Consider the following 243,793-nt stretch of genomic DNA (forward strand, 5'->3'; position numbering starts at 1 on the left):
CTAGCCTAGGACCGAAAGATGCTGTGCAGTTCAGTCGTACTTGCCAGAGAGCTCAGCCCTGGCACTTGGCTCAAGTATAGAAAATGATGTGGAGATTTGCTGTCCTTTGCTGTTGTTCTCTGTACGTATTCTTGTGGATTGGGGAGCTGGGGTTTAGAGTAACTCTCAGACATTCCTGGGTTCTTGGCATAATCCTAAATGAATAACCTCCATAACTACACCCAGTTTTAATACTTGGCATACTGAGTGGCAGACAGCAGGGAAGCAGAATACCAGGTGAGAAGATCAAAGCTGAGCGAGGTTTCTGGTGGTATTTAGAACTTGACATGGCATCTCTATGAGCCACAAGGACTGAGTTAGCCTCCCACAGAGCTCTAGCACAGACTTTTGGATTATTTGTAGCAGGTATTTGGGATTAGGACTGGATTGGCTCCCCCAGATTATCCTGTTTTGAGCTGCTTTCAAGGGTGACCTCTGAAGATTCATGATATATCCTTGGACACAGTAACCTCTGGAATCCACATAGGGTATCATCGGACATAATAATCTCAGGATCTGTATAGCACATTGCTGGCCATGGTAATCTCTGGAGACTCATATAGCATATTCTTGGGCACCTCAAGTCACCATGACCACTTATTTTCAAGTTGCCTTGCTGGGGACAAACTTAGTGGTGGCTTTAATGATATTGGTAGTGATCTATTTCTTCAGCTGGGTGGTAGATACACAGGTTTTTATGTAATTTTACTTTAAAACCTACTTATATGTAATATATATTCCTTTGAATATATCAAATATTTTGCAATATAAAGAAATGAAAAAATAAGAGAAAAATACACATTAAAACTGAAGTGAGATCCCATTTTCAACCATCAGAGGATCACAAAGATCAAACAACTGATAAGACTCAATAATGGTGAGAAAGGGAAAAAGCAGGTACACTCATAAGTTGGGGGAATGTAAATTGGCACAATCTTTAAAGTAAGTCCTTTGACATGCCTATATCAAAAGTACATTCTCTTTGTTCTTACAATTTTGCTTCATGAATAGATTGTATAGATATACTTACACAAACACTAATATGTACCCCCAAAACAGAAGACTAATGTGTACAGGGCTATTCAGTGAAGCTTTTTCTTTGGTCATAATAAAAAAGATTGGAAACATTGAAAGGCCAAGGAAAGATGGGTTGATTAAATAAAATGAACTGCTGTGAAGCATTTTAAGTCTAAGGTAGCTCTTCATCTACTGACACAGAATGAGTTCCATAATGCTAAGTGAAGAAGAAAGGAAGAGAGAGAAGGAGGGAGGAAGGAAAAAAAGGAAAGGAGGGCACAAAGAGAGAATATTTCAAAGGGAAAGGAATGATGATCTCAGAAAGTAGCAAATGGTTGAGTATAGCTGAACTGAAGAATATGTATAAGAACCTCAAGGAAGATAAATGAGAAATGTAAGCAGAGGTGAGGACCTCGAATTCTGTGCTAAAAGGTTTGCTCTGTACCTTGGAGAAGACGGAGAGCCTCTAAAGCATTTTAAGGAGGAGAATGATTGGGTCACATTTTCTGTAACTCAGCAGCACTGTGGGGATAAAGATCAGAGGTGAGGGATAAGATGGAGGTGAGGAGGCTGGTTTGGAAGCAATGAGAAACTCAGAGTGGAGAAGATCAGGGAGAAGTAAGATGGACCAGATGCACTGAGCAATTGCATATTGGGCATAAGGGAGAGGCAAGAGACTGGGGTGTTCCTCAGAGGCCAGATGAGGTCAGCGGCTGAGTGATTGCACCATTCAGAGAAATGGAATACAGAGGGACTGCTGGTTTGTGGTGAAGGCAGAGGGTGGTACGAAGCAAATTTAATAGGCTTGGCCTTCAACTTTCAGTATGGGAAAAGCTCAAGTAACACTCTAAAATTTGAATAGGCACAATTTTAGTCAATTTTACTGTATTTGTCCATATTATTTAATAGCAAAGTATGTAATATACCACAAAGAAAGTCTACACAAATTCCAATATTTATTTCTTGGAAGACTAGAGATGAGATGATCACATAGAAACAAGGTCTGTTGGGGTTTTGTTTTTGATTTTTTTCCCATCAGGGACATGCTCTGTTTTGTTTTAAAGAGTCAAAAACAAGTCTGAGCAGTGATGTATTCATAACAGAATCAACTTGGGAAAAATCCCAAATTGCTGAAACTAGCAAAACCATAGCACTCTTCATTAAGATGCAAGAGATGGAAAACAGCCAAATGATAAATTTAAGGTAACACCAACTAATACACTAAGGAGAAAATAATTGGAGAATTCCACTAGTACTTAAAAATAATGTCAAGAAACTGTGAGTGCAGACTTTAAAGGCAAATTTGAAGGATAGTAAAAATAAAATTGAAGCTTCAGTCAATTTCAGAGAGAAATAGGGAAAGAAGTCTTTATTTTGCTGTCTTTGCAATCCACAAGTCCTGATTTACTATTTAGAATTCCTACTGTGTAATTCCTATTTTTCTTTGCTTCCAAGATAGAGGGAAATTTTCCCATGTCTTCTACTGATGTGGCAGTTACCTTAGGTTTTTTTCTATTCCACAGGAACATAATACTGTTTAAAATCAGGGATGTGTTAATAGGTTTGCTACTCTCCCCTGCTCTAGGCACCAAGAACACCCATCACAAGCTAGAGGGCATGCTCAGAATTAGAGGGTAGGGTGGTAAAAAAAAAAGCCATGGAAATAGGAGAAGCTGCTGAAGCAGCCCAAATGAATGAGGACATATTGGCTTGTCTTAAAATAACACAACCATTCTGAAAGGTTCCACAAGGTCAGGGTAGGAGTTTATTAGGATGGAAGCCACAGGGGACATCCAGCTCAACTATAGCAGTGGGAGTTGGTGTTACCTAAACAATGGGCTGCCTCTGGAGGAGAAAATTGTCTTGTCAGAAATGCTCACCTCAAGAATGCCCAGTCAGAGTATTTGTCTAAAGGATATAAGGAATAGAGGAGACATAGTACTAGAAGAATCTAAGGATCCTTGGCAAGTCGAAGAGCCCATATTTTCTTAACCTGATTACGGCAGGGCTTAAAATTTCCTAACTTTCAGAGTTTGATGTGACTTTTAATGAATTGGCTTAAAGGAATGATTTTTCAAAGATACTAATTTATGAAAATGGTAAGAAATAATGAATGCTTTTAGAAATCAAGTCAGATATATATATTTAAATCTGAAATCCCGTTCATATGTGTGAAATATGATTTGGAGCTATTCTTGTTTTAACGATCAGACACACACACATATTCTAAAGCATGTCTTATTTTAGTGAGGGGAAAAGCTCTTGGACACTTCAACAGCATTAATCCATCTTTGCACGGCTGTTCACGCAAGACACTGAATTATAGTTTAGTAGAGAAAAAGGGCATAAATCATTGAACATCTAAAATTCCAATTCAGATAGTAGACTCTCTCCTGAGACTGGCATAATTCCGATGTCCCCTTGCTGGTTCTCAGCCAGGGTAGCTCATCAGAATCACCCATGGGTGCCTAGCCTCACCCCAGACCTACTTAGCACGCACTTCTCTGACAGTTAATGAACCTGAGCATCCCTTCAGAGGTGTATTGACCATGTCCTTTGAATTGCCAGTCCCTATCATTTTCCTGTTTTTTCCTTTTTATTCTTTTTTACTTATAGGATCTCTTGGTTTATTAGTGATGTGCAACGATTCTGTTACATGTAACATGCAAATGGCTTTCTCTCATTCTTTCGTTTACTTCTTGTTGTGTGTGGGCAAAACATTAAGACTAAAATCACCAAACCTACTTGGCGTTTTATAAATTCAGCATGCTCTTCAGACCTCCCATGAGAGCAATTCTTGCAGTCAGCAAAGCTGAGGTTTCAACTAAATGAAAACGGTAGAAATGATCGTCTAAGATATTTTAACATTTCAGTGGAAGTTTGTCATTGTTAAAATTCTTGAACGTCGTTAGTACTTAATAAAATACTAAAAATTTCTCAATGTCTTAATTTAAAATGGACACTTCTCTCGATACACATTCTTGGTTTTAGCACGTGGTGTACATAGTCTGTCCTTTTTTATTTGAAAATGGAGAAACAAAATGTATATCTCCCCCATCTCTATTGGTTTTTTAAAAATAAAAGTATAAATGATTTACAATATTGTGTTAGTTTCAGGTGTATAGTGCAGTGATTCAGTTTTGGATTTTTTTTTCAGATTATATTCCAGTATATGTTATTACAAGATATTGGGTATAATTCCCTGTGCTAAACATTAAATCCTTATTGCTTATCTATTTTATGTATAGTAATTTGTATCTGTTGCTCCCAGACTCCTAATTTGTCCCTCCCCCTCTCCCTCTCCCCTTTGGTAACCGTAAGTTTGTTTTTCACTTGAGTCTGTATATATAGATTCATTTGTATTATTTTTTTAGATTCTACATATAAGTGACATCATACAGTATTTGTCTTTCTCTGTTTGACTTATTTCACTAAGCATAATATTCTCTAGGTCCATCCATGTTGCTGCAAATGGCAATATTTCATCCTTTTTTTCTATGGCTAAGTAATATTCCTGTGTGTGTGTGTGTGTGTGTGTGTGTATGTATCACATCTTCTTTACCCATTCAACTGTCGATGGGCACTTGGGTTATTTCCATATTAGCTTTTTAACTAGATTACAATGAAAACATAAATCATCATTCTCTTTTCCAAAATCTCATGTTGTTCATTTCAGCCTCTTTGATTCTTTATCTAGCCAGACAACACTCCTTCTGACTTTTCCCTTTGTTTTGCTAATTATGGTGGGAAAAGAGGGGAGGAGTGTCCTGAATCTCAAAGTGGATGAGAGTAATAGTTTTTAACTCATTGACATATCACTTCTCTCTTTTTCTTTTAAACTGGTGTGATTTTTTCTTAACGTTTTCTATTCCTCTCTTTCAAGGAGTTAACTATTTCTCTAATGAATTTTATAAAGTGAGTTCTAATATTTTTTAATGTATTGAGTTCTTCCTATGTGCCAGGAACTAGGGACACAGAGATAAACAAGGCATGTCTTTGCTTCTAAGTTCAGAGAACAGGCAGGCGGTACAGATGCTGTGATCAACAGAATAATGGATGCAACAGTGTCCATTATCCCCAGAACCTTACATAGGAAAAGGGCTTTGTAGATGTGATTAAGGTTAAGGACCTTGAGATGGGGAGGGTAGTCTGGATTGTCCAGGTGGGCCTTATCAAATCACACTAGTCCTTAAAAGCAGAGACCCTTTCCCAGCTATAATCAGAGCACCAGAGAGATGGTAGCATGAGAAGAATCCAACCAGCTGTTGCTGGCTTTGAAGGTAGAGGAAGGGACCATGAACCAAAGAATGAATGTGGGTAGCCTCTAGAAGTTGGGAAAGGTAAGGAAACGGATTCTTCCCTAGATCCTCCAGAAGAAACACTGACACCTTGATTTTAGCCCAGTTCTCGAGACCTGCATCAGACTTTTGACCTCCAGAACTGATAATACATTTGTGTTTTTTAAGCTGCTGAACCTGTGGCAACTTGTTAAAGCAGCAAAACAAAAAACTAACACAGGTGCTCTGCACTAAGTGCAAGGCAGCTTAGACTGTGATCAGGGTAGAATGGAGGCATTAGGGCAAGTGTTTTGTGTCCTCAGAGTTGAGCATGGCCCAAATGAGAGAGATGAGGAAGTACCACAAAGGAGGAGGCCTGCAAGTTGTCCTTGGAATGTTAGGATTTGGTCAGTCACATGAAGGAAGAAGAGAACATTTCAGACAAAGGGATGAACACCCAAGTCAACATTACAATATGTTTGCATATCAATTTTCTATATGGGAAAAATTGTGAAAAGCTTGAAAAACAAACATAACTACTTCTGCTCTTTGCAAAATGGCAGGCTAGATACTCTGAAGGGTCTTTCTGCTTTCCAACAACCATACGGTGACAATACAGGCTTTTCAATGCATTGCTGGACTTCCAAGAAATAAGAAAATACCCAAAGCCCTCCATCCCACAACAACAAAAAATGGAGTAGTGGCCATCTATGTAGCTCAGACCCACTTTCATGCTGAGACAACTAAAAAAGATGAAGAAAACACAGTCACCTGGAAATCACCAACATGCTGACAGGCTCATCGGAATTACCAGGCATGAAGATGGGAAGCTAGAGAGGTACACCCAGCACCCAGAGCAGGTTTTGTCCTGGGTGAGTTTCCTGCCCAAGAAAGGTGGCTGAAAGTCTGAGCAGCATAAACAAGTAAAAAAGGTGCTAGCCACACACAAAAAAAGGTGGGTAAATTTGCATTAAAATTGAGAACTTCTGTTCACTAAAAAAAGAAAAGAGTAAAGTAAAAAGGCAAACCACAAAGATATTAGCAACTCAAATAATGAGCAAAGAATTCAAATTCAGGATATATAAGGAACTCCAGAAATTCAATAAGCAAAGGCAAACAATCCAATAGGAAAATCTCCCCCAATTATAAACAGACATTTCACAGAAGCAACAGCACAGATGGTAAATAAATATGGTCAGATGCTACCAGAGAAAGGCAAATTGAAACAAGATACCATTTCACATCCATGATTAACAAAATGAAGAAGTCTGACAATTTTGTGTTAAAAAGAATGTCAAGCAATGGGAACGCTTATACAACAACTGGTGCAAATTTATAATGAACTGGTTCAAACACTTTGCGAAAAAATTTGGTATGATGTACTATTTTTGAATGTTTACATATCCTGCAACCCACCAATTCCACTTTTGGGTATATAGCCTAGAAAACCACTGGTACACGAGCACCCAAAGCCACACGTAAGAGCATTCATAGCAACGCTGATGAAAAATATTAATTAGAAACAATTTAGCATAGACAAGGTAATGGTTGAATATGTTGTGATATATTCATACCAGTATTATACAACTGTGAAAGTGAACAAGTATGAATTATATTGTAATAATATATCAAGTGAAAAAGAATTACACGTCATGAAACCAATTTCTTAAAGCTCAAAAAAACCTAAATAATAAATTATTTAGGAATATATTTAGATATGGTAAAACAGGGATTAATTATAATATTGAATGAAAGTAGCAAGTTGCAGAAGACCAGAGTATGACACCATTTTTATAAAGTTCTAAAATAAGTGAGACTATGTATTATTTAGAGATACATAGAGATTTATGTGGTTTCACATGTAAAATTGCATATGAAAACCAATAACAAATTGAAATGGTAAGACCAAAATTCAAGATGGGTTATTCTGGCAGAAAGCAGGGGGTTGGGATGATGGAGGGGCTCACAGGAAGTTTCAACAGAATTGCTTATGTTTGGTTCATTTTCCGTGTGATGTGTTCACTGGTGTCCATCATGGTATCATGTTTTTAAATTTACAAGTATATTGCATATATTATTTTGTAGTATCAAATATTACATAATAAAAATTTAAACTATACAAAATTGTTTTTGCTAAGATGGCTGTTATTCCAGTTCCTCCTTCCTTGGGTGCACTTTTGTGTACCCCCAAACTCAAATGAGGGTCACAGGCCTGAAAGAAGAGAAAAGTGTGTTGTGAGATGATATATACCAATGCTGCCTGAGTTCAGCTCAGAACTAGTGATCTTCCCAAACTGGATATCATAAAATGACAGAGCAAGTTCTCTACTACTCTGTTGGGTTATATTTCAATTTGGTGGCTCATTTTTTTTTAAGTGTACACTGTATGTTTAAAACGCTCTGCTCAGGAGTTCATGTGGGCTTCAAGTGGTCCTCGGCCATCAAGTGCCTTCCCATCCCAACCCACTAAAATTCAAAGTTGCTTTTACACATTGTAAAGGAAGGGTAGAAAATGTTCCTTTGTCTAAATTACAATTTTTGTTTTAAATATATAGCTTAAACATACAATAAAGGCTTTTCTTCCAAATATGTTGGAAGAGTGGGGAATGACAATTGTTAATAAATCTGAGTTGCAATTTTAATTCAGATTAGTTTCTTAATCATTTTCAGGGCAAATGAGGCAAAAATCTAACTACCCTCACCAACCCCACTCCTATCCCACGGCCGCTCATCTCTCAGAACCACTCCATCTTGCTGGGTTTCCCTCAGGCAGGATATCTTTCTTACCTCACCACCATCTCTGCACAAACATACTCCCATCACTTCTAATGTCCATACCCAGTTCCTTCCCCACCAGCTACCTTTTGCTACAGGCAGGGCTTTTAGGGGTTTGGGGGACTGAGGCAGGTGTGAGGGATTGGGGGAACCAGGGGGAGTGGGGGTGTTCTGGGGCAGGGGTTTCATCCGACATAATACATGCAAAGGAATTAATGGCAATCAGAACAACATTGCAGGTTGTGAAATAGATAGAACATGTGTGTTGAAGTTACACAGTCCTGGGTCAGACCCTCCCATCTCTTCCACTTTTTAGTTTGGTGATGTTTGAGAAGTTCCTAAACTTCTCAGAGCCTCAGTGTCTTCATCTGTAAAAATAGTTAATAATACCTACATCCTAGGGTGGTTGTAAGGATTTGACTATGTTTATAAATTGTCAGTGTTCAGTATACACTCATATATGGTGTTTTATTTGTATTGGGTGAATATTGAAATTATAGAGTTTCTTCCTAGGCTTGTAGATAGAGACATAGATTTGACTCAGTACAGGGTGATTTACTTGCTCATCCTTGAATGCAGATTTCTTCACATTCCTTTTCACTGTTGAATCTATTTCCTGAGCCTTTACAGCCACTGAACCAAAAGCGAGCACAGGAGTTGACCTGTTTGTCATAATACCATCGAACCACATATTCGCTACAGTTTCCTGGCTGTAGAGTTCCAAATATCTAGGATCTAGAGTGAGAAAAGGATAGCATGTTATTATAAGTTTTTCTTTCACTGAAAAGTAAAAGCTTTAGGAAGCTTATTCTCCATGCACACTAACACACCAACTAAAAAAGTATGGTTCTAAGTTAAGGACGGGTTCCTGAATACCTGACATATTTCCTCTACCACCTGAAACTCCACCATTAGATAGTCATTCCTTTGAAAACAAAAGTTTTTGAACTTCATGAAACCCCATTAAAATGCATATTTTCCTGACAATACTGTGAGCCTTGATTGGCTAATACTCTTGTGAGGATTAGTTGACAGGAGAGAGATAGGACTTCTTCATTTACTTTGGACTTGATTTGAAATCAAATTAGCACTTGGAATGAAGATGACTTTGGCCTTCTATACACATTCCCTCCAAGTTTGTTCATAGAAAGCACCACTATGATCACATGTGATTGTGCTTACTAAAGGAGGAAAATCCCTTTAAGTTACAAAAAAATGTAAAATAAAGGACTCTCTTCTTTTTTTAATTGAAGTATAGTTGATTTACAATATTATATTAGTTTCAGGTGTACAGCATACTGATTCAGTATTTTTGCCGATTATACTCCATTATAGGTTATTACAAGATAATGGCTGTAATTCCCTGTGCTATACAGTATACCCTTGTTGCTTATCAATTTTATACATAGTCGTTTGTATCTGTTAATCCCACACTCCTAATTTGTCCCTCCTCCCTTCCTTCTCCCCTTTGGTAACTGCAAGTTTGTTTTCTATATCTGTGACTCTGTTTCTGTTTTGCATATATCAATACATACATTTGTATTATTTTGTAGAGTCCACATATAAGTGATATCATACAGTATTTGTCTTTCTTTGAATTACTTCACTAAGCATAGTATTATCTAGGTCCATCCATGTTGCTGCAAATGGCAGAATTTTGTTCTTTTTTATGGCTGAGTAGTATCCACTGTATACATAGACCACGGCTTCTTGATCCAGTCACCTGTTGATGGCTTGCTTCTATGTCTTGGCTATTGTAAACAGTACTGCTATGAACACTGAGGTGCATGTATCTTTTCTAATTAATGTTACTATTTTTTCCAGACATATACCCAGGAGTAGAATTGCTGGGTCATATGGTAGTTCTATTTTTAGTTTTTTCAGGAACCTCTATATTGTTTTCCATAGTGGCTGCATACTGAGTTGTATGAGCTGTTTTATATTTTGGAATATTAATCTGTTGTCAGTGGCATCATTTGCAAATATTTTCTCCCATTCTGTAGGTTGTCTTTTCATTTTGTCTAAGGTTTTATTTGCAGTGTAAAAGCTTTTAAGTTTAATTAGATCCCATGTGTTTATTTTTGCTCTCATTTCTTTTGCCTTAGGAGACTGATCCAAGAAAACATTGCTACTATTTATATCAAAGAATGTTCTGCCTATGTTCTGTTCTAGGAGTTTTATGGCTTCAGGTCTTACATTTAGTTATTTAACTATTTTGAGTTTATTTTTTTACATGGTGTGAGGAAATATTCTAATCTCATTGTTTTACATGTGGCTGTCCATTTTTCCCAGTACCACTTGTTGGAGAGACTGTCTTTTCTCCATTGTGTTTCTTGTCTTCTTTGTCATAGATTAATTGATTGTAGGTGTGTAGGTTTATTTCTGGGTGCTCTATTCTCTTCCATTGATCTATATGTCTATTTTTGTGCCAGTACCACACTGTTATGATTACTGTAGCTTTGTAGTATAGTTGAAGTCTGAGAGGGTTGTACCTCCAGCTTTGTTCTTTTTTCTCAAGATTGCTTTGGCTATTTGGGGTCTTTGTGGTTACATATGAATTTTAGGATTATTTGTTCTAGTTTTGTGAAAAATATCATGAGTATTTTGATAGGGATTGAATTAAATCTGTAGATTGCTTTGGGTACCATGGCCATTTTAACAATATTAATTCTTCCAATACAAGAACAAAAGATATCTTTCCATTTCTTTGTATCATCTTCAATTTCCTTCATCTGTGTTTTATAGTTTTCAGAGTATAGGTCTTTCACATTCTTGGTTAAGTTTATTCCTAGGTACTGTAATATTTTTGATGTGATTTTAAACAAGATTTTTTTTTTACTTTCAATTCTGATATTTCATTATTAGTGTATAGACTCACAACAGATTTCCATATATTAATCTTGTATCCTGTAACCTTGCTGGAAGTATTTATTAGTTCTAATAGTTTTTGTGTGGAGACTTTAGGGTTCTCTATATAGAATATCGTGTCATCTGCAAATACTGACAGTTTTACTTCTTCCCTTCCAACTGGATACCCTTATTTCTTTTTCTTGCCTGATTGCTGTGGCTAGGACTTCCAATACTACGTTAAATAGAAGCAGTGAGAGTGGGCATCCTTGTTTGTTCCTGAATTTAGTGGAAAGGCTTCCATATTTTCACCATTGAGTATGTGGGTTTGTCATAAATGGCCATTTTATTCTTTGTTTTCCAGTTGTGGTTATAGTTCTTCTCTGATCATTTATTCTTATTTGTGTTTCTCCCATTGTGGTTTGATGATTTTCTTTTGTAGTATGCTTGGGTTCCTTTATCTCAACATTTCTTTTAGGGTAGGTTTAGTATTGCTTAATCTTTTAGTTTTTGCTTGTCTGAGAAATTCTTTCTCTCTCCTTCTATTCTAAATGATAATCTTGCTGGGTAGAGTATCCTAGGTTGTGGGTTTTCCCTTTCAGCAGTCTGAATACACCATGTCACTCACTTCTGGCCTGCTAACTTTCTGTAGAGAAATCAGCTGATAGCCTTATGGGGATTCCCTTATACATGACTCTCTGTTTTTTTCTCTTTCTGCCTTTAGAATTCTCTCTTTAACTTTTGCTATTTTAATTATATATCTTGGTGTGGGTCTGTTGGGGTTCATCTCATTTGGGACCCTCTATGCTTTCTGTACCGGATATCTGTTTCCTTCTTCAGATTTGGGAAGTTTTCAGCAATAATCTCATCAAATGCATTTTTGATCCCCTTCTCTCTGTCTTCTCCTTTTGATACAAATGTAGGCATGTTTGATGTTATCCCAGAGATCTTGCACTTGTTTTTGTTTGTTTGTTTTGTTTTGTTTTTTGTCATTCTATTGTTCTGATTGAGTGATTTCCATTCTTCTATCTTCCAGATCACTTATGTGTCCTTCTGTGTCATTTATTCTGCTATTCATTGCTTCTGGAGTATTCTTTATCCCAGATACTGAATTATCTATGTTTGATTGGGTTTTTCTATTTTCTAGTTCCTTATTAAAATGATCTGTGTTTAGATCATTTCTCTTCCCAATTCACTTAGCATTTTTATTACCAATGATTTGAATTCTTTATTTGGTAAGTTGCTTATTTCTGTTTCATTGTTTTTTCATGGGTTTTCTCTTTGCTCTTTCAGTTGAGAGTAGTTCCTCTGCCTTTTCATTTCACTTAAGTTTCTCTGTGTCTATGAACCTAGATGAAACACTTAGCTATTTTGGTTTTGAAGGGGTGTTCTTATGTGGGAGTGTCCCTATGCTATGTGCATGTGCCCACTGCCTTTGGTGGGAGAGCTGGATTTGATGTGGATGCCAGCCATGTCTTTCCTCAGGGTGAGCTGGCAGCTGTCACCTTGGTAGGGGATTGGGCTGGAGGTGGAGGAGCTACAGCTGGAGCTGTGTGTGAGGCAGGACGTCCTCTCTGCTCAGTAGTTGTCACCGCCCTTGGGTCTGCTCCCAAGTTGCTGGAGTGGAAGCCCCGAGGGTCAGGCTTGAGCTGACTCTTCTCCCTTAAAGTGTGTGTTTCTCCTTCTCTTTACTCTGGGATCTTTGCCCCAAAAGGAGGGGATTGCTGAAGCAAGTAGGGCTCATGGGCTTACAGAGTTTGGCTCAGATGTACCTCATGATCCTGTCTTTTCACTTGTTTCACTTGTGGCCACCCCAGATCTAGTGCTAGGCTGTAGCATGGAGTGAGTGGGCCCAGAATGTTCCTTTGGCTTGGGCTGGGGCATGCAGCAAGGTGGTCCTGGGCTGCTTCTGGGGTGCCACTTGAATACATGCCAACAATGGCTGCCTCAACGAAGGGCTCTCTTTATATCACAATTTTCTTTTAAAAAGATCAGCTTTTTTAAAAATAAATTTATGTATTTTATTTATTTACTTTTGGCTGCTTTGGTTCTTTGTTGCTGTGTGCGGTTTTCTCTAGTTGCGGCGAGGGGGGGCTCCTCTTCATTGCAGTGCCTGGGCTTCTCATTGCGGTGGCTTCTCTTGTTGCAGAGCATGGGCTCTAGGTGCATAGGCTTCAGTAGTTGTGGCACGTGGGCTCAGTAGTTGTGGCTCAGAGCTCTAGAGCACAGGCTCAGTAGTTGTGGCGCCTGGGCTTAGTTGCTCCACAGCATGTGGGATCTTCACGGACCAGGACTCAAACCCATGTCCCCTGCATTGGCAGGTGGATTCTTAACCACTGCGTCACCAGGGAAGCCCAAAAGATCAGCTTTTACAGGACAGTAAAAACATGACCTTCTAATGTCAGTTTACAAATAAGTTTCAGAAACACTTCCGCTATCCAAAAAAATAAAAAATAAAGCTAATTAGAGTTACAACAATAAAGCTATTTGTTAAATCCCTTTTTATTTCATGTTTGTCCTTCGTGCCTTGATTATTATTTCTTACTGAGGAACTTATACCAAGGTGAGAACATTCTCCAAAAAGACAAAATAGATACTTGCTGCCTGACACTTGTGTTCTGTGTGACAGTTTAAATGTCATAAGCTTCATTTCTCAATAGCAAAATAAGCCCTTTCTCCATCTGCCATAATCATTTCCTCAGATTTGGAGTATGTCTCAATTCACTTATTTGCTAAAACTGACCTCTAAATTTACCTTTTCGGCCAAATAGAAGGGAGCAAGTGGATTCTCACTACCTCCACTCTTTAAAAGCAATAACTGAATAATGTATATTGTTGTCAAGCCAATCTAAGCTGCTTTTGGGCAAGGATGTTGTCTCTCTTGCATGTTCTTCACAAATGTGTATGTAATGATTAATTTCTGTAGACATTAACTGCATAGAAAATATGCTGATGAATTGGAATCTAGATTCTAGCTTCTTTTTCTTTCTTCCAACCAGGGGTCAAAAATTCAAATGTCTACATGTGTGAAGGCTTCATGTAAGACAGTAGGGAGTGGTAAGAGCTACTGCAAACATGAGAGCAATATCCTCTCTAAAGGCTTTCAAATTTTAAAATAACAATAAACACTATAAGAGCTTTAAATTTTTTGATTGACCAAATTTGTTCCAAAAACCAGCCAGTTTTCTAATTCTATATATAATAAAATGAAAAGCGTCTTTTGTCCTCCCTGTTTAGAGTCAAAACATGTTCTCTCTGGATGAGATTTTAGAGACCATTCTTTCTGTGCCTTCTTGATATTATAGATACAACAGCTGATGGGCAGAAATCTCTTACCTTCGTGCACGAACTTTTCTCGCTCTGATTTCAAAATGAGACTTCGAGCTCTGGTTTCCAGACCCTCTGCCTGATCCTCAGGGGACCTGAGCAATGGCCCCTGGGTGGTGGCAGCCTCAGATGATGGAGTGGCAGCAAGGCTGGCAGCCCAGGTGGGCTCTGAAGGCTCCTTCTCTTTGTCCTGGGCTCCAGAGACACTGACCTATACAAAAAATTCACAGTTTTGAATCTGGTGATATCAAGTCAAAAAAGCTACTTTACTTTGGGGAACACTTAAAGAAAAGTTTCTCCCCAGTTCTTCAATATTAATTATTTCAATAAAAGCTCACGAAACGATGCCTCTCCCCTATGTCAGGCATTCCTGAATACCTGAGTTATGGATTTTCTGACCGCCTCGTGGTCACACACATTTTTCCCAGTGCCAGGCACAAATCCTTTTGTGCTGGGCCTTTCAGAGAGATCTACCTGCAGGGTACAAAAGATGTGAGTTTGGGAGGAGTTCATCTTCATCCTTTTCTTAGTCAGTTGTATGAAGAGGGAAAATAACCACTAATTTCTTTGACCTTTTTTTTTTTTAATGGCCTTTTCCTCTCTGTTTTCTAAAACTAGAGAACTTAACAATATATTCCAAAATATCTACCATGAACTCCACCAATGTTGAGATTGGGAATTGAAGTGACAGAGGACAATAATACTGTTAAAATAAAAACAATAGCAATCACTTCTCATCTCATCCTATTATCTGGACCCCAGCAAATGTCAAATGCTGCAGGATGCTTAGCTTCTCAGAAGTTCTGAGAAATGTATGCTAGCTAAGGGATAAAGGATTATAATTTCAAAAGCAAGTTTTCTGAACTAAGATTTCCAAGTTTCATCTAAATTTATGATATGTAATGAAACAAGGAAGAAAATGTGTTTTGCTTAAAAACTTAAAAAAAAGTCACATCAGTTATTCTTGACTACAGTTGCCAGGAGCTAGGACAATCCTTTATGGGTCCAATTAAGTTCTTTTTCTTTATCCTTGGACCCCAGATACATGAGGTTGAATCGATAATTCATTTCAGTCCTAGCACAGTGTGGTCATTTATCCTCGCAAGGCCCTCTCTTGTTTGTTTGCTTTTGTTTATTTATTTAAATAGGCAAATCTATGAACTAGGTAAAGTCATTTTTGATGCTTCCTCACCTGTGGTTCCTGTCATCTTTTTCTTTTTTTTTTCTTTTTTTCTTTTTTTTTTTTTTGCGGTACGTGGACCTCTCACTGTTGTGGCCTCTCCCATCGTGGAGCACAGGCTCCAGACACGCAGGCTCAGTGGCCATGGCTCACAGGCCCAGCCACTCCACGGCATGTGGGATCTTCCCGGACCAGGGCACGAACCCACGTCCCCTGCATTGGCAGGCAGACTCTCAACCACTGCGCCACCAGGGAAGCCCCCCTGTCATCTTATGACCAAAGCCAGCTGTCATCATTAGCTGCTCTCTGCCATCTAAACTGTTCCACTGCTTTTGATTCTGTACCCCCCACACACACACACAATGCGGAAGAACTAGCTAACTCTATTACTCATGTATGTATATTTTTACAATAATTAAATGATTATCAGAGCAAATATTTCCATTGGTACTGGTCTGGTTATCAGCCTATATAAAGGGCACTCAATTCAAATACAGTAGTGATGTTTCACTTACCCCAAACACATTTTTTGGTACAAATGGAGGTAGAACTGTGGGTCAGTTGGCATTCCTCTTTCTTTCAGAATGATCCTGTATATGCAGATGACGATTTGAATGTGAATTTTGTTATATTCATAGAACTACAGAATTTTAAGTTTAAAGGAAACATTTATCAGTACTTCATTTTCTATGGAGGAATCTGAAGCTCCAAATAATTAATAATCTAAAGCTTCCCCCCAATTATTGGTAAGTTAGTGGCAAAATTAGAAATGCCCTTTTCAGGAAAGAAATACTGTTTTGTTTTGTTTTGATTTTTTGCTTGCTCATATTTCATTTTAAGCAAAAAATAAGTTAAAAGAAAAGCTTGACTGAGGAGTAGCTTATCAAACATAAAAAAGACAATAGACGTTATGGCTACACTTGAGATATACTGTCAGGTGAGAATGTTCCTTTGAAGAACTTCACTGGGCAGCATGGTTCTCTTAAAGGAATTAACTCAGCCTCTAAATAACCATCTTGTTCAAGTCTTAAGGTCTCATAAGTCATTCTTTACCTCTTGTAAGTTTAGGAGTGTATGTTTTCTTTCTCAATCACGTCATTATTTGGGAATTTAAAAAAAATAAATTTATTTATTTATTTTAGGCTGTGCTGGGTCTTCGTTGCTGTGTGAGGGCTTTCTCTAGTTGTGGCGAGCAGGGGCTGCTCTTCGTTGCGGTGCGCGGGCTTCTCATTACGGTGGCTTCTCTTGCTGTGGAGCATGGGCTCTAGGCGCGTGGGCTTCAGTGTTTGTGGCACACAGGCTCTAGAGCTCAGGCTCAGTAGTTGTGGTGCATGGGCTTAATTGCTCCGTGGCATGTGGGATCTTCCTGGACCAGGGCTCGAACCCATGTCCCCTGCATTGGCAGGTGGACTCTCAACCACTGTGCCACCAGGGAAGCCCTATTTGGGAATTTTGACTACTAGAACATTACACCTCAGGTTCTAGAACAAGTGAACTATTTTTTTTTCAGAAATGAGAATAATTTTATATTTTGGCTCCATGAAATTTCAGTTTATTTAAGCAAATACACAACTATATTATGTATAGTTTACATAATACATATTTATGTTATATATTATAGTTTGCCATTTTTATAATTTTTTTTATTACAAAAGCAAACATGTTCATTGAAGGGAATTTACAAAATCTGGACAAGCAAGGAAGAAACTAGAAATCACAAGTGATTCCACTTCCCAGAAATAATTGTTGTTGATACTCAGGTTGTTTTTTCCCCAGTCTTTCTTCTATATGCATATATATATATTTATTTATTTAATTAATTAATTATTATTATTATTTTTTTGTGGTATGCGGGCCTCTCACTGTTGTGGCCTCTCCCGTTGCGGAGCACAGGCTCCGGACGCGTAGGCTCAGCGGCCATGGCTCACGGGCCGAGCCGCTCCGCGGCATGTGGGATCTTCCCGGACCGGGGCACGAACCCGTGTCCCCTGCATCGGCAGGCGGACTCTTAACCACTGCGCCACCAGGGAAGCCCTCCTCTAGGCTTTATTATTTTATTTTATTGATTGATTTTTTTTGGCCATGCCACACAGCATGCGGAATCTTAGTTCCCGGACCAGAGATCAAACCCGCGCCCCCTGAAGTGGAAGCAGCGAGCAGTCCTAACCACTGGACTCCTGGAGAATTCTCTCCTCTAGGCTTTAATGTCATCATTTTAAAATAGGAAAAGATTAGCCCCTAACATACCTTCCAACTCTGAAAGTGGGATATAAGCCGCCCCAAACTTTACTGGCAGAATACACACCGAATTCATGATAGTGGCTGCTTCTGGAGAGACGAGGAGGAAAGAGACTCTGAAGGAGAACAGCAAGGACTCTAGGTTTGTCTGAAGCAACAGTGATGAACAGAGGGAAACACCAGTTATGTCTGGGTGGTGGGCACTCCAGTGTTTGCTATGTGCATTCTCTGTTATTTTATTTTATTATAAATCTTAAACCTAAACACAACAGGCTGCCTATCAGCTCTGCACACTTCTACTCCCCCCACACTGGCCTGCCTTGGAGGAGATGAATGGCCCCAGCTCCGAGCAGGGCTCACACAGTAAAACACAGCAGAGGAGCCGGGCACATGAGGGGCTGACACCTGGAGGCCGGGCTGTTCCATGCAGCTGGACAGGCAGATGTGTTATGCTCAGTCCTTTCTAGCCTTTAGAGCAGATCTTTAAGGGGAGAAAAGAGATTTCAAGCAGCATCCCAGAACGTGAGTGTATGACCTAAAGGAGGATAACTGAATAGGTGCCACACAGTTCTAGAAGGTCCTTTGGTTTCTGATTCCCGAACATTTTCCTCATAACTCATTACCCAGAACCTTGCATATATTGCAGACAAGCTCTTTAAACTTGAGCTCCCGTCTTCCCTGGATGAGTGCCGATGATCATGAGTATTAGATCATGTGCTCAGACTTAGCTTTTCCCAGCAGTGCAGGGCCACGTTTCTCCCAGTCAGCTGTGGGGATTCTGCTCCTGCCAGCTGGGGCACTGCCAGGGCCTTCAAGGTGCCTGGCTTCGCAGGTTCTGACCTTGATTGAGGCTTCCCAGGTAATAACACTTCTTTGCCAGGTCTCTCAGCACGCAAGCACTTAAACTGAATGCTCTCCATTTGCATTTAAGGTTGCTGAGGGCTGTGAGGAACACCTTGAGTTTGGGCTGCACCTCCCCTGATCGCCTGCAGCTTTCCTACAGGGAAACTGCAGGATGTTATTGTGTCTAAACCCTCTCATACATTAGCATAATGTCCTCCATTCTGGCATTGCCCACTAAAGCTTTTTGACTGTTCTAATCACATACTTTTACAAAAGGAAGAATATTCTGGTAATAATCCCTTATTTTACAAATGAGGAAATGGAAACCTTAAGAAACAGGTGATTCACCCAATGCCAGGCAGCTGTCAGATCTCATTTCTAAGATGTCATTCACTGTGAAATACACTATAAATTTTAAGTCTAAAAAAAGACCACAGCACAGTAAGCAGATGCATACCAGTCTCTGAAATAATAAAGTAGGAAAAGTATAAATTCTGGAGACAAGGAAATAAAGGATTTAGCTTCAGCATTGAGACTACAAGCCAAGTTTCCTGACTTCCAGATCTGGCATAGTCTTTCTAGATCAGTTTGCAATGTTATTTTTTTCTTCTCCCTAAGAGAGGAACATCTTACATTCTAAGGCTAATAAGTCAATGATTAGCAATATATGAGGCTTCCACAGACACATCACCTGGCAATACTAATAATTCATTGTTATGCAGTTTATCAAGAAGAATTTGAGGTTTTCTTGACTACCATAATGAGAAAGTATTACTTTTACTTTATAAACAAATAAATTATTGTATTGACCAATATAACTATATCTGTGTATGTGGCTTAGTCAAGGCCACTTACAAATAATTAGGTCTGATTTCAGGAAATCGACTTAATTTTCATGTCAGTGGAGAAAATAAACTAGTATTAGGCTTAGTCCCAAGTCTTTTGAAAGTTTAAAAAGTCCATGTATTTTGAAAGTATTGATTATGGACTTTGAATAGGCTACTTCATTCAATAGTGAGTATAATATGATTGAGCAACCTATAAAATTTTACTTGAATATGACATAAGGAGAAAATATAGATGTACTCAAACATTTGTGTCTTTTTCCTAATCTGTCATGGATACTCAGTACCAAGTTAAAATATAGGCCATGGTACTAAAGACAGGTTTTTAAGAAAATTCAGCCAAAATGGAATCTTATATATGATAAATAATTCAATGATGTTATTTTTTTTTTTTTAAATAAGATGTTGGGGGTAGGAGTTTAGTAATTTATTTATTTATTTTTGCTGTGTTGGGTCTTCGTTTCTGTGCGAGGGCTTTCTCTAGTTGTGGCAAGTGGGGGCCACTCTTCATCGCGGTGCACGGGCCTCTCACTATCGCGGCCTCTCTTGTTGCGGAGCACAGGCTCCAGACGCGCAGGCTCAGTAGTTGTGGCACACGGGCCTAGTTGCTCCGCAGCATGTGGGATCCTCCCAGACCAGGGCTCGAACCCGTGTCCCCTGCATTAGCAGGCAGATTTTCAACCACTGCGCCACCAGGGAAGCCCTCAATGATGTTATTTTTAAAAGAGCAAAAAAATAAAATGACACTATCAGCAAGTAATGGATAAGCTGAAGAGGATATAGAAAAGAGAGATGGGATAAGAGTTTTGAGACCATATTATTAAATACTGATAAGAAATGATGAGGCCCTGATCTAAAGCAGTAGAGGTATTGATGAGGAGAAAGGAATTGAGAGCATAGATCGAGGGATGATAAGAACAGACCAAAGACCATAGTACCAACAAGTGGGGACGATACAGTGAGAAGAGAGCTACGGGTGTATCCCAGGTTTCTTGCCAGGTACGCGGCTGGTTGGAGGGACCATACCCCTAGAAGGAAATCTGGAGGAGCAGCACGGTGAACGTGTTCCATGTTGAATGCTTGCGGGGCACCCAGAAGAAGATGTGCACAGACAATCAAAATGTGAATCTGGGACCCAGGAGAAAGGTCTGGATTGGGGAGGCAGATTTGAGAGTTAGCACACGTGGCTTTGGAACTCAGAAAGAGAATATGGAATAAGAAGAGAAGCAGGCTAAGGACAAATCTCAGAAAAATTGAGTTTAATATTAAGGGGTAAACAGAGAAAGAAAAAACCCAAAAGCAATTGAGAAAGAATGCTCAGAAGAAGGACAAGGAGAGAGACGACTTGCAAAGCAGAAATAAGCAGCGGCACGGGGATACATGCAAAAGAAAGATTAGGTAAGAATATGGCAATAAAGATCTGGCAATTAAAGGGTTGTTGGTGACTTTTCCAGCTGAGCTTCAGGGGCATATTGGAGGCAGCAGCCTGACTTCAGAGGGTTTCCCAGGGGAACAGAATTGAGGAAACAGTGAGAGCCACAGGGAGATGGAGAGGAGAGTGAGGGTGCATGTGTGGTTGTGAGGGGCAGAGACAGCAGAGACTGGCCTGTGGAATAACTTTATTACATAAACATAGCGATAGGACAGTAGCAAAAGGGATATGTGAACTAAGAGAGGGTTTGGGAATTTTTGAGAAGGGAGAGGCTGAAGCCTATTTCCTGACTCTACGGAAAGAGTCAGAAGTGTCGGCAGGAAAGGGTACCACAGGGAAGGAAGATCCTGGTCTTGGAAGAGGCAGAAGGGAATGGCCTCAGAACACAGTAGGGGACAAGCAGGTGTCACGTCAGAGTTGAGGACAGAGCCCATGGTCAGGTCTGAGGATGAAGGGACACATCCAATCCCATTATCAAGGCAGAACCAGCCTAAGGCTCTGGTTCTCGAAGAAATTGCCGGTGGAACCCTGGTTTCAGAAGTGGCCCTCTTTAGATGGATCTTGAGACGGAGTAAGAACACAGAAGGGTTGTGGGGCATTGAGAGGAAGAGATGGAAGAGATGGAAAAACTGAAAATGGAGATGGAGATCTTTGAGCAGCTTGTGTGATAATGAAAGGAGGGGAGAAATGAGGCCAGTGGAATGGGGACCAGGGTTAGGGTCTCACTAAAAGAGAGGATGGACAAGGAGAGGGCAGGACAGCCAGCAAAGTCAGCCTGCTGTGTTAGTTTTCTGTAATTTACATCTATACAGAACATCCACTTCTTCCATAGAAATGAGGAACCGGCATGCTCGGCTTAAGGCTGGCATTGGACTATACATCAGGACCATATTAAATAGAAGGAGGGGACTCTGAGCTCCCCCTTGGCCTCCACCATGCCCCTCCACCTCATGCAGGAGCTACTCAGAGGGACTCTTGCCACACCAGCTTGGCTGTCACCTTCAGTGTGTTGCTGTGGAATCACTCCTCATAGGAATCCCACAGCCTCCTTTCTACAGAGAGAAAAAAATCTCTGCTGCCAGTTATCTAAGTTATTTGCAATCTGGGGACAATTTCTCATAATACAAAAAAGGACCTTTATGGAAAGGGTAGACAGGGCTTCTTTCTGCTCTTTCAAGAGGGAAAGAAATCTGCAATACTGTTACAAGAAACTGGCTTCAGTGAATAAACAATCTTTGCATTGACATTAATTATGAATACATTTAGAATGACAAAAGTGACTTCATATATGAAATCCATATACTTATTTGCCTAATGGGCCATTACTGGTTGTAGCCACTTGGTCTGATTAAATGATGTTTACTTGATTTAATTGCCCTCTTCCCATTTATATCTGGGAAATCTTTCCCCAACAGGCCACACCCAGAAAGAATAAAGGAACATCAAGTACCAACATTGTTAGTCCCATAAAAGATAAGGACTTTTTTATGTATACAATCTTGTTAATGATGGTATAGTTGATGCCTTTCACCGAAGGAAATCTTCAGATTTCTTTTTCTAACAGTTGGTATAGCCTTGGTTTGGTCCATAAGTATTTATTGAGCATCTACTGTGTGCAAGATGAAGCACAGTTTTAGGTCCTGAGAGACACAAAGTTTAATTAGACACAGATGTCCTCAAGGAATTTAAATCCATCAGGAAAGTTAAGGTACATACAAAAATAAGTATTAACAATGTTAAAATGTGATAAATTCCAGAAGAAAGTATAAACTATCCTGAGATGTCAGGAAAGAGGCAGAATAGAATGGATGTACACATTTAGCTTCTCAAGACTGGCCTGAAAAGGCAACAGAGCTGGGATTGCCAAAGCGTTATGAATTTAGTGGAACCTGGGAAATCCTTCTGCTTTCCATATTTCCCAGTACATCTGTTTGTTGATGTATAGTGTACATCATGTTCATTCCACAACTAGATAAAATAGTTCAAATGCAAGTCCTTCTTGACTTAAATCAACCCATTGGCTTAGATTTATCACAAAAGTGTAATAACTGATATCAGATTTTCCCCTAAAAACAGATTTTGATAGAAAGGAGAGGAAGAAGGAATACAGAGCTAGGTGTCTTAAGGAGTGATAGAAGAGACAACAGAGAGGAAATAGAGACGCAAAAGGGAAACAGGGCTTCTGAGATTGTTTATTTATTTTGCAGTGTTGCCTATGGTAGGCTTGGGAACAATCTGAGGATTGAAAGGTTTTGACAGATTCATGTTACTTTAGGTGTTTCGATACTATAATTTTACTTTTAGATAAAGGTGGGTGTGCATGCACAGATACATACATATGTTTTTGTATTTATGCATGTGTATACATTATATATACATATGACCGATCTAAAATGTGAATATAAATGCATATATGTTTGTTCAGACTAAATATCTATTAGGATCGTTCATTTTTAAAAATTCACTCTTACTTCGGTGCTTGTGCAAAGAGAGACAGGGTGAGAAGGTGTAGAGACAAGAGGGACTTTCCAAGTTCAAGTTCATTACAAGCTCCCACTATCTCAGTCAGATGGCCCGTAGGGAGATCCAACTGATACCCACCCTGCGACTCTTGGTGTTACAAATCTAAACTATTTTGGATGTCCTCTTCTTATGCCCTCCCCTTCCTAGCTACTAGAATGCTTCCTCTGTCATAACCTGTTAACATCACTTTTCTCTCAGGGCATCTAACTTCCTGCATCATGACACCAGAGGCACAGGCTCTTGTCTCATTCTGTGCCGTTGCCTTGGATGTCCCTCAGCCATCTCCGCTTTGGTACAAAATAAGCCCATTATTTTCCTTCAGAGAACCCTACCCTGCCTCCTATATTCTCCATCTCAGTGGATAGTGTTTCAGTTCACCCCATCTCCAAGCTACAGATACAACCGTCCTCCCCAGACCCTCTCCCTAACCTCCAATCCATTCAGTCTCTAAATCCTATTCATTCTACCCCAGAAATGGCTTTCCAATCCATGTGTCCCTTTACTCCAATGGCCCCTGCCTTAGTTTAAGGCCTCATTATCTCTCACCTGGACCATTACTCCTCTTTTCCCACCTCCAGTCTCCTCTCCCCTCCTCCTTCTATTTATCGTTCATAGTGCAACCAAATGTGACCATACGACCCTTGCTTTTAAGACTCTCCTGCTTTCTCCTGGTTGCCTGGCCTATGGATGAAGTTCAAGCTCCTTAGCTTGACACATGAAGCCATTTATAATGCGTCCTCAAATTATCTGTCCAGTTTTAACTCTCGCCCTTCTGCCAGATACACCTTCGGCTCCAGTTAGATTGAGCTTGTCCTCATTTCTTAAAATGCCATTCCCTTTGGATTTCCCCTTTGCCCCCACGTGTTCCCTTTTCTTGGAAATACGCTTCCCCCTACTCTTGCCTTGAAAAACACTTACTTAGTCTTAAAACTCAGCTCAACACCACCTCCTCTGTAAAGGCTTCCGTTACTGTGCCCTGAACTTAACTGCACCGTCTCTGGAGCTTCATCCATAGCTCTGCTAAAGTTCTTAATACCTCTTGCTTATCCGTTCACTGAGAGACCATGGACTTCTGGGCAGGAACTGTGTCCTAAGAGCCACCCTGAGCACTGCAGTAAATGATCAGTACCTGCCACTGGAATTCATTGATTATGAGGAGAGCTCCGTTTAGGTACCACTTGCTGGGTGAAACCTGAGTTTGCTCTTGTGTAGGAAGTTTTTAGAAAGGGACACGGGTTGACTAAGGGAAGAACAAAGGGGTAACTCACACAAACAGGAGGAGATGGACTGTGCACATTACTGTCTGTAATTTACTTTGAAATGCTCAGTAAAACCCAGAGTTGGCAAATCCCCGTGGGCCAAATCTGAGTCTTCACCTGTTTTGGGAAATAAGTTTTATCCAAACACAGCCATGTTTATTCATTGAAGTACTGGCTATGGCTGCTTTTGCATTTCAAAGGCAGAGTTGAGTCATGGCAACAGAGAGCAAATGGCCTGCAAAACCCAAAATCTTTACTACATGGCCCTTTACAGAAGGGGTTTGTTGACCCCGTGATATAGACCATGTGATATAAATGCGTGTGTGAATTTCAATCTACAATCCAGGGGCAGTCTGTTGCCCTAATTGGAATGTCCCATCTGGAAGTCAGTTTGTATTTAATCAAATAGAAATATATTAGAGACCTTTCTGTCCCTTTTTGAACATAATATAAAAATCTTGTGAGTCCTGTAATCTTGTCCGCATAGGAATGGCATCCTAGGCCTGACTCCTGAATGGTTCTGCATCCACCTACTGGTCTGGAGGTTTCTCAGGGCCTTAGTCCAACTATACAGTTAGCTGAATCCTGATGCTTGAATACTGTTGCGCTGGCTCAAAATGAATCTTTCATGTCTATGAAGACTTCATAAAAAGACAGCACAGGGACTTCACTGAGCGTACAAAATAGGGTCACTGCTGTGTGCCTGCTTGCTAGACGATGTCCATACATGTAGTGAACCTCAGTCCACAGCTGCTTTAGTTGTAACTTCGTGGGGAAGAGACTACAACACTCACTTAGCAGTAACTATGAGAGGCTCTCCAGTTTTCACCTAAAAGAAACTAACAGTTGCTTGTGACCTGATCGGCTGAAGTCAGTTCCCAGAAGCTTGCTCTAAGGACGATCACATTTGTCTCAATACATTCAGGAGGTAGTTCTCTCACGCACAGGTGATTGGGGAGCTCTGAAACGAAGCACCCACCTTGTGCGATGTGCATGCATAGTTTCCCTCCCTGTCCCCCCTCTGGGCACAGGCGGGGGAAGCTCAATGAACAAGAGCGTGGATTGGAAGGCGGGAAAGTGCAGGCTGAGCATGTGTGCACTTGGAAGAAACTTGAGAGGGTGCAAAGTGGGGAGTGGATGCACAGACAGATGAGGGAGAATTGTGACCCCATACAGAAAGATCTGCCAATGTGGCAAGGGGGTGATTCAAATAGTATAGTATTAATCGGTTCTAATGTACACGATTACTTTTGGTGGTGGCAGGGATGTAATATAAAAATATTATTTGTAACATTTAATAAATAAAGATAAAATATGGAAATATTAAAAAATCTCATATTCAAGCTCATAAGCCCCAGAGCTATTTCAGAACTAGAAATCTGGAGACAAAAGCCTGCTATTTAGAGCCAAGGACCTGAAAACATCCATACCTCAGTTGATTCTCGAGGGCGTGGGGCAAGATTGTCTTTGATGTAAAACAGACTGAATACACGATTTTAGGCTCACAAATTAAGCAAGACAGTTACTTACGGACTCAGAAATTTCTTTCTGGGGTTCTGGAGCGGATTCAGTGAGTTCTTCCCCCTATATCCCAAATCCAGGTTGAAGCAGTGGTGAACCCAAAATATGAGAGGTAGGATTCAAAATCCTCACAACTTTTTTTAAACAATTTTTGCTTCAGGGTATCTATCTTTGAAAAGAGAAGTAGAAAAGGGAACAGGAGGAGCAATGAAACATTACTCAAAATCTGTTTAAAGAGACCTTTTGGGGGCTTCCCTTGTGGCGCAGTGGTTGAGAGTCCGCCTGCTGATGCAGGGGACACGGGTTCGTGCCCCGGTCCGGGAAGATCACACATGCCGCGAGCGGCTGGGCCCGTGAGCCATGGCCGCTGAGCCTGTGCGTCCGGAGCCTGTGCTCCACAACGGGAGAGGCCCCAAGAGTGAGAGGCCCGCGTACCGCAAAAAAAAAAAAAAAAGAGAAACCTTTTGCACTCTCCTTAAAGTAAACAGACACTTCCCCATCACTTGAAGTCAACCACTAGGGGAACGAAATTTTAACGCATTTTTACCTCATCTGTAAGAGGCCATCTAAAATTATTTAATTTAATTTAATAATATTCGATGGCCCAAATAGGCAAAAGAATGACTTAAATGCTTGTTATCCAAAGTGTCTGTCTGTTATCTGTGAACTACTCTGTGGAAGGGGCAAGTCTAACCCATAATAAGTTTAACAGGCAATTACCTCTGGTTTTGGGAATTGCAAAAAGCCAGCCAGTCCAAAAATATATCCCTCATTGCCTAGAACAAATTAGTAACTCCTTTGATTAAGATGATAAAGTTCTTCAATGATTAAAATATAACATGTCTCTGAAATGTGTAATATTGCTGGCCGTTCTAACACATTAACAGCCCAGTGAGATTGAATAGACCAGTCGCCCAATAGGGTGTTAAGGAAATGGGAGCCCAGGTTAGAAAGGTCTGGAGAAAGAGGGAAAGTGGGAAGGTTCTGAGCGTGGTCTGCTCTCCTTAGGGCCAGGCATGCTGGTACCTGGGGTAGGCTGGGAACAGCATGAGGCCATGTCAGGCCCTGCTCCCAGATGAGTGGAGAAGGAAGGATGGGGTCAAACTGAGGCCTGCAAACACATTAAGTATAAATTTTACTTATTTCACAAGCTTTCTGGGTGTGGGCCCTGCCAAAATGTGTCATCAGTCTCCAAAGAACAGGAGTGTTTCATTGTAAAGTGACGCCGATCACTCCCAGTCACGGTGAGTCAGTGTCTTGGCATGGCTCTTCAGGAAATGTCAGTTCACGTGAAGGGTAAAGCAGCATAGGGAAAGCCATCAGATCAGCGCTGAGTGTATGAGGAATATTCAGCACGTTGTTCTTTAAGATAAACTCCTGACGTCAACTTGTTTACTCTTCATTATCTGTTTTCATAGGAACAGAGCGTAGAGAATAGAAGAGAATAATCCCAGTTACCGTGTGTGTCTCTCATCTCTTTAGATTACCATCCCTGTTTTCCACTCATTCTGCGCTTCTTAGTTCATTTTGATTCTATGGTTATTTTCTGTCTTGCTGCTGGCTTGCTCCATCTCTTATCCAAGTTAGGTAACTTTTAGAACATGAACTAATCTTAGCAATGCCCCCAAATCCTGTCCTTTCTTTTTAGTCCTTCAATTGAAGCTACCCGAGTTAAACAACTCCAGGGCCAACTCAGCACTTACTACAAATGAGTAAAGACAAGGGATTGTACCCCCTGAATGAAATATTAAACGTCTTTGTCTTCCAGAGTTTCTGTGTTACAATTTAATGCCAGTATACACCTCATTGGCCTCTTGATTTTCATTTTTGGTCAGGATAATCCCGTGATGTGGTACTTGGAAGGACAGTGTGAATTCCTTTCCCCTGGAGCTGAGTCTTACCTTGAAGGGTAACAAAGTCATCAAATAGATTAAACGTGCTCACTGGCTGGGTCGGTAGCAATTAGATTCATTTCTTTGTGGAACATCTCGAAGTTGGGGTCATTTCTCTTCACCACCCCAATCACAAATATTTCCACATCGATGTCACTGGCATCCTTCACCACCTCTGTCAGATTCTTTTCATCTCGCATATCTGTCTGCTCATCAGTGATGACCAAGGCCACCTTCTTCACACCCAGCCTTGCGGCTTCGAACATGCGGTTGGCGGCATGGAGAGCTGTGGCTGTGTAGGTGCCTTCTCCCAGATACTGCATGTTGTCCACGGCCCGCTTGAGGTCGTCCTTGCTGGAGAACTGCGTCAAATGATCCACCTCCTCTACCTTATGGCCATAGTTGATTACGCCTACGTGGGCCGTGGCAAGGTCCAGCGCAACTCTGTCAGTCAGAGTCTTCACAAAGTCTTTGATAATCGGGAAGTTCTCCGGTCCCACACTTTCTGAGCTGTCAGTCACAAAGAGCAGCTCTAGCGGTGCCTCTCTGCATTTACGCCCACAACGTGAAACACGAATGTTGACATAGAAACCCAGCGGGGTTGAAAATTAAAACATCACTGATTGATATCAGATGGGTGAGGGGAGGGGGGAGAGGGGCAAGGATGAACCTAAGGCCAGACTGTAACCTTCCTTTTCTGTGACCGTGAACACAGCTGACGATTGTCTCCCTTCTGGTTTCTATACCTGCCTTTTTAAAAAAATGATATATCACAAAAAAACAAACAAACCTCCCCCACAAAAAAAACAAAATGCTGTAGAGGATAAAACAATAAACAGCTAGCCAATTTCTAAGATTAAAAAATAAAATAGTATATATATATTTTTCGCGGTACTTGGGCCTCTCACTGCTGTGGCCTCTCCCGTTGTGGAGCACAGGCTCCGGACGCGCAGGATCAGCAGCCATGGCTCACGGGCCCAGCCGCTTCGCGGCATGTGGGATCTTCCCAGACCGGGGCACGAACCCGTGTCCCCTGCATCGGCAGGTGGACTTTCAACCACTGCGCCACCAGGGAAGCCCTAAAATAGTATTTTTAAAAGATTCGGCATCCCTGTGTATGCCTTCCTGATTCCATTTCCCTCCTCCATAAGAGATAACCACCATCCTAAATTTGCCCTTTATCATCTGACCATTTGTATTTAATCGGAATCTGAATGCTAATATTTCAGTCTTCAACCATATCTTTATGTGAAAATGAATACTTGCTCATTGGCGTGGCCAATGGGTAAAGTAATGGGATGAAACATTTTAATTGTGGGGGAAGGATTCAGGTCTTTAACTGGACCCAAGAGTAGCGGCCCCTAGCTACTCTGGTTTATGTCCCCAGTCACACCCTTAGTGACCACTAAAGTGGCTCTGATCTTATCAAGGAGGCCAGCAGTCCATCCATACTGTGAAACTGTTCCAGGGAAATGATCTCAGAACACTGGTCAGTAAACAACGTCTGTTTAGGGTTTATCATTCAAAGCAGTTGCCAGAGTTCCTTGGCAATAAAAATTATCAGGGTTCCACTGGTGTATTCATATCCTCATGTTGCCCAGCAGCCCTGCCACGATAAATCCTCAGGAAACTGGCTGCTAGTTTACAGCGCTTCTAGAACTCAGGAGCAGTGTCTAAATCGGCCTGTCACCATAGAGAGTCCCAGGCTGCTTCTTAAGGTCTGGAAGTCTTTTGGGGGACAAGTCAGTTCTGGGGTTCTCTGTATGGAAGGATAATGATATTCCTGCCTCTGTCCGTTTTCAACACAGAAGTTACCTTCATTATCCATTAATTGCTTGCCTTTTGGCTAGTCTTTTTGCTTTACTTCCTTGTTCTGGTAACCCTGTTTTAAGTCTATTTCGCCATAGAAGCATTTAGATAGAGTTGTGACACAAGATGACCTCTGGACTCTGTCCTTTTGCCTCTGAAGTAGCAGGCTCTCTAGACGTAGGCCTCAAAACTCAATTTAGATAGACTTTTTGCTTCAGGAAAAACACAGACATCCTCACCAGCTAGGCTGGATTCACACACCAGTTAGGCCCCTGTAGTCCTGCTTCCTTTGTTGTTCTTTCCTTCTCAGGCTCAGGTAAATGTCACTGAATACAAATGAGCTCTGTGCTAACAAAAGGCCTGGCTGCCCACAGACCCAACTATCTTCACACTTCTTAACTACCCTGGGAACATGACTTTCTTTTCTTAAATCAGGATTCCCACATCCCCTCACACTGCTTCCTTTCAGTTTCCCACTGAAACTGAAAATGAGCTTGAAACTTTCCCATGAGCTCTACAGTATACATATTCTGGGTGAGCACATTATCTTGACAACACAGAACATAGTGGGGTTGGTACTTTAAAGTGATGGGTTTTTTTCTTGGTCATCAAATCTTACCACATATTTCAAAAATAAGCTTGGTGATTTCTTTTTTCTGGAGGAAAAGAGGAAAATGTATTAATTGTGTGACCATATTTTTTCCTATAGTCATGAAAGGTATGTCTTATTATAATCAGCATTGGGTTATTTGACTTAATCCTTCCACTGCAAATAAAATACATAGCATAGGGGCTTCCCTGGTGGCACAGTGGTTAAGAATCCGCCTGCCAATGCAGGGGACACGGGTTTGAGCTCTGGTCTGGGAAGATCCCACATGCTGTGGAGCAGCTAAGCCCGTGCTCCACAACTACTAAGCCTGCGCTCTAGAGCCCACGAGCCACAACTGCTGAGGCCATGAGCCACAACTACTGAAGCCCGCACACCTAGAGCTCATGCTCAGCAACAAGAGAAGCCACCGCAATGAGAAGCCCGCGCACCACAATGAAGAGTAGCCCCCGCTCGCCACAACTAGAGAAAGCCCACGCGCAGCAACAAAGACCAAACACAGCCAAAAATAAATAAATTGAATAAATAAATAAATAAATAAATAATACATAGCACAGAGGTTAAAAGTTGTGTATAATATATCAGAATTGAAATGTGTTTGAGCTGTGAAATGTAATAACTCAGACTTGAAGTTCAAATTGCAGCTCCAGTATTTATCAGCTGTGTGACCTTGGGCATGAAGTGTCTGTGTCTCAGGGATGTGTCTGTGTGTCTGTGCCTAACAGTGTCTGTGTCTCAGGGATGTGGTGGGATTAAATGAGGTAACACACCCACAGGGTCTGGCCCCACAAAAGATGTACTACCTACAGTCGGCCCTCCATAGCCGTGCGTTCTGCATCCATGATACGGAGGACTGACTGTACTGCGCCATTTTATATGCGGGACTTGAGCATCCACGGATTTTGGTACCTACTGGGCTGGGCGTGGTGGGCGTGTCTGGGAACCGATCCCCTGCAGATTCTGAGGACAATAATGGTGTGGGCAATGTATGCTTTCAGTTACATGGTTTAACCCACATGTGCTGACAAACCAGGACAAGCACCAGGGCCAAAAGGGATCTCATCCAATGCTGTATTCCCTCCTTTTTTTCTGTACCAATACCCAAATTTGCAAGTCTTCTCTCCAGTTTCCTAATACCCTCACTTGGGCTCTTCCATGAAACCTCCCTGGGTTCCTGGATGCTCCTTCCAGGTCCCACTGCTCACCAGCTCCATCAGAAGGGCCTGAGATGAGCTGGGTACTAGGAATCAGTCTGCCAACATCCTGCCCTGCATGGCATGTTTACAAATGCCATGGGATGAGACTGAAGAAGTCAGGATTCTACATCTGCCAAAGACATGAAGCTGACAGGGATGATTAACTTAACAGATGAGAGAAGCAGAAGCCCAGAAAATCTCAACTGGAAAGAGCAGTGGACCTGTTCTAAGAAGATACAATGTAACAGTTGCAAAAGTAAAGTTTTAAAGGAGAAAACCTATAATGACAGAAGTGAGGTGAAGGTGACATAGACGGTAACATGGCTTAACCGAAGCAGGTACAGAGAATATTCAGGGCATTTTAATTTAATTTCTTTTTCTGTAAATTGAGTAAAAGCCAATGATTTCAAGTGGCTATACAAAAAGAACTCCCAATGTGAGATTTTAAAAATTATATGAAATGAAGGAGTCAACAGTTATCTTTTTTTTTTAGGCTGTGTCATGCTTTCCCACATTTAGAGAGACATTTAATCTGAAACTAGAGTATGTCTGGAAAGGGGAAATGTCTATTAATATATTTATATTGTTATCTAGGAAGGGGAAATGTTATGTATTTAATATACTTGTCTTTAATTTTTTACAAGTGGAGAAAATACTTTTCACTAAGTTTTATGATTATAGTTTTTCACTTAACATTATGTAGTAATTAATTGCCCATATTATTAAGTATTCTGAAAAACTTGATTACTGAAGTCAGATGCATGGCCATTTTAAGGTTCTTGATGCAGACTGCCTTACAATCCTCCAGATAAGTGTAGTAACTGATGCCTCTAACAACAGTATATAAGAAAACCCGTTTTGTTTTGGAGACACAACACTGGTTATTATTATTATATAATCTTTGCCACTTGATAGAGCAAAATGTCTCATTGTTTTAAATTACACTTACTGTTGGGAGGCTGAATTTTATATGTATGTTTCCAAGTTGTATTCTCTTATGCACAGTCTTTGTCTTTTGTCCGTTTCTTTCTATTAGAATGTTTGTCTTTTCTTGACTTGTAAGAGCAATTTATATATCAAGGTTACATTTTAATTCTTTTCACTGTGCTTTTATGGCATAACCAGGTCTAATATGCTTTAAGTAGTCATATATATGTGTGTTTGTGTGTGTGTGTGTGTGTGTGTGTGTGTGTGTGTGTAAATCTTTTCCTTGTATTCTTTGCTTGTAAGTCACTGGAATAGTTTCACCCTTTCCATTAAAATTGCTGAATGACCACGTTGGCTACTCAGTGCCAATGATGAAGGCATCAAGTTTATACCCCTCAAAGGACTCATGTTTACATGAGTCTAGTAAGAAGGAGGCAAATAAATACTTTTGTAAGTACTATTCTATTGGCTTGGAGCTAAGGAACCACGCTGGTCTGCCGGCAATACCAGGGATGGGAGAGTGGGTGTGGGCCTGTGGTCCAGGGACGTTAGGCAGACTCTGACCGGGGTGGGGTGGGGAGAGGAGGAGAAAAAGCTTTCCAGGCAGAGGATGGAACACACAAAGTGCAGTGCACTGGAGTACTTGATTAAACTTGTGACTCAGGGAACGTGACTGAAAGAATGACAGGAAATGTGAAAGACAGATGGACTTTAGAAAGCCTTTGTGTCATGCTGAAGAGTGTGGACTTATCCTGAGCACTGAGAAGAGACATGGTCCGTACCAGAGAAGAAAGGTGATTGTGGCAGCCAGTGGAGGGGTCTGAGGTTCCTGTATAGTTCAGGCAAAGAAGATAACACTAGGAAGCTGTGGTGGTATTGATGGATGGGAAGGAATGACCTGGAGGGACATTTCAAAAGGAGTTGAAGGGGGTTGGTGAGTAATTGGAAAGAAGGATGAGGGAAAGGAGTCTAGGAGGCAAATGATAACGGCACTGCTCTTTTCGATAGGGAGGGATGGAACAGGGGCAGGTTGAAGCTAATGAAGGTCACTGGTTCAGCTTGATTCTGGCTGGGTTTGAGGCACTTGTGGGACACCCAGCTGGCGATGTCCAGTAGGCAGTAGGATGTGAGGTCTGGTGCTCAGGAGAGGGGTTCAAGCTGGAGGCAGATTGAAGAAATGCCAGCGTACAGTTGGCTGTTGAAACAGGGATGGCAGACGAGATTGTGTGGAGCAGAGCTTCTCTGCCTTTTTTAACCCCTCCCTACCCCCTTTTGTCAAGCATATTCTTTTCTATATTTATAACATAAAAAGATTTTTTCATTCTCCATAGAACTTTACTGTAATATTAAATTAGCCTTTTCAAACTGTACATACCCCCGACTTTTTTTTTTTTTTTTTTTTGCGGTACGTGGGCCTCTCACTGTTGTGGCCTCTCCTGTTGTGGAGCACAGGCTCAGCGGCTCCATGGCATGTGGGATCCTCCCGGACCGGGGCACGAACCCGTGTCCCCTGCATCGGCAGGCGGACTCTCAACCACTGCGCCACCAGGGAAGCCCCATCCCCCTGACTTTGATAGCTGTCCCTCCCTGAGGGTTTGAAGACTGGGAAGAAAAGACTGAGGGCAGACACTGGGAAACACTGACATTTAAGGGACACACGGAGAAACAGTCTTTCTGAAGCAATTTGGTGTGAATGATTAAAAACCTGAACTCCATCAATGGTATTTGCCTCTTAAAAGAGGGCTTTGTTAGTCTGGACTGAATCTGCCACTGAGAGTGTTTGGGAATATATTTGATCAGGGAGAGAATGGGGGTGGGGAGAGGAAAGGTGCCTTCCAAGAACAGCCTTCATGGGGGAGTAGCTGGGATTTGGCGTCAGACAAGCCAGCTTTGGCTCTAAGGGCTCTGTTACTTGTTATTGAGGTGTCTTGGGGCGTATCGTTCAAGCTTTCTGCGTGACTTGGCGTGCCCTTATCTGGAGGGAAGACACTACTACCTACCTCATGGGCTGTCATGTGGATTCATGTGGGTTCTGGGCGAGAGGGGGCCGCGGCTTATAGCCTGTCCCCTTCTCCCTGCACCCTCTCCCCACCGGCCCTGTGCTGCACCGGGCCTTAGCCAGCACTTATGCAGTGAAGCCAAGCTCTGTCAAATCCCCCCAGATGCCTGCCTCTTGGCTACCTCGTGCATACAGGCCAGTGCTGTCAGCTTCCAAACTTGGGGCCCTTTGGGGCAATTCTGAGACCCTGTGTATCCAGAGTGCAGTACAGAGGGGGGCGTTCGCTCAGGGTGGTCACTCCTCACCTGGGGGAAGGGGTGTAACTGGAGAAGGACTAGAAGTCCAGGGGTCCAGAGTGGCGGCCGTACTTTACATGGGCCCTCCCAGGCACCCTGCAGTACTGGGTCAGGGTGGTATTGATATGAAGGAGGCTGTCACATATAAGAATCTCATTTAATGCTGACCTTGGCTTTCTAAATGCTACAAAAAGGGAAGAGTGAAGGAAAAGAGAATTGGCATCAAACCATACCTGATTTTGTCTGCTCTGGACCCACATATCACTTCTATCACAGCATTTATCAAACTATAGGTGAACATCCTTTGCTTGTCTTTCTCTCCCGTTAGGCTGTGATCTCCTTGAGTCCAGAGACATAGTCTCTTACTCTCAACTATCCCCCCCAGTGCCTGTCTTAGATCCTGACCCAGGGTAGGTGCCCAATAAACGTTGGTGAAGTGAATGAACAACTGCATGGATGAAGGAAACCAGTTCCCCTCACCATGTTGGGACAGGAGGGAGGGTATACACCTATGGGAAACATTCCTCTGGGCACTTTACGTATACCCTCCTCTGCTACTTTAGGGAGAAATTGCTGCATATATAGCTGCTTCATCCTCCATAAGCATCTGGGGAGGGTCTGACTTCTGGTGGGGAACAACAAAGAGAAAAAGGCAGATGGGCTATAAAACCATGCACAGTTCTGTTTGTCACACGTCCAGCTCTCGCCTTCACCCTTGAACTCCCACCCCTGGGTTTTCCTGGCACTATACATAAGGTCAACATGCCCAGACCATGACCCACCAAAGAATCAAAAAGGGAAAAAGCCTACTTAGTGTTCTGTGGTGACCTAAATGGGAAGGAAATCCAAAAAAGAGGGGATATATGTATACATATGGCTGATTCACTTCTCTGTACAGTAGAAACTAACCCAACATTGTAAAACAACTATACTCCAATTTTAAAAAAAGGGAGGGGGGAGAGAAGGTCCCTATTTCTCCTCAACTCCAGGAGATGTAGTGTCTCAAAGTTAGAAAGGAAGAAGTAGACTTTGCTATAGAAATTCTAGAACTTTCCCATCCTGTGGGACTTTCAGGGGTCAGCTTTTTATTTGTAGTGGTGCAAACAAAAGAGAACAAAAGAGAGAACAGGGAAAGTTTGTACATCATCACAAATATTTGTTGAATAGGTGAATCAGTACAGAAAAGTAATCCCAATTTTGTGATTGCTGTTGTCCTCAGAGCACTTCTTAAAGGAACTCGTTCAGGAAAAAAAGAGCCCGCGTGCTGAAATGTGAAGGATCATGTACAAGAAAAAGTCCCTTGCTCATGTGGCTTCTTTTAAACAGCTCACCTCCTTGTTAACCTTTCTACGGGGGGGTGGGCAGTTATATCTCTACCACAAGGCTGGATAAGGGCACTGGGTGTTATGTCTCCCTCACATTCGGGTTCAATTACCTCCTGCATATATGTCAGCACTAATTCTGTGTCAAAAGAAGTCACTTCTAAAGCTAAAACACAAATGCAATCATTTTGTGAGCACAAACCCCTCAATTACCCTCCAGGATTGATACTCACTGTCAGTCCTCGGTCTCCTCTTGGACCTTGTAACCCCTACTTAGTGGAAGAAGAGTAACAGTCAATGTAGGTTGGAAGCAGTTACTGTGTACAGTTACCGTAAGATGTTAAAAATCACTTCTTGCCTGTTTTCCTTGGGGTCCGGTATCTCCAGTTTCCCCTTTATCCCCTTTCTTTCCCACATCGCCCCGTTCTCCATGCTCTCCCTTTATAATACAATGAAAAGATAAGCTTAGAATGTGAATATTAACGCCAAATAAGAAGAACCCTAAAGTTTTATTTCTTTGCAACTGTGGTACCTCTTGAAGACCTGTGGTTCTTGTTGATATGAATACACTATATGAAAAAAAATAGGGAGACATTTTATTTACATCCCTCCAGGTACCATAATCTAATTCATGATGAACTCGGGACCTCAAGGTGAGGAGACCATGAGATGCCCTCCAATTAGCTCACTGCCTTGAGGAACTTCAACTGTTATACAGGTTAACACCTGAGTTATCTGGTATCTTCTTCATGGTAGTTGTAAGGATTTATTCCTTATCATCTGGCTTTTGAGTTTGAAGAAAATGAGATTTCATAAAGTAAACATGTTTGTAGTTAGGAAAAGAAATACATACGCATTCACTCTGAAATGGATTTTTTTCCTCTGAGCTTTGTTAAGGAGAAGAGTGTCAAGTGCATGAGAGCTCTTCCAGAGTTCAAGTTAAGCTACTGAGATCCTAAACCTAAGCATTTCTCTTAGGTCCTGCCGGGGAGGCCATGGCCTGTCATGCCCTTTGGCCCCAGGAAGCCTTGAGGTCCTTGCTCCCCCTGCACTCAATATGTGAAAGGGATGCTCCTGTTAATTTCCCAAGATATTCCTCAGAATATACTTTCGGTCTGATATACATCTGCACTTTCAAAACTGCATTATCTAAATTTGGGAGGAAATACACATATAAGTCAGATGGGCTCAATACTTTGGTAGTAAAAATTTAACTACTTATCTGGGGTGGAAGTGAGGGAGTTGGTTTATAGCATTTGTCTGTTTCTGTGGTGTAAATACTTCCGCCTTTGCCAATTTCAAACTGTGAACTTGACATCAACCGGTTCACAAGTAACAAGCAGCTGTTACTGATATTTCAGTCATGATATTACTGGTAATTTTTATAATCTTCTTTACATTTTCTATATTTTTGATATGTTGAAAGTATGTATTATCTTAATAATGGAGTACAAGAGGATTTAACAGCATCTCTCCCCAATTAATGCCAAGGAGTGTTTATATAATTCACCGTACACTCTTTGTTCCATACCTGATCATTTGTAGCAACGTAAATCCATTTATCTAAATTCAATACCTCCTAAATTTGGAAAATAAAAATCTTTTCCTTTCAGTACTTGTTTTTAACTTTCCCATCATATCTTAACATTATCTGCCATTCCTGTACCCCCATCTTCAAAGCCACACAGGTTTAAAAGGTGTTCATGATGTTGAACATGAAACAGGAATAATCACTAACAAGTATACAAAAGTCATAGCGCTGATGCTGCTTGGATCAGCAACCCCTACTTTAGATCATTATTAGCAATGAGTCTGTGGCGAAGGTTTGAAGGACCATGGGCTCCCGGGATTTGATTTGCTTACCTTTAGCATCTTTCTCAAAGGTATCCTGACCATGCCCACTAGAATCACTGGTACGCTCAATAAAAACCTCAGACCAACTTAATGAGAATCAAAGATGGAGGTAGGGGTATAATATGCATTTTGCCATAGGCTTGCAAAGGCTGGAGATCCAAGGCTCCAGAGGCAGGATGGGCTTTAGAAGGTCACTCCTGGAAGGGGCCACAGAGGGTTGCTTGGAGACCATTGTAACTTCAAGTATCAGCATTCCTGAGCCCCTTGTTGTAGCTCATTGGCTTTCAAGCTTTTTAAAAACAGAACCGTTTCTTTTTAAAAGTGTTATAGTGAAATATTTCAGACACAAAATTTTATATGGAAAAAGACAAACACTGATATAACACCATATTAAAAACTTAAATAGTACAGATACCATTGAAATCCCCAATGTACCTAATCCCCTTCCCTGAAGGAGAGAGGAAACCTCTCTCTGAAATTGATATGCAACACTCATATCTCCGTTTGTATGCTTTAACTACACGTGTATATTCTAAAACAATGCACAATATTGTTTTTTATATTTAAACTTCAAATAATCGATACATTTATGCATCTAATTTGTATTTTAAATCTCAACACTATCTATTTGAAATTTATCTGTGTACATATATGTAGTTCTAGTTTGTTAATTTTCTCTGCTCTACAGCATTCCATTAAATAACTAGACTACATTATCCTAGTGATGGGCATTTAGATTGTTTCCAGTATTTCCCTATTACAAATAATGCTTCAGCAAATAGTCTTGTATATATCTTTGCACACATCCCTAGGAGAGAACTCTTTCATTGTAACAAATCTTATACAGTAGAGTACAAAATAAAATGAATATAAGTGGAGATTCTCTTGTTGGTAAATGAAGTGCTCAGTTCTTCCTGCATCCATCCCTATCCCCTAGCCAAGCTGGCTTGGCTAAACTCTGAGGCCCTTTTCATCTCTGTCATGTAGTATTTCTAAATGGACGGCAGGTAGCGGGGTGTAGGTTTGCCTCCTCATTTAAGCTCCAGAGGTCTCATAGCTAGTTCTTTACTGTGGTCAGATTGCAGAGAACTCATTTACTGAATGTCTTTTTCACCCTGTTAACACTTGAGCCAAACACAACGCTCTAGCATAGAGGGCTCATAGTGAATATTTATGCAGTGATGTGCACAGATGTCTCAGGTCTATCCAAGGAGACTCCCCCCTGAAGAAGGAGTGCCCCTTAGGTGCTTAGCTGGTTAGAGGAGACAGGCCGGGATCATTGGTCTGCTCTATTCACTTTACAGAACAGTCCCCAGGAAACCTGGAGCCCCAGAAACTTGGATAGGGATTAGAGCCAGTTAAGTAAGCCCCAAACAGTAAAGCGACACTCTGATTCCAAGCTGGAGATTCAAGCAGGACAAAGCAGAGGAGAAAAATCTGTTCTGTTTCTAAAGATTGCACTGCCAACACAGGCGTAATGAAGAGGAATAGGTGGGAATATATGGGTAACACAGCCCAACCTCATTACACTTACTGGAAAACATGCTCTACCAAGAGTGATCTGCAGCCTCATCCTGAATATGAAAGATAGAAGGGTCTGTCTACATACAGACTAGCCTGTCATACAGATTAGGTAGCCAGCCCACAGAGTGCGATGAAGATTCCTGCCTGAGATGCTGCCATTCTCTGTTCTCATTCAAAAGTAAATTAAAAACAAAAATTACAAGGAAGGTATCCTCTGAAGAAAGATGTATCAGTAAATGACACTTCGGCATAAATTAGCGATCTCAGATTTTTTGTGGAGGGGAATAAGGACATCTTCATTCAACCAACCAGGTCCCTGGTTGAAAGGTGGTTTGGGGTTGTCAAGGCTATGCTTGAGAGCACGGGTACCTGAGTTGCGGGGTCAGGAGGGTTCCTAGCCAGGTGTCGGGGAGATTAGAGGTTCTTGGGAGAAATCTGTAGCTGGCTTTGTTCCAACCCCAAAGGACAGAATAGTGTGAAAAACAAAGGGGCTGGGACTATGGCGTGATGGTGAATTACCACTGGGGATTATATATTTAGAAAAAGTGGGTTCAGAAAGAACTTGATACCTTTCTGACAATTATTCAGAATAATTATTTATTTTACAACCTTTTAGATTCCCACAGCAGCTAATCTAGAGCATGTTCAATAAATGTTTATGACTGACTAGGTGCTTTTGAGAAATGACACAATTTTCTTGTGAAGTTAAAAGCTACTGTGGCTTCATTGCCATGCCCTGGGGGGGAAAGCCTCAGAATAGCCAATTATCATGTTAGAATCAGCTCCATGTTCAGGAATTTATTTTGCATTACTTCATAATATAGACATTTTATATATAATTGTTAACATTGTACTTATTCCAGGCAGCTGGATTTCCCTATAATAAAGGCTTTTTCTTTTTTTTCTTTTTAATCACCAGTTTCCCTTCAAAATACTTGAAGGCTTCTTAAGTAGACTATCTGGCTGAAAGCCTTTAGCAAGTAAGTCCATGCCTTGGCTTGGCAGAGGTGAATACTATCCAATCAGATTTTTTTCCTTACAAGTCTCAGGAAAATGATAGGCAATGATTTCAGGATGGGTCGGAAGCCACTGCACAAAAGAACCTGTCTATCTGAAGATATATAATTAAGTCCACATTTCAAACCCAGCTTCTTAACCACTATATCTCAGTCTTAGATCTTTTCTGCTAAAGTTGTGATCATTTTAATTTTGCAGATGATTGCTTATTCTCTGGGAGAGAGAGTTCTAAGGGTAATGCACAACTACCTGAATATTTTAATAGATTTGTGTGACGTGCGTATTACCGGTACGTCAGGAAACAACAGTGTTTCTTTCCAAATGTTTTCTCAGTAAGGTGCTATAAGGAAAAAAATCAAATTCATAGATGAGCCAAAAAATATAAAATGGATGTCTGGCTTCCTCTTAGGATGTAGAAAACTAGGCTGCTTTTATTCTTAAAACCTCACCAAAGTTGCTAACTAATCTATGAAATCGCAACTTTCCTTGAATCTACCATAGAGCTGTGGTTGCAGAGCCACCAGCTTACACAAAATCTAAGGAAACACAGGCTCCTCCAAGGAGAGACAGGACATGGGCACTTACCTGCTGGTGATGACAGATGTCATACAAGCTAATAAGAAGAATTCAGCTAAAATTCTTAACAAATTGCTGAGTGTGGGCTACTTGGAGAAGACAAAACTCCTGGGAGCTCCAGGCACAAGGCAAATTCATACCCACCCATCCACTCTCTTCTGGGACCTCACCAGTGCTCAAGAGAGAGACTGGGGACAGGGCAAGTCCCGAAGTTTCCCTAGTGGGGCAGACTTAGGGGAGGGAGGCAGCAGCCTCCCAGGGGAAGGCCCGAAGCCCCCATGGGACAAAAATCAAAACAGCTAGGGGAAGTGAAGCAAACCTTTAGGGCACAGATGACAATCCATGGCAGCTGAGGGAAGGAAACAGACTAAAGCCTGCAGGAATGAATCCTGGGCCCGGACATTTAGACACTAAAGGTCCTCTCTCTATGGCCCTCAGGGCAGCGTCTTTTTTAATAACCCAAGAACTGTCAGCCATGTATGGCAAGGGTTTTCAAAACAGCTCCCATGGAAGTTTCCATGAGCTGGACCAAGATGCTACTAATATTAATATTGATGACTACATTCATTTCCTATTGCCCCTATAATGAATGACCACAAATTTAGTGGCTTAAAATGACATAAATTTGTTCTCAGACAGTTCTGGAAGTTAGAAGTCCAGATCAGTTTCACTAGGCTAAAGTCGAGGTGTTGGTAAGGCTGGTTTCCCCTGGACACACTGAGGGGAGCAGCCGTTTCCCCTGATTTCCTCAGCTTCCAGGGGTCACCTGTGTTCTTTAGCTGGTGGCCCCTTCCTCCATCTTCCTCCCCTTCATCACCTCTGATTCCATCATCACATCGCCTCTTCCACAGTCTCTTCTCCCTCTGTCTCCCCCTTTATAAGGACACTCATGATTAAATGTAGGGCCTACAAATAATCCAGGATAATCTTCCCATCTCAAAATACCTAACTTAATCACATCTGCAACCTTCCTTCTGCCATGTAAGGTAATATTCACAAATTCTAAGAATTAGGACGTGAACATTTTTAGGGGCCATTATTCAGCTTACCACAGTGGCTTTTTCCATATTCGTGCAAAAAGAAAGTTAATTATTATAATTTTTTTTTTGTAATTTACCTTAATGTAATTCAGTTTAAACAGTACCATGAATGTGTGTATGTGCAAGTTAATTTACACTCTAGGGGTGCTGAGTGAACACTTGAAATACTGTAATCAGTAGTCCACACTTCAAAGACAGGTGACTCGACTCTTGCTATCTGAATTGGCTCCACAAGGATGATAGAAACAATTTATCCCTGGGGGAAAAAAGGGGCGTTCAAGACGTGTGGTAGCTGGAAGTGTCGTATAGGCCCTTTCCTCTGTTGTAAGTCAGGTATAATAGCCAGGTGGGCCCACACCCCCATGAATGCTTCTGGTAGAGTACCCTAAATTCTAGAACTCATTCAGAACAGGTGCCTCTTACCCTCATCCCATAATAAAGAATCCCTGGTGGCACAGTGGTTGAGAGTCCACCTGCCTATGCAGGGGACACGGGTTCGTGCCCCGGTCCGGGAAGATCCCACATGCCGTGGAGCGGCTGGGTCCGTGAGCCATGGCTGCTGAGCCTGCGCGTCCGGAGCCTGTGCTCCGCAATGGGAGAGGCCACAGCAGTGAGAGGCCCGCGTACCGCAAAAAAAAAAAAAAAAAAAAAAAAAAAAAAGTCCTGTCACCTGATCTGATTAAGAGGTTAGTTGGTCCCATCATAAGAACATTGTTGTCATTGCCTCAGAGGGATCATTTTAGGCAAAGTACTTGTTAAAGTACTTAAAGAGACAGAATGGAATTTGGACCCAGTTTTCAGTACGTGTTTTTGTGCCTACTTGTTAATAAGTAGCTGAACATAGGGTAGAATTCTGTCTGAAACTTGCTTTAACTGAAGCATGGCACCTAACAGGAAGTTTGTCTAGGAGAAGGCAGGTCACTCCTGCTGACTTCTAATCTTCAGAGACTACCGACAGTCACTGAAAAGAATCTGACAAATTGTGAATGTCCATAGTGGCCTAGTTCAGCTCACAACAGTCATAGCCAAATGTGCTCGATTTGGCCATATTTCCCCCCAGTCATTTTTCTTAAACTTTTAGTCCCTACTTCCACTTTTCTGTTTATAACTACCAGCAGATGATAAAGTAATGAAACAAGTAGCAACGTGAATATTTGCAAATAATTTCAGCAAAAGCCAAGCCACTTCACGGGACTCTGATTGTTTCATGGACACGTGTGCTAACCGTTAGGATGTTCTATCCAACTCACAGAATTTAGTCCCGTTTTCCAGTAACAAGGTGGTTCTTAGCATAAAATCTAGAATTAAATACATTGATAGGTCACAGTGCAAAGAGCATCATAGCTTAGAAGGTTTTCATCAGCTGGATTCAGTTGCATAAATTGACTTATCCTGTCCTCCTGCCTAAATAGCCATCCGTAAAACCTGCCACATTTCATGAATATCTTGCATGGCATTTGAATACACTTGACCACAAATGATAAATACAAAATGACAAGGTCGGCTTTATGGCAGCTCCTCTGCTAGAGAGAGGGGACTCTGGATGCTCCCTTTGCTGGCCATCTCCATGGTGCAACCTGCTGGTTTCCCTCCTGAGTTTCTCGTGGTTGGTTTGTGTCATCGTCGGTTTGTGTTTTAGAACTCCGGTGTCTCTCACGGTGCTCTCTGTGCCCTCAAGGCAGATGTTTGCCTCGGACCCTTATTCCTGTCCACATCCATGGTGACCCTCTGGGGATAACCCCCAGTTCTCTAATCGCCAGTCTTATCCCGGTCTCTAAGCTCCAGACGTAACATGATATCTGCTCTCTAGACCATTCCTCCTGCTGGCCATTTCGGAACCAAAACTGTCAAATACAGAAACTCTCCTTCGCCACGTCTGCCTTTCTTCCTGGCTTTCCCTCTTTCACTCACCTCTCAGTCTTCCAGGCTTGGGGTTCTTTTTCCGTTCTGACCTAATCTGTGCTCCCAGAACACGTTCATCCCATCTGTGGGCAAGTCCCAGGAGTCTTCCCTGACTCGCCCTCCCCCCAGTCAAGAGTAATTCCCCCAGATCTACCTACCCCTCGCCTGTAGCCTGTCTCAGTACAGGTTTGGATGCTCGTATCCTTTCTGCCCTGCTTATCTTAAACTCCCAAAATTGAAGCACTTCATCTTACTTATCTTCCCACCCTCTGAGGTACTAATTCCAGGGCCCTGCATATCGCCCTGAGCTAGAGACAGGCCAGCTTGTCTTGTGGAGGCGAGCCATCTCTTTGGTAGAAGTTGCCTAGAGACCATGCATCCTAATCTCTGTCTTGTTGAGCCTCACAAACCCCCATGGGTACCTCGGTAAATTTCATGATGAGCATTTGGGATCCATGTGGCAAAGAGATAACAAAGTAGAGATGCATGGAAAAGTGCCAGCAGAGATTTCCTCTTGTGGGTCAACCAAAGGAGGTACTGGGTTGGCCAAAAAGCTCACTCAGGCTTTCTATAAGATGGTACCGAAAACCCGGACGAACTTTTGGGCCAACCCATTGTTTATAAGCAGGTCGACTTTATTTATATGTCCTGTGGCACTAGCCCGGGAGACAGTTGAACAAAGCAGGTGAGGAGTTTGCCACAAGTCAGAAAACCACAGCGACTCATTGAAGAAGGCTTCTGCTGACTGCACAGGCTGCTCCAGCCGGGCTGCGAGGGTGCAGGCTCAGTGGGAATGCTGGCCTGTACCACCACAGCGGCTACCACAGCAGCAGGACATGGAGCCTCCTGCTTCCGGGCCTCCTGGCCCAGTGTTCAGTCCCTGTGTTTGCTGAATGAAAGGATTCCAGGAAATGGTATATGCTTTCAAATGACTCTTCTCTTTGCCATATATCCCTTCATTAACACACAAGAATTGACCCAGAAGCAGCAGTGTGCTGATTTAATACTGAGGTAGGCTGAATAATGGCCGCCAAAGCCATGCAGGGCCTAATGCCTGAAACCTGTGAATGTTATCTTGCTTAGGGGAGAAAAGGTTTTGGCAGATGTGACTAAGTTAAGGATCTTGGGTGGGGAGATTATCTTGAACTATCTGGGTGGGTCCTAAGTGCAGTCGCACATAGTCTTACAAAAGAGAAGCAGAGAGAGACTTAGCTGGCAGAAGAGAAGAAGGTCTGGTTGATTGAAACAGCAAAACAGAGGCGGAGAGAGAAGATGTAAACCACTGGCTTTGAAGATAGAGGAAGGGGCCATAAACCAAGGAATACAAAGAATGTGGCCCCAGACTCTGGTAAAGCCAAAAGGAAATAGAATCCAGCCCCCACCCCCAGTTTCTGGACTCCCTGTCAATGCCTTGACTGTAGCCCCGTAAGATTCATTTTAGACTTCTGAGCTCCAGCACTGAAAAAGAATAAATTGGTATTGTATTAAATCACTGAATTTGAAGTAGTTTGTTACAGCAGCCATAAGAAACTATCACAGATAGGAATCTTATGGTTCCTCCCACCTTTAGCAGATCAGATCACAACACAGAACATTTTGCATTAAATTACCAAGAAATAATTTGGCTCAGAAATCATTTGTATTTCAAGTTGTCAGAAGGTGAAAATTCGAACATTGAAATGAGGAGGCTGTGAGCTGCGCCCAGGGTGGCTTTGGATTTTGCAGGCAAAGACTGTTCTCTGAGAAGTGATGCTCTTCTATGGCTTTTCTCTCTCCAGGAGAGAAAGCAGTGCTGAAAAATATTTCACACCAAAGGGAAGTCAGTGTACGACTTTGCCTTTGCAGCATAGTTGGAAATTGGCAGAAGGCTATGAGTCACTAAGGATGATGGTTCAGATTCAACAAGTCCATCCCTTCTAAACTTGCCCTGGCTCAGATGCACATCACCTGTGGACTAAACTGTTACAATAGCTTCTTAATCCATGTCTTTATTTCTGCTCCTATGCCTCTATACCAGAGATTCTCAACTGTGGGGCAGGGGGAGGAGATGCTACAGGAGACCCAGAGGATGCAATGGGAGGAGCATATTTCCAACTACACAATCCACCTCCTACCCTCACACCACTACCTAAAAAGGGAACAGTGAGAATAGTTGCTGATGGAGTGTTCTGGACATGTGAATGGTATGGAGGCAAAAGAATGAGAAGCATTGTTCCAAATTAAATAACAAATATACTAAAACATTCAACTGGCTGTGTCACACCTGTTCTTAAAACTCTTCCACGTTTTATACCCAAGAGAAAGGAAAACATAAAAATGTGCCCACGGATGTTCATAACAGAATTATTTACGATAGCCAAAAAGTGGAAACAAGACAAATGTTCAACAGAAGACAAATGGATAAACAAAATGTGGTATATCCATACAATGCAGTATTATTTGGCCATAAAAAGGAAGTTCTGATACAACATGGATGGCCCTTGAAAACATTATGCTACATGAAAGAAGCCAGCCACAAAAGACCACATGTTATGTGATTCCATTTATGTGAAATGTCTGTAATAGGCAAATCCATGGAGACAGAAAGTACATTAGTGGTTGCCTGGGACTAGAGGTTTAGTGGGAAGGGAATGGAGAGTGACTACTATGAGGTACGGGGTTTCTTTGGTGGATGATGATAATGTCCTAAAATTAGGTTGCATTGCTAGTTACACAATTCTGTGAAAATCCTAAAAATCATTGAATTGTATACTTTAAACAAGTGACTTGCATGGCATGTGAATTATATCACCATAAAAGTGAGCTGTTAAAATAAACAAACGCTTCCAGGCCTTTCTATCATCAGAGCAGTGGTTCTCAAAGTTCGGTGTACATCAGAAATATCTGTAGAGCTGGTTAACACAAGGGCTATGGGGATCTACTCTCAGAGTTACCACTTCATTAGGTCTACGTGGGGCCTAAGAACTTGCATGTCTAGGTGATGCTGATAGAGCTGGTTGGCGGCCGTGCTTTGAGAATCACTGATTGATAGACTCCAACTGAAGTTCTTCAGCTCAGCCATGAAGGATCTTCACAGTCTGGCTTCCCCTGTTTTGTAGCCTATTTCTCTGCAGGCTTTATCTCATCTTAACCTTAACTCATATAGATCTATTTCTGGTCCCCCCATACTGTTTGGCCATATATTGGGTGTCATTTTACCCCTAGTGTCTAAACCATTGCCTGGCACAAAGCAGATATTCAGTTAATGTTTCTGGACCATTGATTGGGCCCAGATCACCCCAACACCCAAACATCTCACACAAACAGGTAACTACTTCCTCCTAAAAGCTGGTGCTACTGCCTGTCCAAATCCCCTGGGATTGGGGCCATAAAGAAAAAGGAATGGAAAAGCCAAACAGTCTTCATGAGGCATAAACCTAGAAATTCCAAAGTTATCAAAATATATAAGCCATGCTTCCTTGAACAGACAGCCAAAGGGAAGATGCTGGTTAGATTTACCTAACTTCAGTATGCACAGCCTTCAGAAACATCAAGAGGAAAATGTAGGGTGAGAGTCTTTTCTGTTAAGTGAACAGAGAAGTACAGCAGGCAGCTTTATACATAAGCAGAAGGGAGCAGTTCCAGCTGTCACAATGAATGTCTCTTAACTGTCACACTTTTAGGTGTGAAGCCTGGTAAAAAAAAATGATCTTCATATGATTCTGGGGAAAGGGAAATGCGTTTAGACTACACATTACATGTTTAATTATATCGAAAAGAATATACCAATGTGACATTAAGCCAGGCCTTCCCTTAGGCCTAAGTTATTTCCTATCAGTAGGTTTGGTGAGACCCATTAACTTGTGTGGTGCACCCAAAAAAAAAGACCCAGGGGTGGATTACACCCACACTTCATCCCGTGATCTCCAGCCACACCGCTGACCTCCAACCCACTGTAAGCAGACTGCCTGCTATGCCAGCACCCTTCCAGATCAGGCCCCTGGCCTCCCTGACACTTAAATTGCTGCCCCTCCCACCGAGAAATTCTGGAGGTATGGTTGACACTGGCACTGAAAAGCCATCATGGACATAGATTGCTTTTAAACGCTGGTAGTTGAGATGTGTGTTACATGTTACATGCCTATCAGGATGACAGCTACTGAAAGACAGTAGCATTCTATAAGCTGGTTATTCTTTACCAGGAATAAAAAGCACAGAAAGGACTAACAGCTAATTGCCCTCTTAGAGTATTTCTTTCACCAGAGGATTCACAGTACTTGCTCATCTATGTGTCTCTTTCTGGATATCCTACGGGGATTAAAGGAGTAATATAAAGTCCTATGAATTCTTTAAACAAGAGTATTATAGGTTTATTTCACTTAGCATAATGTCCTCCAGGTTGGTCCTCGTTGTCACATATGGCAGATTTCCTTCTTTTGTGCGGGCCGTGATTAGGAATCTATTAGATGTTTATACCACATCTTCTTAATTCATTCATCCCTCAATGGGCATTTAGGTTGTTTCCATGTCTTGGCTATTGTGAGTAGTGCTGCAGTGAACATAGGAGGGCTAAGTGAAATACTAATACTAATACAATACAATACATACTAATACAATACTGCGTGATTGTACTTATATGAGATAACGAAAATAGTCAAACTCACAGAAGCAGAGTAGAATGGTAGTCGCCAGGGGCTCAGGGGAGGGGGAAATGAGGAGACAATGGGTATAAAGTCCCAGTTATGCGAGATGAATAAGTCCTAGAGATCTGTCGTAAACATCATGCCTAGAGCTAACAATACTGTGTTGTACACTTAAAAGTTTGAGTAGATGTCATGTTAAGTGTACTCACAATAAAAAAATTAAAAACTGAAATAGCTGAAAATAATGATGTGTTTTAAAAAATGGAAATGATAAATATATCCAAGTCTGTTTTTCAAGAAAATAAAGAAAATTACGTTAATTTTAAAAAGTTGAAAGAATAAAAGTACAATGGAGGCTTATGGTTAATAATTCCTATAGGCTGTCCTCAACCCCATTCATTTATATGCCCTGTTTTCCTTTCTCATTGCTTTCAACTTAGCATGGTAGTAACTATTCCTGACAATTCAGATGCAAGTTTCAGAGGGGCAGAAGTACTCATATATGGAAATTTTTCTCTTGATTTTTCCCTGTAAAACTCTTCTAGACTGTCTTCATAAGCTGCTTAATGACAACCTAAGAGTTGTCCTTGCTATACCACGGAACACACAGATGTGGGTGGCATATCTGAGGCCAAGAAACAAAATGAAATATTGTGAAAACAAAGTCACAGTCTCCTATAAAAACATATCTTTTAAGAAAATTCTGTTATTAACAAAGTTAACTCAGGCTTTAATTGCATCATGCTTGCTTCAAGGCTAAAGGAAGAAAACACTTGAGTTAACATTTAACAGTAAAAGAGACAAATATGGTATAATGAAATTATATTCACAAATTTTTATAAGCCTAGACTCGTGCTCGCAGTGAAGTTGAAAACCACATCAAGGGATTAGCAGCAGCAGAAAAATTCACAGGTCGGCAGGTTTCAGTCCAACATAAAGAAGAAAGGTCTACCAATTATAGCTATAGAAAAAGCCTTTCAAAATATAGTGAAATGGGGCTTCCCTGGTGGCACAGTGGTTGAGAGTCCGTCTGCTGATGCAGGGGACACGGGTTCGTGCCCCGGTTTGGGAAGATCCCACATGCCGCGGAGCGGCTGGGCCCGTGAGGCATGGCCGCTGAGCCTGCGTGTCTGGAGCCTGTGCTCCGCAACGGGAGAGGCCCCAGCAGTGAGAGGCCCGCGTACCGCAAAAAATAAAAAAAAATTAAAAAAGAAAAAAAAAATGTATATAGTGAAATGGAAATATTTAATACCAGTACAAGTATGGGAAAATACAAGAATGTTCTCAAGGGAAACATATAAATAAATTATGTTATGTTACACCCACGTATTGGACTATTATGTAGCTGTTAAAAATATAGTAAAACTTTATGTATTGATTTGAAGGGCCATGCTTGCTCTAGTAACTGAGATGCGGAAGCGGGTAGGGTGAGCGAGTTGGGGAAATTATGTATAGAATGATTTTTAAAGGTTGCTGTGCTGTATATGTGTGTGTTTTTGCAATCTAGTTGAAAATGTGGAAGCTACACCCCCAAACTGCAAACAGAGGCAACCTTTACAGGGTAGGACTGAAGGGGAAAGAGGGAGACTTTCACAACTTTGAGTAATTGTGAGGTCTTTGGATTTGATACAAGGATGCGTAAGTTTCATTTTAAAAGGTAACAAAGATTTTCGAATTTGTTACAAGGTCATTGGAAAACATACAAGAAAGGAAAAAAGCTGCTTCTACTCCCTAGCATGCCCAGAGTCTGGATGGCCAGATGCCCTTGAGAATGCTGTAGAACAGATTCTTGTGATGGATGGGAGGAGGACGAGGAAAAGCCCTTCTAATTCAGAAGATCAAGGGCAGTGCCTCTAACAACTACTTCCTCTTTGGCATCATGAATATTTCCTTGTTCACTAGGTCTTTCCCATCAGCATACAACATACCATAATATCTCCCACCTTTAAAAAAACTTCCTTAATCACACACTTCACTCCCTCTATCAGTCTTATTTCTATGTTTCCCTTTTCAAAAGTGTTGCCTGTATGTTCTGTCTTCACTTCCTTTCTCACCATGATCACTTTTAAAACATTTTATTTTAAAATAATTTCAAACTTACAGAAAAATTGCAATAATCATGCAAATATTTCCCATATTTTTTTCGCCCAGATTCATCAGTTGTTAAGATTTTCCCCCTGTATTTTATTCTCTCTCTCTGTATGCATGAATACGTGTGTGTGTTACACTCACAGTTCTTGTCAAGATCACCAGTGACTTCCATGTTGTCAAATCTAATGATCACTTTTCAGCTCTCATCCCATCGGCAGCACCAAAGGTAGCTGACAATGCTCTCCTTCTTGAGACACTTCACCTGGCTTCCAGGATCCACCTCCTCTTGGTTCTCTACCTACTGGCTACTACTTCGCGGTCTCCCCTGCTGAGTCCTTTTCGTTATAAAAACCTCCTTTTGCTGAAGGGCCCAGGGCCCACTTCTCTTTTCAATGTGCATTCACTCCCCACATGTACTCATCCACTCTCAAGACATTAAATATTATCTATATATTGTTGAGTCAAATGTGTATCTCCTGTATTATATATTGTTGAGTCAAATGTGTATCTCCTGTATTGATCTCTCCTCCAAACTCTAGATTTCCATCCCCAAATACTTACTTAAAAGCTCTGATGGAGGTTTCGCTTTTCATGTCCAAATCAAAATTTCAGACTCTGTGAGCTATTTTTTCCATACCTATCCATCCCCATTTTCCTATAGTCTGTACCATCTCAGAAAGTGACAACTCTGTCCTTTCAGTTGTTCAGGCCCAAAATCTTAGTCATCCTTGACTCCTTTAATTTACATCCCACATCCAATCCAGAATCCAGTTTACCAATTCCAGTGGTGGAATCCCTTCCCATTTCCACCACTACCACCCGGGGCTAAACCAGCACCATCTCTTACCTGCACTTTGGCAATATCTTCCTATCCCAACTTTTAATTTGTCTTTGTACCAGCACAGTCTACTTCCCACATGCTGCCAGAACATGATTTATATCAGGTTACTCCTCTATGCAGAGCTCTCCACTGGCTTCTCATCACACCTCATGACTCACTGCATTCCAGTCATCCTGTCACTGATGTTCTTTGAGTATGCCAGGCTTGGGTTCTTATCCCAAATCCCTAAGTAAGAATGCTTAAAATTCCTTCTACCCACTGCCTGAGCTTCTATCCCATTTTTCAACATGCAGCGTGGAATGTCAAGGGCTAGGGATGCACAGTGAAGAAGGACAGAGAGCATAGCCAGGAAGGGAGTGTTTTGACAAAAGAAGCAAAAGCAGGTGGTAAAGGGATTCTCCCAGTCGGAGAAGTGTCGCCCTGTGTCTTTTGTCCCTTTAATTCATACTTTAGAATCTACTATCAATACAGCTGACAACTCTGGGAAGCTGTTTTCCACATTGGCTGCCGTTATTAGGATTGAGTTGCAGTTCATGATTTCACCAGCAAAGTAACCAGGGTTAAACTTGAGGACATTTTGCTTCTTCTTGTCAAGGCTGTTTGCAATGCCACTATCTTATGCAATGAGAAGTGGTAAATTATAAATACAGGTATTCTATGGCTCAGAAAAAATGGGCTCTCCTTGAGGTGTGAAATATGCTTCAGTCTCCCTAGTTCCCAGATCCATCTCCTATACAAATCTTTAACCCAATGCTTTCAACACAAATACATTTCGCTACTTAGATAGCATGTGAGAGAATGTATGTAGTGGATGTCTCAGACTGAAGGAAATGTGCTTTATAAAGAGGTTTATAGAATCAGACTCTGTAGACATGGAGTTTTCACTGTGGGTGAAATAACTATCAAGTCAAAATATTAAAGAAAGTCATCTTATCCTTTATAAGATAAAAAGCCCACAGACCCAATCCACTGGTCCCTATTTTCTTCTCCACTGCATGTTTTGATCTCTTTTTAAATTACACAGAGTTTCTTTTTGGTAGATGGAAAGTCTATAGAATCTAATCTCCATGCATAGGTGTTTTACTTAGCCTCACAGTCACTTCTGTCCCCTGCACTTAGGTCAGTGCCCAGCACATGGTAGATGCTGACTAATATTTATTAAGTGAATGCTCTGGAAATAGGCAAGATGATAAATGTTGAGGAAGGCTATAGACAGGACTCGTTTTTTATTAGATACCTAATATGCACCAGGCATTTGTTGGGTGCTCAGGATACCAAAAACCAAAAGACACAAGACATTCGCCATCTTACATAGCTCACAGTCTTGTGGTTAGATAAGAAAACAAGCACCTATGATAGAATATGAGAAGTGCTATCATGGGGGTTACCCAGTGGAAACACAAAGGGAACACAGAATTAAGAAGACAGGGAGGGGCTTCCCTGGTGGCGCAGTGGTTGAGAGTCCACCTGCCGATGCAGGGGACACGGGTTCGTGCCCTGGTCCGGGAAGATCCCACATGTTGTGGAGCGGCTGGGCCCGTGAGGCATGGCCGCTGAGCCTGCGCGTCCGGAGCCTGTGCTCCGCAACGGGAGAGGCCACAGGAGTGAGAGGCCCGCGTACCACAAAAAAAAAGAAGACAGGGAGGGGGAATTCCCTAATGGTCCAGTGGCTGGGACTCACGCTTCCACTGCAGGGGGCAAGAGTTCAATCCCTGGTCAGGGAACTAAGATCCCACAAGCTGCATGATGCGGCCAAAAAACAAAACAAAACAAAACAAAACAAACAGGGAGGACTTCTGGAGGAAGTGCTACCTCATATGTGCCTGACATATGAGTAAGAGTGAGCCTGCTGAAGTGGGGGGTAAAAGGATCTCCCCAAGAAAAGGGAACAGTACATGCAAAAGACCTGGGGCCAGGGAACACAGATTTCGCAGAGAACTGAAAGTCTTTCGGTGTGACTAGATCTTTGGGAGCTAAGGTGTTGAGAAGACTTAAGATTGGGTGCCTGGATCATACAGTCTTGCTAATTTCTGAAGCTGATCTCTTTGGGTATGTGTTTAAAAACACTTTAGATTTATCTTCCTGTTATGTAAATACATAAAGGTTTTAAAAATTATAAACTATCAATAGATTTTGGATAACATATTCACATCCACATCTTTACCATGGATGAGGGTTTAGTTTACTAAAGAGTACAATCCAGATGTTTTCTAATGGGCAATAGAAGACAGATACCTCTTTTACTGGACTTTGGCAGGGAAGTCAGGTAACAGCAAGTGTTACTTCGGTCACATATATGTTATAAACCTCACAATTTCACCTGTAATGTCTCAGCATGTAATTATCATACACTGAAGAGAGAGAGAAAGGGAGCAGAGCTAAAGGCAAAAGAGGAGAGGAAAATTCCACCTTTGTTCTCTCCAAATGCATAATGAAAATATGTATCTAGGGTTAGGATGTTTTATTTTTGTGCCACAATCCAGATATAAAGTATAGTTCAGTATGATTCAATAACTCAAGATTCAGTTGGTAGATTTGCAGTCACATTTACATATCTGGCATCAGTTTTGTCAGAATGTTTCCTATTACACGTTTCTGTTTTCAGACACAGGCCACTAGATATAAATTCTTTCCTAGGGAATTAAATTTACATAACTAGATTATAAAACTTAGATTTTCAAACACCATTTATAATTGCCTGGATTCCTAAATAGCCTCCTTAGTCCAATCCAGGTCCTGGTCCTACTACATCTATTCTCAGCCCTGCAGTCACCATTATTCTTTCTAAAAGTCAGTCAGACCGTATCACGCTGTTGGTCAAAACCTAGCAAATAGCTCCTCACTTCATTCTGAGTAAAAGCCAAAGTCCTTCCAAGGGCCTGTGTGGCTATACTTGATCAGGCCCTCCTCCAACTTCATTGATGTTACCTCTTAGACCTCATCTCCAGACACAGAAGTCTCTTTGCTCTTCCTTAAACATGCCAGGCACCCTCCTGCTACCACAGGGCCTTTGCACAAGCTCTTCTCTCTGCCTGGGATGTGCTTCTCTCAGAAATCCACAAGGCTCCCTCCCTCGCATCCTTCAGGTCTCTGCTCAAATGTTATCTTCTCCTGAGGCCATACACTTAAAACTTCGTCATAGCCCTCTATCCGCCTTACCCTGCTCTCCTTTTTTGCCATAATAGTTTTCATCTTCAAACATACTGTATAACTGATTTATTATATTTATTGTCAGTAGGATGCAGTTTCCATAAATGCAGGAATCTTTGTCTCTTTCGCGCATAATACATCCCAAGCACTTAGAATAGAGCCAGCATATTTACGTATATTCAATAAACACTTACTGAATGAACTACTGAAATAAAATTTTGTACAACTAGCCAAGACTGAGTATTAGAGTCAGTATCCTTAATTTTGAGCAGGAAGAAGATCTGATTTTAAAATTTGTATGTAAACTTATTTTCCTTATTTGCAGAACAAAAATATTCTATTTTGAAGGGCATATTAGCATTACTCATTTCACAATCCTGGCAGAGTGTGTGTGCACTATTACTTAAGTATATACGTAACAAGAAGACACAGCAAACTTGTTTGCTTTACAAAATCACCACAGTAAGGTAACTTAAGAAGGAAGGACAGATTGAGGTCTGTGGAAGATTTATTTTTTTCTAAAACTGGCATAATAATAACAATGGGAACTATTGACTTAAAACCAACAGGAGCCAGTTGGAGAACTTTCAGAAGACTAGTATTCTAATAGATTAAAAATTTATTTTCTCCTTTGAAATTTAAGAGCCACTATTTAAAGGTGTAACTGCATATGCCAAAAATAAGATTTATAAAAGGTCACTGTCTCTACACCAATGAATAGGAATTGATAATGAATGCGTTAGTACTACTCTTATTTTTTTTTTATTTTTATTTTTTGCGGTATGCGGGTCCCCCACCACTGCGGCCTCTCCCGCCACAGAGCACAGGCTCTGGACCGCAGGCCCAGAGGCCATGGCCCACGGGCCCAGCCACTCCACAGCACGTGGGATCCCCCCGGACCGGGGCACAAACCCGCGTCCTCCACATTGGTAGGCGGACTCCCAACCACTGCGCCACCAGGGAAGCCCAGTACTACTCTTTAAATGTCATCTCTTCAGTTATGAACTCACAGGAAAATCCGTCCATTTCTAAGGCTTATACTTCCTGGCAAAAACTACAAAGGTGTGAAAACCTAACAACTGAATAGCACTGGGTCTCTCATTTATTTCTAATTTAATTATTAACTTAAGAGGACCATGGAAAGTGTAATGATATTGCATAATAGTTGGACTGTCTGGTGACAGGCAATGATGGATTAAGTTTCTTCCCCTTAGCTCTTTAATGTGTTAATATGAGTCTTTAAAAGTAGGACCCAGATCAGATCAATCGAGAACTTACTGACCATACACTCTGGTTATCAGTGGGCAGAACTCACTGAGAATACAAAAGAACCACCAGATATAATATTCACAGTTTTATTCATATCAAACAAATACATTTACTTTTATAGCATTCATTGTGATCCTGTTGCATTGTGGTAATAGATAATTTGATCACAAAGATATACTTTCAAGAAAGCCACATCCAGCACTTCCGAGTAAACTTCTACTTATTTGGCCAACCAAATACACCAAGTATACCAGTATACTCTTACAACCTATAAGAGTAAGGTACTTCCACTATTAAGCACTAGGATTTAGAAAAGAATTTATCATTTCACAAGTTTAGAGTTCTGTTAATGATGGAATTCAAGAATGGTTTATTGAACTAAAGTATATCCAAATGAAGTATTTTGTGGGTTGACAATATGGTTACAGGTGGAACTTTACCATCATCTACTATACAACCTTCAAACATTCATTCAATTATTCATTACTTTGTTCATTAATTAAACAAATATTTAGTAAGTGATCACTATATGCCACACACTCTGCTGCATGCTAAGGAATTAGAGATGAATGAAAGAAACAAAGCCCCTGATTTTTACAGCTCTGTTTTTCTTTCTCAGGATTGCTTTGGCTATTCGGGGTCTTTTGTGTTTCCATACAAATTGTAAAATCTTTTGTTCTAATTCTGTATGTCTTCTTTGGAGAAATGTCTGTTTAGGTCTTCTGTCCATTTTTTAAAAAATTTAATTTTATTTATTTATTTTTTTATACAGCAGGTTCTTATTAGTTATCTATTTTATACATATTAGTGTATGTATGTCAATCCCAATCTCCCAATTCATCCCACCGCCACCACCCTCTTCCCACCCCCCCATCCCCCCAATTTCCCTCTGTCCATTTTTTGATTGGGTTATTTTTTTGATATTGAACTCCATGAACTGTTTGTATATTCTGGAGATTAATCCTTTGAATGTTGCTTCATTTGCAAATATTTTCTTCCATTCTAAGGGTTGTCTTTTCGTCTTGTTTATGGTTTCCTTTGCTGTGCAAATGCTTTTAAGTTTAAATAGGTCCCACTTGTTTATTTTTGTTTTTATTTTCATTACTCTAGGAGGTGGGTCAAAAAGATTTTGCTGTGATTTATGTCAAAGAGTGTTTTCCCTATGTTTTCCTCTAAGGGTTTTATGGTATCCAGTCTTACATTTAGGTCTTTAATCCATTTTGAGTTTATTTTTGTGTATGGTATTAGGTAGTGTTCTAATTTCATTCTTTTACACGTAGCTGTCCAGTTTTCCCAGCACCACTTATTGAAGAGGCTGTCTTTTCTGCATTGTATAATCTTGTCTCCTTCTCATCAAAAAATCTACAAACAATAAATGCTGGAGAGGATGTGGAGAAAAGGGAACCCTCTTGCACTGTTGGTGGGAATGTAAATTGATACAGCCACTATGGAGAACAGTATGGAGGTTCCTTAAAAAGCTAAAAATAGAGCTATCACATGACCCAGGAATCCCAATACTGGGCATAGACGCTGAGAAAACCATAATTCAAAAAGAGTCATGTACCACAATGTTCATTTCAGCTATATTTACAATAGCCAGGACATGGAAGCAACCTAAATGCCCATTGACAGAGGCATGGATAAAGAAGATGTGGTTCATATATACAATGGAATATTACTCAGCCATTAAAAGGATTGAAATTAGGTCATTTGTAGAGACGTGGATGGACCTATAGTCTGTCATACAGAGTGAAGTAAGTCAGAAAGAGAGGAACGAATACCGTATATTAAAGCATGTATGTGGAATCTAGAAAAGTGGTACAGATGAACCTAGTTCCAGGGCAGGAATAGAGATGTAGATGTAGAGAATGGATGTGTAGACATGGGGGGAAGAGGAGGGTGGGATGAATTGGGAGATTAGGTTTGACATAAATACACTACCATGTGTAAAATAGATAGCTAGTGGGAACCTGTGGTACAGCACAGGGAGCTCAGCTTGGTCCTCTGTGATGACCTAGATAGGTGGAATGGGGGTGGTGGGTGGGAGGGAGGTCCAAGAGGGAGGGGATATATGTATACATATAGCTGATTCACTTCATTGTACAGCAGAAACTAACACAACATTGTAAAGCAAGTATACTCCAATTAAAAAAAGAAAGAAAGAAAAAGAAATAAAGTCCCTGCTCTCAAAGAGCTTCTTTTACCAGAAGACAGATAATAAACAAGTAACCAAAGAAGCAAGTATTTTCAGATGGTAATAGTGCTATGAAAACAATAAAATGGGACAGTATTATGGAGTGATTGAGAATGGGGTAGGGATGGGATGGTGTGGTCAGACATGGTCTCACTAAGGAGATAACATCTGAGCTAAGATTTACATGAGGAGAAGAATCTAGCCATGTCAAATGCCAAGGTAGGAGAAACAACAGTTGCAGAAGCCCTGCAGAAGGAATGAACTTTGTTTTTGGAAAACAGAAAGAAAACCAGAGTGCCTTGATAGTATTGAGTGAGATAAAGGAAGATGCAAGATAAAATCAGAGAGGTAAGAAGCATCCAGATCATATTCAGCCTTTTAGAGGTTTTCTTTCCTTTCCTTCTCTTTTTTTTCTTTCTTTCCTTCTTTCAATTTTTAAAATATTATCGAAAGACTTTAGAGGCTTTTTAAGCAAGGAGGGGATATAATCTGGATTTTTTTTTCTAAAAGAATATCTATATAGAATGATTATGTGGACTTAAAAAACTCAAATAGAACGTCTAGAAATAAAATACATAATTGAAGCTAACAATTCAATGAACTGGTTAAACAACAAATTCAACACAGATGAAGAAAGATTTAGTTGACTGGAAAATAGACTGGGAAAATATCAGCCATAATGTAACTCAGAAAGCCAAGATTGAAAATATGAAAGGACTGATACGTAGGAGGCAAGAATGAAAAGGTTTAACCAGTTGCAGTTCCAGAAAGGCAGAAACAGCAGGGGATGGGAAGACTGGATCGGATTACTTCAGATTACTTAATGAAAGATAAGGCAGAGAATTTCAGAAATAATTTTAAAAATCCTAGTCCACAAAATCAGGAATTCTAACAACTCTCAAGCAAAATAAATAAAAAGAAATCTGCATCTAAATACATCATAGTGAAACTGCCCAACACCAGATAAAAAGAGAAACCCTTAAAAGCCATAGAGAGGGGCTTCCCTGGTGGCGCAGTGATTGAGAGTCCGCCTGCCGATGCAGGGAACACGGGTTCGTGCCCTGGTCCAGAAAGATCCCACATGCCACGGAGCGGCTGGGCCCGCGAGCCATGGCCGCTGAGCCTGCGCGTCCGGAGCCTGCGCGTCCGGAGCCTGTGCTCCGCAACGGGAGAAAAGGACAAATTACCCAACGGAATAACTAAACCAACAGGTAACGTTGACGCCAAAGGATGGGAAAATCTCCTATGCACTGAGAGGAAAACTGTGTACCTAGAATTCTATACTCAGAAAAATATATTTTAAGCAGATATTAAGGGGAAATAAATATATTTAGTTTCAGGCAAACAAAAATAGAGAGAGGTTGTACTAGTAGAATTTCCCAACAAAGGAAATTCTGAAAAATCCAAGTCAGGCAGAAGGAGAATGGTTCCAGTATGAGATACAAGATGGATTAAAGAGGAAGAGACTAGAAAATATGGGGATAAATCTAAATAAACAGCAATCATATAAAAATGTCTTGAAGGATTTAAAATTAATTAGAATATAAAACCACAATAATAATAGTAAGGTAGGGGTAAATGGAATTAAAGTGTTCTAAGTTATTGTAGTAAGCAGAAAGTTGGTATGGATATTTCATAAGGCAAATGTGAATATTTTTAGGAGTAAGTATTGAAAAAAGAGGAAGAAAATGTGTAAATTCCTAACAAGTAAAGGGGAAAATGCAACAGTTAAATTAATAAATCTTTAAAACTGAAAGACAAGATTTAAAAAAAGAAACATAGAATAAGTGGGACAAATAGTTTGAAATTTGAGGGTAGAAATAATTTTAAAAGTTCACTAGTGGGACTTCCCTGGTGGTCCGATGGTAAAGAATCCGCCTTACAATGCAGGGGACGTGGGTTCAGTCCCTGGTCAGGGAACTAAGATCCCACACGCCGCGGGACAACTAAGCCTGTGCGCCACAAGTACTGAGCTTGCTTGCCTCAGCTAGAGAGGCCTCGTGCCGCAAACTACAGAGCCCATGTGCTCTGGAACCTGCACGACACAGCTGCAGAGCCCATGCTCCCTGGAGCCTACACACCACAACCAGAGAGAAGCTTACCTGCCACAACTAGAGAGAAACCAGCGTGCCGCGACTAAAGTTCCCGCATGCCTCAACGAAGATCCCACAAGCCGCAACTAAGACCTGATGCAGCCAAAAATAAATTAAATAAATAATAAATACATCTTAAAAAAAAAAGTTCACTAGTTACATTAAATGTAAATGAATTAATGCTCCTGGCAAAAGAGAAACATTGTCAGACTGGAGTTTTAAAAATCCAAATACTTGTTGTCTAAAGGAAGCATGTAAAGTAAGAGGATACAAAAAGGCAGAAGTAAAAGGATGAAAGTAGAATACCAGGAAAATTTAACCAAAAGACAGTAACTACATTAATTTCAGGTAGTAGAAACTTTAAGGCCAAAAGCATTATTAACCATAGCATCCTAAAGAATTCCAATTTAGCATCTTAAAGAATTCACCATAACCAATTTCTTTATTTCAATTCACCATAACCAGTTTTCTTTATTTCCCTTTCTCCTTTTTCTTCCTAATTCCCTCTCTCTTAGAGGCAGATAATTTTGTTGCCTGTTTTTCTCTCTTTCAGTACTCTTTGCTCTTCCCTTGGTTTCCTAGGGCAGAGTGCACACCAGCTGGACCCATGATTTCCATTATGATAATGTGAGAAGCAGTTCTAAAGAATTATTGTTTGAAGACTTTTTCATAAGATGAAAGAGATTATTCTGGGGTTAGGTTGATCACCTGTCAGTTTGAGCCACCAACACCCATAGACTCCACAGTCTTTGCTTTGTTAGGGATTCTGTGAGTGATCTTGAACAGGTAACTTACCTCATTTCTCCTCACTTGTTACATTTAAAATAAGAAGTCATATCTGCAACTAGATAAGCAAAGACGCTGATAATAAAAAGCCAATAATTATAAAGTTCTTAAGATGTCTGTAAAAGCAATATAAAGTTTAGATTACAGACCAATTGGCCACTCACTGACTTGTCACAGAGGTTTGCAGTACAAAAGGGCATGTCGTTCAACCACCCAAACCGGAAAGGACTTGATAAGCCTTTGAACGTGTGACTAGTATAGTGGTTATATCAGCTTCACCCCACAGCAGCTACGCATGCCAGCATAGATCCTGCTGTAATTCCTAGCCTTATGCCTGGTGATTGATTTCAAAAGGTCACCAAGTCCAACCCCTGGCTTCAGACAGAACTGTGCTCAGTTTTTATGCTTCTTTCTTTTAAAAAAATTTTAGATTATCAAGAAAAAAGACCCCACAGTATATATCTCACCTCCCAAAGGGCCAACTTTACATCGCAAGGTGCAAATAAAAATTTTGAGTGGCATTTAAATTTGAAAGTATTAAACTGATCTTCTTCCTCTCTCTGACATCTACCTTGACTTCATTACTACCCAACACACGATTATTTCAGGGAGGCCGCCTGGAGGAGTAGCTGTGAGTAACCTTGGTTCATGACTTAACATCTCTGTGCCCTAGTTTCCTAGAACCTACCTCATAGGCTGGTGAGGCTTGCATAAGATAACACATGGAATTTAGAGAATATAACATGGCCCTAGATCTCTCCCCAGGCTCAAAGCTCTGAGCAGTAAAGATGTCTCTTACCTTGCTGAATAGAGAAGGGAAAACATATATACTAGTAACTTATTTCTAACCAAGCACTGACAAGTGGGAAAAAGATAAAATACATTTTATAAATTTTCAACAGTGAAATTCATGGGCTATCAAGATGGTAGCAGCAACTAAGGGTAATTTATCCATGTCCTTTACTCAACTTGTTTTGTTTTTTTTTTTTTCTTCCCTCTTTGCGGTACACGGGCCTCTCTCTGTTGTGGCCTCTCCCGTTGCGGAGCACAGGCTCCGAGGCCATGGCTCACAGGCCCAGCCGCTCCGTGGCACGTGGGATCTTCCCGGACCGGGGCACAAACCCATGTCCCCTGCATCGGCAGGCGGACTCTCAACCACTGCGCCACCAGGGAAGCCCCTAAACTTGGTTTTATATGGACAATATCTGTTACCAGAAAGAAAAGAAATACATATATAGTATTTACATCTTTGTATATTAGATAGGTATGAACAGGTGGGCAGGAGGCAGGGAGGAAGGAAAGGGAAAGAAAAACAACAATCTAAAATGGCTACATGTTCACATAATTATAAATTATGTAGTACTGTAGGACGTAGTACTACATAACTCACCCAGCAAGCTGGGTCAGTCAGCCCAGCTTGCTGTCCCTGTGCAAGCTGGGCTGACTCACCCGTCATCACACCCCTGCTGGTTTCCAATGCTACTGGCATCCCATGTAATCCCCTAGGACTCCAACCCTTCCCTTATTCTACCTGAGCCTAATCACTGGCTTCTCTCTCTCCTGATATGAGGTTCATTGTATCAGCTCTGCTTCCCTCCTCTGATGCCATCCCTGCCTCTCTCCAGCCTTTCGACCACAGCTCTCCTGCCAGGTTTCAGGTGTCCCTCATCCTTTGGCCCTGGCTCTGTCAAAGACAAGAATGAGCATTTCTTGTTTGTTTCCTGGTCTCACTAAACCCCAAGCCTGCTCTACTTCTTTGGCTGGTTGGTACTCAGCCTGTCTACTCAAGGCAATTTCTAAATTATCCAGTGGTACTTCTGATGCTGCTTGAAATAAGATAGCAAGACTCTGAGGATTTTTTTTTGAAGATAGGATAAAAAGAATGATAAAGCTGAACCCAGTCCTTGTAAGCCAGATCACTGTGCCCAACAGTATCAGGAGAGTGACAGGCATTCTGGAAGCTGCCATGGAGACCAGTCTTGTTTTCTGTTTTCTTCTGCAAGCACCAACATACTTCAGAATAACATATAGCTTTTAAATTTCCATCTTTCCTGGAGGCAGGTTAAATTTTGCATGGCAATTGCCAGCTCTTTACCAAACCCCTGGTTCCCCTTCTTTCTGGTCACACAGTTAGACTACCTTTCCATGAGACTAGTTCTAGCCACTAAAACATGGGCAGAGGTCATGTGTGTCACCTCTTGGCCAAGACTCTTAAGAAGCAGGTGTGCCTCTTCCACACTCTCCCCTTTCTGCTTGCTGGGTGTAAGTGGTAAAGGGGCCCATCCAATGGAGGAAACATAAATGGAAGTTGAGGTTCTCTGAAATTCTATGTGGAAGAAAATTGCCCACCAATTAGGAAGACTCCCATTGGCCTGCCATGTGAACAGAAACCTCTGCTGTGTTTGACCCATTATACATTTGGTGGTCTTTTTGGTACAGGTGCCAGGCCTACACTACTTAATGCAACCAATGTTTTATGTTTTAGAGCATTACATCACATGACTTCAAAATTCTGGGCCTTCATTCTGAAAAATATAAGAGGGACTTGTGGAAAGGGAAGGGAAGCAAGAAGAAATTATAATGTGAATAACTACAAACATTTACTGCATATGTAACCATGTGTCAAACCTTGTTTTAGATACATTACACATACTGTCTCATTTAATTTCATTTATTCCTCATAACAACTTTAGAAAATAGTACTATTATTATCCTCACTATCATTATTCCTCAGATGTGGAAACTGAGGCAGAGGTGTAGTACTCAGGAAGCCATGATTCAAATCTGTTGACTCCATAGCCCAGGCTCTGGTTGAGCATCCACTACTGTGTACTAGGCACTTTGTACAATTTTATCTTTACAACACCTTGTAAAATAGGCTTTATTATCCCCATTTTAAAGATGAGTACGTTTTAAGGTTCGACAAAGATAAATAAGGTGTCTAAGCTTACACAACTAGACAGATTCAGATTCAGGCCGAGGTCCGAGTGGCTCTCAAGCTCATTCTCTTTCCATTCTCTTTCCATTCTGATCATTAAGATCAGAATCTAGATCGAGGGGAGAGGTCATTGGGACTAAGTTTCCCTCCATTTCTGGGCCCCAGGATTCTCAGAAGTTGATCTGTTAGCTCTGTGACCATGGAACCACTGCAGTCATCACTCTTTGTCAGCTTTGGAGACACTGGGATTTCTACCAGCACGGCTCCTGAGTAGAAATGAAGAGGGGGGTGGGGGGAGAAGCCGTTTCTGTCTGTCCTCATACTTGGCTTTTTAACCTGGATGACCCATCCTCTCTTTTCATCTCTCTTGGCCCTTCAAGGGCTAGTTGACACGTCAAGCAATCCCTCAAGACCAAGCCCCACCCCTTCTCTCTCCTGACTTAATCTGAGGATTACTGGCATATCTAGGGAAAATGTCAGTGCTGGAGGCTCATGTGGGACAAGATGGTGGCATCATGTAACCTCCTGACCTATGCTATGAACCCAAATGGCCAAGGCCACCTTGGGACAAAAGAGCCACAGTCTTGTATTCATCCATACAATCAGTAGACATGTGTGGTTGAGAAAAAGCACTGAGGCCCCTGGAGAAGCTGGAGCTCCTCTGCAGCATGGAGCAGCTGGGCCACAGTGGGGACTGCAGAGCAATGGCAAGTCTTGTCTAAATACCTGCCCAATCATGTCACCCTGCTCTTTCAGTTGCCCTTAGGATCAAGACTACTCATTACTGTGGCCTACAGGACCCTACGGGGCTCTTGCCTACCCCTGTAACCCCATTCATTTCACCGTGCCACCCCTCCATACGCTCTGAAGCTCAAAAAGTGATTATTTTATGTCTAACCCCATGAGGACAGAATTCACATCTTTTTACTCATTGTTTTATGATGCACTTAGCCTGTTTCCCTGACATAGATGGTGTTCACTCAGTATTGGTGGTTTTGTTGGCTGGTCGGTCGGTTGGTTGGCTGAATGAATAACTGACTGAAAAGTCAAGATTCTAGCAACGAAGTTAGGTCAGTGCTAGAGCAGATCACTTCTGTGATTGCAGCCCGAGCCCTTATTTTCCCCGTGGTTGGGATGGCATAGAGAGACGGGGTACAAGTCAGGCCCTGATGTTAAAGGTTAACAACAAGGGCGTCCATCAAAGTCTCACCAACAGACGTACCAATTAAAGCAAGTTTCACTGATTCAAATGGATTTTAGAAAGGGGTGTGAAATAAATTCAACAAATGAACATAAGAAATGAAATTTCACTAAATATGTAGCCTTAAAATGACTCAGGAACACCACCAATTCGATTTTTCAGTTCCCTCCCTTTTGCAGTGATGGTACAAGCCAGGGTCAGGCAAACGAGGTAGGCATCCTAAGGGAAATAATTTTGCCCTGTTGCCAACAGGATGCCAGAATGTCTAGAGAGGTTTTGTGAGGCAGCCTTGGTCAAGGCTAACTGCCAAGTAGCATCGGGCCACAGCCCTCGGTGGAGGAAAGGTTATCTCATTTCTGATAGGACTGGATACGTGGCAGTTTTCATTTTGGTTCTTTCCTTATTATGGTAGATTTCCCACCATAGTTTCACTCAGGAGGGACTTTGAACATGGCGTAACCTGGAGGGCGTAAGGAAGGGCAGAGCTGGTAAGGATAAATTAAGTGCAGCCCAAGAGGCCCCTATGTAAATAAGGAAATAGTTCCCAGATAACAAAGGGAGAAAGCTGACACAGGATTTAACGAGGGAGTGATAATGAACTCACAGCACATGGGAACTGAGCTTGGTGACCAGCCGGTGGTCAATTATGGGTTCATTGCTAAAGCAAACGCATAAATACAAAACTATCTTTTAACTGTAGAATTGAAAGATTAAGTACGAAAGATGCTGTTTACAAGGAAGCAGGTTTTTGCTGTATTTTCCTGTGCTTGTTCACTATCAGCAGTATTAACTGGCCTTTGCTTGGATCCTCAGCCTGAAAGGTGAACAACTGTTATGTTAAAGACCTGCAGTGGAAGCCCTAGACTCTGCATGATAGATTGGAAGATCTATCACAGATTCAATGGGTTTCGCTCTTGACAAAGCTCACTCTTAACACAGGTAGGTGGTTTAATTTCAACACAGCATTTTCACATTTATTATCTTCAGCTCCTACTGTCTCCTGCTTACTAAGAAATTCTGCTATCTGAAAAAGTTTATTTTGAATGCTTCCACTTTTTTAGAGCCAATATCGATTAGCCAGGAGGAAATTATTTTTGAAGCTTAACCATAGAAGTTTATTTGGGGGGAAACAAATAGAATGAGGGAGCCAGTAACAAAATAAAAAATAAATAAACCATATTAGAAGTAGAAGAGGGAATTGTTTGAAATTACACAGCAGGCTGCAGATGCCAAATTTTGTCTACTGAGACAGGGGAGACCCTGGGAGTCCCATCTTGATAGATAGGCTTGTCACGGCTGAGACAGAAATCAAGCAGAATGGGTGGTTGTGAACTCAGGTAGCACAGAGTCAGGGTTCTCACCTGGATGCTCAGGAGAATCATGTGGGGGGCTTTTAAACCCACAGAACTCAAGCTCTACCCCCAGAGATTCAGATTTCCTTCTTCTGGGGTAGGGCAGCAGCATTATTCAAAAGCTCCCCGGGTGAGTCCATTGTGAGCTAAAACTGGGAACTTGGGAAGCCCTGGGCAAAGAACGGAGGCTACAGGTGAGGAAGGTAAGGGAGACAGAGCACATGTGATGGGGCACAGACTCTCCGTTCAGCTCAGAAACTGGCGGAACAGTAAACCACTGTAACTGTTCAGTTTTTCTCCAACCTACTTATGTAGTGATTAGCGTTTGTGAAGCTGTTGGACTTACACCATGTTTCCACTTTCGGATGATGCCTCTAAAAACTACTAAGCTTACATTAAGTCCATTTCATAATAGTTGTATTTTGTATTATCCACAACCTCTTCTCCCCAACGCCCTAGTGAATTGAGAGGCGACCCTGGCACACTCCTGTTCACTTACTTTGATTCCTTGTAATCCATAGCCGGGGGCGGGGGTGGGGGGGGCGGGGCAGGAGGGCCAGGCAAGCCTTTCTGCCCAGTATCACCCTGTTAGAAGACAGAGAGAAATCGGAGAGAAGGTTATGGAGATTTAGAAAGAAACAACAGACTACTGCTCTCAGCTACATTCTCACTTCAGTCTGATGAAGACCTACATCCACGCTGCCCATATTGATATAAAGTAGTGTTTTCACAAAAATTTTAAGCCACAGAATCCTTTGCAAAAATTTTACATGTAATCCAGCTGTAAAGAGATAAGGCAGAGCTGCTTGGCATAAGCAGAAGTGTTGGACCCGTAGCCTCGTCTGCTTGGGCTCTTCCAAGCTGCTCTACCATCAACCCCTAGAACACCAGGGGCTCGAATACCACTCATACATAATTCTATGTAGACTTCACTGTGTTGCTCCATTTCAATATGGCGTATTAATTCACAGGGGTTGCAGTTAAAGATTCAGCAGTTATTGATGTGGATCAGAGTTGAATTTTTAAGAAAAGATGTAAATGAAGCAAAATGTGCGTCATTTCCCAGTATATGTTCCTTACAGCTTAGGTTGACCCCATGTTTCTTGAGGAAAGACTTCTGTGGTCAAATAAGATTGGAAAATGTTCTACACCACGGTATGAATATATTAAAGCCTCAAGAAATCTCACAATAGAAAGATTAGTTTAACTTTGTTTATCCCAGAAGTTCCCAAATTAACATTTTGGGGAAACAAACTTTGAGAAATCCTGAGTTAATAAAAGTTACTGTATAAGTCAGTCTTTTTCTTCCAATATGGGAAAAAGCTTTATTTTTTTCTGATTGTAAGAAGAACTCATTGGAAAAAAAAAAAAAAGTAGAAAAAGAAATAAAACTGACAATGAAGAAAAAAAATAGACCCATCATTGCATCACCCAGTGATAACAACTACTAACATCTTGGAGGGATCTTTATCCATATAAAGGGATCTGTAAGGTTAAGAAATAGCCCACTGTCAAAATGGAGTTGATGGACAAAAATGGATAAACTAAGAACCTTGGTAATTCTAGGATCCTCAGTCACATCTTTGACTCATAAAGCCCTTTCCTCTCTGATAATAGGATTCTAATTCACTTCTGTGCATTTTGGATGTAAATATACGTGTTTGACATTTGAATTTGTGACGGGTGGCTCGCTGAAACCTGTTTGCCCTGTGAACATACCTGATACTTTACCTCCCTTTTTGAACAAATCAAAAGAATATTTGTTAAGCAAATGAATGAACAATTGAAACAGGGCTCCTCAACCTCAGCATAATTAACACTTTGAGCTGGATAATTCTTCATCATGGGAGGCTGTCCTGTGCATTGTAGGGTGTTGTTTAGCAGCATCCCTGGCATCTACCCACTAGATGCCAGTAGCACTCCTTCCCCAGTGTGACGTAACAACCCAAAATGACACTGCCAAATGTCCCCCTGGGGTGGAGAGGGGAGGACAAAATCTCCCTCATTGAGAAACACTGGATTAAGAGAATAAAAGGATAAATAATCACCAAATTGGAGGCGACAAAAGGAAGAGAAATAGAAGTGAGAGCAAAGGGAACCAAAGGAAGTTCCTCTCACCTTCCCAGGGGACAATAAATTAGGCCCTTGCTCTGGGGACAGAGTGGACTACGTGCACAGCACACAATAGATCCATCAGCTGGTGTCCTGTTAAAAGGCGACCTGAGGCACCTCTGGCCAAAGTAAACGTGCTTCTTAATGATGGCACAGGCTCTAAGGAACCTGGCAATATTTTGAGCACTTTGCAATCACTTTTTAAAAAGACATTAACTTTCTAATTTCTTTGGGGGAAGCGAATGGCTTTATAAACCTAAATGTTCTATTTTACTGAAAGTTCACATGATATGAGAAAATAAGACTCTTCATCAACAATCAAGAGAAAACTAAGTCAGCATCAGAATGAGCACTTCCTATGCATCGTCATGTGGTACCTGACCCTCACCCAGAGCACAGACCTGAGGACTCACCTTTGGCCCTTGGGTTCCTATGCCCCGAGGCCCAGGGGGGCCTGGAGGGCCTCTGACACCAGGCTCTCCCTGAAAAGACACAATGACGTTATTGATTAAAAGAAACTTTACGTTGTATAATATTTCATATAAAATTTCATATTTCATATTAAAATATTTCATATGAATTTTCATATTCAGAAATATATTTTAAAATCCCAAACCCTTGAATTTGACTAAGATGATAATCGAGCCCTTTTCTTCCATATCACTTTTCTATACTTGGTCAAGGGAGTGTTATCCCTCTTCGTTTTCATTTCTTATTGCCATTTATCAAGCCAACCGATACGGGTTCATTTCAGAGCAATAAAGTCAATTAAATTCTTGGCAACATTAATATATACTTTTCGGAACTCCCTTCTCAGGAATTTGGAAAAGTAATTACGGCCATTGTGAAGAGAGGGAGAAAAAAGAGACAAGAATAAAAAACAAGGGTTAAAAGATATAACCCTCTCCTGAACTGGTTGCTCTCATGTCTTTATGCAACTTGGGTTGGGGATTGGCTGTAGGATACTCCTGCCCCTAGAGTGGTTATGACTGCAGGGTGGGTTCTCTAAAGGCTTTTAGATTCGCCAATGCAAGACAGTTTCATAATAGGCAACTATCACCAGAAAGTTGGTGGGGCCTGATTGGCGTGGGTCAGGCCCTGTGGTTAGACCTATTTGAGATGGGAATGATAGGAAGAAGCAGAGAAATGAAAATCTCTTTATTAACCACCTTCTGTGTCCCCAACACTGTGCTCTGCGTGTTCATATATGAGACTTGATATAGTTTAGTATTCACAAGAATCCTGTATGACAATGACTAACTTACCTAACTTCTCTGAACCTCTGTAAATCATCAGATACACAGAAAATCATATCTACCTTTCATGGAGATGACAGTGGAGGCAGACAAAGAATGCCATGCTTCTGCCACCATGTCTAGCACAGTGCAGGTGCTTAGTAAGTCTTAACTCCCTACCCCACCTGGTTTTTTACAGAGGGGACGAAAGTTTGCCCAAAGCTGCACAGCTATTGAGAGGCATGGCTAGGAGGATGTGGAGAAATAGGAACCCTTGGGTGTTGCTGGTACAGCCACTTGGGAAAACAGTTTAGCAGTTTCTTAAAAAGTTCAACATAATTTTACCATTTGATCAAGTAATTTCACTCCTAGGTATACACCCAAAGAAAATGAAAACATATGTCAGCACAAAGACTTATATATGAATGCTCTTCACAGAATTATTCATAATAGCACAAAACTGGGAACAACCAAAATGTCCATCAACTGCTAAATGGATAGACAAAATGTGGTATATTCAGCAATAAAAAGGAGTGAACTATAGCTACATGCTACAACATGAATGAACCCCAAAAACTATTCTTAATGAAATAAATCAAATATTTGAGACTACATATTGTTTGAGTCCATGTACATGAAATGTCCAGAAAAGGCAAATCGATAGAAAGTAAGTCAGTGGTTGCCTGGGGCCAGGAATAGGAACTAAGAAGGGGGATTGACTGTAAATGGGCACGAGGGATCTTGTTGGGGGGATGAAAATGTCCTAAAACTGATTTGTGATGATGGCTGTCCAACGTGGTAAATGTACTAAAAAAAAATCGTTGAATTCTACACTTAAAATAGATGAATTCTATGATAAGTAAAATATGCCTCAATAAAGTTATAAAGAAAAAAAAGGCCAGAATCAGCTCTTAGGCTTAGGTTCTGTTTTGTCCATGTCCTGTTAGGGGCTAAGTAGCTTATATCAATAGCTTTCAACAGTGCAAAAATCATAAATGATAAGAAATGATTAAATTGTTTATGTAGAAAAAAATCCCATCTTTTATTTAGCTTTGCTTTCTACTTCCAAACCCTAAGATACTTCTAGAGAAAACAAGGCCTTTAAAAATGGGGAAAACTTTAAACTTTATTACTCAGTTAATTATTTTAATCTCTACTTCATAATTATGTATTCCCTTTTGCTTGCAGGCCACTGTTATGATTCTGGTTTTCTCTATCCATCTCTTCCACTTAATACTTAGCTGCTTTTGAGACCACAGGTACTAATTATCTCTTTTCTTTACTTTTTTTTTTTTTTTACATCTTTATTGGAGTATAACTGCTTTACAATTGTGTGTTAGTTTCTGCTTTATAACAAAGTGAATCAGTTATACATATACATATGACCCCATATCTCTTCCCTCTTGCGTCTCCCTCCCTCCTACCCTCCCTATCCCACCCCTCTAGGTGGTCACAGAGCACTGAGTTGATCTCCCTGTGCTATGTGGCTGCTTCCCACTAGCTATCTATTGTACGTTTGGTAGTGTATATTTGTCCATGCCACTCTCTCACTTTTTCACAGCTTACCCTTCCCCCTCCCTCTGTCCTCAAGTCCATTCTCTAGTACATCTGTGTCTTCATTCCTGTCTTACCACTAGGTTCTTCATGACATTCTTTTTTTTTTTAGATTCCATATATATGTGTTAGTATACAGTATTTGTCTTTCTCTTTCTGACTTACTTCACTCTGTATGACAGACTCTAGGTCCATCCACCTCACTACAAATAACTCAATTTCGGTTTTTTTTTTATGGCTGAATAATATTCCATTGTATATATGTGCTACATCTTCTTTATCCATTCATCCGATGATGGACACTTAGGTTGTTTCCATCTTCTGGTTATTGTAAATAGAGCTGCAATGAATATTTTGGTACATGACTCTTTTTGAATGATGGTTTTCTCAGGGTATATGCCCAGTAGTGGGATTGCTGGGTCATATGGTAGTTCTATTTGTAGTTTTTTTTAAGGAAATTCCATACTGGAGTGTCCATAGTGGCTGTACCAATTCACATTCCCACCAGCAGTGCAAGAGTGTTCCCTTTTCTCCACACCCTCTCCAACATTTATTGTTTCTAGATTTTTTGATGATGGCCATTCTGACTGGTGTGAGATGGTATCTCATTGTAGTTTTGATTTGCATTTCTCTAATGATTAATGATGTTGAGCATTCTTTCATGTGTTTGTTGGCACTCTGTATATCTTCTTTGGAGAAATGTCTATTTAGGTCTTCTGCCAATTTTTGGATTGGGTTGTTTGGTTTTTTGTTATTGAGCTGCATGAGCTGCTTGTAAATTTTGGAGATTAATCCTTTGTCAGTTGCTTCATTTGCAAATATTTTCTCCCATTCTGAGGGTTGTCTTTTGGTCTTGTTTATGGTTTTCTTTGCTGTGCAAAAACTTTGAAGTTTCATTACGTCCCATTTGTTTATTTTTGATTTTCATTTCATTTCTCTAGGAGGTGGGTCAGAAAGGATCTTGCTGTGATTTATGTCATAGAGTGTTCTGCCTATGTTTTCCTCTAAGAGATTGATAGGTTCTGGCCTTACATTTAGGTCTTTAATCCATTTTGAGCTTATTTCTGTGTATGGTGTTAGGGAGTGTTATAATCTCATACGTTTACATGTACCTGTCCAGTTTTCCCAGCACCACTTACTGAAGAGGCTGTCCTTTCTCCACTGTACATTCCTGCCTCCTTTATCAAAGATAAGGTGACCATATGTGCATGGGTTTATCTCTGGGCTTTCTATACTGTTCCATTGATCAATCTTTCTGTTTTTGTGCCAGTACCATACTGTCTTGATTACTGTAGCTTTGTAGTATAGTCTAAAGTCAGGGAGCCTGATTCCTCCAGCTCCGTTTTTCGTTCTCAAGATTGCTTTGGCTATTCGGGGTCTTTTGTGTTTCCATACAAATTATGAAATTTTTTGTTCTAGTTCTGTGAAAAATGCCAGTGGTAGGTTGATAGGGATTGCATTGAATCTGTAGATTGCTTTGGGTAGTAGAGTCATTTTCACAATGTTGGTTCTTCCTGTCCAAGAACATGGTATGTCTCTCCATCTATTTGTATCATCTTTAATTTTTTTCATCAGTGTCTTATAATTTTCTGCATACAGGTCTTTTGTCTCCTTAGGTAGGTTTATTCCTAGATATTTTATTATTTTTGTTGCAATGGTAGATGGGAGTGTTTTCTTGATTTCACTTTCACATTTTTCGTCATTAGTGTATAGGACGCCAGAGATTTCTGTGCATTAATTTTGTATCCTGCTACTTTACCAAATTCATTGATTAGCTCTAGTAGTTCTCTGATAGCATCTTTAGGATTCTCTATGTATAGTATCAAGTCATCTGCAAACAGTGACAGCTTTACTTCTTCTTTTCCAATTTGGATTCCTCTTATTTCCTTTTCTTCTCTGATTGCTGTGGCTAAAACTTCCAAAACTATGTTGAATAAGAGTGGTGAGAGTGGGCAACCTTGTCTTGTTCCTGATCTTAGTGGAAATGCTTTCAGTTTTTCACTATTGAGGACGATGTTGGCTGTGGGTTTGTCATATATGGCCTTCATTATGTTGAGGAAATTTCCCTCTATGCCTCCTTTCTGCAGGGTTTATATCATAAATGGGTGCTGAATTTTGTTGGAAGCTTTCTCTGCATCTATTGAGATGACCATATGGTTTTTCTCCTTCAGTTTGTTAATATGTTGTATCACATTGATTGATTTGTGTATATTGAAGAATCCTTGCATTCCTGGAATAAACCCCACCTGATCATGGTGTATGATCCTCTTAATGTGCTGTTGGATTCTGTTTGCTAGTATTTTGTTGAGGAATTTTGCATCTATGTTCATCAGTGATATTGGCCTGTGGTTTTCTTTCTTTTTGACATCCTTGTCTGGTTTTGGTATCAGGGTGATTGTGGCCTCGTAGAATGAGTTTGAGAGTGTTCCTCCCTCTGCTATATTTTGGAAGAGTTTGAGAAGGATAGGTGTTAGCTCTTCTCTAAATGTTTGATAGAATTCGCCTGTGAAGCCATGTGGTCCTGAGCTTTTGTTTGTTGGAAGATTTTTTATTTTATTATTATTATTTTTTTTTGCGGTATGCGGGCCTCTCACTGTTGTGGCTTCTCCCATTGCAGAGCACAGGCGCTGGACGCGCAGGCTCAGCGGCCATGGCTCACGGGCCCAGCCACTCCGCGGCACGTGAGATCTTCCCGGACTGGGGCACGAACCTGCATCCCCTGTATCGGCAGGTGGACTCTCAACCTCTGCGCCACCAGGGAACCCTAATAGTTTTTATTTTAAAGTCTATTTTGTCTGATATGAGAATTGCTACTCCAGCTTTCTTTTGGTTCCCAGTCGCATGGAATATCTTTTTCCATCCCCTCACTTTCAGTCTGTATGTGTCTCTAGGTCTGAAGTGGGTGTCTTGTAGACAGCATATATATGGGTTTTGTTTTTGTATCCATTCAGCCAGTCTGTGTCTTTTGGTTGGAGCATTTAATCCATTTACATTTAAGGTTGTTATTGATATGTATGTTCCTATTCCCATTTTCTTAATTGTTTTGGGTTTGTATTGTAGGTCTTTTCCTTCTCTTGTGTTTCTTGCGTAGAGAAGGTCCTTTAGCATTTGTTGTAAAGCTGGTTTGGTGGTGCTGAACTCTTTCAGCATTTGCTTGTCTGTAAAGGTTTTAATTTCTCCATCAAATCTGAATGAGATCCTTGCTAGGTAGAGTAATCTTGGTTGTAGGTTTTTCTCCTTCATCACTTTAAATATGTCCTGCCACTCCCTTCTGGCTTGCAGAGTTTTTGCTGAAAGATCAGCTGTTAACCTTATGGGGATTCCCTTGTGTGTTATTTGTTGTTTTTCCCTTGCTGCTTTTAATATGTTTTCTTTGTATTTAATTTTTGACAATTTGATTAATATGTGTCTTGGCGTGTTTCTCCTTGGATTTACCCTGTATGGGACTCTCTGTGCTTCCTGGACTTGATTAACTATTTCCTTTCCCATATTAGGGAAGTTTTCAAGTATAATCTCTTCAAATATTTTCTCAGTCCCTGTCTTTTTCTCTTCTTCTTCTGGAACTCCTTTAGACAAAATTCAGCACCCATTTATGATATAAACCCTGCAGAAAGTAGGCATAGAGGGAACTTTCCTCAACATAATGAAGGCCTATAATTTGAATGTTGGTGCATTTAATGTTATCCGAGAGGTCTCTGAGACTGTCCTCAGTTCTTTTCATTCTTTTTTCTTTATTCTGCTCTGCAGTAGTTATTTCCACTATTTTATCTTCCAGGTCACTTATCCGTTCTTCTGCCTCAGTTATTCTGCTATTGATCCCTTCTAGAGTATTTTTAATTTCATTTATTGTGTTGTTCATCCTTGCTTGTTTCATCTTTAGTTCTTCTAGGTCCTTGTTAAATGTTTCTTGCATTTTGTCTATTCTATTTCCAAGATTTTGGATCATCTTTACTATCATTATTCTGAATTCTTTTTCAGGTAGACTGCCTATTTCCTCTTCATTTTTTAGGTCTGGTGGGTTTTTATCTTGCTCCTTCATCTGCTGTGTGTTTTTCTGTCATCTCATTTTGCTTATCTTACTGTGTTTGGGGTCTCCTTTCTGCAGGCTGCAGGTTCGTAGTTCCCATTGTTTTTGGTGTCTGTCCCCCATGGCTAAAGTTGGTTCAGTAGGTTGTGAAGGCTTCTTGGTGGAGGGGACTAGTGCCTGTGTTCTGGTGGAAGAGGCTGGATCTTGTCTTTCTGATGGGCACGTCCACGTCTGGTGGTGTGTTTTTTTGTTTTTTTTTTTTTTGGTGGTGTGTTTTGGGGTGTCTGTGGACTTATTATGATTTTAGGCAGCCTCTCTGCTAATGGGTGGGGTTGTGTTCCTGTGTTGCTAGTTTTTGGCATAGGGTGTCCAGCACTGTAGCTTGCTGGTCGTTGAGTGAAGCTGGGTGCTGGTGTTGAGATGGAGATCCCTGGGAGATTTTCACCGTTTGATATTACGTGGAGCTGGGAGGTCTCTTGTGGACCAGTGTCCTGAAGTTGGCTCTCCCACCTCAGAGGCACAGCACTGACTGCTGGCTGCAGCACCAAGAACCTTTCATCCACATGGCTCAGAATAAAAGGGAGAAAAAGTAGAAAAAAGAAAAAAAGAGGATAAAAGAAAATAAAATAAAGTAAGATAAAATAAAATAAAGGTATTAAAATAAAAAATAATTATTAAGAAAAAAAATTTTTTTAAGTCAAAAAAAAAAAAAAAGGACGGATACAACCCTAGGACAAATGGTGAAAGCAAAGCTATACAGACAAAATCTCACACAGAAGCATACACATACACACTCACAAAAAGAGGAAAATGGGGAAAAAATAATAAATCTTGCTCTCAAAGTCCACCTCCTTAATTTGGGATGATTTGTTGTCTATTCAGGTATTCCACGGATGGGGTACATCAAGTTGATTGTGGAGCTTTAATCTGCTGCTTCTGAGGCTGCTGTGAGAGATTTCCCTTTCTCTTCTTTGTTCTCACAGCTCTCGGGGCTCAGCTTTGCATTTGGTCCCGCCTCTGCGTGTAGGTCGCTGGAGGGTGTCTGTTCTTTGCTCAGACAGGACGGGGTTAAAGGAGCAGCTGATTCGGGGACTCTGGCTCACTCAGGCTGGGGGGAGGGAGGGGTACGGAATGTGGGGCGAGCCTTTGGTGGCAGAGGCCGGCGTGACATTGCACCAGCCTGAGGCACACCGTGCGTTCTCCAGGGGAAGTTGTCCCTGGATCCCGGGACCCTGGCAGTGGCAGGCTGCACAGGCTCCCCGGAAGGGAGTTGTGGATAGTGACCTGTGCTCGCACACAGGCTTCTTGGTGGCGGCAGCAGCAACCTTAGCGTCTCATGCCCGTCTCTGGTGTCCGCGCTGTTAGCTGTGGTTCACACCCGTCTCTGGAGCTCCCTTAAACAGCGCTCTTAATCCCCTCTCCTCGCGCACCAGGAAACAAAGAGGGAAGAAAAAGTCTCTTGCCTCTTCGGCAGGTCCGGACTTTTCCTGGACTCCCTCCCGGCTAGCCGTGGTGCATTAACCCCTTTCGGCTGTGTTCACGCCGCCAGTCCTCTCCCTGCTCTCCAACCAAAGCCCGAGCCTCAGCTCCCAGCCCCACCCACCCCGCGGGTGAGCAGACAAGCCTCTCGGGCTGGTGAGTGATGGTCGGCCCCGATCCTCTGTGCGGGAATCTCTCCGCTTTGCCCTCCGCACCCCTGTGGCTGTGCTCTCCTCCGCGGCTCCGAAGTTCCCCCTCCGCCATCCGCAGTCTCTGCCCGCGAAGGGGTTTCCTAGTGTGTGGAAACCTTTCCTCCTTCACAGCTCCTTCCCACTGGTGCAGGTCCCGTCCCTATTCTTTTGTCTCTGTTTATTCTTTTTTCTTTTTCCCTACCCACGTACGTGGGGAGTTTCTTGCCTTTGGGGAGGTCTGAGGTCTTCTGCCAGCATTCAGTAGGTGTTCTGTAGGAGCTGCTCCACGTGTAGATGTGTTTCTGATGTATCTGTGGGGAGGAAGGTGATCTCCACGTCTTACTCTTCCGCCATCTTCCCCGCCATCTTCTAATTATCTCTTTAATACCTCTCTCCTTCTGACTGCCAAGTTTTAGTGACCCCAAGTTTCTCCCAGCTTAAATGATCACTCCTATCAAAGATTTCCAAGTAGAGAACATGAACTTGTCCTATATTATATACATTTCTATTATCTCTTCTTTCTTGAGTACTTCTGAGGTACCTTTAAAAGGAGTATCTATAAATTCACCAGGTGAGGGTCTCCAATTATACCTTACTGTTTCACACACTTGCTCCATTTTCTCTCTTATTCAGTTCGCCCAACCGTCACCCTTCAGGGGTGTCTGAAGGCTAAATGCAATAGAATAGCTGCCTCTGGGGACACCTTATTGGCCTCTGTATATTTGAACCTTGGCCAGTGAGCTTTAAGGGTGTGATCCATGTCAACTGTGGTACTGCAGTGTTTACTTCAAACAAGCTATCCATACTTTTCTATGTAATTTTTGACATATAACTATGTTTTACCTATCAAAGTTGTCTTTTATAATCTCTTGATCTATGTTAATGTAACCTGATATATGCTTTTATGAATCTGATAGACTTTAAACCAAGACTTAACACATTCTGCAAGTGTTAGAGTTGGTCAGTAACAGGTTTTAGGGTGGTTCCTTGGTGTTTATGGATCATACTTTTCAGTAGATGGGAATATCAAGCCCTTAATGAGCTGTGTAAGTCCACAGAGATAGTGTCCCTCCACTATGGTGGGTTCTTGAAAATGTATAGTGTCTTTTGTTCCACGGGCCATGCATCCATGCTAGACCACAACAAGGTGAATGAGCACAAGAGGACTGTGGTCAGGACTCATTTCATCCCTTGATAACTCTGGTTTTGCTACAGTGCAGCACCAATGGTACCTAAGAGGTGCATTTACTATGATATTTTTCAGATATGTAGTTTTATTGTCTGTGGATAGAGTGACATTCACAAATAAGATTTTACAATAGGTACTTGCATAGCTGGACTTCGCTTCCCATGCAGGATCCAAGGTTATTGGAGCCTGCAGAGGGAGCCCTTGCATTAGGAGATAATGAACAGACCTGAAAGCACATTCTGGAGTTGCCATTTTTAACTTTGTCCATCAATTTCATAAAACCAGAAGTCTTATAAATCCTACCCCTACCCTCTCATCTCCACTCCCTCAAAAAAAGAATAACTATTTAGATTGCCTACAGATTCTTCTTGGCCCACAAAAGGGATTCTGGATGGGAGATACTCCTTTCAATTTCATAGAAAATGGCCAAGTTTAGGACTTTCTGCAGTGCTTGCATATATGAACTTAGCAAATGATTCAGTAAAGGTTTTACCTAGACCATAACCCTGCAGTGTGGTTAGTTTCAACCTCATTAAAATCATACATAATCTTATGATGGCCCTAGTAATCATTCATTGAACATTTTACATTTTAAAAGAAAGAAAAGAAGAAAAAGAAAGCAAAGGCACTATCACATGCATTCATTTTCTCTTTGGCAGATATTTGCTTTGGTTAATATTAAAATGATTATAATTAATTTTTAATAAAAATTCATAATTAAAATTTATTTTTTATCATGTGGCAGGAGCATTTTAGCCATTATCTTATCTGAACTTCTTAACATCAACTTACTGCATAAGGAAACTGAGGCCTAAGAGGATACATGATTTGCCAAAAACCATGCAGCTGGAAGCAATTCAAATCCAGGTCTGATTCCAGAGTCCTTCTCCCAGCTTGGTGTTGGCTGGAGCTAGACGCAAGATGACAACTTCTCCCCAGACTTGTTTCCAGCTGCCATTTAATGCAAAGACCATGGCTATGTGGCTGTGAAAGTCCTTTTCCTACATTGAGTCAATCACACTCTCTGAAAAAGAAGAAAGAAAACATCCTGATTGTAAGATTCCCAAGAGGCCCACACAAGCTACACAAGTACCCAGCTGTCTAAGGCTTCCCTTTCCCTTTCCCTCTATTGCCATTCCTCAGTTTTGTGGTTTTCCCCGATGTTTCAATTGGTTTCATTCCAGATCTCCTAGCTACACAAATTCTTACTGTCTTTTTATCCATACTGCAAATATACTTCATTTGGCATAGTAATGCATACCCCGACGACTACTACTACTACTACTACTGCTGCTACTACTACTACTACTACTACTACTACTTTAGCGTGTTAGAATTCATAAAAATGTTTTGTAGACATTATTCTGTTCACTTCGCAGAATAACCCTTTGATGTAGGCTTATTATCCCAAGTCACAGATGAGGAGGCTAAGTCTGAGGGAGATTAAATGACTTGCTGAGGTTACAGAGCTAATATGTGGTAAAGGTTTCAAGTGGACCAGTGATAAGGAAATAGTTTGTTATACCTTTTATGTTTTATAAGATTTAAATATAGGGCTTCCCTGGTGGTGCAGTGGTTGAGAGTATGCCTGCCGATGCAGGGGACATGGGTTCGTGCCCCGGTCCGGGAAGATCCCACATGCCGCGGAGTGGCTGGGCCCATGAGCCATGGCTGCTGAGCCTGCGCGTCCGGAGCCTGTGCTCCACAACGGGAGAGGTCACAACAGTGAGAGGGCCCGCGTAGCGCAAAAAAAAAAGATTTAAATATAATATTTGAGAAGATAGTACTCTTAGAGATAAGACAGCCCGTTAGACTTTCTCCCCCTACATATATTAATAAAGCTTTAATCACCATTTCTCCCTTTGTTTGTGCCAGTTAAGTCTCTGTCACTCTATGAGAGGGCTGTGGAAGCAGGTTACAGTTGTTCTAAAAGTGATTTCATGCTTTTCTACTTTGGGACAATAAAAAGCAAATTGAATTCACTGTGAAAAGAATTAGCCTCTCAAGGATTTTCCCCAAAAAATGTTACTCTGAAGAGTCCACTAAATGATGAAACCAAGGAATGACTGAGTTTTAAAATAAGGTAGAAGAAGTCACAGTGATGATTAGCAGTTGCTTAATGTTTCTTTCTGGCTTTTAAATAAAATTAAGGTATAACTACTAAGGCTCCAACTACCACAAATATAAGCACCACTCTGGAATGAATTATGTAACGAGTATATGTAATGGTTTGGTGACTCCTGAATACCTCACTTTTGGTTGCCAGGATGTCAATGGAAATTTTAGAGGCCTTCTTCTAAGCTTATGGACAGACAACCCAGATATTGATAATGTGTATTATTTATAGACTGGCCATTGTCATACAACTCAGTTGCTTTTCACTGACACCCTTTAAGATGAAAAGGGAGACAATAACAATTACCAGCACACTTCTCAGGGGGATGGGGAAACAAGAAGGTGCTAGAAAACAAAAACTCAATTTGCTATAACATTTCCTTTAGTGTGCTTTCCCAGCTTTAAATTTCAAAATTTTTAAAATAATTTCAATTCTTCAAATCAATTTCTCTCCTAGAATTTTAATATTTACCCCAAAGCAACAGTATCTTAAATGATAACTTAAAAACTTGCTTTAGGATTTGGGAGGATTTGTTGTTGATTGTTTCTTCCTTTTCTCAAAATCAACTCATCAAAGATGAGCAAATGATTCTCCTGTACCAAGAATCTCACTGGAAAGGGACACTCTTTCTTATTTAGTTGAGTTAGAAACCTCAAAAATAGAAACGTTGACAGCGCCCTTAATGTCAGGGAGAAGAGAAGGCTCTCTTGTACGGATATTCAATATAATGTTCCACTGGGGGAAAGTTCCTCCAGTCTGCATGATTAAAAATAAAAATGTGTTGATAGTGATGTGGGTGTTGAATGATAAGAGGATTTAGTGTGCATCGTTAAGGCTGAAGGGAAGGTATGTATGCACTCTGGGGAAGAGAAATGCAGAGCTAGGAAAACAGCAAGGAGAGATGAAAGCAGTACTGAAAATTATAAGGTAGACTACATTCCAACTCTGATTTCAGAGATCATGCATGGAACTGAATTGGGGAGTAACTTTGAAAAGTCACCTAGTCAAGTGACCTTTTCTGGCATCTAAAGGTCAAATTGCCTGGTATTTAAACTTGATATGGCTCTGGCTTTAATTAGTCCTGTTTTCAAGCTGATTATCCTGCTTGTAGCAATTTTGCAGTCATATTATAAAAGGTGGGTTTCTTCAACTCCAATTTGGAATCATGGACCCTCAACTTTACTAGCATTGAGTCTGTATCCTAGGCCAGCCCTCCTTGTCAGACACAGTTCAAAATGGAGTTCCTTATCCAGTCTGTCTGCCTGTGGAATCCACAAATTCCTAATGCATCTCTGTGTGAATCGCTCCTCTGTTCCACAACTGCCTGTTGGTGGTGTGCACATATGTGAGCCATTGCAGAGAACAGAGGGGCGATTCAGATGCTGGGAACATTTTTAGCATAATGATACTCAGTGGAATTTCACATAGACTTCCATTTTAATTTATGAGTATGGGTCACCTTTGTCAAATAAAGCATGTATTTATAATAGTCAAACATTTAAAGCTTTTGGAAAATGTTTAACTCTTTGGGTTTTAGGTTTATGCTTCTGCTTAATGTTTACATAATTTAAGTTTTGACAATGGAAAAACTAGAATGGAAAGAGAAACAATCTAACTGTACACTAAACAGTGCCGAGGTAGTTGGAAAATGGACAGTATTGAAGACCGAGCATCTGTAGATCAGGACAAGTCATTCTACCTGCTCTGATTTATTCATGCACTTAGTTTTTCATTCATTCATCCATATTTATAGACTCCCTCTCACACTCAACACAATATAGTATCAACACTGTTTATATTGTAAAGGGGCAAGTTGTTCAATCTCTCTGGCTCTTGATTTCCTTATCTATAAAATAAGAGAGTTGTTAAAAATGCCATGAGCTTCTGGAAATATTTAGGTAACATATAATATTTAGGTAGTATACAATCATGGTAACAACAATAACAACCCAACAAGCCGTTTCTGCCCAGACTTTATTCCAACCACTTTATGGTTAAAAGGTCCCTTGAGGGCTCCAAAGCCAGCTTAAAGTTCCTCTTTGCAAGAACTGACCTAAGCTCTACTGCCGCAAAGCTTTGGGGAAGGCCTTGGCTTTCTCTGTGATGAGCTAGCACACCGATGGAGGCTGAAAGAGCTGGAAGAGGTGCCTGGCAAGATGCTCCTGCCCTTCTGGAGCTCAGGAGAGCCACTCCTTGTAGTTCTCTTCCAGGAGGCCAGGAATAAACTCTCACCCTCAGAGATGTCAGTGAATCAGCCCTGGGGTGATTCACTAGCCTATGGGGGTGAAGCTACAGAAGCAAAGAATTATCTAGGCTTCTCAAAGGGAGATGAGGTTTATATAATGATGGTCCCCAAATCACAAAGGGTCCTTCTAGTCTTTCTGGGCCCAGTGGAGAAATGGCAGCAGTGTTAGGTAGAATCTTTGAGTTTGCCCTCCCCATCGTCGTGCAGACGATTTGGGTCTAGGGTTCAGGGAACTGGATGAGCACTTCCAACTTAGCAAAAAAACCCTGAATTGTCGGTTCCTCTTTCTGGCATGTTTCTAAAGTAGATTTTAGGGACTTCCCTGGTGGTCCAGTGGTTAAGACTCCACGCTTCCCCTGCAGGGGGCATGGGTTGCATCCCTGCTCAGGGAACTAAGATCCCGCATGCCCTGTGGTGCGGCCAAAAAACTAAAAAAAAAAAAAAAAAAAAAAAAAAGATTTTAAAACTGTATCTACTATCTCCTTGGAAATTGTAGTTTTTACAAGAATTTTAGAAATCTCTCAGAAGCCCTTGTCAAAATTTGGATTACATTCATTCAAGGGAAGTGTATAGAGAAGTACTGTAACCACTGATGTCATCATGGAATTCTTCCACTTGGAAAAAAGCCATGGAGTGCCACAAGGGTGCAAGATGTCAGGGACTGTTTTTTATATGTTTTGAAACATAGAAGCTTTGATTCTAATGTCTGTGTCAAATGCTAAACACATGTGACCTTAACTAAACATCGCAAAACCCACCATAAATTAATCGTCAACCTTAACGGTTTCCTCATTTCAAAACACATTTGTTTTGTAAGTTAGTGCCCTAAGGCCAGTATTTTAAGGTGACAACACAGAATTTAAATAAGAAACATGTCTGATATATGTCTATACAATTACACACACATGTGTGTGCATGCACCAAACCCACACATTTCCATGCACTTACAATTTCTCTGCCATTTTAAGAAAAAATGGAAGAAGGGGAATTTTGCACACATTTGAGTCCTGTGCTTTTGCTACCATTGGCAACCTTAGGTTTTTTGAGAGTCTCACCTCCACTTTACCAAACCAAAAGGACAAAGTTAAGTGGAATTAGACTTTTCCAAATATTTCCCTTTCTTTACCAGCTTCTGTGGAGCTGTGTGTGCTTGTGTGTGTGTCCAAAAGTTTTCTTCAGGAAAAAAAAAATGAAAAAGGGTCCATAAAGTCTCTAAGCCTTCTATAAAAGAAGAGAGGTGATTTTGAAAGTTATTAAAAGCTGGTGTTTGCTTTTGGAATTTCCTTTATTTTCAAGTTCATGATCCACAGGTTCTTTGATTCTAAGACTAGCTTGCACTCTTGACATTTCCTTCCAGGGCTAGAGAGGGCCAGGGTAATGCATTTTCCCAGCATCCACAGGAAGGGGCGACAGAGAGGAGGAGAAGGCAGCGGGATGGAGGCAGGTCCTCGCTTGTGTTCCCATCTCCCCTCAGTAGACGTGAGCTGGAGGCTACTGCTTCCACTCAGCCTCCTGTGTGAGTTAGCAGAGGGAATATGAGTTTCACTTAAGACATCTTCTGGCAACATGCTGACTGTTAACAACAATAGAAAATAGGCAGGATAAAATTTTGAAGGAACATTTTTTTTTCCTGTGATTTTTCCCCTTAAGATGTGTATGAAAAAAATACAAGGGACTTTTAGAGGGAAATGATAAACGAACTCATTTAGTAAATGTTTAGTCTGCATGTTAAATAACCTGACATGGTGCAACAAGCACAAGAGTCAAATTTTTAAGTGCTTACTCTCTGTGCTTAAGTGCCCGTCTTTATTATTACCGCTAAATGTAAAGCAGTAATGCAATGGTATAATTTAATATAATACAATGTATACTTATATAAAATATTTATAATAATCTACTCCGTGGAAATGTAAATGGTTACATGCTTCCATTGGAATACAAATGCATTCCAGTATATTTAACACAGGCCTTCTTTTGAACAGGAATAAGCTTCTAGTTCCATAACTAAAGGAATGTTTAGTGTAAAAACAAAAGTTTTTACCAGTGTTTTGCTCAGCAGAAAGTAATGCGGTTTACATATTGAAGTTCCTCTTTCTATTTTTAAATTTTAACATTTTGACAGACACTTTGCCTTAAAGATAAAAGAATATTTCAATCCCCAAATTCAAATGAGGATCAGATTCTGTCCTGAGTCCGACAAGCCAGAACCTTGACAAAAGCTCCTAGGGTGTCTGTCCTCAGCACAGCCTACTCAGCACTTTTAGACACGTCTCCCTGACCTTCCTGATTACCCTGACATGCAGAGATGGGCAGGGATCAAGATCTCCTTTAGAGATGAATTGAGTGCGATGGGTCTCCAGTCTTTCATTCTACCTGGGAGAGGCCAAAAGGGTACTTGCTGCACTGTACAGAAGCAGTATCAAGGTGTCAACACTCCCAAGTGCTGGGGCAGAGGCCAAAAACTCAAGACAAAAAGTTGACATCAGGCACTTACAACCTCTTTCTCTAATGACCTGGAAGCATTTGAAAAACTAAGTGAGTAGGTATATTTCTAAGGAGAATTTCACTCTGTAGGGTAACACTGATTATTCATTTTCCATTCATTCAACATGTTATAGAGTTCCTACTGGGCAGCACATCTAGTTCTGGTACCAAGAATTCAGTACGACAAAGAGCCGGCCTGCAGGAAAATTTATACTCTTGTGAAGTATGCAGAGCAGTAGATAAGCAAGATGATTTCAGAAATGCTGCGTGCTATGGAAGAAACACACTGGGGGACGTGACAGTGATGGGGGTGGGGAGAGAGGATTGCCTTTTGTATGGCGGACAGGGAGGCAAGATTTGAGACCTGAAGAAGAAGCTCTCCTGACAAAGCCGAGGTCTGGAAGCAGGAATGAGCTGAAGGAGGGCAGGCCAGTGTGGCTAGAGGTGGGCAGCAAGGGAGCAAGGGGCGGGAGTGGCAGCCAAGTTGTGAAGGGCCCCGGAGGCCACGGAAAGTGCTTGGAGTTTGTTCTCTGTACAAAGAGAAGCCATTAGAGAGCTTTTTTGAGAAGGAGAGGGATGTGATCTGATTTATGGTTTTAAAAGATCAATTTGCCTGCTAGGTAATAGAAGGGCAGAGGTGGAAGAGGGAAGACCAGTGAAGAGGTTTGAATAGCCCAGGTGAGAGATAATGGTGGGCTGCCTGATGGAAGCAGCAGGAGAAAAGCGGCCAGAAGCAAGATATATTTTGAAGGTAGAACTGATGGGATTTACCATAGGCCTACACGGGGAGGGAAGAGAGGGAAATGAAGGACCAAGAATGACTCAGGTGTCATGGCATGAGCAAAGGGCGCTTGGTAGCACCATTTCCAGGCTTATGGAGTGAAAATCAAAGGCTTTATTTTGGATGTTAGGTTAGAGTTGTCTGTGAGAAATCTAAGAGGAGATGTATGGTAAGAAACTAGACGTGTGAAAGCAGGGCTTAGGGGAGGGAAGATAGAAACTTGGAGGCCATCAGTGTGCAGATAGTGGTTAAAGCCATGGTATTGAATGAGAGCACTTAGGCAGGGGCATGGCCAGAGAGGGGAGGGATCTAAACCAAAGGCTGTTCTTGGTACAGGAAGACAAGGCAGCAAAGGAATGTGAGGGTTGCTACCAAAAACCATAAAGTTAATCTACATGTTCAAGTGAGTACAAGGCCCAGGAAGTCCATAGATGAGGAAAAATAACTTGATCAATTCTGTAGATGCTTCTCCTCTTCTATCATGTCTGATAAAGATTTTCACCTTTACCAAACTAAAGGTACATTTTTAAAAGCTACTGCTACCTACTTTAAAGTCTTACCTTTGCTCCAGTGTTTCCTGCTCTATGTAAAACCCTTGGTCCAGGGGGTCCTGGTAATCCTCGAGGGCCCTGAGATGACATAATAAGGGAGAGAGGGAGTAACCTTGGAGCAACCTTGTTGTGTTCAGTGTTCAGGAAGGAAGGAAGGAAGGGAGGGAGGAAAGGAAGGAGGGAGAAAGAAAAAAGAAAAGAAAAGGGAGGAAGGGAGAGAGAGGGAGGAAAGGAGAGGGGGAGGGATGAAAAGAAGGGAAGGAAAGGGAAGGGAGGAAGGAGGAAAGATGGAAAAGAGGGAGAGAAGAAGGAAGGAAATAAAAGCAATGTCCACACTTACAGCCACACCAGGATAGCTGTCACCTTTGAGTCCTGGAGCGCCCACTGGTCCCCGAGGGCCTTGGGCACCCTGGGTAAATTCCAGCACCAGGAGATATCATAAGACTAAACTATGAAACACCTGGCAAAACTTAAGCACAAAACCAACTCAACATGCCAGAGGTGGATTTGATAAGTGCAGAGGAACAGTTTGAAAAATTTTAGAAGGAAATATGGCAACTCCTTATCTCCTCATAAGTCTTACCCATGGAATGAGTGTAGAAAGTATATCTGAACCATTACAAGGTCCTCTATAGGAAACACACTTCATGGGCATTAGAAAAGGGCTAGTTGCTGACATTTTAATTTTAAAAATTACCAATTTTTAATGCATCATGAATCAGGAAGTATAAAATGAGAAAATTTAGTAAGCATCATGTGAGAAGAATAGAGGGGAATATGTAGTAAAAGTTTAAGTATAAAATAAGATACTGTAGTTACCTATTATTATGTTACATCTATTATCTTCCTCAATGGCGCCCAAATTAGGGGAGGAATAAATAAGCTCAAATAAAAATTAAAAACAGATTAATTTTTAAAAAACACTTTATAAAAGAATAGGACATAGAGTTTGCGGTTCATATCCTGAGACCTAGGAAAAAGTTATAAATACTGCTTTACCGTGATGATCTTGGGCATCTAAAACTTTTAGTAGCAACTACTGACCTCCTATATAGAGGATAGGGAAGGAGAATTGTTGCCTTTTGAACATTAGAGTTCTCTGTACAAATAGAACTCGGAGAAATTTCTGGCTAAATTAAAATGGAGAAAAAGAGGAAGACTCTTACCAGAGAAGAGTTATTAATTGTAAGTCTACTACACTTATATTTAAAACATTTCTATTTATACCACATTCCGTTCTGTTGCTGTGATAACTCTTCCAACTCTTACAATAACTCTTACAACTCTCATCAATTATTTTGATAAAGAGCTGTTCATGTTTTTAAATATTTATGTTTTTCCACATTAGGAGGAAACTCTACTAATAGACCTTTGTTTTCCAAGATTGGAAGAAGTATCAGGATTCTTAATATTTGTTTTACATGCAAGCAAACACTGAAATCAAACTGCCATTATTCCAAGCCAAAGTGTTGCCCAAAATCTAACTCCCCAAAACTGCCCCTGATTCTACTCCTATGAATGAATGATAGGGGAAAAAAATTCTTTAAGCCACTTAAGCAATAAGAAAGTTAAATTGATTTTGAAAATCATGAATGCAATAGCTGTTATTTCCTATTAAAACAAAGAGACTGGCTTTATGTGGTTAACGTTCTTAAGAATGATCTTCAGAAAACCTGTGGCCACTTATAAACACTTAAGGTAATATTTATCATCAACAAAAACCCAAGGTGATCTCTTAAAGTTGTATGACAGAGAAAAAACAAATTATTCTGGAGAGGTGAATTTTGCTGTATTCCCCACTAAGGAACTGGTCGCTTCTCAGAAGCAATTTATTATCCTCTTCCAATTATGTTCAAGGTTAAAATGCTAAACATTTTCTATGGGACAGGTCCTAAAATAAGATGCCCATTTCTCTGCATGCTTACATAAGGAGCAGGCCAGCAACAAAACAAAGCAGTAACTGCTCCCTGGTTAAGTTGAAAGGAAAAAAATTGGTAACAAAATTCACTTTCAGTTTTCATTTCTAAGTTCCAAGCCTATAACACATTATCAGCAGCTGTTACTGTTTATCCTCTGGCACCCAGAGTGGGGGGAAAGCCATTGAAACATTCATAGTTTTTGAACATTTTTTTTCCTGGGGGTCTTTGTCCTCTCTCCTACAAAAATTTCAGTTAGCTTGTTACTTCTGATGCTAATGGGGGTGGGGAAAGGGCAGTGTTCTTGCTTAGATCTTTATTTTGGATGCCTCACAGTATTTCTGTGGATGGAATTTTGCCACTTGGTCTTTCTGCACTGGATTCAAGAAAATGTCTTGCAGAGTGATTCACAAGTGTCTCTCTCATTCAACAGAAATTAGGGTAGAAATCGTAATCAGGTGTTTTGAAATGGGCTTTCAAAACAACCTGGGAGGTCCCTGAAGTGATAGACAAAACTGAATTTAACGGGCCAAAACTTTTATCAGACATTTAACCCTCCAAGAGCTTAAAAACCAATGCATTAGGGAAGAATGGCAGAAAGAGTATCATTAGAGGCCAAGGGATTAGAAAATTGATTGAAGAGACAAATAACTTTAAATACTATCACCAACGATGCCTAATAATGATCAGTAGAAAACAGGTGGAGCTTTTAAACCCCAGCTGCACATTTGATTAGATTTTATTTCTATCGTAAAGAATAGTATAAGTAGAGAGAAGTAACTTTAAATCACGGACCTAGGAATACACAGATTCAGGAAGTTATCAAACAATATGAAAAATGTCACCCAAATGTTCTTGATTGAGGTCATATCTGTAGTTTTAGCATTAGGAAATTTGGAATTTTTTCTTGAGTCATACGTAACTTGGTTTTCCATAGAATTTTTACATATCTTGGGTTCCTATGTGCCTCAGAGTCTGGGCAGTAGGATGACCATCTTGTTCTGGTTTGCCCAGGACATTCTCTGTTTTAGCTTGAAAATGCCACATCCCGGAAACCTCTTCTGTCTCAAATAAGCCAGAAGATTATCACTCTAGGAAGGAGGACTCTTAAAGTGATTAAGAACAGCAGAGGTCAGGATCTTACCTCAGCCTTCAAAAAGAACCACTCCAACTTATGTCAGTATATAATAGGTTTTGCATTATATTTCAAAGATGGTTCTAAGTTTTCTTTTTTGAAGTTTGAAAATCACTGACGTTAGTACTTGAACCCTTTCATCTAGAAGAGACAATCTGATAAACTAAAGCCAGCTTCAAAGCTACATAACAACATGCTACTAATTTAATAAGTGCTGATTATGGAGCCCTAAAGCCTGTTCTCATAAACAGGGATGTGCTTGTTGACATTTGGAATGTAGAATTTTGCTTGATGCTGGGTTTTATGTGAGGAGGGAAATGGTACTTTGTTGCCATGGAAAAATGTGTTGATTACTAAAAGCTGTCTTCTCCTATAATTACTTGCATTTTCATTTGAAATAACTCTGAAAGATGGACAATAAAGCAGGGAAATCTGATTCAGTAAAGTTCCCAAACATGAACTTTTTGGACAATGTTTTATAGAAGAGATACATTGGCCATTAATAGTAAATGAAGGAGGCTAGAGGCCATATAATCTCATATCAAAGATATTACAAAAAGCATTTTCAATCAACTGTTTAGTCAGCAAACATTTTACCAGAGGAGCTATCCTCCCCCACATTTATGAAAAATAAATGATCTGCTAGCTTGATTTTTTAAAAAGGGAATAGTGTATTCTTACATTTCAGTTCATCAACATAGAGACTTCAGGTAGAAAAATCACAATCATCAACTTATGATGCATTAAATCCACTTTCACTTCTCTCACATACAGGAAAAAAACAAAACAAAGCGAAAGAACATGAATAAAGGATACCTTTGGTGCTCAATAGCAATTCCAGGTTCTCCTTTAAATCCAGGAAACCCAGGTCCTCCTCTATCTCCCTGTACATTTCAAATAATGTTCACAGTTTCAGGCTTTAGATTTTATGAGAAACCATAATGGCACAGAGCAAAAAAGCCATTGGCCAATTATAAAGGGCTTAATCTATTAGAATCAGATCCTGAGAGAGTACATCTTCTAATGTATTTGAGGGGAGTTTCAAATCTTAAGCAAATAAAAACTGTCAGTAAAGACTACTAAACTGTTCAGAGAAAGGCCACTGAAATAATAGGTGGCTCTCTACACTCAAATATTTAGGCTGTGAAAACGTCCAGGAATGCTCTTACATCTGAGTGGATTTCTTTTCTGCCAGACTTTCTGATTAGCAGATTATTCTGAACCAATGCAATAAATTCTTACATGCTTTAGGGTCTAGGTATTTAAGGGAGGTAGTTCAAGGTAAAGTGACAAGTTCAAGACCAGGAGCAAGAAATCTGGTTTCTAATCTTAAATTTGCTGCTGGCCTTTCATCTGCTTAATTGTGAAATATCAGGGTTGAGCTATATGATATCTTTGGTTTCTTCCAAAACTGAAATTCTAGTTCACTGGTTTCATGAATTTTTTCCCCACTCCAACTGCCAAAGACCCAAGTAAAAGAAAAAAACTATTCCCGAGAATGCATACCTTTGGCCCGGGTGGTCCAGGAATTGATGTTCCAGGCATCCCAAAAGGGCTCATAATCCCTGGATCACCCTAAAAAAAGAGCAAACTACTCATTACATGTCAAACAAGGAAACCATATACAGGAATTATATTAAAAAATATAAAAACGTATTTCTAGCATTTTAAAGTATTGTGACCTGCTTCACAGACCAATGTGAAAATATTTGAACATCTTTGTTAAACCACTACTAAAGTTATTGATGGTTAAAATTTCACTCCCTTTAATAAATGTATTCAGTTAATTCCTGAGTAATAGGAAATTTCTCTCGTGCATCCTTTTATTAGGTAATAAAAATCATGTAATTCGTGGTGATTCACTTTTGTATTTGTATGCCAGGAAGCTCAGAGGGAAATATTTGTTCCATTATAACAAATACCTTTAGTGTAAGTTTTTGAGTACACTTGGTAGGTAAATAGTGTTCTTTCTAGTTTATAACTTTTTCCTTTGTTATTTTATTTTATGGTCCACAGTATATCAGTCTTCCATTGTGTGGTATCTCACGTCCGTAATTAAAAGTAGAGAGTTTATGGTTTAAAAAAATGAAATTTTGAACAGGAAAATTAAAACATTTCTCTCTTTTTTTTTTTCTGTCTCAGTATGAGTCTCAATAAAGACTCAGTCTGGAACAACAAGCAATGTCTCTGTCCTACCTGGTTCTAGATCAGTGCTTTTCTAATTTTAGGGAACAGAGAAATCATTAGAGAAATCTGGTAAAATATAGGGTCCAGGATTTCAGCCCTGGAGATTTTATTTCAATAGGTCTAGGGGTTGGGCCCAGGAATATGAACATTTATGAGGCACCTCTGGTGATTCTGATATAAGTACCACTACTGCACTTTACAACACTGTGCAAAGCAATTGTCTTTAGTTTTTTAACTTATTTTATTGAAGGATGTTTGATTTATAATGTTGCGTTAATTTCTACTGTACAGCACCTATATAACAATCATTTAAAAATGGTTTTCACATTTTTGAATGATTGTTAAATAGGTGCCCACGTAATATCCTCAATTTTGCTTCTTGGCCCAAAAAGCCTAAAATATTTGCTCACTGTACCTTTACCAAAAAATTGGCCTCCTCCTGCCTTACAGAATTGACTATTTGGTCCTCCTGCTTCCTCCAGGAGGGACTCTATCAATCAGACGCACTGGTGATGACTCCTGCCCTGAGCCACCTCCATCTTCACAGCTGAGGCCTCCCACTGTGCTGATTCCATTATACGACCAACAGGCTGAGCACACTGGCCGCTGGGGCCAAGTGATGCCGAGGTCTGTATGTGCCAGTCCTTAATTCCAAACCTGTATGGCAATGGCACAGGACATGGCCAGGGTTCTGGCAACAGATAACCACCCTATTCAATCCCATGGCAAAGGGATAAAACATTAACCTGTTAAAATATTCACTGAAACCAGATGAAGTAAAATTATGCTTCTAGATTTAATCTCTTCTTCTCTTTTTAAGAGAAGCCAATTACTTTTAAATACAAAAATGTATACATAGAAAGTATGCAATTCTTTTAAAGACCCTTATTTAGGTGTATGTTTTGAAATATGGCAATCCTTTATCAGAAAAAACTTTCCTTCAAAATACAGAAAAATATTCACGTTGAGTCAGCGTAACTAAGACATAGAGTAATCACTGTTGTTAATACTAATCCAACACATTTCCTATATAATGGCTTTTCTCATCATGTGTTCCTTGAACTACCTGCGGCAGAAGACACTTATTTAGGAAATGCAGATTCTTGGGACCCACCCACATACTAAATCCAGATCGCTAGGCATGGCAACAAGAAATAGGGGTTTGTAACAAGCTCCCAGGCAATACTGATGACACGGAAGTTTAAGAATTACTGGTCTTTAGGGGATGGCTTTTTTTTTGTACCTGCTCTTATCTTGCTGGTACCCATTTTTTTTTAGTTGTTCTTTAATAGTCTGGTCGTTGAACAGACTCCCTGTTTCTTTCTTACAATTAGCATCTCCTAGACCCCTGAACACATCCAGATGACCTCAATATTCTCTCCTGCTTAGTCAGGACACGTATCTAATTTCTTGCTTCACAGTTTCCTTCTTCCTCAGCACCCTGTCTCGGGCAGTTTATCAGGACATATATGCCCTACTTTCCATTTCACATATTGATTTTTTCCTGTCTGAATAACTCCATGTATTGAACACTTACAATGTGCCAGGAACCATGCTGAGTTCTTTATTCACTCTTTTAGGTCTTCACAGCAACCCTGTGAAATAGACACTATTACTCTTTTCCTTCTACGATTGAAGTTGACTGGCCCCCAAAAGTTCCGGGCTGGGGCAGGATGAGAACCCCACTCTCCTGCCTTCTGAAGCACTGCTCTTCATCCTTTACTGCATTGCCACTCAGTCTGGGGCTTTGTTTGTTTTGCAGTACGTGGGCCTCTCGCTGCTGTGGCCTCTCCCGTTATGGAGCACAGGCTCCTGACGTGCAGGCCCAGCGGCCATGGCTCACGGGCCCAGCTGCTACGCAGCATGTGGGATCTTCCCGGACCGGGGCACGAACCTGTGTCTCCTGCATCGGCAGGCGGACTATCAACCACTGCGCCACCAGGGAAGCCCTCAGTCTGGGACTTTTTTGTTCTTATTCCGCAAAACAAGATGATAGAGAATTGATACCTTCTATGGTCCTAACTTTATCCCAACTACTGAATATTTTGCTGTTACTAGAGAGGACTGACACACAGATTCTCTCCTAGCAGAATAAATATTTCAATGAAGATCACATGTTTTATGCAATCTCTTTATTCCATTCTATTATGGTCTGAAATAGTGTGGTTTCTAAAGCCTTTTTCATTTGGGGGCTTTTGTTTTGTATTTGTTGAGAGGAAAACAGTGGAAATCTAATATTCCATTAAAACCAGGCACAATTACAATCTCCCCAAAGCATAAATGAGAATATAAGAAACATACCTTCGGTCCTTCGGGCCCTGGAAATCCCCTCTGTCCTTGATTTCCTTTGCTCCCTTTCTTTCCTCCATCACCCTGACACAAATTATAATAAAAATATAGTTGTTCTATGAACACACCCTCCTTAATGTTATATCATGGCCAGATTCTCAATGAATACCTACTTTAAAGTGATGTTCCCCAAGCCCAGCTCAGCTGCACAGGGTTTGTCGATGTTCCTGAGCAGATTGGATGACTTCAGAATTGTTCGGTCTTCATTTATTCAGTATGATTTAGTATTTTCTAAACTCTATGTTCAGTGTCTTCCTTTGGGGCCTTCGATTTGACTTTACAGTTTTTTTGCCCCCTTGGTCTATTAACAGATGATTTTCAGACAGTCAGTTTCAGAAAAGAAATGATTTGTCATGCTGTTTTTCAGCTTCTGTCCTATTTCAGTTTTAAAACATAAAATAAGACATTTTAAAAATCCAGCCTTGTTTCTTCCTCAGTGGAGAGTCTAGTTCTTTCTCCCAAAGGAGGCCAATAATTCAACTGGTAGAAAGATGAGTGAGCATTAACCTGGTGCAGAGCTAGAAATTGCCTAGTGTTCCCCAGCAGGGTTGTGTACACAAATGCTACCCCCAAAGAATTGTATTACCTTCAGCCAGAAGCCTCAGAGAATTCTAGAACTATCCTTACACTAGGGTTCAACTGCAAGGCACCATACCTAAGTTTGTGCCTAGCTCAGCAAAAGAACTCGGGGTTTGTAGCCGAGGCCGTTCAATATATATGACATAAATGACTATACCACAGTTTTCCAGTTTTCAAACCTAAGCATGCATCAGAATCACCTGCAGATTGCTGGGCCCACATCCAGAGTTTCTGATTTAATAGGTCTGGATTGGGGTCCAATAATTTACATTTCTGACAGCAGCATAAGGTGCTGCTGTTCCAGGGACTGCACCTTGAGAACCACTGGACTATACCAAGGTCATCGGCAATGCAGACACTTCACTAAGAAGAAAAAGTGACCTGTAGAATCCACAGGCGTGCAAAGAACTCCCTAATATGCATACTAATCGAGAGTGGTGACACAGGTAATTTAAAAAAAACCTGTTGAATGTCCAAATATTGAATATAACTTATTGTTTCATTATTAATGCCAACAGAAATGAAATCTACCCGCAACTATTTATTTTCTCTGATTAACTACCAAATTGAACTTACTGACCTAAATCATCCCAGAAGCCAACAGTAAGAATCCAACTGTTATTACAAAGTGCCAACACTGAACCATAACATACCTTGGATATGTAACATATTCCTACCACTCTTCTCCAATAGCCTTCCGTAAGCCCCGAATCACCTTAAAGCCACAAATCCAGACAGTGCATATTCTTGCTCTGCTGGTCTATTTGACACCACCCATTGCTTTCCTCTTGAAAGCCTTTCTCCTTGGTTTCTCTAACATGGTACTACTGTGCATTCTGCCTATCTTCATGCTGTTGTGAATATTCTTGCTCCAGCCACTGTAAAATGTGGGATTCAAACCTTAGCTCTCTTTCTCAGAGCTATCATTCATTCCCACAGCTTCAGTTATAACTCCAAGGGTCTGTTTTCCAGAAGTATATTCAAGAAAATGTTAGTTCTCATGAATGTTAATAGACAATCATTTCTAAAAGTATTTTTTGCATCATGTTGAAAAGGGATTCTCTGTTCATGTTTTTACTCCCTGCTTCCCACCCCACCAAAAATAGATCTCAGAGTCTGGTTAGTCAATTATTTAAAATGTTTGAAATTCTACAAATATATTTCAGTTTTTCACATTTAAGGTTAACAACTCAATTTTAGCCAATATTTTCTCAAGGCATAGACATCTAAGCTATCAATCACTATTTTAATGGAATTATAAACAGAACACTAATAAGTATATGGATTTTATTTTTACTTTACTCATATGTAATTCTTCAGAATCTTTATATGGTCATTGATGACCGCACATAAGAAATGCAGGAACATCTGACACCTTAGAGGCTATAGATAATGTCACTAATGGTCTTATTGATGAATTTGGATATTCTTATCTTGACATATAAAGATGTTATTCAACTAGCACTTCTACAATGTATAAAATAAATATATTCCATGTTGTGAAAGTACCACTTAATAAGGTTATATTTCTTATTACTCTGTGAGATTATATACATATTTGAAAAAAAATGTATGGACTTTGACGTCTCACTGATGTATCTCAAGTCTTCTTTTCCCTTACTATGTGTTTTTTAAATGTCAATTTGGCTGTTTATTAAGAAAATGTGTTGAACTCTTCCTCTAAGCTGGGACTTAATGACAGATGGTAGGAAAATGAAAATGAATAATACATACTTGCTGTCTTACAAAAGTTCAAAAGCTGGTATCCATAATTTTAAGCCAGAAGTAAACACCTTTGACATAGCAAGAATAACATCAAATTTCTCCTAAGATGGCTCCTTAGTATCAGGACCAGAACTCAGGCAGTCTGCTTCCCTTCCCCTACCACTGTCAATTCCATACCTTGAAAACAGGTTGTCCTTTTCCAGGTGGTGCTTCAGGGCCTCTTGCTTCTGGAAGCCCCGCTTCTCCCTAGAGGAAATGGCACTGATGTCTTAGCTGACCCTCCATAGACAGTATGTACACACCCACCTTGTCTCTTCTTACAGCCAGTAGTCTCTGCTGAAATCCTCCAGTACAGACCAGACCTTCACTCTAGTCTCAAAATTAAGTTGGAAGTTTACCAACTTGAATAAATTCATATCAAGCTCCAGTTTAGCTCAGGGCAGCTGAAATACCATGAAAAAGTCCAATTTCCCAGCCAATTGCCAAAGCAATAAGCTCACTTTCTTTTGGCTCTTCATTCAGATTTGGTAGTTTGTTTTTTTAAAAAACAAGAAAGACCTTCAGCCTTTCCATCTGCTGTTTTCCACTACTTATATTGAAAAATGAGTATTTCAAATGTCAACTCAAAATACTTCAGGAAATCTTTATAGTAGCCTTACTTCCTGAATGCATTTACAGACTCCTTTCGGAGGGAAAAAAAAAAAAGTGTTTTTCTGTAAGTTTAAATAAAAGTGCTTTCTAGGAATCCCAAAGGGACTAGGTCACTGGAGGATACCATGGCCAAAATACCAGAGAGAAGGCAGAGGGTGTGAGATACTACTCAGGCTTTGAATTGGCGCTCTTTTATCTGAACTAAGAGAAAAAGGAAATTAAGAGTTGTGGGATTTTTTTTTTCTTGAAAAGACTAAGTTTGTCTTGAATGGTTTAATTTGAGCTTCTGCAGGGCCAAGATACAGTGTGGTTCAATAGTTTTACACCAATAATATGAAAAGCAATGTTACCTTCTTCCCTGTAGCTCCTTTTTCTCCCGGTACTCCTGGCTGTCCTGGGAGCCCGTGCATGAGTAAAGATTTTTATTTCCCAGAAGTTCATATTTATCATGGAACTCCCCTTTGAGGTACTCGAAATTGGTCACATCTTGTAATACCTGAGAAAAGCCTATGAGCAGGGAAATCTGAATAGTAATTAATAGTCATTAAACTATTTGGCCTTGGGCAAGTTCCTTAACCTCTCTGGGTCTCAGTTTTGGGTTATGTTGTTTGTTATGGGTTAAATTGTGACCAGCCCCCTCCCCCAAAAGATATGTTAAAGTCTTAACCCTTGGCACCTGTGAATGGACCTTATTTTGTAATCAAGTTAAGATGTAATCAAGTTAAGATGAGGTAACTAGGGTGGATCCTAATCCAATGTGCGTGGTGTCCTTATAAGAGGAAAACATAATGTGAAGACAGGCACATATGGAGAACCCCACGTGAAAACAGAAGCCAAGATTAGAGTGATACAGCTGCAGGCCAAGGAATTCCAAGGATTGGCCACCACCAGAGGCCGAGAGGCAAGGAAAGATTCCCTGTAGGTTTTGGAGGAAGTATGGCCCTGCAGACACCTTGATTTTTTACTTCTAGCCTCCAGAACTGTGAGACAATAAATTTCTATTATGTTAAGCCACAGTTTGTGGTAATTTGTGACAGCAATCCTGAAAAAAAACTAATATAAAAATGAAATAAAAACATTGGGACCCAAACGTTGCTTCCAAGTCTAATATTCAATAATTCTACTCACTTTCCAGTTAATTTGTGGTTAAGAACAAGTCCTTTAAAATGTTCAGAGAAAACACATGCTACTTTAAAACAGTATACAAGTGTCCTTACTGCATTTATTAAGAGCAAAATATATTGAAAATAATTGAAAGTCATTTCAGCTAAATTATAAAAACTAGTGAAGTGAACCTAAAAATAAATAGAAGGATATAATAAAGATGACAGCAGAAAATAATAAACTTGCAAGCAAAAAGCAAGAAGAGTAACAAAATTAAAAGGTAATACTTAAAAATACTAAGAAAATAAACTTCTAACAGTAATGATTAATATTAAAAAAGAAAAGTCATAAAAAACAGTATTAGGAATGAAAGGTGAATATAATTATATACATAATAACATTTTTTTTGATCACAGAAAATTTCTGTGACAATTTCAAATATATTAGAAGCATTATAAATGGATAATATTCAAGAAAAATATAAATTACATAAATGACATAAGAAGGAATGAACAAACTAAATAAACCAACCATTAAATAAATTGAATCAGTAATTGCAAGTCTGGAACTTCCTCTCCCTCCCAGATCACAGACTTAGTTTTACAGTCAAACCTTACCAAATTTTTAAACATCTGAAGAAGAGATATTCCCTCTCTTATACAAATAGTTCTGAAAATAGAAAAAGAGGGAAGTCTACCCAATTTATTTTATGAGGCTAATAAAACTTTGATTTAAAAAGTCATACAACAAGATAAGAAAACAAAAATCACAGACCAGTCTCCCTAAGAAAAAGAATGCAACTTAAGGTTCTCGTCAAAATGGGGCAGGAGGGACTAGATTTAATTTCCCATCTGATGCAACTAAAAAAGCAGACAAAATATATGAAACAATGACTTTCAAGACATTAGACACTAAGTAATGAAGGATAATAATTCCTGAGAGAGGGGAAACAAAATAGGTGAAAATTACAATTTCCCAAGTTTACTGTTTGGGTAAAGTTCCCAGGCCATGGTGCAGGGAGAGAGAACCCAGGGAAACATCAGAAGTCTTTCTAATTTAAGGAGACAAAGGTAGGAGTCTGGGTAAGCCAAGGTATCAAAAATTCACACAATAGATTACCAGAGAGGAAGGATGCCATGGTGAGAACTATGAAGATCTGCTGTGCATCCACCTTGAGTATTTAGCTGAATACTGTTCAGCACAGAGTGAAGAAACTACCCAAGGCCAAGAAAACAACCAGTTTAAAGGATCAGAGAGAACTGACAGCAGGAGAGATACAGTGCCTGCTCCCAGTGGCAAGAAAGAAAACTTCTCAGTGCTGAGGGCATAGATTAGAGTTCTAAAAAGGGTCATGCCTCAGTAGTGGGGAAAAATTAACCCCAGACTAAATGCTGCTTTTGTCCCACCTAATAAAGCTTAACAGCAAGACCAGAATGCTCAAACTGTTTTCAAGTAGTATAGAAGCATCTAAGAACAAAGCACAAAAATATTTATACGAATACAGAAATATCTAACACCTAAAAAGGTAAAATTCACAATGTTTGGTAGCTAATCAAAAATGATCAGGGATTAAAGAAAGCTGCAAAAACTTGACACAGAAAATGACACAGGTGATAGAATTCATATATAAGAACATTAAAACAGTTACTGTACTGCATTCCGTATGTTCAGGAAACTAAAGGAAAGTTAAAACTTGTTAACAGAGATATGAAGGGTATAGAAAGACATAAATTGAACTGCTAGAGTTGAAAATTGCAAAGTATGAGATAAAAATACACTGGATAGAATTAAAAGCAGATTAGACATCACAGAAGAAAAGATAAGCAATCTGAAAGATATAGCAATAGTAAATGAAACACACAGAGAAAAGAGACTGAATAAGAATGAGCAGAGCATCTGTGAACTGTGAGAAAACTCCAAGCATTTAAATTTAAGTGGGAATTTCCTGGGTGAAGGCTGAGGGTGGGAAATATTTCAAGATATGCTAACCTAATATTTTCAAAATTTTATGAAATCAGTAACTCATAGATCCAAGAAGATCAATGAAACCCAAACACAAGAGATATGAAGAAAACTGAATTAAGGTGCATTATAATCAAAACCAGTGATAGAAAAATCTCAGAAGTAGCCAGAGAAAAGACATTATGTAATGAAACAAATGTATAGATCACAACAGATTTCTCATCAGAAATAGTGTGAGAAGACAGTGGACCAACGTCATGAAAGTACTGGAAAAAAAAAGAAAGAAAGCCATTAATCTAGAATTCCATATTCAGTGAAAATGTAGACAGAATGCAGACTCTTTTGGAAACCAATTTGGCAGTTTCTTGAAAAGCTAAATATTTATCGTATGACCCAGCCATTTCACTCCAAGGTATTTACTCAAGAAAAATATAAAACATATGTCTATACAAAGATGTGTACATAAATGTTCATAAGAGCTTTATCTGTAATATTCAAAAGCTGGAGAAAACCAAAATTTCCATTAACAGATGAATAGATGAACAAATTGTGGTATATCCATACAATGGAATTCTATTTAGCAATAAATAATAACAAACTATTCATAAATGTTAAACATAGATTTCAGGGACTTCCCTGGTAGTTAAGAATCCACCTGCCAATGCAGGGGACACAGGCTCAAGCCCTGGTCCGGGAAGATCCCACATGCCGTGGAGCAACTAAGCCCGTGCACCACAACTACTGAGCCTGCGCGCTAGAGCCCGCGAGCCGCAACTACTGAGCCCACGCACCACAACTACTGAAGCCCACTCACCTAGAGCCCATGCTCCACAACAAGAGAAGCCACTGCAGTGAGAAGCCTGCGCACGGTAATGAAGAGTAGCCCCCACTCACGGCAACTAGAGAAAGCCCGCGCGCAGCAACGAAGACCCAATGTGGCCATAAGTAAATAAATGAATTTTTTTTTTAAAAAAAACAACCTACAGCAAATGTCACACTTAAAAGTGAAATTTTAGGAGCATTTCCTCTGAAGTCACTTCCTTTAAACGTTGCACTGGAGACCCTAGCAGTGTAAAATGATAAAAAGTGAATAAGAAAAAGAACTAAAAAGGAAGAGGCAAAACTGTTTTTATTTTCAGACAGTATGCTTATGTACACAGGGAGTAGAAAAGCAAGAACCTTTACAAACAATTAGAAATAAGAGATTTTATCAGCTGGCTGTGTACAAAAATCAATATACCAAAACAAAACAAGACAATAACAAAACAATACTTTTCCTATACACCTGTTATAGTTAATTGGAAGGTACAGAAAAAAAACAATTTACAATTGCCAAAATTTCTCCAAGATACCTTTTTAACTAAAAAAGTAGAAGATCTTTATGGATAAAATGACAAATATTTTCCTAAAAAAAGTAGAGAGGTTTACTCTGTGGTTTGAAAGACTCAATATTTAATCCAAAGATTCAATGCAATTTCAAAAACTCCAACAGGATATTTGTCAAATTTGACAAGCCAATTCTAAAATGTATATGTTAGAATTAAGAATAACCAGGGAAGGAGATGAGAGTATTTTCTCTGTGGATGATAAAACATTATAAATCTATCATAATCAAGACAGAGAGGTAATAGCACTGAGAGATATAAATAGTCAAATGGAGCAGAATAGAGAACTCAGGCACTGATCCTCACAAATATAGAAACTTGATATATGACATAGGAGGTATTACAAATCAGTGTGGCAAAGATGGGCTACTTAATAACTGATGCTGGGATATTTGGTTATCCATATGGGGAAAAATAGACTCCCTACATTGCCCTATCCACAAAAATAAATTCCAAGTGTATTAAAGACCTAAATTTTAAAAAGTAAAACACGGAATTTTTCAGAAGAAAATACGTAAGAATATATTATGACTTTGGAGTCAAGAAATGTTTTTAAATAATATTCCAAAAGCCCAAACCATAAAGGGATAGAAACACATCAAAATCTAAAACTTCTATTGTATATGCTGAAAAGTACTCTAAGTGAAAAAGACAAGCCATGGCCTCAGAGATTTGCAACCCAAATAACAAAGGACTATTATCCAGATATATAAAGAACTATTAATTAATAAGAAAGGAACACCCAACATCAAAAACAAAAAAAATCAGTATCTACAGGAATTTACAAAAGAGAAAAACCGAGGTCCATTAAGCACACAAAAACTGTTCAGTTAGTTATCAAGGAATAAAAACTGAACCAATGAGATGTATTTTTACACGCTTCATACTGGCAAGAATGTAGAGAAAAGAGCATTTTCACCTGTTGCTGGAAGGAGGGTAATCTGGTCCAAACATTTTACCCATTGTTTATTTGGGCAGGATTTTCACAGTATCAAAATTGAAAACTTGCATACTCTGTGATCTTCCAATCCTGCTAATGAGAGAAACTTGTATCCTTACAAAAGAGGAAACCCAGAGAATGTTTATGGCAGCATTGTTGGCAAATGCACAAAATGGAAAGCAATTTAAATGTCCATCAAGAGGAAAGCATAAATTTTAAATGAGGTATTCTCATACAATATAGTATCATAAAATAATTAAACTGAATGAATGAAAGGCATATAAAAACACAAATAACTAAGGCTGAGTATAAATATATTGCAGAATGATATATTATGTAAAGTTCAAGAATACAAAAAAAGCAATATATGGCTTATGCATAAAAACATATGGGAAAATTATAAAAAAACTTCAAAAGAATGATAAACACCAAATTCATGATAATGGTTACATCTGGGGAGGGAAGGGAGGACAATAGGATTGGGGAGCACAGGCAGAGGCCTTCAGCTATATCTGTAATGCTTCTTCTTAAAAAAATTCTAGATATTTGATAAAGCTGGGTTGTGGAATACATGGGCGTTCTTTGTTATTCTCTATAGTAGTGAGTATATTTTAAGTATTTCATTTTTGAAAATGAGAGAAGCTTAAGATTATATATCCATCTAGTGCAAGACTGGGATTTGAACTTAGGTAGTCTAACTGCCTAGTAGCCTTGTTACTCTATATGGCCTCTCTGAAAGTGGCATTAGATGACGTAATATGTATATATACATATATACATACTATAGACATGTATAGACATAAATATAGTATATATATGTATATACACACATATATGTACTTAGCATATTTAGCACATTGTGTGACACATCAAAATCATTCCATAAATGGCAGCTATGATCACTATATTAGTACATTTTGCGTCTCTTGCAATTATATGTTTATATATATATATAATGTATATTTGTTTTAGACCTGTGTCTTACATATTCTTCTAATACCCAATTCTCATAAGAATCATGTCAATGACAGCAGAACAATGATGGATTTTAACGCTCAGCATGGCTTGCCAGATTCTATATGCCTGCAGAATGAGTTATAGAAATTGTGAAGGGTGAAATAAGGATTCATTTATTTATTCAACAGCACTTATTGAGTACCTATTTTGTCCCCCAAACTGAGGATTCAGTAACAAAGAAGAAAAAAAGGAAACAAAATCCCTGCCCAAGTGGGGTACCACTGTCCAATAGAATATAAAGCAAGCCATATATGTAATTATATTATTAACAGCCACATTTACAACATTAGAAGAAACAGATAAGTACAATTCTAATAATATACTTTACTTACTCTAATACAACCGAAATTTTGCCATTTCAGTATGTAATCAACATACAAATGTATTAATCATATAGTTTGCTTTTTTTTTTTTTTTGTACCAGGCTTTGTAATCCAGAGTGTATAGTACATTTACAGCACACCTCAGTTTATACCAGCCACATGTCAAGTATTCAGTAACCACTTGTGGCTAGCGGCTGCCATACTGGGCAGTGCATTTCTAAAGGGTGTAGTAAGATGAAAAGTAATTCAAAAAACATGCAAGTTGAGGTAAGTGGTAAAAAGCAAGGGAAACGAACAGTGTGCTTTTAAATAACAGTCTGGGGTAACAGTAGTGGGGTGGGCATACTTTATATTTAGGAAATGAATTTTGAGGAAGTAACTTTTGAGCTGAGATCTGAAGGATGAGAAGGAGCCAGCTACAAAACAAAAGGAGGGAAGTAAACTTTACCGAAATTCTCCTATGCTTTTGTAATATGGCAGGCAATAATGTTCTTAAAGAATCACTCTGTGCCGAAAGAGGACCTCTAATGCTAATAAACAAATAAAAATGTAAACAGTCATCACTAAAATAAACTAAGATTTTGGTTTTTCTTAAACAATACGAGTTAAGCATCAGCCTCTTTTCTGATGAAATAACAGGTGATACATACATGATATGTATTGCATTTGGATATAAATGAAACTTTACATAATATTACATAAATGCTTCCAAGCAGCTTAGACAACTCACTTTGGACCTTGCACTCCAAGGCCCACTGGTCCTCTAGGATCTGTAGGTCCTATCTGGCCTACTTCTCCCTAATGAGGTAAGAGTATTTGAAGAGTATTTGAATATAGCAGCAAAATAAAAATAATATGTACCTACCTTTGATCTCCTAAGAGCAAAACATATCAGCAAAGTAAGATAAAACTGAGTTTCATATGCTCTACTCACATACATGTGTATATGTGCATGTATCTATTCTGTATCTATTCAAATATAAATATATTTCAGGCATATATATATACATATATATATATATTTGGAAAAGATAGGCAGTTATATTCCAGAGTAACTAAAATTGACACGTGAGAAGCCAAGGTTACTGCTGATCAAAAGCAGTATCATAACCAGAGAGAACAACCTGAGCTTTCACCATTGGGCTCAAATCAGAAATCTCAAGGACTTTAACTGTATTCTATTGAGCTACTTCTCACATGGGACTCTCGAAGGAATCTACTGAAAGGGAGGTACTTTCAGAGGAGTATTTATTTAACAATGATCAGTGATTCTTTGAAGCAACATTAAGGACAGCTGGTTAAATAAGTGTCTCTCCCCAAGGGATAAATAATAGTTCTAATTTAGAAGGTAATTTGCTTCCAAGTTCATAGAAAATTTTTTATTTGCCAGGTTATTTCTGACTCCATATCTTTATATTTTTATTTTTATAAATTTATTTAATTTTGGCTTCATTGGTTCTTTGTTGCTGCGCGCAGGCTTTCTCTAGTTGCGGCAAGCGGGGGCTACTCTTCGTTGCGGTGCATGGGCTTCTCATTGGTGGCTTTTCTTGTTGTGGAGCACGGGCTCTAGGCGTGTGGGCTTCAGTAGTTGTGGCGCGTGGGCTCTAGAGCACAGGCTCAGTAGTTGTGGCGCATGGGCTTAGTTGCTCTGCGGCATGTGGGATCTTCCCAGGCCAGGGCTCGAACCCGTGTCCCTGCATTGGCAGGCGGATTCTCAACCACTGCGCCACCAGGGAAGCCCCTGACTCCATATCTTTAACTAAACGTTTTGGTTTTGGACCTATTGTAAGGAATGAAAACTAGCCAGCCCACAGGTAACCTCTACTGATATTACTGCTTGAGTTTCTAGAATAGGGTCTCACAAGTAAAAGTAATAAAAGCAGTAAATTAAGATGGTGTAAATATAGTCCGCCACCTTGGTAGCCACCGGTTCTGTGTCTGTGGATTTGAAACTGAGTCCCCATAAAATTGAGTTCCTCTGTTGAGTTTGTGATTAACCTCTCTATCCAAAACTTTATTCCATTTCTTGTCTGCCCTTTTCCCCTTAGAATTGACTAGTATGAAAGAAAAAGGGGATTGAAATCGAGTAGGACCCTGTGAGGCCCTCCCAGGTACAAAAGCCCCTCCATTTCCCCCATTTCTTGTTTGTAGAAAAAGGCTTTAATTTCCTGGGCCTTCCCTGAGTTCTAAGGAGCAGGCACAGGCAGTTACTAATTAGTGAAACGGGGGAATGCAAAAACAGAGGAAGAGGGCTTCCCTGGTGGCGCAGTGGTTGAGAGTCCGCCTGCCGATGCAGGGGACATGGGTTCGTGCCCCGGTCCGGGAAGATCCCACATGCTGCAGAGTGGCTGGGCCCATGAGCCATGGCTGCTGAGCCTGCGTGTCTGGAGCCTGTGCTCCGCAACGGGAGAGGCCACAACAGTGAGAGGCCCGCATACTGCAAAAAACAAACAAACTAAGTAACAAAAACAAAGGAAGAGGAGTTAAACAAAAAAAGTAATGACAATAGTTCAGTGATAAAACAGAGTACTAGTTCCTCCATAAGGGACAGACATAACAATCTGATGAATATCCCTGAGTTGTTCTTCAGGAACTAAGATCCCCCTCCACCGCCTGCCTCTTGGCAGAAGCTTGGCATCTCTGACTCCATATTGTACCTATCTGTTCTGCTGCTTTAACCTCTGAGTCATAAGCCTCTGTTCAGCCCTGCATGTAGACATGTTAATCACTAAAGGGACTCAGGTCAAGATTTGTGCAAACAGTCCCTTACTCAAAACTTACCTCCCACGAGGAGATAAGGAAGTATGAACAAAAATAACGATTGTCTTATCAAGATTTATAGGAACATCGGGAACAGATTCAGGTCAACTGAAGTCAACTAACCGAGAACAAAATGTTTTCACAACCCTCCTCGGACCCTTGCTGGCGCCCAGATATCTGTGGTCGTCCTTCTCTCTTGATCTTAACTCCCTCCTGCTTCCCCCTTCCCTAGCATAAAAGAAACTTGAATTCTACCCCAAATTAAGATGGTTCTTTAGGACATTAGTATGCTATCTTCTTGGTTTGCTGCTTTTCCTCTCCCCAGCACTGTGTCTCTTGACTTACTGGCCTGTAGTGCAGCAAGTGGTATGAGCTTGGACTCGGCTGCAGATTCAACCAATCTTGGATGGAAAATATTCAAGGAAAAATATTCCAAAAATATCCAAAAGAAAGACCTGAATTTGCTGCATGTTGGCAAATATTTACATAGCACTTACATGGTATTTGGTATTAGCAGTTATCTAGAGATGATTTTTAAAATACAGGAGGATGTGGGTAGGTTATATGTAAATCCTACACCATATATATAAAGGACTTGAGCATCCTCAGCTTTTGGTATAGGGAAGGGGGGTGGGAGTGCTGAAATCAACCTTCCAGCAGATACTGAGGGATGAATGTAAAAGCTTCTAAGAGCATAAAGAATACATATAACATGTTCTAAACCATTAGGAATGCTAGTACATTTTACATTATATAGAGATCTCTCATTTTTAAGTTCATTTCCTCTGCTGCCTTCCAAATGCACTGGCCACTGACCAGAAAACAACAATCAGAATATAGATAGATTAAACTCTTCTCTCATTTAGAAAGTTACCTTGGGATCAGGTGAGCCTTGTCCTGGGGGCCCTTGTGGACCAGGTGGACCAATAGGACCTTGGATTCCCTTTAAAATGAAAATTTAAAAAATAATATTAGTGAAATTAAGAAGAAATTTAAATAAGAGTAGTTTCAAATCTTCTAAAGTAAAAGTTTAGTTCACATCCCATAATTGATTACTTATACTCAGTTAATACTTGTTGAATGGGTGGCAGAGGCTGCTAGTAGAACCATAATATGCATTCTACCATTTTTCCACAGTAAGAGAATTTTTAACTGGCCTGCATGGCTGCCTAGAATAAAGACCATATTTGCTAATCCCTGGTGCAGCCGGGTGGACTGGATGCTGGCCAATGGGATGTGAATGAAGTGATCTGGGCAATTTCTGGTTCATGCTAAAGGAAGGATATGCCTTCTCTTTCCTTGTTCCCCTCCCCCTTGCTGAAGTGAAGACATAGTTGCTATCCTGGATTATGTGGATGAGGAAAGCACCCTTGGAATGTCAGACTAACAAGAATGAAGAAGGCTGAAACTCTGAATTCCCTGACGAATGGAGCCAACACGCCAGCTTGGAGTTTTAAATAAGAGAAACAAAAAATCCATCTTATTAACCTATTTCACCTCAGTCACATGCAGGCAAACCTGTATCCTAGCTGTACCAAGCAATATCTCTCAGGATGTGAAATTGAAAATTTGACCTAGGCTCTAAGAAGCGATAGCCTGCAAACACCAAACTGAAGAACGGTCTAATACTTGACTCTCATTCACATTGTGGGTATAAGAAGGGAGAAGAGACAGGATGTAATAAGGTCTTCTTTGGAGAAAATAGCCTCATAAAGTGTTTTCCTTGGAGAAAATGGAAGGGGTTTGGCTTGCTTCTCTCTTTCCCACATTCTAGACAGGGAACATTAATGAAACGACTTGGAGACCTTGATTTTTATTTTTGGAACACAATGGACCAGTGTCTGACTCATGCCTGAGCAAGTTAAAATGGGCTGTGACAGCCAGCAGAGGGCTGGGGTGGGATCAGCCTGTGCATCCAGAGTTTGTCGGTGCAAAGGACCCACGAGATTTTTCCTGTGGCCCAGATGTACTCTAGATGCTTGGAGTTGACCTGGAACTGCTTTGAATCCTGTCCAAGAGGACCTAGAAGAGTAATGGAACTCCAACAGAGAGAGTCAGTATAGAGTAAAGCCCCAGAAAAGCAGAGGCTGATGGGGAGAAACAGCTGGAGGGAAAGAGTCCTTCATCCATGTCCCAGGAGGGGCAGTCTCAGGGGCAGTGCAGGAGCCCCACCAGGAAGAGTGTCAGCATCAAACATCTGCCAAGACCAGAGGACCCAAAGCCATCTGACAATAGACCAGCCAAGAAAGAACTTCCATGCCTCCTGCCATGCTCCCATCCTTGATTCAGCCTGGGAGGATAAGAAGCACATTCCACCCCATGGACAACAGATTCTCCCTGCAGCTCGTACAAGATAAATGAAGATTAAAAGGAAGATTAATACATTGACTAGATAGTTTTTATTAGACAATTAAAACTGATTTGAAACTTAGAGGTGATCCTATAACTTATTATTACCTAAAAGTGATAAGGAAAGTCTGTAACCTGCTGGTAATTTTTTTCTGTGGTAAGAAAAAGAAAAAACGTTACCCACTGAAAAAAATTTAAAGTGATGATGAGAGAAAAAACTAAGATTTTGTTTTGTTTACACCCCACAGGCCATGACTGTGCAAATAATGGTTACAGATACATGATTATTTTATTACAAATGCTATCCCATTTTCTCCAGCTAGATGATACAACTGTTTGTTCATTTTTGTTGTTGAAGATGAAGCGGTCTAAACAACTTAAGGAAGCTGAGATTCAGTAGTTATGTTGAACCATTATAAGAAGGAATCCTTCCTGACTTACACAACAGTCTACAAGTAGCATGCAAGACCCCCCAAAATTCAAAGGATATGTGTGCATATACGTGTGTACACAAGTATATGTGGTTATTTATATTTCGATTCATTTTTAAGAGATTTGAAGTAGTCAAGCCTCCAAATATTTAGTGAAAATCTGCAGGCCACTTGAGAAATACTGTAAACATGTTGCTGGAAACAAGTTCCCCCAGAAACAGATGAGTGGGAAAATTAATGTCTATAAGATAAATGGGAAGATCTAATTATAACAGTAATTCAATGGGTAAACATGTTAAGTTAAGAATAAGAAGAAAAATGGGGAACTGCCTGTATAGAGGTTAAATTGAAGTCGAATTTAAATCACTTGTCTTAAAAAGGTAAACAAATTCTTTTCTTGTTCAGACAGTTTACAAATGACACATTCCATTCAATTTCCCATCCAATAGGGGCCAGCTCCATATGGTCACATATGCCCTAAAAGGCTTTTCTCTTGGAAAAGAAGAGAAAACAAAAGTCAAAGAGGTCTTTTTGTTTTTCCTTTTGTTTTCTTTTCAAGCTGTAGAACAACAGGTTCCACCAGGAAACAGTATTAAAGGCATCAGGGAGTTGCAGGTGGGAGGTCCAAGATTCACAGGCCATCTGGAAAGGCTTGGCTTTCTTCGAACCTCATTTTCAGCTTCACAGTGGTGACTCAGCACCAGGAACACCACAAGGCCCAGGATGTGACAGCGCTGTCACTTCCAAGATCAGAAACTGGCTGAAACGGTTTTGCTGAAACCAGCAAAAAAACTACAAAGTCTGAGAATGCCTGGCAGCATAGTCAAACCTTTGTAGTCCAAACAAACCAGCTCTTAATTATTATCTAAATATTATATAAATATTTATCCTGGCTTCTTCTGCACCCTAATCCCCCTAATGTATTATACTAGGACCTCTACCGAGGGGAAGGAAATAGAAAAAGGAGTAATACCCAACTTGGCTGTTGCTTGGATTAACAACAATAAAAATACTGATTAATTAGAATATGATTAGAAATAAACTCAGAGTTAATGTCAACAGTGAGATTTGGAGTTATCTCCTTTTTTATCCTTCCCTTCTCTCACTACCCTAGATGAAGGAAGTACTATTTGTTTGCTAAGCAACAGAATAATTCAAACCATAATCATAAATTTTAATCAAACTGTTTTGCCACTTTCTACACAGGAGGACATTCAGCATAAATTTGGATTTGTTGGTCACTTTGATTAAATGAGATTATGTAGGTAGATAGTACTGTTATATTATCTTCACATTATTTCTTTTTTAAAATTAATTAATTAATTTACTTTTGGCTGTGTTGGGTCTTCGTTGCAGTGCGCGGGCTTCTCATTGTCGTGGCTTCTCTTGTTGCGGAGCACGGGCTCTAGGCACACGGGCTTCAGTAGTTGTGGTTTGCGGGCTTCAGTAGTTGTGGCTCACGGGCTCTAGAGCACAGGCTCAGTAGTTGTGGCGCAACGGCTCAGTTGCTCCGCGGCATGTGGGATCTTCCCGGACCAGGGCTCAAACCCGTGTCCCTTGCATTGGCAGGCGGACTCTCAACCACTGCGCCACCAGGAAGCCCTCTTCATATTATTTCAATCTAACAAAATTGCCTTGCTTTTCCAAAAGTTGTGATCAGAAGAATTTGGAAGTCATTCCAGCCATAAATTTAGACACAGCCTCACAGATCTTTCTTTTGTTCTGACCAAGAGCAGCCAAGAGCTATTTGTAAACTCTATCCGTGGTTTGCTTCTGTTCAGGAACAATGCTCCCTCAGTAAAGTGGTTCCCTCTGATTCTGGTCCTTGTTTTAAGTTTAATAGTTTTTTAGATTGCTACGTGGCTGGGGGTGGGAAACACTAATCTACTGGCATCAGAAGAGAGTGGGATTTCATCATTCACAAAGCTTCAAGGGAAAAAACACACACAAACCAACAGGTAAATAAATTATCACTCCCAAGGGAAACTAAAAATATAAGCTAATGCTCCAAAACTCTTGTCCTGTAAATTAGGCTTTAATGTTAAAAGTCACAACATCAAGAAACATACAATTTATTTCTTAAGTCTTTAGAAGTTCTAAAAACTAAAATCTCATGAAACCATCTTATCCTTCCCTACATGCACTTTTGGATATATATTCCATTGCAATTTCACTATCAAATGTTCTTATAGCAGTTTGCAGTACTGGCCTTCAGTGAACACCAGGTTTAAGCCAGAATGTTCTGTACAAAAGGGAAAGAGAGAAAGCGTCGATTACCTGTTCCCCTTGACTCGCAATTCCGGGGATGCCCATTGGTCCTTGGGGTCCCATAGATCCCATATCCCACAGTGTAGAAAATAAGTCAGAAGTATAACAACTAACCTCATTATTTCATACTATGCTAATCTTGAATTATGCTGGATTAAAGTCTATCTTTAAACCATAAAGAAGCTCCACATGGAAACTTAGAAAACACTGTTCCTTTTAAATAGTTTGTAGTTCAAATTTGCCAAAATAGTGAAAGATGTTTTCACTATTTGGTCTAAATTGGTGACTCTTTGCCCCAGTTTACATTTATTTTTCACACAAGAACCCAGAATTCCTGAATTGTTATTATAATGACACAAACCCTTCTTGCTAGGATCATAACAGAAATACTTAGAAGTATAAAATTCATAGGGTGCAAGAAAATAAATATTTGAGAGAGAAATTAAAGAAAAATATTTTTTAAATTTCTAAATACCCTTTCCCTCCAAATCTTACTAAAATGCGTTTTAAAAATTAAGAAATTATCTAAGGTAAGTGCAGCAAAATTAAAGAACCTCACCTTCTCTTTCCAGGAAAAAATTTGGGACATAAAGTGAGAGTTATCAGTAAGAAGAACAATACCATTCATCCATTCTCTGTGTGTTTCAACAAATATGTGTTGAGTGTTCATTATGTGCCAGGAACTGTTCCAAACACAGGGAAACAGCCGTGACCAAAACAGTCAAAACTCTCTTTCCTCATAGAGGTTTCATTTTTGTAGAGGAAACAGAAGATAAGAAACAAGATGGATAGGAGAAATTAATGGTATGTTGAATAATGGTAAGTGCTAAGGAGAAAAATAAATGGAGGGATGGGGAGACAGCTGCAGTCTTGGAAAAGGTGACCAGGGATGGTCTCACTGATGAGAGGGAATGAGCCAGGTAGAAACTTGGAGGAAAAGCATTCCTGGCAGAGCAAACATCCAGTGCAAGGGTGATGCCTGGCAGATTCCAGAAATAGCAAGGAGGCAATGTGGCTGGAGCTAGTGAGCACGAGGGGAAGTGGTAGAGAATGGAGTCAGGGAAGTGTGGCAGTGGGCTCAGGCAGAGCAATCAGTAGGGTGTTTTAGGCCATAGTAAGAACTTTGGCTTTTCGCTGAGGGAGATGAGAAGCCACTAGAGGGTTTTGAGCAGAGGAGTGAAAGATCTGACATAGTCTTGAAAGGCTCACTCTGGAAGCAGTACTGAGAGCAAACTGAAGAGATGTCCCTGTGAGAGATGATGGGGGCCTGGACCAGGCTGTTGAGTGAAGGTGGTGGGGAGTGCTCAGATCCTAAATAGATTTTGAAAATAGAGCCAACAGGATTTGTTACAGATTGAGAGGACCCTAGGGTGTCTTTGAGGTTTGTGGAAGAATAGACTTGTCATTTATGGACAAGGAGAAGACTGAGATGAAGCAAGGTTGGGGGAGGGTATACCAGGAGCTTAGTTTTGGATATGTTAAGCCTGAGATGCCTAAAATAGACATCCAAATGGAGGTATCAGGTAGGAAAGAGGGGCCTGAGCTGGAGACATAAATTTGGGAACCCTCAGTATATAGATGGCATTTAAAGCCATGACTGGGTGAGTTTACAAGTAGATAGGGAAGAGAGAAGGTTCAAGGACTGAGCCCTTTGGAACCTCCAAGTATTAGAGGTCAGAGAGATGAAGAACAACCAGCAGTAGAGACTGATAAGGTGCAGCCAGAGAGATCAGGTGAAGAGATTGTTTCAAGGAGGTGAAGGTCCTAGCAGAGGATGCTACTGATAGGTCAAGTAAGTTGGCAACTGAGAATTGACCACTGGATTAGGCAACATGAATAAATACTCTTCTTTTAATGTCAGTTGTATTTAGACTACATCAGGGTTTACAGACTTTTTCTTAAACAGTTGGATAGGAAATATTTTATGCTTTTGGGTCATAATAAGGTCTCTTTCATAACGAATGAATGCTGTTTTGGTAGTACAAAACCAGCCATAGACAATACCCAAATGAACAGGTGTGCCTGTGTTCTAGTAACACTTTATTTACAAAAACAGGCAGCCTGCCCTGTAGTTTGCCAATGCCTGGGCTAAAATAAATATGTTTTTATAAACAAAAGCACATCGTTAGATCCTACTTTATATAATATTAAAAACCTGAACCTGTCATTAAGACATGTCCTGGCATATGCTTCTCAGTGTTTCACTTTGTGTCAATCCCTAGTCTAAATAAATATCATGGATGGAAACATGTAAAGGACTCAAGTTCTACTTCAAAGCTGGGCTATTCTGATTCAGAACTTGATTGCTTATCATGTGGCAGAGAGTGCACTAAATGCTTTTCATGCTTTATCTCATTTAATCCTCACAACCCTCTGAAAGTAAGCGTCTCCATTTTCCAGATGAGGTTAAGTAACTCCCATTCACACATCTGATCGACGGCAGAAGCAAGATTCAAGTTCACTCCCCCTAACTCCAAACCCAACTCATATCACTCTTCTGCAAATATTCAATAAAATAAGAGAGATCCTCTTTGGGGTATTATTACTTACATTTAATATCTATATTAAAGCTACTTCCTTGTGCTGCAACAATTGTGTGTATTTGAGAGTCCTTATAGAGGTGTTTATCTAGCCTCTTGAATCACAGAATATAAAAGAATAGGAAAGGAAGAAAGGAGAAGGGAAAGGGAAGACAGTATTGATTTGGTAAGGAAATAGCAGATGAAAGTCTTGCAATTACTATGTGACAATGTTCTGACATTTAATGTGTTTTCTTTGCATGAGCTCCAGACGTAAAACCACGAATGCCATTTCAACAACACCTGGATAAGTTAATTTACTAAACTCATAACACAACAGTTCTCTTGTACTCAGTACTCCAAAGGAAGAAAGAGCATCTCACATATTTTTAAGGTACTTTGAAAGTGGAGTTACACCACCAGTGCTGAGCTATTTGAACCAAGAATGGTATGACATCTAAAATTTGTATAATTCACTATTTACCACTGTCTCTACTATTTAAATACAGATGCCCAGAAGAGACAGCTACCAGTAAATAGTAAATAAAAGGAATAAGTGATTCAAGTAGAAATACAACACCCAAGATAATCATCAATGTCAATAGTTATTTTAATATAATATATAATATAATGATATGCTTAGACATTAACATATAAATGACTCCAAACTGATTTGAGGTCTCTGTTTTTTGCACATTTCTTATAACTCTTCCCCTTCTGGCAGCTTTCCCTTGGCACTGGTCTTTAAGGCCTTCATAATTAACTGGATACCTGTGGTGTATGATCATCAGGTTGTACATAGTTCATAAATGTACATACATAAAGAACAATGAAAAAAATAATTGTATTGTCGTCCTTTCTATTATACACCCTTTTGCAGTACCTTGTCCCCTTCGATTGATGGGCCTTCTAATCCTTGTGGGCCAACTGGTGCTTCAGAACCTTTTTCACCCTGAAAGTATATGGAAGGGATATGAATGCACTAATAAAATTTAGGATTTTAAAACAGTTCAAGCATTCAAAGCATCTAAATTCACTGCTAACTATAAATGGGTAATTCTAACTCCAAGATTTGTAAATTGCCAAAGAAAATTAGCATTAACATTCATAAATAGAATCTATCCAAACATGACGCATGCAGCATCACTAAAGTTGGAAAAGCACTCCATTCCTAATATAATCAGATATATCTGGATATGGGAGATCTGATCAATCACATATTATAACTAACAGAATCAGTCTTCCATTTCCTCAACATTTCTATAACTGGATCCATTACACAATGAAAATTTGTCTCTCAGTATATGAAATAATATTTGCTAAGATTGAATTATTTATTACATGTTTTATACCAGAATTTATAATCATTTATTGAAAACTTAGTTTTAGAAGAATTCATGGAAAATCTTCTTGGATATGCTTCCAGAGTCACATGACCTGTGTGAATAGCTCTGGTTGTAATGTAATATCAATGAAGTCATAACACTGTGCATTTGTATGAAAAACAAACCATATAATCAATCAGAAATAGTACACATTTCATGAACCGAGAGCAGAATCAAAGAACATTTGCAGGAAACCTAGGAAACAGGAAAACACACCTTAATGTTCATCTATATTCATCATTTCTTCACTTAAGCCCTACGTCATTGCAAACTAGCCCCAAGAAGAATATACAGAAACCTCCGATTTGGTCTTGCTGGTTGGGGAGTGAAGTGTTCTGACTAATGGGTTCTTCTGATTGTTACCACAGAGTATATTTGTGTCCAGTCAACCCTAAAACAACACTGAATATAATGAGTTCTTTCTTTGATGAGTCAGAGTGTGTTATTATGAAGGAGTGTATCATTATTTCATACAGTTGAAACTGTCACTAAGACATGCCCTGAAATAGGCTTCGCAGTGTTTCATTTATCCCTTTCTCACTTATTTCTTAGTTTTGAAACCCCACAGATGATAAGGAGAAATAATTCTGGCTATTTGAATTTTCAGGTTGTTTGGGCTACACATAAATCGAAATTTACTATGTGCCAAAGAAAAATTCAAGAAATTATGTATTATAAAACTTTCTGAAATGTGGTGCCAAATTGCTGGCCTCTGCCTTCTCATGATGATACTTTGGTTAGTCAAGAGCATTAGTAATGTCCCCTTCATCCGACATATTATTTCCATTTACTATAACAAATTAAAATTTGTTAGTTAACAAGGGCTTCTTTTAAAATTCAGTCCAGCAGTTACAACTTCGTGTGAATTACTTGTTTTAACTAATTGATTTCCCTTTAGTTGAGATTTAGGTTTCTCATAGATAACTGAATATTGATCATGGTGGAAGAGGCTGAAAATGAGAAGCAATTTTAGAGTGTGAGGCCGTACTGAGAAGGTTGGGTCTCAGTGACTCGACTGAATGACTGAAGTGGAAGGTCTTAGACACTTAGAAAGCAGCACGTGCTTCTCCGGGTAGTGTGTATGCATGCATGTGTCTCTGGGGGAAAGGTTTTAGAAAAGAAGAGAAAAGGACCCCAAAGTTTATCCTTACTTACTCTGAAATTTTGTTGATGCTGCCCAAAGTGTCTTGGAAAATCATTTCCTAGGTGGCCTGTGGCAAAGGAGCCATATATTATGGGTAAAGAGTCTAGAGCAGGGATCAGCAAAGTACAGACCATTGGCCAAATTCAGCCCACTGCACGTTTTTTGTAGGTACAGCGTTATGGGAACACAGCCAAGTTCATTTATTAATACATTGTTTAGGGCTGCTTTCATGCTGCAGCAGCAGAAGTTAAGTAGTTGCAACAGATATCGTATGGCTCACAAAGCCTAAAATATTTACTGTCTGGTCCTTTACAGAAAAAGTTTGCCAAGCCCTGGTCTAGAGGAACCTGAGCTCCAAGAATTACATATGGGAGGCAGTGGAAACATTTAAATTCTCCATTGCCAGGTAAAAGGTAGGTCTTGCATAACATTTTGCTCCTTCTGGTAATATGGTAACTCCAATTCCCTCCACCCACCCACGTTTCTTTTCTTATGTTAATGGAAGTACTATGACAAATTGTTTTATTGGACTGTTTCTTCTGTACGTTTCACAAAACAAAGCTGTGGGTAAAGCTTGGTATAGCCACGTTCAATAACTTAATTTCTGGGCATAAAGATGCTATTTATCACTGTGACTTTAATGACTACAAGCTACTTTAAGAGATTTCTCTAATTTCATATGCGGTAATTATATGAAGAAGCAGCCTTTCAGTTACTTATTTATATTTGCAAATGTCACGATAGCTTTATATTAAGGGGAAATTTACATATTACTTCGTTTAATAGGGTGAAGGTGGTCAGGGGAAGATACTTGACCTGGGATAATTGGCTAGGACACATTTTTGTAAATTTGTCATTCATGACCATGCAATACAAAGCATTTTCCCTCAGTGTAGAAGGTGTTGTTGTTACCTTTGGTCCTGGAGGTCCTTCTCCTGGTAAGCCCCTCTCTCCTGGTGCTCCCTCAGGCCCACGGGGACCCTGGTTAGGATACGAGGGGGTGAGGAACAAGAGAAAAGAGAAAAAGAGAGAAAGGGAGAGAATGGGAGGAGGGGGAAGAGAGGAGACGGGAAGATAGAAAATGGTCATATTTCAGTTCGCATGGGCATAGTCCTGTTCATGTGATTAGTGAGAATCCTTCTAGTAAACTCCATACTGATCAGTAGAATCATAGAGTTGTGAAGAATAATATTCTCATTGTATTAAATACTTGTTCCATTTGATTGGCATAAGATGTTCTATTCCGGTGTTCTCAATTGGAGGAAAATGGAAATTAAGTGATGCTTCAGAATAAGGATGAGGAAATCAATCCTATGAGGAAAGGCTAAAAATCTAGGACTGTGTGGCCTGGAGAAGGATGTGGAGTGATTAATCATTTAATTAGGTTATCAGGGGAGCCCTGTGAAGAAATCACTACACAGCTGTTTTAAAGCACTGAATTCTATTCATATGTTGTTTTAATTTCCATGCTGATAAATTTAGATTCAAACTTGAATTCTTTCAGGAACTGGTTGAATCCATTGGAGGTTTATGTGCAAGTAGGAATCGTGATAGAATCATTAAGGAGGAACAGGATTTTCCATCTCAGTGTTTAAAAGTAAGAAGCCCATGTGGCTGTTCCTCAAAAAGGCACTCAGATAGGTGAGGACTTCTCACATAAGGAAAGAAAAACAACACAGTCCCAGGCTTTGAAATGGACTGACAGGAAACATACTCATTGAAAAATAACAGCAAAAGAGTCACTTAAACCTGGAATTTTACAAGGTTATAAAGTTTTCCCCTCTTTCTTCTTGGCCAGAAGGCAAAAAAAAAAAAAGTAGAAAAGGGACTAACAACAAGAATTGTAGAAGCATGAACTGGAGCTTTTCCTCTAATGGACCTAGAAAGATAATTAGGGCTTTCTTGCCAGGGCAGTAAATCTTTGATGGAACAAGGTCTACTGAGTTGCCCAGAGTCCCAAAGCCAGCTGGCTGCAGACACTCTGAGTGATCTTGGGACTCAGTATATAGTAATCCAGCGTAATTTAAGAGGTACTTTCTACTCAAGCCTGGTAGCAGAGCTAGGATACAGCATTATGCTCATCAGTGACTGATCACAGCTACAGATTTGTGAGAGAGAAAGCTAACTGTATCCCATATTTAATTTTTTTTGCCTTTCCCTAATACTGGACATTTAAAAGAGTCTTCTTTAGTATTTGTGCATAGCCAATTTAGTAAAGACTTTAATTGAAGGAAAAAGCTAGCATTTAATTCAATTTAAATTGCTATGCTTGTGGGAAAACTAGCTTTTAACCATCCAAGACCTTAATCAAAGCTCTAATATCCATGACAGCTTACTCTAATGTTAGAGAAATTAACAAGGGGGAAAGTAAACATGAGCGTGAAAACTAGATTGCAAACTAAACAGACAAGGCCTAGCTACTATCACACACAGGATACCAAAAATATTAACAAATTATTCTTCTTCCCCACCGATATGACAAATGAAAATAACTCAATTTACAGTGAATGCAAAGGAATCTTTTTCCAGTTCATTCAATTTTTTTTTCCCATTCGTTCAACAAATGTTTACCAAAAGCCTGGTAGATGCGAGTCACTGTGCTAGGGTCTGAAAACAGTAGGCAGCCCTGCTCCCTGTCTCATAAAGTTTACAGTCTTGCATAATAACCAAAAGCAGATTTGGGTGTCATTTGCACTGAGGTTCAAGCCCCCGCTCTGCTACATATTAGCAATGTGATCTTAAGCAAATAATTCAATCTCTCTAAAGTTCAGCATTGTCATCAGAATGGTGGTAACAATAGTACCTACCTCAACCACACGTATTAATATAAAGATTAGCTCAGAGAGATTTAAAGCTCTTACGTATTAAGCACTCAATAAATATCTGCTATCACTAACAAAATTATTTCCCTTGAATCCTGCAATTGCTCAGAATGTCCTTTTATAAAGTTTTTACAAATTAGATAGTCTCAGAGTGAACGGCTTTATGTTAAGCAATATGGAGAGAGGCATGCAGCACAGAGTAAGCACAGACCCTTCCTTCGTCTCTGCATTTCTAGAATACATTAGCCAAGGTGAAAATGAAAATAATGAAGCCTTTTAGGAGTCATGTGTTCCAGGCTGCTGAGAACAGAGTTAATGCTTGTGAACAATCACTTAGGGGCATTAAAAAAAAGAGTGTAATTACTGGAAACTGTCAGAGTAATATTCTACACCATCAGTATATTCCCAAGTTTTCCAGTTAAACAGTCAAGATGAAAGATGACTGCCAACCAGAGAAGAGAAAGAGAAAGTACTTGGGTTAGATGAACTATACTGTTAATTTATTAAGACAGTACCAACAGATTTTTTTTCCAGATTATTTTTTAAAAGACAAAAATGCTCTGTAAAAAATAGTGTCCTTTTCAGAGGCCATGACATTCTTATTTGGCTTCTAATGAACACTTCTAATTTAAAAATATCTAGTGGAAGGAACTAATTATCAGCTAACAGAGTCTGATCAGAAATACTTTATATGAGACATTAACAAGATAAAATATGACTGTCCATTATCTGATTATCTTCCTTAATAATCTCAATAGTGTGGGTAATCAATAAAAGTGGTTTCAATATACGTTGCAAGCATACGCTACATACAAATATGCTCAATAATAATATAAATTAGCCTTAATATTAAAACGGTGAAATCTACTTTGCTTTTAACTTCAAAATAATTATAGTTTTGTTTCAGGGGGTATTTTTCACAGATAGTGCTCTGAGTATCCTTGCACAAAAAACAAACAGATCACCCTGAGAATCTGAATCAATTTATTATTCATGAATCAGTCATCTGTCAGACCAACAGAAAACTAGTGGTAATCATATAATTAAAGAAGGTAGCTGACAGTTCAAAGTTAGGTCATGGAGCTGGACTATTAATTCAGTCGATCAGATTTATTTATCACTGTTACATAAAAAGAGTAGTTAGTGCTAAACCTGAAACCACTTGAAATGATTCAGGCAAAGAAACAAAGGTTCTGGCAGCAGAACCTTTGTCAGTCCTAAGGTAAGTCTTTATGTTACTTTGAAATAATTAAAAAGCTCTCATTGTTGATCTTTTATTACGACATTTTGGGAGAATATTTTCATGTATTACTTGAGATCCTTCCCATCTTTGTTATGATTTTAGTTCCCAATTAAATCAAAGACTTCACAGTGTCACTCTAATTTGTGTACTTGTGATTGGATAGCAAGAAAACAAACAAGAATTTCATGTTCTGGCAATATCATGAAAACTCTCCAGCTACAAACAGAAAGGCAAATAATATACATTTTTCTTTAAAATGAAGGCCCCAAAAATCAATAAATAAGGGAAATCACAGGGTTCCAAAACAAAAGGAGCGCTGAACACTAGAGGTAAGCATGTAAGCTGACACTGTAACTGTTCTGGGTAAAAAGTGTGATTGGGGCTTCCCTGGTGGCGCAGTGGTTGAGAGTCCGCCTGCCGATGCAGGGGACACGGGTTTGTGTCCCGGTCTGGGAGGATCCCACATGCCGCAGAGCGGCTGGACCCATGAGCCATGGCCGCTGGGCCTGCGCGTCCGGAGCCTGTGCTCCGCAACGGGAGAGGCCACAACAGTGAGAGGCCCACGCATCGCAAAAAAAAAAAAAAAGTGTGGTTGTATGGTAGGACAAAGTCTTGTAGTCTAAGAGGGAGAACCAGGAACAAAGACTTTGTCTCACTCGATGGAAAACAAGGAGAAAATTAGAACTAAGATCCCCCCCCATAAAGCTAGGACCTTCAAAGTTATATATCTTCAATGAAAGGGCAGGGTAGAAAAAAGCCATCCCATAAACACAGTGTTATGAATGACAAGAATCTTGTCTACCTTCACTTGGGCTCTAAATGGGCCCAAAAACTCCTAACCTGGTCCTGTGCTATGTATGGGTTTGTAGTTTCAAGTGACACCATGTTGGTGGTCTGGGGACACCTTAATCAAGACAATAGCATCAAGGATGTGCCTGGAGTACATAAGAGATGCAAATGCACACTTCTCTCAAGCATGCTCCACACAGAACACTTGGGTTTTCACAATTAAACCTGGCTGACAATGAGTTCAGATGTGATAGTACAAAACATACAAGAGGGCTTCATTGGTAGCGCAGTGGTTGGGAGTCCGCCTGCCGATGCAGGGGACACGGGTTCGTGCCCCGGTCCGGGAGGATCCCACATGCTGCGGAGCAGCTGGGCCAGCTGCGCCATGGCCGCTGAGCCTGTGCTCTGCAACGGGAGAGGCCACAACAGTGAGAGGCCCGCGTACCACCAAAAAAAAAAAAAAAAACATACAAGAAAATAATTCTCGGGACTTCCCTGGTGGCGCAGTGGTTGAGAGTCCACCTGCCGATGCAGGGGACACGGGTTCGAGCCCTGGTCTGGGAGGATCCCGCGTGCCGCGGAGCAGCTGGGCCCGTGGGCACAGCTGCTGAGCCTGCGCGTCTGGAGCCTGTGCTCCGCAACGGGAGAAGTCGCGATGGTGAGAGGCCCGCGCACTGCGATGAGGAGTGGCCCCCGCTTGCCACGGCTGGAGAAGGCCCTCGCACAGAGACGAGGACCCAATACAGCAAAAATAAATAAATAAATAAATAAATAACTCCTACAAAAAAAAAAAGAAAAGAAAATAATTCTCAGTGAGTAAAAGTGAGCCAATATAATGTAAACTTCCCCAAGGTTGCCAAATAATAGGATAAAATAATAGAGACCAAAAAAGGAAGTATACTTTTTAATGGTCTTAAGAAAAGCATAGAAATATAAGAAGCAAAGAGGACAGTATAGCAAAAACATATTAGTAAAAAAAAAAAAAAAAAGACAAATTTTTAAAATTAGCTTTAAGAATTTTTAAAAATACTCATTAAGTTAAAAATACAAGGTATGATTTCAGGACATTTTATAACCAGAAAAAGATAAATTTGTGAATTATGAGTTAGATTTGAGGAAATCACCTTAAAATGCAACTAAACATCTAACAGAATTTCTGAATAAATGGAGAATGGAAAAATAAAATATCTGAAGAGATAACAACTAAGAACTTTCAAAATTGTTGAATTCTCAGATTCATGAAACCCATGAATTTGAAGCACCCAAATATATCCATATTTATATGCATCATAGTAGATCTATGGAGACATTCAGTAAGTCCTTCAATGGTGGACAGTAATGGCAAATCCTTACTTGATTAATTGCCGGCCCCCCCTCCCCACCAATTATGGCCATCATCATGACCCTCTCTCCATTATGAAAGAGTTCCAGCTAGTCAACATATTGATACTACCAGTGTGACTGGCCCTTTCCAGAGAAAGATGACATCGGGCTTGCATGTACCTTTTGCAGGTTGGTCACTCAGCAGTGGCAGTATCCATATTAGGTTTGTTAAAAGGAAGTTTATGTTGATCCTGTGTATAACCTCCATCCCAGCCACTCATTAAAACTGAGTGGATGGGACTTCCCTGGTGGTGCAGTGGTTGAGAATCCGCCTGCCAATGCAGGGGATGCAGGTTCGTGCCCCGGTCAGGTAGGATCCCACATGCTGCAGAGCGGCTGGGCCCATGAGCCATGGCCACTGAGCCTGCGCGTCTGGAACCTGTGCTCCGCAACGGGAGAGGCCCCGACAGTGAGAGGCCCACGTGGATGGTAGTAGAGCTGGGAAACTGAGTGGATGGTAGTAGAGCTGGGAAAATAGATTGATTGACATCCTGTCTACTTGTTTAGTTAGAGCCTTCTTTAAAATGGATGTGGTTTGGTGAGCATTCACCTAGGACACAAATATCTTCATACTCTGTGTTCATGAAGAGAACAGGAGTCTAATTTCCAGCTAGGCCAGCAAAACATGCTCAGTTTTGTTCTTCCTTTGTCTGTTCATATGGGGCTATAGGTGTGGCTTGTGGGAAAAGTAGCAATGGAGTAGATGCCATAGGAGTCTAAGCCAATTACTCATGAAACTATTTGTATCTTCAAGAATAATGATGAACTTCTACGACACATAGCCTAGATGGCTTCTATAACACCCAGTTCATGATGAATAATTCAACATGGACTTCCCTGGTGGCACAGTGGTTAAGAATCTGCCTGTCAGTGCAGGGGACACGGGTTCGATCCTTGGTCCCAGAAAGTCCCACATGCCGCGGAGCAACTAAGCCCATGTGCCACAACTACTGAAGCCCGCGAGCTCTAGGGCCCATGTGCCACAACTACTGAGCCCGCGTGCTGCAACTACTGAAGCTCACATGCCTAGAGCCCATGCTTCGCAACAAGAGAAGCCACTGCAATGAGAAGCCCGCGCACCACAACGAAGAGTAGTCCCCGCTCGCCACAACTACAGAAAGCCAGCATACAGCAATGAAGACCAAACGCAGCCAAAAAAAAAAAAATTTGACACGTATGGTCGTGTATTGTCCCATGATTAGCCATGCAGTCTCTCCTAGGATCCAGCAGCAAGGCAGAGCTGTTTATTAAGTTTATTAAGCTAAAAGTAGGCATGTGGAAGAAAAAGAAGAGATCTTATGCTTGCTTCAAAAGTCTCAGGTTCTTTTGGACAGTTCATAAAGGCTTTGCAGTGAAACATGAAGCTCACTTTTATTCCCACTTATTCAGAACATTATGAAAAGATTTTTTCATTTCTGTCTAAAACTTCCCAAATTCTCTGCTGTACTCCCTCTATACATGGCAACCTATCTGGGCCTGTATATTTCTAGCTGATGTCATTTCGGTTTTCTAGGTTTCCAGCCTCTCCAGTGTAGAACCAGCAGTGTCTGCAGGGAGCTCATAATCTTCTTTCTCAGTGGTTTAGTTTTTGTTTTGTTTTGTTTTGTTTTTTGCGGTGTGCGGGCCTCTCACTGTTGTGGCCTCTCCCGTTGTGGAGCACAGGCTCCAGATGCGCAGGCTCAGCGGCCATGGCTCACGGGCCCAGCCGCTCCGTGGCATGTGGGATCTTCCCAGACCGGGGCACGAACCCGTGTCCCCTTCATCGGCAGGCGGACTCTCAATCAGTGGTTTAGTTTTAAGAGACCTATCCAGTTAGTGGAAACACAGTAGATAATTAGACCAGTGTATTTTTCCTTTATATGATGTTCTCGTTTTTGAATTAGTGTATCAAGACATTGGTGAAAAGACTAGCCCTCAGATAGTATGGTACCATTTCATTCTCAGACTACAGCAAGGAAGCACATGTTTCTGTTAATATTATATGTGAGGAACTATGCAACGCAAAGCCCAGTTGGGTGACCAACTATTCACAATCGGTTGTTTTTATTTGTATCCCAGCAAGTCAGCTACTGTTCTTTCCTTGGAGAATAATGATTACTTGAAAAGTTAAAAAGCTTCTTATTCCAGAACAGTCATGTTTTATTCATTTCCTCTCCAGCTCTCTTTTGACAGATTTTTTTTTCTTTTCCAACAATAGTAGATTTCAAAGCTACATAAGGTAGAAGCTGCAAATAACACAGGTATTACCTGTCTACCATGATCAATTCTAGCTTTAGAGTATACTCACGGGTTAGGTAATGAGCAAGGTCCTTATTCTCAGTGATTTTCTCATGGTTACAGGAAAGTCAATTACAAAGTATAGACATTAGGTATGAATCTAGCTCTCCTATCTCCTAGGAAATTTTGACATATGAGAACTCCTTTCTTCTAGGACATACTGATTAATCTCACAAAAGATTACAGTAAGAGAGAGCCTGTTGTACATATCCTATAAATATAAACAGATAGATAGATATCCCTATTTCAAGTGTTATGAAAAATAACACTTGGATCTGGTCTTTATATATTTATCGTCTTTTGTTGTTTAAATAGATAAAGATGGCTTAGTTTAACCATTTATTCTAACCCAAAAGAGCACATAAGAACTATATTTGTCCTTTTAATTCCACCTAGAATTTCTTGCTACTCACTGTCTGGCCCAGCTCACCAACACCAATCGGTCCTGGAGGCCCAGTTCTTCCTTCCTGGCCTCTTTCCCCTAGGAGGAAGAAATAATTGAATGAAAGTTTGCTTTTTTAAATGAAGACTACACATAGCACAAAATACACTGGAGATTTCAACAAAGATAAATAGCAAAATTGTCAAACTTTTCAAACTCTTAAAGATTAAAAAAAAATCTAGAGGAGGAAAAATGCCTTGAATTTAAGTGAACAAATTACCCCCAAACGTTCCTCATTCCTTCTTGTCTAAATGCAATTTCAGCTTTCAGAAACGATTACGTAGCAATTGACAGGTCAGACCGTGTACGACTCTTTTTGGTTACTGAAATGACCAAGTTAACAATGCCCATGCTGTTCTCTGCCCCCTCGCCACCATCCAGGGATGCGTCCCCCGCCACCGTGCCCTGTTCCATTTCACCTCGCCTTTTAGTTCTGTTTCACATTTCTTCTCCTTCAGAACCCTTCTCCGATAACTCTGCCAGTATAAACTCCACCTTCCCTGGAATCTCAGTGTGATTATTGTCTAAATGCATTCCATGGTGACACCTGATTACATTCGAAGTGCACTGTTTTGTACTCCTCTCTGGTTTAGCCCCGCGTCGAAGTCTTATTGTCCCAATGACATAGAACAGCCATTTAAAATAAGCACTTCTGCTCTAGTACATCCTGCATGATGTAGAGCACCCAAGGTTGTTGGGTGTTCTAGTCCTTTCTAGTTCCCTACAAACCTCCCGCCAACATTTACTTATTCAGTGTCATGGTTCTTCTGGTTTTTGCCCCTCTGTGCTTATTTGATGTGAGCAGGTGATAGTTGACATGTTAAGGTGTTTCACTTCCCAGTAATATTTTTGCATGCCAACATTTAAAATCCATGAAAACTCAACAGAACTAGATGTATGTTGGCAAGAGGGTGGGTATTTGGAGACAAGCAACATTTTCATTCCAACCAAATCAAAAAATACATAGAGTATTCTTGTGGTAACTGCCCCTGACCAGGGCATTGCAGTGTCCAAGCATCCAGCCTGTAAGTAACTCATACAGACAGCTTCCTTGTATCTATGAGGGTAACACTGAGCAGAGTTCAAATCACAGCTCCCCCAGCCCTACAATAAATTCAGTAGTCATCAATGGCCCGAGAGACCAGTATCTTTACCTTAATACCTGGCTGTCCAATACCAGAGGCTCCTGGAGGACCAGGGGGACCAGGTTCACCCTAGAGGAAGAAACAGTGATATGTTAGGTCAACTCCATAGTATTTGTTGAGCAGCTCTTAGACATATAGTAATGTGATAGGGGCTTTGAGGGCATCAACAAAACCTAGCACACAGTCTCCACCCTCAAGTATTTATCATCCAGTTGGACAGACAGCACAGACCCAGGATGGACTTAGCCATGACCCAGTATCTAGGGTTCATGAAAATGTCTCCATTTTAATTTTTAATATCAGAATAAAAAATAAACATGATAATAGTGTATATAATAATGAATACAGTCTGGACTACATTTTTCTTTATACCAACTCAGTTGTAAAATATAATTTTAAACATTTTTATGGAGGAAAGTACCTAGAAAGGCAAAAGTTTTTAGGATCCATGAAAGTCATAACGTGGCCCTCACTCATGTGTTCAATACATCTTTATTAAGTGCTTCTGGCAGACACATTTGTTTTCTACCCAGTGATCATCCTCTCCCTTCTTTCTTCCCTGCTGTTAGAACTCTGACCTGTTCAGGTCAGTGGGCAACTATTCTTCGCCCTCAGATGTGTAGGATGAATGATAATCCGTCTAAAACAAGGGTAGAATCTTTCCCTTTGCCACTGATTAATCTAGGTTAGTCCTTTGACTCGGTTTTGATAAATGAGATGTGGGGACCTTACTGGATGCAAAGAGAAACTTTTGCCTCTGCTTCTTTGTTCCTACTTGGAGATGTGATAGCTATCTTGTAACCATGAGGCAACAGTCTCTCAGATGAATGCCAACAGTTGAAGAGGATGATGCAGAAAAAATTTAAAAGAGCCTGGCTCCTAGACAGCCTCACTGAGCTCCTGATCCAGTCCTAGACTACCTACCTTCAAACATTCTGTTTACTCAACAAGAAGCGTTCTTATGATTTAAGCCACTATTAGTCGAGATGTTTGTTACTAGAAATCAGAAGCATTTTCAGTTAATATAGTCTATGATGTGGCAGGCCCATCATAGAATTCAGGCATTATAGAACTGAGACCATGGCACTCAAACTCCTGCATTTCACAGGTGAGGAACCTGAGTCCCAGAGGGGTTACCTGGCCTGCACAAACTCACACCTCAGATCACCCACAGGGATATGGGTCTTTAGGTCTCTCAAGCTTCTGGGCCTTTGGCATGTTGATAGAGGAAAGGAGAGTGGCTATTGATCACCATTTCTTTTTTTATAATGCTAATTTTTTCCATTTATCAAAATAATGTATCTTCACTGTAGAAAATTTGCCATATATTGAAAAGCATACAAAGAAAATTTTACACTATCTATCTATAACAACTGTTAATTTTTGGTGTGTTTCCTTCAGTTTTTTTATTGTTATTTTTTTAGAATTCTATTGAAGTATATTTGATTGACAATGTTGTGTTAATTTCTGCTGTACCGCAAAGTGACTCAGTTACACATATATATATTCTTTTTCATTATGGTTTATCACAGGATAGTATATAGTGAATATAGTTCCATGTGCTATACAGTAGGACTTTCTTGTTTATCCATTCTGTATATAATAGTTTATAATAGTTTGCATCCGCTAACTCCAAACTCCCAATCCATCCCTCTGCCACCCGCCCCCCCTTGGCAACCACAAGTCTGTTCTGTACGTCTTTGAGTCTGTATCTGTTTCATAGATATGTTCATTTGTGTCATGTTTTAGATTCCACATATAAGTGATATCATATGGTATTTTTCTTTCTCTTTACATACATGCATGTACCTCTAATTTATGTTAAGAATAATTTCAAAGTATGCTTGTGTTGGAGTTAATGAATACTTGCTATTTAAAATTTCACTAAACTTACAGATTTTTCTCTACTCTTCATTCTTTTATAAGCCAACAGACAGGAAGTGGAGGCAAACCTTCTCCCAGGTTGAGGGGAACAAAGGAATTTTCACTAAGCTAAAGCCTCAGTTCTCCCCAGAGGCTTGTGATTTTGGAGGGGACTCTTAGTAACCAGAGCAAAGTTCTATTGATATGGTAGAGTCATTACTTGAAAGAAGTCTGTTGACGTTAGCCAAATGCAAAGGGGAACAGAAGAGAAAGGAGAAGGGTCATAGTTAAATCGCCTCCCTAAAAGATATGTCGAGGCTCAAGATGAATCAAACAGAGAAAACCTGTCTCAAAATCAGTTGATTGTAAGAGTTCATGATGCTTTGGCGTTTCAGTGGATTGAATTGAAAAGTACCTTCTGTTTATCCTTTTGAGTACAAGTCCATCTGGCAGATAAATCAACCTGAATTTTTCCCTTTAAAATTCAAGGTTCTAGTTATCTTTTAATATAGGTTAAATTTTCTGGAGCAGCCAAGTAATTGCCATTCTTATCTTTTACATGTTCTTGGCCATGGAATTTGTCTCTGTATAATATCAGACAAATATTCTCTCTTTGGGGAGAATATAAAATTTCTCCCCAAATTCGAAGTTGTTTTCTTAATCTCAAGTTTAAGTGCTAGAGAATATTCAGTTTCCTAAAGATTCCAAATTTTAACTTCAAAGAATCTTTCCTTATAACTTCTTGTGCTCTCCATTCAAACTGGAATCTCCTTGTCCGTTACACGGCATAAGGGTGAATGTTTCCATCACTTAGCAAAGGAACACCAAGTACTTGCTATGTGGATGGTAATAAATACAGAGAAGTTTAAAACAAAGGCCCTAAACTCAAAGGGCTAGTTCGAGAGGTAAAACACACCATTAAAATAATGATAATGATAATAATAATAATAATGGTATAAGGTTCTAAGTTCCCTATTCTCTTCATTCCCTGCCCTTTGGTATGTAGTTTGGTTCTGTAATGGATCAGAGGCTTTTAAATATATTATGAATTTGGAGGAGAATTTGAATGTTTTATAGTGGAAGCTCCGCCCTACTGTGTACTTGTCCCTATGTTTGATCTAAAACAAACAAGAGCACAGGTTGGTGAGAAAGTTTCCCAACTCTGGACAAGGCATTGATTCTGCTGTTAACTTGCCAAGAGGATAAAGAACTATATTACCCTTCAGCGCATGAGCTCCCTTTAGCCTTGGTCCCTTACCAACAGCAACTGAGAGACTTCCTAATATTGCTTTTTCAGGGGAATTACAGGGATCTGAGGTTATAGAGGGGCCGCTTTCCCTTACCTGAACACAGCCCCATAGCAACATATCTTCACACTTTACCTGCTTAAATTTATTTCCCGGGAGGCTTGCATCTCAACCTAGGACCTGCAGAACAGTATTGGTCCACAATTAATGTCTATCCCTGTCACACTTCCCCTTTCCCTTTCCTACAGAGATTCCTGAGATGGTAAAGAAAGTGGTTCTGATTATAAAATACCATAGCTGGATAAGACAGAACAGGAAGAAAAGAGTCAGCACTCTACTCCAAATGATTTTCCTGGAATTCACCAAGGGAACATAGCTTTGAAAGACTCCAGGCTTGATTCCTTTTTTGCTATTATTCCTGCCCTAATCCTCACCAACAAACACACCCACAGATTGAATACCCTCAGTACTACTTATTATTTCTCTACTCCACTTTCTTTAAACATCAGGGGGATATACAAAGAGGACTGGGTTTAAAGTCGATAGCGCCAGAGAAGTCTGTGTCTCTTGACCTTTGAATGAGTGTGAATGAAAGTGAACATGAGTTGTAAGCATGTGAGGGGCATCGAGGAGGTTAGGTAAACCACTTTGATCCTTCTCAGAAATTAAGGATGCCTATGCTATGGACATCAAGATGGGAGAAAGCCAATGTTTAATAAAACCTACTGTTTTCAAGCACTGCCCTGACACTTCATATAGATTATCGCATTTAATCTTCTAACAATCTTAGGAAATTGGTGTTTTTTCCTATTTTATGATATAGGAATATAATCTCCATTTTTAAATTCATTTTTCAGTATGCATGGTACCACAGGAACAAAAAAACATGGCTTTTTCATTCAGTCAGTGCATTTGAATTCTGGTTCTATAATTTACTAACAGTTTGAGCTTTTGCAAGATCCCCATATGCAAAATGAGGATCATTTTATCTACCTTGCAGCATTGTTTAGAGGATTTGAAATATTGTCTTAAAACATCTAAGTCATAACCAGTCACATGGTAGCTGTATAATATTTGTAGAGCAATTGTTATTCACCAGACTTTCATTGAGCACCAACCTGGTATCCAGTACCCCCTAACATAATTATAGACATAAATCAGGTTGCACCTGCACTTTGCAGACACTTAGAATCTGGCTGGAGAGGCAAACGAATATAAAACAAAATATAAGCATGTGAATTAGCTATAAAAAAGGTATTAACAGAGCATGTAAGACTGAGGCAGAAATGTTTAATTCTACCTTAAGGAATTGGGTAAGTTTTATATAGTAGTGGAGATATTTGCTCTGAATAAAAATGCATGAATCATATTTAATCTAGTAGGAAAGAAGGGGGACGAAGGTTCTGGAAAAGGAGAGAGTATGAGGCATAAAATGATGTGAAATGTTCTGGGGACAGTAAGCGGCTCTGTGGGGCAAGCGGACAGGAATGAGGTGACAACAGCATCACTGTCTGGAGCTGCACTGTCCACTGGAAATATACAGTGAGCCACATTTGTCATTTTAAATTTTCTAGTAGCCACACTAAGGAAGTAATAACAGATTTTACTTAACCCAATGTACCCCAGATATTATCACTGCAACATATAAGCAATATAAAACTCTTATTAATGATTTTGTTTTTCATTATTTTTCATGTTATGCCTTTGAAATCCTACGTGTATTTAACACTTACAGCCCATTTCAACTCCGACTAGCCACTTTCAGGTGCTCAATAGCCACGTATGGCTACTATATTGGACAGTGCAGCTTTAGAGAGTGATTAAAGTGTCTGGAGGCTCGGGTCAGAACCATGGAGAGTACCAACATTTAAGTTGGGTGGGAGTGAAAGTACACAGAGATGTCTTGTGGGGATTTGGGGAAGACAGTGGCCCAGAAAAAAAAAGGAGGGCAGGGAGAGCTGACAAAGGCAGTATAAAAGAAGTCAGGAAAAAGAGAATTTCAAAAGTAACTCATCCTTTCCAAAGACAGAGTCATATTCTTTCACTCACAGACCTGATCATCTTCCAGCATTCTCTATTTCAGGGAAGGGCATCAAGATCCCTCCACATGTCAAGCCAGAACTTAGGAGTCATTCTTAACGTATCTCACTCCCTTATCCATCATATGCAGTGCGTCACCAACACCTAACAATATGCCCATAAATCTCAAATCCATCCACCTCTGTGTCCTCTACCATGTCTCTACAGTCTACCCCAAATTAATATCATCTCTTGCTCAGACTACAGCGAAGTCCTTAATACTCTACATGCATCCATTCTAGCACATTCTAATTTATTCCCCCACCCGTCCACTGCAGCCAGAGCAATCTTCTAATTTAAATCTGAGTAAAACCCTTCAAGTCCTTTCCCTTTGCTCTTAGGGTAAAGACAGAGCTCCTTCCAAGGCTTGTGAGCCCCTGCATGGTGTGGTCCTGTGGCCTTTTCAAAACTATTTGTTATTAGTTGCCTCTTCTCTAGCCACCCTAGCACCATTGCCCTTTGTTCAGTTCCTTGTACTTGCCATGTTCCCTCCTGCCACAGGATCTTTGCATGTGCTGTTGTCTCTATCTGGGATGTGGTTACCTCTCTCTTTTCCTAGTTAATCCTTATTCATCCCTCAGATATTATTTTAAACAGCATGGCTTCAGGGAAGGCCTCTCTGGTCAGGTAAAATCCCTATTCTAGAGGCACTGATAGCATCATTTTCCTCTTTTTCTGAGCATTCATTACAGTTGCAACTTTGCACTTCTGCGTGTGTTAATATGTCTCCCCATAGACTGTGGGAGGATGTCATGTGATTTTGCTCAGCTCTCCATTCTCAATGTTTAGCTAATTGACATTATCTACTCAACCATCCAGGCCTCAAACATTTACTGAACAGTGACTAAGGAGCAGATATTGTGCCAGCTGCTAGAGGTGAACAAAACAGGAAACCTGGTCTAGGCAGGGGGAACTGGGGGTTTGGAATTGCTCCTCTGGCGTTCCCACTGGTTTACTTACATTTTTAACTAAGAGCGACTGTGCATACATTACATAGTGATATAAAGTACTTATCGCACAGTTTTTGCTACAAACTTATCCAGATACAATTAATCTTTTTTTTTTTTTCCAGTTGAAGGCCAATAGATGGCCTAAGGTTACACTGTATGGAAAGTTCAGCTAGAGAAACCCAACACTTCTTATTCCTGGCTCTAACCAAAGTCAACATCTTTCCTTTCCCTAAAATAATAAATAATGAATGGTTGTCCAAGACTCTGAATTTTTTGAGGACAGAATTTCACCTTTTCTTGAATAATACAATTATAAATAATTTAGTCATACCTTGGGCTCTTAACATTAGATAGATGTTTTAGCAACTTCTTTTTATCGTTTCGCAGATATGTATAGCACCAACTGTAATACTTTAAGTCTTGTGACAAATGTTGCCATACTTACCCAGTGGAAGAAAATGATGAATGAGCATTTTGTAGGTGCAAAATGGTTCAAGTATGGACAAAATACATTCTTAGCTGAAACTCAATGAAGTGATTACTGTATACAAAGGCTTGGGAGAAAAGTCGAGAGAAGCCCTTTTTTTTTTTTTTTTGGAAAGAAGGAAAAGCGGTGGGGGTGGAGGCATGAAACTAACATTTATCAAATTCTTGTTAAATCAAGCTCTATTTTTAGTTCCTAATTTCTCTTATTTCAGAGAAGTGTTATGTAATAAGAGGCATATTTTTAGAAAACATATCAGGCTAGCTTTGTTTTACATTAATGAAAAGAGGTTGTCAAAATGCTTCACTGCTTAATTATTGCTGATACATATGGCACTTACTATGTAACAGGTGTTATTCTAAGTGCTTTTCGTGTATTAACTCATGTAATCCTCAGAACAGCTCTATTTTTAACCCATTACATTAATGAGAAAACTGAGGTATGGGGGGGAAAAGTGAGTTTTCCAAATCACAGAACTAATACAATATAAGTCTGGGTTTGAACCCCAGCAGTCTGGCTTTAGAGCCAGTGCTCTAACCACTGTGCAAAACTGCCTCTTGGGACTTTTCCATTCTTAAAGTATTTCAAAAATCATTTGATTGCAGACTAAATTTATATCTTTGCTACAGGATGAAAAACACAAAAATCAGATAGTTACAATCTACCCATAGTTGAAGAATCATCATATGAAGACAAAGAATCTCTAAAATAAAAATAAGCCACATGAAAGGATATACTATTACAAGCCAACTTATGTGCCCTTTCAGGCACATAAAGTCTACCTGGATCAGTGTTGTCACTGAATTAGTGGTAAAGTTAACATAAATAATAATTGGCAATACTGTAATCACACAGTGTAACTCTGCATATAAAGCAGTTATTAAGCAACTGCACTGTTGGAACCATCATTACTTAAAATCTCCAGTTGCAATCTTTTTTTAATAACATCTACTTGGGTAAGAGAAAAGATCACTGTTCACATACTCTACCTACTTATGCTTTTCAAAGAAGAAAAACTCCATAATAACAAAGAATTGCTGGAGAATGTGATGAAAATTGTAGTGTTGTACCGGATTTTAGTAACTCAACTCCTTTTCTTGATTGCTATTAGGTTAAAGTGAATGAAATTGACAATATACAGGTAGGTTTGACTTACAAAAAGGATGATTCATTTGTTTCAATCTAATAGGAAAGTCATATTTCATTATATATAATAAAACCTAAGGAATTGTGTGTCATTTTCCTTAAAAGGAAGGACTGTTCCACGGCCCATCAAGAGAGCTTTTAAAGAAGCTAGGCTCTGGTGGACACTCTTAGGACCCCTCTAGCACCAAATGAGTGGCTGGAAACTCTTCAGGGTGAACCCTCTCCGTAAATCCGAGAAGAAGGACACCAATTTACGAGAGAAGAGAGGTTCATAACAGCATGATATGTTTCCTAAAAACCTACTCTTGGAGACTGGGGGCAGAGGAAAATGAGGAGAGTTATTGTCGAAAGAGTACAAAGTTTACGTTAGAATGATGGAAAAGTTGTGAGCACAGATAGTGATGACGGATACACAGTATTGTGAGTGTATTTAATACCACTGAATTGTATGCTTAAAATGATAAATATTATGTATATTTTACCACAATTTAAAAAAAAAACCTTCTTCTTAGAATAAACTTAGTTTTCCCTGCTGCACTGTTGCTGCTGGAACTTACTTGAATTGATTAAGAGCACTGATATAAGTATTAAAGAAAAGAATTCTGACAACGCTCTGAAGACATGCGGTAACTCGTTGTGTTCCACGTTAGTGCCCCACTCAGCACCTTTGTGGGAAATGTTGGCAGCATTTTGGGTGCCTTGATCCATCGGAGTTTTCGTCTTGGCAGGCTCTGCACACGCATGCGCACATACACACACACGCAGGATGTACCCCATCTGCTGAGGACCATATGTGTCAGAGATTTGGGGAGGAAAATCATCTGTCTTGAAGCCAATGGCTGACATGCCACATGTTCTGGCAACCACGTCAAACTGTCACTATTAGTTGTCTCACGTCAAATGAGTTAATAAGCTCATTTAGTATCCTGGTGGGCAGATAGGCATGTAGGTCAAAGCCCTTTCCACAATAAGAATCTCTGGATTACTAATGATTCTTTCCCTTTAATTAGGCCCAGGACAGAAATAGCATTTAGAATTTGACATCCCCGAAGAAAAACAGCCACATAGTTTGGCAGCTTGGCTCTGATTCTGCATTAGACAGATATTTGTAATTAAAATTGTAAAGGGATTCTTCTCTTCGCACTGCTATACACTGAGCAGTCGCAACCTTGTTCAAAGGTGTTAGCCTGCCAGGAGAACCAGAAGGCCCATTATTGGGTTTGGACAACTGGAAAATCTGGCGTGTTTGAATACCCTGGACTCAAAAATACTTTTCATGAAGCCAAAAATATAGTCATTCTGTATTGAGAGCTGTGAACTTAAAAAAAGTTTTCTGTTTGATTATTCTGTACTAGGGATTGTTGATGTCTACATGTTTCACCTGATTTCCTTCCCGTCAAGTTATGAGGAATTATATCCTATTAGAAATCATGATTTTTTTTTAGTGGTTGAAAGCAACATCATGATGTTAGGGGATTTTCAGGCTTTTGAGTTGTGTGAGAGCTGAAATAAAACTACACAACATTCTAGTTTAAGGAGAAAGTTTCCGCTTCTTCGTAGTTCTTCATATTTGTGGTATTTGAACTCTTTCCAAACCACAGTTGAAATATTTATGTTCAGTAGGTTGACCTACTAAAGCTGCTAAGCTAACTTTAAGTCAAATCAAGCATTGATATTCAAATAATGGCAAAACTAAAGAATGAATTTTTAAAACTACTAAATCTTCATTAATGATATATCTGTTCTAGTGAAAATAGTGACATTATAGAAAACATAAGACTCTAACTTGTATATCTGAAACTGTAAAAAAAAAAAAAATTAAGTTCCAAGCCTCCATGCCTCTCTTAGAAGAAAACGGAATTACAAATAACGCATTAGGTTATTAAATGCACAAGACGCTTCTGATGGATTACCTCTACACTCTCCTGTTTCTATTTATTATCCAGATATCTTGGAAGAATGGTCAAAATTCCTGGCTATTGCACCCTTCTCTCTGATTCCTTCCACAATCCATTGTCACCTCCCCAATCTCTCACAGGTTTCCAAAACCTGCAAAATTGACAATCTAAGTGACTGCATAGGTCCTGCCTATTTGACCTGTCTGCAGTATGATACTGTTGACAGCTCATTCCATTTAAGACTATTTCCTCGTTCATTCAGCAAATATTTATTTGTTGCTTATCTTAAACATGTGTGAGTGTAGATATAATAATTTTTTTTCTCAGATATCATAGCAGTACTCCTGACCCATTGTCCCTAGATTCTCTGCTTTGGATTTTTCAAAAACAGTGATGGACGTGTACATATCTATCTAATTCTCTTGCCAATGGTTCATATTTGAAAGAAGACTGGCAATGTTTAAAATTATAATGCACGGAAACTAAAAGGAAACTTGATTAGTACTCTTTCAGTTACCAAAATACATACGCATTCCTAATAGCTATGTCAAAGGTTGACAGACATCCCTGTTTTAAAAACTAACCTCTTTTCATAGAGCATTTTGAAGAAAACAGGATGATGTGTAGGGATGTTTACTAGGTTGACAATTTTAATTTCAGGATCTGTACATTTAGCTCTCATTTACTTAATTTCTTTATAAGAACACCAACTACTAAAAAAAATTATCTACCATGCTTGGGAACCTCAAAAAATGGTATGGAAGTGTGACAGAGCTAGGTAAGGAGGAGTAGGGTGTCCAAGGATCATGTGCAGCGCAGAGCTTTCGAGTGGACTAAGTGCTTCTTCATTTGCCCTCATTTACTTCCTTTAAAGTTTCACTTACTCACTAATACTAGGTCTGTTGTTTATTTTGGATGTGGGCTGGATGTTTGATTCACTGGAGATTATTTACCCTGACCATATCCATTTATTAAACTGGACCGGACTGGTGCTATTTCCCTATGAGTTTTCTTAACATCTCAGAAGCTAAACTGAACATAAAGTAAGAGGACTTTGAGTTTCTTATACTTGAGTGTAGCATGAGAAGAAAACACTTAGGGGGGAAAAGCCCTGCAGAAAATGTATGAGCGCTCTAGAGCAGAACAATGGAAGAAGTTAGAAGAAGGGAGGCAATACGTCTATTAAGATAAATTACTATATAACATAAATATCACTGTATTTTTAAATTGTTTGAGGATTAACACGTGCTGCTTTGCCTTGGAGAAATACGTCAGGGATAATTCCTAATGCCCTTTTGGCCCTAGCACCGAAGCTCTCATGCTAGGATGCTTCAACGTGTCACAAGCTATTTCCTGCTCAGGCCACAGTGAGCAGTGCTTCCTCCTAGAGCACAAAGAGGGTCTTGGGAAGAGTAGATTTGGATGAGACTTGAGAAGAAAACACCCTTCAGAAATAACCTCAGAAGGACATCAAGAAATGGCAAAGGGCTTCCCTGGTGGCGCAGTGGTTGAGAGTCCGCCTGCCAATGCAGGGGACACGGGTTCGTGCCCCAGTCTGGGAAGATCCCACATGCCGCGGAGAGGCTGGGCCCGTGAGCCGTGGCCGCTGAGCCTGCGCGTCCGGAGCCTGTGCTCCGCAACGGGAGAGACCACAACAGTGAGAGGCCTGCGTACCGCAAAAAAAAAAGAAATGGCAAAAATTACCTAATGTGGGCCTGGCACATCCAGCATTCTACTGTGTTTATTTGTTCAAAACTAATTTTGGTTACTTGTTCTCTGTGATTTGAGAGGCCTGCCAGTCTTGAGCCATTCTTTCTCGTTATTGGAGGGCCCATTCTATGGCCAGATGGGATTGCCACCTGAACCACCACACCAGCCCTTGGAAGGTGGCGTAGGGTTCTTAGGCCCTCAGTTTTTACTGAGAAGGGGCACCGTGCTCTCTTGTTAAGGACATTGCCAGTTTGGTCCTAGGGGTATGGCTTCTCAGATACTTGCGTGATTATAGTTCTAATTGATTTTAGAGACTGATGGGATGTTCTTCTTATGAATACCACTCTTGACCCTCATGTATGGGAGAGGCTGAGGTGGCTTCCTTCTGAGAAACATCTATGTTTTGTTTCTAAAGCAACAAGGTCATTTAGGACAGAATACTACTTTACATACGGAAAATACTAATGACAGAAGTGATTTGTGAAATAGGGCCAGAATCACATTTTTCCTTAATTTCTCACATGCTATTTTTTCCTTTCATTCTTTGGCCACCTTTTCTGCAAACCCTTTGATGAAGAAAACCCAACCACTAGAGCAACAGAACGGGATTGTCGCTCATGAGAGAGACTATTCATAAATTCAAATTCATAGACAGGCCCTATCTAGAAACTCCCATGGAATCTTTGCAAATGTGACAAGTCCAAATTTTCTATTTTAAGGTCTCATAAGAGACAAAATATTTGAAAATGCACATTACTGGTTTCTTATTCCCATGAGATTCCTTTCCTTCTTTTCCTGCATTTTCAGATGAACATTATAACCAAGTAGAAGTGCACTCTCAACAGACTTCTGTTTCCAGCCAGAGTACACTAGAGGGGGTAGAAAGATGCAATTTCCATACTGTCCAAAAGAAAGGCATTTATCTCAGGTTGACTATGTAGGAAATTCAGCAGTTTTCCTAAGAAGATAGATATAATATGGTGGTTAAGAGCAGACTGGCTGGGTTTGAATCCTGGCTCTGTCCCTTCCTAGCTGTGTAGACTTGAATCCATTGCTTAAATTCTCTGTGCCATAGTAGCCTAATCTATACCGTGGGAGTGAGAATAGATCATGCCTCAGAAGGTGGTGTTATCTTAAATGGGTATTTAGAACTGTATCTGTGCATAGTAAATATACACTAAGTAAGTGCTATCTGTTATTTTAGAAGCTTCAAAATAATAATCCTCCCTGTGTCCATTGGAAAATACAGAATTACTGAATTTTAAAGGTTTTTTTTTTTGGCACGAATTGCAATAGCAATATCGTAAAACCATTTTGTAATAAAATGGTAATGGATAAAAAGAAATGTCACTATAAAACATTGTTTCCAGATTGAGCAAAAAAATAGTTTATTAAGTTTTTAAGATTTAGAAGTACATTCTGGCATGCAAGATGAAGCCATTCCCTGAAACCTGACTTTTAAGACAATACAAGAATAAATGTATAAAACCTAAGACAATTAATGAATGTGACATGCGTCTCTGGTTGACAGATCCAAAGAGGGGTAGAAATTAGTAATAGTCTCCAAGTAACAGTCAAGAGACCATTAAATCTGTGACATTAAGACAAAAATATAACTAGGAGAAAAATGAGAAGCTTACTCCCATCTCACTCCCTACCAAGAACCCCCAGTATTCTTTTTTTTTTTTTTTTTTTTTTTGTGGTACGCGGGCCTCTCACTGTTGTGGCCTCTCCCGTTGCGGAGCACAGGCTCCGGACGCGCAGGCTCAGCGGCCATGGCTCACGGGCCTAGCCGCTCCGCAGCATGTGGGATCTTCCCGGACTGGGGCACGAACCCGTGTCCCCTGCATCGGCAGGCGGACTGTCAACCACTGTGCCACTAGGGAAACCCCCCAATATTCTTTAGATACTGACATCTTTTTAACTGACAACGAATTTTTTGTGTTCACCTGGCAGTGAATTTTGTGATTTTAAACCTGTGATAATTTTACGTTAAATATCTTCACCAAAATTTTTGAAAAAAAGAATTTTTTAAAAGCGAGGCCCTTGGAAAGTTGAAGTCCTCAGATACCTTTGGAAGAGTGACTCCTTTTATGATGATGATGTGAAAGTCGAGCATGAAGTGTTATGTCAGAAAATTACAGCCTCCCCCAATACACTTGACTCATTATTTATTCTAAGAATTAATGCATTCTTAGAATTAAAAGCTAAATTCTGTGGAAATAAATCCACTTTGAAAGAAAAATCTGAGTAGTAATTGTATAAGACATGAAGAGAATTGATCAAACGATGGCACGTTTTTATGAACTGACATCACCCATCTCCCGAAGCTGCATGCCCTGCTCCCAGCCCAGCACCTCCGCAGATGCCCTGATTTCCAGACTTCTCATTTTCCAAAATGAAAACTTTGGGCCAGTATGATTTCTAATATCCCTTGTAGCTCAAACAATCTATAATTCTATCACTGTTGCAAACTCCAAACCTGATCCCTGATTTTAAGCCTCTTTTTCACAAACATGTGAAAATTATCAGCCTAGGTAACCAAAGGATCCTAGAAATAAGTGTGGACTGTCAAAATATTTTCTTTTCCTTGCTGCAGGATTTTACCTACAGCCAAAGCAATTTTGCAAAAACTTCTACTCAGTATTCAGAAGAGCCAGTTCTTTCGCCCAGAGAGAATTTATCATAGTCAAGGACTGGAAAAGACAGTTTCCCCAGACAACCGTAAGCACACGCCCACTGAGAAGCTCATTCTATTTTAATTTGCCAATTAAAACTGCCCCAGGAAATCACACATTGTCATTAAAAATAGTATACGTGTCACTCCCTTACCTCTCTCTGGAAAAAAGAACAGTCAAGTAACCCAACTGCTCCCCACAACTTAAATTTAATAGCACCCTTAAAATATTGGCTTTATCTAGGGTCCTCTGGGGACAGTACTGTCTGCTGTTATTACTGCCACAAATTCCACAGATCTCCAGTCACTAACTCCGTTTATTAGATATTTACTATATCTGTGGAATTTACTAAGCACTGAGAAGCGTTAAAAAGGCACTAAAACGCTTGTTTTCAGCAAATTAATGGCCACTCTCACTGGAAAACGGAGTCTTATAAACAGGTCTTTTAAAGATAAAGATCCCTTCTATCTCAACTTTTGGTTCCATCTGGTTCTTTTTCAATCCCTCCCTATACGTCTTGCCTGGTTACCTGTGGAATGACATTACAAGGCTGGTATTGATAGAGACTACACCCTCACAATTTAAAAAAGTTTAATTTTTGTTGGTATGACAGTTATAAATCCCCTTCTCTTATAAACTATGTATTGAGTTGACATTACCTGTGGGAAATAGAGTGATTCGAATTGTGTTGCTTATTACTACTTTTCAGTTTCTAGTGAGTCATAAAATGACTAAAAGGGCAGGAGTAAGATGGAAACACTGCAGAAATAATGGCTTATATTTAATAATGCCCCTTTGAATAAAATAATCATAATAAATGAAAAGACTATGACACTGACTTCCTGCATGTACTTAAACATGATTCTGTGTATAACACCTGCAGGTTATTATGTATTTCCAAAGATTCGTCCTCAAAGAATCCATTGACTTCTGCCTAATAAAAACGTGTATTACCATAGCTCACTAGGGGAAAGGCACTCTGCCTGTCTATAATCAACGGGTATGATTACCTTATTGTCTTGAAACCCCTTCGGGCCTGGATCCCCTGGAAGTCCAGTAATGCCCTGCTCCAAGATGAAAACCAAGAATTAGTTCTGTGTACAGAAGGCCAATCAGGAATGAATCATTCATTAGGGTCCCTAGAGATCCTGGAGTTAGAAGTCAGACTATCTAAGTCAGAGTTAAGTTGGGGTTACACACGATTGAGAAATGGAATGAGATAAAATTCCTTGTGTCAAACACACAGCTTCTAAAATAGTATCTAGACTGAGAGCAAACATTTATTAATGAGGTGTTTGTTTTTTAAACCTGCGTTTCCAACATTATTCCTGTGCTGGACCCCTTTTTGGAAAGACTAAACAGCAACTTTAAAAATATATATCTAAGGCATATATAACTGTAAGTTGGAGTTTCCAATGACCTGTGATAATCAGAGTTACTCCCCTGTCCTGACACAATTTCAGACCAGAAGAAAGGCGTTGATGGTCAACTAGATGCCATCTAGGAAATTTTGGGTAAAGGTATAATTTTCAGTAGACTTTTTGAAATGCTGAAATTAGTTCTTCACACATATACACACCCTCTTCCCATTACAGCTTTAGACAAGGCAAGTCCCCAGACTGGAAAAACGGATCCAATTATTTTCTGAAATCCCTGGGATAAGTCTAAAATAAATGCTTTAAAGAATCATTCCGTGTTATTGAGCAGTTACTGCTTATCATGATGGAATAATACAGATGCTGTAATTTAGATAAAATGCATAGCTTTTCCTATTGCATTAGAGCAGCAATGCCAACATTGTTACATCCTGCTTTTGACTGCTTTGACTTTTTTTTTTTTTTTTTTTGCGCGGTACGCGGGCCTCACACTGTTGTGGCCTCTTCCGTTGCAGAGCACAGGCTCCGGACGTGCAAGCTCAGCGGCCGTGGCACACGGGCCCAGCCGCTCCGCGGCATGTGGGATCTTCCCGGACCGGGGCACGAACCCGTGTCCCCTGCATCGGCAGGCGGACTCTCAACCACTGCGCCACCAGGGAAGCCCTAAATGCTTTGACTTTATTCATCTTCCTAAACTCTAATTTTTTAACTTTTATCCCTTCAGCTACTCACTAAGTAGACTCACCTGCCGGCACCTATCTTTGAAGGAGCCTGCGTTAGTTATTCAAAATATTAGAGCACCAGTCTCCAGACTTTGTCTCACATTGGAATCACCTGAGAATCTTGAAAAATACTGATGCCTGACTCCAATCCCTGGACATTCTGACTGAATTGGTAGAGGGTGCATGTGGGCACAGAGATTTCCAAAGCTCCCTAGGTATTCTAATACAGACTTAGATTTGGTTTTCGCCTCCTTACCTGAAGTCCTCTGGGTCCCTTTGGTCCACTTGGCACTGGGGATCCCTGTGGAATAAAATGAACGGTAAGTTGCTCTAAATATCCATTCAATTTGCAATGATTTTACGTGGAAAGAGAAGGAACTGTGTTCCCAGTAATGGCCAGTCTTCCCAGGTTATGCAAACATCAAAGCCAACAAATTCACTGTTAACAAAACGACCCTAATTAACAAGCCAACTTGTTAGTAAACTTTTCTCTAGTAAACAAACTCCATGAAAACACAATTTTAGGTTAAGTCCTTTGCCTGTATATTGACATTTTGATCAGAATTTTAAAAATTTATTTCTTAAGAATCCTTAGAAAGCAACAAACTTGGTGGAATATTGTTTCCTTTCAGCAAGGCAATGTCAGTTAAATTAACAATTTAGTGGGCTTCCCTGGTGGCGCAGTGGTTAAGAATCCTCCTGCCAGTGCAGGGGACACGGGTTCGAGCCCTGGTCCGGGAAGATCCCACGTGCCGCAGAGCAACTAAGCCCGTGTGCCATGACTACTGAGCCTACGCTCTAGAGCCCCCATGTCACAACTATAGAGCCCACGTGCCACAACTACTGAAGCCCGTGCGCCTAGAGCCCGGGCTCCGCAACAAGATAAACAACCGCAATGAGAAGCCTGCACACCACTACAAATAGTAGCCCCCGCTCGACGCAACTAGAGAAAGCCTGTGAGCAGTATCAAGCACCCAGTGCAGCTAAAAATAAATTAATTAAATTAATTTAAAAAAAAAATTTTGTGAGTTTCCACAATGTCTAGATCACTCTCTTGCCCATCTTCAATACATAGAACTTGGCAAAACACAACTTATACTCAACACTCTTCTAAAAGAAAATATTTCAATATGTCCCATAACTAGGAAGCCCTTTAAAGTTTGTTTTTGTGACAGTATAATATTATCTAGTCTCTCTTTTCTCAGATTTCCACTTTTTTTCTGATTACCAAAATGTAACCTGTTTATAATAGACATACTTTGACAATTATAGAAAAAAGTAAATTTCTAACAGCAACAGATGTTAACATTTTAGGCATATTTTCATCCAATATTATTATTTCATCCAGTAGGTCTTTCTTTAAATAATTTGATCAAAATGTATATCCAATTTTGTATCCTACTTATCTGGCCTTCCATTCTATCAAAAATATTTTTCCATGTCATTAAAAACTCTTAGTAAACAATAATATCCAAGAATATGATTCTGTCATAGCTACTCATTTCTCTAGTTTTGACACTTAAGTTGTTTCTGATTATTTCTATTGTTAACAATAGTATAGTGAATATCTTTGTGTATAAATCTTTGTTCAACTTCTGATTCATTCCTAAGGATAATTTCCTAGAAGAAGATGACTGACACAGAGACTGTAAGCACATTTAAGGCTCTCATTCACCCTCTTTTGTCTCTCACACCATATATGGAAAGAAAAAGTAAAAATTTCCTCCATAAATTTTGTTTAGATTTCCATTCTCACTACCTGAGTATAGAGAGTGCATCTTCATCTTACAATATCTCCATCAATACTGAGTATTATATATTATCTCAATGCTTGCTAATTTGATAGGTGAAGTAATATTTTAATGTTTTAATTTTACTTACCTGATTGCTTATGTGTTTGGATAATTTTTTCATTTATTACCCATGTATATTTCCTCTTTTATGTTGCTTTGTGTTCTTTGTACGTTTTATGTGTAAACTTACATGAACTCTTCACATCAAGGGCACTATATTTCATTGACCTTAGACATGCATTTTTTCAGATTTTTACATCTCTGAAATTGGGATACATCGTACAATCAGTTGCACCTTACATTTCTAATGGGCAGTATTTTTTCTTTCTTTTTAGCACAGAAAATAATAGGGCATTTAACAATCCCTGCCATCTTAGTCAATGAACTGTGTTAAATCTTTGTCAGCCATTTTTATTTCAAATAGTGTCTCCAGTTATTTTTTGACTCATTTTTGTTCAGTGTGTCCATTCTTCTGTATTTTCAAGTCTATGTCCATCTCCCATTTTCAGTTATTCTCCAGGAAGAATCCATTCATTATCACACCTTTCATTTTGTCCAGAGATAATTACCAAGCCTACATTTTTCAGATTCATCTGACCTTTAACTCTACAGTAGTTTAAAAGCTTTCAGAAAGTCTCAGCCTATTTAAAGTGTTTAGTTACATAGGCCAGTGTCACTATTTTATCCTTTTCTTTTCACCTTCCTCCTCGTTTTCTCTCCTTGACTCTTCCCATAATTAAAAGATAGATATTGAAAGACTTTGGTATCTTGGTGGCATGCTGGTAACAGTTCTTAACTATAATGAAAACGATTTACTTTTACTCTACTTTTTTGAACCCTTTATCATGTTTCAAATATACTCTCTATGTATTTCTGGTCCATTAAGGAACTCCTTAACATTTAATATTGTCTCCAGTTTACATATTTTATTCATATTTATTTTTTAATGAAAGGTAAATAACTACCCAATTTCTGTGGCTTGCTGCATTTTCAAATCCTTATCTGTGTCTAGTTCTTCCACATTACTGAAAAGTATTTCATTAACCTATTTCATCGAGTTCTTCACTTTACTTTGGAAGGTGCTTGTTCTCAGCGTTTACATCTGGAAAACAATTCTCCTTTGACCCAACTGGAGCTTGAATTGACTTTGCTAGTTAAGTTATTCTTTTCACCATAACAATTAGTGGGCCTGGCCTCAAAGGTTAGGGTGCCACAAGGCAAAGTCTTAATGGTCTGTAAGAAAGGCCTTTGGGGGCTCCATTAAATAAAGTTAGGGATGGATTTGTTTTTTGCTTCATGTTTTACAGATGTGAAAATTGAGCCGATGACTCTAATTCCAGTAGTGAGAGCAACATTATGAATCCAGGAATTTCTTCTTAAGGAAACTCAGTCCCAAAGGGATCACAGCTGTTAGCATTTTAAAAACAAGTTCCTTACTTTGTTACCTTTTATTCCTGGTTTACTGCATTCTCCATGTTCACCCTAAAAAAATGAATACATGAAATAAGAAGACATTTGCAGTCATTCAGTGTTCGGATTCTTTTTAAAAGATTCCCAGCAGAATCTTATGACATGAGGAGTCTGATGAGTTATACACAGTTTTATCCTCAATACTGTGGGTTGTTTGGGCATTGAACTCTGAAAAATTTTACCCATGAGTCATTCTTAACACAATCAAATTAGTGATACCACCTAATGAGGTTTAACATTTTTGAGACATGGATCAAATTAGAGGAAAGAAAATAAGGTTTAATGAGCACCTACCATATTTTATGTACCCTTTGCATATGTGATTTAATTGAATCCACACTATACCCCAATGAGATTAGTTTTACAATTCCTTTTTTTCAATTTGATCCATAGATGTCTTTTCTTATTGAAGTATAGTTGACTTGCAATATCATATTAGTTTCAGGTGTACAACATAGCGATTCAATATTTTTATAGATTACACACCATCCAAAGTTACTACAAAATATTGTCTATATTCCCTGTGCTGTACATTACATCCCTGTGACTTATTTATTTTATAACTGGCAGTTTGTACCTCATAATCCCCTTCACCTTCATCTTATTTTATAAATGAGGAAACTTAAGCTCAACAAGGTAACTTTGCTCCATCCTAGAGCTAGTAAGAAGAATCAGGTCTCAGCCCAGGTCTACTCAGACTCCGTGTCCCTATTCTTTCCACAACACCACATGCTCCAGCCTGAGCACCAACTTTGATCAATTAGTAGTGTTTGCCTAGAGAACTGTGAGAGAGAGATTCTGAGAGCATGTCCTGACTTGGTGGAGAAAGGAGCCATGATGAATGATCAAGGTCTGCGGTGAGAGAGAGAGTTGGGCATGGCGACAAGCATGCTGTGTGTTTTCCATCACCGCAGACTGCTGTCCTGCCTTTCCTGGAATACTAACGGAAAAACAAATTAACATTTAAATTATGCTTTCCCGTTTATTATTAATGTTATTTTACAGACATTATGTCAGTTAATCTGACATTAACTGTCTGAGGTAGATATTATTAGCCCAGTTTCACAGATTGAAAATTTGTGATTTAAAAAGGTTAAGTAACTTGCTCAGATAGAATGAGAATTGGGGCCTCTGAATACAAATCCACTATATCAGACTTCCAAGACTTCTAATAATTAGAACTAACAAGGAACAAGGTCAATTAGAAAAACAACTGAAGTTAGACTTTTCAAAGTGTATTCATACATATCTATATTTTTTCTGAGCCTCGAAGCAATTCATATTTTTAAGATAGGGCAGTTCAGTTGGGGGGGTTAAATGATTTATGTAAATGTCCATGCCGGCCAATGACTCCTAGGCTGGTGTCCTCACTACTAGTTTCTGTTTCTGCTGCTGCTTATTATCTCTGTGCTCCTCTAAAGCATGCAACTCAAAGTGCCACTACATAAGGAACTTGCACTAGAATGTTCATCACTGCCCTGCTTCCTTCATTAGGGAAGTCTTGCTATGAAAAATAAATGTCAGCTGAGCTAAGCAGTATGTTTAGTGATACAGTGGACTTATATTCTTGTGCAAGCTTCATCTCATCACAAAATAGCAACAAATAGTTCACAGATTGACTGCCAACGTGCAGACCACACTTTGCTCTGAGAAGGAATATCATAATTGTGACCACCAGTTATGGATGCAGAGTATGTGCCAAAGTCTTGACGTTATTGGTGATCACCACAACAGCCTTGCAAGGTGTATGTATCTCCATTCATACACAAGGCAAGTGAGGCTCAGGGAGATTAAGTAGCTTCCCCATGACCACATGCTTGAGTCTGTTAGGCTCCCAAGTCCGTGTTCTCCCTCAGCCACCCAAAGCTGAACAGGGTACACTGCCATGGTCTTCAAGTTACTTTCCACTAACCTGACACTTCTGCCTAGGGCCCTGCATGGGGTATTGCTGGCACGGGGGGCAGGCAAGAGGGAGGTACAATTTTTAGATCCAGCTATGTCTCTATTCAAAAGCAATCTGTTTACGGTTACCGGGGTGAAGGGTAGGGGGAAGGGATAGTCAGGGAGTTTGGGATCAACATGTACACACTGCTATATTTAAAATGGATAACCAACAAGGACCTACTGTATAGCACAGGGAACTCTGCTCAGTGTTATGTGACAGCCTGGATGGGAGGGGAGTTTGGGGGAGAATGGATACATGCATACGTATGGCTGACTCCCTTTGCTGTGCACTTGAAACTATCACAACATTGTTAATCGGCTATACTCCAATATAAAATAAAAAGTTAAAAAAAAACAAAAGCCATCTGTTCTCTCTCCACATCATATTGTGAGTCAAACTGACCCAGGAAAAACTGAGCTTTCACTTAAAACAAGTTGAACATTCATTGCTGAATGCAAATGGAAAATCGCTCTTGAAGAATCAATTAGAAAGCAATTAATTGAAGAATGTTGGATGGAAATACAATGAGTCAACCACCAAAATATAAAACAGAAAAGTACCATAAATATGCTCAAAATTCTTTGGGCTAGAGTTCACGTTCCATTTGTCCAGACAGATTTGTTAGCTATAGGGTCCTGAGGAACAGCATCGGCATGGGGGCAGATTCCCATCAATGAAGATACTGTACTCATGTTATTCGCCTCTGCAAAGGCGTTTTCTTTTTTGATGGGCTCAGTAATCCCTGTGGCATGGTCAGAGTTACAAAGTTCCCAAGAGCAAGTGCTTCAGAAAAAACTGAACAGATTAGCTCTGTTCCCAGCCTCGATTTCTGACGCTGTTTATCCTGGTGAAATTCTGGTTTGAATGTCGACGGTTCAGGGTCATTTTGCTCCGACAGCTTGTATTTTCCAAACGAGGGCCCCTCCAGTGAATCTATAATTCCCCAGAAGTTTAAGTGAATCTTTTCAAAAAAAAAAAAAATACACAGAGAGTTTCCTGGTGTTGATAATTAGCATACTGTATAAATCAAAATGGTGGTGGCATGGAAAATTTTCTTCAACTATATATATAGGACAGTTTTACAATCATGAAAGGTTTTTTTTGTTGTTGTTTTTTTTTGTTTGTTTTTTTTTTAACATCTTTATTGGGGTATAATTGCTTTACAATGGTGTGTTAGTTTCTGCTTTATAACAAAGTGAATCAGTCATACATAAACATATGTTCCCATATGTCTTCCCTCATGAAAGTTTTTTAACTTTCCCATATTATCACTTGTTCCCTATCTCTTTATAATAGCACCTTATGTTTATAGACCAGCAAATAATTTAAAATACATTGTCACATCCATTATTCTATTTGATTCTCCAACCACCCTGTAAATTAGGGAGGCTTGTATTAATCCAGTTCTATATGGATGAAGAAACAGACACTCTAAGATATTGAGTTGTCCAGGTTCTGATGGCAAAGTACAGAATCATGGCATTTCTTACACTCTTCCCCTTTTCGACCTAACATTTCCAGTGTTTAGGGATATATTTATATGCCTGTGTGTAGGTTCACCCCTAATGTTTACAGGGCCCAGAACAAGAGTATAAGCAGAGGCCCAAATACCACCTATCTAAGTAGCTGAAAGTTCCAAATCGAGCTAATAAACTAGTCATGTTCTGGCTTCCTTTCTTGACAAATATATCTCCAAAAGGAGTAAAAAGTTAGAGAATTTTGGAATTCTTCAGAAGTGCATGTGGGAGGCCCATGCCCACAGCCCACAGCCCAGTTCTCAGTTTACCTCCCACTTCCAGCTCCTCCCACAGCCAAAGGAGCTGTATGTGTCTGTGTGCCACAGACAGCACAACAAAGCCCCCTCCTGCCCCAACAAAGCTTCCATTTGGTTTCCCTCAGGCCTAGGGAGAAGATGGACATGGGAAGGAGGTTCGTGTGTGCCTTTGAAGCAGGCTTAGACCATTTTGCAGGGACTTCTAGGGGCTTGGTTACCCAAAGCATGATCCAGGAGAAGGGGACATGGGCCTCTCACTCTGCAGACACCTGGCTCCCTCATGAATGAGGAGGATGGAGGAGACCCAGAGCAGGACCCTGTAAAGTGCATGCCTCTTGCCCAGGTCTGAGGGTTGTAGGACAGAATGAATGATGAGGGCTATGTTCTGATTTCAGACAGAAAAATCTGATACTAGAGAGCATATAATAATAGTGGCTTAAACTTATGAACCACTGAACCCTCTCGAAGATTCCTGAGCCCCAGTCTAACGTGTTAATTTCTTTGGAAACAGTTTGATTTCCTAATTGGTAATTTGCAAAGAATAATAAAATAATCTACCAACTCATAACCTTTGTCAAATTTACTGCCCCTGCAAGCTATACCCAGGTGCCTGATGGAATGAACTAAGTAATTCTTTACTGCTTAACCAGGATAGATCCTCTTTGCCCCATGAGAGGGTCTTGTGTCTACATTTCATAGGAAGTTAAGCACCAAGGCAGCAGCATAATTGTAGTATTGCTGCATCCATTTGCACATAGAAACTTTTGATCTTGATACCCGTATTGCATGACCATTAAACTGGGGTTCTCTATTAAAAGAATTCGTATTTGCAGGACTACGAGAGGCTGGATTCTCAGGAATCTTAGGCTTCCTTCCATCCGTTATAACATACACCTGTATCTTAAGTTCTATTATTATTTTATGCTAACAGTGTTGAGAATATACTTAGGAATTTGGGAATCCAGACTTACAAAAATAAAGGAAAATAACTTTTATTAAGTATATAAATACAGTTACGTTGCTGTTTTTCTTTATGAAATTCTGATCTATTTGTTGTTACCAACTTACCTTCTCACTCTTGTACCCAGGGATTCCCTAATTAAAAAAGAAAAGAGAAGTAAAATGTGATATTAGAAGGCATAGTTGGAGGAAGTAGTTGATGTTTTTCATTTATAAAGTACAACAAAACACATCTGTATAGTCTTGGAAATTAAGACCGTATAAAGGTAAGGTCTTCCACTTCTCTCTGCACTTAGGGAATGTGCGTATAGTAGGGGGAAGAAAAGAACCTATTTTTTCCTTTTATTACATTCTATTCTCAGTTCCACATATTTTTTCAAACCCAATTTCTTACCCTTTGGTCCAAAGCTAAAGGAGAAACTATACACTGAATCTCATTGTAGAAGTGACGACCTATAATAGTGCTTTCAAAATTGTTATATTGACTTTTAAACTGTGAACTGTCACAGCTGAGGATGCTTCACAGAGACGGTTTAGAAAAATTGGCTTTGAAACTGAGCTGAGATAATGGCCTTTAAAATGTCCGTAAATATTTATATCCATTATGATCCTCCTTTCAAATTCGGTCTAGAATATAGAACATCGGGAAATGAATGGTTCCTTTGTCAACCTTAGTGAGACAGTGACCTTTAAGTTACTATATTTTATCTCAGGCTAAATAAGGGGCCAGTGCTTCTGCTTCTCTTGTATGTCACTCTTGGGAATTCTGCACAGCCTTCTCCATTGTGTCGCTGCCCATAAACCCTTTAAGTAACACAATACTGAATATTAAACAGACTGGTAAATTACCAACTTTAAGCTACAGCAAGTCTTTTTCTAATGTGATCACATGTCTTTCATACAACTAGTTTCTATGTATGAAAATAGAATTGTAAGACATCTTTTAAGTGAGCTGGAGAAACCAATGAAATAAACAAGCTGTGATTGTAGTTACTTGTGAGTCAGAGTACAAAATTTTGCTGTGTATGACTTTTTTACAAAAGGTAAAAAGGAATTCTTTAGCACTTCTCCCCAAATGTGCAATCACTGAGAAACTGAAAATAAAAGTAAAACTAGTCAAAAAAATTGTTACACTACAATTTAATCCGTGTCGGAAATACTTATTCACATAAACGGTTTTATGTTTAGTATTGTGCTTGAAATTAAAGGCCACATTAATATAGTTAAATTGGGGTTCTTTATAATAACAGTTCATGTCTGCAGCACTAAAAAAGACTGGACTTTCAATCTCAGGAATTTTGGGGTGCCCTCCACTGCTTATAATATACCACCATATTTAAAATTCTGTCATTATTTTATGTTAAGAGCGTTAAGACTGTATTTCGGAAGGGGCCAATACAGTTTACAAAAATAAAGGAATATTACTTTTTATAGTATACTCTTTTCCCTGTGTTTTGGTTTTTGTTTTGTTTTCCTAACTCTCTGGTCAATTTATTGTTTGGTTGATCTCCCCTTTCTTTCCTCCTTTCAGGGCACCTTACTTACTAGTTTTAAAATATTCAAATTTGAGATATTCAGCACTGTACTCATTGGTCTCTGCAAAATTTGCTTCTGACTTCCCTATTTCTATGAATGGTACCATCATATTTCAAATCATACAGAATCAAAATTTATAATCATCTTTGCTCTCAACTTGCCCCTTCCATTCTTTTAATCCAACCAGTTAAAATCCTCCAACAGCTTCCAGGGCACTTAGTTTTAGATCCACTCTCCTGACCCTGACCAACAAGGCGCTGTGTGATCTAGACCCTGCCTACCCCATAGCCTCATCTCCCTCGCCACTCTTCCTCAAACTCTGTCTCTCTTTGCATTTCCTGGGCCCACCAAGCTTGCTCCTGCCTCAGAGCTTTTGTGTTTGCTGCTCTTTCTGCCTAGAACCCCCTAGTGACCCTGTTTTATATTTTCATAAGCCTCTCACTGACTGGAGTTCTTACTCACTTGTTTGTCTGTTGGTTGAACGCTTTATGAAAACAGGGTCTCTCCACCTTGCTCACCTCTATATCCCCGGCACCTAAAAGAGGGCCCAGCGCATGGCAAGTGTTCAGTAAATCTTGCTGAACATCTGAGGTAGAGCTAGTCACCGCATCCCCTCATTTCTACGCCTTCCTGGTTCTCACAATGTTCTCTTCCTCTCTGTTTTGTCATCACTGTAGCCCAGTTCTGTCCAGTATAACGTGAGCCACCTATGTCATTTTCAATTCCTTAACAGCCACTTAAAAATTGCGAGAATGAACAGGTGAAATTAATTTTTAATAATATATTGTATTTATCACAATAGGTCCAAAAACTGTCATTTTAACATGTGATCAATATTAAAAAATTATTGATGAGATATTTTACATCTCTTTTTTTGGTACTAAGTCATAAAAATTCAGTGTGTAGTTTATTCCTCCAGCACACCTCCACCCCGGCTAGCCTCTTCCACTGCTCGGTAAGCACACGTGGCCAGCAGCTTTCACATTGGCTGGAGCAGCTCTAGCTAATGACCCTGTCACTTCTTCTACAGCCTGTAGCAACAAACCTTCTTCAAAGTGCTCTTTCCTTCTGCTTGTTCCCACTTCAGTTTTGCTTTTAGAGCCAGGCCAGATTAATCTTCCAAATCCACAGCTCTTGGGCCATACGCCTCATCTAAAATCTCAGGAGGTGCCCATCACCCTGCAAAGCCCAGCCTTCCAGCCGGCATGGACCAACCACTCTGCCAATACTCCTCCCTAGGCACCCCATCTCACCATTCCCCACGCTTTGCCCTCCCTCTGGTTGCTGCTCACAGCACTTTCCATCTAGAATGCCTGCCCCTTCCACTTTCCTGTTCTGTCTTTACCTGTCTCAGTCCTACACCCTTCAAGGGTCATTCTGTAGAATCTACCCTGATGGCTCTGGTCTCCTCTGAATGCCCATTATACTTTATGTGTGAAATTCTTACAATATTTTGACATTCCACTTCATACTGTAGCTGTTTTACCTCTCCTCTGAGATAATGAACGTTTCACAAAAATAAGTGCTTTGTCTTAATTTTATTTTCACATAACAATAGGCTTTATATATATAAAATACCTAAGAAGTCTTTCCTGAATGAGTAACACAAATTTCTGAAGGAATTTCCATTGAAATTATCAAACTTTGTATCAGGATTTTTCATGAAATTGGTTAAAAACACCAAGAGAACCATTTTTAAAACCTCTGGGTCTGAGTCCTGGGCTTTCATCCAAGGGGAAAAGCTGGGAGGAGAAATGCCACGCAGCCTCCTTTTAAGTCACTGTACATTTCTCTGCTATTTGCTATACTGCTGCAGTTCTCCAGGACAATGCAAAAGAAGAAATGTACTATAATTATTTCTCACACAATCTCTTGACATCTTCTAATTATAGGGATAATAAATCAACTAGAACAATCTCTTCTTTTGCCTGTAGAATTGGATTTACAAAAGGATAGTTGAGATTATGTAATTCTTCTGCTCCCAGAATTTTAATTTACTCTTTATTAAAAAAAAACACAGGAAGCAAAACAAAATATTTTTCTTATTTGAGCTTTTCACAAATCTCAACTTGAGTATCAAGAAATGTTATGTGGCGGACCGCCCTGTCCCATCATCACTCCTTTTGGACAGAGTATTTTCTCCTCACATTTCCACTTCTAAGATCATAATCTGTCTGATTGCCTGTCTGAGCCATCAAGAGCACACGTGGACATAAATCATTTTTGCACTTGCATTGCAGGGGTCAAAATGATCCATTACAGAATCTTAGCGTCCTGGGATTACTTTCTTAGGAAGGCATTTCAGTTGTGTACGTACCCCTGGGCCTCTTTCTCCCGGTTCCCCTTTTGGAGCATCACCCTGTGTCAAGAAAAAAACTTAGTCAAAATTCCATGGCCCTGCAGAGCGAGTGATTGCTCAATAAAATTCACTATTAAGATTTCCCGGATTAATACGTTAAACCAATGGGGAAAATATCTTTGACCTTGACCATTGACGTTTTCACCATGCAGTCTAGGGAAGAAAATAGCAGCTCAGATAGCCTTTGCCCTTTGGAGTGAAGCCAGATGTATAGGGTGCAGAATCCAGGTATATTTTCACAGCTTAGGCCGAGACTTGCATCCTAGTTTAACAACACAGCCGTTGTTCTCAAATATAGCATTGTACCCACTCGGAGCCAGCTCCTCTGGCTTTTCTCCAAGGGGCTTTGGAATGTTTTGCAAAATGTCCTTAAGAGTGATTGCTTGATTTCAGCGAGACTTAGGAAAATATATTATATGGCACAAAATTGCAAGCCAAATAAATGAAATGTGTGCAAAGACTTACAACAGGTATTTAACAAAGCAAAAAGAAGACATGATGGCATCAATTTAGACCCATACAAAGCGGGTGAGTGTAGGGGTGTGTGTGTGTGTGTGTGTGTGTGTGTGTGTGTTGTAAAACCACCCAAGGATGCTTTACATTCCCTTTCTTTGACAAGCAGACAACTGGCAAAAATACTTTGATGCACCTAACTTATTATATTATTCATTACCTCCCTAAACGTATTCTCAGAAATGGAGTTACTGGCATTAACATTTTGAATATTTGAATGCTTCTTATAGTGCCTAATTGCTTCCAAAAGTGTTTGTGTGTCTGTGCCAAGTTACCTTTGCAATGAAGAGGAAACCAGTTTCACCACCACATTGTTATCACTAGTTATTATTGTTTTAATATTGCTGTGTTAAGTGCTATAAGAAATGTTTTTTATAATTTAAAATACAGAAAAAACCAAACTCGTGAACTAGAAAATTACTCCCCTCACTCGCAAAAAACAACCCAACACGCTTGGAGTCCAAAGTTTCTAAAATGTGAATAATTAGTAGTAAAGGGTACCTCGTTGTCTGTCTTTAAATTTCATTCATTATCCAGTGAAATTAAACATTTTTCTATTTCTTTTTTCACTGGATTTATTTCCTGTCTTGAAAATTGTTTGTGTCCTTTGACCATTTAATTATTAGTTTCTCATCTATTTTATAAGGTCTTTGTGTACTATAGCAATTAACCCAATATCCATTGTATTTTGACATAAACATTTCCCTATATGTTTTCCTCTTTATTTTAATTATTATTTTTCATTATATACGAACTTTCCTCAAATTTTCACATGGTTGCATCTGCTAATCTCTCTCCTATGATTCCTTCTGTTGCTCTTGAACTTGGAAGACCATCATCCCAACAATGATATGATTTTTTTTTAATTAATCTAGGATTTTATTGATGAGTAACAAAGAAAAGAATTGGAGAAATGCCTGAACTTGGTTTGGGAGTAAGAGACAATCTGGTGTTTTTCCTATTGTTATTGTAGGTGAGTTACCCATCAAGTGAACCCATAAAAAATACAAGTGTCAATAGCAATCTGTCCTGGAATATGTATTAGTGATTCGTGGAACATTGTAGTAATTAATTTAGGCCTCCATTATTTAAGAACAAGTTTCTCTTTATTCACCTCCCTAGGTTTCCTGAACTTATTGACTAAAATGGTCATATGTTTCTCAGAATTTGTAAATAAAAGCTTACACAAACCAGACAGATGATGTAGGAAGTAAACAGCCTGTATTCTTCGTGGGAATCATCAGATTTTTGGCATTGGCATATATTACAATCCTTTGTTTTTTAATTTTTGTTATTTAAGTAGACCTAGAAGGCGATACACTGGTTTAAGTGAAAGCTGTTTATTCATTTACCGGATTTCCTTTAGGTCCTCACTCACCTTTGATACCTGGGCTTCCATGTGTACCCTGAAGGCAAAGGGAAAAAAGATTACATGGAGCCAGGCATTCTATTAGTTTCCTACACCTTACATTAATTTCTGATCAGCTTCATTCCATAAAATTAGAGATGATTGTAAAAAACACTTTACATACCAAGCAGAGCTTCAACTCTGTTTTCCCTTACTACACACCAGGAAGACGGCACAGTCTTGAAATGGCAGATTCTCTAGATTTGCTCAAAAAAGATAATGTCTCTCTATTCCTGATGTCCAAGAGAGAATCTCAAAAGATGGAAGAAGAGAGTTCTTCAATCCTATTCTAGAAAGGCATTTTATTTTCCTATTCTCAAACCACCAAAAATCTCGCTTTTCTGTGAACTGGTTTTGGGAACACTCAATAAATGTTAAATAACATATTTCTATGGCTATCCCTATTAAAACATGGTACAGTAATCTCTTCCAACAATATTAAGGGACTGAAATAGATTAGCTCAGCAGTTGTAAGGTTTCTTTTTACTGTTTATTCTAAAACGTAATTGAATATCCCAAGCAAACCTTCCCTGGCAATCTCTTGGTGTAATAAGTATAAAGTAAGACTTTATAGGAAGGGAAAGTTAAACCTTTGCTTTGGCCAAAATTAGCTTCTACTGACTGCCACGTTATCATGTAATGTATCTAACTTGTATTTTGAAGAAAAAAAAAGACAAACACTCCCTCTTTCTAATGCCTTGATTAGTAGAATGATTTGAAAAAGTATAGGCTTTGGACCCAAGACTCAAGGGAAAATGTGTTATAGTCTAAGAAATTCACTCTACACATTCCCCTCCCTGCCCCCAAATACAAGCATCAGTTCAAACACATTATCAATGAATTTTTGTGAAATATCTCCACAGGGCTTTTGACCTCTAAGGTTTGAAATCACAGAAGTAAATAAAAAACTGAAGTAGCAGCGTGCAGGCACCTGAAGGTGACTGTTAGAGAAACATTCAGCATCTCCAGTCATTGTGATGTCATTTCCAATGCCCTCCCAGTACAGACATGGCATCTACCAGATATTAGGGCAGAATATAAAGGAAGCACTCCTTTGGGGATTATCTTTTCAAGTATTGAATCATCTTAGTAAATCCTGCCATTTACCTTTGTTTGCCAAGTGGTGTCTTCCATTTCACACAATTCACTCTAATTTCCAGAGCTTCCTGACAAGCTTCCTCCCCACGAGGCATTTTGGGGTTGCACTTGGCTAAGTGTGAAGACACAGTTAATTTCTGGAGAGGTCACTTGTTTCTAGGTGGAAGTAGGATAAGGCTTTGTCTAGAGCACTGAGGATTTGTATGAGCTCTTTCTCTAAATTTTCACTTCAGTTTTGAGAAATTCTGGCTTCAATTGTTGCATCAGAAGTGATGCTGAAATATCCTTCGTGGGAAGAACGTCGTCATTTTAAACCAAATCTGCCCTCAATTCAGTTCAGTAAAATCTCAAGCTTATTTCTAAGGACAGAATGTATCCCTTCAGGAATAAAAGAAAGGAACAGCGTTTCTGTTTTTGCTGCTATTTGCACACAACTGCTTTTCAACAGCACAAAGTAGCCCAGTGTTTTCAGGGCAGAGCTATCATCGCTAGGACTTCCTGACTTGACCCTAAGTTCAAAACAGAAATATACTCACAGGAGGCCCTGGGTCGCCTGGATCCCCCTTCTCACATTCACAAATCTTGCGTTCACACTAAATCAATAATGAAGCACAATATTAACACTCAGTGAAATATAGCATTTTAAATCTCATTCAGTACACAACTAAATGGAACACTCCTTGAAGAAACTTTACCTTGCAAATATATGGAGCTTTTGCTCTCCCTATTAAATTCTTCCAGGAAATCCCTGATCTAGGAAGACCTAGCTAATAAAGTATTATTAAATGTTGCCATGGTTAAGTAAAATAGACCTCCCATTAAAAATTTATGTATAACATCATTCGCCAGTTAAAATGGAAAAATAAACATTTTCAGTGGACTTTGGGAATTTCTGCTGTTTCTCTTCTATACAATGCCTCCAGGCTCAATAATATACAAACATCAAATACTCCTTTACTCAAAAAAGGAAAAAATTTGACTTATACCATATTTTATCGATTCTAAGATGCATATTTTTCCTTATTTTCGCATCTTTGAAACCAGAATGCATATTAAATGAGTCACGCCCAACCAAGATGAAGCTGGTATTTTCTGCGCATGCACTTCATCGCTTCCAGAATGAGATGGAATAAAACTCCAGAGACACAACAAGAGCACTTGAAGAAATGCTGCATCACCAACACTTTTGGTGGCACAGGGGCTGGTATTGTGTAGAAAAGCCAATAATGACTCTGAGACAAAAAGTGATTTTAGAGGATTTCAACTTTGAATGTGAAGAAGTTTTAGAAATAATCAATTTAGTTTGCTTTTATTTTCCCTTATCTATATGCACAGAAGTGATAACAGGATTTAAAAATCTATATCTAAATAGATCTAAAAGGACTCTTGCCATAGTATAAAATGAAAAATTGTAATTCATAAGAAGGTGCTGTATCATAGTTTGACAGAGGTTTTTTTTTTTTTTTTGCGGTACGCGGGCCTCTCACCGTTGTGGCCTCTCCCGTTGCGGAACACAGGCTCCTGATGTGCAGGCTCAGCGGCCATGGCCCACGGGCCCAGCCGCTCCACGGCATGTGGGATCCTCCCGGACCGGGGCACGAACCCGCATCCCCTGCATCGGCAGGCGGACTCTCAACCACTGTGCCACCAGGGAAGCCCCAGAGGGTATTTTTTAATCTGTCTTAATGGCATATAAAATAATGAAACATAGTGCTCTACAAGCTTTGGTTGGCTCCTATTATTTTATGTGATAGTCCTAATGTTAAAGAATCAGTTTATCGAACAAAGTTCAGATGTTCCAACTCTTTGCCCAGAAACACACATGCAGTAGAGCGGTCCTCAGCAAGCTCACGGTCATCTATTGTGCTGAGTACCGTCCAATCGATATTGGCCAGTTTCCTTTGTCACTTGGTCTGGTTACCACCAACAGGGAAGAGAATAAGCATAGTCAGCCACCAGGAAGCAGGGGCAACTCTAAGCCCTGTTCCTTAGCCAGGAACACTGCCTAACCCTGGCCAACACAAGGCACAGTTCCTAGAGTGGAGGACCCCCGTAAGTAGCAGGTATTGAGACACAATTAGAAAAAAGGAAGTCATGTCAAAGTCAGCAAAAACTATGGTGTCTGTTTATCATTGATTTCTAAAATCACTCTCTAAAATCGCTTAAATATTTCCTACTTTTTCTAAATTTTCCAACCTGCATTGGAGAGGGTGACATAAAATAAATCAAATGGCTGCCTCAAAATAGAGTGGCTCATTTTAAAAAGAATTAAGCATTTTTATTTCGTCACACCTTATCTTCTAATGTGAGTTATAATGCTGGTTTGCTTATGTGAGCTTTTAGAGTAATTCATAGTGATCACAGCATGTGGTGCTTACCTTCTTTTCAAATAAGATATCCTAGGAGGGAAAAAAGAATGAAACATCAACTCAATTCACGGTTCTGCTTCCAGCTTCTTATTAACCTTAATTATTCCCTATGGGATATGCAATTTCCAAAAAAAATAGCAGTTCAGCCTTTTTAACCTTGTAAAATCAATAAAGCCGCAGCCAACAGCCTAAGGAGCACTCTGAGCCGTCTACTAATAGAAGACATGAAGGGCACTAGCATTCATTAAAAGTAATTTTTTCTAGAAATTTTATCCTTTTGCATCCTATGTTTTATCTCTTGTTTATCAGCTCTGTAATCTCCATAGTTTGGCTACAAGCTTCATCAGCCAAAGTAAGAAATTTCTCAGTTTTATTTACAGACTTTGGCAGAATATGTAATTGTGTATTTTCTCTTCTCTATTTTTCTATTCCTTTACAGATATGCACTTATTTTTCAGCTTTAAACCATAAATTTTAGGGTGATAATTTCATGAAATATTAATGAGCCTTACAAGTCAATATGGTCCAGCAGCTCGTTCTCTCATAAGGAAACGTGAGACGCAGTGCTGTGACTTGCCCAAGGTCACACCCTTGAGCTGAGCTGCCTAACCAAGTTCAGTGCTATTTTCTACTTAACCACACAGAAATGAAGTAGCCAGAATGTTTTTCAAAACTACTTTAAATTCATAATTTTAGAGAAATTCCCGATGTGGTTTTTGTCCAACATGTAGGTCTCACTACCCTACTCGAGCTCAGTGTGGTATTACCTGACAAGAGCACTGAAGGTCATGTCTGAAGTCAAACACTGGACAGAACTTACGTTTACAGATAGAATTATTGCTTTCTTAAGGTAGAAGTTATGTGTCAAATTAATGCCTTATGACTGAATCTGAGGGGTAATTTACATGGTAAAATAGAAGATGGAAGCAAAAAGCACTAGAATATTTGTTGCAAGATGTTAAAAATAAAGCATGTAATGAAGAAGCAAAAGATAAGTCAGAGTTGTACCTTTATGGAGGACTCTGCATCCTTTTTTGTTTTGTTTTTACTCTACCTTTATTTCCAATCAAATGAATCATTTAGAGGAAAGAGATAGAAAAATGCTTTAAGTGATTCTAGGGATTTAATCAGAGAAAAATTTAGGCTGGGAATTTCATCACCCAGGGTTTTCATCCTGTTTCCACCATTATCTAGCCACCTGGCCTTAGGTACGTCATATATCCTTCCAGGTCATTTTCCACATCTATATAAAATGAGAAAGTTTGACAACATGGTCTTGGGAGCTGTAGAACTCTGGCCACAGACCCTGTCTACCAAATTCAGTCTCACCTATGGCTTTCTTTCCCTCCATCGTCCCCTGCCCCAGTGATTTTAAATTACTAGTCAGTGTAAACCCTGGCTGAAAGCAAATGAGATACTTGTATCTTTAAGAGCTAGTAGGTCATGTGAAGAATGGGAACTCAGAAAAACTGACGATTTTAGTGTAAAATGGCTTTACCGTCTCCAGAACATTCGGCTGTGCCTAGAAAGTTGAAATGTACATGCTTTATCTCTAGGCTGCCCAGGACAAGTCCTTGCTTCCACCTGTGATCCTGACATCCCTTCCAGACATACCCTAGAGAAATTCTTGTACTTGTATATTTCAGCATTCATTGTTTTTAATAGCGAAAAATTTGAAATAAAATATCCATCAATAGTGTAATGGATCAATAAACAAAATACTACTCAGCCGTTAAAGTCAATGCGTTGAATTTCTGTATTTTAACATAGATAACTTTCCTAAAATGTTGAGTGGAAAAGCAAGTTGCAAATGAACACATACAATGTGATCCAAATTGTGAAAATATTTAAAATATACGTCAGAAACTTGGTTTCCTCTGGGAGGGAGAGAGAGGAAAGGAATTTGAAAGGAGTTCAAAAGAGACAATAAAACAATAATTCAAGTCAAATTGTAATATTTGAAAATAACTACTAAAATAAGGAAAAATTCAAAGTTGTGTCACTTTACCACCTTTTTACAATAAGCAATATCCTTATCAATTTTAAACTGATAAATTTAACTGCTACTGTGGCTCATGTGTAATTTTACACCTTTTAAGCTTTTCATTTGAAAATTCAATTTCTGCTTTGCCATATTACCCCTTAAAAATATGCGCCACGGGCTTAAAAACCATAACAGCACAACTTACTAATTATTTTTGGAACTCATTTGATTTTGTGTTTGCTGGAATTTATATTTCTGTGGAAACAAAAATGGATTCAAAACTACGTAACAGATAAGACTGTTTGAAACAAAGAACAAAGCTCCGTTCCCTAAGGGCACTTACAGCCTATAAGCCCCAGTGATAGAAAACATGGCAAAGCAAGCTGCTTGGGAAGGAGATCCTAGACTTGGGGGGCGTTGAGGGGGAGGAACAGGACGGTTTCTTGGAATAGTTGGATTTTCTGGATAATTTTGAATAAAGAAATGCAAAGGACCAACTCATTGATGGAATGCTGTTCTATATGTCAAAGTTTATAAGGAAAAAAGGCATAAAGACTAGTGTGGGCAATCAGACAAAGGAAGCAGTGAGAAGGGACATTTAAAAAGAGTGGACAGAAGGGCCCACGTGGACAGAGCTGGAGAATTGGGAAGTAGTGAGGCCTTTCACTTAAGCAGAGAGGCAGGCTGTGTGGAGGACAGCTGGGAGAATATGGTCAAAGCCAGAGGGAAGGGCATGTTCAAGTAAGGTCTAGGTGGATACTATAGTTTAAATCAGGGGTCCCCAACCCCCAGGTGAGGAACTGGGCCACACAGCAGGTGGTAAGGGGCGGACAAGTGAGTAAAGCTTCATCTCTATTTACAGCCGCTTCCCATCGCTCACATTACCACCTGAGCTCTTCCTCCTGTCAGCATTATGGTGAGTTGTTTAATTATTTCATTATATATTACAATGTAATAATAATAGAAATAAAGTTCACAATAAATGTAATGCGCTTGAATCATCCTGCAACCTTCCCCTGTCCTCCGCCCCAGTCCTTGGAAAAATTGTCTTTACGAAACTGGTCCCTGGTGCCAAAAATGTTGTGGACCACTGGTTTAAATGAAAAAATATAGAGAAAGGACCTCACCAGAGCAAAAGAAGGGTCATTTTACTAATGGAGTCAGAGTTTTATGATGGCAGATATGTGAAGAAAGAAGGCTAGAATGGAATTGCCAGTTTTGCGAGTGACCGTGAGATCAAGGCTATGAGAAGGGAATGGAGAAAATGTGAGGAAGGTGTCAAAGTTATTAGCATGACAGCAAATGGGATGAGAATAAAGAACTTAGTAGGCAAGGATTACAAACTCTATGATAAAAAAAATATATTTGCAGCTTACTACGGTAGCAGAATAGCCATTCAAGTTGATCCCTTTGTATGTGAAGGAGAGGATACACTAAATGGATGTTTTGCTTAATTATCTTCAGAGAATGAGACCAATTTGCCACAACCTTTATTCCCATAAAGACTTCAAAATTTTTAATATCAAAGGTGATAAAGAAGTTTTAAAATCTCTATGTACTCTCTCTTGCTCTTTTGAAGGACCAAGTAATATATCCAGGAGATTGGTTTGAATCTGTTTCTTAGGTTTCAATACTGTTATGTAAATCATAATAAAATAGGAGCACAAGTATTTTCTTCACCTTGGAATCATCAGGTCTCTCTTGGGTAATTCAGAACTAAAATGCTTTCATGGGATTCCTATGTGATACTTCCTGCAAGAGGTGTCAAGGAATGTGTGATGGTTCCTTGATTTGTCTTGGCTCCTGCAAAATCTTTTCACTGTGGACACTCCTTTGTCCACAGTGAAATTCAACTAAAGTCTACTCTGCAGTAAACGGAATAAACTGCTGATACAAAAAACAACCCAGATGCATTTCAAAATCATTATGCTGGCAGTAAGAAGCCTGACACAAAAAGAGTGCACGTGCTGTGAGCTTGTTTACGTAAAAATCTAGAAAATACACTAATCTAGGATGACAAGTCAGATCAGTAGCATTTAAGGGACAAGGGAAACACTACTGCAAAGAGGCATAAGGAACCTTTTAGGGATGATAGAAGTGTTCTCTTTCCTACTTGTGCTGGTTGTTTCATGGGTGTATACATCTATCAAAACTCAGGGAAACATGCACTCAAAGTAGACACAGATGTGTACTTAAATTATACTGGATTAACTTATTTTAAAAAATCAACTGCGTAATAATTACAAAATAAAAAGTTTAAAAAATTGAACTACAGATGTAATAGAAACAGATTAGATGAGGACTTTTTCCAATGGTCGGATCAAAAGTCAAGTTCTGCTTCCTAGACCATGGCAATTTGAAACATTGAAGCTTGGTATATCTTTCTTTGAAAAGCCTAGTAAGTTCTCTTCACAGAGCTTCCATCTGAACAAATAAGCTGAAATCACAAGATGCTATGGAAGAGCAGAGTCATTAGGATGCTTGGTCATTTTTTGGTTTCCCCAGAAACAAGTAGTCTTGCTTCAGGTTTACTGCCAACAGCCTGTGTTCTCAGTTGGGCAGGAGCTCTTGGCAAGGGTGTGTCTGGAGGGCGTATGAACCTCCTGAACCGACACATCTGGCCAAACAAGGAGCTGCCTGTCCTGTGTCCTCTCCAGGCAGCAACAAGTGACTCATCACAACCCCAGGGTTCTCTCCTGAACATGCTTGAAACTTCTCTTTTATTCAGGGGTGAGGACTCCTTAAACTATGGCGCAGGCAGGGCTACGCAGTTAGCCAGGCACCCAGCACATTCCCCTTTCCTGCAGAAGAGATGCTCACGTAAGCGTTCACCCCAAGTACCTGGGAGCTGAGCCTATCACCTGCGGTCTAGGCAGAACTCTCCCCATCTACCCCTAATGCCCAAGTTAAAAAAGGCTAGAAACAATAGTAACTTTGGAGAAGGGATGTTCCTTAACTCTTTCAAGGCAATTTTAATTGAGAAAACCATAAAAAATAGTTACTACTCTCCTTCTCAATATAACTTTACAGGGTTAAGCATGCAGACTCCAGGGTTTTTAGCTGGCCTCAAATTTTCAACTATAAAATGAAGATAATAATAGTACCTACATCATAAGATTGTTGTAAACATTGAATAAAATAAAATATGTAAAGTACTCAGAGCAATGCATAATACACAGAGAGCACTCAGGACATGATCACTATTATTTAGGTAAGAAAAACCCAGCATCTCATGCTGAAAACAGCTGAGAGTAACAAAATCAAAGTAATGTTGGGAAAAGAATTGAGGGAAGGGACAAAAGGAGAAAAACAGACTCTGAAACGGGGCCTGCGGTTTTTTCAACTGATAGAAAAGAGCCCATATGGAGTGCTCAGGACCTAAAGGACACATTGTCCTTGCCCTCCTCTCAAGAAACTTTTTTTAAATCAATATTCTTAAGAAAATCAATTTTGACACTTAAATCAACCACCTTACCTCCAGGAGTTTCCTCCTTGAGAAATGCTGTGAAGAGGGCTTTTGTTCTGATTGCTTTGCCTTCTGTTTTCCCTAGCAGCAAGGAAAGGCTCTCACAACCAATAAAGAAAAGCAGTGACACAGCTAATCAGATCAGTCTAGTGGGACTCATTGATTTGATGGGAGAAACTGTGGGGCGACAGCAGGTTATAGCTGATTTAAAACTGGGTGACCTTGTTAACACCTAAAAAACAAGGAGATTTTTTTTTTAATGGAAGTCTGTGAACTTCACTTGAGCATAATATGGCAATAGGTGAGACAAACAGTCAAAAAATATTCCTGCACATCTGTAATGGGAAAAGAAGAACTTAGTACAAATATAGCGGACCACAAGTTGACTACAAATCGAATATAAGTCAGCAGTGTTCAGTGAGCCCAGGATGTACAAACAGGAGTCTGAGGTGGATGAATGGAAATTAATTCTTCCAAAATCCTCAGCGGTAGCTGACAATAAAGTTCCAGAGAATGAGTCCGGGACTTCCCCAGATTACGTGGTATAAACTATCAAGAAAGTAGAGAGACACATGGGAGAGATTCTTCTTTTCCATTTCCAAGGTGGATTTTTTTCCCTTTCATCTTTTTGGCCCACTATCTATCCTTACAGAATTTGTAAACAAATTATCAATATTATGGTGAAAAATATATACAAAACCAACCCATTAGGTACCTACCAGGTGATCCTGAATTTTATCCACAAAGGTTGAATCATTCAACAGTAGAATGGGTTCACTGGGTGGATCCCCAGATACCAAATGAAGTTTGGTTTCATTGACTAGAGTAGAGAGTCCAATGGTGATAAATAATATTCCTGAAGTTCTGGCATCTTCAGAAATACTTTGAACATCTGGATTCTTTGGATGGTCGATGCCATCAGTCATCAGCAAAGCCACTTTCACACCATCTTTGCACCCTTCTCTCTTAAGTAGCCTCGTGACATTGGCGATGGCATAATAAGAGAAAGTACCTTGCCCAATGAAATTCATAGACTTGACCCTCTGTTTAAAAGTCTGTAGATCCTTCCAAGAAGAAAAAGGTGGATCAATTTGGACAGAGCTGCTAAACTGAAGGGCTGCCAGTTTGATGTTATATTTCAAGGAGCCAGCCGGGGTCAATTGAAAAATCTTGGCACTCAAGCTATCTACAAAATCTTTCTGTTTGTCAAAGAGAAAAATTTTAGAAATTTCAGAGCTGTCCACGATGAAGACAAGATCTATGAAGCAAGTGAGGTCTAAAATAGGACGAACAGGTTAGGCAAAATCCTTGCCCTTACTCATGAAACAACTCTGTATAAGGAAAGGCCTGAGGTGATGTGGTCGTGAATTGCTTGCTTCTGAGAGGAGAAGGAAGTGAAAAAGAGAGGCACTACTGAGACAGGGCTTACACTGTAAAGAACTAAATCTCTTTCTAAGTCTACAAATTCTTTTCCTCTTGTAAAATTGTGCAAATCAAAAGCAAACAAAATACCATATATTCCGAGCATCTTCCCAAAGTAAAACTTGCTTAAAGTGAGAGGGAAAGAAAGTACATTATAGTTTCAAAATTCAACAAACACTAGGCAAAATTGTCTAGAAGTAAATAATACTCTGCCTAATTCTCAAACTGTATCTCATATTGGTGAGGCCCCATCTTGTTTTGGTGCAGTTTTTTTTTTTTTTTTAACTTTTTTGAAATCAAGGGAGAAAATGACTACACTTCATATTGTAGCAGTGGTAAGGGACAAAGAAACCTAACAGGGAGAACTTAAGTTTGAATCCTAGCTCTGTGACTTACTAATTAATTTGCCTGCGGCCTTGAGTGTGCCACTTCACCTCTCTGGGCCTCAGTTTCTTTATCTATGGGAGTGGCAATCTCTGTCATGCCCATTCTAACAAGGCTACTGTGAAGCTCAAATGAGATAATAAATGTACAAGTGCTCTAGAAATTCTGATGTTTTTATAAGTATGCTCTATAAGTTTGTAAGGTGCATTATTATCATATCAAAATAGAATATCACATATATACCTAAACATGTGGTTTGCTATTTGCATCAAATGCTATTTGGAAAAATTCATATTAGGGTTTTAAGAGGCTAAAGCTAATAAAGACAGAACAAAACACTTTTTTACCCTGGAGACTTTTCTTTGCAAGTAAATTGGACTTTGATCCTTTCTTTCTTTGTCCATATATTGCTTGACTCATAAAAACTGGCAAAAGCAGGAGATACAAGACAAAATGTCTGTTCCACATTATGGTAGATGGTGAAAAATCATCTGCCGTGTATCACCTTTAGTAGAAAAATCAGTTATAAATACTTTAATAAAATATAGAGTTTGCCATTTTTAATTTCAAGCCAGTGATATTGAAAACTGGCATGTGGCAAGAGAAAAGGGTTTTCATTCATATTTATAAAAAATTATCCACATTGAGATTTTTAAAGTTTCTAATCCAAATAGATCACAGCAACACAACCAAACATCTATTAATGAATATTTTTATATATTCAAAGAATTACACCCACGTAGTCTGAATTTCCCATTATATTATGGGAAGCACGAGGTACACAGCCATTTAAAAACATTTCAGTCCCGCTCTATATGATGACTGTGGTTCGATCACAGGGCCTGTTTGACTTTTCCACCTTCTCCAAGGTAGTATCAGATTGCTGCAAGGGTATTTCATTCGTTTTCATTGTAACTAATTCCTGACCATGCCAATATTTTTACAGGGTTGTAGAGAACCACCACCATTTCTGTCTTAATATTACATGCACAATTGCAATGAGTTCAGCGGTCAAGTCAAAAATTGAATTGCCCTTCTGTTTCCATAGAACCCCATTTTCTACGTTTACTTTGTTAACTTCAACTCCACCAGAGTTCCAAGCTGTAGTACAGCTGCATACCCAGTCAATCAAAAGAGTATGAAAACAGTGAAGTAAGTCAGAAAGAGAAAAATAAATACTGTACGCTAACACATATATATGGAATCTAAAAAACAACAAAAAACGGTCATGAAGAACCTAGGGGCAAGACGGGAATAAAGACACAGACCTACTAGACAATGGATTTGAGGACATGGGGAGCAGGAAGGGTAAGCTGGGACAAAGTGAGAGAGTGGCATGGACATATATACACTACCAAACGTAAAATAGATAGCTAGTGGGAAGCAGCCGCATAGCACAGGGAGATCAGCTTGGTGCTTTGTGACCACCTAGAGGGGTGGGATAGGGAGGGTGGGAGGGAGATGCAAGAGGGAGGAGATACAGGGATGTATGTATATGTATGGCTAATTCACTTTGTTATAAAGCAGAAACTAACACACCATTGTAAAGCAATTATACTCCAATAAAGATGTTTAAAAAAATTTAAAAAATAAAACCAGGCCAAAAAATAAAAATAGATTATGAGAGCAAAACTAACAAATTTTCTGTGTTAGCTGGAAGAACTACTGCGCAGAAAGAGAACTTGAAATCAGGAAGCAATCCCCTCTGAACATCCCTGTGAAACTATTTTTCTGGGTAGATTAACAATTTAAAATCTAATCCTGTATTTAAATCTTCAGCAAACTTTAGCACTCAGTATGCCCAGCTATGTACCAAATGCCTTTTAAACCCACAGGCTTCCCTGGCAAGAGAAGACTCCTGTGTGGCTAGCTCAGTATACCCTAGAATGGAAACAAGAAAGCTTATTTTGAACCAATGTTCTGCATGGTTTGAAATGCTTGCCTGTTTAAAGTATATTGACTTCAGAAGTTCTGGAAAAGGAATAACAGTTTCCTTCTTTGGCACCTTTCCTTCATGGAATGGTAGCTGGGAAATTGTGAGCATGATTTTTCCAGACTTTGAATAGGGGGTGGAAATATATGCAAAGGCAATGAGGAATGAGATGGGTGACTGACTTCTTTCATACATGCCAGATGGAGAAGCCCCAATGAGAAGCAAAACTGTTGGGTTGGGGATGGACCAGTAGATGGCTCCATGCCATTGTCTGCTCCTCGAATAGCATCAACTAGCAGGAATTTTATTAAGCTGACTTTGTATCACTATGGCCAAGCATCTCTGTTGGCAAGTGCCTCAAGTGTAATTGACCAAATGTCAACTGCTCTTCAGACCAGGTATGCTAAGATGTGGAGATAGCTGGGTATCAAAAAAAGAAGAAGAAGAAGAAGTGTGTTGAGGAAGTAGAACACAATGAGGATATGTCTCTCCAAGTAATCCCTTGCTAACCAAGGAGAAGAATACAGAGGGCTGTATAACTTTAACACTGAAGATTAGTATAAGGATAAGGCTATGTAGCAAAACACAGCTGCTATTGTATTTTCAGAGGGGAAAAAGGTGTAATATTATGTCCGTAGTATTACATATGCCATCTCTCTTTTTTTGACCCCGTACGTAAGGAAGTTCTCAGAAGTTCTGGAAATAAGAGGCTGAAAATTTAATTTCATTGAGAACAAGAGAGGTTTTACAAGCTTGAAGCTTTCTCTAAAATTTTCCTTAAATATTTATATTTTCTCTTTCTGTGTTGTTTATTCTTTACTAAGAGCAGATTTTATTTTTATTTTTATTTTTTTGCGATACGCGGGCCTCTCACTGTTGTGGCCTCTCCCGTTGCGGAGCACAGGCTCCGGACGCGCAAGCTCAGCGGCCATGGCTCACGGGCCCAGCCGCTCCGCGGCATGTGGGATCTTCCCGGACCAGGGCACGAACCCGTGTCCCCTGCATCAGCAGGCGGACTCTCAACCACTGCACCACCAGGGAAGCCCAGAGCAGATTTTTTATGACGAAAAATCAGGATGCTATCTGGAAATCTTTACAATTTTCCTTTCTAAGAAATATCTGAAAGTAAACAGGTCTTGCTCTATCATAGGTTTGACTGTCCAACTTTTAAAAAAATTATTCCCTTCAGTGAATAAAGAAGTTTTAACATTTTCATGAAGAATCCACCCAAAAATAAACGATTAAATCTATTTCAGCGGTCCCCAACCTTTTTGGCACCAGGGACAGGTTTCGCGGAAGACGAATTTTCCATGGGGCGGTGGGGGGGGAGGATGGTTCAGCCTATAATGTGAGAGATGGGGAGCGATGGGGGGCGGCAGATGAAGCTTCGCTCGCTTGACCGCCGCTCACCTCCTGCTGTGTGGCCCAGGGGTTGGGGACCCCTGATCTATTTATTAAGCCTTGACCAAACTCTGCTTTTAATGGGGAAAATATTTTCTATTTTTCATTTAGTTGATTTTATTTTCAGGTATTAGAAAGTGTTGTATTGTATCTTGGTGAATTCTTCCATTTCCTACTAGATGGTATTTACACTTTTCTTTTATTGGGGACAAATAATAGCATCAAATCTCAGAACTGGAAGGAAACTTAGAGACCACTTTTATTTGATTCTTCCACTTCACAGGTGATAAAATAGAGGGCAGGTGTTGAGACCCACCCGAAGATCATCCTGTGAGATAGTGAGGGAACAAAGTTTAGATCTTTGTACATCAGTGGTCATCTTTCATTATCCCTAAATATCCCAGGAGGTTTCTAGGCCTTGGTACCATCCAGGCTTGTGCCAGAGCAGGAGAAAAAAGAGCCTGTTATATGGCCAACAATATATGTTTGAAAAATAGGAATTTTCCCTTAGTAGTAAATGGCTCAAGACAAATTATCATGGGCTAAATTCCAGGACATAATGAGTCTCATCTCTCACTGTGTAAATCTTAATGCCTGGGCCATCAAAGGCAATGAACACCATTTATGAGACCCCCGAGTTGAAGAACTTTCTCCTTTAGGTTTGGGCAGGTTTGCCAGAGTAGCCTGGGATTGTTGTTACACTGATTTGAGTAAACTGTGGTTGCTGTGCATGTTATTGATACCTGATCAAAATACAGCTAGTAATATGGTTAGATATCATCATTTGGATGAATAAAAAGTTGCAGAAACTCAACATCCATTTGAGTTTTCTGGTCAGTCCATTTGGGATTTAATAAGAATATTCAACAAGGAAAGTTTTTTAAATAAATCAATCAAATTTCTGGAACTAAAGTGTTTTAAGAACATTAAGTAACTTATTATCCCACATTATGTCAACGCTTTACAACTCTGGTTCACACAACATTGTCCCCAGTTGAGGTAACAGAGTCATCATTTTTTGAGTTACATCTAAATTCCATAGTTCCTCCTATACAATTGTTTGTTTCTTCCTCTGTTCTTTTAAATTCTGTACTAAGGGTAAATTTTTCATGGACAAAGTTTACAGTAAATAGGACTTGAGATGAATTCATATTTTACTATTTTGGATGTGAAAAACATTTTAATGATATACAACTCACACAAATATAAGGTACCTAATATCATTATTCATTGTTTATATCCAGAGCCATAGATTCAGAAATACACATGTATAATTTTATTTATGTAAGTAATTTTTCTTACTTATATTTATATGTATAATATTCCATTACACTAATTAACCAAATTCAGAAATGCCAAATATCAACAGAAATTAGTGAGGACTGACCATGGGTCTTGAGGGACTACTGTTTGAAAAAAAGATATTTGGGCACCACCTTGTGGGGCTTTGTAGAAAGACACCATGAGAGAGTTTGTCTACTATCATTAACAGATTAAAATTCTTAATTCCCTATGATGCTGAATAGGTAGAACGAAAGTTGCTGTCTACAAATTCTCTGGGTAGGGAAATAAGAAGATGAATCAAAGGGGTGAAAAAATTACTTTGATATATGAATCAAGAAACTAACATCTGATGAAATCTGAAACGTATTCATTTAAGAAATGTTAACCTTGTTCCTACTATGTGTGAGGCATACTGTGTCTTATTTGTTTTTGGGTAGAAAACAAATGACACAGTCACCTCGGCCTAGTGGAAGAGATAGGTAAGAAAAAGGCAATGACAAGTTTTACCAAAAATATTCTTAAGTAGTCAGATATCCCACTCTAGCTAGTAAGATCATGCTGAAGTGTTTGGGAGCAAGTGTACTGGTGTCTGCAACTTTGAAATGCATTGTATAAACAGAAGATGCATAGAGGGATGGGTAGATGGATGAATATTATGATATAGCAAATATGTCAAATATTATAGATCAAATGTTAATTGTGGAGTCTAGATGGTGGGTAGTGGGTTTGCTATATAATTCTGTCAACTTTTGTATATGTTTGAAAATTTTTATAACAAAATATTAGACAAAAAAAGGCAACAGCAATACAGCACGATAATATCTATGAAAGAGACCTGCAAAGGTGGCACCCAGCCCAGACTGTGACACAGAGGTTAGAAGTGCAGGGAGCAGAGGATAAGTAGACATTTTCTTTTCTGCTGTGTTAAAGGGTTTAGACTATCTTGAAATCAATGAGGAACCAGTGAACAATGTTAAGCAGAGGAATGACATGATTACATTTTCATTTTAGGAAAATCACTCTGGTGACCGTGTGAAGAATTAATCTTGCAGGGAAGCAAGCCTGGAGACTGAGAAACCTATTAGGAAACTTAGTAAACTAAGAGACAGGGCTCTTAAGCATCAACAGTAGGAATGGAAAGAAGTGAACAATTCCAAGAAATGTTTAGAAAGTAGAATCGAAGAGCTTAGTACCCAACTGACCCAGCAGAGGGAAGGAAATGAAGGAAAAGGACAGTACCCAGTAGTTTGTTGGAAAGTATTTAACAATCGACCCTGAAAATAAAAAAGTGTGCGTGTGTATATATATATATATATGTACATAAGTTTATTCTAAATATTACCGATATGAAGGGTATGTACTTACAAATACTGTAATAACCAAATACACAATATCATCTACTGGAAATTCCATATAGCAAATTGAAGCTCATAGGATGCTTCCATTGATTTTTGCCAAATTCTTGTATCCTTGGCCAACTTATGGTTGCAACTGATCAATGACTGTAGTTCCAACTTTAACAAGTACGCCCCTGCTTTCATATTTCTATGATACTTCTAGTGTATAACCTTTGGTATCTCTTTTCTCCCCTTATTTAGTCCTCTCCACAGGAGGAGGGTTTAGATTTACCCTAAATGATGGGGGTAATAGTCTAACATCCACTGGTCCATGCTTCCTGAGTGCATAGAATTAATGTGTTCAAAGTCCTATGCATGTGTGACCTCATCTTCTACATAACTTACTATTAGAGATCTAAGGATGGGAAGTAGTGAGTAACGTCCCTTGCAGCTGGAAGGTTCTGTTTGGTGAGAAAGTCCAAAGTCTAGACATGAATGCTAGTACCAGGAAACTTAGTTGGGGTTGCAGGTCCAAGCTGCATTCAGCTTTACTAATAGTAATGCTGACGCTCTGATCTCCATGTCTCTATTGTATGTATTTCTCAATTATCAATAACTCCAAGTCCAGAGGAAGAATGTTGTGAGTAATAATCACCCTTAACTCCCATCCCCCTGTGTATATATGTGGACATAGTTAAAAGGGAGTAGATTTTATTTCATTGTTTATATACTCTCCACTCCCCAACCTCTAAAATAAACACAAAGGAAAAAATTCAGGTTAAAAGGAATAATTTTCAGAAACTAAAATTTTAAAGAGATGCTAGGGACACCAATGTTAATTTCAACTACAAGAAAAATGAATAGAGTCAATGCACTTATTAGAATGAATAAGCTTATCCACTTCTATTTATCATAAATGGATGTTGCATTTTGCCAAATGCTTTTTCTGCATCTATTGAGATCAGTATGAATTTTGTCCTTCATTTTGTTAATGTGGTGTATCACATTGATTTGTGGATGTTGAACCATCCTTGCATCCCTGGAACAAATCCTACTTGTTCATGGTGTGCGATCCTTTTAGTGTATTGTTGAATTCTACTTTGCTAATATTTTGTTGAGGATTTTTGCATCTGTGTTCATAAAGGATATTGGCCTGTGACTTTATTTTCTTTTGGTGTTATTGTCTGGTTTGGGTAATGCTGGCCTCATAAAATGAGTTTGGAAGTGTCCTTCCTCTTATATTTTTTAGATTCTATTCTATTTAATAGTCAGGGTAGGGCTTACTTGCATCTAATAATGTCAAGGCAACTGCTGATACATCAGCAGACTTTATAGGCTATTAAGTGGGAGTTTTACTTCCCAGACATATATAGTAAAACTACAAGAAAGAAAAAATGTTAGGCAATAACACATGCATTTAATAAACAATTTGCAGGCTTTAATATAAGAAATTATTTCTATATAAACAGGAGATGGTTTAGATCTTCAATCAGAGATGTAGAATTTACATGTATTGGGAGACAAAGTTCCTGATGATAGAATAAGATAGCAGGATAGGATAAGAAAAAAAGCTTAGAGTTTCTCACAGAATTCAGTGCCTTCCCATTTTAAGCAGTCTCTTCCAGTTAACTTCAGTCTTTGGCGCTATTCAATTTCACCCAATACACTTATTTCTGGCATACTTATGAGACAGCAAATATGACAGATATGTATTTTCTTGGCTGACATGTTAAAAAAAAACAAATAAAATTTGGAATTTTAACTTTTAAACCATTAAATAAACAATTACACAGATGCTTTTCCCTCCAGCTTAATAAAAACGAAGTTGCTTTTGGAGAGATTATTTTTAAACTCAATGTGTAAACGTCCATCATCACAATATAACAGTTTTAACAGTCTGAGCATTTGCTTAGTTAATACACCATGCGTGAATACTTCTTGGGATATACAGTATCATTTCCTTTAAGGTACCATACATGTAACATATAGCATCATACCTCATATTAGAAAAGTGTCCCTTCCTCAAGAGTCTTGCTGCCTGACAACTGTAGAATAACCATGATGCTAATGGCCTTCCTGGAGGTGCTAATGCACAAACTACAGAACCATAGGCCTCAGCCCTGTGTAATATCACAGTGTTTATGCAATTAATATTTTAGTGTACAGTTGCAAAAACTTTTGTGTATTTATCATATTTTACAATTTGTACTAATTTATTAAAGACTTGAAATTTTAGTTGCGTAAAATGGTTCACTCATTCTGATTACAGTTGAATGTAACGAATTTATTAAAAGAGCAGGACTCCATAGGATCCATCACAAAACAACTTTATTTTTCCCCCAACTGTCCTTTCATACCTTTTTTTTTTTTTTTACGGTACGCAGGCCTCTCACTGTTGTGGCCTCTCCTGTTGCGGAGCACAGGCTCCGGACGCGCAGGCTCAGCGGCCATGGCTCACGGGCCCAGCCGCTCCGCGGCATGTGGGATCTTCCCGGACCAGGGCACGAGCCCGTGTCCCCTGCATCGGCAGGTGGACTCTCAACCACTGCGCCACCAGGGGAGCCCCTCATACCTATTTTTGAGGGCAGGATTTCCCTTTCCCATTGGATGAAATTATAGGCAGGTGTCATGAGTCTCTGAATCAGTCTTTGATACAAAAATCACTTCTTTCACATTGAGTCATAAGACTGATGCGGGCTTCCCTGGTGGCGCAGTGGTTGAGAGTCCGCCTGCCGATGCAGGGGACACGGGCTCGTGCCCCGGTCCGGGAGGATCCCACATGCCGCGGAGCAGCTGGGCCCGTGAGCCATGGCCGCTGAGCCTGCGCGTCCAGAGCCTGTGCTCCGCAACGGGAGAGGCCACAACAGCGAGAGGACCGCGTAGAGCAAAAAAAAAAAAAAAAAAAAACCAAAAACCAAAGAAACAAAAAAACTGATGTTTCAATAATTAAAAAGTCTATTTCCATGTAGCAGCTAAAACTCTGAGCTTAAAGCTTCTCCTCTCCCCAGCTGGGGCTCGCTTCAGGCTGGAAGCCTGCAGTGGGAAAGGGGAAATGGTCATTTCCATTTCCCCACTTTGTGCCTCTCTGTCTTCCCCAAACTCATGAAGAGCAGTTTCTGACTCTTCAGAAAGCCTGGAAAGATCTACTTAACTGATTACTACTTTGCTTTGGTTTTGGAAGATATTCACGTGATCCCTTTCTCCACTCTCCAGCTCTCCTGCTTTCGTCAGGGATTCTGCTTCACTGAGGATCCCTTGTCAAGGTCTCTTAAACTGGCAAGGTCTCCTCTCTGGCAGCTGTCAAACACAGGCCTCCTTCACACCAGACATGAAACGCCTCCAAAGTCTATCAGCTGAAGTCGCTTCCCTCCCACCAGAAAGCCCTCTAACTGACTGCTCTAGGCTGCCTCTCTCCCCTTGTGACCCACATCTAGTCTGCAGGGCACGCTCCTGCATCATTTATCCTGACAAACACTAGGAATGAAGGTTGTTCCCATAGACGCACCTCTCACCTCTCGACCTTCAGAGTAACTAGCTGGCCTTCTGAGTTTCCAGGCATGGCTCAGACAGCAGTGTGCCACGTTTCCTGCCTGCATCCCTGTTCCCAGTTGCACCGATCAAGCTCTCCATTGAGAACAGCACTTTTAGACCTCTCCTAGGGGATTAGGAGTGAGACTCCCTGGAAATGAATTTCTCCAAAAAAATCTCCCCCAGACTCTTCATTCCCAACCCCTTTATATCCCTCAGTGTGTTTAGGTTTTCAGGTTACAAAATTTTTCCAGTACTGCATAGGTGTTAGCACTATGCTAGCACTGCATAGGTGATATCACTTTGGAATGTGAGAATATTCATCACCTATTATTTTCCTCCAGTCTAGTGATGACAAATCCTATTTTTAACATCCTGTTACATAAACAAATATGCTGTATGAGCATAGCTAAATCCTGAAAGTGAAGCAGAAAAATGAAAACAGTTTTGCATGGTAGAAATATCTGAATTTTAAGACATTTCCTTCAATATTGTTTTCGCAATAATATTTTTAAATTTTGAGTTGGAATGGAAGCATTCATGTGTTTCTTTAATTTTTCATCATGCATTCATTGTTTTGATTCAACAAATAATATGGGGAACAATGATAATTGTAATGTGTATCCCACTCTCAAGGAATTCACAGTAGAACCATATGAGTATATTGTAATATAATCTGCAATAACATTATTATAATATAATATGTAATTATGTGTGTGTATGTGTAAATAGGCTAAGGGTGTGAGACAGGCACAGTGACAAGTGCCAAGGAGTTCAGAAAGGTAGACATGACCTCCAGTTGTGGGAGACTTTGAGAAACTGAGGGACGTATCTTGAGAAATGGATAGAATTTAATTTTTCTAAGCCATGGAGAAGGATATTCCAGGGAAAAACGGAATAAAGGCATGTTTAGGGAAGTTGCTTTGTAAAAGTAATTGGGAATAATTCAGTAGGGCTGGAGCTAGTATGGGTTAAAAGATCAAGTTGGAAAGATATGTTGGGCCAGAATGAGAACGATCTCATGTCTATAACTTCTTTTAATATGCCAGAAGCTTTTGTGTATGTTACATAGAGAGGAATATTCACCATTTATTAACTTATTAATTTTAAAACAATATATATACCTCACTTACACAGATAATTCATGAAATATACTAATTTAATAGATTACATTTCTCCAAACTCGTAAACATCGTTGCAAACTGAGTCCCCCTTTTTAAATGTTTTTCAAGAGAAGACAAAATATACTCAACATTGCAATGACTATAAAACTGACTGATACAAAATTTACAAAAGGGCTAAAACTTAGGAAGTAAATTTGTTTCCTCATCATTTCTATCCTGATTCTGATTCTCTTTATGCTTCTGAATTCTTACGTCTTCCATTTCTTCCTGGGGTTACAATTATACTCAGCTGAGAAAGCCAGGCTTAGTTTTGCAAATAAGCGGCTGATAGTCCAAGATTTTGAACATGAGAATTAAGTCCATTACCCATTTGAAGATTTTATAGTCACACATTGCACATTACATCAGAAACAGTCCAAATTATTGGCTGAGGCCAATCAGATATGCTTTGAGTTTTTGGTGACCTGGTCTTTCCCTCAAAATGACACTGGTTCTGGGCTTCCCTGGTGGCGCAGTGGTTGAGAGTCCGCCTGCCGATGCAGGGGACACGGGATCGTGCCCCGGTCCGGGATGATCCCACATGCCGCGGAGCGGCTGGGCCCATGAGCCATGGCCGCTGAGCCTGCGCATCCGGAGCCTGTGCTCCGCAGCGGGAGAGGCCACAACAGTGAGAGGCCCACGTACCGCAAAAAAAAAAAAAAAAAAAGACACCGGTTCTGAACTCATTATCTTCACAGTTACATATATGTCTAACTTGCAGTGTTGGTTCGGGAAGTCTTTTTCTCGTTTTACTACTTATACAACTGCTTTGGGCTTCATTGGGTTCAGGTAATTCTAAAATTAATTTGATCCATTGAAAATACAAATTTTCTTTCTCATCAACCACAAAGAATTAACAGTATTGACATCTTAACTCCAGGCTGAGGAGTTTGGATCTTGGTCTGTAGGAAACATGAGCCAATGAAGGGCTCTAAATAAGAGAGTCGCTTGAGATGTGCTTCAGGAAGATCAAAGGTTTAGCATAAAAGGGTAGGAACAGGGGAACCAGAGACAAGTTTGGAGACTATTGTCTGAGTGAGCAGTAATTAAGACCTAAATAAACTAGGGCAATGGCTGTGGGAGCAGAGAAATTAGCAGAATTTAGACACCTTATCTGTTTCAAAAGCCCAAATGTGATTTACTCAAATCCCACCCAATGAGTGGAAGAGACCAGGGAGAGAGATGGCTGTGGTTTCACTGGGATTTGATTGTGATGTTGATGGTTGCTACTTTAGTGCTTCAGTGCTCATTGGAAGGGATAAGCCCAGTTTCTTAGTCAGTTCGGGCTGTTGTAACAAATTGGCATAGACTGGGTCCCTTATAAACAACAGAAGATTATTTCTCACAGTTTGAATGCTGAAAGTCTGAGATGAGGTCAGCACGGTGGGGTTCTGGTGAGGGCCCTCCTCTGGGTTTCAGTGCCGACTTCTCATCGTGTCCTTACATGGCAGAAAAGGGTTGAGGGGGCTCTCTGGGATCGCTTTTATAAGGGCAGTACTCCCACTCTTGAGGGCTTCACCCTCATGACCTAATTACCTCACAGGGGCCCCACCTTCTAAAATCATCACATGGAGGGTTAGAATTTCAATATATCAATTTGAGGGGGGGAGTACAAACATTTAATTCATAATGCCAAGATATCCACTAGTGAAACAGACACCCTGTGAAGAGGCAATCAATGAGCAAAGCAAGAAATGTTCCCATCACCCATGGTGCAGTTATCATCCTAAAACTACCCCAGTTGATAGACCCTTTGCATTGCTGCTTGAACCTTATTATCTCTGACTTAACTCTGTGGGTACAGGATTATGAAGTTGAAGTGTCTGTCTATCATTATGGAATTGAGCATCCTAATCCCTCCAACAATACTCTTTAAAATAATATTCACTGGGTTTTCTCTCATTAAAAAAGTTTTACATTTTTTATCTCAGGAAACAGAAAAGTATAATAAAGAAAATATTGATCACCTTTAAACCTACCCCACAGAGACATCTACTGTTAAAATGTTGGCACAATTCCCTCTAGTCTTTAAAAAATAAGGTTAGGATCATTATGTATATTCCATCTGGTACTACTTTATTCCTGTAACAATAAACGGTGAGTGTTTCCTCGATCTTGAAATATTTTTTTTTCCCCTGAAACAGAGGTTAGTAAACTAATCCAAACTGCCACCTGTTTCTGTAAATAAATTTTCCTGGAACACAGCCATGCCCCTTTGTTTATGAACTGTCCGTGGCTGCTTTTGGACTAGAACAAAAGAATTGAGGAGTTGTGGTAGAGGCAGTATAGCCTGCAGAGCTGAACATATTTAGTATCCGGTCCTTCACAAAAAAAAAGGTTGCCAACCTCTGTTTTAAAAGATAATTTTAATGGCACATAGAATTAGATCAGAGGCTGTTTTATTTGGTAGTGAATGGACCAGTAGTTAGAAGCACAAGGGTAGAGCCAGATTGTCTGGGTTCATATCCTAGCCCCACCACTTAAGAGGTATCTTGGGCAATTTATTTAACCTCTTTGTGCCTCAGTTATCTCATCTGTAAAGTGGGGAAATTATCAGCCTCATCCTTATAAGATTGTGGTGAATTCTGTGATGCACCACCCAGATGTCCCCCTTCAGTAATGAGTGACTTATTTCTTCAGCTGCTGGGAGTGTTACCAGCAGCTGGCCCATAGCTGTCAGCCTTCTTTGGGGACTGCCTTGCCGAGAAAACTGCCTCATTCAAAGTCATTCTTTTTCAAGGGACAGCTCATATCAATGACACATCCACATCAGTGAGGTAGTAATAAGGACCTGAGTCCCTTGTCCCAACTCAAGACAACTCTGAAGGGCCAGTTCAATTCCAAAGTTTCCCATGGATTGGCTGAGTCCTTTATTGGTATTGAACCATAGCTCGGCTTCTCCCTCTGCCCAATCCTACATCTTCTTCCTCTCTTTCACAAGTGTTTATCTCAAGAATACTCTCTAGTAAGTATCCTACAACCTAATCTCCATCTCGGAAGACGGCTCTTAAAGCACCCAATCTGAGACAGAGTGTTAAATGAGCCTATATTGTAAAGTATCTGGCACGTAGTACATGCTATATAATTGTTTGTTATCAAACTCATAAATAATCCACTGGGAGGCAGTAGAATGGACATACAAGTTCAAGGAGAAAAAAACAATAATATAAAATTTCCTACAATTAAAGAATAGCTTATTCACTAAATTTTTAAATGAATGATAGTGAGAAATTTACACTAAGGTATTTAAATTTCATTGGATACATTTAAAGTTCGATACAACCATTTTATTTAAAATGTAAACATTAAAAATGTATTAAAAATCATATCCTTGGCAACTTTGTAAATTTACTATGACAGTGTTAGATGTAATCCACCAAAATGTATGAATAAGTGCATTGTTTTACAAAATTAATTTGGGAGTGTGCTAGAATACTTCTTTTTTTTTTTTCTCTCTTTTTCTGCGGCACGTGGGCCTCTCACCGTGTGGCCTCTCCCATTGGGGAGCACAGGCTCCGGACGCGCAGGCTCAGCGGCCATGGCTCACGGGCCCAGCCGCTCCGCGGCATGTGGGATCTTCCCGGACCGGGGCACAAACCCGTGTCCTCTGCATCGGCAGGCAGACTCTCAACCACTGCGCCACCAGGGAAGCCCTAGAATACTTTTTAAAGACCATTATTTTAAGATATCTCAAATCTTCTCATCCTCAACCTTTGTAAAAAGATTACCTAAGCCATATCACATGTTCACAGGGCCTTAATTTCCACTTGGTGCGTAAAGAGTAAAAGTTGCTCTCAGGTACAGACTGATTTTTTTCATGTGAAAATAAAGGGAGTTGGGGTTAGCCAGTCACAGACTCCATGGACTATTCCAATAGTTGCTGAATTGCTGCCGAGGGCAGCAGTAAATAAGAAGGAAATTAGCAATCTTCAACTGCTCTCCTTTATTGGTTTAAAACCACAACAGAAAATCCTATACTGGATCGCCACAACATTAATAAAGGAGCTTAAAAAGAAGAGCATCCTGTTAGGGTTACAGAAGTTTAAAAAACAAAACAAACATTAAGACTAGTAACTCCGGCAGCCATTACAAAAATGAATGTTTGATAAAGACAGCTAGTGTAACCTCAGACCAGTCTGTTAAATTCCCTGATACGCTTTAATCTTCCAACAAATACAATGTACTCTCCCACTTCGTAAATATTTTTGAATACATATTATGTAGTCGAGCGCTACAGGAAATCCAAAGTTCTATACTAAAAGTTTACTATCCACAAGGAAAATACTGTCTGCCATTTTCCGGACAGCAGGAAGGGAGAAGAATAAGTCGATGTCGGGCAGCTTCTCTTTTAAGGGACATTCTCCAGTTCTACTCACAAGGAACACGGTTTAGTGAAGAAGGAGAATCAGTTTCCAAGTAGAATGAGAAAAGTGTCACGTATTCCTATGGGGACTTTAGGGTGCAAGGAACTGAAAGCAATGTGAAAAGAGTAGACTTTCACAAAAGCTTAGATGGAAAACAAAGGGGAGAAAAAGATATTAGCTAGTGGGGAGTGTAGAGCAGAGAAAGATATTGCTTTAGGATTTATTCAACAAATTTTTGAGCATATGCTCTGTGCTATGCACTGTTTTAGGTCTTGGAGATTAAGTAGAGAATAAAGCAGACAGAGTCCCTGTCTATTAGGGAATAAGCTAAGCCACTATAACAAACAGGTCCGAACAAACAGTAATTTTTAAAAGAAGAGAGTTTATTTTCTCTTGTGTAATGGTCGAAACTTTGTGGCTGATCGAAGGGAGGAGGGAACCTCAGCTCCCCAAATTAGGCTGGGACTTAGACTAATGGAGCAGTTTTGCCTTCCTAAATACATGGCTTCCCTTTCCAGTCCATGTTTCTTTTTGCCATTTTCCAGAGAGCAAGAAGGGAGAAGAGGTAGTAGACAGCAAGCAGCTTCTCTTTTAAGGGACATGATCCAGTTCTACTCACATCTCAAAGGTCATAGTTTTTTTTTTTAACTTTTTATTTTATATTGGAGTACAATTGATTAACAATGTTGTATTAGTTTCAGGTATACAGCAAAGTGATTCAGTTATTCATATACATTTATCTATTCTTTTTCAAATTCTTTTCCCATTTAGTTTGTTACATAATATTGAGCACAGTTCCCTATGCTGTACAGTAGGTCCTAAATATAGCAGTGTGTACGTGTCAATCCCAACCTCCCTAACTATCCCTCCCCCTGGTAACCCCAAGTTCATTCTCTAAGTCTGTGAGTCTTTTTCAATATAGCCACGCCTAGCTGAAAGGGAGGCCAAGGAATAGTCATTCCTAACTGGGTCACCGAATGCCTTGCTGACACTTGCGGGTGGAGGTTTAACAGAATGAAAACTGAGGATGTGGAGCATATATTCCAGAAGGGGATGACAACAATAGGCAAGTAAAGAGCAGTTTTAATGGAATGGTGGGCATGAAAGTCTGAGTCGACCCAATTCAGGAGAAGAGAGGAGGATGTGGGATTAAAGAGAATGAGTATGGCTTTCTCCTTCAAGGAGAAAAGTGGGAGTGACTTGAATATATATTGAAGGTAAAGAACCAGTAGAAACGAGGAGGTTGAAGACACATGGAAGAGGAGAAAATTGATGGTGCTAGGTCCCAGGAGAAACAGCATATAGGGCCCCTCCTCTTTCTCTACGTCAGCTATAAGAAGGTAAAAATGGGAGTGAGTGAAGATGTGAGGGGAAGGAAAGAGAAAATAGTAGGAGACTCTGGGAATTCCTAACTAATAGTTTTAATTTCCTTTCTGAAGTAGGAAGCAAAGTCACCTCCTGAGTGTGAGATGTCTCCCTCAGCTTTGTATGGTAGGAGTGGAGAAGGAAGGGACTTGTATTGATCTGAGGTTGGGGATTTGGGGCCAGGACCAAAACTATTGAGAAGATTGGCAAGATAGTGTTTGAAGGGATGAATCCTATGGTATCTGCCCTCAGTACTCAGCACCTTCCTAAGCCTCCACTTCTCCAACAGCAGGAGTGAAAAGGAGCCTTAGACCTCCACAGGCAATACTCTCCCCAAACTCATCCTCTTACCCAAACTATCTGCCTTGAAAATCATCAGGACTAAGCTCAGTATGCTGTTTATATCTATCACAAGCTCCAAATCACCCACCTTTAACTGTGAACAGACAAGCACAGATTGCTGGACAACTGAAGAACGTTTCTATGAGATTTGTAACACCTGTGGCAGCCCCATTCACTCAATTACGGGAGCCAGAAACCTAGAATCCTCTTTCTCCCTGACTCACTTAATCAATCATCAAGCTCTGTTCATCTCAACGTCTAAATATTCCCCAGGCCACACACTTCTCTCCATCCCCACTCTCCAGACCACTGGTAGTCTGGGTTACCATCATCTCTCATTTGGATACTTACCTTATCCCATAAAAATTGATTACACCATTCTCCTGGTTGAAAACCTTCAATGACTGCACCAGTGCCTTTAGGAAAAGTCCATACAGACTCACTAACCTGATTTCCAAATGCCTTTCTAATACATCATCTCAATCTGTCTCCACTTCCTCTGTTCACTCGTCCATACTCCACTGTTTCCGCACTGCTATATGCTCTTCTTCTCTTTGGAAGAGAAGGCTCTTCTCTTCCAAATCCCTCCGACCTGTTTGCTTTCCCAGCTATCTCATCTTCATCCTTGTCTCAGCCTAGCAGTCAAGGAAGTATTCCTGACACACACACCCCAAACACTAAAGGGGCTCCCCTCCTGCCGAAGCGCTGTTTTAGCCCTAACTAGGCAGCCCTCTAATTGCCTGTTTCCTGCCAGGACCATGTCTTTTTTGCTCACTCCAGTGTCCCCAGCATTACAGCAAGTGCACAACAGGCACTCGAGACGTGTTTGTGGAATGAGTAAATGAGTGAATAAATCGTGAACCAAATACCCTGGACTTTCTACTACATAGATGGCCCACAAGTAAATTTTTTTTTTTTTTTTTTTCGGTACGCGGGCCTCTCACTGTTGTGGCCTCTCCCGTTGCGGAGCACAGGCTCCGGACGCGCAGGCTCAGCGGCCATGGCGCACGGGCCCAGCCGCTCCGCGGCATGTGGGATCTTCCTGGACTGGGGCATGAACCCGTGTCCTCTGCATCGGCAGGCGGACTCTCAACCACTGCGCCACCAGGGAAGCCACACAAATAAATTTTTAATGGAAATTTATTTTTTAATATTTATTTATTTCGCTGTGAGGGTCTTAGTTGCTGCACAAGGCATCTTCGTTGGGGCGTGCAGGATCTTAGATGCCACACGCAGTATGTAGTTCCCTGACCGGCAATTCAACCCAGGCCCTCTACATTGGGAGCACAGAGTCTTAACCACTGGACTACCAGGGAAGTACCTGAATGGAAATTTAAACCAATTAAATGAGCTAAAGCATCCAAATCCCTTAAAATTGATAACCCAGCTCTGAGAGGAGTCCGGCTCCACGTGACCAGGATCCCGCCTGGGGACTCAGGGGGCGGGACCTGAGGAGATGGACCAGGGCGCTTCGACAGCAGGCGGGGCCTGCGGGGCCTCTGGGGCCGTGGCCCCGCCCCAGGGCGGTGCGACTCCGCGGGCGAGCGAGGGGCGGGGCTCGTAGCGGGGAACTCCCCTTCCCAGGCCCAGGCAAGTCCGTGCGTCTGCGAGGCGCGGTGGTCGGGTAGTGGACCCTGGTCCTGTGGCCCCGGTTACTGACCGCGTCGTGCGGCCGCCATCTTGCCGGCGTGTGGACCACCCCCGTCGGGAGGGGCTGCGACTAGGCCGGAAGCGGGAGTACGAGGCAGCGCTGCCTGCCAGGTCGGTGAGTGCGGGCCGGGCCGCGTCTCCGCACTCGGGACCGGGAGGCCCGAGTCGAGGGCTCGGAAGCTCCAGGACGGCCGCTAGGCGCCCGGACAAGCCCAGTTGAAAAGCCCAGGCGGGTGCGGACCCTGGGGCCTCCTTGGAGCCGAGGCGCGGGGAGTCGCGTTCAGCGCTGCGGGATAACCGCGCCGGGCGTCAGGCCGGGCCTGAGAGCTGCGAGCGGCCCGCGGGCTCGGGGACCTCCTTCGGGGTGCTGGGTCCGCGCTGCAGCCTCCACCGCTGCCGGGTTGTCTAGAACCGCGCCCTGCCCTTGGACGCGAAGCTCAGCCAGGTGTCTGGAGTGTGGGAGTCGCCCTTAGATTTCTGCATTACCCGGCAGAGTAGCCAGCCTTGCTCTAGTTGTACTCTAAATAAATACTTCTTAAAGGGCCTGTCACCCGCGTAGCTCTGTCCTCTGCATGTACGAGTAATGAAAATTCCGTAAGAGGATAAAGCTACTCACAGGAGCCACGAGCATTCCTAAATGACTTAGCAAATGACTGCCTTTGCAGCCTTTTGTTTAACGATATTTTAAGGGAAATTTGGAGATATATAGAGCATCTCCTTGAAGATGGTGATGGTAGAAATTTCTTGAAACTGCTACTGTTGTTATTTGTCATGGTAAGACAAGTAGAAAAGACAACAACATAAAAGGATGATTGGATACCTTGTACACTTAGTATTATATAGATCTTCACTGTCCAGTAGCCACACAGGATTGAGATGTGCTGAAAGTGTAAAATACATATTGTATTTCCAAGACTTGGTACCACAAAAAAAGAGAGAAAAAGGTAAATTTCTCATTAATAATTTTACATTGATTACATGTTGAAAGGATAATATTTTTGATATTTAGGTTAAATAATATATATTGCTAAATTAGATTGATTTCTTTTTATTCTTTTCAATGTGGCCATTAGAAAATTTTAAGTTATATGGCTTACACTATGTTTCTGTTGGACAGTGCTGTTATAGATGTTCTGGTGAGGAACACAGAATCATCATCATGGCTTTCCTTTGCTCAGAAACCATTGATGGGAAGTGAGTGCTTGTTATACTTGAAGGTGAGCATCTAAATATAAGCTGTAATTATGGCAAATCATACCCCTTTTACCCCCAATTTTTCAGTGTCTCCAGCATTTGAAAACATTAATTGCCAGAGCTGTTTAAGGGAATCGTAGTGATACTGACGCATTTGTTGATGCATAGAACTCATTTAATTTGATTGTCACAATTCTGTGAGAAGGAGATAGGGTGGGTTCTATCTCCATTTTATAGTCTTGGAGTATTAAGGGGCTTGTTAGGGTCTAGCTAGTAGTGGCTGGAGGTCTTCTGACTCCAGGCTCACTTTTCTTTGCTCTCCACCATATTCCTAGTGGTGTTTGTTCAGGAGCCCTGATCCATCTATACTGTGTTGGATTGTAAAGAAATACAGTTGACTTGAGCAACACAGGTTTGAACTGCATGGGTCTACTTATATGTGGATTTTTTTCAGTGGTAAATACCACAGTACTACACAATCCACAGTTGGTTGAATCTGAGGATGCAGAACCACAGATAAGGAGAAGCCACTTATACAGAGGGCCAACTATAAGTTACATGTGGACTGCGTTGGAGGGTCTGCGGCCTAACCCCTGAGTTGTTCAAGGGTCAGCTGTACGTTTCTTAAGAGGGTGCTTATAGACGTACCTCTGTATTCAGGGCCAGCTTCATGGTGTGTGAGCCGTGCAGTCACACAAGGCCCATCTTTAGAAGGCCTGGCACTTGGTTTAATGCTCTGCTGTCACAGTATTGAAATTCTTAATAAGTTTTGAAGAAGGGGGCCCTGCAAATGATGTAGCTGATCCTTTCTCTGTGCAGTAATCTAGGATGGGAGTAGGGTGGTGTTGGAAAAGAATCAAAACATCTGGTTTTCTCTTTACTCCTATGTGAATTATGCAGGGTTTACTAGCCTCTTTCTAACTCTCAAGTTCTGTGATTCTGTATGAGTTACTGTAGTCAGATTTTGTGGATGGTAATATAAATATGTGCATAATATCAGAAGAAATACGGATGATTCTTCGTTGAGAGTCTTGTAAATCAAATAGTTTTTAAAATTATAGTAACACTTTTTTTTTTTTAAGATGGATTTTTCCATGTGGCACCCAGTTTTTTTTTAAACCATGGATCATTTGTGTAAAGAGTACAGTTGTAGGAAGGAAGCCTATATAAAAAGTGTGCTTATTTTAGCATTTGTCTTTCAGTGAGATAGGAAGATGGGCCAGATCTAAGGATACCTCCAGTTAAGAGGTTTCCTCTGTTTGCAAGGGCATGAGTATGAATAAAGCCTTGCTTGGCAGCATCTGTTCCTTCTTTTTGTTGTGTTAGCTACTTCCTGTTACACAAGGTGCTTCTTTTCCTTCTCATTCTTAAATTTTTAAATTCTCTTTAAGACTGGACATAACTTCAGCACTAGAATGCAGGTTTTATTAGTGTATTAGTTCACTTGGGCTACCATAACAAAATACCATAGACTGGATGGCTTAAACGACAGAAACTTATTTTCTCACAGTTCTGGAGGCTGGAAGTCTGAGATCAGGGTGCCACTATGGTCTGGTTCTGGTGGTAGCTATCTTCCTAGCTTGCAGACAGCCTCCTTCTCACTGTGTACTCACATGGGGAGAGGGCTCTGGTATCTCTGTATTTTAAGGGCACCAGTTCTGTCAGATCAGGACTTCACCCTTATGACCTCATTTAACCTTAACCTTAATTACCTCCTTAAAGACTCTATCTCCAAGACAGTCACGTGGAGTCATGATTAACACTTCAACATACGAATTTTGGGGGGTCACAGTTCATTCCATAGCAACCGGGGACCTTATTTGTCCCTGTTTACCTCTGTGTGCCCAGCATTTAGAACAGTGTCTAGAACATAGAAGATGCCCCCAAATGCTTATAGAATAAACGAAAGTCAGTGTATGAGAGTGATCCTCTCAGGGTTGCTCACTGTGGGCCCTTACCCATTATTGGCACCAGTTATGACAGTGGGCACTTTGCTGTTGGCTTGAGCCAACCCCTACTGGAAAGGGCAGTGGGCGTAAGCGTGGGGAGATTAGTGAAATTTGGAGAAAGCAGTGTGAGAGGTGTCAGAGGGAGCATTTAACAAATGCATTCATTTAACAAGTAATTACTAAGTATCTACTAAGTGCCCAGCACTGTGCTGGGTACTAGAGGTTCAAATGGAGAGCAAAAAGGATACTTCACCTGCTCTTAGGGAGTTTATAATCTAGTAGGAGAGATGGCGAGGGTGATTTATTTTTTTGTTGTTTATTTTTAAAATTTTATTTATTTTATTTTTGGCTGTGTTGGGTCTTTGTTGCCGCACACGGGCTTCCTCTAGTTGCGGTGAGCAGGGGCTACTCTTCGTTGCGGTGCGTGGGCTTCTCATTGCGGTGGCTTCTCTAGTTGCGGAGCACGGGCTCTAGGCACGCGGGCTTCAGTAGTTGTGGCTCGCAGGCTCTAGAGCATAGGCTCAGTAGTTGTGGCGCACAGGCTTAGTTGCTCCGTAGTATGTGGGATCTTCCCGGACCAGGGATCAAACCCGTGTCCCCTACATTGGCAGGCGGATTCTTATCCACTGCGCCACCAGGGAAGCCCAAGAGGGTGATTTAAAGGGAAGGAATATTCTCCATTGAGAGTATATATCTAAGTAACCTGATTTAGATTGGGGAGGGGATAGAGTGTGGTTGAAGTCAAGGTTGAGCAGGTTTTAACATGGCCGAGAAGGGAGGGAAGAAAGCTCCAACCAGAGGGAATGGCATTTGCAAAGGTGTGATGGGTGGAGGATTACATTCTAGGCAATGAAAAGGACAGTATAGCTAGAACACAGTTAGCAGGGAGGAGAACAGGGTGCATTGAGGCTGGATCATTTAGGGTTTTGTAGGTTTTGTCGAAGAATGAGAACTCTATGCTAACAGCAGTTGGAAACCATGAGAGGGTTTTAAGCAGGAGTTCGATAACCTGGATAAGTTTGTATTTTAAAAAGATCACTTTGATTTCATAAAGGCCAGAGTGGGAAGATGAATAAAAGAACTGCTGAACCAGCACCACAGGCCAGACATGTTGTCTACCTTAATTTTTTATGGAGTCAGTCTGCAGAACTGTGAGACTCTGCAGCCTGAGTGGAAGAAAGAAGACAGTTGAGCTTGTCGGGGAAGGCAAAAGTGGCAAGGAAATGAAGAAACTGAGGGTGCTAGTAAGAATATAATTGAAATGATTGATCTTGGGCTTCAGAACTATTAAGGAAGGAAATAAGGCGGTGTGAGAATTCTTAGAGGCTTTTCCCAGTCATCTAAATTTTATGAGTCTATTGAAATTCTAGACTAATAATTCCTGACTGAAACTTTTACAAGATCAAAACATATGTCTGAGCTGAATTTATTTAGAATATCTTTATTAGCAGTCTGTGCCAGGCTCTGCATCTGGTACAGGGTATAGAGAGATGAATGAACCATAACTTCACTCTTTAAGAACTGACAGCATGGATGTACAGATACCAGTTGCCATGAGGATTATGAGTATCTTTGTTCTTTTTTTTTTTTTATAAATTTATTTTATTTATTTATTTTTGGCTGTGTTGGGTCTCCGTTGCTGGGGGCGGGCTTTCTGTAGTTGCAGCGAGCAGGGGCTACTCTCCATTGTGGTGCACGGGCTTCTCATTGCGGTGGCTTCTCTTGTTGTGGAGCACGGGCTCTAGGCACGCAGGCTTCAGTAGTTGTGGCACGTGGGCTCAGTAGTTGTGGCTCGCGGGCTCTAGAGCTCAGGCCCAGTAGTTGTGGCACACGGGCTTAGTTGCTCCGCGGCATGTGGGATCTTCCCGGACCAGGGCTCGAACCCGTGTCCCCTGCATTGGCAGGCGGATTCTTAACCACTGCGCCACCAAGGAAGCCCTCTTTGTTCATTTATAATCCAGACTGTTACCTCTAGCCAGACTTGCTTAAAAACAGAAATTTACATTTTTGTAAGTAGCTTTTATTATTAAACTACCATTTTTAGCATAACTATTTTTAGTGCTTATGTGCTTAAACTACTACTAGCATATTAATCTTTTCAAAATTCCTGTTTCAAATACCTATTCGAAGTTTATAGAATTGAAAACTGAAAGAGCCTCTAATGCTCACTTAATTCAGTTTCCCAAAGTGCAGTGTGTCCTACTGGTCATAAACAGGATGATTTTAGGTAACACAATCAAGCATTTTTAATAGTTATATATTTATTTAAGTATGTTAGAAAAAAATATATTTAGCATATTGTACCCATGACTCATGGACCTTATGATGAAATTAAAATTGATTTTCAGATTTTAAAAATGAGTCAGTTTAAATAAAAATATTAAATAATGGCACAGGTGGTACATGAATAACTGAAATTTGGGAAACGTTAGTCTAAACCAGTTCTTACGTTGTACAGATGAGAAAATAAAAGGACCCCCAAACACAAAGGCCTTTTTGAGGTATACAGCTAGCATGTGTCAGAGCTAGGAGTTGAACTCGACTCCGCTCAATACATTCCTGCTTCTTATCGTTGAAATTTGAGGAAGAAACTAGTGGCTTTGTACTTTAAATCTGCATTGGTCATTTTGGTGGCCTCATGTGGCCATTTATATTAAAATTAATTAAAATCAAAATTTAAAATTTGCACTGCCATATTTCTCGTGCTCAGTAGCCGCATGTGGCTAGTAGCTACCATATTGGACAGTACAGACACAGAACATTTCTATCATTGCAGAAGGTTCTGTTGGATAGTGCTGCTTTAAACTTGTTGCTTAGGTATGTGATTCATAACCCTTTAAAGTTTTGTCCCCTTCAGATGGATGATACTTATTAATTTGCTCACCACACTGAAGTTATTTCAACCCTGAGGTTAAATTGAAGGTACTAGTAATAGTGCAATTAAGATAATTGATCATGGGAAATAAAGCCAGAATGGAGTTCTCAGATTCCTACCAGCTCATCTTATTGGAGGAAGTTCTTCTTTTCCCCTTTTATTAATAAATATTGTCTTGAATTCATAGCAGTAAGAAGAAATTAAATATATTGAAAAACAGAGTATCTGTGTAGAAAATTTCCTGACTTTCTGAATAGTTGATTCAGCTTAGAATTGTATATTGTTAACATTTTAAAACTTTTTATTTTTAAGCAGATTTTCATTGAATGGACCTAACTGCGCTCTTTGAGATCATCAGTAAGCATGAGTGGTACCAAACCTGATATATTGTGGGCACCACACCAGGTTGATAGATTTGTTGTATGTGACTCAGAACTTAGCCTTTATCACGTGGAATCTACTGTGAATTCAGAATTCAAAGCTGGATCTCTACGTTTATCTGAAGACTCTGCAGCTACGTTACTCTCAATAAATTCAGAAACACCCTATATGAAATGTGTTGCCTGGTATCTCAATTATGATCCTGAATGTCTCCTAGCAGTTGGACAAGCAAATGGTAGAGTTGTACTTACAAGTCTTGGTCAAGATCATAACTCAAAGTTCAAAGATTTGATAGGAAAAGAGTTTGTTCCAAAACATGCACGACAATGCAATACTCTTGCATGGAATCCATTGGATAGTAACTGGCTTGCTGCTGGTCTAGATAAACATAGAGCTGACTTTTCAGTGCTGATTTGGGACATCTGCAGCAAATACACGCCTGATATAGTTCCCATGGAGAAAGTAAGACTTTCGGCAGGTGAAACTGAAACAACATTGTTAGTAACAAAACCACTTTATGAATTAGGACAGAATGATGCTTGTCTCTCTCTTTGTTGGCTTCCACGAGACCAGAAACTTCTCCTTGCTGGTATGCATCGTAACCTAGCCATTTTTGATCTTCGGAATACAAGCCAAAAGATGTTTGTGAATACAAAAGCTGTTCAGGGCGTGACAGTAGACCCATACTTCCATGATCGTGTTGCTTCCTTTTATGAAGGTCAGGTTGCAATATGGGATCTTAGGAAATTTGAGAAGCCAGTTTTGACTTTGACTGAGCAACCAAAGCCCTTAACAAAAGTAGCATGGTGTCCAACTAGGACTGGTCTGCTTGCCACTTTAACAAGGGATAGTAATATTATTAGATTATATGATATGCAGCACACACCCACTCCCATTGGAGATGAAACTGAACCCACAATAATTGAAAGAAGTGTGCAACCTTGTGACAATTACATTGCCTCCTTTGCTTGGCATCCAACAAGTCAAAATCGAATGATAGTTGTAACTCCCAATCGAACAATGTCTGACTTCACTGTTTTTGAAAGAATCTCTCTTGCCTGGAGCCCAATTACATCTTTAATGTGGGCTTGTGGTCGTCATTTATATGAATGTGCGGAAGAAGAAAATGATAATTCTTTAGAAAAAGATATAGCAACGAAGATGCGCCTTCGGGCTTTATCAAGGTACGGACTTGATACAGAACAGGTGTGGAGAAACCATATTTTAGCGGGAAATGAAGATCCACAGCTCAAGTCACTCTGGTATACTCTGCACTATATCCTTTGCATTGTGAGTTTTGTAAGATGACTTTGGTAGAAATGTTCTTGAAATTTGCCAAAAGGTCAGTCTGTAAATACCGTGCTGAATGTTTTATGTGCAAATGCAAGACTTAATACTAAAATTCCAAAGTAAAATTGTTTAAAACTGTTGAAATACTGCTTTGCAGATTGTGTAGGAGGGAGAAAAATATATCTCTACAATAGAGTAGAACCAACCACCTTCTTGCACTGATGCCTATTATGAATTGGTTCCAAATCAAAATAAATTTAGCTTTGAAATATTTTATTATGCATCATTACTAGTATTTCCTATGCATTTAAATACTTATGAAGCAGTATACAGAAGATATGGATCAGAAATCTCCAGGCAACAAAGGATCATTGGTTTATTCAGGAATTAAATCAATTGTAAAATCATCTTTGGGTAAGAAAATTCTGTTTTATTTTCTGCAATATGTTTATAATTTTTGTACTCTTATTTTCCCCCCAAATTTAGTTATCTCAGGATAGTATACATAAATATTCTTTTTTTGTTGTGTTGTTTTTGACTAGATATTTTTAGTGAATTGTTGCGTTAAATGCATAATTGTTCTTATATTTAAAATTCTTTTTGGAAGGAGTCTTGGTTCTTTGAAGTGATTGACTTTCTAAATTTATTCATTAATTTATTCACTATTAGTGGTTTTGAAGACCCACTTTGAAAGGTATTACATTAGAGGATTTATAGGATCCTGGTTGTTCGTTCAGATTTTATCACAGTATTTGCTTTTATAAAAACTAAATTAAAATTTTTCCAACTGAAGGAGACCCCTTTTTATTTTGCTGCCTAAACCCTCTCACTTAGCTACCCAGTGGTAAGTACTGTATAACTATGACATGAGGTATGGCCTTACCTGAGGTGTCTTACCTGAAATAGTCTTTATTTTTTAATTGCTGTAGTTTCAGTTTCCTTTTTTCCTTTCTTTTTTTTTAAATTAATTTTTATTGGAATATAGGTGCTTTACAATATTGTGTTACTTTCTGCTGTACAGCAAAGTGAATCAGTTATACATACACATATATCCACTCTTTTTTAGATTTCCTTCCCATTTAGGTCACCACAGAGCATTGATTAGAGTTCACTGTGGTATACAGTAGGTTCTCATTAGTTATCTGTTTTATATATAGTAGTGTATATATGTCAATCCCAACTCCCAATTCATCTACTCCCCAACCCTGCTTCCCCCATTGGTAACTATAAGCTTGTTTTCTACATCTGTGACTCTATTTCTCCTTTGCGAATAAGTTCATTTTTCTGGATTCCACGTATAAGCAGTATTATATGATATTTGTCTTTCTCTTTCTGACTTCACTCTGTATGACAATCTCTGGGTCCATCCATGTCGCTGCAAATGGCATTATTTTGTTCCTTTTTATGTCTGAGTAATATTCCATTGCATGCATATATATATATATATATATATATATATATATATACACACACACCACATCTTCTTTATCCATTCGTCTGTTGATTGACATTTAGGTTGCTTCCATGTCCTGGGTATTGTAAATAGTGCTGCAATGAACATTGCGGTGCATGCATCCTTTCAAATTATGGTTTTCTCTGGATATATGGCCAGGAGTGGGGTTGGTGGGTCATATGGTAGCTCTATTTTTAGTTTGGTTTTTTTTGAGGTACGCGGGCCTCTCACTGATGTGGCCTCTCCCGTTGGGGAGCACAGGTTCCAGATGCGCAGGCCCAGTGGCCATGGCTCACGGGCACAGCCGCTCCGTGACATGTGGGACCCTCCCGGACCAGGGCACGAACTCGTGTCCCCTGCATCAGCAGGCGGACTCTTCAACCACTGTGCCACCAGGGAAGCCCTATTTTTAGTTTTTTAAAGAACATGCATACTGTTCTCCATAGTGGCTGTTTCAGTTTACATTCTCACCAACAGTGTGGAAGGGTTCCCTTTTCTCCACACCCTCTCCATCATTTATGGTTTGTAGATTTTTGATTATAGTCATTCTGACTGGTGTGAGGTGATACCTCACTGTAGTTTTGATTTGCATTTCTCTAATAATTAGTGATGTTGAGCAACTTTTCATGTGTTTTTTGGCCATCTGTATGTGAAGTAGTCTTTGATGATTGAATGATGCATGAATTAATGTAAGATTGAAATTAATAAACTATTTAAGAGTAAAATAAAGATGACAGAAGAGCCAAACTTACTGTTTTTTCACTGACTTCTTTAAACAGTTGTTCTTATTGTCTTTATTGGGATTGAATTGTGGGTTATATTATAGTTATCTTCCCAACCTAGGATTTGGTATCTAGTTTTTGATAGCAGTCAAATTTGGGCCCAACTCAAGCTGCTAGAAAAGCAGTTTACATTATTTAGTCAAAGAGTGGCAGTAGAAGTAATAAATCTAACTTTTTTTTAATAGGACTTTCATAAATACTCTACAAAAAAATACAAAATAAAATGCTGTTTTTTAATAAGAGTACATTAAACATTTCAATTAAATGGTTATATTATTTTGATTTTTTTAAAGGACTTCTAAATTACTGTGGTTCACATTGAAGATTCAGTAGACTACTTATATCATCTATTTCATTTTGGTGTTCTCTCATTAGCTCTTGACCCAAAAAAGTAAGTTTTATTATAAATAATAAAATGAAAGAGTTTAATTAGAGACTTCCATTTTTATTAATAAAAGTAAAAGGACAGTTATGTATTACCCCCATAAATAGTATTTACAGCTATATAGTAGGTCCGACCACATTGCATTCTCAATATTCTGCGGTTTATTTTTTCTGCTGTACCTTTTTTTTTTTTAATCCCCCCCCCACCTGCCACATGCCCCCCTTGGTGTCTATACGTTTGTTCTCTACATCTGTGTGTCTGTTTCTGCCTTGCAAACCAGTTCACCTGTACCATTTTTCTAGATTCCCCATATATGCGTTAACATGTGATATTTGTTTTTCTCTTTCTGACTTACTTCACTTGTATCACAGTCTCTATGTCCATCCACATCTCTACAAATGACCCAATTTCCTTCCTTTTTATGGCTGAGTAATATTCCATTGTATGTATGTACCACATCTTCTTTATCCATTTGTCTGTCAGTGGGCATTTAGGTTGCTTCCATGACCTGGCTATTGTAAATAGTGTTGCAATAAACACTGAGGTGCATGTGTCTTTTTGAATTATGGTTTTCTCTGGGTATATGCCCAGTAGTGGGATTGCTGGGTCATATGGTAATTCTATTTTTAGTTTTTTGAGGAACCTCCATACTGTTCTCCATAGTGGCTATATCAATTTACATTCCCACCAACAGTGCAAGAGGATTCCCTTTTCCTCACACCCTCTCCAACATTTGTTGTTTGTAGATTTTCTGATGGTGCCCATTCTAACTGGTGTGAGGTGATACCTCATTGTAGTTTTGATTTGCATTTCTCTAATAATTAGTGATGTTGAGCAGCTTTTCATGTGCCTCTTGGCCATCTCTATGTCATCTTTGGAGAAATGTCTCCTGCCCATTTAGGTCTTCTTCCCATCTTTTGATTGGGGTGAGCTGCATGAGCTGTTTATATATTTTGGAGTTTAATCCTTTGTCCACTGATTTGTTTGCAGATATTTTCTCCCACTCTGAGGGTTGCCTTTTCATCTTGTTTATGGTTTCCTTTGCTGTGCAAAAGCTTTTAAGTTTCATTAGGTCCCATTTGTTTATTTTTGTTTTTATTTCCATTACTCTAGGAGGTGGGTCAAAAATCTTGATGTGATTTATGTCAAAGAGTGTTCTTCCTATGCTTTCCTGTAAGAGTTTTATAGTGTCTCGTCTTACATTTAGATCTTTAATCCATTTTGAGTTTATTTTTGTATATGGTGTTAGGGAGTATTCTAATTTCATTCTTTTACATATGGCTGTCCAGTTTTCCCAGCACCACTTATTGAAGAGACTGTCTTTTCTCCTTTCTTCCTTTGTCATAGATTAGTTGACCATAGATGCGTGGGTTTATGTCTGGAATTTCTATCCTGTTCCATGGATCTATGTTTCTGTTTTTGTGCTAGTACCATATTGTCTTGATTACTGTAACTTTGTAGTAGAGTCTGAAGTCAGGAAGTCTGATTCCTCAGCTGTTTTTTTTTTTCTTCAAGGTTGCTTTGGCTATTCAGGCATCTTTTGTGTCTCCATACAAATTTTAAGATTTCTTGTTCTAGGTTTGTAAAAAATGCCATTGGTAACTTGATAGGGATTGCATTGAATCTGTAGATTGCTTTGGGTAGTATAGTCATTTTCACAATATTGATTCTTCCCATCCAAGAACATGGCATATGTCTCCATTTGTTTGTGTCATCTTTGATTTCTTTCATCAGTGTCTTATAGTTTTCTGACTACAGGTCTTTTACCTCCTTAGGTAGGTTTATTCCTAGGTATTTTATTCTTTTTGTTGCAATGGTGAATGGGTTTGTTTCCTTAATTTCTCTTTCTGAGTTTTTGTTGTTAGTGTATAGGAATGCAAGTGATTTCTGTGAATTAATTTTGTATCCTGCACCTTTACCAAATTCATTGATTAGCTCTAGTAGTCTTCTGGTGGCATCTTTAGGATTATCTGTGTATAGTATCATGTCATCTGGAAACAGTAACAGTTTTACTTCTTTTCCAATTTGTATTTCTTTTATTTCTTTCTCTTCTCTGATTGCCGTGGCTAGGACTTCCAAAACTGTTGAATAATAGTGGCGAGAGTGGACATCATTGTCTTGTTCCTGATCTTAGAGGAAATGCTTTCAGTTTTTCACCTTTGAGAAAGATGTTTGCTGTGGGTTTGTCATATATGGCCTTAATTATGTTGAGGTAAGTTCCCTCTATGCCCACTTTCTGGAGGGTTTTTATCATAAATGAGTGTTGAATTTTGTCAAAAGGTTTTTTTGCATCTATTGAGATGATCATATGGTTTTTATTCTTCAATTTGTTAATATGGTGTATCACACTGATTGATTTGCATATATTGAAGAATTCTTGCATCCCTGGGATAAATCCCACTTGATCATGGTGTATGATCCTTTTAATGTGTTGTTGGATTCTGTTTGCTAGTATTTTCTTGAGGATTTTTGCATCTATATTCGTCAGTGATATTGGTCTGTAATTTTCTGTTTTTGTGATATCTTTGTCTGGTTTTGGTATCAGGGTGATGGTGGCCTCGTAGAATGAGTTTGGGAGTGTTCCTTCCTCTGCAATTTTTTGGAAGAGTTTGAGAAGGATGGATATTAGCTCTTCTTTAAATGTTTGATAGAATTCACCTGTGAAGCCATCTGGTCCTGGACTTCTGTTTGTTGGAAGATTTTTAATCACAGTTTCAATTTCAGTGCTTGTGATTGGTCTGTTCATATTTTCTACTTCTTCCTGGATAAGTCTTGGAAGGTTATAACTTTCTAAGAATTTGTCCATTTCTTCCAGGTTGTCCTTTTTATTGGCATAGTGTTGCTTGTAGTAGTCTCTTAGGATGCTTTGTATTTCTGTGGTGTCTGTTGTAACTTCTCCTTTTTCATTTCTAATTTTATTGATTTGAGTCCTCTCCCTCTTTTTCTTGATGAGTCTGGCTAAAGGTTTATCAATTTTGTTTATCTTCTCAAAGAACCAGCTTTTAGTTTTATTGATCTTTGCTCTTGTTTTCTTTGTTTCTGTTTCATTTATTTCTGCTCTGATCGTTATGATTTCTTTCCTTCTACTAACTTTGGGTTTTGTTTGTTCTTTCTCTAGTTCTTTTAAGTGTAAGGTTGGATTGTTTATTTGAGATTTTTCTTGTTTCTTGAGGTAGGATTGTATAGCTATAAACTTCCCTCTTAGAACTGCTTTTGCTGCATCCCATAGGTTTTGGTTCATCGTGTTTTCATTGTCATTTGTCTCTAGGTATTTTCTGATTTCCTCTATGGTTTCTTCAGTGATCCCTTGGTTATTTAGTAATCTGTTGTTTAGCCTCAGTGTGTTTGTGTTTTTTATGTTTTTTCCCTTTAATTTATTTATAATCTCATAGTGTTGTAGTCAGAAAAGATGCTTGATATGATTTCAGTTTTCTTAAATTTACTGAGGCTTGCTTTGTTACCCAAGATGTGATCTGTCCTGTAGAATGTTCTGTGTGCACTTGAGAAGAAAGTGTAATCAGCTGTTTTCAGATGGAATGTCCTATAGATATCAGTTAAATCTCTCTGCTCTATTGTGTCATTTAAAGCTTGTGTTTCCTTATTAATTTTGTGTCTGGATGATCTATCAGTTGGTGTAAGTGAAGTGTTAAAGTCCCCCACTATTATTGTGTTACTGTCGATTTCTTCTTTTATAGCTGTTAACAATTGCCTTTTGTATTGAGATGCTCCTATGTTGGGTGCATATATATTTATAATTGTTATATCTTCTTGGATTGATCCCTTGATCATTATGTAGTGTCCCTACTTGCCTCTTGTAACATTCTGTATTTTAAAATCTATTTTATCTTATATGAGTATTGCTACTCCAGCTTTCTTTTGATTTCCATTTGCATGGAATATCTTTTTCCATCCCCTCACTTTCAGTCTGTATGTGTCCCTAGGTCTGAAGTGGGTCTCTTGTCGGTAGCATATAGACAGGACTTGTTTTTGTATCCATTCAGCAAGCCTGTGTCTTTTGGTTGGAGCTTTTTTTTTTTTTTTTTTGGCAGTACACGGGCCTCTCACTGTTGTGGGCTCTCCTGTTGCGGAGCATAGGCTCTGGACGCGCAGGCTCAGCAGCCATGGCTCACAGGCCCAGCCAGCCGCTCCACAGCATGTGGGATCTTCCCGGACCGGAGCGCGAACCCGTGTCCCCTGCATTGGCAGGCAGACTCTCAACCACTGCGCCACCAGGGAAGCCCTAGTTGGAGCATTTAATCCTTTAATATTTAAGGTAATTTTCTATATGTGTGTTCCTATGACCATTTTCTTAATTGTTTTGGGTTTGTTTTTGTAGGTCCTTTTCTTCTCTTGTGTTTCCCTCTTAGAGAAGTTCCTTTAGCATCTACTGTAGAGCTGGTTTGGTGGTGCTGAATTCTCTTAGCTTTTGCTTATCTGTAAAGCTTTGATTTCTCTGTCGAATCTGAACGAGATCCTTGCTGGGTAGAGTAATCTTGGTTGTAGGTTCTTCCTTTTCATCACTTTAAATATATTGTGCCACTCCCTTCTGGCTCATAGAGTTTCTGCTGAGAAATCAGCTGTTAACTTTATTGGAGTCCCCTTGTATGTTATTTGTTAGTTTTCCCTTGTTGTTTTTAATAATTTTTCTTTGTCTTTAATTTTTGTTGTTTGATTACTATGGGTCTTGGAGTGTTTCTCCTTGGGTTTATCCTGCCTGTAACTCTCTGCACTTCCTGGACTTGGGTGCCTATTTCCTTTCCCATGTTCGGGAAGTTTTTGACTACAGTCTCTTCAAATATTTTCTTGGGTCCTTTCTCTCTCTTGTCTCCTTCTGGGACCCCTATAATGCAAATGTTGGTGCATTCAATGTTGTCCCAGAGGTCTCTTGGGCTGTCTTCATTTGTTTTCTTTCTTTTTTCTTTATTCTGTTCCATGGCAGTAATTTCCACCATTCTGTCTTCCAGTTCAGTTGTCTGTTCTTTTGCTTTAGTTATTCTGCTATTGTTTCCTTCTAGTGTATTTTTCATTTCAGTTATTGTATTGTTCATCTTTGTTTGTTCTTTTAAACATTTCTTGCATCTTCTCGATGTTTGTCTCCATTCTTTTTCCAAGATCCTGGGTCATCTTCACTATCATTATTCTGAATTATTTTTCTGGAAGGTTGCCTGTCTCCACTTTATTTAGTTGTTTTTCTGGGGTTTTATCTTTTTCCTTTATCTGGTACATAGTCCTCTGCCTTTTTATTTTGTCTGTCTTTCTGTGAATATGGTTTTCATTCCACAGGCTGAAGGATTGTAGTTCTTCTTGCTTCTTCTGTCTGCCCTCTATGGATGAGGCTATCTAAGAGGCTTGTACAAGCTTCCTGATGGGAGGGACTGATCTAGCTGTACTTTGATATATTTCAGGGAAAAGCCAATACACTACCTCTGAGGAAAAGCAAGGGGGGAAAATGGAATATCTTTATATGTTTCTGGTGCAGTAGAGACAAACTGAGTATCTTGTCTTGAGTCAAGAGTAGTCTTTACCCAAACTAAAAAAGACTACTGTTGGAAAGATTATCTCATTGATAGACTTTTGGCTTTTTGTTTGGTTTGGTTTAGATATTTTGTTTCTGCAACCCAAAAAGTAAAAAGTAGGGAAATGACTGTCAAAGTTGGCAGTCCTAAGTTCCAGTCTTTTCTCTGGCCATACTTCTTTTCTAATTGTATCTCTAATAATTCAACACATAGTAAGTCAACACATTGAGCCATCTTGCCCACCATTACCTAATGCACAAGTTTATTAGAGCTAAATTTTAACTTTGGTGACAGGTAATATATAGTGAGTGCTTACTATAAATTAGACATCATACTAGTTGCTTTCTCCATGTTACTTTAATTCTTACAACTGTAATATGAGGTAAATTTATTCATTCATTCGGCAGGTATTCATTACATGCTCACTATATGCCAAGAATTCTCCTAGGAACTGGAGACATAACTGTAAACAAGATAGCTAAGTCTCTTCACTCATGGAGACTATACAAGATAGATATCATTTCTGCTCTTGGGGAGTTTACATTCTACAGTTGACCCTTAAACAAGGAGAGGGGGTAGTTAGGGTTACTGATCCCTTTTACCCCACTCAAAAATCTGTGTACTTGTATTTCTGCCTGAAAAACAAAGAAATTGATAAATGACTCATTCAAGGACAGGAAGCTGAAACAGTTTGGTAGAATCAGGACTCAAACCCTCGTTCTTTTGTTTCCACGTATTGTGATCTTTAATCGAACACTAACTTTTCCCCACATTTAGAGATCTATAAAATAAAAACACAGGTACTGTCTTTATTGAAAACTGTGTATAAGTGGACCCATGCAGTTCAAACCCATGTTGTTCAAGGGTCAAGTATACTTCAGAATATGGACAAGTAAATAGTTATAATATGAGGAAGAACAGACAATTAAGTATAGAAGAATTCATAATCTGGTTTTAGGAATTAGTGTTGGTTTCCTGCAAGAGGTAAAGGCAAAGACAGGGTTCAGACAGGGAGCAGCATATGCAGTGATCCCAGAGGAAAGGGAGCATAGCACATTCAGTATTGCAGGAACAGAGTGTGAGAGAGGACGCGAAGAGAGAATTGAGGCAGTGGGGTAACCAGGACTTAGAAATCATGGTGAGGGTTTAGGGAAATTTGTGTTTTAGAGCTGTCACTCTGTGTGTGGAATGGATTGGAGGGGATCAAGATTGATAGCAGGGACCTCAGAAGCCACAGTTATCAGGCAAGATATGATGGTGTTCTTACGAAGGTAAGTGGCAGAAGAGCTAGAGAAATGTGGATAGAGAGTGGGACAGAATTTAATTAATCGGATTCAGGGGATGGAGGGGAAGGAAAAATGAAAGCATGCTAAGACAACTGGGATAATACTAATAGCAGTTAATTAGATAGGAATAACATAGGTAGAATGCATTTGAAAATAAGAAAAGAGTTTATTTTGGGATAAATTGAATATAGCTAGATAGAGATGTCCAATGGGCAGGAAATGTAGGGTGAAGAAAGAGGTCATCCATTTTAATTAATTCTTTCAAGAAATTTGACTGTATGAAGGAGGATAAAAAGATATACAGTGATAGCAGCAGGTGAATCTGGAGTCATGGGAGGGCTTTTGTGTTGTTTTTGTTTTTAACATGGAATTGATTAAAGTGTGTTTAAATGCTGATGAGAGGAAACCTTAGAAAGAGGTTGGAAGATGCAGAGTAAAGAGGCTGAAAAGCAGAATTCCTAGGAAGGGATCCAAAGCACAGGTGAAAGATTGGCTTTACACACAGGAGGATGTACACCTACTCCACAGTAGGGAGAGGGGAAAGGTATGCAGGTTGTTTAATGTTCAGTGATCAGACACTGACAGGTTTTCCACTTGATGGCTCCTACTTTCTCAACATAGTAGGTTTGCTTGTTGAGAAGAGCAGGGAGGCTGTGGAGAGGAGATACAGAGAAGAGGAGAGAGAGTTGTCTTGAGAAATGGGAGGACTGTGGGGCAATGTTGCTTTAGCAGAAGAAAGAATAAAAGACAATGGGCCAGGAGAGTTAAGAATACTGGAAAGAGAATAGTTCATTCGTTGGTCCTTGGGATCTAACTTGGTTAGGGAGGAAAATGACAGAAGACTAATAAGTAAAGATATGAGTGGTCAAGAGATTGTGAGGTTGAGATTGTGAGCTGGTAGGCTATGAGGTTGTGGTTAGAAAGTGGCTCTTTTGGAGAAGAAATAATTTGAAGTGTGTCTGTGATAGGAGTGGGTAGAATCTTGGAGGTGTAGGCCGGTGGAGATAAGGCTAGTTTTTTGGAAGGGCCAAGTGTTGAAATCGATCAGGAAGAAGAGAATGCATGCTCTGAGGGAATGCCTTGTACGTCTTGTGGAGCAGGGTCACAGTGTTGTCAATAGGTATAATTCCTTCTTTTAAGGTGGCAGAAAATTATATAATGTTGGTCAGCTTTCCATCCAACATGATGAAAATATTTTTCATACTTAAATGGTAAACTGATCTAGAAAGCATGTCTGTTAAGAAGAATTACTTTTAACGGGCAGAATTGCTGGGATTTAGGTTTTTAAGAACAAAAATGTTCTTATAAACACTGGATAAAATTACTGCTTTGTTATTATATAGATGTAAAAATGCAACAAACTTATAACTACAGGTAGCATAGTGTTTGCTTGATGTAGTATTTGAAACAAAAAAATATTTTAAATGTTTTTTAATGTTTAAGTGAACTTGTTTCACTTGTTTCCCTCACAACCATCATAAAACATTGATTTTATTATTTATATATAGAGTAGTCTCAAATTTTGGGGATACAGTCTTGTCACTTTGGTATTACATAATGTGTATAAATAGATTTAAATTAATCATATTTAAAAATTTATGCATACTAAAAATCATAATATGACTGTACTTAAAAACCCACAGTAATATCACATTGCTTATTTGATAACCTGAATTTCTTGTAGCATAGTTATTAAGCAGTGGGAAGGTCTCTGAGCAGCCAAAATAATGTGACACAGTATCCATGCACTTGCAGGATACTTTTCCACCTCCTAGCACTGAACTCTTTGGATTCATACACACTGATCTCTATTCCATGACGCAATTTCTAGAAAATAAAAACTCTAAGAGACTAGAAATTATTAAGCTGTGAGGAATTGTTTAACAAATAAATTGCTTTTTGTTCACCTGCTTAAATTTTTACCGTTAATTAAATAATATCATCAGTACTGAATCCAAAATTTATACAGGAGATAAGAAAGTAAATACCTTATAGTACATCTGCAGCTTGTTCTACATGAAATTTAATGACTACATACTATTTAAACAGTTTAAATTTGTTATTCAGAATAAAAAGTCTTCTTTAATTTTTAACGTGTTTTATTAACTTTATCATTTAATTCTAAGTTTTCTCAGAGTTCTTAAAATCTCACTTTCATAAACTATAAGTGATTTTGTCTTTACTGACTTCCCTCATGGTTGCATATAGAGCAGCACGGTTCCTCTTTTTGATGTGCAGGTATTCTCTTTATTTTTTCTTTTTTTTGTCTGCCTTGGGTCTTCGTTGCTGTGCGTGGGCTTTCTCTAGTTGCAGTGAGTGGGGCCTACTCTTTGTTGCAGTGTTCGGGTTTCTTATTGTGATGGCTTCTCTTGTTGCGGAGCACGGGCTCTAGGTATGCGGGCTTCAGTAACTGTGGCTCGTGGGGTCTAGAGCGCAGGCTCAGTAGTTGTGGCGCACGGGCTTAGTTGCTCTGTGGCATGTGGGATCTTTCCGGACCATGGAGTGAACCCGTGTCCCCTGCATTGGCAGGCAGATTCTAAACCACTGCGCCACCAGGGAAGTCCCTACAAATGTATAATTACTGTATTATATGTAACTGTATAAATGTAGGATGCTGTAAATTACAAGTGTAAATTACTACTAATAAAAGACATTTGTAATGTTGGACATTCTTGCTTCCTAATTCAGTTTATTCTGAAAATCCTTTTCGTTAAAATAAGAACAGATAATTGACAATTTTGATGGTAAAACTTTCTAGAACTTTTAAGAATTTGAGTTGCAATTAATAGAGTCCTTAAGTTTCATCTTTCTTTTACCTTAATTTGGCACCAAGTATCATCTTACGTGAAATTATCCTCCCGTTAGGATCAGCTGCCTTGATTGCAATCTAAGTAATGTTACAAGAATTATTTAAATTCCTTGTGAAAAGAAAATGAGGCCCTAAAGTCTCCTGGTTTAGTAAGGGGGGAGAACCTTCAAATAATTCCTGTTGTATTTTAGCTTAGTACTTAACATTTCAAAGTACTTTGATGTTTTTGATCTCATTTTTTTCATATAGATGTATATATTCATACATAGAGTGGCAGAAGGGGGAGGGAGAGAGTGTGAGTATCGAATCTCAAACACTGGGGATACCTTTCAAATAAAAAAAGAAAAGATGCCAGCCCTTTTGGAGCGTATGTTCTAGTAAGAGCTTATGTTCTAGTAGGAGAAGAGATAAGACTGAAAATAAATTAAATAAAATATGGGAGCTTATGTTAGTGCTAAAGGACATAGAGGAACCAATGGTTAGTTAGATAATACAGGTGGCACCCTATTTTAGATTAGGTGGTCAGGGAGGCTGCTCTGAAGCAGTGACTCACATAGCCACCCATCAAGCATTGACTGTTAGTCCCACAGCTCTTTCTGGTAACTCGGGGAAGTTTGTACTTAGCAACATGTAAAATGTGTTTTGTTTGTGGCATGTTTTATACTTATGCTATCATGAAATTGTGGCTGAGAAGCTGAATATTTAAAATCTAATGTTGAAATAGTCCTATGTAAAACTGACTTATTTTCCAAACACATTTCAAAAACTAATAAACAATAATATAAAGATGTTTTTCTTTTTAGGAATGGTAGAAAGCAGCAGACATAATTGGAGTGGGTTGGATAAGCAAACTGATATTCAGAATTTAAATGAAGAGAGAATCTTAGCTTTACAGCTTTGTGGGTGGATAAAGAAAGGAACGGATGTCGACGTGGGGCCATTTTTGAACTCCCTTGTACAAGAAGGGGAATGGGAGAGAGCTGCCGCTGTGGCATTGTTCAACTTGGATATTCGACGAGCAATCCAGATCCTGAATGAAGGGGCATCTTCAGAAAAAGGTATTGGGTTATATAATAAGATATTTGCCGTTCTTAGAATCCTTGAAAGAAAAGATGCTGATAATTGTTAAAACTCTAATCAATATTTTTGGTAAATTTTTTTGAAAGAGAAATTAGCACAGAACTGTGTCTATTAAAGTAAATGTTTAGTCCATCCCTTTTGTTTATTGAAAAAGGAAATGTCTTAATTGTCTTCTTAATATTATAAGGAATACTCAAGTGTGTTCATTTCAGTGTTCTTTCCTTGAAGATAGTTCACATACATTTAAAAAATGTATTTTCTTGGAGATTAGGACTACTTTAGTTTGCAGGCATTTTTATGGCAAACATTTGAGTGTATTTTAGTTTATGCTTTATTTTTTGTATGGTTTTTGGTTGACTTTTAGGAAACTGAATGACACTTTTAGTTAGACTAACATAGATTCTTATAAAAATCATACTTTGATATGCAAAAGTGTTTCTACTTGAGTCTGCTGATTTGAACATAGTTTCCATTTAATATTTTTTTGAAAAGAAACAAAGATATGTGATAAAGTTTTCACCCTGACATTTTGCAAGAGAAAACTCAGAGAAATAAATCTTAATCCAGGAATTCAGTTTTTTTCTTATTGGGAATATTTCACTTCAAGATGTATATATACCTATCAGTTTTTAATACACCCGGCCGAATTATTTATGAGTATTCAGAATACTTAATTTTTATTTGCTGGTCCATTTTGAAGCTACTACAGTTCTGTGGTACCATAGGAAAAACACCTGAAATTAACTGTAATATATTTACTTGCAGTCTAAAAGTTGAAAAAGCTAATGTTTTGCCCAGATTGCCCTCTTTTCCTTTAGTTTTGCTCTAGTATAAGTCTTCCCCATTTGAGAGTGCAGTAGAAGATATGTGGTGATGGAAAAAAGAATTGATATTTAAAGCCATTTCTAATTCTAATTTTACTGTGACCTTAGAGCATGATAATCCTTGTCTTGTGTACCTGGAAAATTTGGTGTTAGATTTAAACACCCATACTAACAATAGGGGAAAAGTATCTTTTCAGTGATTTGAATAACCTGGTTGAGGACTGGAGAAAAGATTTCTGTGAATCAAATATTCCTTTCCATTTGGAGATAAATTGTTCTAAGCAGGATTCAAAGAAGATATTCCTTTGTTGTTGTTTCTTAGTGTTAAAGTCAGAAAGAGTAAAACAAATACCGTATGCTAACACATATATTTGGAATCTAAAACAAAAAAAAAGGTTCTGAAGAACCTAGGGGCAGGACAGGAATAAAGATGCAGGCATAGAGAATGGAGTTAAGGACATGGGGAGGGGGAAGGGTAAGCTGGGGACGAAGTGAGAGAGTGGCATGGACATATATATACTACCAAATGTAAAATAGATAGCTAGTGGGAAGCAGCCGCATAGCACAGGGAGATCAGCTCGGTGCTTTGTGACCACCTAGAGGGTGGGATAGGGAGGGTGGCAGGGAGATGCAAGAGGGAGGAGAAATGGGGATATATGTATATGTATAGCTGATTCACTTTGTTATAAAGCAGAAACTAACACACCATTGTAAAGCAATTATACTCCAATAAAGATGTTAAAAAAATGAAAGGAAGGGAGGGAGGGAAGGAGGGAGAGAGAGAGAGGGGGGAGAGAGAGAAGGAAAGGAAAGAAGGAAAGAAAAAGAGCGGGGTGGGGGGAGAGAGAGAGAAAGAAAGAGGAAGAAAGAAGGGAAGAAAGAAAAAAGACTTTAACAGAGTAAGCACAGGAAGCAGGCACAAAATAACTTGGGGAAAATGTTTATAGAAATGAGGAACAGGCTATTAAGAACATAAAGTGGGAAATGCTGTTTTATTTGGAAAAAAAAGAGTAAATGATTAGGATCAAGAAACCTAATAAAGTTGCTATAATAAATGTAGAAAACACTTAAGAGTAAAAGCTAAAGATGAATTTAATTTTCTCTTTTGAAGCTAAACTTAATGTTAGATGGCTAGGCAGCCGTAGGGCTGACTGCCAGGCTAGCAGCTCATCAGCAGCCGTATAAACTGCTAAGAACAAATGTTTAAAAGACTATCGGTAACAAATGCTTTGTTGCAATTATGTCTAAATACAGTTCTGTGATCATTCTGATAGTTAATTTTTCCTGGAAAAATTAAAAGTATAATACTATAATAATAGTTAATTTGGTCCTAGAAAAATTAAAAGTATAATACTATAATAAGAATGCTGAAATATTGGCTTTCAGTACTTTGCTGATAAAACATATACATAAGCATGAGCATTATATATGTAGGAATAGGAAAACAAATGATTTTGAAAATTGTAGTCCTGAGATACAATAATATTTACTATCAACACTTTGAAACATCTCCACATAAATTAACTTGTTCATGAAGTTGGCAATGATTCTGATAGTATTGCTTCACTACTCTTCATTTAGGTCCTAAGCTAACATACTGTGTAGGAATCTGTCTGGGATGAAAACTTGAGAATTAAAAGATGTGCTTGTCCTGCACAGGATTTGCAATATGGGTAGAAGTTTTATAAAAATGGAAATTTTTGCTTGTGGTTCTTGCCAGATATTCTAGTCTGTGTCAAAACCCTTATTCTAATGGTCTTATTTTTCTGGGGGGCAAATTCACCCTCTGATCTTTATTTGTTATGGTTGAAGAACTAGGAGACATTAAGCTTTTGATTACTTTGATTAGCTGTCTCTTTTTAATATGCAGGTGATCTGAATCTTAATGTGGTAGCAATGGCTTTATCGGGTTATACAGATGAGAAGAACTCACTTTGGAGAGAAATGTGCAGCACTTTACGATTACAGTTAAACAACCCGTATCTGTGTGTCATGTTTGCATTTCTGACAAGTGAAACAGGATCTTATGATGGAGTATTGGTAAGCTAATTTCTGTTTCATGAGACTCTCCTTTTAAGATAGGAATTTTTAATCTAATTTTGTTAAAATTTTCAAATGTCAGTTGCATAAAATAATGTCATATTTCGATGCATTTTATATTGTTTAAAATAAGGTATCTTAAACATTTGGAGTTAGCCGATAGCAAACTGAACTTGATTTTTTTTTAATGGTTTTAATGATATAATTTACGGACATTGGAGGAATAAGATTTTATCCTTTAGCTTAGGAACTGAGCTCTAGAACTCTACAACTATAGAAACATGCATATTATATTGAAATATAATCTTTTAAATGTGTGTATGATGTTTTTGTTTTTGGCCTTTTTCTTAATTAAGTAAATCAATACATGATCAGTTATGGTCAGGATAACCATGTATCTTGTCTGAGTTAGTATTTGTCATTCACAGACATGTACCAGATTGGAGGATAAATTATATGATCACACTACTTACAGTGGACTATTTTATTTTTTCACTATTTGGTCTTTTCATTGCTTTTTGTTTTTTTTTTTCCTCTCCTGCTTTAATCACTTATGAACACATCACCAAATAGGTTCTTTATCACAAAGTGCAGAAAGAAAGAAGTGAGGGTTGCTTATCAGTTTTAGTTATTGTGTTTTAAGCTTCACCTTAGTCCCACAACTTTCTTGGCATTTGTTGGGCTTCTTTCTAGCCCTGAGAAGAACCTTCTAAGGCAAAATGTATTTCTATTTTTTTTTTGCAATTGTAGCATTTATTGGGTTGGCTAAAAAGTTTGTTCATTTTTTTCTGTAAGATGGCTCTAGTAGCACTTTTAACTTCATTCGAAACAATTTTGTTAGATTGTATTGTGACTGTAATAGGCACCTGGAACAGTTCTTAGTTCAAAAAGATAAAAAGTTTTGGGAAGATGGAATTATGAAGTTGCCTGAAAAATGGCAGAAGGTAGTAGAACAAAATAGTGAATACATTGTTCAATAAAGTTCTTGGTGAAAATGAAAAATGTGTCAACTTTTACTTAAAAACTGAGGGAACTTTTTGGCCAACCCAATATTATAAAATACACATTGATAATTGATTTAAATGTCAGTTCCAAAGAATTTATAAAAACATGTATTTTATTGAGATAAATGAATGAATATGTTAATAAATGTTGTTAGTGTCCATTTTGACAATTCTGTATGTGTTTTGTTCATTACTTTTAACGAATTACTATTGAACCTTTCTAACCACTTCAGATTAATATCCAAGAGCATGTTGGGGTTTTTTTGTTTTGTTTTTACAATTATTACTCTCTGTTGTTAAACGGAAGACTTTAAATGTTGCATCTTGAAGAAATAAAATGATACTTTTAGGAAGTGGTAGAGGACAATGAAGACTAGAAAAAGAAATGGATTGTTCAGATTTTAAATTGATAGAGAAGTATATTGTCTAAATGTTAAACTTCTGTATTTTCAATTAAGTGACCTATTAAAAATACCTTCTTTTCTTACACCTAAATAAGTAAGGGATATCATATCTTGAGTAGGAAGTTTATATTGATATTTCCAAGCTGTTTCAGAAGTGTCCCTGATTATACTTTATATGTAAATAATGATAGTTATCATTGTTCTTTTTAAAAAATTATTAAGTTATAGTAATCTAGTGAAAAGTTTTGAATTGGGAAATCAGAAGGTAAAGGTCTGAGTCCTTGCTCTGCCACAGTTACCTTAGCTGGTCAGTTAACTTTTGGGGGTTTTAGTTTTTTCAGCTGTAAAATGGGACAGAGAATATTTATAACTCTTTCCAGATCAAAATTGTAATACATGCAACATAGTCTAAGAGTTAAATCTAATTTGTATGAAATATATCCCCTTTTTAGGGCAGAACCATATTTTATAATTGAGAAAACACACTAAGGTATCAACTGAAGTGAACTTACGTTTAAAGGAGGAAAACTATATTTCATGGAAGACTTCAGTGGAAATAGGATCCTTTATCTACCCTTAAACTATTTTTTACTTATCACAAAATTAATTGTATCTTTCTACATTTATAGTAAACACTTTTCAAAATAGTATTTTACATTATTGACAAGTATACAAAAATTTAAGAATTTATCATAATGCCTCTTATTTTGCCACAAACCACCTATATAAGAGTATTTTACAATAGCCACAAAAGTGTGTCTATTTACTTATAAAGTATGTTTTAAAATTTTGTGTTTAGAAACATGTATTGATATTCTTTCTAAATCCTGAGCTGGTATTTTTACTGGCCATTCATAGATTTCCTAGACTTGTTGATTAACTTAGAAGCCAAGGAAAGATTTCCTCAGTTTCACTAAAATTAATTTCTATGATGAAAGGACTACATGGCATCTTAAATTTGATAAACTGTTCACCATTGCTTCTGTTTTATGTTAAAGTTATATAAGACAGAACTGGAATTGTTTTAAACTAAATTGGTCAGTTTAAGAGGTAAATCTTTACTTTCTACGGACAATAACCTTAACACTGAGTTTCCTGAGAGTTACATTAAGAAAAACATCTTAGGTGATCAGTGGCTCTGCCAGTATATACACAGTAACCTATTAATACATTTGAAAATCAAAATATATATTAGGTATACAATACCTAGTCTGCAAAAATTTATAACTCATAGCACCCGAAAGTAACTCCTTGCTTTTTCTCTTCTTTTCAGTATGAAAACAAAGTTGCGGTACGTGACAGAGTGGCATTTGCTTGTAAATTTCTTAGTGATAGTCAGGTAAGAACTGATTTAATTCCATGTTTAAAGTGATTAATATTTACTGTCGGGCTTCCCTGGCGGCGCAGTGGTTGGGAGTCCGCCTGCTGATGCAGGGGACACGGGTTCGTGCCCCGGTCCGGGAAGATCCCACATGCCACGGAGCGGCTGGGCCCATGAGCCATGGCCGCTGAGCCTGCGCATCCGGAGCCTGTGCTCCGCAACGGGAGAGGCCACAATAGTGAGAGGCCCGCGTACCGCAAAAAAATATATATATATATTTACTGTCACTGGATTAAGAAACTAATCTTTATGTATAAATATGTATCTGTGAGGTTTATATATAAATTCTTCTAAAAAGTGAGGTAATAATTTCTTATTAGATTGAGCTATTATAAACATGTATCATACCTAAGTTTACTTATTTAAGAATGCTGATTTAACAAGGACCTACTGTATAGCACAGGGAACTATACTCAATATCTTGTAATAATTTATAAGGGAAAATAATCTGAAAAAGGATAGATATATATGTGTATAACTGAATCACTTTGCTGTACACCTGAAACTAAAAACATTGTAAACCAACTATACTTAAAAAAATGCTGACTTAATATTTTAGTTTAATTTTGCTGTGGTGAGTGAGATTAATCAGTAGATAAAGATGTTAAACTCACCTCTTAGTGATGCTATCAAAGGATTCCTTCAGTTTTTAATACAATAAACAGCTAGTAGGTGAATATGCTATGTAGATAGTGAGAGAGAAATGCACATAAGCAACTAGTAATATGTTGTGCTGAGTACTACAATAATGAGAAAGTGCTGGGGAACATAAAGCCATCTTGGCTAGAGTTTGGGGTAGGATAAAGTCAGGCAAGACCTTATAAGAAATGGTTTGTTTTTGTGTTTGTTTAGGATAAGATTGTAAAGCTTTATAGATCAAAAAGCTTTATAGATCAAAATCCCAAAAGAGATTTACAAGTTCTTTTTTTAAATTTTATTGAAGTACTGTTGTTTTACAGTGTTGCATTAATTTCTGCTATACAGCAAAGTGACTCAGTTATACCTATATGTATTCCTTTTCATATTGTTTTCCATTATGGTTTATCACAGGAGGATATTGAATATAGTTTCCTGAGCTATACAGTAGGACCTTAATGTTTATCCATCCTATATATAATACAAGAAATGGTTATTGTTGGTAATCTTGAAGTTCCCTTCCAACTCAGATTCTGTGACTTTATTACTTCGTACTGTATAATAGACATCAATAACTTTGCAAAATAATAAGGACAGTTCTCTTTAAATTTAAAATAGTAAACCCTCTGTGGATCTTTTATAGAACAATTATCAAAAGATTGTAAATACCTTGCCTTTTTAAAAAAATATTTTAAATGATCATGAATGCTGTATTGTAATTTATAATAGATGCAGACTTCTTAGAGATCACATATCTAGATTTTTACACGGGCTTTTGTTTTAAACTGTTTTCCCTTAAGAGTAAAATTGTTTCAAATGTAGAATTTATGAAGCAGAAAATACAAATAGTCAAATGGATTGCTTTAGAAAAATCACTTTGAATTTTCCAGTTAAATAGGTACATCGAAAAGTTGACCAATGAAATGAAAGAGGCTGGAAATTTGGAAGGAATACTGCTTACAGGCCTTACTAAAGATGGAGTGGACTTAATGGAGAGTTATGTTGACCGAACTGGAGATGTACAAACAGCAAGTTACTGCATGTTACAGGTTAGCGCAACCTGGTGGCAGCAATATTTTAAGGAAAAAAAAAATGCTTAGCCTTCTGTATTTTCTTCCCTCACTGAGTGGATATGCCCTGTTGCTTGCTGACGATCTTTAGAAGACGTTTAGCTTTAAATCACTTGATCTACAGGACTTCTGCCTTACCTTACATCCCTAAGCCTCCTGCATTGGGTTATCTGGGTTTTCCTTTCACTTTGAGAAGTGTCAGTCTTGAATTTATGTAAAGCTCAAACGGAGCAGAGACACCTCTCTTCGTTTTCTCCAGTTGTTGACAGAACAGCACCTTCTACAAAGAGATTGCCTTTCCCAGATCTGAATTACTATACATTTTTCTTGAAATACAGAAGGCAAGTTGCACACAGCTCTCTTAATTCTCATTATTCCCTTTTATTATCTCATTTCCTCATTTATTAAATGGGCATGATTTGCTATAATTGGTCATCTATTTTCTCTCAGTTTTTACTGTCCAGTGGTTAAAAATGGATTCCTGGCAAAGATTCCCTACTACTTTGCTTTTGTTGGAAATATGGTGACATTTTAGAGCTTTTTCCTGAGATTTCCTGTGGCCCTCCAGCTAATCTTATCCTTCTTAGTGTTCTCTTTCCTGTCCTTATCCTTTTATACAATATGATAGCATGCTGCATACTGGCTAAGCAAAGTAAAATGCCCCCTTCCGCCACCCTACCTTCTTATGAACAAAAGTAGATATTGATTGGCCCACAAACCACAATGTAAACTTACCCTAAGGTAACAGGCCACTGACCATGGAAGAAAAGGTGTCCTTCTATAGCATAAGGTATCATTGTTTTCTTACTGAAATGAGTTCACATTTGTTAAACCAAGCTGTAGATGTATGGCTATGGAATGCAAATGGTCGGTAACCTCTTAACAAGGTTTATAAAATACATTTAAAATGCGGTGTGTAGGGCTTCCCTGGTGGCGCAGTGGTTGAGAGTCTGCCTGCTGATGCAGGGGACACGGGTTTGTGCCCCGGTCCGGGAAGATCCCACATGCCGCGGAGAGGCTGGGCCCGTGAGCCATGGCCGCTGAGCCTGCGCATCCGGAGCCTGTGCTCCGCAACGGGAGAGGCCACAGCGGTGAGAGGGCTGTGGCGTGTAATTGAATCCATTTCCATAAAATGGAAAATGTGGCGTGTAATTGAATCTTGCTTTAAAAAAAAATCTAGTCTGATGATCAGCTGCCTTTGAATTGAGAAGTTCCCTCCATTTATATTTATATGGTCAAGATTTAGTCTATCATCTTGCTATTAGTTTTCTATTTTGCTTTTTCTTCTTCCTTTTGTTTTTCTGTTCCTTTCTTGCCTTCTTTTGGGCTAATTGAATATTTTAGTATTTCACTTTATCTATTAGATTTTTAGCTATACCCCTTTTCATTATCTTCTTTTGAGTAGTTGCTATAGGTCTAACAATATGCATCCTTAACTCATCAGTCAGCATTTTACCTCCTCTTACTTTACATTTCACACCTGATACATCATGCTTCCTACTTCACCTTTTCTCTTTCTTACCTCACACCTGACACTTTCCGCTTTTTGCTTCATATTTCATGTTACAACAGTGTAATTCCATTTACAAATCCCCCTCCTTTGTCCTATTGTCTTGTATTTTGCTTCTACATCCATTGTAAACTCCAACTTAGTGTTATTATTTTTGCTTTGAACAGTCAGTTGTCTTTTATGTAGATTATGTGAAGAATGAAAACATGGGCTTTTATATTTATTATTTACCATGCCTGGTACTGTTTATTCCTTACCAGAGACTCAAATTCCATCTCATACTGTTTCCCTTTGGTCTTTCTCTTTAGCATTTCTTATAGTTCACATTTACTGGGGACAGATTCTCTCAGCCTACTTTTAATTGAAAATGTCTATTTCACTCATTTTCTTTCAGCATTTCAAAGACGTGGTTTCACAGTGTTCTGGCCTCCATTGTTTCTGATGAGAAGTCACATATTACTATCCTTGGTTTCCCTATGTAATGCTTCATTTTTCCTTGGGCTGCTTTCAAGATTTTCTTTTGAAGCGTAGTTGTGGTTCTTTTTATCCTGCTTGTGATTCACTGAGGTTCTTGGATCTGCAAGTCAGTGTTTTTCATCAGATTTGGGAAGTCTTCAAGCATTATTTCTCTAAATATTTTTTTCTGCCTCAATCTCATTCCCCTTCTTGGACTATTACTGCACGTATATTAAACCATTTGATATTATCCCACAGATATCTGAGGCTCTGTTTATTTTCCTTTCATCTTTTTTCTTCTGTTCTTCAAATTGGATAAATTCTTTTGATTTGTTAATTGGTTATTCTGTCACCTTCTATCTGATGTTAGGTTTTCCAGGGAATTCTTTAATTTCAGTTATTGTACTTTTTAGTTCCAGAGTCTCCATTTTTTTATAGTTTATATTTTTCAGCTCAGAGCCCTATCTGTTTACTAATTAAAACACTATTTTCCCCTAAGTCTGAATAATAGCTGCATTTAGATCTTTGCTTACTCTAACATAAGGGCTATTTAAGGTTTAGTTCTATTGACTGCTTTTTTCCTTTACTTTGAAACACATTTACCTGTTTCTTTATATGTCTAGTGATTTTTTTATTGAATACTGGCCATTGTTTGCAGTATATTATAGACATCTAGGTTCTTTTCCTTTTTTCTGAAGAATGTTGGTTAATGCTTTTGGAAGTTTAGTTACTTGCTGATCACTTAGGTCTTACATTTTGTTACTGTGGGAAGCCCATGGCATTTCCCAAGCTCTTCTAATTTTAATTTGGTCAGACTTAATCTCTGAACTGTTTTCTCTGTAGACTTTTTCAGACCTTGATTTTAAGTTTTATTGGGGCGGTTCTAGAGAAGACTTACCAAATATTGACCAGATTATTTCGTAGTTTATCCTCACTGCCGTGGAAGGGGAAAGAGTGGGGTATGAAGATTTCTGATTTTTCTGTGAATTTTCTTTTTAAATCAGGGATCGTATTATACTTTAGTACTTAGTTCTGCCTAGTTGGTCATAATTAGGACTGTAGTAGTTTATTTTTTAAGAAATGAAGTTGTCAACTATGAGTTTTTCACATGTTCTTTTAGCTAAATTTAACTCTAGTAATTGAAATTAATACTTAATTACTAGGTGAAAGATATGCTTCTATTTTGATGGAATGTCTAAAGGTAGATTGTCTTTATTAGCTGTTATAGGTTTCTTCCCTTTTTCCATAAGATGCATGCTAAGTTGCCTCTGACATTTTACTTTCTCTGTGGCCCCCAAACAGAACTGGAAAAACTTGGCTTTAAATTAATGGCCGTAGCATCATGGGAGGTAGAGGCTTTCTCTACTTTCTTCATCATGTGAAGATAAGGACAATATCCTCAACAGAGCTAAAAGCATTCTGCGAAAACCCAAAGCAAGCGTAGGTGAAATGTGGAATGTCACAGCTGCCAGGGAAAATACAGCTCTAGGAAAAGTCTTAGTGGCAAAAAAATTGAAGTTCTTAATGAGAAGGAATCTAAAGTAAATTTAAGGAAAAGGAATTGTTCCTTTTCACTGTGGCCTAGGGGCAAAAGAACTAAAAATTTTTGGTTCAGTGTTGGTTTTTTTCTTTCTTTCTTCTTTTTTTTTTTTTTAATTTGAAGGTGATAAATATATGTTTTAATTGAAGGTGAGGGAGAGAATAGGCAGTTTTAACTTTTAGATAAATAGGTATACAAAAATAGCATCTTAATCCACAATACATTGCTAGATATGAAGGACCAAGCTCAGTATTATTTTTAAATGTGATTGAGCAATTTTGGTGTGTATTTAGATGAGATAGTAAATATATTTTGTGAACCTAGAGGTTTTAATTGTTGCGACAAAAAACATTTGCGTCTTTTTTTATTGCATTCAACTAGGAAGGTGAATTGATTGCTCTTAGGTATTTACACCTAAATAAGAGGTAGAAAATTACATTTCCCTGGCAGGATATAATGGCATATACAGTGCATATTTATGTCGTTGGTAGAGGCCAGCTTAAAGTAAATTAATGAAGCTTCCATCAGTTATTTTATCTGTATCCTCATTAGGAGCCAGCTTTTGGCAAAAAAAGAGGCCTGTTTCTTCCCATATGACACATACTCGCGTGTTGCCTAGAATCTTCAGGCTTACCCAGGAAAATTTTAAAAACTGAAATAATTCATGTTTTCTTTTTAGGGCTCTCCCTTAGATGTTCTTAAAGATGAAAGAGTTCAGTACTGGATTGAGAATTATAGAAATTTATTAGATGCCTGGAGGTTTTGGCACAAACGAGCTGAATTTGATATTCACAGGAGTAAGTTGGATCCCAGTTCTAAGCCTTTAGCACAGGTAAGTACATTGTTTTGGAGAGAATCAAATTGTAACATGTACCTAATAGCCCAGCCAAAAAATAGAAGTGTTTACAGCATGTTATGTAGGGTAAATTGAGGGTTCAATTTAATAAATTGTTATCAATATACTCATTCTTTTGCTCATGTTGAGTTCCCATGTCTTTATCTATCCCAGAGTGCACTTTGTCCTTAATCTTCCTGTTTTTTCGATCGTGCCACTTCCTAACAATCATCTCAGTGACTTGGGCTTTAGTCTGACACAGAGCAAACCACAGCAGGTCTAGAGCATCTTAGGCAAACCTAAATCAGTCCTAGGGTTGTCCAAGGATTTCTAATACATTCCAAGATCTTTCAGAATCTAAACTAGTGTATGTTCTTACACATTCCACTTACATATTGACACTTTCTTCACTGTTATATGTAATAAGGCAGGAGTTGTTTCTTTAACAGTATATATATATATATATAGATATATATGTATGTATATATGTCTAATTAGACATAGAAATTTATTTTTCTCTAAGCAGTAGTTTAAAAAAACATGAGATCAGCACTGTATATAAAATAAACCACAAGGATTTACTGTATAGCATAGGGAATATATTTGCTGTTTTGTTATAATCTATAATGGAAAAGAATCTGAAAAAGTATATATATAACTGAATAACTTTGCTGTACACCTAAAACTAACACAGTATTGTAAGTCAACTATACTTCAATTAAAAAAAAGCAACGTGGGTTTCCCTGGTGGCACAGTTGTTGAGAGTCCGCCTGCTGATGCAGGGTACACGGGTTCGTGCCCTGATCCGGGAAGATCCCACATGCCACGGAGCGGCTGGGCCTGTGAGCCATGGTCGCTGAGCCTGTGCGTCCGGAGCCTGTGCTCCGCAATGAGAGAGGCCACAGCAGTGAGAGGCCTGCGTACCGCAAAAAAAAAAAAAAAGCAATGTGAGATCAATTATTACATAAAGCACTTGACGTGAAATCACTGTGTCTGAGTTCAGACGTTAAATATCAGGTATATGCTCCATGTGAGCACTGGATGGTGCTATTTTCTTATTTTAGAAATTTGAGAAATTACTGTTTGTATTAAAACAACCTGAGTATTAATCAAATAGCAGTACATGATAATATTTGTTACTAATCTATATCATAAGTGTTCAAGAGTCTAGGAGTTTAATATAAAGGCGTAATGAACAGTTTATATTGCTATTATTCTAAAATTTTAGCTATTATAGGATCCTTAACTCCTTTTTATCTTAGGAAATGAGAGTTTTATTTACAAGAAAATTTTGTTTAGGAGATAATATCATTGAACTTGGTATCAAAAGTCATAATGGGATATTTTGTAATGTCCCAGGGTGAACTCTAAAATCCTTGTTATTTTTTTCTGTAGATCACAGTGATGTTAGGAAGAATATAACTAAACAAAGGTAACAGAGAAGAAGTATTCAAATAATATAACTGCTAAGTGGAAGTCTTAAATGAGAGCTCATCAACTTAGCAGATAAATTATTCTATAATACACAATAAAATTTAAAAATTATTTAAAAGTAATTTGTTAAGATCAGACTTTGATTATTTTATATTTATTTTATTCATAAAGTTTGCATTATATTTATTTCTCCTTTCATTTGTTTTATAGGTGTTTGTGAGTTGCAATTTTTGTGGAAAGTCTATCTCCTACAGCTGCTCAACTGTGCCCCATCAGGGCAGAGGTTTTAGTCAGTATGGTGTCAGTGGCTCACCAACAAAATCTAAAGTCACAAGTTGCCCTGGCTGTCGAAAACCCCTTCCTCGATGTGCACTTTGCCTCATCAATATGGGAACACCTGTTTCTAGTTGTCCTGGTATGACATAATTCTACAGTATACTTTTTGGAGCTGAAATTGTTTCTACATAATTGATTTAATGTTGTAAATAAAAGACATACCCGCTTGAGTTTATATTATTTCTAAGAGCAAGCCACTTTGCTGGCTTGAAGGTTTTTGTGTTCTCTATGAAATCTGTACATTAAAAGTAAAATCTATATCCATGATATCTCAGGTAATCTCACAGATGCTTGCCAATTTAACATTCGTGAGAAGAGCTTAAATATTAAATAATCTTATAACATTTTCTTACCACTTTTTCTAAGAGGAGCTCCCTTAAATTTTATGTTTAAAAGTCACTGTGGCCCCATCTAGTAACAAATACTTTGTGTGCATAAAGAATTTTTGATAGTCTCAAAGCACTTTGACATTTTCTCTTATTTCATGTTCAAAATCTACCTGTGAAAATATGTAGAGAATGTATTAACCTAGAAGTCAGATCCCTTTACTTCTAAGTTTTGGTGTTGGCTTCTGCTATATTTGTCAGCTACCTAGTAAATATATATACTTTTTTAATGGTTAGAAATATTAACATTGTTTACTGCTTAAAGTAAACATATAGAGAAAATTTTTGAGAACAGTAGATAATTGAATATAATGTACCTAGTGGCTAGAAACATTTCAGCTATTTATATAACTTGAAAATGATGCTATAGCAAAAAATTTAATGAAAAACATTTGAATATCTGGCATACTGGTAAATGAATAAGGAATAAAGAACTGAGTACGGTATTAGAATGCCTGTTGTAGTTCTGGCTCTGTGACATTTAGTCGGTGACCTTGAGAGTCACTTTAACACTCTTACATATGAGGTGTTGGACTGGGAGATCCCTTCTAGTTGTGAAATTCTGGAATTCTGTTCTGTAGCTGGTTCTTGTAAATAGTCTGTTTTATTGTTACATTAACATCTGTGAAAGAGATTTGCTAGTATCATTAAGTTATTTTTCAACATAGTGCCTTTTTTTTAACAAATGCAATATGTGATGTTTTCAAATGCACATGTTAGTTTTTTTTTTTTTTTTTTGCACATGTTAGTTTTGACTTAAGCTTTAATCAAGGCTTTTCATTTTTAACATTGCATGTTGATCACTTTTTTTACGTCCTTGATACAAATAAATAGAAAATAACAATTGGGAATAAAAATCTACTACAATGAAAGAACAAGGAGGCAAAATATAGCGTAAATAAGTTCTATGTGAACTGAGATACATAGAAATAGTTCAACTTAATATGTCTTTTGGACCATAAGCCTCAGGAAGCTGTAATGGCTAGAGTGCTGTTTCTTTTTGCTAGATACTAGCTTTTCAGTTTTTTCTATTTTTGAAATAGGTAAGAAAAGATAAAAGCAATTTTCTGGAATTTGAAGAAAATTGAATCATAAAACATTTTAAGTTCTCTGTTACAGAGACTGTTAATTTAACGAATATTCAACACCCAGGTTTATCAAGTCTTAACATTTTCTCATATTTGCTTCAAAAATTTTTTTCTAAATTTGCTTCAGAAATAATTTCTTTATATAGATTTGAGTACATGTTTAATGCACTAAGTTAAGGCTGATGTGCTAGGATGACTCAAAGATCCTCGTGGAGCTTATGGTATATAATGAGCATGGATAGCTAATGTAAAATAAGAAATTATATGTTCTAGAAAATAAATAGTAGTCCAGAATCTTTTATCTGTCATTTCAAAATCTCTAAAGATCTGAAAAGCCAAAAAAATTTTTTTAATGAATTTACAATAATCTCATTTGGCAAAAGAAAAAAATCTGTTCAGAATTGACGTGAAGTTATTAAAGTTTTTATTTCTCTTGTTTATTTGTGAACATTCATATGTTTCACTGCAGAAATGCTAATGTGTTTAATTACAAGATGGTACCTCAGACTTTTCCTGGAGGTGTTATATAATATTTGCTCATTATTTTCCTAACATCCCCAAAGATTCCAAATTCTGAAATGCATTTAGCTCTCTGAGGTGAATAAGGGATATTATATAAAGAAAATGTTAGGAATTTTGAAAGAGGGTAACATTGCTTCTATCTGAAGCATGTCTGAAAAACCTCAAAAAGAAGATGCCATTTAAGTTGGTCCTCTAAAGTCTGATAGATTTAAATACGTGAAGATTTTAGGGAAGCCTATCCAGGTTGTAGGCAAAGAGTACAAAGCATGAACTAAGGTAAAGAGATTAGTGAAGTTGATAAGTACAGAGAGTGTATGGGAACTACCAAGTGCATCAGTGTGACAGAGCCTAGGAAAGAGTGTAAGAAAATTAGGGGAGCCTGAAACTGATCTTTAAAGGCATTACTGAGCTGAGTTAATTACAAAGTAATAAGCATTTTCTTTTTTTATTCTGTAAAATCAGAAAAATCTGAGTTCCAGAATAAAATAGGACCTGATAGAAATCAAATGTTGGCTCATGGCAGTTTAAAGATTTAGGTATACAAACCTCTGTGTTGCTTTGCCTGCAATTAGAGATGGCATCTATCCATCATGCTTTGTGATCCAAATGGCCAGAATTTCCATAAGCTTATTTAACTGAGGGTTACAAATTTTTACAGTCACTTGTGCTTTGAGGATTGGAACTCTACTGAAACTGTCTCACTGAGTTTATAGTTATAATGTTTATGTTATAAACAGTAATATTTAGCATTAAAAATTATAAACGTTATTCAACAGTGTTTGTTTCGTAGCTGTTTTTCTAAGTGCTAGAAATGTTACAGTGAACAAAACAGATAAAAATCGCTGTCCTTATAGAGCTTAACTTCTAGGTATGATACATTTTTAAAAGTTAGATTATATATTCGTTTCTTTCTTACTCTTCTTTTTTTTATTATTATTGTTGTTGTTAGTGCCTAAGTGAAACTTTAGTTACCCTCAACTATTCTATAGCACTTTTCATAATTCACTATAAATCTTTTAAATTTAAAAGCTATTTGATCTTAAAATGCCTTCTCACATGGCAGTGAGGTAGAGCTGTTATTTTCAGCTTCATCAGAAACATAAGGATTAATTTGTTCTGGACTCAGTCTGTTTTCTCTTTGTATTCGAAGTTACAAAAACAAAGTGAAAATCACTAATGAGAACTATACACAAAGGTATAAAATACCTTATATTTAAAAGGTCTGTATTTCCTTTTTCTCTTCTCTCTTTTTCTCTCTTTCATTATTAATTGTCTTTATGAAACTTTTAGGAAGAATTTCAGTGTGTGTACCTCTTAAATTCTTGAACCACCTTCACATCCTTTCATCTCCATACCATTAGCAAAAAGAGATGGGTATTTTAAATAATTGTTTACAAGACAATTGTGGTCATTACAGTGTGACCAGCAATGGCCCAGGTGAAATTTTGAACATAGCATTATGTCTTAATAGGTACACAGTTGCTTAATTAAACTTAATATTTTTACTTACTCATTTTTCTATTCTTGTCTCTAATTATATATGATCTTAAAATAATTTGATTTGCTGTTTTAGAACAAAATAAAACATATTAAGGTGGCCAAAATTAATAGAATGAGCATTTTTCAAGCACTAAAAGTTATGTAAATTTGTGTGTAGTTGTACATGTGTAAATGTACATGTGTAGTAACACATTTTTCTTCAAGTTTTTGTGAATAACAGATGTATAGTAATGTACTATACATGTACATCATGTACAATGATAAATCAATCATCAGTGAGTCTTTTACTCTGCTTTAAGATAGCATTGTCTATACTAGTGCCTTGGATTGTTTCTCCCTACTTCATACCACCTCTTTGGGCTCTTCCCAAAGGTCATTACTGTCCTAAATTGTGTGTTAGTTTAGTCTCTTGCTTGTCTGTATAGTTTTTTTTACACGTTTACTGTCGTCTGTGTTTTAAATTCTATGTAAATGAGTCATACACATATGTCCTTCAACAAGCCTTTTTTGCTCAACATTGGAGTTGGGGTTTTTTCTTCTTTTTTTTAGTTTCAATTATGCTGATTAATGTAGTGGTCATTTATTCCTTTTTTTAATTACTGCTTTGTATTCCATTTATGACTACACAAATTTTTCTATTCTACTATTGATGGACACTTGGTTTCCAGATTTTTACTGTTATGAACAGTGCTGCTATGAACATTCCTACATATGTCTCCTTTTACCATACACAGAAGTTTCTCCAGTGCATTTTCCTAGAAGTAGAATTGCTAAATCATACTATTTGGTAATGTTTTACTTAGGATTTTATGTCTGTTCAGGAGGAAAATTGGCCTATAATCTTTCTCATATTGGCTTTGTCTGATTTTGTTAGCAAAGCTGTACCCACCTCATGAAGTGCATTGGGAAATTGCCCCTATTTTCCTATTCTTTGGAAAAGTTTGTGTAGATGAAAATTCCCTGTTCTTTCAGTGTTTGGTAGAACTCACCTGTAAACTGGACTTGGTATTTTCTTTATGGGAAGTTTTTTAAACTACTGATTGTTTCTCTAAAATTGTTCATTCAGATTGCTTCTAAGTGGGTTTGATAATTTCTATTTTTCCATTTATTATTGACTATTAAAAATATAAGGAAACTGGTTATTTGGTATATTTTTCAATCTAAACTAGATTCTAGCATTAAAATTGCTGTTTCAGTATGATATGTGATTTGTATTTTGACATAATATTAGAAATACCTTTTAAGAAACTTTGAATAAAGTATTATGATATAGTTAATGAAGATCACTGTCTTTAACCCATAGGAGGCTCCAAATCAGATGAAAAAGTAGACTTGAGCAAAGACAAAAAATTAGCTCAGTTTAACAACTGGTTTACATGGTGTCACAATTGCAGACACGGTGGGCATGCTGGACACATGCTTAGTTGGTTCAGGTAATCAGCACATTCCTTCTTCTTTTAATTAATTAATTCTTTTAGCTGCATTGGGTCTCGTTGCTGTGCGCGGGCTTTCTCTAGTTGCAGCGAGCGGGAGCTACTCTTCGTTGCAGTGCAGGGGCTTCTCATTGCAGTGGCTTCTCTTGTTGCGGTGCGCAGGCTCTAGGGCGTGAAGGCTTCAGTAGTTGTGGCACGTGGGCTCAGTAGTTGTGGCTCGCGAGCTCAAGAGCGCAGGCTCAGTAGTTGTGGTGCACGGCTTAGTTGCTCCGCGGCATGTGGGATCTTCCCGGATCAGGGCTCAAACCTGTGTCCCCTGCATTGGCAGGTGGATTCTTAACCCCTGCGCCACCAGGGAGGTCCCCATTCTTTCTTTAATAGGCTTGGAGTTAGAGGAGATAAAGCAAATGACCTTTTAAATAGTTCAGATTTATACAGCCAAAGGATGAATTTCTTTTATACTGTCACTTAAGTTAACAAAGGTGGTGTGAACATTTCTATCACTAGCCTATGTAATCTTAAACTATAAAATTAATACTTGTGTAAGAAATTGTTTAAATATTATGTATGGGTTAAATATTTGAAAAGCATTATTTAACTTTACTTGAGGAAAGGATATATTTGCAGTTTTTTATGACTGACCGAATATCCTATCATATATAATATATAGTATGTAACTGGATTCAATGATAGAATACATGTCAAACTCCTATATTAGTTATCTCATAAATAAGTTTGTTATGTAGTAAGTATGCACTTCATACAGTGGAGACTCAAGACCATATTTAACTTTTACTTTGAGTAGTATCAGTGGCCCTGTACTCTTCAGTGCTATAACTTTTACACCCAGTTTGTCACATTGGTTTTAATTTAAACTCTGAGCACATCCCTGTCACATTCATAACTGTAAATGAGATAGCTTATTATATATTTAGAAAGTAATGCTGTTCATTTTTCAGTAACTTGCTCCCCATCTTCAGGCTAGCACTCATTTCTAGTTTAATGCTTTTAATGCTTTTTGTCTTTGGGTTTTAATTCCTGTAATTTTCAAATGACATTTGAAAAATTGCATTATAGATATCGATAGGTATATAGATAAATGTATGTATGTATGTGTAATTTAGATGTTTAACTGTGACTTGACCTATTTTTCAGGGATCATGCCGAGTGTCCTGTGTCTGCATGCACGTGTAAATGTATGCAGTTGGATACAACAGGGAATCTGGTACCTGCAGAGACTGTCCAGCCATAAAATGTTATCCCCTAAAGAGGAACCTTCAAGTGTGGAGCTTTCTGATAGATGTCCTTCATAGCTCAGAAACATACCTCAGAACAAGTCACTCATGACTTTCCTGTAATGGGAAAATAAATCATTCTATCAAATCACCAATTTGATGTTTGAGTGATTTTGATGTACTTCACAGAGACAAATGCTGCTGAAATGAACAGAGTGTGGGCATGAATTCTGTTCAGTAGGTTGGAAAAGTTCATTTTGGAAAGAACTTTTTAGGGTTTTGTTGAAATTATGAACACTGTGCAAACAGAGTTTCTGGAGTGACCAAGAACAGACCTTGGAACCATACTTTTTATGTTGCAATTGGTTATCTTTCAGTAAAATCTGTACACTTTTAAAATAGAATAATATGCCCAATTCAGTGATTCAGACCGTAGTTTAAGCTTACTCATGCTTAGATTCCTTCCAGATTAAATTTAAATTGTGGATTTTTACTTTTAGAATTAGAAAGCCCCCTACCCTACACTGGAGAATTATTTATCAAGGTATGATTGATATATATTTTTTTAAGGAGTCTCTTCTCTCATACACTTTCATTTTAAGATAAGAAATCTTTTGGCACAGACATTTATTGTCTTCCAAAGAAAAGTCAAAATTAAGAATGTATCTTACAACTTTTTCTCTTCTGAGGAGAAAAATATGCACCATTTCAAGGAAACGTATAAAATTTTCCTTTTCAATCTTTTGCTTTCCAATGTCCTTATTTGTCTTCAAAGATTTCTGTCCTTGTTAATTTATCATCTTATGCTCATCATCTGGAAGCATTTGGCTGAATACAAAGTGTATACAAGTCTATATGTGACCAACCATTCAGCATAATCTACGTCACTATGTCCTACTGTCGGATTTCCTCTTGCAGAATATCCTGTTTTTTCTAAGGTAGACTTTGAGATGTTGGGGAAACCAGAGTCACTTTGGAGATAATTTCACCTTTAATGTAAGTTTCTTAAAGTAAGTATATTTGGGCCAATTTAGGGACTTTATTTTCAAATTTTATTTTTTCCCTTTTCACAGCTAGATAGTTGGAAGAGAAATACAAAGGATTTGTAGCATCATCTGACATATGCAGAGGACTGAACTGAATTTCATAGTTGAAGTTGTACTTATAGAAAAATAAAAAGCCTAAAAATTATCTTACAGATTTTGAAGAAAGAAATATCTTAAACAAGAATTTTAGAAGCTTTCACGTTAGCAGTTTTACCTGGTGAAACTAAGATCTGTTAGATTAATTTGAGGTATGACTTAAATCCTGAACAAAGGTGGATTAAATTTATTTTTTACTTTGAGATCTATTACAAAAGTCTCTTTTCTAGGAAAACATTGCATATCTACTCTAAACATCTCATCTAGATGACAATCTTTTGTTTAAAAGAAAGAACTGGGAATAGTTACAATCTTTTTTTTTTTTTTTAAACAAAGATTGTTATTAAGGGGACTTTTTCCAGTCTTCTAAGTAAATCTTACTGATTTCATTTTACTAAAACATAACCTTTACCTTTAAAGTTGCTTCAGTTGAAGTGTTTCTTTCAAATTTGCTCTGTCCAAAATATGAAAAGTCAGCTTTAGTGTCAAACTGTTATATACATTTTCATTTCTCCTTAGCTAAAGTAAGGTAAATTTTTGAATTGATGTTTAGAATAGGGTTATATCTAAAATACTTACAATTTTTGGAAGTACAATATAAGACATAAGCATAAAGTCTATTATATAATCTGCTTGTAATCACAGGATGACATTTTTAAGAATAACTTTATGCCTGTGTCAGCCTTCTAATATTTTCTGTGAAACCCAAATATTCATATAAGATGTCTATTATGCTTGTTTTGCATTTTATTGTATGTGGAACATGAAAATAGACTAATTTTTTCATTTTTATTACTTGGTCACTAATATTTGGGTTTATAAACTCAACAAGATATTTTACCTAAACATGTTCAATAGAAGTGTTTAATAAAAATGTTTTATTATTTTTTTAAATTGAATAAAAATGGATTGAAGTCAACATGTCTAATCTAGAAATTATCTATGACCACTCTGCAAATAATCCAATAAAATAATAAAATAGTAGTTATTTTGATGGCAAATTTGATTCTTAGTCTTAGAAGTAACTTTTTTGTAGACTCTGTTTTTCAGCTTTCCAGAATGGTTATTATTCATTAAAATGGTATATTTAAAAAGTATCTTTCCATTGTCAGTGCTACACCCAGTAAGTATTAGAGTGAGAAACAAATAGTCCTGCATTTAATTGCATGGCTGGATGTAATTTCAGTCACTTATTTGACTGCAGATATTCAAAGTATGGGTTTTGAAATTTAAATTATAATCCTAGTCCCAGTATCTTGGCCAATTGGCTTGACCTTTTTGAGCTTCAATTTCCTAATATGTTAAAAGGTATAGAAATTCCTACCTCATAGGGTGATTGGGCGTGTTAGGTGATGAAATAAACATGAAGTGTTATATCCGTCGCATAATGCTCTGTAAAAGGTAGTGCTTAACAGTCATTGTTACCTAATCTTTATTGGTTACTCATGTGTCAGCACTTTTTAATTGAATATGGTATAATTTAAACAAAGTATGCACATTTGTCTCAGTAGTGAAAATTTCCCAAATCTGGATAAATTATGGCATTTTCTTTTGAGATAGAACTTAGCTACTTTTGTTTATCCTGTATTTAGAATATTACTTTCTGCTGTATGAAGAAGTCCTCTGAACAACCACCTAGGATTTTAATGTGATACAAGAGTGAACCCAGGGATGAAAATTAAAATTTTGGTAAATCTGGACAGTTGACCAGTAACCATTGAAAACTTGAACTTTTCATATCTATATTCAACTCTTAAGTCCTGGCCTTCATAGGAGAAAATATCCAGTATTTTCCCAGTAAAATCCTTCCTTTTCTGCCATTCTGTTACACTTGATGTTCATTTAAGTAAAAATGTTGGGGGGATGGTGATAATAAAAAAGGAAGTACACTGTGAGGTTTGTTCTCGTTCGGGATAGCTGTAGTTAAGACAAGTGGGCACTAAGTAGTTGTACACGTCTAACATCTGCTCAGAGGTGTCAGAGAGAGGGGAGAGGCATTTTAGGTGTTAGTTCAACATCCTTGTATAGAGGGCCTGTGACCCCCATGGCCATGGCAGAGATGGGGCTAGCTGGACAACTGCTCATCTAGCCACTACTCTCCCATTACATCATCTGCCTATTCTTCCCTCCTCGAAAATTTTGTAGGTTTCTTTACTGATTATAGAAAGCACTTTATGAAAATATTAATCTTTATAAAGTATTAATTTTTTACTAGAGTATATAGACAGAAGGAAAGTTCCCGAAATGTTTTTAAAAGATAGCGTAATCCAGGTATCAGATTAACATAGATTGCCAAAACAAAGAACTGATTTCATTTAGGAATATTCATGATAAATTCATAAGTAAAGTCAATATCTAATCCAACAGTATATTACTGAGAACAGTAGTTACTGTTGATGCTTATTATTTGCCAGGTACCATGCACATTATCCTGTTTAATCCTCACTGTAGCCCTGTGAGGCAGATACACTATTACTGCTCCCATTCTATACATGCTGCAATTAAGGCATAGGGACATTAGGTCACTTGTCCTAGGCTATACAGCTAATAAATAGCAGAGCCAACTTAGACTCCAGTAGTCTGACTTCCCAATCTGTACTTTTAATTACTGTTTTATACTTCCACATCCTACTTTATGGACTGTGTATAGGAGAATAATTCACTATGACAATTGAGGGTTTATTATATTTAGTATTAATACACCAAAAGAGAAAAAAACATGTCAGTGGCTCTTTGGATGTAAAAAGCAGTTGATAAAATCCAAAAATTGATTCCTGATTTGTTCTTTAGATTTAGTTTTTATCATGAAAAGGAAATGTTTTTCCTTCATTTTTTTCCCCTTCTATTTTACTGTCTGTCTCAAACAGCCAGCATCAACGCAGTGGGGAAATAATAGGAATAAAACAAGGATCAAGTGGTTACCATTGGTTCTGCACGTAGCAGTGCAGAAGAGGAAAGTGGAGGGAGGCACACCCTTGCTTCTCTTCCAAGTCTTTAAAGTTTGGTATGGCAAAAATACCATGAAGAGTTAAAAGGCAAGCAAACTGGTAAGCTACAACATGCATACAAATTTAATACCCTTAATTCACAAAGAACGTTCTGAAACCCATAAGGAAAAGACACAACCAATGGATAATATTGATCAAGGACTTGTACAGCCAAAATAAAATGGCCAACAAACATAAATAAATGTTAAATTGGTAATAAAGTAATGCTGATTAAAATGACAGCAGGATACTGTTCACTTGCCTGTGTAAATTAAAAGGAATAATATGTATTTTCATGGATATGGGAAAGGAACATTCTCAAATAACAACTTGTGAGAGTGTTATTAGTACAAGTGTTCCTGAGGACAGTGAGTAATATGTATCAAAAGCCTTAAAAAGCTTCATACCCTTTGACATAGTATATTGGAAATATTTTCTGAGGGATTAATTGGATAAGTACACAAAGGTGTATGTTTCTATGAAATGGTTATCACAGTATTTTTTATAATAACTTGGAAGCCTAAATGTTCAATAATAAGAGTAAAGAAATTGTCACATACATACAATGGAATACTAACTATTCAAATAGTATGGGTATTTTTATTGACAAAGGACGATTCATGATATATTTATAAATGGAGGGAAAGGCAAGTTATAGGATAGTATATATAGAATATATTTGTATGGAACACTATTGGAGAATATAAAATTTTAACAGTGGCCATTTTTCAAGAATAGAATTTTTTTTTAATTTATTTATTTATTTATGGCTGTGTTGGGTCTTCGTTTCTGTGCGAGGGCTTTCTCTAGTTGCGGCAAGTGGGGGCCACTCTTAATCGCGGTGCGCGGGCCTCTCACTATCACGGCCTCTCTTGTTGCGGAGCACAGGCTCCAGACGCGCAGGCTCAGTAATTGTGGCTCACGGGCCTAGTTGCTCCACGGCATGTAGGATCTTCCCAGACCAGGGCTCGAACCCGTGTCCCCTGCATTGGCAGGCAGATTCTCAACCACTGTGCCACCAGGGAAGCCCAAGAATAGAATTTTAAGTGGCATTTTTCTTATCTGCATCTTCTAGTTTTTCTACAATAATGATGAATGTATAAATAAATGAATATGCATATCACACACACGTTAGTGGCTTTTATAAAAGTTACCCATGACCTGTTATCTTGTTCTTACCATAATGAACAATCAAATAATTATGAGGTGAAGAAACTTGCTATAAGGTATTATGAAAATTATTACTGAGATTTAATTATTTGGAAAGCATTTTTCTAGATTTCATATTCTACAGTAATATATAAGAATAATAAACAGATGTGGTTCTTTCTCTTAATTGTCTCTTTTGTCATATTTGGAAACAGTGCATTTTGTTCTCCATTTAACACATTGGGAAATGGATCTATAAAATAGTTCTGATATTCCTGAGGTAGTATTACATAATTAATGACTTTGTTTCAATCTTCTCTTTCCTAGATGTTCCTCAGGATATTTTCTGACTCCTCTGTTTTGGCTCTGCGCCTGTGGCAGGACACCTGTCCTCTGTGTTTAGAATTTAGTTAATTATTGTCCAATGCAGTGTAGAGTGCATTTTACTCAACTCATTTCCAATAATTTAACAAGCTACTTATGTTTAAGTGATGAATTCTGAACATGCCTGCATGTCCATGCTTCCATCAAAGAACCAAGCATTAGCGTGCCTACATGCGCCAGACATTTAAGGTTATGATTTCAAAGGATTGATGGCACCATCTTTACCTTGGAGGAGCTGTAATATCTAATGGAAGAGGTAGACATGAGCATTGTTTTCAGATTCAAATTCACTCAGATTAATATTTATAATTGCTGGAAAGAGTATCATTATAGCATCTTGTCTCTTTCTGCAGCCAAAAAAAAAGTCAGTTTATTTTATTTAATTTTCTAATTTTGGACTTTCAAAAATTATTTTCTAATTAGAAATAATTTGAGGAAGTAGAGGTTGCCCATTACATTTTTCAGACGTGTAATTTTCTAACAACATTGTAAAGCAACTGTACTCCAATAAAAATTAATTAAAAAAATGTAATTTTCTTACTGATCTACTGTTAATAATACAATGTTTTGAAAGGCTTTGCTAAGAAGGTAACTTTAGGATTAAAGGATAATTTATGTAATGTCAGAAATAGCAGCAATAATAGTAATTCAGTGCATACAATCCTTTCACCATTCAGTTTATGAAAAGCATGTTGCCTTAATTTCATAACTGGAAATTAAGATATAGGAATCTAATTAGTTGGGCTCTTAAAATATAAAGACGAGTAGTCTGGAAGAGCATTTGAAGGGATTAATGTATCATAAACTTCAAACAGGCATTTTCGTAAGAAATCATGCAAATGATTTGATCTTACATCTTTTAACTTAAAGAATATTAACTCCACTTATATGTATACATACGTATGTACATGGGGAGGGAGGGTGAGCCAGGGTGTGGGGGACGTGTATGCAAGAAAGCCTGGAGTTTGAAAGAGCAAATGTCAAAATTCATGTTTGTCCACATTTTATTATATTGCAGCCATATACTTTGCTGGTGACAGTTCAAGAAGTTGCCACTGCCAGACATGTGGTAGGTAAAACGAAATATCCTTTTTAGCATCCAGTAATCTGATAGCTGATTATAGTAAAAATTTGAATGGCACAAAGTTCCTGTGCTACATATATCAGTTATGTCAAAGAAAAAGTACTTTCCCCAGTAATTTGGAAATTTGTATTATTCATTAAGCAGGTATACTTAATATTTGTACAACTATGTGTGTGTGGCTTTATGGCACATAAATGTTCTCCAAATAGATGAAGATGTATAATTTATGGAGCAAAATACTCAGCAGCTTGATAAATGTGGGGAAGTTAATACGTTTTCTCATCTTAAATCTGACTTCCTTCCATTCCTCAAAAATAGAATGTAGGATCAGTTGTGACTCTTAGGACGAATGCACCAGTTTTTAAAGATAGATTTCTGAAATACATTAAATTCTTTCTGGAAAAGTGAGTGTAACTCTAAGTGAATGGTAAGATACGGCTGGCTTCCAGAAGAGAATACTCCTCCAGTCCAGGAACATTATTTTCCACTGGAAGCATTAAACAAATTGGAGGGCTTCCCTGGTGGCGCAGTGGTTGGGAGTCCGCCTGCCGATGCGGGGGATGTGGGTTCGTGCCCCAGTCCGGGAGGATCCCGCGTGCCGCGGAGCGGCTGGGCCCGTGGGCCATGGCCGCTGGGCCTGCGCGTCCAGAGCCTGTGCTCCGTGACGGGAGAGGCCACAACGGTGAGAGGCCCACGTACCGCAACGAAAAAAAAAAAAAATTGGAGATAAGCTGGGGCAGATTCTCAAGGTCATTTCTTTTGGTAACATTGTTCACCTAATTTGGTGAACAAAAATTTTTTAAGTATTTCATTAAATTCTGTTATCTCTACAGAAAATGTATGAATTATAGAATATATCTGTTCCTTCTAGGGATCTGAGAAATTAAAAATGTATATTGTCCTCGCTGCTGATAAAACATATCCTATGGGGGGAAAATGAACCAAAAAGTTATTCAGTACCTTTCCTGGTTTGCCTCTTTTGCTTCTCAGTTCTTTAAGAGTTCACTCCCAATATGTGGAATTCTACTGATTTCTAAATAACTTCAAATATCTTATGTTAAGTTTTGAGGAATATATATTTTCTCAAGCACAGACATCTGAGCAGAATGAGAATGGATTCTCATAGAACAAAATTGCCAAGCGTACGTGACGGAACTGTAGGGAAAAAGAGCATAATTGTAATTTTCAGAGAAGCTTAAAAATAGCTCTACCTTTATTATGCACGAGGCCTGACATTGATATTTCTCATTTTGACAGCATTCACCTACAGTACCCCATCAGCAACTGAACACTTTCATCTCTGGGGATAAATGATTAATGAGTTGTCTATCATTTCCACTACCTTTTGTACCAAGTTGGTAGAGGCTTCAGTTGATCATATTGCAGCCATCAGCATCATTACTGAAATTGATTCTGCCATGGGAGGGTTATGCTAGGACAATAGATTAGCATTTAAATAAACGAACTAATTTATGGCATTAAAAATTACATAAAATAATCCCTCTGAGTCACTCTGTCGCACCTGGTAAGGTTGTTTTGTTTTGTTTTTGCTGATTAGCTACCATCATAAAACCTTAGGTTGAGGAAAGAAGGATGGAAGGCATAGAAGTTGAGTTGTTCTTGTTTTGAGTACAACCCTCTAAGATTTCCAAACTTCCCACTCTCTTTATTAATCACTGTCATGTATATGAAATACACTTATGAAATTACACAACTTGCATGCAATGATGAACAGTAAACTTGCAAAATCATTGCCTTTAGAGAAAAAGTAAAGGGGTAAACACATTTTTGAAAGGCCAGAATTAGTCCAGAAAGGAAAGTAGTTGGAGGATTGAGATTGACAAATGATACTCAGATACAGTGAAATGAAACTTTTCTAATTTTTCAGCAAGCAGATGTGAGAATGAGGAGATAAGAACATCACAATTTAGATGTCTTGGTGATGTGGGCTGCATTTCTAAAACAGATGGTGGAGAATGAGGGTCTGCATAGGCCTAGAAAAAAGTGATAGGTTGTAGTTTTGGTAAAGTGTTATACTCAAGGAAAATAACTGGAACTTAGAACTTCTATTTTAGCATCTCTTTCTGCTCCTGGGATAACTGCCTGAGAGTTGTCAATATTACTGAACTTAAACTTCCCCTCAGTTACTTTTGTGTTCCAGCATATGACTCTTTTGTCCATTCCTCTTATATTTTCCCATTTTTTCCTGTCTGCTCTCTTCTGAATTTCATGAGACCAACTGTTTAATCTACTTCTGAATTAAGACAACTACCTGAAATTATATTGGTCAAAGTGCATGTGCATTTTCTTCAGAGCTGAGACTGGTTGTACAGTGAAATGGAGCCATCATAGGTTTTTCTCAATCCAGCTGCTTCTGCCCTATATTGATTAAGATTCTTTCCAGATTCTAGTAGTGAGGCTGTGGGTGATGGCATTGTTAGTTTTCATCTTTTTTCTGGTATGTGTATATTTTAAGAAGCTAGAAGAGGCGGCTTTGAGTACTGCTAAGTAGAGGACATGTTTACCCAACAGTGATATAAATAACTGAGACTTGTATTCTGGAAAGTGGGCAGAATATGATTTCAGTAAGAGGGAACATTGTTGTGATATGGGAAAAACCAAACCAGACCAAACCAAACAAAACATGGGAATGCGAATTCTACAAGTGGCCCAGTAACAAACTTCCTTTATATGTTAAAATTCCCCAATGACAAATGACTCTTTTCAGTCACAGTGAGATGAACAGGTTAGGCTAAGATGTGCTCGATCTGGAGATGAGCGAGTGACTATGCCCTTCTTTACCCTCGACACAAGTCGCTAATCAATTACGCTCTTTTTCTCAGAACCTTTTTCCGCATTGTATTGGAGGCAGCAACTACCAGCTAGTCAGCATTCACCTGTTTGCCATTTTTAGCCCTAAAATTTGGTATGCCCTGACCATTTTTTACTAAAATGCGTGGGGATTAAAACTCTAACAATTCATGATTTTAAGTATTTCATGAGTCATTTTTGTCTGTATACTGAGTCTGTCTAAGTAGAAATTACCTATTTCCAAGTTGTAATATATGGTATATATAATTGTAGTATATTGTTACAATTATATATATAATACATAAATATAATACATTGTATATAAATAATATTGTATAAATGTTGTACAGTGTTTGTTATACAATATTATTTTGCGATGTATATTGTAATATGTTGTAATATATTCAAGCCTTATTTGAATAAAACTCTTATTTGCATGCCCACATGCTTATGAATGGAAATTAACAAATTTGTTTCCTAGTAACAGCAGTTTCCGTAGCCAATAAACACTTAAATATTTCTCATCAGTGCTCTAGAAGTTCTTTACTAAATAAAGCAATCTTTTTAATTTTCATCAAATAGTTTTTCTGTTTTAGCATACATCCTTTATTGAAATCTTAAAGTCTGTAATCTTCATTATATAACGTTCAGGCTATATAAGTGAGGTAACCACTTTCCTCTCTGCTGGAAGGGGGAGTGTTTTCCTGTGCCACCGTGTAATTTGCTTTGTAACAATTATTGCTATTTGTAACCAGATCTTGTGATCACAAGACACACACATGTAGCTGAATTTAGAATCTGTTGAGAACACAGAAGGCAGCATGACTGTTTCTAAATGTCATTGATTTAATGATTTTAACTCAAAAAAAATTTTAAGTTCAAATGCATCAATCCAAATAATTCATTTCTGAAATTTTTGTTATATAAATCCCTCAGTGTTCTGTTGCTGTAAATGGCTCTCTTTATGCATTACTTTATTTTCCCAAATCTCTGCAGTTTCCTAACCTCATTTCCAGTGAGACAGTTTATCAGACTACTTATCTCTAGATTCTATTTTAAAAATGATAGAAGCCAAATGTCATGGATTCCAGACTTTGTAGGGAGTCATACCTAGAAGCATATTGTAGGGGGTCATACCTGGAAGCATATTGTGCTTATAATCCTTTCTATCCCTTTGATTAAGGAATCATAGATGTATACGTAACTGGTGTCTTTTACCAATTATTGTAGATGAAATTTACAAATTTTTATTTGCCCCCTGCCCTTTTTTTAGGCCTATTTTTTCTTTAAATAAGTACTGAAAGAATCAACCTCAAATCACAGATTAAACAAAGAAGTATTATTTTTGTTTAAGTTACCTTAGGTATAGTGGGGTTTTTTTTAACATCTTTATTGGAGTATAATTGATTTACAATGATGTTTTAGTTTCTGCTTTATAACAAAGTGAATCAACTATACAAATATTCCCATATCTCCTCCCTCTTGCGTCTCCCTCCCACCCTCCTAATCCCACCCCTCTAGGTGGTCACAAAGCACCGAGCTGATCTCCCTGTGCTATGCGGCTGCTCCCCGCTAGCTATCTGTTTTACATTTGGTAGTGTGCATAAATCCATGCCACACTCTCACTTCATGCCAGCTTACCCTTCCCCCTCCCCATGTCCTCAAGTCCATTCTCTGTGTCTGCATCTTTATTCCTGTCCTGCCTCTACGTTCTTCAGAACGTTTTTTTTTTTTTTTTAGATTTCATATATATTTGTTAGCATATGATATTTGTTTCTCTCTTTCTGACTTACTTCACTCTGTATGACAGACTCTAGGTCCATCCATCTCACTACAAATAACTCAACTGCATTTCTTTTAATGGCTGAGTAATATTCCATTGTATATATGTGCCACATCTTCTTTATCCATTCATCTGTTGATGGACACTTAGGTTGCTTCCATATCTTGGCTATTGTAAATAGAGCTGCAGTGAACATTGTGGTACATGTCTGTTTTGGAATTATGGTTTTCTCAGGGTATATGCCCAGTAGTGGGATTGCTGGGTCATATGGTAGTTCTATTTTTAGTTTTTAAAGGAACCTCCATACTGTTCTGCTTAGTGGTTGTATCAGTTTACATAGCCACCAACAGTGCAAGAGGGTTCCCTTTGCTCCAACCCTCTCCAGCAATTAATGTTTGTAGATTTTTTTGATGATGGCCATTGTGACTGGTGTGAGGTGATACCTCATTTTAGTTTTGTTTGCATTTCTCTAATGATTAGTGATGTTGAGCATTCTTTCGTGTGTTTATTGGCAATCTGTATGTCTTCTTTGGAGAAATGTCTATTTAGATCTTCCACCCATTTTTGGATTGGATTGTTTGTTTTTTTGCTATTGAGCAGCATGAGCTGCTTGTAAATTTTGGAGATTAATCCTTTTAATTGCTTTGACAATTAAATCCTTTAATTGTCAGTTGCTTTATTTGAAAATACTTTTTCCCATTCTGAGGGTTCTCTTTTCATCTTATTTATGGTTTCCTTTGCTGTGCAAAAGCTTTTAAGTTTCATTAGGTCCCATTTGTTTATTTTTGTTTTTATTTCCATTTCTCTAGGAGGTGGGTCAAAAAGGATCTTGCTGTGATTTATGTCATAGAGTGTTATGCCTTTGTTTTCCTCTAAGAGTTTTATAGTGTCTGGCCTTACATTTAGATCTTTGATCCATTTTGAGTTTATTTTTGTGTATGGTGTTAGGGAGGGTTCTAATTTCATTCTTTTACATGTAGCAGTCCAGTTTTCCCAGCACCAGTTTTTCAATAGGCTGTCTTTTCTCCACTGTATATTTTTGCCTCCTTTATCAAAGATAAGGTGACCGTATGTGCGTGGGTTTATCTTTGGGCTTTCTATCCTTTTCCATTGATCTATATTTCTGTTTTTGTGCCAGTACCATACTGTCTTGATTACTGTCACTTTGTAGTAGTCTGAAGTCAGGGAGCCTGATTCCTCCAGGTCTGTTTTTCTTTCTCAAGATTGCTTTGGCAATTCGGGGTCTTTTGTGTTTCCATACAAACTGTGAAATTTTTTGTTCTAGTTCTGTGAAAAATGCCATTGGTAGTTTGATAGGGATTGCACTGAATCTGTAGATTGCTTTGGGTAGTATAGTCATTTTCACAATGTTGATTCTTCCAATCCAAGAACATGGTATATCTCTCCATCTGTTTGTATCATCTTTAATTTCTTTCATCACTGTCTTCTAGTTTTCTGCATACAGGTCTTTTGTCTCCTTAGGTAGGTTTATTCCTAGGTATTTTATTCTTTTTGTTGCAATGGTAAATGGGAGTGTTTCCTTAATTTCCCTTTCAGGTTTTTCTACATTAGTGTATAGGAATGCAAGAGATTTCTGTGCATTAATTTTGTATCCTGCTACTTTACCAAATTCATTGATTAGCTCTAGTAGTTTTCTAGTGTCATCTTTAGGATTCTCTATGTATAGTATCATGTCATCTGCAAACAGTGACTGCTTTACTTCTTCTTTTCTGATTTGGTTTCCTTTTATTTCTTTTTCATCTCTGTTTGCTGTGGCTAAAACTTCCAAAACTATGTTGAATAATAATGGTGAGAGTGGGCAACCTTGTCTTGTTCCTGATCTTAGTGGAAATGGTTTCAGTTTTTCACCATTGGGAACGATATTGGCTGTGGGTTTGTCATATATGGCCTTCATTATGTTGAGGTAAGTTCCCTCTATGCCTACTTTCTGGAGGGGTTTTATCATGAATGGGTGTTGAAAGATTTTTCTGCATCTATTGAGATGATTATATGGTTTTTCTCCTTCAGTTTGTAAATATGGTTTATCACATTGATTGATTTGCATATATTGAAGAATCCTTGCATTCCTGGGATACACCCCACTTGATCCTGGTGTATGATCCTTTTAATGTGCTGTTGGATTCTGTTTGTTAGTATTTTGTTGAGGATTATTGCATCTATGTTCATCAGTGATATTGGCCTGTAGTTTTCTTTCTTTGTGACATCTTTGGTTTTGGTAGCAGGGTGTTGGCCTCGTTGAATGAGTTTGGGAGTGTTCCTCCCTCTGCTATATTTTGGAAGAGTTTGGGAAGGATAGGTGTTAACTCCTCTATAAATGTTTGATAGAATTTGCCTGTGAAGCCATATGGTCCTGGACTTTTGTTTGTTGGAATGTTTTTAATCACATTTTCAATTTCAGTGATTGTGACTGGTCTGTTCATATTTTCTATTTCTTCCTGGTTCAGTCTCGGAAGGTTGTGCATTTCTAAGAATTTGTCCATTTCTTCCAGGTTGTCCATTTTATTGGCATGTAGTTGCTTGTAGTAATCTCTCATGATCCTTTGTATTTCTGCAGTGTCAGTTGTTACTTGTCCTTTTTCATTTCTAATTCTATTGATTTGAATCTTCTCCTTTTTTCTTCATGCGTCTGGCTGTAGGTTTATCAATTTAGCTGGTACTAAAAGTACCAGCTTTTAGTTTTATTGATCTTTGCTATTGTTTCCTTCATTTCTTTTTCATTCATTTCTGATCTGATCTTTATGATTTCTTTTCTTCTGCTAAGTTTTTTGGTTTTTTTGTTCTTCTTTCTCTGATTGTTTTAGGTGTAAGGTTAGGTTGTTTATTTGAGATGTTTCTTGTTTCTTGAGGTAGGATTGTATTGCTATAAACTGCCCTCTTAGAACTGCTTTTGCTGCATCCCATAGGTTTTGAATCATTGTGTTTTCATTGTAATTTGTCTCTAGGTATTCTTTTATTTCCTCTTTGATTTCTTCAGTGATCACTTCGTTATTAAGTAGTGTATTGTTTAGCCTCCATGTGTTTGTAGTTATTACAGATTTTTTTCCTGTAATTGATATCTAGTCTCATGGCATTGTGGTCGGAAAAGATACTTGATACGATTTCAATTTTCTTAAATTTACCAAGGCTTGATTTATGGCTCAAGATATGATCTATCCTGGAGAACGTTCCATGAGCACTTGAGAAGAAAGTGTATTCTGTTGTTTTTGAATGGAATGTCCTATAAATATCAATTAAGTCCATCCTGTTTAATGTATCATTTAAAGCTTGTGTTTCCTTATTTATTTTCATTTTGGATGATCTGTTCATTGGTGAAAAAATGGGTATTGAAATCCCCTACTATGATTATGCTACTGTCGATTTCCCCTTTATGGCTGTTAGTATTTGCCTTATGTATTGAGGTGTTCCTATGTTGGGTGCCTAAATTTTTACAATTGTTATATCTTCTTCTTGGATCGATCCCTTGATCATTATGTAGTGTCCTTCTTGTCTCTTGTAATAGTCTTTATTTTAAAGTCTATTTTGTCTGATATGAGAATTGCTACTCCAGCTTTCTTTGGATTTCCATGTGCATGGATTATCTTTTTCCATCCCCTCACTTTCATTCTGTATGTGTCCCTAGGACTGAAGTGGGTCTCCTGTAGACAGCATATATACAGGTCTTGTTTTTGTATCTATTCATCTAGTCTATGTCTTTTGGTTGAGCATTCAATCCATTTACATTTAAGGTTGTTATCGATATGTATGTTCCTATTACCATTTTCTTAATCGTTTTGGGTTTTTTATTGTAGGTCTTTTCCTTCACTTGTGTTTCCTGCCTAGAGAAGTTCCTTTAACATTTGTTGTAAAGCTGGTTTAGTGGTGCTGAATTTTGTTAGCTTTTGCTTGTCTGTAAAGGTTTTAATTTCCGTGTCGAATCTGAATGAGATCCTTGCTGGGTAGAGTAATCTTGGTTGTAGGTTTTTCCCTTTCATCCCTTTAAATATGTCCTGCCACTCCCTTCTGGCTTGCAGAGTTTCTGCTGAAAGATCAGCTGTTAACCTTATGGGGATTCCCTTGTGTGTTATTTGTTGTTTTTCCCTTGCTGTTTTTAATATTTTTTCTTTGTATTTAATTTTTGATAGTTTGTTTAATATGTGTCTTGGCATGTTTCTCCTTGGATTTATCCTGTATGGGACTCTCTGTACTTCCTGGACTTGATTGACTATTTCCTTTCCCATATTAGGGAAGTTTTCAACTATAATCTCTTCAAATATTTTCTCAGTCCCTTTCTTTTTCTCATCTTCTTCTGGGATCCCTATAATTCGAATGTTGGTGTGTTTATGTTGTCCCAGAGGTCCCTGTGACTGTCATCAACTGTTTTCATTCTCTTTTCTTTATTCTGCTCTGCAGTAGTTATTTCCACTATTTTGTCTTCCAGGTCACTTATCCGTTCTTCTGCCTCATTTATTTTGCTATTGATTCCTTCTGGAGAATTTTGAATTACATTTATTGTGTTGTTCATCATTGTTTGTTTGCTCTGTAGTTCTTCTAGGTCCTTGTTAAACGTTTCTTGTATTTTCTCCATTCTATTTCCAAGATTTTGCATCATCTTTACTATCATTACTCTGAATTCTTTTTCAGGTAGACTGCCTATTTCCTCCTCATTTGTTTGGTCTGGTGGGTTTTTACCTTCCTCCTTCATCTGCTGTATGTTTCTCTGTCTTCTCATTTTGCTTAACTTACTGTGTTTAGGATCTCCTTTTTGCAGGGTGCAGGTTCGTAGTTCCCATTGTTTTTGGTGTCTGCCCCCAGTGGGTAAGGTTGGTTCAGTGGGTTGTGTAGGCTTCCTGGTGGAGGGGACTGGTGCCTGTGTTCTGGTGGATGAGGCTGGATCTTGTCTTTCTGGTGCGCCAGACCGTGTCCGGTGATTTGTTTTGGGGTGTCTGTGACCTTATTTTGATTTTAGGCAGCCTCTCTGCTAATGGGTGGGGTTGTGTTCCTGTCTTGCTAATTATTTGCATAGGGTGTCCAGCACTGTAGCTTGCTGGTCCTTGAGTGGAGTGGGTCTTAGCGTTGAGATAGAGATCTCTGGGAGAGCTTTCATTGTTTGATATTACGTGGAGCTGGGAGGTCTCTGGTGGACCAATGTCCTGAACTCGGCTCTCCCATCTCAGAGGCACAGGCCTGACACCTGGCCGGAGCACCAAGACCCTAAGACCCTGTCGTCCACACGGCTCAGAAGAAAAGGGAGAAAAAAAGAAAGAAAGAAAGAATGAATAAAATAAAATAAAGTTATTAAAATTTTTAAAAAAGGAATTATTAAAAATAAAAAAATAAAATGTAATAAAAAAGAAAGAAAGAAGAGAGCAACCAAACCAAAAAACAAATCCACCAATGGTAACAAGTGCAAAAAACTATACTAAAAAACAAACAAACATGCAAACAAAAAAACGGACAGACAGATCCCTAGGACAAATGGTAAAAGCAAAGCTATACAGACAAAATCACACAAAGAAGCACACACATACCCAGTCACAAAAAGAGAAAAAGGGAAAAAAATATGTATAAAAAAAAAGGAGGAAGAGAGCAACCAAATCAGTAAACAAATCTACCAATGATAATAAACTCTAAATACTAAATTAAGATAAACTTAAAACCAGAAACAAATTAGATGCAGAAAGCAAACCCCAGGTCTACAGCTGCTCCCAAAGTCCACTGCCTCAATTTTGGGATGATTCGTTGTTTATTCAGGTATTCCACAGATGCAGGGTTCATCAAGTTGATTGTGGAGATTTAATCCACTGCTCCTGAGGCTTCTGGGAGAGATTTCCCTTTCTCTTCTTTGTTCGCACAGCTCCTGGGGTTCAGCTTTGGTTTTGGCCCCGCCTCTGGGTGTAGGTTGCCTGAGGGCGTCTGTTGTTCGCTCAGACAGGATGGGGTTAAAGGAGCAGCTGATTCGGGGGCTGTGTCTCACTCAAGCCGGGGGAGGGAGGGGTACGGAGT

General features: G+C 38.9%; 2 protein-coding genes across 15 annotated transcripts; one reads left to right on the top strand and one right to left on the bottom strand.

Moving 5' to 3' along the window:
• Positions 1-8,671: 8,671 nt before the first annotated feature.
• Positions 8,672-167,917, bottom strand: COL28A1 (collagen type XXVIII alpha 1 chain). The gene is given in 39 exon segments (XM_060305008.1): positions 8,672-8,836; positions 12,648-12,655; positions 14,355-14,493; positions 26,133-26,232; positions 26,234-26,288; positions 28,025-28,055; positions 28,057-28,580; positions 30,444-30,480; positions 36,405-36,440; positions 36,530-36,614; positions 37,153-37,217; positions 67,121-67,147; positions 67,150-67,206; positions 69,147-69,215; positions 86,595-86,663; positions 86,926-86,999; positions 90,457-90,520; positions 91,143-91,211; positions 94,125-94,196; positions 96,654-96,722; positions 97,478-97,586; positions 104,589-104,656; positions 107,493-107,561; positions 111,676-111,743; positions 115,068-115,137; positions 117,627-117,695; positions 125,642-125,709; position 126,132; positions 126,825-126,884; positions 141,881-141,934; positions 143,225-143,269; positions 146,199-146,243; positions 151,019-151,045; positions 154,764-154,805; positions 156,671-156,724; positions 158,361-158,417; positions 160,203-160,223; positions 166,363-166,919; positions 167,797-167,917. Coding segments are annotated over 39 exon segments (3,420 nt in total).
• A 17,760-nt stretch (positions 167,918-185,677) lies between these two features.
• MIOS (meiosis regulator for oocyte development) lies at positions 185,678-236,444 on the top strand. 14 transcript variants are annotated; one of them, XR_009565090.2, is made up of 14 exons: positions 185,680-185,927; positions 186,934-187,033; positions 192,150-193,491; positions 193,821-193,919; positions 206,540-206,794; positions 209,511-209,680; positions 212,362-212,427; positions 213,996-214,154; positions 218,361-218,513; positions 220,161-220,365; positions 225,086-225,215; positions 226,371-232,368; positions 233,131-233,181; positions 234,454-236,444. XR_009565090.2 is itself a non-coding variant. In XM_030857212.3 (12 exons), exons 3-12 carry the CDS (start codon positions 192,198-192,200, stop codon positions 226,465-226,467), a joined length of 2,628 nt encoding a protein of 875 aa, XP_030713072.2. In that variant the 5' UTR covers positions 185,680-185,927; positions 186,934-187,033; positions 192,150-192,197; the 3' UTR covers positions 226,468-233,893. The 14 variants fall into 14 exon arrangements, 1 of the variants encoding a protein (XP_030713072.2); XR_009565088.2 differs by having other exon boundaries at positions 226,371-230,639; positions 232,056-233,181; XR_009565094.2 differs by having other exon boundaries at positions 226,371-227,460; positions 230,460-233,181.
• Positions 236,445-243,793: the final 7,349 nt, after the last annotated feature.

Source organism: Globicephala melas, chromosome 9 (assembly GCF_963455315.2).
Source record: "Globicephala melas chromosome 9, mGloMel1.2, whole genome shotgun sequence".
Lineage (NCBI taxonomy): Eukaryota > Metazoa > Chordata > Mammalia > Artiodactyla > Delphinidae > Globicephala > Globicephala melas.

What these genes read in the sequence shown, in the direction of transcription:
- MIOS (XM_030857212.3), top strand. Translation starts at nt 192,198, where the DNA reads ATGAGTGGTACCAAACCTGATATATTGTGGGCACCACACCAGGTTGAT. An exon ending in AATTGTAAAATCATCTTTGG is followed by an intron (nt 193,920 to 206,539) that starts GTAAGAAAATTC and finishes TTTTCTTTTTAG; the next exon opens with GAATGGTAGAAAGCAGCAGA. An exon ending in AGGGGCATCTTCAGAAAAAG is followed by an intron (nt 206,795 to 209,510) that starts GTATTGGGTTAT and finishes TTTAATATGCAG; the next exon opens with GTGATCTGAATCTTAATGTG.